The following is a 220363-nucleotide window of genomic DNA, read 5'->3' on the forward strand; positions in this document are numbered from 1 at the left end:
TAAAAAAATCCTGCCTTTCTGTTCTTCCTACCAAAGTGGATAATTTCACATTTCCCCACATTATACTCCATCAGCCATCTTCTCGCCCACTCACTTAACCTGTCTATATCCCTTTGCAGCCTCTTTGCGTCCTCACAGTTTACTTTCCCACCTAGTTTTGTATCGTCAGCAAACTTAGATTCATTACGCTTGGTCCCCTCATCTAAGGCATTGATATAGATTATAAACAGCTGAGGCCCAAGCACTGATCCTTGCGGTACCCCACCAGTTACAACCTGCCAACCCGAAAATGACCGTTTATTCCTACTCTGTTTTCTGTCCGTTAACCAATCCTCAATCCATGCTAGTATATTACCCCCAATCCCAAGAGCAGTAATGTTGTTGATATATCACAACATACAGTATTATCATATTAGTTACTAGCTTGAGGAGCAAAGTGCAATGTCATTCAAAGCCTACAGCCATGTATAGCAACAAAAGGATTAATTAAGAAGATTAGTTTCTATATATATAAGCAATGTGTAAAGGCCCTCACAGCTGCAGCTCAGATAGTAGTGACTGTGATACCTTATAATATTCTACAATTAATTCTATAGGGAGCAGCATTTAAAACCATTCCCATACAGTATGTCACTCTTAAAAAAACATAGCTCCATCTGTTTAAAGGGATTGGCAAGCCATATCACCCTATTACTTTCCCTAAGAAAATGTAATATTTTGTTCATGGGAGGTGGGTGACTGGCAAGGCCCCATTTATTGCCCATCCCTAATTGTCCTGAGAAGGTGGCAGTGCGCCTTTTCCTTGACCCGCTGCAGTCCTTTAAGCGATGGTGTTTCCATGACAGTGTTAGGCAGGGAATTCCAGGATATTAGTCCAGCAACGATGAAGGAACAGTGGTACATGTTCAGGTCAGGATGCTGCGTGACCTGGAGGAGAACTTGGAGATGATGGTGTTCCCACATTGCTGCTCGTCTTTCACAGAAGTGGAGGTTGTGTGGAGGGCAGTGCTGTCAAAGGAACCTTGGGCCGCAGTGTATCCTATGCACATGTGAAAGAGAGACTGCAAACCCATTAAATATATGGAACATGGATTACATTCCAGGAAGAAAGGACACATTTAAATGGCACCTTTATGTCCTCGGGACATCCCAAAGCGTGTCACAGCCAATTATTTACTTTTAAAGTGCTGTTTTGCAGGCAAATGTGATAGGCAATTTGCCCACACAAAAAAAATGACCACTTAATCTGTTTTGGTGTTGTTGGTTGAGGGACGAATGTTGGCCAGTACACTGTTCTTCAAAAATGCCATGAGATCTTTTACATCCTGCAGGCATTTGGAGAGGCAGGGACTGATTAGGAACAGTCAGCATGGTTTTGTGAGTGGAAAATCATGTCTCACGAATTTGATTGAGTTTTTTGAAGGGGTAACCAAGAAGATAGATGAGGGCTGTGCAGTAGACGTGGTCTACATGGACTTTAGCAAAGCCTTTGACAAGGTACCGCATGGTAGGTTGTTACATAAGGTTAAATCTCACGGGATCCAAGGTGAGGTAGCCAATTGGATACAAAATTGGATTGACAACAGAAGACAGAGGGTGGTTGTAGAGGGTTGTTTTTCAAACTGGAGGCCTGTGACCAGCGGTGTACCTCAGGGATCGGTGCTGGGTCCGCTGTTATTTGTTATTTATATTAATGATTTGGATGAGAATTTAGGAGGCATGGTTAGTAAGTTTGCAGATGACACCAAGATTGGTGGCATTGTGGACAGTGAAGAAGGTTATCTGGGATTGCAACGGCATCTTGATAAATTGGGCCTGTGGGCCAATGAATGGCAGATGGAGTTTAATTTAGATAAATGTGAGGTGATGCATTTTGGTAGATCGAATCGGGCCAGGACCTACTCCGTTAATGGTAGGGCGTTGGGGAGAGTTATAGAACAAAGAGATCTAGGAGTACAGGTTCATAGCTCCTTGAAAGTGGAGTCACAGGTGGATAGGGTGGTGAAGAAGGCATTCAGCATGCTTGGTTTCATTGGTCAGAACATTGAATACAGGAGTTGGGATGTCTTGTTGAAGTTGTACAAGACATTAGTAAGGCCACACTTGGAATACTGTGTACAGTTCTGGTCACCCTATTATAGAAAGGATATTATTAAACTAGAAAGAGTGCAGAAAAGATTTACTAGGATGCTACCGGGACTTGATGGTTTGACTTATAGGGAGAGGTTGGATAGACTGAGACTTTTTTCCCTGGAGAGTAGGAGGTTAAGGGGTGATCTTATAGAAGTCTATAAAATAATGAGGGGCATAGAAAAGATAGATAGTCAAAATCTTTTCCCAAAGGTAGGGGAGTCTATAATGAGGGGGCATAGATTTAAGGTGAGAGGGGAGAGATACAAAAGGGTCCAGAGGGGCAATTTTTTCACTCAAAGGGTGGTGAGTGTCTGGAACGAGCTGCCAGAGGCAGTAGTAGAGGCGGGTACAATTTTGTCTTTTAAAAAGCATTTGGACAGTTACATGGGTAAGATGGGTATAGAGGGATATGGGCCAAGTGCAGGCAATTGGGACTAGCTTAGTGGTATAAACTGGGCGACATGGACATGTTGGGCCGAAGGGCCTGTTTCCATGTTATAAACTTCTATGATTCTACATCCACCTGATCAGGCACATCACAGCTGAAATACATCACCTCTGACAGTACAGGGTGCTCCCAATTCTACACTGAAGTATCTGCCTTGGATTAAGTGCTCAAGTCTTGGAGTTCAAAAAATGATACAGCGCAGGAGGCCATTCGGCCCATTGTGTCCGTGCCAGCTCTTCGAGTGCTAGTCCCACTCCCCAGCTCTTTCCCCACAGCCCTGTGTAAAAAAAAAATAACCATTTTCAAGTATATATCCAAATTGGGCTTGAACACACAACCTTCTGAGCCCGAAGTGAGAACACCACCGACAGAGCCAAGCTGACATTAAGAATCCCGTGGCTCAAAATAAGTCACATTTTTAAAAATCCAAACAAAGCTGGAACATGACACAGATGAGTGAATCTGTGGAGGGAAGGGAAGGGGGCCCTCATTTCCCCCACCCCATAGACACACTCTGGATGCCCTGAGCTCCACGTGTCTCCCTATAGGGAACCCCCCCCCTCGTCGCCTTTTTATGATGTCCTTGTACTGAGGAGGAGCCTTGGAGCTGCTGCTTCCTGCTGACACCAGCCTGCAATGCAAAGCGGCCGCGTTCCGGATTTCAGCAGGCAAAGTGCAGGGTCTCGGATGCAATTTAATAGAAACCCAACTGGATTTCACCCGGAGAAGAAACCGGTGGTGATCCGTGCTGCTGGAGGGGGTGGAAGATGCTCTTTCTCCTGCGGCCTCCTTGTCCTCTGCAGGTGATCCGCAAAGCAGCCAGGTGCTGCAACCCGAGATGGGATGGGCCGCGGTCGCGGTCACCGGGCAAAGGCTGCAACCCTTGGCTCCTCTCTCAAAGCCCCGGTGCAGCGCTCGCCTTCGGCAGGCGGCGGCTGCAGTCAGTCGGGTCCACCCCTCCCGGCCCAGGAGATCGCGATGAAGGCGAGAGAGATGCATCCGATCCGGATCCGGATCCGGGACGGGAGGTCGGAGTCGGGCAGAGTTATCCGGGCTGGTCGCGGTCTTCCTCCTGGCCGGGCGGACGCGGTCTGCTCCCCCGCAGACGCTCCCTGTCTCCGCTGGAACGGGTCAGCAGCCTGATCCCCCACGGGATGTTGTCCCGGGAGGTGGTGGAGGAGCTGCAGGAGCAGAAGGTGAATCAGGAACTGGATGGAAACAATGTTCCCAGATGTTACAAACCAGCATCAGTGTCAACTGCGCCCTCAGGATCGCAGGCAACTGCTGGGAGCGGCTCGCATCTCCCCCAGGAGGAGGAGGAGGAGGTGGTCCATGGCCAGGAGGAGCCAACTTCCCAACTTCACTCCGCAGCCAAAGAAGTGCCTTTTAAAACGGGGGACGTGGTCCTGGTGGAGTTTCGCAGGAGGCGCAACTTGGAATTTCAAAAGATGTTCAATTTGGTGAAGGGTGGGAAATTGAACTGTAAGTGGGGGATGGTCGCCCACCAGGAGATCCTGGGAAAGCTCCCGGGCCAGGTGTTCAGGACTTCCATTGGCTTCCAGTTTGTCATAAGGAGACCGTCCTTGGAGGAATTTGTGCTGCTGATGAAGCGAGGACCAGCCATTTCTTATCCAAAAGTATGGAGATTTAAAAAAAAATCTTGGCCATTCATCTTTAAGGATTTAATTTTAAAATATATTTCACTGAATAATAAAAAAATCATGTCACTTTAACGTAAATTACCAATTTAAACTTTTCAAATTTGAGAACTAACAGAACTAACCCCCTCCCCCCTAGTAGTCTATCTCCGCACCTCTTCGAAGGCAGTGCCTGATGAAAATACTGAAAATACACAGCAGATCATCAACATTTGAAATGTGAAAAGACAGGTTAATGTTTCTGGCCGAGCTCTGATCTGACAAAGGGTCTACATCCGAAACGTTAACCTGCCACTTCACTTTTTAGATGCCAGTGGATCTGTTGTGTATTTCCTGTGTTTTCTGTTTTTATATTTAATTAGTTTGTGTCTGTGGTGAACATTGTGGCTGTATTGTCTGTCGGGAATGTCCATTAATTTTCTTCTTTATTGGTTAATCTAGGTGTTCTCTTTTCTAATTGGTTATTCTCTATTTTTGTTATTCACCAACGTATTGCACAAAATCTTTAATCCCTCAAACATTTTCTCCATTACAGCAAAACAAATTATCCAACTTACATCCACCTAAACTTAACTGGACCAGCCACATAAATACTGCGGCTAGAAGAGCAGGTCAGAGGCTGGGTATTTTGCGGCGAGTGACTCACCTCCTGACTCCCCAAAGCCTTTCCGCTATCTATAAGGCACAAGCCAGGAGTGTGATGGAATACTCTCCACTTGCCTGGATGAGTGCAGCTCCAACAACACTCAAGAAGCTTGACACCATCCAGGACAAAGCAGCCCGCTTGATTGGCACCCCATCCACCACCCTAAACATTCACTCCCTTCACCACCGGCGCACAGTGGCTGCAGTGTGTACCATCCACAAGATGCACTGCAGCAACTTGCCACGGCTCTTTCGACAACACTTCCCAAACCCGCAACCTCTACCACCAAGAAGGATAAGGGCAGAAAGCACATGGGAACAACACCACCTGCACGTTCCCCTCCAAGTCACACACCATCCTGACTTGGAAATATATCGCCATTCCTTCATCGTCGCTGGGTCAAAATCCTGGAACTCCCTTCCTAACAGCACTGTGAGAGAACCTTCACCACACGGACTGCAGCGGTTCAAGAAGGCGGCTCACCACCACCTTCTGAAGGGCAATTAGGGATGGGCAATAAATGCTGGCTTTGCCAGTGACGCCCACATCCCATGAACGAATAAAAAAAAATAAACCGTTCCTCACCCAGCCCATTATTTACCGCTAAAAATAATATTTCTTGCCTAATAAACACATTAAAAAATTCATTAATTTGCAATTTTAAACATGTCAAATTTACCCATAATGGTGACCCATCCTATCATCTAATTGCTCCAATAACTTTCTCCTCTTCCATTTGTTGCCCAATATCATCAATAAACTGGATGCTGTACACATCTCTCCCCCACTAGCAGGTAGCATTGGACCTGGCCTTTACTGTACATCCTAGCACACCTGAAGCAATCCTCCCGATTGCTTCAGGCGTGAAGTAAGTGTGCACATTGGCAGATAACCAAGCCATGATGCATTTGCAGTAGCCTCGCAGTGGGCCCATAATCCCAGGCTTCACCACTTTCTTCCAGCCCTTCAGGGAATGAGGAACTGAGTTGAGATCAGTACTATTACCTAAAAGAAAGAAAGACTTTCATTTATATAATGCCTTTCATGACTTCAGGACATCCCAAAGCGCTTTGCAGCCAAAGTGGTTACTGTTGTAATGTCGGAAACGCAGCAGCCAATTTTGCGCACAACAAGGTCCCTCAAACAGCAATGTGATAATGACCAGATAATCTGTTTTCTAGTGATGTTGGTTGAGGGATAAATATTGGCCAGGACACGGGAGATCTCCCCTGCTGTTCTTCAAAATAGTGCCATGGCAATCTTTTATGTCCACCGGAGAGAGCAATCAGGGCCTCAGTTTAACGTTTCATCCGAAAGGTGGCACCTCCCACAGTGCAACACCCACTCAAAGAAAGAGATGTTAGTGATTGACAGCTCCTCCTGACTGGGGCGAGAGGGAACCTCGGGCTTTATGTTATATCTGATTGTTCAAGAGAAAGGGAGCGCCACATCTGCCAGAAGCCCAGCAGCAGTTCAGGTTTACGGGTCGGAATAAATGCAATCAATGAGTGGATCAGTAACAATTCTCTCAGCGAAGAGCTGCAGGGTACAGAGAAAGGGCAGAAAACAGTCTCAGCCGTGAGATTCTTATCACAGGCTTTGGAAAAAAAAACAAATTCAAAGACAAAATCAGATAGAGAAGAAAAAAAATACTGAAATCAAGTCAGCAGTTCCAAAGAACAATATTGACAGAAATAAATAATAAGTAACTTTATGTAGTGAGTCATGAATCCCAGCTCTCGTCTATTTTAAGGTGTTACATTATGCCAGTAAAATAAAATAAATATAGAAAAAGCCATGTGGAAAAAGAATAACGCAGAATAGGGATTTGAAGAAAGCAAGTAGACAAAAAAATTTAGTTAACAGATAATTTTAAAGAAAAGGTGTCAAGTTAGCCTAGTCTCAATTTATTCAGTTGCCAAATGGGCAAAACAGTATGGTTGTAATATATGCACACTGAACCCATCAAGATAAAACTAGCAAGTAAAAAATTCAACAGTACTGCTATGATAAATTTTATTGCATTCCATTTTATTATAGATGAGATTAGCATCAAAAAGCTCCCGATTCATAAACATTTGTAAATAAAAACATATATACTCTCCTGTCCTTTTCATGGAGTTTTACATTAATATTTTTTATAATAAAGTACTTTTTTTTGTACCATCAGGAATTATTATAGTGAGAGTCTTTTTATAAAAGAATGAAACTTTTAGTATCCTGTATAAAAATAAGCTTTGTTAAAGGGAATTAAATTAAGCACAAGCAGCTAACCTATTTTGTGAGTCTGAAAAATAGAATGAGAGACATACAGAATAAAGGGACACAGACAGAGAAGGGGAGAGTGTGAATGAGGCCTATAGTGATAGGAATAGTGAGTGTGAGGTATACAGAGGGAGGTGGACAGAAGAAAGCAGACAGAACAAAAGGTACTTAACCGTAAGGGCGAGCGAAACAGCCACAGGAGATCAACTAATTAATTATTCTTATAAAGAAATAAATTGAGGGGGAAAGGAAGTGCCTTTGATTCAGTTTATGTTGAATATCGAACTACATTTATCTACATAATTATTTTGAACATGTCACACTTTGTAATTTCAAGTGTTATAAAAGGGAGAAAGAAAGACAGTCACTTTGAGCTGTTTTTTTCAGACCCAATACTGGAAATTTACAAGTGCCTTCCAATCTCCCAAAATCCCTTCCCTAAATAGCAAATAAACACTGATTGATCTCAAGCTGTGCTTACTTACGGGGATGAGACTTTGTGGCCTAAAAGGACAGAACAGCTTAAAAAGTTACACCTTAGCAGCAGAATAATATGGTGTGAGTGACGTGGTGTAACACCCCTGTAATAATGACCCCAACTTATAGTGAGAAACACCACGGGAGATACGGTTATTCGTTTTAATAATTTCTTCGTCCTCCTCTCTGGGAGATGTGTTCCCTCCCCCAATTCAGCTTGAAAATGTCAATATTCCTCAATCATTCTCTATCTTTTTTTCCCTTCTGCTTCTTTCAGGACATTAGCACCATGTTGATGATGATGGATGTTAGTAGTGGGGACTGTGTTTTAGAGTCCGGTTCAGGGTCTGGAGCGATGACACTGTTTCTGTCTCGAACAGGTAATTTGTATTATCGGGGCCCTTATAGAAGCTGAATGACGTTGAATACCCTGTACATATCTGTGCTGCCAAAAACGATATATTAGGATGCTCGAATAAAATATACATTGCATTGTTGGCACTGGGCTTATTTAATGTATTAAAGGAGTGAAAATCACACTTAAGCCAAGATGCTTAATATTATGCTTTTAATTCACCACCTCAGCTTGCTCTCACCACCAGTGATAGGTTTGTAGTCACCAATACCTTTGCTGTAGTGTTTTGTAACTCATATGCTCTCTTCAGACACAACTCAAGTTTGGGAGGATAAAGTTTGTAATTGTACAGCTAATTGCTTCTGCAGTTCAAATGAAATGAAGAAATCCTCTCATTTATATAACGTTTTATTATGTTGTTGAAATGTCTCAAAGCACGTCACACAGTGAATTGCTTTGCAAGTTCACTGACTGCTATTATATGGATAAAAGTGGATATAATATGAAATTTCACGTGCTCGCTGAATGCTTTACAGAATTCTTAATGATAACGCTAGACTGGCTGTAAAAACTTTTACTAAACCACTACAAACTATTTCTCCATAAACTTACACTAATTATGTTGAAAGACAGCTTAGTAGATTGGGTGGATAGATGTCAAAGAAAATTAATGCAGAGAAATGTGAGGTAATACATCTTGGAAGGAAGAATAAGGAGGACATTTATACTTAAATGGTAAAACTCTTAGAAAAACAGAGAGATGTAAAGAAATAACTTGCATTTATATAGCTCTTTTCATGATCGTACGGGTCCCAAAGCACTTTACCGCCAATGATGTAGTTTTGAAGTGTAGTCACTGTTGTAGGAAACGCAGCATCCAATCTGCGCACAGCAAGATCCCACAAACAGCAATGAGATAATGAGCAGATAATCTGTTTCTTATTGATGTTGGTTGAGGGATAAATATTGGCCAGGACACCAGGAGATCTTCCCAGCTTTTCTTCAAATAATGCCATGGGATCTTTTACGTCCACCTAAGAGGGCAGATGGGACCTCGGTTTAACATCTCACCTGGAAGACGGCACTTCCGATAGTGCAGCACTCCCTCAGTACTGCACTGAGGTGTCAGCCTATTTCATGTGATCAAGTCTCTGGAGTGGGACTTGAACCCACATCCTTCTGACTTGTATGGGAGAAAGAAAAATGACACACTGATGCAGTAGTGATGGTCTTTTTGATGTTGGGGCTGAGGCACATTACTGGGGCACAGTAGAGGGAGCTTTACTCTGCATCTGTCTGTGCTATACTTGACCTGTCTTGATACTGACATTGAATGCCCATAATGAAAAGAATTCCATTCCCAAGCACTAACATCCCTCACCTTGGAGTTATGAGAAAATAAAGATACTTCAACGTCAGGCTGGAAAAATAACTTCTGATCCATTTCCAACTTTGATAAACTCAAATTCACAAAAAAAAAGACAAATTTTACAACAACTGAACATGATTTTGATTAATTCTTTTTCTTTGTCCAAGCTGACAGCCGATGCAAAGCTTCCGTTTGCCTGTGTATCAACAGTTACTGTACTTCAAAGTAATTCATTGAACGTTGGAGCACTTTGAGTTCCCTGTGAGATGTGAGGTGTAACACTTTCTTGTACAGGAACTCAGCAATTGGTTTTATACAGCTCGACATTGGTTATTGTTCATTGGGAAACACAGAAATTCAAAAGAAAATATATTTAAAAATAAATAAAAATAATGATTTTTGATTGTGTGTATAGACTTCCAGGAAAAGAGATAACTTTTAAAATCGCACTTTTCTCTTTGCTCATCAAAGTGTTTGCACGTTCTCTGATAGCTTAGCAAGACGATACTGCAGCTGGTGTGGCACTAAGTCTTAGTAACCAGGCCTGGATAGCTCTCTGTGCTGAGTGAGCTGGGGCAGCCGGTGGGATAAGGCAATTTGCCTCAGTACCCTGAGGTGAGGCCGGAGAAAAATATCAGCCAGGATTCCCATTTTTAGCCGTCTTCCGGTGACCCTGCAAAACATTACATGATGGTGGTCAAATCACCTGCCGACACTGTTTGGGCTCACACGTGAAGGATGGCCAATCGGGAGAGGTACCAGAGAGCCGCCAATCTGCTTCAAACCATATTCCAGTATGAGTCAGCACCATCACCGAGGGGAGTGGACACTTGTGAAGAAAATTAATCGATTAAGGGTATGTATTTTCAACAACGACAACCCGCATTTATATAGCGCCTTTAAAGTAGTAAAACATACCAAGGCGCTTCACAGGAGCGTTATTAAACAAAATTTTACACTAAGCCACGTAAGGAGATATTAGGATAGGTGACCAAAAGCTTGGTCAAAGAGGTAGGTTTGAAGGAGTGTCTTAAAGGAGAACAGAGAGAGGTGGAGAGATTTAGGGAGGGAATTCTAGAGCTTAGTGCCTACGCAGCTGAAGGCACGGCCGCCAATGGTGGAGCGATGAAAATCAGGGATGCGCAAGAGGCCAGAATTGGAGGAGCACAGATATCTCAGGGGGTTCACATGTTTGTTTCCTTCCCTCCCCCCTCCCCCCCCCCCCCACAGTTGGATCTTCTGGGAAAGTGTATAGTTTTGAGGTAAGACAGGATCACCACTGCAATGCTAAAAGGAATTACCAGCGCTGGCGGAATGCCTGGGAAGTGGCCCGTGAGAAAGAGTGGCCCAACAACGTTGACTTTATTATTAAAGATATTGTGACTGCCGCTGACGATATCCAGGGAAAGATGTTCGATGCTGTAAGTAACCCATTGCTTTTACCATTACTCCACCCAACATGTTGTGGATCTGAATGCAACCCTTTGCCCTGCCTTCGTTCCAAGTTGCACAAATCCAAGACTGCCTGCCAGGATTCATAGATGCAACAAATTTAAATTTTAAACAGAATCAAAGAAACTGGTTTTAAACTAATGTTATTTTTTTAATTGGCGACTTTTAGCTAAGTATTGATCAATCATGTCAACTCATCACATCATAAAATCTGAAGACAATAACTGTAGAATTAACTATTATTAATAGTAAGTTATATCTACAGATCAGCTCTATTTCTGCTTTTTAATAGTAATACTTAAAAAATAATCATATTTTCACTGGAATGGTAAAATAGCATATTGCAATTTAAAATTCCAATTTTTTTTGTATTTGAAAGCATCCAGAACTTAAGACTCCCAACTTTCCCAGCACATTGCTTTGGCTCATTGTTGCATTGGTTTGGTGCTTCAACACGTAGCAAGGCAGGACATGGGCTCACAGCTGTATGTCCCCATGGAGTGAGTTCCCAGTCTCAGCTGTGCTGTCAGGAGACAGTGCCGAGTGAAGGTTTGGTGCGTCTCACACAGACCAGCTGAATTGCGATGCACAGCAGTTTGCTGCAGAGCAGTATCAGCAGAGGCCTGTGAGTAGTGTACTGAGGAATTATGTCATGGGCTTAAAAGAGAAAGAGAAAACATTTTAAAATGGAACCAAAAATGCAAACATTCCAACAAGCACATTCGTACATAATTCCAATCAGATTGACTTCACTCATCACTAATTCCACAAGAGCAGCCCAAAATGGATTCACCATTGGGGAAACAGCAGGGGAGTGGGACTAATTGGTAGCTCTTTAAGAGAGCTGGCACAGGCACGATGGGACGAATTGCCTCTTTCTGTGCTGTATAATTCTATGATTCAATGTGCTGTCTTGTTTTAGATGACACAGACAATGAGATTTTAGGACCTGGTCAATTTAGATGATCAAATTTGAAAACTTTAGGTTCCTTATCCTCTGAGGTTCAAAAAGTTAAACCAAAGTTCAGATTCAAATTTGACTATTTGAACTGAACCTCAGAACTTGCACTGGTATTTCTTCCTCCTTATCTCGGGTATCCTCTTGGCCTATAGCATCATGAGTCACTGCTTCAGTTTTCAACATAAAATGATCAGGCTGTAGACTCCACATTAATAGCCCTGTAAATATGAACACTAAAAAACAATTGTATTTGAAAAAGTGAATGTAGAGCAGGTTTATAGATAAGTATTCACTTCAACAACGTGCAGTCATGTCAACACATCACATCATAAAACTTGAAGATGATAACCATACAGTTAGCTATTATAACTAATAAGTCATATCACCTCTTCATGGTATCATAGTAGGTACAGCACAGGAGGAGGCTATTCGGTCCATCGTGCCCGTGCTGGCTCCCTGAAAGAGCTATCCAATTACTCCCACTCCCCTGCTCTTTCCCCGTAGCCCTGCAAATGTTTTCCCTCAGTATTTAGCCAATTCCCTTTTGAAAGTTACTATTGAGTTTGTTTCCGCCACCCTTTCTGGCAGATCATTACAACTCGCTGCGTAAGAAAATGTTTCCTCAGGTCGCCTCTGGCTCTTTTGACAATCACCTTAAATCTGTGTCCTCTGGTTACTGACCCTTCTGCCACTGGAAACAGTTTCTCCTTATTTACTCTGTCAAAACCGTTCATAATTTTGAACACCTCTATCAAATCTCTCCTTAACCTTTTCTGTTCTAAGGAGAACAACCCCAGCTTCTCCAGTCTCTCCACATAACTGAAGTCCCTCATCCCTGCTACCATTCTAGTAAATCTCTTCTGCGCCCTCTCCAAGGCCTTGACATCCTTCCTAACGTGTGGTGCTCAGTATTGAACACAATACTCCAGCTGAGGCCTAACCAGTGTTTTATAAAGGTTTAGCATAACTTCCTTGCTTTTGTATTCTATGCCTCTATTAATAAAGCCAAGGAACCCGTATAATTTTTAACAGTAACACTGTACTTACTTTCCACTGTAACAGTAAAATAGCATATTGCAACCTTAAAAATAAGATTAAAACTTACTTTAAAACTGTGTACCTTAAAGGATCGCATCTCTTTAAAGATATACCCAATGGCTTAGTTGGTAAGTGCCCTGCCTGGTATGGTACTGAGCCAGGAAGGTTCCAGGTTCGATTCGCAGTCTGTGCTGAGTTAACTGATCTCAGTTGGGACAGCAGTAAGAGTACATCTTTTGACTTTCCTTGGCTGGGGAAGAGAAAAATGTCAACCATTCCTGACTACTGTCCAGTGGCTTACTGGAAAGTGTGTCTATCTAGACATCGAGTGAGGACAGCCTCAGGCTTGGTTACGGTGTTCTTAATGGCCTGTTGACATTTATGGTCTAGGCTCAGACATGAAGAATCACCACTTGGATGAGGTACTGGCGGGTGGCTGAAGCCCGTGAAACTTTACCCCAGCAAGAGTGAGTAAGTGGAGGGGGAATAATTGAAGAGTTTTTTTTTTATAATTGCGGCTACTCTTTCTCTGTGCAGTTTAGACTAGGATGAGCAATGTTAAGGATTTGCCATTACACTTCAGGAACTTTTGTGCATCCATTTATCTTTTTTCACCTTTAATCTAAATTTTGTATTAAATTTCTGAAATTTTCAAATTTAAAAATGGGTGGGTTGGGGGCGGGGGGCATTGAAAGTTGCCACCATTTCAGACCCGCCCCCAACCTGCCCATTTCCGGTTTTCACTGGGGCGGTACGAAGGGCGGGCGACCAACCCACTCCCAGGAGGTGGCAAAACATTCCATGTTCCAACAACCCTCTGCATAAAGGAATTTCTCCTAATATCTCTCCTTACTCTCTTACTATTTTAAATTGATGACCCTCCTTGTCATTATTTCCTCTGATTGAGGAGTCAATCTGTCCCTGTTCATGCTATTAAAATCCTTCATAATTTTAACATTAAATCTCCTCAACCTTCTCTCCTCCATTGGCTGGAGTCATACCTAGCACAAAGGAAGATGGTAGTGGTTGTTGGAGGCCAATCATCTCATCCCCAGGACATTGCTGCAGGAAATCCTCAGGGCAGTGTCCTAGGCCCAACCATCTTCAGCTGCTTCATCAATGACCTTCCCTCCAATATAAGGTCAGAAATGGGGATGTTTGCAGATGATTGCACAGTGTTCAGTTCCATTGCAACCCTCAGATAATGAAGCAGTCCGTGCCCATGTGCAGCAAGACCTGGACAACATCCAGGCTTGGGCTGATAAGTGACAAGTAACATTCGTGCCAGACAAGTGCCAGGCAATGACTATCTCCAACAAGAGAGAGTCTAACCACCTCCCCTTGACATTCAACAGCATTCATCACCGAATCCCCCACCATCAACATTCTGGGGGTCACCATTGACCAGAAACTTAACTGGACCAGCCATATAAATACTGTGGCTTCAAGAGCAGGTCAGAGGCTGGGTATTCTGCGGCGAGTGACTCACCTCCTGACTCCCCAAAGCCTTTCCACCATCTACAAGGCACAAGTCAAGAGTGTGGTGGAATACTCTCCACTTGCCTGGATGAGTGCAGCTCCAACAACACTCAAGAAGCTCGACACCATCCAGGCCAAAGCAGCCCGCTTGATTGGCACCCCATCCACCACCCTAAACATTCACTCCCTTCACCACCGGCGTGCTGTGGCTGCAGTGTGTACCATCCACAGGATGCACTGCAGCAACTCGCCACGGCTTCTTCGACAGCACCTCCCAAACCCACGACCTCTACCACCTAGAAGGACAAGGGCAGCAGGCAGATGGGAATAACACCACCTGCACGTTCCGCTCCCTTTACCACCGGTGCGTCGTGGCTGCAGGCTGTACCATCTACAAGATGCACAGCAGGAACAGCACCTCCCACCCCGCGACCTCTACCAGGTAGAAGGACAAGGGCAGCAGGCACATGGGAGCAACACCACCTACACGTTCCCCTCAAGTCACACACCATCCTGACGTGGAAATATATCGCCGTTCCTTCATCGTCTCTGGGTCAAAATCCTGGAACTCCCTTCCTAACAGCACTGTGGGAGAACCTTCACCACACGGACTGCAGCGGTTCGAGAAGGCGGCTCACCACCACCTTCTCAAGGGCAATTAGGGATGGGCAATAAATGCCGACCTCGCCAGCGACGCCCACATCCCAATAATGAATTAAAAAAAACTGGTTCTGGTATCTCAAGTCTCTCCTTACAACTATAGTTTTCTACCCCTGGCATTACTGTGGTCAGTCTACACTGTAAGCTCTTTGGCTTAAATGTCCTTTCTATAATGGGGCATCCAAAACTGCACACAATACTGTAATTGTGACCTAACCAACGGTTTAAAGACATTTCTTATTACCTGTACTCTATGCCGCTTTTAATAAAAGCCAAAATACTGTTGGCTTTTCTTATTGCTTTATCACCTCCACTCGCACTTTCAGGAAATTATATATATTTGCACCCTTAGATCTCCCTGTTCCTTCATCCCCCTTTAGCCTCTTTCTATTGAGTATGTACTCCCATTCCTTGTTTTTTCTTTGCAAACTACATTAACTCACACTTGCCCACACTTGCCCACATCTTCCATGTGTCTGCCCACTCCACAGGTGAATTGAATTTGAAATGCATTTTATATTAATTTCCCCTTCTTCTTGCATTCTTTCCAGATCGCTTTGGATATGCTAAGCCCACAACTTGCTTTGCCTGTCGTCTACTCACACCTCAAACAAGGTGGAGTCTGTGCAGTATATCTAGCAAAGTAAGTGTAAAGTGGGTTTGGCCTATTTTAGCGCAGTTATTGTTATGGTAAAGAAAGGAAGAACTTGCATTTATATAGCGCCTTTTATAATCTCAGAATGTCCCAAAGCACTTTATAGTCAATGTAACAATTTTGAAGCGTAGTCATTATTGTAATGTAGGAAACGCGGCAGCCATGTGATAAACAGCAATGTGATAATGACCAGATAATCTGTTTTTAGCGATGTTGGTTGAGGGATAAATATTGGCCAGGACACTGGGGCGAACGCCCCTGCCCTTCTTCGAAATAGTGCCACGGGATCTTTGACATCCATCTGAGAGGGCAGACGGGGCCTCGCTTTAACGTCTCGTCCAAAAGATGGCACATCCAACAGTGCAGCACTCCCTCAGTACCGCACTAGAGCGTCAGCCTAGATTATGTGCTCAAGTCTCCTGAGTAGAACTTGAACCCACAACCTTCTGACTCAGAGACAAGAGTGCTACCCCCTGAGCCACAGCTAACACCAAAGGGGCTTTTAAGTAACACTTCCCTGGTTCCCAGATTACACAGTCAATTTAATACCTTTCCACATGTACTGTTAACACTGCTGCACAAGAAATCTGGCAAATGTTTGTTCTCAACATTGTATGGCAGTAATCATCGCACATAGGAAAAAAAAACGATAAAGCTCCATGACCATGAAAGCTCTCTGCAGCTATTTTGTAGAAGGCAAGTACAGGGTGAGATTTAATTTCTGCCGTCCCTATTAAATTATCTTTATGCTAATATTCACGGCACTAATACTACTTCAGATAAACCAAGCCTGGTAAATTAATCTGCTGCCACCAGTCACGGAACAGCACATCTGCATTGGCATGGAGTTAGTGGGGGGCCAGGCAACTCCTCCTTGTGTTAATTTAAACATTCGACAGACCTTGAATCAGTGACGTTGACAGTGCCCTTTTGGAATAGGGTAATGTTTACAATTCTTGTATCAGTGGCTACACTTCAAAAGTACTTAATTGGCTGTAGAGCACTTTGGGATGTCCTGAGGTCATGAAAGGTGCTAAATAAATGCAAGTCTGTGTTCTCTTTTACAGCACTAATTTCAAGCAAGCATGGATTCTAACAAGTGGTTGCTGGTATTGCATTGTATGAAACGGCAGGCTATAAGCATCTATCTGTAGTTTTGTAATACTCATAATATGGCCCCAATAGCCATTTGTAGTCATAGGAACATAGGAACAGGAGTAAGCCATTCAGCCCCTCGTGCCTGCTCCACCATTTGATAAGATCATGGCTGATCTTTGATCTAACTCCATATACCTGCCTTTGGCCCATATCCCTTAATACCTTTAGTTGCCAAAAAGCTATCTATCTCAGATTTAAATTTAGCAATTGAGCTAGTATCAATTGCCGTTTGCGGAAGAGAGTTCCAAACTTCTACCACCCTTTGTGTGTAGAAATGTTTTCTAATCTCGCTCCTGAAAGGTCAGGCTCTAATTTTTAGACTGTGCCCCCACTCCTAAAATCCCCAACCAGCGGAAATAGTTTCTCTCTATCCACCCTATCTGTTCCCCTTAATATCTTATAAACTTCAATCAGATCACCCCTTAACCTTCGAAACTCTAGAGAATACAACCCCAGTTTGTGTAATCTGTCCTCGTAACTTAACCCTTGAAGTCCGGGTATCATTCTAGGAAACCTACGCTGCACTCCCTCCAAGGCCAATATGTCCTTCCGAAGGTGCTGTGCCCAGAACTGCTCACAGTACTCCAGGTGCGATCTAACCAGGGTTTTGTATAGCTGCAGCATAACTTCTGACCCCTTGTACTCTAGTCCTCTAGATATAAAGGCCAGCATTCCATTAGCCTTCTTGATTATTTTCTGCACCTGTTCATGACACTTCAATGATCTATGTACCTGAACCCCTAAGTCCCTTTGGACATCCACTGTTTTTAACTTTTTACCATTTAGAAAGTATCCTGTTCTATCCTTTTTTGATCCAAAGTGGATGACCTCACATTTGTCTACATTGAATTCCATTTGCCACAGTTTTGCCCATTCACCTAATCTATCAATATCGTTTTGTAATTTTATGTTATGGTTATGCCACCAATCTTTGTGTCATCGGCAAACTTAGAAATGAGACTTTCTATGCCTTCATCTAAGTCGTTAATAAATATTGTGAATAATTGAGGCCCCAAGACAGATCCCTGCGGGACTCCACTAGTCACATCCTGCCAATGTGAGTACCTACCCATTATCCCTACTCTCTGTCGCCTTTCGCTCAGCCAACTTCCTAACCAAGGCCGTACTTTTCCCTTGATTCCATGAGCTTCTATCTTAGCTAACAGTCTCTTATGTGGGACCTTATCAAATGCCTTCTGGAAGTCCATATAAATAACATCCATTGACATTCCCCTGTCCACTACTTTAGTCACCTCTTCAAAAAATTCAATCAGGTTTGTCAGGCACGACCTACCTTTCACAAATCCATGCTGGCTCTCTCTGATTAACTGAAAATTCTCGAGGTGTTCAGTCACCCTATCCTTAATTATAGACTCCAGCATTTTCCCCACAACAGATGTTAGGCTAACTGGTCTATAATTCCCCGGTTTCCCTCTCTCTCCTTTCTTAAAAAGCGGAGTGACATGTGCAATTTTCCAATCTAGAGGGACAGTTCCTGAATCTAGAGAACTTCGAAAGATTATAGTTAGGGCATGTGCAATGTGCTCACCTACTTCCTTTAAAACCCTGGGATGGAAACCACCTGCTCCCATCTGGCTTTCCCTTATGGCTCACAGCAAGCTTGCTGCTCCATGTGCTTCTGTGTCTCCATTCACAGCAGGCCCGGCCGTGGGATATTGATCCAGCTAGGATTCAACCTTTCTTACTCTGCAGCAAAACAAGGCAAGTGAATGTTATCAGGAGGCAGCTAACAGAGAGCCATTGGAAAGGGTCTATTGAAACACAACTATTTCGATGGCACCATCATTTTTTTCATCCTGTGGGGAAACTTTTGGTCTCCACTTGGAAACTGTCCCCATTTTGAAATCAGGAGGCATGTGGGAAATCACAGGTGTAGACCCATGTTCTGTCTCTCCACAGTGAGGCTTCTAGCATCACTCCCGAGAGTGGCCCTCAAGCAAGATATTTGTTGGGATTGTAGCCCTAGGTGAAACATTAGGAACACTGATCTACATAGAAACATAGAAAATAGGAGCAGGAGTAGGCCATTCGGCCCTTCGAGCCTGCTCCGCCATTCAATATGATCATGGCTGATCCTCTATCTCAATACCATATTCCCGCTCTCTCCCCATACCCCTTGATGCCTTTTGTGTCTAGAAATCTATTTAGCTCCTTCTTAAATATATTCAGTGACTTGGCCTCCACAGCCTTCTGTGGTAGAGAATTCCACAGGTTCACCATCCTCTGAGTGAAGAAATTTTTCCTCATCTCAGTCCTAAATGTCCTACCCCGTATCCTGAGACTGTGACCCCTCGTTCTGGACCCCCCAGCCAGGGGAAACATCCTCCCTGCATCCATTCTGTCTAGCCGTGTCAGAATTTTATATGTTTCAATGAGATCCCATCTCATTCTTCTAAACTTGAGTGAATACAGGCCAAGTCGACCCAATCTCTCCTCATATGACAGTCCTGCCATCCCGGGAATCAGTCTGGTGAACCTTCGCTGCACTCCCTCTATGGCAAGTATATCCTTTCTTAGGCAAGGAGACCAAAACTGCACACAATACTCCAGGTGTGGTCTCACCAAGGCCCTGTATAACCGCAGTAAGACATCCTTGCTCCTATACTCAAATCCTCTTGCAATGAAGACCAACATACCATTTGCCTTCCTAACTGCTTGCTGCTCACAGCAAGCATAGACTGATAACACTTACATGGATAGGCTGGGGAGAGTCAAGAAATTATTTAAGAAAGGCACAGTTTACTTTTAAACCATTATTCTCTGGAACTCACAACTTAACCCCTTCTACCTCTTTGCTTCACTCATCACCTTCTCTTTGACCATTATTGGTCACTTTTCCCGACTCTCACATCATGGCTCGTTGTCTGCTCCTTTATTCCTTTTATCCATTTTTTAAAATCTTCTCCCACCTCGGCCACCCCCATGCAAAAATTCTTTGGGTTTTTTTTATGTTAAAGGCACTATATAAATGCAAGTTGTTGTTGTACTAGTGTGACAAATTTCAATAGGGTCCCAGATTCTTCTGCTAACCTATGTTACTTGTAGTGTTACCCAGGTCATCGATCTGTTGGAAGGGATACGCTGCTCCCAGTTATCCCTCTCATGTGAGAAGATCCTTGAGGTCATTCACAGGGACTGGCTCATTAAACCAGCTGTACGGAAGGACGGCAGCATGGCACCCAGAGTGGAACCACAAAGGAACGGGAACGATGAAGTTGATGATGAGGAAGGAAGCGCTGCAGCCAAGCTAGAGGATGAAGGTAGAGTATTTACTCTGTTTCAAGTTTTTTTTTAAACTTACATCTTAACTGGAAACAGTCATGATTGTTTCATCCTTCATCATAAACATTAAAATAGGATATTTGAGTTGCTGCCCAATCCATGCAAATTAACAAGACTTGCACCTCCTGTCCTCCCAGAGCTGGGTACGGTGTTGAATTCAAAGCGTCACTACTGTGCACAAGGTACAAATACATTTTATTGGTGGAATGGATGGTGCACTAACCCAAGAACCATTTAATTCACAAAAATTAAATTCCATCTGTAAAGCAACAAATGGAATTTCACTTCGCATACCAAGTCCCATTCTCTCATCACCTCTATGCTCGCTGACCTACATTGGCTCCCGATCCGGGAATGTCTCGATTTTAAAATTCTCATCCTTGTTTTCAAATCCCTCCATTGCCTCGCCCCTCCCTATCTCTGTAACCTCCTCCAGCCCTACAACCATCTGAGATCTCTGCGCTCCTCCAATTCTTGTCTCTTGCGCATCCCCGATTTTAATTGCTCAACCACTGGCGGCCGTGCCTTCAGCTGCCTAGGCCCTAAGCTCTGGAATTCCCTCCCTAAACCTCTCCACCTTTCTACCTCTCCTCCTTTGAGTTGCTCCTTGAAACCTATCTCTTTGACTAAGCTTTTGGTCACCTGTCCTAATACCTCATGTGGCTCGGTGTCAAATTTTGTTTGATAACGCTCCTGTGAAACGCCTTCGGATGTTTTACTAAGTTAAAGTTGCTACATAAATGCAAGTTGTTGTTGTTTAAAAAATAAATTCCGGAAGGCAACACCTGATGTAGCACAAAGCCATATAGATAAGAAGGTCCTAGGTTCAATTCCTGGTCAATGCCAAGCTAGCTGATGTTAGCTGGGCAAAATTGGAGCGCTGTAATTGGGCTCATTATCCTTGGACTAAGGAGAGAGAAAAAAAAATCAGAGTTCCTGCTAGCTATCTTGTGAATTCTGCTGTAAAGTGCATGTGTGTAGGCACTGGATGAGGGTAAAATTGGGCTTGGTTGTGTTGTCCGCCACAGTCAAATAGTCTGCTCACACCTGAAAAATGACCACTTGGGTGAGGAACCAGATTGATGCTGCTGACTGTGGAACTGTTTCCCCAGCAAGTGAAAATTGGATGTATACTTGAAAAGGAAAACATTTCAGGCTTTTGGGGAAAGAGTAAGGGAGTGGATAGATCTTTCAAAGAGCTGGCACACGCACGATGGGCTGAATCGTCTCATTCTGTGCTGTATAATTCTAAGAGTTTCAGGGAAGGAGGGAAGAAAATGGAGTAAAACTTTTCTTTAAAAAAAGGATTAGAGGGAACTGTTCTATTGTATGTTTAATGCTTCAGGAAAAGTCTGTGAAGCAAACTTGTGTAATGTTTGAAAAATGTTCTACATTAAATGCAGGTGAAGAGGAAGAGACCAAACCTTTTTGTACAGTGCCTTATATTGCCAGACCTCATCACGAGCAAGTTTCTCACACAGGTGAGTCCAGCTCATTTTCTTTTTTTACTTATATTTCTTTTGTTCTTACAAACTCTCACCTTGATGTCGCCTCTGTTTGGTGTAGGTGAGTGTAACGGAGCCACTCTGTATTGAGATGTTAGAGACTCAAAAAATACTGCAATACCCATGTCAGAAACATTTGACACGTATTTTTACACACTCCATTCTGAAAGCCTTAGGATACCTTTATTAATATCACAGTACTCTTTAAAATGAATCCATATTTGTACTGGCACCATGCACAACTTTTTATACATGTGTTTTATTTCCTTTTTCCAATTTTCTCTACTCTGCTTAAGACACTGAGTTATCATGGGATCATAAAAATTTAGCACAGGAGACGGTCGTTTGGAGATTGAACTTAGGCCCAATATGGAGATCGCATTGGCACATCTGCTCCAGTCGCATTTCCTTGCTCTATCCTCAAACCCTTGAATATGTTTCTCAAAGTATTTATTTAATGTTCTTTTACATGTTGTGATAAGCTCAGCTTCAATACTACTTGCTGTTTGGCATTTCAAAAACATTTTGCATGAAAACATTTCTTCATGTTTCTAGGAGTAATCCTGAATTTATTCCCCTAGTCAGTTGGTAGCATTCTTGCCTCCGAGAAAGAAATACTTGCATTTATATAGCGTCTTTCATGACTTCAGGCCGTCCCAAAGCACTTTACAGCCAATAAAATACTTTTGAAGTGTAGTCACACACTGAGGCTCCATCATAGCTGTAACACCTCAATCAGAGATCTGACTGAGCCCTAAAAATAATTTTTTTCTCATCGTGTTTTCATTCTGCTGATCTTTTTTTCCCACCCACAGCTTTCCTTGTCAAATTGAGAAAATTTAAACCTGCCCCTCCACACTCAAGTCCGCACAACAGTGAAACCGATAGCTAAGACCTGTGGAATTGTGAAGATGGAATGTGTTGTATGTACTGTAATGATCTATTCTGTATACTAAACCACTCTGTTAAATAAAATTAAATCATATTTTTATTTTCTCATTTATTCATACAGTTTATATTGTAGTACTTTTACATTTCTTTAAGTATTTACAGTGAGGCAGGATAAAAGATAAACAGAAAAGCAATATACAAAGAATCATTTAAACATAAAAGGCAAGCAAATTAGTATCATGTCCATAAATAACTACATTTTGTCAGTAGATAGATGGTAAAGGACTTTAAAATAGCAACTATCCAACAAAAGAGAGATAGAAAAATACTAGTCAAGATTAAAAGTGTAAATCCAGCCTACCTGTTTCAATATAATGGTCACTATGCACCACCAGAATATCTTATCTACAGTGGTAGTGACCGTACAGTCATGAAAATTCCTCTTGTAAGTTGTTTTAAAAACAACCTATTAAATTTTCTGTAGGGATTTTGTTCAGGGTTGAGTCTTCATTTATACCAGGGGCACCTGTTAATACCCTTACTTTTCTTGATGTTCACACTGGAAGATCAGTATCTCTGGTGTAGTCGCTGCAGGCTCGTGGAGAAATGGTCTTCAGTTAATTACTGGCCGTATGTATATGTCTGATACAATTACATGTACAAGGTAGTGAATTTTTCAGTAACCAATGTCAAAAATATACAAGTAATACAAGTCACAAATTCAGTATATCTTCCAGTTCCACGCTGGCCAGCACATTGAAATGGCAAAACAGTGGGTAAGAATTAACTTTTTTTTGAAAAGTCACTACCTTGTGTGTTTTCTAAATAGCATTACTTGGTGAATTTATGGCAATAATTCAAACTGGATTCAGACAACAAATATAAAGTGTCTGACCGTCCACTTTCATGGTTTACGTTGTTATCTGAATCCTTCAGTTGCCACCTTGTAATTAACAGGGAAGTGTCAGTTATCCTCGGTTTTACATTTCCACTATACTTGTAGTAGAAGGGACTTGATTATTTTATCAAATGTAGGATTTTGTTCTCTCTTCCTTGCAATACATTTCTGGTAGCATGAATCCAAAGTTATTTGCAAGGTATCCTCACTCCTCATTTCCAGTAAACCAGTCCATGGATCTGTCCTTTACAGCAAGGGTGTATTTTCTTCCCCCGTTTTGTACTGTTTGATAGTCTAAGAAAAAACAGAATGAAAGCGGGGAGAAAAAGTTGAAAACGTGATTGGTCAAATGTCACGTAAAGGCATAGAATGGGGTGTTCTACTTCTTTTAAACCTGAGCTCTTAGGATATTCTAGCCATACTTTGGACAGCGGTATATATACTGGCCCCCCAAAAACATGAATGCAACCAATCCTGCACTGTAAACCAAATGTACTGGTGTCAAATTACGCCCGGTAGCTGACGCTCCTTTTCTTTAGCCTCGAACCTCCACCTGCGCTTTTTCACCTCCTTGTGTTTGCGGATTTCTTTTTGCTCCTTGCTGCTTCTTTGCAGCATCCAGTTTAAACACCTTTGATATAAATAGTATGAGCTCCTTTCCTTCTCTGGCAACCAGGGTAATTCTAGCCCTTTGCGATTGTCTTTATGAGCTTTTATAGTCATTTTCATTACTGGTGTTTGCTTCTGCTTGTTTAATCTAAACTACTAAAGAAGTATATTCAGTTAGAATCACTTACAAAAGCAAGCTGTAACAGCAAGTGTTGAAGTCAATCCAAACAACACAGCAGCTATGAACCAAATCACGAAAAACTAAAACAGACAAACTTGTCAGTTAAGTTCCTTCAATTAGCTTTCTATGCAGTTTCTTCTTAAAAAAATGAGCAAATGCTTCTCAGAAGGGAATAGCTGCCCAGTCCTACTGATTACGGTCCATCTTGCAAGTACATAGGTTCTAGCCACAGATTTGCATGTAGCCTCCATGCCCATTGCACCTATATCTAAACTGTAAAAATGGTATGTGAAAAGTAGTGAATTCATATATCCAGGATAAAAACAGAAAATGCCGGAAATACTCAGCATGTCAGGCAGCATCTGTGGAGAGAGATGAGGTCTCGACCTGAAACGTTAAGTCTGTTTCTCTCTCCACAGATGCTGCCTGACTTTTTTTTTATTCGTTCACGGGATGTGGGCGTCGCTGGCGAGGCCAGCATTTATTGCCCATCCCTAATTGCCCTCGAGAAGGTGGTGGTGAGCCGCCTTCTTGAACCGCTGTAGTCCGTGTGGTGACGGTTCTCCCACAGTGCTGTTAGGAAGGGAGTTCCAGGATTTTGACCCAGCGACAATGAAGGAACGGCGATATATTTCCAAGTCGGGATGGTGTGTGACTTGGAGGGGAACGTGCAGGTGGTGTTGTTCCCATGCGCCTGCTGCTCTTGTCCTTCTAGGTGGTAGAGGTCGCGGGTTTAGGAGGTGCTGTCGAAGAAGCCTTGGCGAGTTGCTGCAGTGCATCCTGTGGATGGTGCACACTGCAGCCACAGTGCGCCGGTGGTGAAGGGAGTGAATGTTTAGGGTGGTGGATGGGGTGCCAATCAAGCGGGCTGCTTTATCTTGGATGGTGTCGAGCTTCTTGAGTGTTGTTGGAGCTGCACTCATCCAGGCAAGTGGAGAGTATTCCATCACACTCCTGACTTGTGCCTTGTAGATGGTGGAAAGGCTTTGGGGAGTCAGGAGGTGAGTCACTCGCCGCAGAATACCCAGCCTCTGACCTGCTCTCGTAGCCACAGTATTTATATGGCTGGTCCAGTTAAGTTTCTGGTCAATGGTGACCCCCAGGATGTTGATGGTGGGGGATTCGGCGATGGTAATGCCGTTGAATGTCAAGGGGAGGTGGTTAGACTCTCTCTTGTTGGAGATGGTCATTGCCTGGCACTTATCTGGCGCGAATGTTACTTGCCACTTATGAGCCCAAGCCTGGATGTTGTCCAGGTCTTGCTGCATGCGGGCTCGGACTGCTTCATTATCTGAGGGGTTGCGAATGGAACTGAACACTGTGCAGTCATCAGCGAACATCCCCATTTCTGACCTTATGATGGAGGGAAGGTCATTGATGAAGCAGCTGAAGATGGTTGGGCCTAGGACACTGCCCTGAGGAACTCCTGCAGCAATGCCCTGGGGCTGAGATGATTGGCCTCCAACAACCACTACCATCTTCCTTTGTGCTAGGTATGACTCCAGCCACTGGAGAGTTTTCCCCCTGATTCCCATTGACTTCAATTTTACTAGGGCTCCTTGGTGCCACACTCGGTCAAATGCTGCCTTGATGTCAAGGGCAGTCACTCTCACCTCACCTCTGGAATTCAGCTCTTTTGTCCATGTTTGGACCAAGGCTGTAATGAGGTCTGGAGCCGAGTGGTCCTGGCGGAACCCAAACTGAGCATCGGTGAGCAGGTTATTGGTGAGTAAGTGCCGCTTGATAGCACTGTCGACGACACCTTCCATCGCTTTGCTGATGATTGAGAGTAGACTGATGGGGCGGTAATTGGCCGGATTGGATTTGTCCTGCTTTTTGTGGACAGGACATACCTGGGCAATTTTCCACATTGTCGGGTAGATGCCAGTGTTGTAGCTGTACTGGAACAGCTTGGCTAGAGGCGCAGCTAGTTCTGGAGCACAAGTCTTCAGCTGGGATGTTGTCGGGGCCCATAGCCTTTGCTGTATCCAGTGCACTCAGCCGTTTCTTGATATCACGTGGAGTGAATCGAATTGGCAGAAGACTGGCTTCCGTGATGGTGGGGATATCGGTAGGAGGCTGAGATGGATCATCCACTCGGCACTTCTGGCTGAAGATGGTTGCAAACGCTTCAGCCTTGTCTTTTGCACTCACGTGCTGGACTCCGCCATCATTGAGAATGGGGATGTTTGCAGAGCCTCCTCCTCCCGTTAGTTGTTTAATTGTCCACCACCATTCACGACTGGATGTGGCAGGACTGCAGAGCTTTGATCTGATCCGTTGGTTGTGGAATCGCTTAGCTCTGTCTATAGCATGTTGCTTCCGCTGTTTAGCATGCATGTAGTCCTGAGTTGTAGCTTCACCAGGTTGGCACCTCATTTTTAGGTACGCCTGGTGCTGCTCCTGGCATGCTCTTCTACACTCCTCATTGAACCAGGGTTGATCCCCTGGCTTGTTGGTAATGGTAGAGTGAGGAATATGCCGGGCCATGAGGTTACAGATTGTGCTGGAATACAATTCTGCTGCTGCTGATGGCCCACAGCGCCTCATGGATGCCCAGTTTTGAGCTGCTAGATCCGTTCTGAATCTATCCCATTTAGCACGGCGGTAGTGCCACACAACACGTTGGATGGTGTCCTCAGTGCGAAGACGGGACTTCATCTCCACGAGGACTGTGCGGTGATCACTCCTACCAATACTGTCATGGACAGATGCATTTGCGACAGGTAGATTGGTGAGGACGAGGTCAAGTAAGTTTTTCCCTCGTGTTGGTTCGCTCACCACCTGCCGCAGGCCCAGTCTAGCAGCTATGTCCTTCAGGACTCGGCCAGCTCGGTCAGTAGTGGTGCTACCGAGCCACTCTTGGTGATGGACATTGAAGTCCCCCACCCAGAGTACATTTTGTGCCCTTGCTACCCCCAGTGCTTCCTCCAAGTGGTGCTCAACATGGAGGAGGACTGATTCATCAGCTGAATATTTCCAGTACTTTCCATTCTTATTCCAGATTTCCAGCACCCGCGGTATTTTGCTTTTATCATATATCCAGGAGCCCCACTGAAATTCAGTCTCATCTTTAAGATGTCTGTCTGCTGAAAAAGCATAGCAAATTCCATAACACATACACAAAAGTGTGCTGATGGCCACCAGTGGTGTTTGGCAAGTGCTGTCTGCTTTAGTGCTATCCTGATTACATTATAATGTCAATTGATAGCATGATGATATATGCATAATTATTTCTAGCACATTGGTGTGCTTGCTGATAGTTTACTCAGATGCATACATTTGTTGATAATCGACTGTATTGTCTTTCATGCTTTCTAATGTACTTTGTGCAGTGCCAAGAGGATAGAAGCCATGCTCCCAGCATTCAGCTGAAGAAGCCCTTTTGAGGTGGGACCCATTGTTACACTTAGACATGCAGTAAAGAAAATCCATAAACTATAGACAGAAATGTTCCATTTTTGTCACAGTTGCATTGAATACAAAAGCAAGGAGATGATGAAGAATCTGTACAGGACACTGGTTAGTCTAGTTGAAGCATTAAGTGCAGATTTAGGATATTGGAGCCATGGGAAATTTCTATGTTGATTTGCTAGTATGTTACCAGGGATGACAGGATATAATTATGACGACAGACTTGCAAAAACTAGGACTGTATTCACCAGAGCAAAGAAGGTTAAAGGACGAACTAATAGAAGTGTTCAAAATTTTAGAAGGGTTTGAGAGGGTAAATAATGAAAGATTATTTACATTAGTTAATGAATTTGTAACAAGGAGGTATAATCTCAGATTAGCACTAGAAGCATATGGGGGGAAAGTACAATAATTTTTTTCATTCCAAGGACTATTGGGAGTGAAAGCTGTTTTTGAAAATGAGTCAATCATTGCATGTAAGAGAGAACTAGAGAAATACTTGGAGGAAAAATATTAAAGGATACAGTAGGGAAATTAGATTAGAGCAGGTAGCTCTGATGTGGAGCTAGCACTGGCAGAAGTATTATAGGCTGACATCTCCTTTTGTGCTGAAGAATCTATGGGTTCCATCCCTCATTTTGATGAGCACATGGAAAATTCCTCATGTTACTTCATGGGAGGCTTCTTACCAGATGAGGAATAGCAGGTATTAGGCTCCATGTCATCCGTGTGCTGCTCAGGATTACCCCGATACAAGTCTTTCTTAGTTATTATCAGACTTTCACAAGAGGAGGAAGATGATATATGCATACTGAGGAAGCCCTCTTTCTGTCCACAGAGCGAACAACGAACTGGTGTATCACATGGACCCCGAGGTATTTTGACTTCATTTCGTGTGTATCTTCTGATGGCACCGCTGTGATGCAGTGGCCTTCCTCGTTGCCAGATATAATGAGATGGAGCAATTGCCATAACCTATCAAAACAAAATCGTTTTAGATACAGCATTGCAGACATGATTGTGGTCCAGAAATCGATGAGCTGCACCTTTTACACCTAAAATTCCTCCCCAATTGTCTGTCATCATGCAGTACACACACACGTGTATATATATATATACACACACACATACATACACACACATTATAGATTTGTTCCTGATTGTGGTGCCTAGTGATTTGAAGATAGTGAATAAGGCTGTTGGTAATAGCAGATTACTCACTGTTGATGTAATCTTCCTCATTCTCCTGATGAAATCACTACATATAAACAGTATAATCCCTAAATCACCTGGGGACACTGTACTTTTAAGAATTTCTTGTACACCTGGTGACCTGCTCTTACTCATTTGTATAAATTGCCTTGTTCTAGGTACATCCCAAAGTTCCTTCAACTAGTGAAGGCAGCATCAAGACCCACAAGTGCAGTTTGTGAGCAATACAACCAAAACTGAACTTTTAAATCCTAGTAATTCCTTCTTCATTAGGTTTGGCATGAAATATAGGGGAAAGCTGCAAGGAAGCTTTGTATATACTTCCCATCTCCTTGCTATCTTTTTTCCTTTCAAGTGTCAGCTTGGCTCAGTTGGTAGCATTTTCATCTGAGTTAAAAGATTGTAGATTCAAGGCCCACTCCAGTAATTGGACACAAAATCCATTGATGGTGCAGTACATAAGTTACTATATCCTTTTAACGAGAAGCTAAACAGAGCCAGTTCAGGTCGATTTTAAAAATGCCATGACATTGTTTGAAGAATAGGAGGACAATTCTCCCAAACCTGGCCAACATTCTACCCTTAATCAAAGGCAGACTGACTGGTCATTCATCTCATTGCTGTTTGTGGGATCTTGATGTGCAGGATGGTTTCCACATTCAACTAAATAATAAGTGACTACAATTCAGAAAAGTAATTTACTGGGATGTCCTGAGAGACATGACAAGGTGTTAGATAAATGCAAGTTCTTTTTCTTCCTGCCCTTAAAAATTTCATCAAAGCACTTCTCTTTGACTGTGCCTTTGCTGTACCTCACCCTAGCCCTCTCCATTTTCATTTTTTCCTTCGTTTGCCGTCCACTATTTTTTTCTCTTTAAGGTAATGCTTTGAGATTTTTTTTAAAAATCGGTATGAAAAAAGAGGTATAGAAATGCAAGCTGTTGTATTTGGAGATATTTCTTAAATGATGAGTGATCTATTATACTTTCCAATCATCAATCTGAACTTACAAACAACATCAAAATAACATAAATGATTGGAAGTGGGACTCTCATTCCTTGAATGCACAAGCTATCATTAACCAGTGTCCCAGGCAAGTGTACATAGTGTTCTATCTAAACTAAGACACTTGACTCTAGTAACTTCTATAAGAAAAACGTTCTGATTTTCTCATTTTGCTACAGAAAAATAAACCTTTCTTAACAAAACATAGAATCATAGAATGATTATAACACAGAAGGAGGCCATTCTGCCCGTTGAGTCCATGTCAGCTCTCTGCAAGACCAATCCAGCTAGTCCCACTCCCCCGTCCTATCCCTGTAGCCCTGCAATTTTTTTCTTTTCAAGTACTTATCCAATTCTCTTTTGAAAGCCATGATTGAATCTGCCTCCACCACCCCCTCAGGCAGTGCATTCCAGATCCTAACCACTCGCTGTCTACGAAAGTTTTTCCTCATGGCCCCTTTAAATCTATTTCCTCTGGTTCTTGGCCTTCCGCCAATGGGAGCAGTTTTTCTCCATCTACTCTGTCTAGATCCTTCATAATTTTGAATACCTCTATCAAATCTCCTCTCAACCTTCTCTGCCCAAAGGAGAGCAACCCCAGTATCTCCAGTCTGTCCACATAACTGAAGTCCCTCATCCCTGGAACCATTCTAGTAAATCTCTTCTGCACCCTCTCTAAGACCTTCACATCCTTCCTAAAGTGCAGTGCCCAGAACCGGACACAATACTTCAGTTGTGGCAGAACCAGTATTTCATAAAGGCCAATCATAACCTCCTTGATTTTGTTCTCTATGCCTCGATTTATGAAGCCCAGGATCCTTTATGCTTTCTTAACTGCTTTCTCAACCTGCCCTGCCACCTTCAACAATTTGTGCACATATACCCCCAGATCTCTCTGTTCCTGCACCCCTTTTAGATTTGTACCCTTTAGTTTATATTGACTCTCCTCGTTCTTCCTACCAAAATATATCACTTCACACTTGGCTGCATTAAATTTCATCTGCCATGTGTCCATCCATTCCGCAAGCCTGTCTATGTCCTCTTGAAGTCTATCACTATCCTCCTCGCTGTTCACTAACCTTCCAAGTTTTGTGTCATCTGCAAATTATGAAACTGTGCCCTGTACACCCAAGTCATTAATATATATCAAAAAAAGCAATGGTCCTAGTATCGACCCCTGGGGAACACCACTGTGTACCTCCCTCCAGTCTGAAAAACTGTTCACCACTGCTCTCTGTTTCCTACAACTTAGCCAATTTCGTATCCATTCTGCCACTGCCCCTTTTATTGCATAGGCTTCAACTTTGATGAAAAGCCTACTATGCGGCACTTTATCAAACGCCTTTTGGAAGTCCATAAACAGCACATCACCTGCATTGTGCTCATCAACCATCTGTTAAAACATCAGATTTTTCATATTTGGGGAACATTTCCCCTTCCCCAATTAAATAATTCGTTTAAGTGTGGTATCACACCAAGTTGTGTGGTATTATTTATTTTAATTGATTTTGCAATGGCATTGCATGTTGGATGTTCAACATGCTGTTCCATGTAGTGTCAGAAACATAAGTTTGTGTCCATAGCTCTTGACAACGAATTCCTATTTTCAGCCATACCTTTGTGGAAGGGAGGAAGGGAAAGTGAGAGGCACTGAGGAGAGGTTTATCACAGGGAGAGAGAAATATCAGATGTTTAGTAACCTTGGACTACTCCCACATTATGCGACCATAACATGATAGAATTCCTCATTAAGCTGGAGAGTGAAGTAGTTGAATCCAAAACTAGGGTCCTGAATCTAAATAAAGGAAATTATGAAAGAATGAGGTGCGAGTTGGCTATGATAGATTGGGGAACTTTACTAAAAGGGATGACGATGGATAGGCAATGGCTAATATTTAAAGAACGTGTGCAGGAATTACAACAATTATTCATTCCTGTCTGGTGCAAAAATAAAACAAGAAAGCTGGCTCAACCGTGGCTTACAAAAGAAATTAGGGATAGTATTAGATCCAAAGAGGAGACATATAAAATTGCTAGAAAAAGCAGCAAGCCTGAGGATTGGGAGCAGTTCAGAATTCAGCAAAGGAGGACAAAGAGATTGATTAAGAGGGGGAAAAAAAGTCTGAGAGTAAACTAGCAGGGAACATAAAAACTGACTGCAAAAGCTTCTATAAATATGTCAAGAGAAAAAGATTAGTGAAGATAAATTTAGGTCCCTTAGTCAGAAATGGGGGAAATTATAATGGGGAACAAAGAAATGGCAGAACAATTAAACACATACTTTGGTTCTGCCTTCACAAAGGAGAACACAAATAACCTGCCAGAAATGTTAGGGAACCAAGGGTCCAGTGAGAGGGAGGAACTGAAGGAAACCAGTATTAGTAAAAAAAAGTGCTAGGGAAATGAATGGGGCTAAAGGCTGACAAATCCCCTGGGGCCTGATAATATACATCCCAGAGTACGAAAGGAAGTGGCCCTGGAAATAGTGGATGCATTGTTGATCATCTTCCAAAATTCTATAAACTCTGGAACAGTTCCTACAGATTGGAGGGTGGCAAATGTAACCCCACTATTTAAAAAAGGAGGGAGAGAAAAAACAGGGAATTACAGACCAGTTATCAGTAGTGGGGAAAATGCTAGAGTCTATTATAAAAGACGTGATAACAGAACACTTGGAGGGCATTAACAGGATTGGACAAAGTCAGCATGGGTTTATGAAAGGGAAATCATGCTTAACAAACCTACTGGAGTTTTTTGAGGATGTAACTAGTAGAATAGATAGGGGAGAACCAGTGGATGTGGTGCATTTGGATTTTCAGAAGGCTTTTGATAAGGTCCCACACAAGAGGTTAGTGTGCAAAATTAAACCACATGGGATTGGGGGGAATATACTGGCATGGATTGAGAATTGGTTGACAGACAGGAAACAGAGAGTAGGAATAAAAGGGTCTTTTTCCGGGTGGCAGGCAGTGACTAGTGGGGTACCGCAGGGATCAGTGCTTGGGCCCCAGCTATTCACAATATATATCAAAGATTTGGATGAGGGAACTAAATATAACATTTCCAAGTTTGCAGACGACACAAAGCTGGGGTGGAATGTGAGCTGTGAGGAGGATGCAAAGAGGCTCCAATGTGATTTACTCAAGTTGGGTGAGTGGGCAAGAACATGGCAGTTGCAGTATAACGTGGATAAATGTGAGGTTATCCACTTTGGTTGTAAAAACAGAAAGACAGATTATTATCTGAATGGTGACGGATTGGGAAAAGGGGAGGTGCAATGAGACCTGGGTGTCCTTGCACACCAGTCGCTGAAAGCGAGCATTCAGGTGCAGCAAGCAGTTAGGAAGGCGAATGGTATGTTGGCCTTCATTGCAAGAGGATTTGAGTTCAGCAGCAGGGATGTCTTACTGCAGTTATACAGGGCCTTGGTGAGACCACATCTGGAGTATTGTGTGCAGTTTTGGTCTCCTTATCTGAGCAAGGATGTCCTTGCCATGGAGGGAGTGCAACAAAGGTTTACCAGACTGATTTCTGGGATGGCAAGATTGATGTATGAGGAGAGATTGGGTCGACTAGGCCTATATTCACTAGAGTTTAGAAGAATGAGAGGTGATCTCATTGAAACATATAAAATTCTAACAGGACTAGACGGACTAGATGCAGGGAGGATGTTCCCGATGACTGGGGAGTCCAGAACCAGGGTCACAGTCTCAGGACACGGGGTATGCCATTTAGAACAGAGATGAGGAGAAATTTCTTCACTCAGAGGGTGGTGAACCTGTGGAATTCTCTACCACAGAAGGCAGTGGAGGCCAAGTCATTAGATGTATTCAAGGAGATAGATATATTTCTTAATGCTAAAGGGATCAAGGGATTATGGGGGGAAAAAGCGGGAACAGGGTACTGAGTTAGACGATCAGCCATGATCATTTTGAATGTTGGAGCAGGCCCGGAGGACCAAAAGGCCTACTCTTGCTCCTATTTTCTATATTTCTATCTCCTGATAACCAATTGAATTCCAGCAATGCCTGAGGCCTTGAAGTAGGTCACCTCCCCATGTAAAGCTCTGGTTAGGGCGCATCTGCAGTTCTGTGTTCAGTTCTGCGCACCACACCTCAAAGGATATATCGGCCTTGGAGGAATTGCAGCGCAGATTCACCAGAATGATACCAGGGCTAAAAGGGTCAAATTATGAGGAAAAGCTGCATAGTCTGGGCTTAGATTCCCTTGAGTACATGATTTGATAGGGTAGATAGAGAGAAACTATTTCCTCTGGTGGGGGGAGTCCGGAATAAGGATGCATAACCTTAAAATTAGAGCTAGGCCTTTCAGGGGTGACGTCAGGAAGCACTTCTTCACTCAAAGGGTAGTGGAAATCTGGAACTCTCTGCCCCTGTTGAGGCTAGATCAATTGAAAAATTCAAAACTGAGAGTGATGGATTTTTGTTGAGTCAGGGTATTAAGGGATTATGGAAGCAATGCAGTTGAATGAGATACAAATCAGCCATGATCTAAGTGAATGACGGAACAGGCTCGAGGGGCTGAATGGCCTACCCTTGTTCCTATGTTTTCAGCTGAGATATAAGTCATTGCTTGGGGAAATAAAACAGCAGAAAGATTACCAACCCAGGTCTGGATACATGTGTATCCACGCAAAAGGCCGACATTTATACTGAAATATAAACTATTATTAATATGTGGTCATTCTTACCTCCTCACAACAGCGTTTGCTCACAGCTGCCCTATAACTGATTTTTGCCCAAAGCTGATCTCTCTGCTTTAAGAAATCTGGAAATAATTTCTTCCATTTCTTTCCAAGAGCCCATGGAAAGATTTCATACTTGTATTCCTCTTCGTCCTCTTCCATGGTATTAGCTAAATATCTAACAAACATGGGGAGACACATTTTTAAGAATGCCTTCCAGTGTATGCACATTTCATCGTTTCTTCCCCCTTCTTTCAGTTAGGTTTTTGCCTCATATCGTACCCTTTCTCCATCACTGGAACCACAAGACGAGATAAGCTGTGCTGTAAACTTCTCCATAGCCAACATTAATTCCACAGCATGATTGGCTGACAGAAGAGTGTTTATGCATGGAGCACAATGAGTCCTGCCAGCTTTCCCAACACCCCCACCTCTTGAGGTGGAGCACCCTGCTGGGGCATGGGGTTCTATCTACTGAACCTTTGGAAAACTGACAAAAGTCACCCGTTAGAGGACAAGCAAACATGACTGGGATCTCCATTTCACCAATGTTTGATGTAATTCCAGCCCTTTTACAGGCACCATGGCCGCCAATGGGCCTCGTTTTATAACTTGGTCCTCATTGCTGCCAAGATGTTTTTTTAACAATTATATTTATTAAAACTATATGAAGAAATATACGATGCAATAGCGGAGCTGTCACACATAAAATATAAAGCAAAACTTAATTAATCCTGATTGTCAGATTTGCTGAATGAATTTCCTCGATCAAGGTTATGTTTTGGTCAGAAAGATCCACTAGTGTTCCCAGCAGAGGCACTGGGTAATAAATTCTGTGTTCATTTGAAACTTTTCTAAAAAATGTTCAACCACACAATGAAAATTATACTGTTTTTATTTTGTAGTCTTCCTTGCACTTTAAGCTCAATTATATTATTAGGTACAAAGTGAAATCTACAAAATAGTGTTGGACAGGCCTTTCATTTCTCCAACTTTGCTGCTGAATTCTTCTAATCACATTTCACTTTGAAGCCATTTAACTCACCGTTTGTCTTTCTAATGCCAAGATGACCTTTGCATAACATACCTCCTTTTATATCTCTTGCATTTTAAAAAGCATTAGCTACCTCTTTCTGAAAGTATTAAGCATATCTGTACTCCTGACTTCTACTCTGCTCTTTGTTTAGTCTGTACTATGAAGGCGCTCTTCTTTCAGTTAAGTTTTTTTTCATTTTTGCCTCATATCACAGCCTTTCTCCATCACTTGAGCGTAGGATGAGAGAGGCAGTGCTGTAAACATCTCCATGGCCAAAATGAATTCCACAACACGACTGGCTGACAGAAGAGTATTTATGCACAGACCACAGCTGTTTTGATCAAGACTTCCACCCAAACAATAACCCATCTCTCTCTTTCAGAAGCCGTGTAATTCCAACATTTTCTATCTTTCCCAGATTTCTATTTGGTGCTTTTCTTTTAATCTCAGCTAATTTTGGCAGTTGTTGAATTTATTCATGTACTATGTCAGTACATATCAGATGGTATGTTACCCAAGGATGCCCTAATTACCAGCTTCAAAGCATTATTTGCAGAGGCCTAGGTCTAGGTGTCCTCATGGCCAGAAATGGTGCATAATATTAGGAGAGCTAAGAAAATTCTTTACTTAATTTAAACTTCTTTACCCAGCGAGTGATTAGAATATGGAACTTGCAACCACATGGAGTAGTTGAGGGGAATAGCATAGATGTATTTAAGGAGCAGTTAGATAAGTACATGAGGGAGAAAAGAATGGAAGGGTATGCTGATAGGATTAGATGAAGTAGGATGGGAGGAGGCTAACGTAGAGCTTAAACACCGGCATAGCCCAGTTGGGCCGAATGGCCTGATTCTGTGCTGTAAATTCCAATTCTTTGTCAAAAAAAGGGGAGAAAATACTTTTAAAACAGTGATTTCTATAAACCAGTTAATAAATTTCCATCAACATTCTCTAGTTAATGTTAAATTTAATTGATCCCTCAAATGTGATGGAGCATTAAGTACAGTGTTTGAAATTTTGTAAAATTAGTTGTAAAACCAGTAGATTTCCTGTTGCATTACTCAGTGAGACTGAGGTTATGCTTTTGTAAGGAGAGACACTGGAATGGAAGAGGAGTGCACATTTCCATTCAAAGAATTTGGAAAGAAGCTTGAAACAGGCATGTTAAGATACAGTAAAGTGTTTGTTTAGATGGTGCTTTCCTTATCTATTGCAGGTTGATTCCCTCATATATTACAGTCATATAAATTATCTGTGCATTTAATTTGGGGGAAAAGGGTGTAACAGGGGAGGTGACAATATGATTAATTCCTGATCAACTTTAGACAGAATAGTAACAGGGCACTTAGAATATCATAATATGATTAGGTAGAGTCAATATGGTTTTATGAAAGGGAAATAGAGTTTGACAAATCTATTAGAGTTTTTTTGACACTGTAACTAGCAGGATAGATAAGGGGGAACCGGTGGATGTAGTATATTTGGATTTTCAAAAGGCATTCAATAAGGTGCCACATAAGAGGTTGTTACGCAAGATTAGGGCTTATGGGATTGAGGGTAAATATATTAGCATGAATTGAGGATTGGTTAACGGACAGAAAACAGAGAGTAGGAATAAACAGGTCATTCTCAGATTGGCAGGCTGTAACTAGTGGGGTGCCACAGGGATCGGTGCTTGGGCCTCAGCTATTTACAATCTATATTAATGACTTAGATGAAGGGACCGAGATGTAATGTTTGCTGACAATACAAAGCTAGGTGGGAATGTAAGCTGTGAGGGGGACCCAATGAGTCTGCAAAGGGATATCAACAGGTTAAGTGAGTGGGCAAGAAGGTGGCAGATGGAGTATAATGTGGAGAAATGTGAGGTTATTCACTTTTGTAGGCAAAATAGAAAAACAAAATATTTTTTCAATGATGAGAAACTATTAAATGTTGGTGTTCAGGGGAATTTGGGTGTCCTTGTAAACGAAAAACAGAAAGTTAACATGCAGGTACAGCAAGCAATTAGGAAGGCAAATGGTATGTTGGCTTTTATTGCAAGAGGGTTGGAGTTCAAAAGTAAGGAAGTCTTGCTGCAATTGTACAAGGCTTTGGTGAGACCTCACCTGGTGTACTGTGTGCAGTTTTGGTCTCCTTACCTAAGGAAGGATATACTTACCTTAGAGGCAGTGCAACAAAGGTTCACTAGATTAATTCCTGGGATGAGAGGGTTGTCCTATGAGGAAAGATTGAGTAGAATGGGCCTATAATCTCTGGAGTTCAGAAGAATGAGAGGTGATCTCATTGAAACATATAAGATTCTAAGAGGGCTTGACTGGGTAGATGCTGAGAGGATGTTTCCCCTGGCTGGAGAGACCAGAACTAGGGGACATAGTCTCAGGATAAGCAGTCGGACATTTAGGACTGAGATGAGCGGGAGGTACTGCAGGAAACCAGTATTAGTAAAAAAAAAAGTGCTAGGGAAATTAATCGGGCTAAAGGCTGGCAAATCCCCAGGGCCTGATAATCTACATCCCAAAGTACGAAAGGAAGTGGCCATGGAAATAGTGGATGCATTGGTGATCATCTTCCAAAATTCTATAAACTCTGGAACAGTTCCTACAGATTGGAGAGTGGCAAATGTAACCCCACTATTTAAAAAAGGGAGAGAAAAAACAGGGAATTACAGACCAGTTAGCCGAACATCAGTAGTGGGGAAAATGCTAGTCTATTATAAAAGACGTGATAACAGAACACTTGGAGGGCATTAATGGGATTGGACAAAGTCAGCATGGGTTTATGAAAGGGAAATCATGCTTAACAAATCTACTGGAGTTTTTTGAGGATGTAACTAGTAGGATAGGGGAGAACCAGTGGATGTGGTGTACTTGAATTTTCAGAAGGCTTTTGATAAAGTCCCACACAAGAGGTTAGTGTGCAAAATTAAACCACATGGGATTGGGGGGAATATACTGGCATGGATTGAGAATTGGTTGACAAACAGGAAACAGAGAGTAGGAATAACTGGGTCTTTTTCCGGGTGGCAGGCAGTGACTAGTGGGGCACCGCAGGGATCAGTGCTTGAGCCCCAGCTATTCACAATATATATCAATGATTTGGAAGAGGGAACTAAATGTAACATTTCCAAGTTTGCAGACGACACAAAGCTGGGGTGGAATGTGAGCTGTGAGGAGGATTCAAAGAGGCTCCAAAGTGATTTAGACAAGTTGGGTGAGTGAGCAAGAACATGGCCGATGCAGTATAACGTGGATAAATGTGAGGTTTTCCACTTTGGTTGTAAAAACAGAAAGGCAGATTATCTGAATGGTGATAGATTGGGAAAAGGGGAGGTGCAATGAGACCTGGGTGTCCTTGTACACCAGTCGCTGAAAGCGAGCATTCAGGTGCAGCAAGTAGTTAGGAAGGCGAATGGTATGATGGCCTTCATTGCAAGAGGATTTGAGTTCAGCAGCAGGGATGTCTTACTGCAGTTATACAGGGTCTTGGTGAGACCACACCTGCAGTATTGTGTGCCGTTTTGGTCTCCTTATCTGAGGAAGGATATCCTTGCCATGGAGGGAGTGCAACAAAGGTTTACCAGACTGATTCCTGGGATGGCAGGACTGACATATGAGAAGAGATTGGGTTGATAGGCCTATATTCACTAGAGTTTAGAAGAATGAGAGGTGATCTCATCGAAACATATAAAATTCTAACACGACTAGATGCAGGGAGGATGTTCCTGATGGCTGGGGAGTCCAGAACCAGGGGTCACAGTCTCAGGATATGGGGTATGCAATTTAGAACTGAGATGAGGAGAAATTTCTTCACTCAGAGAGTGGTGAACCTGTGGAATTCTCTACCACAGAAGGCAGTGAAGACCAAGTCATTAGATGTATTCAAGGAGATAGATATATTTCTTAATGCTAAAGGGATCAGGGGATATGGGGGAAAAAGCGGGAACAGGGTACCGAGTTAGTCATCAGCCATGATCATTTTGAATGGCGGAGCAGGGCCGAATGGCCTACTCTTGCTCCTATTTTCTATGAGGAGGAAATTCTTCAATCAGAGGGTCGTGAATATTTGGAATTCTCTACCCGAGGGCTGTGGATGCCCAGTCATTGAGTACATTCAAGACCGAGAGTGATAGATTTTTGAACTCTAAGGGAATCAAGGGATATGGGGATCGGACGGGAAAGCGGAGCTGAGGTCAAAGATCAGCCATGATCTTACTGAAAGGCGGAGCAGGCTGGAGGGGCCATATGGCCTACTCCTGCTCCTATTCCTCTTCCTTATGTTCTTATAATTCATGTTTTTAATCAAACAAATTTGTATTTTATCTTCAAAGCACTAAATGCTTTCCCTTTTTGTACTGGTTTACTTCTCAGTCACCGGATAGGGAAAGGGAGGGGTCAGGATTTACAAACAGCAAGTTCTAGCTTGCTCTGTGAATGCCCAGTTTTGCTGTCAATCAAAGAGTTCAGAGAGGCACAGTCCTCTGACAGAAAACATTGTTTGACACAGTTTAAATGCATAAATGCTGTTATATAAGTAAACTTAATTTTCTTGTAAATGGTGCAATATTTATGTCTTTATATTACAAATTATTTTCAGTATTATTTCTCACTTTAGGGGGAATCCAAGATGACAGCTGAAAGTTTTCAAAACAATTGATTTGATTGGTTTTCCTTTTTTATTGGTAGCTTTTGACTTCTTTCAAATGTGCTTAATAGCTTTTCATTGGAAGTTTATACCTATTTTGATTAATAGATTCCTTTTTTGTTCAGTTATGACTAGTTAATGTTATGAATATGAAATTTAAGTCAATCATCTACAAGTGTGACATAAAATTTTTATTATTTACAGGTGTGATGCTTGAAGAATGATGGACAAAATGTATGCTAGAGGCAAGACTATATATATATAAATACATAGTGCAGCATCTTTTTTATGCTAGAAGCAAACAATGGTAGCACTTTTGTGATGCTATATACTTTCAATTCTTCTGTCACTATCTTTATCCTTTGCTATATTTGGTGCCCTTATGATTAGTCTAGGTGATGTTTAAAAAGTTTTTAAAAAGTATAAACATTTCTTTCCATCTAACTTTCTCCGTTATCCCTCCTCTCCAGAAGATGGCAACTCATGCTAATGGTATGGTTTTATAGACAATAGCAGGCTGCCAGTACCTCCCTGCTTGTGCCCCTCTGACATGGGTGACCTTGTTTGGAGCAGAAGCTGGCAGGAGGCCAGGACCAAGCATATCCAGGTGCCAGCTTAATTTAGGAAGGAGTGTCCCAGAAGGGCTGCGGATTTTTGACCCTGTTTTATATACTAAGGATTTGGTCTTGGCTATAAGTATACAATATAAAGATTTACAACTTATGCAAAAATAAAGAGCATGGTTAACTGTGAAGAGGACTATATGCAATTAAAGGAGGGCACAGATAGGTTAGTAGATTGGGCAGACAGATATCAGATGAAAATGAACGTGGAGAAATGTGAAGTGATATATTTTGGAAGAATAAAGGGAGGACATATACACTGAGTGGCAAAACTTTAAAAAAAGTAGAGGAACAGAGAGATAACAACACCTCCATTCACTGGGCATACTGGCCACTGATTCTCCCCGAGGCCACGGGTAAAGAAACTCCCAGGCTGGGAGTTCCCTCCACCGGCCACAGGATCTCTGATGTGGGTGACCTTGTTTGGGGCGGACAGAGATTCTGACCCAGACAAGATCCTGTGGAAACTGGTGGAGAAAGCTTTGACCCGACGTAACTGGATCCAGGCCTTGTTCCTGTCCTGTCTGCTGCACTCACGGCAGGAGGGTGCTGGAAGAGCCCCAAAGCATTTACTTACTAATCCAATGAAAAACTGTAAAACTATATTTTTAGATAAAGTAATATTAAAAAAAAACAAGCACCTGGCAGTGAGCTTAATATGTTAATTCAATCATGAGGTTCTGATGACATTTGTAAACAATAAACTTTACTCTTGCAACATCATCAGAGTCACTCTACTGCCTCGTAACTGCCATGTGCCTGCTATTCTGTATAATGAGAATACTCATCCATTAATCATTCCACCTAGATCAGGTCGCAATGTCCCATGAAGGATGTGGCTCAGTAACAAAAATATTACAACTTGCTTTTGTTACTGAACCACATCCTTCATGAGACATGGGGTCCTGAACTAGGTAGATTGATTAATGGATGAGTATTCTCATTGTACAGAATGAGAATTTTATATGGCGGCTTTAATGTAGTAAAACGTCCCAAGGCGCTTCACAGGAGCATTATCAAACAGAATTTGACACACAGGAGATAGTAGGACAAGTGTCCAAAAACTTGGCCAAAGAGGTAGATTTTAATGAACACATTAAAGGAGGAGAGAGAGGTCGAGAGGTTTAGGGAGGGAATTTCAGGGCTTAGGCAGCTGAAGGCATGACTGCCAAAGGTGGAACAATGAAAATCAGGGATGCGCAAGAGGCCAGAATTGGAGGAGCGCAGAGATCTCAGAGGATTGTAGGGCTGGAGGACATTAGAGATAGTAAGGGGCAAGGCCACGGAGGGATTTGAAAATAAGGATGAGAATTTTAAAATCGAGGCGTTGCTGGACCAGGAGCCAATGTAGATCAGCGAGCACATGGGTGATGGGTGAACAGGACTTGATGTGAGTTAGAATTCCAGGCTTCAGTGAGTTTTGTAGGACCAATTCACTAGTGTCATGAACTCCATGTTCAACGTCTTACCTTTAAGTTTTCTCTTTATACTTATACTACAGAATAGAAGTGCTAAAACACTTTCATAAAATAGTTGATCTCCCATGGGGTTGTTCATCGACAATGCTATAACTATCTCTTGTCTTTGTTTCCCATTGTTTATGTTTTTGCATCTCGCTCGATCTTTCTTGTTTATTTTGTCTGCCGTCTTGAAAATCCTATTACCAGTGAATAAAATGTACAGCCCTGATAACCAATTATTTGAATAAGTCATCACAGAACCGGTTTAGAATTCTGCATTCTCAATATTACAAGAGCATCAATATCCACTCGGAAGCACTACTTACTATTGGAAAATACACGCTGCCCTTTTCTCTGTAAGATCATCAGATGAGACGTTGCACCTCGGTCCATTCTGTCTATTCAGTGGATGTTAAGATCCCAGGAAGTATTTGAAGAACAAAAAGCCTGCAGTGTCTTGGCCAACATTCTTCCCTCACTAATACCATAAAATATAGATTAACTGGCCATTTCATTTCATTATTGTTTGTTACACCTTATTGTGTGCAATGTGGCTGCTACATTTGCCTGAATGATAATCACTGTACTTCGAAGTAATTAATTGTACATGAAGCACTATGAGGTGTTTGAAACGTGATATGGCACAATATGTATCCAAGTCTTTTTTTCTTTAATAATTTAGTTTTCTTGTTTTAACCAAAGCTTTGAATGTTATTCAAAAAGATGACTGCTCAATAATATAATGAGCATCAGTTCACGAGCTACAACTAAGAATTTTTGCAGATTGTATTCCCAGAATTCTTGGGTACTCAAAGCTGTTTACAAACACTTGTGTTGAGTTTCAAAAGTTCTCAGCTGAGCCACTAGGTAGCAAAGCTCAGTCCTGCACAAAGTTCCCTCAAGGGGATCATAAAGATCAGAATGTGTAGGCTCAGAAAAGACCAGCTGGTTGGCCCCACAGTTCAAAGACAGAATGAACAAAGTGGACTAAAAAGTAGACAGAGAAAAGAGCATCCACCTTTAAATAACAGGAATTGAAATAAATTCAAACTTGAGTGGGAAAATATGTAAAAAACTAATATCAGACATATTAATTTTGGAAAAAGTGTGATTTAATTTTTCCAAGGAGGTTTCACTCAAAGCTACAGTGTGCCATGAATATCTAAAAACAGAAAATGTATTTAAGAACCCACAAATTGTATTTAAAAATGTAATTTTTTTTAAAGAAGATTTTTGTAGCAGGGAGCAGAACACATTTGATGGGTCATAAACAGCAGGGTGTAGCTTGTGACAGAACAGTAGTCAATGGAAAGGTGTGAAGATTTGTCTGATCCAAATAACATCTACTTATTGTTTCTAGTTTTGTGTAGTCATTAGTTTTATTTAAAAATGTGATTAGCCACTTAATATCTGACTTCCTGCTTGAGGACAGTCTACTATTGTGGTAACTTTTTAAAAAAACTTTCCTCAAATCCCATTTTGTACCTGTAAGTAACAGATTCATGAGGGGCATTCAAATGCAGCAGATGAAATATCTGATCATCTATTTCGTAATCTAAATGGAATCGATTCAGTGAAAACAACAATACGATGAGGTTTGGTAAATTTGGAGGGAAAAATATTAGACCATAGCGGTAATCCCATGAATGGAAGTTCTCCCAGTGTCCAGCTAACATTATTCTCTCAACCCGTACCACCAAAAAGCAGATTAACTGGCCATTCATCCAATTTCTGTTTGTGGGATGGTGGACAGGCATCTGACATGGTATGGTGCCATTTAATCAGATATTAAGTTAAATTCCAATAATACATTTACCTTTATTTTTCATTATAATAAATAAGAACCATTATATACAGAAAAAAACCTATAGCAGTTATACTTACAAAGCAACAAAGAAATTCATTCTAGTTTGTTCGCTTATTTCAAAACCAGCTCTCTTGAAATAAACAAAGGTCATGGCCAAAAGATACTGAAAAAAATGAAAAGAAATACAATACTAACCACAAAATAAAACAATTTTAAATATAAACATGGCTGCAGTTATACTATAGACATTCTGGTATCTGTAGAGTCAACTCTCAGTGAAGCAGAACCAAATTATACCACATTATACTCCATCTGCCAAATTTTTGCCCACTCACTTAACCTATTTAAATCCTTTTGCAGACTCCTTATGTCCTCTTCACAACTTACTTTCCTACCTACCTTTGTGTTATCAGCAAATTTAGCAACCATACATTCATTCCCTTCATCCAAGTCATGTGATCTTGTGCATTAATGCAAAAGTGGCAGCATAACTGGTAATCTGACTGCTGAGCGTATTGAAGCTGGGAGGTGTGAGACCACCTCCAGGAGGTAGTGTCTCATCAGTTTGACTTTGCAACAGGTTCAATAAGGCTTGCTTCAGTTGCACTGAGAGAAATGACAAAAGAGCATAATGTAGCAGTATATGGACACATGCAGTTCTCTGCTCACTGGATGGCCCTTTTTTTTAGCATTAGCCCACACACTTTTTCAAAAACTGAAAATTAAGTTTTATGGAATTCCCAGGAGTTTGATGCCTGGGCATGTTTAAGAATCCAGCTTCATGCCTTATTGAACCTGTTGCAAAGTCAAACTGGTGAGACACTACCTCCTGGAGGTGGTCTCACATCTCCCAGCCTCAATACGCTCAGCAGTCAGATTACCAGTTATGCTGCCACTTTTGCATTAATGCACAAGATCACATGACTTGGATGAAGGGATCGAATGTATGGTTGCTAAATTTGCTGATGACTCAAAGGTAGGTAGGAAAGTAAGTTGTGAAGAGGACATAAGGAGTCTGCAAAAGGATATATATAGGTTAAGTGAGTGGGCAAAAATTTGGCAGATGGAGTATAATGTGGGAAAATGTGAACTTGTCCACTTTGGCAGGAGGAATAGAAAAGCAGTATATTATTTAAATGGAGAATGCAGAACTCTGAGGTACAGAGGGATCTGGGTGTCCTAGTACATGAATCACAAAAAGTTAGTATGCAGGTACAGCAAGTGATTAGGAAGGCAAATGGAATGTTGTCATTTATTGCAAGGGGAATGGAATATAGAAGTAGAGATGTTTTGCTACAGTTATACAGGGCATTGGAGACCACATCTAGAATACTGTGTGCAGTTTTGGTCTCCTCATTTAAGAAAGGACGTAATTGCTTCGGAGGCAGTTCAAAGAAGGTTCATTCGACTGATTCCTGGGATGAGGGGGTTATCTTATGAGGAAAGGTTGGACAAGTTGGGCCTGTATACACTGGAGTTTAGAAGAATGAGAGGTGATCTTATTGAAACATATAAGATCCTGAGGCTACTAGAAGGGGTAGATGCTGAGGGGATGTTTCTCCTTGTGGGAGAGACTAGAACTAGGGGCCATAGTTTAAAAAGAAGGGGTCTCCCATTGAAGACGGAGAAGAGGAGAATTTTTTTCTCTTAGAGGGTCATGAGTCTGTGGAACTCCCTTCCCCAGAGAGCGGTGGAGGCAGGGTCATTTAAAATTTTTAAGGCTGAGTTAGATAGATTCCTGATTAACAAGGGAGTCAAAGGTTATAGTAGGTAGACAGGAAAGTAGGGTTGAGGTCGCAATCAGATCAGCCATGATCTTATCAAATGGCAGAGCAGGATCGAGGGGCCGAATGGCATACTCATGCTCTTAATTTGTATGTTTGTACAACGTAATTCCAGATGAGAAAGGCCATTTGGTGCATCTTAATTCGTCCATCGTAATTCATTCATCTAGAAAAACCCTACAGTTCACCCATTTCAACATGTAATGGTTTCTTCAATGATTCTGGGGTTTGTGCCTCTAAAATTATATCTGGAAGACCATTCCATATGTTGATCACTCTTTGTGTGAAGAACCTCCTGATACTAGCCCAAAATTTACCTTTTATTGCTTTGAATTGATGCAAAAATCACAGCATAATCACACCTTACGGTTCCTTATTTCAAATTTGAGATAGGACTGATCAAGTTTTGTAAATGTGTACCTTGTCAGAGACCTTACAGCAGCAGTCCATCCACAGGAAGTCTTGTATTAAGTCATCATCTGTGAAGCAGCAAAAGCAAAAAACAAATCTTAACGCTGTAAATAGAATTTTAATGTACCGAATATATTAAAGAGTGAAGATTTTTTTAAATTATTGCATATATATTTAAAAGGATTAGGGAGTCAATTTGTCAATCCAGCTGGTCTTGAATCCCTCTAGCTGCCTCCCCAACAGGTTAAGAGACCACTGTGGTACATAACTTGTCATGTCTGTACTTATAACATTTGCTGGCTGGGAAATTCTGTTGGGCAGATATAAAGTTTTAATTTAGTCCGCCCACATTCAAATGGCAGCCCTACCTGAATAGGAGAAGCAATACACCTTACTCAATTTTTTTGTGTAAAATGGTTAAATAAATTTAATAGGGCAAATTTTAGTGGCAGAATATTAGTCTGCTGATGTGAACCTGCATAACTGCTCCCCTACCTCTGATGCCCTTACTGCATCCAAATCATTCACCATCTCTTCGAATCGCTACAGTCCGACATGGCCCTGGCCAAAATCACAAGCAACATTATCTGTGACTTTGCACAACTTTAAACCAGCTCCATGACAAACAAATAAAAAATGTTGGGGATGTATTTATCCCTATTCATTTTTAGATGAACTCCTCAAAGTTATGTGAAACTGGAGTCAATCTTCTCTGGAAAGAGATAAGCCCCAGTTCTCATAACGATGTGAGAATTGTTATGCGTCTGTGTCACAAACAGGGCAAGGGTACACATCACAAAATGTTTAACTTGTGGCGACACTTAAAAGGTGCTACCTTTTGCAAGCTATCAGACCAGCCTACTTACGAAATATTTTTCATATTACATTCATCACCATGGTACAATTTTTTTCCCCTTTTCCTACAGTACTTACCGAATAGCTTGAAGAAAGCTGCCATTTCTTGGCGCTGAATAATGAGACACGGTCCTCTAGTATGTTTGGGCTTTGAAATGATATTAGTATTCTTTCCATGCATTTTCTGAGCTTTCTGTACACATGGTTGTTTCAATTTTGTCCCTTTCCTTTGCTGGTTTGATCGTGATCCTACTGGTTTCATGTAGACAGTAATTGAAGGTGGAGTCTGGCAGCAGAGTTGGCTGTTCCTCATAATTTTCTAAAAACTAGACCATAATACAATATTAGGAACTATGACGGTCTCTTAAGGGTTAATTAGTTGGTACGCATGACTCCCAATTAATGGCTTGAGAATTTAATATTCCAAGGTTACCTTGTCACTCAGCTCACTTCCCAAGGCTTCTGTCATTCTCAGTCATGGAGCATCACATGACATTGTCTGATTTGATCCATTTGAATGACACCACCTACTGGTTAACCATGAAACAGTATGGATACTGGTCATGGAAGTATCTGCATATCAACCCCATAATGCTCCAATGCAATGTGCCACAAAGTGCTGGGACGTAAGTTTGTGCTATAATACCCCATGCGGTGAATTCCAGATCTCAGCTGCACCACTGTAGGAAGTGACAGCTTGAGACCAAGCACTAAAGTCACAGAGCAAGGGAAAATTATGACAAGTGATTCCAGCGCGCTGTCATGCATGTTCTTGTGACTGGGTCAATAGCAGCATTAGCAGAGGACGGGCAGCACATGTGGTGAAGAAGGGAGCTAAAAAATGAATTAAATTAAAATCAAATGTTTGTTAGTTTGAGTGATAGTGTGGTATTGCTTAGTGGTTAAGAATATGGATGGATTCAAGTTTGACTCCCATTCCACTCAGTTCCTGATCTGAGTCAGGCCAAGCAGCGAGGAGCGGTGAAGCTGTGGGATCTCCCAAGAGCAGAGGGCAAAATCAGAGCAGAAAGTCATGCCTCAGCAGATGCTACCACTCCTGCAGTTGGCTACACTGGGCACTAGTGGCAACAGCTGAGGCGGACAAAGCAAAGGGGATAATAACGTAAAAGGGGAGACATTTATTCAAATACTCTATCGTTAAAAATAATTTAAATCACTGCCCCCTTGACTATTGAATCCCCTATGACTACTGCATTTCTACACTTCACTGTGCCTCCCTGCGCCGTCCTTTGCCCCATGGTGCCATGCCTAGGACTGCACTCCTTCGAGGTGTCGTCACCCTCACTGGTATTCAATGCTGAATAGCGGTTTTTGAGAGTGCCACACACCCAGAAAATTCCTGCACTGCCTGCCTCTTAATACTCTTTCGGATGGCCACCCACTTGCTATCCTGAACTGTGTGGCTGCAGGGTGACCACCTCCTGGGACATATGATCCAGGAAACCTTCAGCCTCCCTTATGCTTTGCAGTGACTCAGGCAAATTGTGTTTAACTAACTTGATTGAATTTTTGATGAGGTAACAGAGAGGGATGATGAGGGCAATGCGATTGATGTTATGTATATGGACTTTCAAAAGGCATTCGATGAAGTGCCACATAATAGGCTTGTCACCAAAATTGAAGCCCATGGAATAAAAGGGACAGTGGCAGCATGGAAACAAATTGGCTAAGTGACAGGAAACAGAGAGTAGTGATGAATGGTTGTTTTTCAGACTAGAGGAAGGTATACAGTGGTGCTCCCCAGGGGTTGGTACTAGGACCACTGCTTTTTTTGTTACATATTAATAACTTGGACTTGGGCATAGAGGGCACAATTTCAAAATTTGCAGATAACACAAAACTTGGAAGTGTAGTAAACTGTGAGGAGGATAGTAATAGACGGGTGTTTTTGTGACTGGGAGGCTATTTCCAGTGGTGTTCTGCAGGGCTTAGTACTAGGTCCCTTGCTTTTTGTGGTATATATGAATGATTTGGACTTAAATGTAGGGGGGCATGATTAAGAAGTTTGCAGATGATACAAAAATTGGCCGTGTGGTTGATAGTGAGGAAGAAAGCTATCGACTGCAGGAAGATATCAATGGACTATGAGACCATAAGAGATAGGAGCAGGAGTAGGCCAATCGGCCCCTCGAGCCTGCTCCGCCATTCAATAAGATCATGGCTGATCTGATCCTAACCTCAAATCTAAATTCATGTCCAATTTCCTGCCCGCTTCCCGTAACCCCTAATTCCCTTTACTTCTAGGAAACTGTCGATTTCGGTTTTAAATTTATTTAATGATGTAGCTTCCACAGCTTCCTGGGGCAGCAAATTCCACAGACCTACTATCCTCTGAGTGAAGAAGTTTCTCCTCAGCTCAGTTTTGAAAGAGCAGCCCCTTATTCTAAGATTATGCCCCCTAGTTCTAGTTTCACCCATCCTTGGGCACATCCTTACCGCATCCACTCGATCATGCCCCTTCACAATCTTATATGTTTCAATAAGATTGCCGCTCATTCTTCTGAACTCCAATGAGTAGAGTCCCAATCTACTCAACCTCTCCTCATATGTCCACCCCCTCATCCCCGGGATTAACCGAGTGAACCTTCTTTGTACTGCCTCGAGAGCAAGTATGTCTTTTCTTAAGCATGGAGACCAAAACTGTATGCAGTATTCCAGTTGCGGTCTCACTAATACCTTATATAACTGCAGCAATACCTCCCTGTTTTTATATTCTATCCCCCGAGCAATAAAAGCCAACATTCCGTTGGCCTTCTTGATCACCTGCTGCACCTGCATACTAACTTTTTGATCTTCTTGCACTGGGACCCCCAGATCCCTTTGTACTGCAGTACTTTCCAGTTTCTCGCCTTTAAGATAGTTGTAGCATGACTTCTCCGCTTTTATACTCCATCCCCCTAGAAATAAAGGCCAATATTCCGTTTGCCTTCCGGATTACCTGCTGCACCTGTTTGTTGACTTCTTGTGTTTCATGTACAAGGACACCTAGATTCCTCTGTACCACAGCATTTTGTAGTATTTCTCCATTCAAATAATATTTTCCTCCCAAAGTGGATGACTTCACATTTTCCCACATTATATTCCATCTGCCAAATTTTTGCCCTTTCGCTTAACCTGTCAATATCCCTCTGCAGACACTTTGTGTCCTCATCGCAACATGCTTTTCCACCTATCTTTATATCAGCAGCAAATGTGGCCACAAGACACTCTGTTCCTTCATCCAAGTCATTAATATATATTGTAAATAGTTGAGGCCCCAGCACTGGACCCTGCAGCACCCCACTAGTTACAGATTGCCATTTTGAAAATGACCCTTCTATCCCGTTTCTTTGTTTTCTGTTAGTTAGCCAATTCTCTATCCATGCCAGTACATTACCCCCAACACCATGAGCTCTTATATTGTGCAGTAATCTTTTATATGGCACCTTATGGAATGCCTTTTGGAAATCCAAATATACTGCATCCATTGGTTCCCCTTTATCCATCCTGCTCGTTACTTCCTCAAAGAACTCTAATAAATTTGACAGACGCGATTTCCCTTTCATAAAACCATGTTGACTCTCCTTGATTGTATTATGAGTCTCCAAATGTCCTGCTACTACTTCCTTAATAATGGATTCTAGCATTTTCCCAATGACAGATGTTAGGCTAACTGGTCTATAGTTACCTGCTTTCTGTCTCACTCCCTTCTTGAATAAGGGTGTTACGTTTGCAGTTTTCCAATCCGCTGGGACCTTTCCAGAATCTGGTGAATTCTGGAAGATTACAACCAATGCATCCACTATCTCTGTAGCCACTTCCTTTAAGACCCTCGGATGTAAGCCATCAGGTCCAGGGGACTTGTCAGCCTTTAGACCCATTAGTTTACCTAGTACTTTTTCTCTAGTGATAGTGATAGTTTTTAGTTCCTCCCTCCCCTTTGCCCCTTGATTTTCTACTATTATTGGTACATTTTTAGTGACTTCTACTGTGAAGACAGATACAAAATATCTGTTCAATTCCTCAGCCATTTCCTTGTTTTCCATTATTATTTCCCCAGTCGCAATTTCCTACATTGCAACAGTGACTACTCTTCAAATATACTTTGTTGGCTGTAAAGTGCTTTGGGACGTCCTGAGGTTGTGAAAGGCACTAAATAAATGCCTGTTCGTTCTTTCAATCAAGTATAATTCTGGAACAATGTTACCCGGAAGGAAACAGTCCTGTTTTTAACTTGGTGCAGTTTGACCACCCAAGGTATGTACAGATTTTCTTGGAACAAATATGGAATTTTTAAAATTGTTTTTTTCCTTTCTCATGCACCCTTCATGCCATACATTCATTTAGAATCAGGGAGAAGGAAAGAGAGAAAGTGTTGATGACCTATCAGGCTTCTCTGCAATGCTACTTTTAAGCTAGCCTTTGTTTTTTGCTTCCCTGTGAGGATAGGTAATGGGGAATGGTCTTCTGAGGTTGGGGTTAACGTATGTTGCTCAGCAGAGTACAGAGACTTTTACTCTGCAGCTCTAACTGTGCTATATGTGATCTGGGCACGCTTGATGCTGACACAGAGGGGTGAATTTTTCTCTGCTAATCTGCCCAACAGGGGGCATTATTGACTGGTGAGGCCTACTGCCAGCTCACCACTCCAAATTCAATTTTCCAACACCTGCTGAGACCTTCACTGGCTGCTCCTTCCCCACCCACCTCACGTAAGGGGGAGTGGGGCTCCCTATTTCTGCCGACTGCCAAGCGAAGCCCGGCAGTTGGCCTGTGGTAGTAAGGGGAATGGTGTACATGCAGCTAAAGGAGAGAACCTACTAGAGGCACCCTCTCCCTCCAATTCAATCTCCAGCACTGCCCTGCTAAGGGTCTCAGTGGAAGCCTTCAGTGGGAGATGCTTTGAAGTCTTCGGGGATCTTCTGCCCCTTCAGTCAAATTAACGATTTGGACTTAAACATGGGGGGCATGATTAAGAAATTTGCGGATGACACAAAGACAGGTCGTGTGGTTGATAGGAGGATAGCTGTAGACTGCAGGAAGATATCAATGGACTGTTCAGATGGGCAGAAAAGTGGCAAATGGAGTTCAATCCGGAGAAGTTTGAGGTAATGCATTTGGGGAGAGCAAACAAGGCAAGAGAATACAAAATAAATGGGAGGATAGAGAGGTGTAGAGGAAATGAGAGACCTTGGAATGCATGTCCACAGATCCCTGAAGGTAGCAGGATAGGTCGATAAGGTGGTTAAGAAAGCATATGGAATACTTTCCTTTATTAGCTGATGTATAGAATATAGGAGCAGGGAGGTTATGCTAGAACTGTATAAAACACTAGTTAGGCCACAGCTTGAGTACTGCATACAGTTCTGGTCACCACATTACAGGAAGGATGTAATTGCACTAGAGAGGGTACAGAGGAGATTTACGAGGATGTTGCCAGGACTGGAGAATTTTAGCTATGAGGAAAGATTGGTTGAGTTGGGGCTGTTTTCTTTGGAACAGAGGAGGCTTAGGGGTGATTTAATTAAGGTGTACAGAATTATGAGGGGCCTAGATAGAGTGGATAGGAAAGACCTATTTCCCTTAGCAGAGAGGTCAATAACCAGGGGACATAGATTTAAAGTGATGGGCAGAAGGATTAGAGGGGAGCTGACGAAACATTTTTTCACCTAGAGGGTGGTGGGAGTCTGGAACTCACTGCCTGAAAGGGTGGTAGAAGCAGAAACTCTCATCACATTTTAAAAGTACCTGGATATGCACCTGAAGGGCCATGACCTACAAGGCTATGAACCAAGTGCTGGAAGGCTCATTTTCGGCCGGCGCAGACACGATGGGCCAAATGGCCTCCTTCTGTGCCGTAAATTTTCTATGATTCTACGAATGGGCCTATATTCTCTTGAGTTTAGAAGAATGAGAGATTATCTCATTGAAACGTAGAAAATTCTTAAGAGGGCTTGACAGGGTAGATGCTGAGAGGCTGTTGCCCTTGGCTGGAGAGTCTCAAACCAGGTGTCATAGTCTCAAGATAAAGGGTCAGCTATTTAGGACTGAGATGAGGAATAATTTCTTCACTCAGATGGTCGTGAATCTTTGGAATCCTTTACCCCCGAGGGCTGTGGATGCTCAGGTCGTTGAGGATATTCAAGACTGAAATCGATAAGATTTTTGGACACTAAGGATATGGGGATAGGGCAGGAAAGTGGAGTTGAGGTAGAGGATCAGCCATGATCTTACTGAATGGCAGAGCAGGCTAGAGGGGCCGTATGGCCTAATCCTGCTCCTATTTCTTATGCTCTTATGTTAACCCCATTGAAATTAATATTAATGGTTTTGAGATGAAGTCATGTACCATAATTCTGTTTATTCAGTAGCATCATGTATTTCCTTATGCAAAGCACATATTTAATTTCTGTGTTTTTAAAAATTTGTTTTTAGGACTGCCAAGGCCATATTTATTGTCCATCCATAGTTACCCTGAGAAAGTGGTAGTGGCATTCTCCTTGAACCACAGCAATCCTTATGCTGATGGTGCTCAGTAAGGAATTCCAGGATATTGACAGTGATAATGAAGGAATGGCAATATAAGTCTAAGTCAGGATAGTGTATGACTTGCAGGGGAACTTGGAGGTGATTGTGTTCCCATGACATGTGCAGCTCGTCCTTCTCTGTGGCAGACGTCACAGTGGAGGGAGGTGCTTTCCCAGCAACCTTGATGAGTTGCTGCAGTGCAGCCTGTAAAATGTACATCCTGAAGTCACAGCACGCCAATAATGGAGGCGAAGGATATTGAGTCCAGCAGCAGGGAACACTGACCAAGCACGGTGCTCTATCCTGGATGATGTTGAACTTCTTGAGTACCGCTGCAGCTGTACCCATCTAGGTAAGTGACAAGTATTCCATCACACTCGTGACTTGAGCTTTGTAGATGGTGGAGAGGTTTGAGGGTCAGGAGATGAGCCATTCATCGCACAGTACTCAGTCTCTGACTTGCCCTTGTAGCCACTGTGTTGTTATGGCTGGTCCAGTTATGCTCATCATCAATTGTGACCCACCAGATGTTGACGGTGGGCGACTAAGCAGTGGTGGTGGTGCTGTTTGTTGTCGGTCAGGGAGAGATGGCTGGGCTTTTTCTTGTTTGAGATGATCACAGCCTGGCACTTACATGCCAGGTGTAAATGTTACATGCCACTTGTCAGCCCAAGCCTGAATGTTACCCAGGTCCTGCTGTAAGCTGGCATTCACTGCTTCATTTTCAGAGGAATGGATTTGAAAACGGTGGAATTGTTAGCGAACAGTCCCATTCCTGAACTTATGATGAAGAAAATGCCATTACTGAAGCAGCTGGGCTGAGGATGCTTCCTGAGAAACTCTTGCAGTGATAATAGAATATAGCATGGATCTACTGTGATGTAATAGACCAAAATGTTACAGATACAGCACCAGGGTTTTACAAGGCTTTTTTTACATGGTGTTACAAAAATATATTACATTGGAGTAGAGTTATATGAATATTATTTCTATAAGGTTCACTTAATAAATGAAAGATGAGCTGGGCCACCAGAAATCTATGTGAATTTCCCTCTGAGGATCATGCCAAAAAGTATCCCGAGGACCTATAAAACGACAGAGGAATCAGCTGATCCTGCTGCCACAGAAGCACTAAAAAACAGAACAGAAGCATAATCTGCACCAGAGATCTTCAATAATCACCTTTGGTAGGATGCACAGACAAAGCAGACTCTAACACTGCTCATTGGAAAAAGTTTCTGTGCAGTACAAAACTACTTCTGTGTCCACTGTGTGCATGTGCTAAGATTCTAGACTTGGGTAAGGCCGACTTCAACGGGATGAGACAGAGACTGTCCACAGTAAACTGGGCAAATCTGTTAATGGGTAAAACGACTGATGATCAGTGGGAAATGTTTAAAGAAACATTTAACTTGATACAGAATCGGTTTATACCCGAGGGGCAAGAACTCTACTTGCCAAAAAAAACAGCCATGGACAACTAAAGAGGTAAGGGACAGTATAAGACATAAGGAAAGGGCATACAAAAGGGCAAAAAATGGCACAGATTCTGGCAAATGGGAAAGATACAAAGATCAACAAAGGATCACAAAACAGATAGTAAGAGCTACAAAAAGAGAGTATAAAAAGAAACTTGCATGGAATATCAAAACCAATACGAAGAACTTTTATAGTTATATTAGGAAAAAGAGGTTGGTCAGGAGCCATGTTGGCCCCTTAAAAACTGAAAGTGGGGATATTGTCATTGACAATGGGGAAATGGCAGACATGTTGAACGATTACTTTGCATCAGTATTTACAGTAGAAAAAGAGGATAGCATGCCGGAAATCCCAAGAAAACTTATATTGAATCGGGGACAGGGACTCGATAAAATTAATATAAGTAAAGCAACAGTAATGAAGAAAATAATAGCACTAAAGAGTGACAAATCCCCAGGACCAGATGATTTCCATCCCAGGGTTTTAAAGGAAGTAGGTGAGCACATTGAAAGATTATAGTTAGGGCATCTGCAAAGTTCTCTAGATTCAGGAACTGTCCCTCTAGATTGGAAAATTGCACGTCACTCCGCTTTTCAAGAAAGGCGGGGGAAACCAGGGAATTATGGACCAGTTAGCCAAACATCTGTTGTGGGGAAAATGCTGGAGTCCATAATTAAGGATAGGGTGACTGAACACCTCGAGAATTTTCAGTTAATCAGGGAGAGCCAGCATGGATTTGTGAAAGGTAGGTCGTGCCTGACAAACCTGAATGAATTTTTTGAAGAGGTGACTAAAGTAGTGGACAGGGGAATGTCAATGGATGTTATTTATATGGACTTCCAGAAGGCATTTGATAAGGTCCCACATAAGAGACTGTTAGTTAAGACAGAAGCCCATGGAATCGAGGGAAAAGCACGGACTTGGTTAGGAAGTTGGCTGAGCAAAAGGCGACAGAGTAGGGATAATGGGTAGGTACTCACATTGGCAGGATGTGACTAGTGGAGTCCTGCAGGGATCTGTCTTGGGGCCTCAATTATTCACAATATTTATTAACGACTTAGATGAAGGCATAGAAAGTCTCATATCTAAGTTTGCCGATGACACAAAGATTGGTGGCATTGTAAGCAATGTAGATGAAAACATAAAATTACAAAGCGATATTGATAGATTAGGTGAACGGGCAAAACTGTGGCAAATGGAATTCAATGTAGACAAATGTGAGGTCATCCACTTTGGATCAAAAAAGGATAGAACAGGGTACTTTCTAAATGGTAAAAAGTTAAAAACAGTGGATGTCCAAAGGGACTTAGGGGTTCAGGTACATAGATCATTGAAGTGTCATGAGCAGGTGCAGAAAATAATCATTAAGGCTAATTGAATGCTGGCCTTTATATCTAGAGAACTGGAGTACAAGGGGGCAGAAGTTATGCTGCAGCTATACAAAACCCTGGTTAGACCCCACCTGGAGTACTGTGAGCAGTTCTGGGCACCGCACCTTCGGAAGGACATATTGGCCTTGGAGGGAGTGCAGCGTAGGTTTACTCGAATGACACCTGGACTTCAAGGGTTAAGTTATAAGGAAAGATTACACAAATTGGGGTTGTATTCTCTGGAGTTTCAAAGGTTAAGGGGTGATCTGATTGAAGTTTATAAGATATTAAGGGGAACGGATAGGGTGGATGGAGAGAAACTATTTCCGCTGGTTGGGGATTTTAGGAGTAGGGGGCAGAGTCTAAAAATTAGAACCAGACCTTTCAGGAGCGAGATTAGAAAACATTTCTACACACAAAGGGTGGTAGAAGTTTGGAACACTCTTCTACAAACGGCAATTGATACTAGCTCAATTGCTAAATTTAAATCTGAGATAGATAGCTTTTTGGCAATCAAAGGTATTAAGTGATATGGGCCAAAGGCAGGTATATGGAGTTGGATCACAGATCAGCCATGATCTTATCAAATGGTGGAGCAGGCACGAGGGGCTGAATGGCCTACTCCTGTTCCTATGTTCGAGTGCCATCTGGACCCAGGTTTTCCGCTTACCGTTGACCATCTCAGCCTGCTTTACTCCTTCTGCTCTTCTCATCATTAACATTTCTTTATTCTACAATATCATACATTTGCCGCTACTCCTGTATTGGCCTCCTTTCTTGCCAGCATCCCAGGATTGAGTCCCTCCTTGACAGGCCCATAGTAATCCATTTGCTAGACCTCAGTCATCCCTGCCTTTGTTACCTCAAAACTTGACGATTCCAACGCTTTCCTGGTCGGCCTCCCATCTTCCACCCTCCATAAACTTGAGCTCATCCAAAACTCTGCTGCCCGTATCCTAACTCGCACCAAGTCCCGTTCACTCATCACCCCTGTACTCGCTGACCTACATTGGCTCCCAGTCCGGCAATGCCTCGATTTTAAAATTCTTATCCTAGTTTTCAAATTGCTCCATAGCCTCACCCCTCCCTATCTTTGTGACCTCCTCCAGTCCTACAGCCCTCCGAGATCTCTGTGCTCCTTCAATTCTGGCCTCTTGCGCATCCGATTTTCATCGCTCCACCATTGGCAGCTGTGCCTTCAACTGTCTGGGCCCTAAGCTCTGGAATTCCCTCCCTTAAAGGAGGAGAGGGAGGTAGAGGGGTTAAGATGCTCCTTAAAACCTACCTCTTTGACCAAGCTTTTGATCACCTGTCCTAATATCTCCTTATGTGTCTCGGTGTCAAATTTTGCTTGCTAACACTCCTATGAAGCGCCTTGGGGCATTTTACTACGTTAAAGGCGCACTATAAATGCAAGTTGTTGTTGTAGTGCTCCATTGCACTCGCTGCATCTCCCAAAGCAGCAATCCATACCGCCTCATTGCCTTATCTCATCGAAAATCCTAGTCAACTCCCACTCCAGAAACAAACCCCTCCAACCTCGAGGGCAATTAGGGATGGGCAATAAATGCCGGCCTTGCCAGCGACGCCCACATCCCGTGAACGAATTAAAAAAAACCTCCTCCCTGTCCTTTTCACATTGCCCTCATCTCCCCAACTATGGGTCTCCTACTACACATCCACTCTACGTTCCCCTTCAAAATGTCCACTGCATTGCGAATAAGGAGCTTGTCATCTATGACCTCATCCTGAATGAGTTTAATCGACATTCCAGCCCTGACCAAAACTTGGCCCCCTTTAACGTGACTGACCATCTCTCACCAAAGCCACCTCATCCAGCCACGTATTCCATCACATACTTTGAATAACCACTACAGCACAAACTTGGCTCTCATTGCTAAGTCCCACCTTGAACGTTCCCTTTACTCTTTTGGCATCTTCTGCTTTCAGAACCTCACTCCCTATCATCCTTCTCCTTCAAAGTCCTTATCAACTACTGCCCCTCCCTCCCCACCTTGGCAACACCCTTGACAAAATTTCCTTCACTTACCCTACTAGCTTATCAAATGAAAGGCCAAATTAAGAGAGCAAAAACTCATCTCAAATTTCTTCTAATCAAGCTTAATCATGTTCAAGTAATTATTGCTACAATGGAAACTGAGCAAGGAAATTGATGCCACTGAAAGGATAAGGTTGGCAGATGTAGTGGAGATACTGGCAAATGACAAACACAGCTTCAATTACAGTTCTGCATTAAACCAGCTTTAAAGGTACAGGCCCATTTGCTTCCAAAATTGTAGCCATAATTTGTCTACATTTAAAATAAGTTTAAAAATTGTTTAATAGTAAGAACATGTTGGGGACCCAGGACATGAAATACAAGCGCTCAGTGACAGATACAATGTATTTTTGTTGCGATTTCTTTAAGGTGATGGCTAATGTTATATAACTACAGTAAGTTGGTTAGAAATTATGTTGAGCATCAGTGCTAACACATTTACAGTGAAGTGTTCCACCTACATAATATCAACTGTCTCCAGTCTTATCTCAACTTCAAGCTCAACTTCTTCCCAACATTCTCATAAGCTTCACCCAACACAAAATCTAACATCCAAAACTCTGCTAACTGTATCCTAACCCATAAAAATTCACACCAGTCACACCTGCCCTGGCTGACTTCCAATGGCTACTCATCCTCCGGTCGCCTCATTTACAAATCCTTCCCTGGTGCTCTTCACCCTATCTTTGCAAATTCCTCTATGTCCCAGTTCGCACCCTTCAGTCTTTAACTCTGGTCTGTGAGTTCTTCCCTCCTATCCACCACCCCCCCACCCACCCCCTGCCCATCACCACTATACTACCAGTGGCAGCTATCACAACTCTGCACTCTGGTATATGTCTCCAAACCTTGAGGAGCCTCCTGAAAGCTTATCTCTTTAACCACACCTTCAATCACCTCTCCTAACTCCTCCTCCCGTTACCCCTGAGGTATCTTGGGACATTTTGCCACACTAAAAGCACTATATAAGTGTAAGTTATTACTACTTTAGAGTGTGTAAACATCGAGTTACATCGAATCTACAGCACCAACTGGTCTATGCTGGCGTTTATGCTCCACACGAGCCTCCTCCCTCCCTACTTCATCTAACCCTATCAGGATACCCTTCTATTCCTTTCTCCATCATGTGCTTATCTAGCTTCCCCTTAAATGCATCAATGCTATTTGCATCAGCTACTCTTTGTGGTAGCTCGTTCCACATTCTTACCACTCTTTGGGTAAATAAGTTTCTCTTGAATTCCCTTTGGAGTTATTAGCAACTATTTTGTATTTATGACCTCTAGTTTTGGATTCCCCCATGTTAGCGTGGATTTTGGACTGTTGAATTAAAGGCAACGATGAAGTGACTAATGGGTACACGACAGTGGCTGCTGGTGTACAGCCAGCCGTAATCACCGGTCACTGCCGGTCACGCCAGATTTCCTTTTCCCTCCCAAACTTCCTAAACCTTCTTAACTCCCAGCCTGAACTCCACTCCAGATTTTACTTTCAGTTGCAACTATATACTCACGGTCACAATTATCAGTTTGATAATGTGTTTCCTCCCATGGGGTTCGGTTCTAGGTTGTATGATCAGACAATACACATCGTAAATCAACCAAGTGGAAACATTTTCTCTACGTCCACCCTATCAAATCCTATCATTATCTTAAAGACCTCGATCAGGTCAACCCTCAGCCTTCTCTTTTCTAGAGAATAGAGCTCCAGCCTTTCCTGATAAGGATATCCTCTCAGTTCTGGTATCATCCTTGTGAATCTTTTTTGCACCCTCTCCAATGCCTCTATATCCTTTCTATAATGGAGACCAGAACTGTGCACAATACTCCATGTGTGGTCTAAAGTTCTATACAAATTTAACGTAACTTCTTTACTTTTTAATTCTATCCTTCTAAAAATGAACCCTAGTGCTTGATTTGCCCTTTTATGGTCTTATTAACCTGCATCGCTACTTTTGGTGATTTGTGTACCTGTACCCCCAGATCCCTTTGCTCCTCTATCCCATTTAGACTATTATCCAAGCAGTATGTGGCCTCCTTATTCTTTCGATCAAAATGCATCACTTCATATTTATCTATATTGAAATTCATTTGCCAATTACACATCCATTCTGCAAGTTTATTAATATCCTCTTGCATTTTGATGCATTCTTCCTTTGTATTAACTACACCCCCCCAATTTGGTGTTGTCCACAAATTTTGAAATTGTACTTCGGATTCCCGAATCCAAATCTTTTATGTAAATTGTGAACAATAGTTCCAGCACCGATCCCTATGGAACACCACTTCCCACCTTTTGCCAGTCTGAGTAGCTACCCTTAACCCCTACTCTGTTTTCTATTTTGTAACCAGTTTGCTATCCATTCTGCTACCTGTCCCCTGACTCCACATGCTCTGAACTTAGCCATGAATCTACAATGCAATACCATATCAAAGGCCTTTTGAAGATCCAAATATGTTACATCTACTGCATTACCCTTGTCCACTCTTTGTTACTTCTTCAAAGAATTCAATAAGGTTGGTCAAGCATGGCTTTCCCTTCTGAAACCCGTGCTGTCTATTCTTTATTATGTTTTCGTTCAAGAGATATGTCTTTCTATTACATCTTTGAGTAATTCCATTATCTTTCCTACTAACGACGTTAAGCTAACTGGTCTGTAGTTCCCTCGACTTGTTCTATCTCCATTTTTAAATATAGGAATCACATTAGCCGACAGCCAGTCCTCTGGCACTATTCCCTTTTCTAGTGAATTTTATATGCATGTAACAGTGCCTCTGCTATATCCTCCCTAACTTTTTAATATTCACGGATGCAACCCATCCAGACCAGGGGTCTTATCCTCCCTAAGTTTGATTAGTTTCTCAATTGCCTTCCTCCTTTCTATTTTAAATGTTTTAATATCTTTTTTGATCTCTTCTTCTAATGTCCTGCCCACCTTGTTAGTCTCCCTGGTAAATATGGAGGCAAAGTAACTATTCAATATTTCTGCCATTTCCCTGTCATTACCTGTGAGTTTATCTTGGGCATTCCTTAGTGACCCTATCCCTATTCTGATTTTTCTTTTGTTATTTATGTGTCTGTAGAATATTTTACTCTTTCTTTTCATATTCATTGATAATTTAATCTCGTAGTTCCTCTTTGCTTTCTTAATTGTTTTTTGATTTCTTTCCTACCTCTTCGTATTCCCTTTCATCATCCTCTCCTTTATTGTCTATGTACTTAGAATATGCCTTTTTCTTTAGTTTCAATTTGACCTGTATCTCTTTATTCATCCATGGTGTTTCGTTATTGGCTAGTTTGTTCTTGCTTTTTAGAGGATTATACTTCTCCTGAACTCTATTGATCACTGTTTTGAATATTACCCACTGCTGTTCTATTTCTTTGTCTATTTCTTTCCCCAGTTTAGCTGCCCTAGTCCCAGTCTCATCCTCTCAAAATTAGCTTTTTTTCTCAATCTATTACTTTGGTCTTTGTCTTACTTATGTCTTTCTCAATCATTATTTTATGTTGTTATGATTGCTATTGCCTAAATGTTCCCCTGACTATTTCTCATTTGTTCTGGTTCATTTCCCAATACTAGATCCAGCAGTGATTACTCTCTTCTTGGGCTTCTCACATACAGTGGATGAAAGGAAACACGTACACACTGTGTTTGCAAGGTGGTTGATAGTGTAAATGTAATACACTAATCTGAAATGCAAATAGCCAACGGAAGTGTGAGTGGCGGTATGAGATTACCACACTGATCTCACCAATCTCGTAAAACCTTTCTGCTTATAATCAGAGATAAATGGCACCCCAGTACAGTAGTTACTTAGCACAGGGTCACAAGTCACCACAATAGATGTACTGAAGGACCCTCAATAGAATAGGACTGAGTGAACCTTTTAGGTAGTCTACCTTGTTCCCTGGAACTCAGCTGAAGATATTGTACTGGGATATGTGGAGATGGCACCACCGTATAGAAAGACCATTGCATAGTGATAGCAGAAGGCAACCGTTGATTATCATGCCAAACATCCTTGTAATAAATATAATCCAGAATGTCCAAGAGCTGCTAGCCCAGTAGGATAAGAACTAACAATAGAAGCACCTTCCAAAATACCTGGATCAAGGAACCTTGGCACGAATCGTCACACTAGTACAACAGTAAGTTTGGCAACCCTAAGATCAGTATAGATTTTATGAAAGCAATATCTGCCCAGAGAAAACTTTATATTTAGCCAACCTCAGAAGTTTATACCAAGATACTGAAGCAGATAACCATGGAAAACCCCTTACGTAGTAAATTTACACAAAGGATGGGTACCTGCTCAGATCACCAATGGTACAGGTTACTCTTACAGATCCAAAGAAAAACAAATGCAAACTTTGCAGAGATCAAACTAGGGACCAAGACCTGGATACTGACCTGGCTGCTGATGGGATTCAGATGCTGACGGTCTTAGTATCCCTACCCCTTCAAGGGGGAAGAACCACTCAAACAAGTCCTGAATAAAAAAAAAATCCATGAAGGAATTATCAGTTCCCGTAAAGAGAATGGGCAAACATCAATGTAAAATAAGACATTAGCAAAAATCCCAGTATAAGTACATTCCTGTGTTCGGCGAACATTCTGTTGATTACAGGTGAAACCATCCCACTAATATACAAACTCTTAAGTGCATGAGAGAAATAGAAACTGCAGCTTCATCTGAAAGCAAAACACCTTTAATTGCTATGGACAATGGAATCATCCAGCAGACACAGGTTGTGGTCATCACTCTATGTAAGTGCACAAAACAAGATGTGCTGAGAATTAACTTTGAAATACTGCAGCATTTGTCTGGACAAAGTTGTTCGGTTTTGCAACTATTGCACCATGCTTTACCACATGGAGTAATTGAGGAAGAGACACTGTGGCCTTGATTTTAACTCCCGGCAGAAACCAGGCAGGGGGAGGCAGTTGAAATAGAACGGGGGTCTTATCCATTCCTTTCCTGCCTCAATCTGACCAACTGCAATTTTAAATTTGCCCCAAGCTACCAGGGTCCTGTTTAAATATGCTAATCAGGCTCCACTGACATCATCGGGACCCGATCTACGATTTCAATCTGGGGCCTGAGCAGAGGTGGTTTCCCCGCCAGGTCAAATCTGCCAGGAGCTGGATCAAGGGCCAGAAGAAGTCCAGTAAGGAAAGTTTTACATTTTTTTTCCTGAAGTTTCCTTGTGTACCGGGAGGAGAACAGGATCGCGATCACCTCTGGACCCACTCCCCAATTACCTGACTGCTGGGGCCATTTTCCCATGGCAGCCTCCTGCTGCCCGAATTGCTACTCCTGGCCATCAGCCAGGCAGTAATTCCTGCCGTGTTCAGGCAGGAGTCAAAGTCTGAATATTTAAATGAGGCCCGGGAGTTAAAACCTTTCTGGGCCTCGGCATGCGAGTTTGGCGCTTGCCCAGCAGCCCCCCTCACTCCGCACACACCGATCCTGCCCAGATTTAAAATCGAGACCGTTATCTTTCAAAGGGAAACGTGGGTAAATATTTGAAGCAGGGGAAGATACAACGCTATGGGGAGAGAACAGGTCAGTGGGATTAGTTTTGGACTGCTCAGCAAAAGGCTAGCAGAGACATTATGAGCCTTGTTCTGTGCTGTTAGCTGTCATCAAGGTACTTAGAACCGTAGAAGTTATGAAAATAGGATCCATTTAGCTCAAATCGCCACCTCAAAGATCAACCATGTCAATATAATGAACAATAATAGGACAGTCACATGGATATTCCAGGGCACAGTCCTCCAGGACCAAACTGAGAAAGGGGAAGTAATGCTTTGATCTTTCTTCATTGACAGCTAAGTCTCAATGCAGGTAAAACTTACGTTGTATAAAACGTTGTTCAAATAATTCTCCTTCGTGGTTTTGAACTCCTAGGCATGCAACATAAAGGTTTATCTGACCCTTACGTGGTATCCAGGACCAAGCTGTGAGGTGGAGGGAGTGGCTCCAGGAAGAGCTCCAGGTGACACCGAGCTGATGCTGAATACTCGAAGAGTCAGGCACATGGCTGATGCACCTCTTTACAAAACTCTTCCATGAGGAACATGCTGCCAAACGAAGTGGTTGAGGCAGATATCATTGATGTATTTAAGGGAAGGCTTGATGCATACACGAGGGAGACGGGAATTTTGAGCTTGGACCATTCTATTCATTAGGCTTTGGTCTAAACCCAAATGGAAAGAATCCCAGCCTCCACTGACTGGTCTACCCCTCCAGGTTCTATTAATGAGCCAGACTGGTCAATTCATAAATAGTGCCATGGGGTGCCACGGATCTGCCTGCTTTGATTACCCAGTCAGCCATAGAGGCTTGAGACTAGCCAGATGGACTGCAATGGTCTTTTCCACTCCTGAATATTTCTAAGTTCCAATGTTGGTTCTGAAATTCTATTGCTAGATAGGTCATCTTGCAACCACCTCAATCCCAAAGAGACTATACCTACCTCTCCCCATCCATAAGGAGGATAATTCCTAACTGGTTCTGAAACAACTGACAAGCATCGGTTTGAGATCTCTCTCGGTCTACTGCAGGCACTTGGGAATCTTCATGATGAGTTGTCGAAAGTACGGCGATTCAGCAGCAGCTGCTTGTCTCTGCAACCTAATTGTGATGAGCAAAAAGTGCTGGATATAAGTGCATGCTTCAGATGTAGAGCCTATATCAGAACCCATCTGGAGTACTGTGTTCAGGTTTGGGTACCTTAGGAAAGATATATTGGCTTTGCAGATTCACTAGAATGATACCAAGGCTTAAATTATGAGGACAGATTGCATAAACTTGGCTTATATTCCCATGAGTTTAGAAGGTTGAGGGGTGATCTAATTGATGAGTGTGAAATGATAAAAAGATTCAATAGGGTAGGTAGGGAGAAACTATTTCCTCTGGTGGGGGAATCCATAACAAGGGAGCAGAATCTTAAAATTAGAGCTTGGTCCTAAATTAATCAGTCCTATGATACAGTATAATTTGTGAAATGAATCCATTTTTGAATGCCTGTGCTTTCTTTAAAAAAAATTCAGACTATAGGCCTAGCTCTGAAGACTGACTCTTGAAGAAATTGTGTACATCAAAGCAAACCTACCTTCAAAGGAAAACAACCAACAACAGGATGTATAAAATCTGAATGCTGGTCCAGGCAAGTAACATAACACATTTAATTTGGGAGAGCAACAAGATGGTCCTGATGACAATAGAATAAAATGTAATTTGAGGGCATCACAAATTACAGATCCAAACAACTGTTAATCCTAATCAGTCCTGCATGAGAGCAGTCAAAGCCTGGATTTGTACAACATAATTTTGGAACTCCGACCAATATGGCACAGCCTCCTGGAGGGGGTCTCACATCTCAGGACTTTAGTGCACTTGATAGTCTTATAAGTTATACTGCCTCTTTTGCACATTATGTACAACCATGTTCAAGTATGAGACTCCTTTATCTGTGGAGAAGTGCTTGATCATCAACTAGCCACCCAGAAAACAGGTCAAACCCACATCCTATAATTCTTTAGCACCATACAGTGGTGCTCCAGTACTATATTATAAATATTCTGACATTTCTTCATATCATTTCTCTGAAGAGGAGGCTTCTCCTCCTCCTCCACTCAAATAAAAACCACCATCCACTCGATTACACAAGGTGCTTGCCTGGTAAGAGTATTTTGTTAACTTCTTTTCAACAAGGTGGGACAACATGGACATGACAACATTTTTTTCTCCCACCCCGATCCAGTTTTGCAAAAATGAATATCCCAGTGAGTCATCCACCTACTCCCCCACCCATCAAATAAAAACCACTCCACCTTGCAAGAGCTTGTGGATAGAGGGCAAAGATAAAATAATTCCATTTCGTAAGAACGACTCCACTGGTGGGTCATTTCACTCCCCCACCCCCTCCAAATAAAAATCCACTCAAAATACACGAGTTCTTGCAATAAAAAAAAATCCCTAAAGCTCTTCTGAACACGGTGGCACGGTAAATGGCCTCGTCTAATTTTGAGCAATGAGACCCAACCCAACTCTCCCTCCACCATTTGACCTTGAACACGAACCACCAGAATATGTAAAATAACCGTCGCATTTGATAAAAGCACAGTGTTCCTCTTGGTTCTTCTGTACCACAGTGATGGGTGGTGGAGAGGGAAGTGAACTCACCAAACAGGGCGAAATAGGCTACATATCATCACCACCACCACCAACAACTTTTTCCCTCCCCTCCCTCAGTAAAGGTGCTCAGGAAGACGGAGACAAACTCAACAAGAGCGAGCAGGTGGGGAGGGTGAGACTCACGCGCGAGATACGTTCTCGCCCCACCCACATAACACGCGCGCTCTCTCTCACTCCTCCTCCTCCCCCCACAATAGCGCGCACGCGCTATTTCACTCCTCTCCTCCGCCCCAACATAGCGCGCACGCTCTCTCTCGCTCCTCCTCCTCCCCCCCCACAATAGCGCGCTCTCTCGCCCCGCCCCTCCCATAGCGCGCGCGCGCGCTCTCTCTCACTCCTATCGCTCTCCCCATCCCTACCGCCGCGTGCAACTCGCAGTTAAATTTTTTAAAAAATCCCTCCCAACAGTCCCTCGCCGCCGATTGGCTGTGACTTGGGCGAGGGAATGAGAAACGCACCAATCCGCTTCCGGGTTATTTTTTCTTTTGCCCGTCTCTTTATTGGCCGCGCGCAGGCGCGAAAGGAGGTCGCGCGCCGAGGAGCAACCGGTCGGTTTGGAATGTGCGCGGTTTGAAGTGGAGGGGGAGGGGGTTTATTGTCAGACTTCACACCTCATCCGCCTGTCTGCTGGGGATCTGGTCCATAGAAGCGTACTCAGATTCAACATAGCTGCCAAGCATCAGATTTATATGATCATAAAGAGTAAAATTGACCACAAACCATTTAAATTTATAGAGGTACATGTGTGTGTTTAAGAGTCGGGTACGCCAACAATTTGAGCCAAAATGATTAAGAATTTGCAGCTCTGAATTCAATTCATGAGATTGCCACTCTTTAGTGAGGATCAAAATGGAGATGTCATGCCAGCCCTCAGCATTTCATATTGCCGTCAGCATGTTTTTATAAATTCGCTCTCGGATACGGGTGTCACTGGCGAGGCCAGCATTTACTGCCCTTGAGAAGGTGATGGTGAGCCGCCTTCTTGAACCGCTGCAGTCCGTGTGGTGAAGGTTCTCCCACAGTGCTGTTAGGTAGGGATTTTGACCCAGCGACGATGAAGGATCAGCGATATGTGTGACTTGAAGGGGAACGTGGAGATGATGATGTTCCCATATGCCTGCTGCCCTTGTCCGAGGTGGTGGAAGTTGCGGGTTTGGGAGGTGCTGCTGCAGAAGCTTTGGTGACTTGTTGCAATGCAAGCTGCAGATAGTATACACTGCAGCCATGGTACACCAATAGTGGAGGGAGTGCATGTTTAAGCCAATGGTTGGGGTGCCGATCAAGTGGACTGCTTTGTCCTGGATAGTGTCGAGCTTCTTGAGTGTTGTTGGAGCTGCACTCATCCAGGCAAGTGGAGAGTATTCTATCACATTCCTAATGTGCATTGTAGCTAATAGGCTTTAGGGAGGCAGGAGGTGAGTCACTTACCACAGAATACCCAGCCTCTGACCTGCTGTTGTAGCCACGGCATTCATGTGCTTGGTCCAGTACAGTTTCTGGTCAATGGTAACCCTCAGAATGTTGATGGTGGGGGACTCGGTGATGGTAATGCCATTGAAGTCAAAAGGAAGTGCTTATGCTTTTGTGTCAAGCAACAACCATCTCCAACTTGTGTGGCATGAATGTTACTTGCTACTTTATCAGCCCAAGCGTGGTTGTTGTCCAGGTCTTGCTGCTTGCGGGCATGGACTGCTTCATTATTTGAGGAATTGCAAATGGAGCTGAACTCTGGGTGATAATCAGCGAACAGCCCCACTTCTGACCTTATGATGAAGGGAAGGTCATTGATAAAGCAGCTGAAGATAGTTGGGCCTAGGACGCTGCTCTGAAGAACTCCGCAGTGAAGTCCTGATGATTGGCCTGCAAAGACCATTTCCTTTGTGCCAGGTATGATTCCAGCCAATGGAGATGCCCCGAAAGGTAAATTTAAAATTAATTTTATGGAGCCAGGAGGAGCAAAAATGCTGCCGCCCCAGATCGCAAAGCTCCCCCCCCCACCTCAAGGAATTACATTGCTGCTGGCCGGGCCCCCTGATACTGTGCTAGCCCGAGTCCAACGAGCTATATCAGAACGCCCATTTGACGTCCGCTGCTCACCAATTCTATTTGATTGAAGCCCCAGTACTTTAAATGCAAAGAAATTCAGGATAAAAATAAGTAATTCAGGAGAAACTTTTTTACCCAGAGAGTGGTGAGAATATGGAACTTGCTACCACAAGGAGTAGTTGAGGCAAATAGCACAGATACATTTAAAGGGAAGCTAGATAAACACATGAAGGAGAAAGGAATAGAAGGGTATGGTGATAGGGTGAGATGAAGTAGGGTGAGAGGAGGCTCATGTAGAGCATAAACACCGGTTGGACCGAATGGCCTGTTTGTGCTGTAAATTCTATGTAATTCTATATGTAAATGAATAGCTTTTGCCCCCTCCAAAATACAGCAAGACACAAGTTCGATGTATTAAAGACAGTGACCATGATTAGGAATAAATGTCTGGTAATAGGTGTACAAAAAAGTATTTTTTTGGATGAACTGAGTGACAGCTTAACAGCTGGTACATGAAACGAAGAACAAGGAGCTAACCATGGCATTGGCTTCAAAAAAGTCACTGTAAGAGGTGACACTCATTCCCCTGATTACTATTGTATACTATATTTTATGATATTTTCTTCACTAATGAACAAATATAAGATTCCAAGCATACTTTTTCCATTCTTCAAAAAATAATTTCAGCATTGGAAAATAGTGTTCTGAGTTGTCAGGTGCATCTTGGCTTACAAGGTTCTGTGACACACATCAGTCACCTTTGAGAGCACATGCACAGTCCCCTCTTCTCATTGGGTCCCAAGGCCCAACTGGTAACCCCCAGCATCCAGTGTTCAGAGTACCAATAGCAGGAAGCCATGGGAAAGGCTGTGTTTTCCTCATTTGATTGTAGTTAACATATATCCTCCCACATGTGGTCAGGTGTATTATGCCCCAACAGAACCAGTCCCTGGAAAATGGTGCAGTCTTGCTGGGTGAAGCCCCGAGTGGCTTTCTGCCTCTGCCTGCTCTCAAGTATGCTAACAAAAAATCAGCAGGTGTGGGGAGGCGGATAGCTTAGCTCATAAAATTTAAATCCACTGTCCCTATTAATTTGCATATCTCTCAAGTTGGTGATACCCATAGATTTAGGTGTCCTGATTTTGGATTTATCCACCAATAACAACCAATTAGTACGAAATATCAACAACGAGGATTGCGTCGCCTGGGCTTTGAGGGCCAGATTACCAGGGCAAAGGGGCCTCAGGATGGACACCCTTTCTTTAGATCATACTGCTCAATTGCTTGCATCGTTTAAGATGGAAATGTGCAAGATGTGATCTGATTAGATTAGGAGCACCAACTGCTTTATAATAGTTTCAGTTGTCCATTTGGAATGGAAACAGGAAAAGGTAGGTTTTCTTTATGGATTCTTCTTCAATTTACTTTGAATAGATTTCCACACAATACTTTACAAAAATAGTGACTGACAACAAAACTACCAACACTGCACATGTCCACAAATAGTTATGCTCTGGGAAGTGGACATCTTAAACTTTCTTCCCTGAAAGAACGTTTCCTTTACTTATAGTAGGATTTTACTATGCTCTACCATAATGGGAGAGGTGAATATTCCATTTACATCTTGTGTCACTACCTCATTATAACCATCATTTTCTCTTTCTCCCACATAAATACCCATTTTCTTGACCCTAAAACTCCATCTATTTTGATTGCCATTGGTGACTGTCTCAACTTCCTAAGGATAAGAAAGAAAGGTGAGACCATCTTCATTTGGAAAATCAGGACTTAGTGATAATTTATCTCTTCTTTCATTAGTCACTTTATAAGGTAAATGCACAAAACAATGCCCAGGGAGCAGAGGCCTAATTGGCAGAAGGCAAGCATAAACTACAAAGAAGAGAAAGAGAACTTAAAGAACTTTGGTACAAGAAACTGGGAAACATAATTCTTTCTTCATGTGGCAGCTTCACTTATCTGAGAAAACCCACCAGAAACGAAACCAGGGAGTTGCTATTTAATCTGACAAGGTATCCATGAATTCACTTATCACAGAGGGAGCAGTTCGAGTTCCAGAAAACAACACATCATTCCATCTGGTATGGTGAGGACTTGACTTATAGCTTGGCCACATGAAACCAACTGGTGGGAGTGGGAAAGCTTCTGAGCACCGTATGTGCAAAAGCAAATAGCTCTACCTGCTCTGATTGTATGGAACTTCTGATTGAGACAAGATGATTGCTGTCTAAAACTAGGCAGTGGGATGTTTAGAGATCCTGAAAACCCCATAATGATCTTATAGAAAGAACTCATTTATATAGCACCTTTCACATCTTCAGGACATGCCACAATGCTTTACAACCAATAGATTACTTTTGAAGTGCAGTCACTGCTATGTAGGCAAACATGGCAGCCAATTAGTACAAGGTTTTCACAAATAGCAAATTAATGAATGAGTAGATAATGTATTTTTGGTGGTGTTGGTTGAAAGAGAAACGTTAGCTGGGACACATGTGAAATCTACACCAACTTTGACATCATGACACAGAAAAATGAAACTATATCACAACAGTGCACAGGCTCCATCTGGTGACTAACAAAAATATTAATTTTCAAACCATTAGAATTAAGGTTAATTTTTTTCATGTGATATATAAAGATCACATGCTACTGATGTGTGGAAAATAAACCACTCCTGCCAACAGGCTACAATTCACTCAACTGTGGAGCAAAGTGACAAAGTTAATGTTTCAGGCATAACCCTTCCTCAGGACTTCATCTGTCCTGATGACGAGTTATGCCTGAAACTTTAACTTGTCATTTCTCTCCACAAATGCTGCGCCTGACTTGCTGGGCGCTTCCAGCATTTACTGTTTTTGTTTCAGATTTCCAGCATCTGCAGTATTTTGCTTTGTGTTATAATTCACTCATGCCTGTGAGTATTTTTTTTACAGTGTACTGCTGCTGTGCAGCATGTATTGTGTTAGCTCTTCAAAATTATGAAAGCAACAGCTTTTTGGCAGCAAAGCCTGCAATTCAGCAACGCTTCTGTTGAAAGCTGATAGCACTTGAAATACTTTCCCATTTCAATCACTTGGGACTGGGTTTTGCTGTTCCTGACCCTATAGAGTTAGGTGGGGGATTTCCACCTTAAAGGGTCAGGGCAGGGTTTCTATCTGCCACCCTGACCCCAGCTGAGTTTCCTGGGTCAAGGGTCAGTAAAAAGGAATGCATCAACAGCCAACAGGAATATCCGATGGGAGCCAAATTAGAATCATTGAAAATTTAGTGCACAGAGGGAGGCCATTCGGCCCTTCGTTTCTGCGCCGGCTGAGAAGCGAGCCATCCAGCCTAATCCCACTTTCCCGCATTTGGTCCGTAGCCCTGCAGGTCACGGCTCTTCAGGCGCACATCCAGGTATTTTTTTTAATGAGTTGAGGGTTTCTGCCTCCACCACCCTCTCAGGCAGTGAGTTCCAGACCCTCACTACCATCTGGGTCAAAAGATTTTTCCTCAATTCCGCTCAAGTCCAATCACTTTAAATCTATGCCCCCTGGTCCTTCCTATCCACTCTATCTAGGCCCCTCTTAATTTTATACACCTCAATCAAATCTCCCCTCAGCCTCCTCTGTTCCAAGGAAAACAACCCCAGCCTATCCAATCTTTCCTCATAGCTAAAATTCTCCAGTTCTGGCAACGTGCTCGTAAATCTCCTCTGCACCCTCTCTAGTGCAATTACATCCTTTCTGTAATGTGGTGACCAGAACTGTGCGCAGTACTCAAGCTGTGGCCTAACTAGTGTTTTATACACTTCCAGCATAACATCCCTGCTTTTATATTCTATGCCTTGGCTAATAAAGGAAAGCATTCCATATGCCTTCTTAACCACCTTATCTACCTGTCCTGCTACCTTCAGGGACCTGTGGTCATGCACTCCAAGGTCCCTCACTTACTCTACACCTCTCAGTATCCTCCCATTTATTTTGTATTCCCTTGCCTTGTTTGCTCTCCCCAAATGCATTACCTCACACTTCTCCGGATTGAACTCCATTTGCAACTTTTCTGCCCATCTGACAAGTCCAATGATATCTTCCTGTAGTCCACAGCTATTCTCCTCACTATCAACCACACGTCCTATCTTTGTGTCATCCGCAAATTTCTTAATCATACCCCCCACGTTTAAGTCCAAATCATTAAGTTGAATGAAGGGGCAGAAGATCCCCGAAGACTTCAAAGCATCTCCCACTGAAGGTTTCCACTGAGACCCTTAGCAAGGCAGTGCTGGAGATTGAATTGGAGGGAGAGGGTGCCTCTAGTAGGTTCTCTCCTTTAGCTGCATGTACACCATTCCCCTTACTACCACAGGCCAACTGCCAGGCTTCACTTCGCAGTCGGCAGAAATAGGGAGCCCCACTCCCCCTTACATGAGGTGGGTGGGGAAGGAGCAGCCAGTGAAGGTCTCAGCAGGTGTTGGAAAATTGAATTTGGAGTGGTGAGCTGGCAGTAGGCCTCACCAGCCAATAATAAGAACGTAAGAACATAAGAAATTGGAGCAGGAGTAGGCCAATCGGCCCCTCGAGCCTGCTCCGCCATTCAATAAGATCATGGCTGATCTGATCCCAACCACAAATCTAAAGAACACAAGAAGTCGGAGCAGGACCCGGCCACATTGCCCCTGGGCCCTCTCCGCCACCCACAGGGCATTGACCGATCCGAACTCAGCTTCATGTCCAATTTCCTGCCCGCTCCCCATAACCCCTAATTCCCTTTACTTCTAGGAAACTGTCTATTTCTGTTTTAAATTTATCTAATGATGTAGCTTCCACAGCTTCCTGGGGCAGCAAATTCCACAGACCTACCACCCTCTGAGTGAAGAAGTTTCTCCTCATCTCAGTTTTGAAAGAGCAGCCCCTTATTCTAAGATTATGCCCCCTAGTTCTAGTTTCACCCATCTTTGGGAACATTCTTACTGCATCCACCCGATCAAGACCCTTCACAATCTTATATGTCTCAATAAGATCGCCTCTCATTCTTCTGAACTCCAATGAGTAGAGTCCCAATCTACTCAACCTCTCCTCATATGTCCGCCCCCTCATCCCCGGGATTAACCGAGTGAACCTTCTTTGTACTGCCTCGAGAGCAAGTATGTCTTTTCTTAAGTATGGAGACCAAAACTGTATGCAGTATTCCAGGTGCGGTCTCACCAATACCTTATATAACTGCAGCAATACCTCCTTGTTTTTATATTCTATCCCCCTAGCAATAAAAGCCAACATTCCGTTGGCTTTCTTGATCACCTGCTGCACCTGCATACCAACTTTTTGATTTTCTTGCACTGGGACCCCCAGATCCCTTTGTACTGCAGTACTTTCCAGTCTCTCGCCATTAAGAAAATAACTTGCTCTCTGATTTTTCCTGCCAAAGTGCATAACCTCACATTTTCCAATATTATATTGCATCTGCCAAATCTCCGCCCACTCACCCAGCCTGTCTATATCCCCTTGCAGGTTTTTTATGTCCTCCTCACTCTCTACTTTCCCTCCCATCTTTGTATCATCTGCAAATTTTGATATGTTGCACTCGGTCCCCTCCTCCAAATCGTTAATATAGATTGTAAAGAGTTGGGGACCCAGCACCGACCCCTGTGGAACACCACTGGTTACTGGTTGCCAGTCCGAAAATGAACCATTTATCCCAACTCTCTGCTTCCTGTTCGATAACCAATCCTCCACCCATGCCAGAATATTACCCCCAATCCCGTGATTTTTTATCTTAAGTAATAATCTTTTATGTGGCACCTTGTCGAATGCCTTCTGGAAGTCTAAATACACTACGTCCACTGGTTCCCCTTTATCCACCCTATACGTTATATCCTCGAAGAACTCAAGCAAATTTGTCAGACATGACTTCCCCTTCATAAAGCCATGCTGACTTTGTCCTATTAAATTATGCTTATCTAAATGTTCCGTTACTGTCTCCTTAATAATAGACTCCAAAATTTTACCCACCACAGATGTTAAGCTAACTGGCCTATAATTTCCAGCCTTCTGCCTACTACCCTTTTTAAATAACGGTGTTACATTAGCAGTTTTCCAATCTGCCGGGACCTCTCCTGAGTCCAGGGAATTTTGGAAAACTATCACCAAAGCATCCACAATCCCTACTGCCAGTTCCCTCAAGACCCTAGGATGGAAGCCATCAGGTCCAGGGGATTTATCCGCCTTGAGTCCCATTATTTTACTGAGTACCATCTCTTGAGTGATTTTAATCGTATTTAGCTCCTCCCCCCCGAGAGTCCCCTGTTTGTCCAGTGTTGGGATATTCTTAGTGTCCTCTACTGTAAAGACTGAAACAAAATATTTGTTCAGCATTTTTGCCATCTCCATGTTTCCCACCATTAATTTCCCGGTCTCATCCTCTAAGGGACCTATGTTTGCCTTAGCCACCCTTTTTCTTTTTATATAACTATAGAAACTCTTGCTATCTGTTTTTATATTTTTTGCTAATTTCTTTTCATAATCTAACTTCCCTTTCTTAATCAATCCTTTAGTTACTTTTTGCTGTCTTTTGAAGAATTCCCAATCTTCTATCCTCCCACTAAGTTTGGCTACCTTATATGTCCTTGTTTTTAGTCGGATACTATCCTTGATTTCTTTACTTAGCCACGGATGGCTGTCATTTCTTTTACACCCTTTTTTCCTCAGTGGAATATATTTATTTTGAAAGTTGTAAAATAACTCCCTAAATGAACACCACTGCTCATGTACCGTCTTACCCTTTAATCTATTTTCCCAGTCCACTTTAATCAATTCCGCTCTCATACCATCATAGTCTCCTTTATTCAAGCTCAGTACGCTTGTTTGAGAATCAACCTTCTCACCCTCTAATTGGATATGGAATTCAACCATGTTGTGGTCGCTCGTTCCAAGGGGATCCTTAACTAGGACATTATTAATTAATCCTGGCTCATTACACAGGACCAGGTCCAAGGTTGCCTGCCCCCTTGTAGGATCAGTTACATACTGCTCAAGAAATCCATCCCTGATGCACTCAATGAACTCGTCCTCAAGGCTGCTCTGCCCAATTTGATTTGTCCAGTTAATATGATAATTAAAATCCCCCATAATTATGGCTGTTCCCTTATTACATGCCCCGACTATCTCCTGATTAATACTTCTTCCAGCAGAGTTGCAACTATTAGGAGGCCTATATACTACGCCCACTAATGTTTTTTTTCCCTTATTATTCCTTATCTCCACCCAAACTGTTTCATTATCTTGATGCTTTGTCCCAATATCATTTCTCTGTATTACAGTGATTCCTTCCTTTATTAACATAGCCACCCCACCTCCCCTTCCTTCCTGCCTGTCCTTCCTGATTGTTAAATACCCTGGCATATTTAATTCCCAGTCGTTGTCACCCTGCAGCCATGTTTCTGTAATGGCCACAAGATCATACCCATACGTAGTTATTTGTGCCGTTAACTCGTCCATTTTATTACGAATGCTATGTGCATTCAGATAAAGAACTTTCAAATCTGTTTTGTGACGCTTAGTTCCTGCTTTTTCCTTTTTTAACACTTTACCTATTACTCCATACCTTCTGTCCCTTCCTGTTACGCTTTCCTCTCTCTCCCTGCTCAGGTTCCCAACCCCCTGCCACTTTAGTTTAAACCCTGCCCAACAGCACTAGCAAACACTCCTCCTAGGACAGCGGTCCCGGCCCTGCCCAGGTGCAGACCATCCGGTTTGTACTGGTCCCACTTCCCCCAGAACCGTTTCCAGTGTCCCAGGAATTTGAATCCCTCCCCCTTGCACCATTCCTCTAGCCACGTATTCATTTGAAATATCCTCCTATTTCTACTCTGACTAGCACGTGGCACTGGCAGCAATCCTGAGATTACTACCTTTGAGGTCCTATTTTTTAATTTACCTCCTAACTCCCTATATTCTGCTTTTAGGACCTCATCCCCTTTTTTACCTGTATCGTTGGTGCCTATGTGCACCACGACAGCTGGCTGTTCGCCCTCCCCCTCCAAAATGTTCTGTAGCCGCTCCGAGACATGCTTGATCCTTGCACCAGGGAGGCAACACACCATCCTGGAGTCTCGGTTGCGGCCGCAGAAACGCCTGTCTATTCCCCTTACAATTGAGTCCCCTATCACTATAGCTCTGCCACTCTTTTTCCTCCCAGCCTGTGCAGCAGAGCTACCCGTGGTACCAGGAAGTTGGCTGCTGCTGCCTTCCCCTGATAAGTCATCCCCCCCAACAGCATCCAAAGTGGCATATCTGTTTGAGAGGGGGATGGACACAGGGGACCCCTGCACTACCTGCCTGCATCTCTTACTCTTCCTGGTGGTCACCCATTCACTTCCTGCCTGTATACCCTTTACCTGCGGTGTGACCAACTCGCTAAACGTGCTATCCACGAGTTTCTCTGCATCGCGGATGCTCCACAGTGAGTCCACCCGCAGCTCCAGCTCCGAGATACGATCGGTCAGTAGCTGCAGGTGGACACACTTCCCGCACACATGGTCGGCAGGGACACTGGTAGTGTCCATGACTTCCCACATCTTGCAGGAGGAGCATATCACGGGTGCGAGGTCTGCTGCCATGACTTGCCTTAGCTGAGTTACCCCTTTTAAATTACGTTGAAATTAGAAAATGTTAACTATACTAGGGACCTAGGTTCACTAAAAAAAAACACTATCTGCTATAAAACCTGCAGATCTTCCCTTTCTTATTACTTTACTTACAGTAAAATGGTAGAAATACTCACCTGAACCTACTCACCAATCAGCTGCCTCCCCTGTGCCGCGTCACTTTCTGACTGGTGACGTCACCCCGAACTGCCGCTGGTCTCAGAGTCTCGCTCTCAGAGTAAGCTCTGGTCTCGCTCTCTCCGCGCTGTTTATATCTCCGCTCTGGTCTCGCTCTCTCCCGCCGCTCACCGACTGAACTCTCGCTCTCTCCGCGCTGTTTTTATCCCCGCTCTGGTCTCGCTCTCTCCCGCCGCTCACCGCTCTCAGGTCCACTACCGCTCTGCAGGAAAAGCAAGGCAAAGCAGCACCTCCTTCCCCCACTTCACCAAACTCCCACACGTACCGAACTCTCAGCACACTGTGTTGGGCAGATTAGCAGAGAAAAATTCACCCCTCAGTATCAGCATCAAGCGTGCCCAGATCAGATATAGCATGGCTGGAGCTGCAGAGTAAAAGTCTCTTTACACTGTTAAGCAACATACCTTAACCCCAACCTCAGAAGACCATTCCCCATTACCTATCCTCACAGGGAAGCAAAAAACAAAGGCTAGCTTAAAAGTAGCATTGCAGAGAAGCCTGATAGGTCATCAACACTTTCTCTCTTTCCTTCTCCCTGATTCTAAATGAATGTATGGCATAAAGGGTGTATGAGAAGGAGACAAAAACAATTAAGAAATTCCATTTTTGTTCCAAGAAGATCTGAACGTACTTTGGGTGGTCAAACTGCACCAAGTTAAAAACAGGACTGTTTCCTTCCGGGTAGCATTGTTCTAGAATTATATTTGATTGAAAGAACAGGCATTTATTTAGTGCCTTTCACAACCTCAGGACGTCCCAAAGCACTTTACAGCCAACAAAGTATTTTTGAAGAGTAGTCACTGTTGCAATGTAGGAAAATGCAGCAGCCAATTTGCACACAGCAAGGTCCCATAAACAGTGATGAAATAACGACCGTATAATATTTATTAGTAACCTTGGTTGAGGGATAAATATTGGCTAGGACACGGATAATGAATGTTGCCTTGCCTGTGTCTCCCCCTTCCAGAGAAAAAAAAATTATGGTAACAAGTAAAATGATGCATGAATCTCACTAAGATTACTTACTGGCCTCATTTTCCATTAGGCAATACAGAAACAGACAATCCCAAGCCTGGCCAGTTACTAAGGAGAAACCTCTTTCACAGCATTAGTGATGGGATTCCAAGTATATGGCCCAGCATATCCAAGGTAGAAAATGATATACCAAGCTGGCTTATGTAATATTTTTTAACATTCTTAAAATTCTTCATGGTCCATTCATGGGGGAAAAGGAAAAATCTTAATTCCTGAAGGTTACAAAATTCATCTCAGAAGGGTCCAGTGTCTCTCACATGCACAGTCAGTGCTGCATCGTCAATATAAATAATCTCTAGAGATATAGGTCTGGTTCACCACATAGGTCAACATCTAACATTGGCCTCATACATCTTGAAGTTCCCATCGTAAGAGTTTACAGAACGTTAATTGTTGCCCTCTCTTTAGAGTGAACATCTAATATAAACAGTCCTGCTGGTGATGGGTGCAAATGGCCAATAAAATAGTTACTGCGAGCTTTATGGACATATGAGTCATTTTCATCCATTTGACTCAGTCACTTAAGTTTGTTGAGAACCTGACTAAATACTAAATTACTGAGATGAAACATTAATGGCAAACCTTTCCAATAGGCTTTTAGCAGGGCTTGATGTGTCAGCTTTTAAAAGGTGTTTACAGGTGAATGGGAAACATGACAAGTTTCCAATAGATTTATTCCAGAAACCCTGTCTGATAAGAGTAATGAGGAAGTTCTGTTTATAGCCAAACTGAATAATGGAAACTAGTTACAAGGTTGTAACCTGATCAAGGATTCAGATACAAGAGCAAAGCTCAAGTGCATTTATAAAATGCCATCTTTAAAGTTTTTTTAATTCATTCATGGGATGTGGGTGTTGCTGGCAAGGCCCGTATTTATTGCCCATCCCTAATTGCCCTTGAGAAGGTGGTGGTGAGCCACCTTCTTGAACCTCTGCAGTCCATGTGGTGAAGGTTCTCCCTCAGTGCTGTTAGGAAAGGAGTTCAAGGATTTTGACCCAGTAACAATAAAGGAACGGCCATATATTTCCAATTCGGGATGGTGTGTGACTTGGAGGGGAACGTGCAGGTGGTGTTGTTCACATGTGCCTGCTGCCCTTTTCCTTCTAGGTGGTAGAGGTCGTGGGTTTGGGAGGTGCTGTCGAAGAAGCTTTGGTGAGTTGCTGCAGTGCATCCTGTGGATGGTACACACAGCAGCCACATTGCTCCGGTGGTGAGGGGAGTGAATGTTTAGGGTGGTGGATAGGGTGCCAATCAAGCAGGCTGCTTTGTCCTGGATGGTGTCGAGCTTCTTGTGTGTTGTTGGAGCTGCACTCATCCAGGCAAGTGGAGAGTATTCCATCACAATCCTGACTTGTGCCTTGTAGATGGTGGAAAGGCTTTGGGGAGTCAGGAGGTGAGTCACTCACTGCAGAATACCCAGCCTCTGACCTGCTCTTGTAGCCACAGTATTTACATGGCTGGTCCAATTCAGTTTCTGGTCAATGGGGACCCCCAGGATGTTGATGGTGGGGGGATTTGGCGATGGTAATGCCATTGAATGTCAAGGGGAGGTGGTTAGACTCTCTCTTGTCATTGTCTGGCACGAATGTTACTTGCCACCTATCAGCCCAATCGTGGATGTTGTCCAGGTCTTGCTGCACGTGGGCACGGACTGCTTCATTATCTATGGGGTTGAGAATGGAACTGAACACTGCAATCATCAGCGAACATCCCCATTTCTGACCTTATGATGGAAGGAAGGTCATTGATGAAGCAGCTGAAGATGGTTGGGCCTAGAGGAACTCCTGGGGCTGAGATGATTGGCCTCCAACAACCACTACCATTTTCCTTTGTGCTAAGTATGACTCCACCCACTGGAGAGTTTTCTCCCTGATTCCCATTGACTTCAATTGTACTAGGGCTCCTTAATGCTACGCTCAGTCAAATGCTGCCTTAGTGTCATGGGCAGTCACACTCAAGCAATGGTTCAAAAATTCCAGTTATTGGCCATTTTCTCTAATACACTTTAACTCCCTCCACTCCCCCATTAAAGTTTTGGATGAGTTTGTGTTCTTGCCTATTCCAGAGACATAACTATCATGCTCTCCCGTCATTGCTACCAAATTATATTTTTCTAAAATTTGTTGTTCGGAAGTGAACAACGCCGGCAAGGCTACATTTATTGCTCAACCCTAGTTGGTAGAATGAATTAAAAAATCCTTACCTTTGCATAAGCAGTACCCTAGTGTTGTACCCTAGTGTATCGAGAATATTGTAGTTGTTTCATTAAGATATGCCAATAATTCAAAGCATACATAATTTGATAGTCTGTACTGACTTTGATTTGTCTTTTTCATTGTAGAAACATTGAACCAGAATGGTGTGGGCGAGTGAGCAGCTTCCTTTCAGCCTCCAGGACAGTTCCACACTTCAATTTGCAGAGTCAGTCCAGCAAACATATAAAGTAGGATTTTAAGAAGGATCTGAAATGAGGAGAGAGATCGTGAAGAGGCAGAAGGGTTTAGGAAGGGAATTCCAGAAAGTAGGTCCTAGATGGTTGAAGACATGGCTGCCAATGGTGGGGCAAAGGGAGGGCGGAATGCATGAAGCCAGAGTTGGAGGAATTAAGTTCTGGGGTGTTTGGGGCTGGAGGAGGTTACAGAGATAGGGAGGGGAAAGGTTACGAAGGGATTTAAACACAAGGATGAAAATTTTAAATCGGAGGCATTGAGGGACGGGGAGCCATTTTAGGTCAGCAAGGAAGTGGGTGAGGGTTGAGTGGGACAGGATATGGGCAGCAGAGTTTTGGATGAACTGTAGTTTACAGTGGGTAATGGGAGGCTAGCCAGGAGAACATTTAGAATATTCTGAAAGAGGCAAAGCCATGGATGAGCGTTTCAGCAGAAGGAGGGGCGGAGGCGGTGATGTGATGGAGCTGGAAGTAGGTGATCTTTGTGCTGGAGCAGTTGGGGGTCGAAAACTCAGCTTAGGTTCAAATCGGATGCTGAGGTTGCAAACAGTCTGGTTCAACCTGAGACAGTGGTTAGGGAGGGGGATGGAAATGGTAGCAAGGGTACAGAGTTTGTGGTAGGACCTTCAGACAATGGCTTCAGTCTTCCCAATGTTTATTCAGAAAAATAAGTTTTATTCAAGATAAACAGGTAAAAGGGGCAGATATAGCCATCGGAGCATGCCAGCCAATTCCAGCGGCGGGAAGCAATTTTGAAGACTGGGCCTTAAGCACAGCCAGTGAGCTGCAGGTGCCAGGATGGTGCAATATCGGGCAAACGGAAGGCCAACCTGGCCAGCAGGAAGGTAGGGAAAGGGGGGAAATCGTGGACTGGGGGAGGGGGATGGGAGTCCAGGGTGGCAGCAGCCCACATTATTCTTGTGAAGCCTGGAGAAACACTCCTCTTTGGTGCCTCTTCTGCTGCACCATCTGGTAAACCTGTGCGGAATGTGCACACCGCACCATCTGCTGAGAACGTCCGTCAAAATTGCAACCGGGATCATACACACGTCATAGGCTACTGGTTTACATATTAAAAGGGGCTACTGCCTGAAACAGGCCGGTACTCCAGACGTCCTGCAGAAAGCCTCTTTTGAAGATGGCAGCGGCCGGAGCACCAGTGTAAATGGGGCGGTGAGCCATTTTTGAACCATTACCATCCTGTTTATTCCGGGCAGCCCAAGATAAAATCCAACCTAAACAATCCATCACACTTGATATTAAAACTCGTTTTAAAGAAGGTAGAGTATTTAAGGATATTGCAGTACCAGGGGCAGTGACCATTTATAAAATAATGCAACATTATTTTGCAAATTTTAACGCTGAAAGCGAGGAAAGTTAGTCATAGTAACAGTACATTTTTGTATCTAGTATCAGTATGAAGCACTCCCAGGTTAGGTCCAGTAGCAGAGTAAAGTTCCCTCTAGTCAACCCTAACAAAGTACGCCAGCTCTAACCTCATCAGTGTAATCCCTAACGCACCAGGGTGAACTTTCCCATTTGTACCAATCATACCTTTATTATATTTGAACAAGATTACTAATGTAGTACCCAGTTTTGTGCCGTGGACCACTCTAAGTACTAGACAAATTTTTAATCAGCAAGGGAGTCAAAGGATATGGGGAAAAGGCGGGAAAGTGGAGTTGAGGTAAAAATCAAAATGGCGGAGCAGGCTCGAGGGGCCGAATGGCCTACTCCTGCTCCTATCATGTAAGGACTTCTGCCACTGACTTGAAGCTATCTAACCATTTCTTTTTCTGCTAATGTGTTAAGAAGTGACACGCACACACAACTGGAGGCTCACTTACAAAAACACATTTATGAACCAAAATGTTTTAAATTTATAGAAATACCTCTTAATGCACAGATCCTTAACAAGAGATAAAGATATGCAAACATTGACATAATACTGGACATCGCACAGTAGAATATAACAACTTAAACCTAAGTAAGTTCAAGACAGTAGATTTAGATTATTTTGCTCCATCTCTTCACCACCTTCCAAGGAATGTAGAATGTGTGTCATTACATGGAGCCCGATGGGTAAGAATTAAAAGTTTACATTCTCCTCTCCATCATTCAACTCCCCTGAAATGTAAATAGAGGTCAGTTAAAGTTACTTTGCTCACTGAAAAAATTATTTTGGCAATATGTGCTTGTTGCTTGTAAATTATATTGGAAGTTCTTTGGAAGGGCATCTTCTAGATTACCAGACTTTAAACTTTGCCATTGCAAAGTTTTCTTTCACAGCACTTCCCAGAAAGAGTTTTGATTTACACTTTCCAATCCAATATTCTGACATTTGGCAGGAGGACAATGGAAAACTCGCAGAAGTCCTGGAATAGTTGGAGTAAACATTTGGTTACTTCTATTTTCTGGGGGAAAAAAAAGGAAATTGCGACAAAACCTTTTTCACACATTCCTCCATTTATTGGGGCTGAGAGTGATTGAGGATATTACAGTTTTTAAAAAATCATTAAACATTTGAAATGTGGTGCAATGAGGAGGTGGGGGGTGGGAGACATACACGAGTATATAAAAATAACTCTTCTCACACAAATGTGTGGGGGTTTTTTTGTTTAGAAATAGTGACATGACAGTAAGTCAGGAAGGAGATAAATTACTGGTCTCATTTAGGTGCCAGCCAGGGGCTGATGATCTGTATCCCAGAGTACTAAAAAAGATGTAGCCATGGAAATAGTAGATACATTAGTTGTCATCTTCCAAAATTCTATAGATTATGGAACAGTTCCTTCAGATTAGAGGGTGGCAAATGTAATCCCACTATTTAAAAAAGGAGGGAGAAAACAGGGAACTTCAGACCGGTTAGCCTAACATCAATAGTAGGGAAAATGCTAGAGTATTATAAAGGATTTGATAACAGGACATTTAGAAAATATCAATGGGATTGGACAAAGTCAACCTGGATTTATGAAAGGGAAATCATGTTTGACAAACCTACTGGAGTTTTTTGAGGATGTAACTGGTAGAATAAAGGGAGAACCAGTGGATGTGGTTTATTTGGATTTTCAGAAGGCTTTTGATAAAGTCCCACATAAGAGGTTAGTGTGCAAAATTAAAGCACATGGGATTGATGGTAATATACTGGCATGGATTGAAAATTGGTTAACAGACAGGAAACAGAGACTAGGAATAAATGGTTCTTTTTCGGGGTGGCAGTCAGTGACTAGTGGAGTACCACAGGGATCAGTGCTTGGGCCCTAGCTATTCACAACATATATCAATGATTTGGATGAGGTAACCAAATGTAACATTTCCAAGTTTGCTGACGACACAAAATTAGGTGGGATTGTGAGTTTTGAGGAGGATGCAAAGAGGCTTCAAGGCGATTTAGACAAGTTGAGTGAGTGGGCAAATACATGACAGATGCAGTATAATGTGGAGCCTGGAGAAACACTCCTCTTTGGTGCCTCTTCTGCTGCACCATCTGGTAAACCTGTGCGGAATGTGCACACCGCACCATCTGCCGAGAACGTGACGTTAGCCACTTCAGAAGGAAAAACAGAAAGGCAGAGTGTTATTTAAATGGTGATAGATTGGGGAACATTGATGTACAAAGGGACCTGGGTGTCCTTGTACACCAGTCACTGAAAACAAACATGCAGGTGCAGCAGTTAGGAAGGCAACTGGTATGTTGGCCTTCATTGCAAGAGGATTTGAGTATAGGAGCAAGGATGTCTTACTGCAGTTATACAGGGTCTTGGCGAGACCACACCTGCAGTATTGTGTGTAGTTTTGGTCTCCTTACCTAAGAAAGGATATACTTGCCATAGAGGGAGTGTAGTAAAGGATCACCAGACTGATCCCTGGGATGGCAGGACTGTCATTTGAGGAGAGATTGGGTCGACTCGGCCTGTATTCAGTCGAGTTTTGAAGAATGAGAGGAGATCTCACTGAAACATATAAAATTCTGACAGGGCTAGACAGACTGGATGCAGGGAGGATGTTTCCCCTGGCCAGGGGGTCCAGAACGAGGGGTCACAGTCTCAGGACACGGGGTAGGACATTTAGGACTGATGAGGAGAAATTTCTTCACTCGGGGTGGTGAACCTGTGAAATTCTCTACCACAGAAGGCTGTGGAGGCCAAGTCACTGAATATATTTAAGAAGGAGCGAGATAGATTTCGAGACACAAAAGGCATCAAGGGGTATGGGGAGACAGCAGGAATATGGTATTGAGATAGAGGATCAGCCATAATCATATTGAATGGCGGAGCAGGCTCAAAGGGCCAAATGGCCTACCCCTGCTCCTATTTTCTAAGTCTAATGTTTTTCTATGAATAGACCACTAAATGTTAAACCATACTGTAACCCTTTTAATATTTGCCTGAACTATAAAATGCAACACTTAAGATAATTAAACAGTCAATATTGCATCCTATTTTTGCAAGGTCAGCATTTATTGCTCATCCCTAATTGTCCTTGAGAAGGTGGTGGTGAGCCGTCTTCTTGAACCGTTGCAATCCGTGTGTTGAAGGTTCTCCCAAAGTGCTGCTGGGTAGGGAGTTCCAGGATTTTGACCCAGCGATGATGAAGGAACGGGATGGTGTGAGACTTGGAGAGGAACGTGCAGGTGGTGGTGTTCCCATGTGCCTGCTGCTCTTGTCCTTTTAAGTGGTAGAGGACACGGGTTTGGGAGGTGCTGTCGAAGTCTTGGCGAGTTGCTGCAGTGCATCCTGTGGATGGTACACACTGCAGCCACTGGTGCCGGTGGTGGATGGGGTGCCAATCAAGCGGGCTGCTTTGTCCTGGATGGTGTCGAGCTTCTTGAGTGTTGTTGGAGCTGCACTCATCCAGGCCAGTGGAGAGTATTCCATCACACTCCTGACTTGTGCCTTGTAGATGGTGGAAAGGCTTTGGGGAGTTAGGAGGTGAGTCACTCGCCGCAGAATACCCAGCCTCTGACCTGCTCTTGTAGCCACAGTATTTATATGGCTGGTCCAGTTAAGTTTCTGGTCAATGGTGACCCCCAGGATGTTGATGGTGGGGGATTCGGCGATGGTAATGCCGTTGAATGTCAAGGGGAGGTGGTTAGACTCTTCTCTTGTTGGAGATGGTCATTGCCTGGCACTTGTCTGGCGCGAATGTTACTTGCCACTTATGAGCCCAAGCCTGGATGTTGTCCAGGTCTTGCTGCATGCGGGCTCAGATTGCTTCATTATCTGAGGGGTTGCGAATGGAACTGAACACTGTGCAATCATCAGCGAACATCCCCATTTCTGACCTTATGATGGAGGGAAGGTCATTGATGAAGCAGCTGAAGATGGTTGGGCCGAGGACACTGCCCTGAGGAACTCCTGCAGCAACGCCCTGGGGCTGAGATGATTGGCCACCAACAACCACTACCATCTTCCTTTGTGCTAGGTATGACTCCAGCCACTGGAGAGTTTTCCCCCTGATTCCCATTGACTTCAATTTCACTAGGGCTCCTTGGTGCCACACATGCTGCCTTGATGTCAAGGGCAGTCACTCTCACCTCACCTCTGGAATTCAGCTCTTTTGTCCATGTTTGGACCAAGGCTGTAATGAGGCCTGGCGCCGAGTGGTCCTGGCAGAACCCAAACTGAGCATCGGTGAGCAGGTTATTGGTGTGTAAATGCCGCTTGATAGCACTGTCGACACCTTCCATCACTTTGCTGATGATTGAGAGTAGACTGATGGGGCGGTTATTGACGGATTGGATTTGCTAAATTTAAATGTGAGATAGCTTTTTGGCAACCAAAGGTATTAAGGGATATGGGCCAAAGGCAGGTATATGGAGCTAGATCACAGATCAGCCATGATCGTATCAAATGGCGGAGCAGGCACGAGGGGCTGAATGGCCTACTCCTGTTCCTATGTTGTCCTGCTTTTTGTGCACAGGACATACCTGGGCAATTTTCCACATTGTCGGGTGGATGCCAGTGTTGTAGCTGTACTGGAACAGTTTGGCTAGAGGTGCAGCTAGTTCTGGAGCACAAGTCTTCAGCACTACAGCCGGGATGTTGTCGGGGCCCATAGCCTTTGCTGTATCCAGTGCACTCAGCCGTTTCTTGATATCACGTGGAGTGAATCGAATTGGCTGAAGACTGGCTTCTGTGATGGTGGGGATATCGGGAGGAGGCAGAGATGGATCATCTACTCGGCCCTTCTGGCTGAAGATGGTTGCAAACGCTTCAGCCTAGTCTTTTGCACTCACGTGCTGGACTCTGCCATCATTGAGGATGGGGATGTTTGCAGAGCCTCCTCCTCTCGTTCGTTGTTTAATTATCCACCACCATTCACGACTGGATGTGGCAGGACTGAAGAGCTTTGATCTGATCCGTTGGTTGTGGAATTGCTTAGCTCTGTCTATAGCATGTCGCTTCCGCTGTTTAGCATTTAGAACAATTGGAACCTTTTCAGCTTTAGGGCAAAGCAGAAACCAGTAACCAGTACAACAAAACACTGTTCTGGTAGGGTGTCAGTGAATGAATATTTTACAAATTAGCACAATATTACAATAAGGTCATTGCTGTGGAATATGAATAATCTTCCTTTATATAAAAATGTCACCAATCTGTGCAGGTGAAGTTGCCTTAGTCGAAACACTGTTAATCATTTTACAGGGTTTATGCTGATCGATATAAAGGAGGCAGTAATTTTCTGTAACCTGACAATATTGCAACATTTCCAGGAGTCAGTATGACTGTTTTTCTTATTATTCTTGAGTGACTGGAGAAGGTACTATCTCCTAAAACTTACCGGGGCGAAAATTCGATATCCCCCCGAATCCGGGCGCGTGGGTTGCAGTGTGCAATTAACCCTACCTGGTCATTTACCTGATATCTGCGAGCAGCCACGCCTAGCTGCGCTGTTGAGTGGCTACTCACCAGCAAGGGGGGTTGGGGGGGGGTCCCGATATCACGCGAGCGTCCAGCACCACGTAAAGGCAGCCTGCAACTCTTATTTGCAAAATAAGATACGGGTCTGCACGGAGTCTGAACGGAGATCAGACATCGCACACATAAATTACAGATGCAGGTCCCGTCCCTATGTTTACAAACTAATGAGTTATGTTAAACCAAAGGTATTAAGGGATAAGGGGCTAACAAAAATCTATCAGTCTCAAATTTAAAATTCACAATTGAGCTAGCATCAATGTTTTAACATAACTCATCAGTACTAAATCTCACATCCTCCAATCTGCACGCCAGACCTCACCAATCTGCCGATCTAAGTTTGTAGCAGGCCTGCAAGAGAGCATGCACCAAGGTCCTCTGTTGATGCACCAGAGGCCTTGGTGCAAGAGGTGGACAGAAGGAGGGGCATTCTATATCGACAGGAGGGGGCAAGAGGCCATCCAGACATATGCTCAAGAGGCAGTGGGAGGCAGTAAGGGACCAAGTCAATGTCAGGCGCATAGCACCATGAACATGGATGCAGTGCAGGAAGGAGTTCAATGCTTTAACTAAAGTGGTCAAGGTGAGTGAGGTCAACTGTCAAGTGGCATCTCCTGCCAACTGCGCCATTAGCCATATCCACTGCTCTACGCACTACACCCCCCATCCAACAAACTCTTTCAATCAGTACTCAACTCTTCCAATTAGATGCTTCCTCTTCTCCTCTCTCAGGATGACAGCATTCCTGTTCCACCCCTGCCACTCCACCACTGCCCTTGCTGTTGCCTGTCAGCTAGCCAGCCCACTCCCTGTGGAGCATTCAAACTTTGTTATAGGAACATAGGAAGAGGAGTAGGCCATTTAGCCCCTTAGTGGCAGAAGGCAGAGGGTGATGGTCGAAGGTTGTTTTTGTGACTGGAAGCCTGTGGCCAGTGGGGTACCACAGGGATCGGTGCTGGGTCCCTTGCTGTTTGTGGTCTACATTAATGACTTGGATATGAATGTAAAAGGTATGATCAGTAAGTTCGCTGATGATACAAAGATTGGTAGGGTGGTAAATAGCGAGGAGGATAGCCTCAGTCTGCAGGACGATATAGATGGGTTGGTCAGATGGGCGGAACAGTGGCAAATGGAATTTAACCCGGAAAAGTGCGAGGTGATGCACTTTGGAGGGACTAACAAGGCAAGGGAATACACAATGAATGGGAGGACCCTAGGCAAGACAGAGGGTCAGAGGGATCTTGGTGTGCAAGTTCACAGATCCCTGAAGGCGGCGGAACAGGTAGATAAGGTGGTAAAGAAGGCATATGGGATACTTGCCTTTATTAGCCAAGGCATAGAATATAAGAGCAAGGAGGTTATGATGGAGCTGTATAAAACACTGGTTAGGCCACAGCTGGAGTACTGTGTGCAGTTCTGGTCGCCACACTACAGGAAGGATGTGATCGCTTTGGAGAGGGTGCAGAGGAGATTCACCAGGATGTTACCAGGGCTGGAGCGCTTCAGCTATGAAGAGAGACTGGGAAGATTGGGTTTGTTTTCCTTGGAGCAGAGGAGGCTGAGGGGGGACATGATTGAGGTGTACAAAATTATGAGGGGCACAGATAGGATGGATACTAAGGAGCTTTTTCCCTTCGTTGAGGGTTCTATAACAAGGGGACATAGATTCAAGGTAAAAGGCGGGAGGTTTAGAGGGGATTTGAGAAAGAACTTTTTCACCCAGAGGGTGGTTGGAGTCTGGAACTCACTGCCTGAAAGGGTTGTGGAGGCAGGAACCCTCAACATTCAAGAAGCATTTGGATGAGCACTTGAAATGCCATAGCATACAAGGCTACGGACCAAATGCTGGAATATGGGATTAGAGTAGACAGGGCTGATGGCCGGTGCGGACACGATGGGCCGAAGGGCCTCTATCCGTGCTGTATGACTCTATGACTCTAAGTCTGTTCCGCCATTCAATGAGATCGTGGTTGATCTATGATCTAACTCCATATATCCGCCTTAACCAAAGGTATTAAGGGATAAGGGGCGAACAAAAATCTATCAGTCTCAAATTTAAAATTCACAATTGAGCTAGCATCAACTGCCATTTGCAGAAGAACGTTCCAAACTTCTACCACCCTTTGCGTCTAGAGACGTTTCTTAACTTCAAGTCCTGGCTCTAATTTTTAGGCTATAACCCCTAGTCCCAGTATTCAAGTATAGGAGACCTCCAAAAACACGTACAGATGCATCAGCAGCCAAAAGCAATATTCCAGCCACTAACCTGTAAATCATGCATGGTCCCTTTAAATAGTGCTGATGAGGAGGTTCGCCATGCCCGTTTACGCCCTGTTCAGTTGTGCGAGGTTAAGGCAGTGCGTTGGCTGGAGCGTTGAGTTCCAAAATCGTATCTGTCCCTTTAAATCAGCATTGCACACAGATCTAATGCACATTCTCCTTACTTTACACGCTACCGGTGTTCGTTATCTGAGCGTGTGCAAATGCCTTTACCAAGATAGCATCCGGCGCACGCCACGCTAGAAGTGTGCACGCGCATTCCGGACGCCATTTTGGCTCCTTATGAGGCCGCATAGTGCCTACAAAACAGGTGCTACGAGGCCCAATTTATAGCCCACTGGGTTAGAAAGCATTAAAGAGAATGAAGAATCGCTGGTGACCAAACCACTTGCTTTAAGCTATCATACCTCCACACGTGTAGTTTTAGAGTTGCTCACAAGAGTTACTGTTAATATGTTTTCTATTAACTCGTGATCTGAAGATTAGGATAACATGCCCAGGAGCACTAATCAAACCAGTTGCATAACATAGGTACAACAACTGATCGCAAGTGCTCGGTTTGTTTCTCTGTAGCCAACCTCAAATTTTCCACCAGATGGAGGTTTCTCATTGCTAGTGGCGTTTCCATGGAAATTTTCTTCTGCCAATTAACGTTCAGCATAATTTAATGAACTGAGAGGTTATACCTACCAGGAAAGATTGAACAGGCTGGGGCTCTTTTCTCTAGAAAAGAGAAGTCTGAGGGGTGACCTGATAGAGGTCTTTAAGATTATGAAAGGGTTTGATAGGATACACATTTTCTTTTTTATTCGTTCATGGGATGTGGGCGTCACTGGCAAGGCCAGCATTTATTGCCCATCCCTAATTGGCCTGGAGAAGGTGGTGGTGAGCCGCCTTCTTGATCCGCTGCAGTCCATATGGTGAAGGTTCTCCCTCAGTGCTGTTAGATAGGGAGTTCCAGGATTTTGATCCAGCGACAATGGAGAAGCTGCTTCCACTTGCGGATGGTGACCTGAACTAGGGGCCATAAATATAAGATAATCACCAATAAATCCAAAGAGAACCCAGAGAGTGGTTAGAATGTGTACCTTGGTGTATTTGAGGCGAATAGCACAGATGCACTTAAGGGGGAAGCTAGATAAACATGAGGAAGGAAGGAATAAATAAAAGGATATGCTGATAGGGTTAGATGAAGAGGGGTGGGAGGAGGGCTCATGTGAAGCATATACACCAGCATGGACCAGTTGGGCCGAATGACTGTACAGCACAGAAACAGGCCAGTGTAATTTTTAAACTATACTGGATTATCAACCTGTACCAAACAACTGGTTATGCTACATCCTTTGTGTGGACGTGAAGCAGTTTGGCTTGCGTGCATGCAAAGAGCTCCACTTTCTTTTTTTACAGAGTTGATTGGAGACAACAGTGTTACTTGGGTTTGCAGGATTTGCATCACTCCAAGAGCAGGTAATTTAACTCTTTTGGGTTACTAATATTTTTTAAAAGTAAACAATCTTTTGCAAATTTGGTGATGGTTAACAGACTAAGTGCTAGCTGCAAATAAATCTTCAAATACTAAAAACATGAAATGATTAGAATGTTTGTCAAATTAAATTATTCAGCTCCTATTCTCTCCTGAAACAACGTGAACACAAACGAATGACATTCTTCAAAGCTACTTAGTAAAACACTTAAATCAAAGATTCTAAAGGCATAGATCAAATATCAATTATTTCTCAACATTTTGAATGTCCTAACCAAGTCCTCTATTTTGAAATTAAGTTAACTTAATATCATACAAATGCAATTTAGCATGAAGTACACTGAATCAAATTGTGCAAAGCAACCTCCTAGGAAAGGATCCAGAGTTACAATTAGCAGGAATTTACACGGACAATGTTGTGTGCGTGTGGGGCACACATATATCTGCACAACATTGGTCTTATTTTATGAAGCAAATGTAAAAGGATAAAACACACCCAATTACTCCAATTTTTAAACTCAACATAAAAGGCTTGGCAATTCAAAAGTCACAACTTACTTAGATCAAACTAAGCAAAACGATCCAGACCATCAGCTGATGACTGAAACAAATTATTCCAATTCTCAGTTAATCAGCATGGCTCCCAATTATAAAAGTAGAATTGTCAGATAAGAGAACCATATCCATTTTGTTAGCCCATACAAATTGCACCTCAAATGGGATTATATTGTAGTATCCTCCATCATATACAAATAACATATTTGACAAAATGCAGAGTTTTTATAAATTTATTCAAAGATGACAAACATAAAATGGATTCTGAAAATTTGTAGCCTGAACAATTTTGCTCTGAACAAAGTTTTTTTAAAAATTTAAAGTTGCACGATGCTTTGGAAGAAGCTTTGAAGGAAAGAAGTGAAACCTTTAATTGTAAGAATTTTGATAGTGAAAGCAAACAAACAAAAACAGGCCATTTTCTTAAAAATGGCTTAAAATAGTTAATTTAAATATCATTCTGACTTTTCTTCCCCCCCCCAAACTAACACTGTAGTTGAAATTAGACACTGGTCTCCATCAGCTGTGTTCCACCCTGTAAAAGTTGTACATTTTAATAAAGTGTTTTAATTTCGTTTTCTATTCTCTGCTAATTTGCTGTCAACAGGTTTCTCCCAATATTAATATGTATGAAGCTCTCCAGGAATCAGAACAAGCAGCAGCATATGCACGGATTTCTTTCAAGAGGCTTGGCTGTCCAATTAGTCTTTTGTTGTGCAATATCCATCCTGGTGAATGAATGGGCCCAAAACAAACCCAGCAGATGCAAAATCTGGTATCGGCTCCTATATGGGACATGAATGTACCAATTTCTCCAAGAGATTTTTACATAAGCGCAGTCCCATTTTGGTTGAGAGTTGATTAACTTCACTTTAGTAAATCTTAAACTGATATGTGGCAAGACTTACTAGTAGACATGAATTGACTATTTAAAGTTTTAAAGAAGAATTCATGTTGCATAAATAATAATCGTTGTGGGGTGAAGCAGAAGGAGATAAAAGTTAAAATAGTAAATAAATCTGACCAGGTTAACGTGGACCCAATAGCCTATCAATAGACAAAATATTCAAAACTATTATAAGGCACAAGCCGGAGGAATACCTATTAGAGCAACTCAACAGCCAGCATGCATTTAGAAGGGGAAAGAATCTGCCCATTAAGTTTCCTTGGCTTTTTTTAAAAAAAGGGCATTACAGACAATCCTAGACAATGTAACACCAAGTAACATGGTTTATTTGAACTTTCTGAAAATGTTCCACAAGACTTAAAATGAAATTAAAAGCAGAAGTATCCAGAGTAAAACACTAGACTGGATAATAAGTTAGTGAGAAAATAAAAAAAACTGAGGTGTAATTATCAGATAGCAGAAGTGGGGGAAGCAAAGAAAGAGGGAGGGTAAGTGTTGAGTAGAGTGCTGCAGGGTTTAATGCTTGGATCCTTGTTGTCTATGATCTACAAAGCCAAATGATAGCTATCAAATCGCTGATGACAATAAAACAGGAACAGCAATGGAGCAGGATGCAGCAAAAGATCTGCAGAAGGATATGGATGGGTCATGCTGCTGGTCAGACAAATAGCAACTGAAATTCAACACCGATAACTGTAAGGTGTATTGCACATTATTCCAAAAAATGTGTCATGAGTATATAGTGAATGGAATTAAATTTTCACAAGGAATCTTCCAAAAGTTCCTGGGCATAATTGTAGACTCATCACTTTTAATATATAAATAACATGGTGAAACAATTAAAAAGCTAATTGAGTGCGGGGATATAAAGCCAGACAGTAGCATACAAGTTTTCAGAAATGATGATGGGGATTTATAATGTATTGCTTAGACCACATTTGGGGTACTGCAATGGAGAAGGTGCAGAGAAGACTGATCCCAAGGGTAAAGCGGATATATTATCAGAAAAGACAAGAGAAGCTCAAGTTCTAATCTAGAGAGGCAGCGGCTAAGGAAGGACCTCACTGAGGTACATAAAATGGTAAAGATAATGAGAACTTGCAGTAAGTCAGGAGAGTGGGACCAGAAGATGTAAATTTAAATTAGTGAAAAATAAATTGAAAATATGAACTTCTTTAATCAAAGAGTAATAATTGTTTGGAATAATCTGTCAGACAGAGCAAGAGGGGCAGAAACATTAGCAATCTATTCAAAATGAAGCCGGATGCTAAAATGGAAGAGCTGGGACACTGGAGGGATGAGTTTTAAGCCAAATGCCCTTTTCTTATCCTTAACTGTTATGTTCTTAAAATAATTCATAAAAGTAAATATTGTTATCTACAACTTTTATGCAATACCCACTTCACAAAACAGATTTTAAAAATCGCAACACCTTTTCCCCCCCACAGTACAATTAGGAAACAGTGAAAATATTATGATATATTTCCTAAACTCATGACATCATCTGTTAGGGTGAAAAGCCAGAGAAACAGCAACATCCAAATCTTTTATATTAAAGCAGTGTGGTACTGTCAGTATCTGGCATTGGAAGGAATGAAAGGAGAAGCAAAAAAAAAACTGCAGAAGGAAGCTCCACTTTATGCAACTCACCCCATCAGGAGTGGCATGACATGAGATTGTGGTGCTAATAGGATAAGAATGCTTACCTTTTTCGGTTATGATCCAAAATGAATTATTAGCCAGTCTTTTTTAAAATTACATTATTCTACCTATTTTTCAAATAAATAAATTTGGAGACTTCTTGATGCTGTGCAAGGGTTAAAGTATGAAAAGGTAACACTGCAGAGAAAAGAAACAATAAATTCATCGTATCAGGTATAAGATTATATTGAAAACAGCAGAAATAGGGCATCCTTAACAAAACGATCGCAACAGAATAATGCCCTCTGGCTTCATTATAACTGATTTACATAAATAAGGGAACAGCCTTCAAAGACTGTGCACTTCAGATTTTGCCTTTGGAAAGCTACAGCTTCAATCTTCAGAACATTCAAACACAAATACATGAAAACAAGGGCTGCTACATCTATGAATAGATCATGCTAATGTGGCTTTAAAAAAAACGGACCGTTAGACTATCATGTAGTGTGTACAGAGCCATTCAAATTTACTGGCTTTCCAAATTATGATAAGCAAACATCCCCCCCACCCCCACTTCAAACAATGATGTAAATTCGCAGGACTGGGATGAATCTTTCGAACTTTGAAAAGATTCAAGAGACTTTGAGTCCTTGGTTAATTTTCTGTTGAGGGTCATTACTGATGACACAAGATTGTGTGTCACAGTTCAGATACTGACTGGGTGTCACTTGCCTAGCTGAAGTCAGAAAAATGCAGCAGCCACAAGCTACACGCAGCCCTACACAAAACCATATTAAATCAATTGAGTCTTGAGCTGGGAAAAACTCTCATTCCCTTGAAGCTTCCTCTGGCTTTAGCCCTTTCAAAAAACTCAATAATTCATCAGGTTTGCTGCTTTGAAGTTGTATTAAATTTACTTTCTAAGCTTGACACTCAAATTGTCTTCATAAATTAAGTACCGTATAGACTACCTGGAAGTTAGTTTGGAGAATCGCCACAAGGGAAATAAATGCCCCTGTATAAAAGCTAGCAAGCAGTGGAAATACAAAGAAAACAAATGGGTAACAACAAGCAACGATCAATTGGTATGAAAACCAGACTGGTACTGTTGCAACTATTACATGCAATAGTACCGGACTGGTGCCAACAGGAGACACCCTAAGCACCAATTCACTGTAAAGCCATTGCAGTCTTTGTATGGAACTTCTAGTTACCAGACTGCTTTCATTGTTTTTGCAACAGGCCTTGATGCTGCCTGTACCAAATCTGTATCTGAAGATACATATTTCACAAATAAATAACCAAATCTCAATCAGTAAAGTTAATTTCATTTCAAGATTCAAGGGGTTTGCCAGAAAAAGTCTGAAGGTTGAAAAGATAGCCTTTGTCCAGCCTTAGTTAGATCAATTAACCTTCATCCCAGCCCAAACAAAATAGTAATAAAATGCACTGGTTACTGTACTACATTGATTTACATTACAATATGCCACACCTGCGTATTTACTGGAAAACTTTTTTCAAAAAGACCTAGTTATTTAATTTCTTTTTACAAGCATTGAGGCTCACAAAGACAGTAGCAGATGGTTGAATGGTGCTTACAGGTTACACACTTTAGTATATGAACTGGTATACTGGTAGCTTTCTCGGTGTACAAATGATAAGGTATTTGGGACTGTTCTTGCTATTCACCTCTTCTTGGGCGGGTTTGCCGTGCGAGGGGGGGTAACCGGGCGGCCAGAGTTCAGACCTCCATACTGGTATTTTGCTTTCTTTTCAGAAGGTTTTAGAATCTGAAAATATACATAAAAAACACTTAATGAATCAGAGACAATAACAGTCTGATAAATTCAGGAACCTCAAGTACAGGTATAGGAAATGTGGTATATTCAACACCAAACATTCATATCGTACCTCTAACATAGAAAAGTGTCACAAGGCACTTCAAAGAGGCATAAGGAGAAATTACAAGGGGTGACCCAAAATGGTGGTTGTCAACAGATGTAAAAAAATCAAACTGTTAAAATTTCTGTTCTGTCTAAGAATTCAAGGTGAAGGGAGCATTACATTAATATGGGGAACCCAAAATATCAACATACAATCTAGGCACCTTCACAGCTGATCCCCAAGGAAGACTACTTTGTCTCCATTAGGAGAGATGCCTTCTCTCAGGTCTTCCCAGCCTCGTCACACAAAGACTGCAAGTATTTCAACAATTTTGCAAAATCATTCACATGGAGGAGACATTTGAAAGAAAACCTCTCAACTGTTCCATTTCTAGAAATGGCACCCAAGTAGATGGAAGAATTAGAAGGCCAGACTGTGCCATCACAAAATATCTCATCCACAAATAAGATTTACACACTGTAAGAACATAGAAGTAAGCATTTATTTACACAGAGGCTACAGTAGCAGAATGCTCTAGGAAATCACTGTATTTATCACCAAATTACTTTGGATGGGAATAAGATGGTCAGGTGGCTCAACAGGCCATGGCCTTCATCTCAGCAAGTATTCCCCACATTAGGCTTAAATTACAGTCGAAGAGAAAATTAATTGTGACAGAATTGAACATTGATAGTTCCCAGAGCTATCCATTAGCTAGAGGTGTCACAACTGAGAATTTGATCGCACAACAAAGCATTTTCTCCATTTTTAAACTATTACTATATGGCACCAAATTAAACAATTACTGGAAACAGAACTCTTCAGATTTAAAAAGCCCAATCTCATGCTACAAATAAATGGGAGAGGGAAGAAAAAGTCATAAAACAGGAGGGTGAGTCGGCCAGGATCATTCTTCAGTGGCAGGATAGAGCACAGCACTGTTTAGTGAACTGTTAAATTGAGGGGGACCCCCTGAGAAGAGGAAAGTAAGTTGGTGGAGGTTAAACAGAAATCTACTGGGATACTTAGCAAGTACGTTGCAACATTGTTTACAAAAGAGAAGAATATTGGGGAGGATGTAAATCCTGAGTTGATTAAAAGCGAGATGAAATAATATTATAATAAATAAAAAGTACTAGAGAAGTTAGTTAGCTAAAGGAGGAAAATATGCTAGGATCTAACAGGATACATTCAAGGATGTTGAGGGAATGGGAGAAGAAATAGCAGAGCCCCTAGAAATTATGTCCTGATTTTAATCTAACCCTCCTGGTAAAAACAGGGTGAGTTTGGGTTGGACGTCCAATTTATATCCCACCCAATTTTCAGCTCCACTGACATCAATGGAGCAGGAAATCAGGCCGGGTGGGGGAAAAAAAGAAAAATCGGGCATTCGACCCAAACTCACCCTATTCTCACCGGGCAGGTTAGGTTAAAATCAAGACTAATAATTCAGGGCTCTATTAAGAATGAATGTGTGCTGGAGGACTGGAGAGTGGCCAATATAATACCCATTTTCAAAAATAGAGACAGAGCTAACCTGGATAAGTAAGGGCCAGTTAACTTAACATCTGTGGTATGGAAAATCTTCTTGGAATCCTTAAAGATGAAATTACTAAATATGCAGAAGAGAATTAAAAAAAAAACTCAGCGAGTTATTATGATCTGGAATGCACTGCCTGAAAGTTCATGAAGATTCATAAGTAACTTTCAAAAGGGAATTGGATCTCTACTTAAAAAGAAAAAATTTGCAGAGCGATGGGGAAGAGCAGGGGAGTGGGACTAACTGTCCTGTTAGATCCTAGCATATTTTCCTCCTTTAGCTAACTAACTTCTCCAATACTTTTATTTATTATATTATCTCATCTCGCTTTTAATCAACTCAGGATTTACCTCCTCCCCAATATCCTTCTCTTTCAAACAGCCGCCACAGGCACGATGGGCCAAATGGCCTTTTTTTGTGCTGTAAGATTCTATTAGAGGAGAAAATAAAGAGAAGCAGCAATTCGTATTTCAGAAAAGAAGATTGAGTAGGCGACAGATATGGCAGATGGGGGAAATGTAGTGCTTGTCGTGTACATGGTCTTTCAAAAAGCCTTTGACAAGGTGCCACACGAGAGTGCTGAGCACCAGAGGAGGAGCCCCAGGTATCAGTACAAAAGCAGGGGCGGAGCAGAATTGAGAGCGCGGTGCTGAGCACCAGGGGAGGAACCCCAGTATCAGTACAAAAGCAGGGGCGGAGCAGAGTCGAGGGAAGCGGTGCTGAGCACCAGGGGAGGAACCCCAGGTATCAGTACAAAAGCGGGGGCGAAGCAGAGTCGAGGGAAGCGGTGCTGAGCACCAGAGTAGAAGCCCCAGGTATCAGTACAAAAGCGGGGGCGGAGCAGAGTCGAGGGAAGCAGTGCTGAGCACCAGGGGAGGAACCCCAGGTATCAGTACAAAAGCGGGGGCGGAGCAGAGTTGAGAGAAGCGGTGCTGAGCACCAGGGGAGGAACCCCAGTATCAGTACAAAAGCGGGGGCGGAGCAGAGTCGAGGGAAGCGGTGCTGAGCACCAGGGGACAAAGCTCCAGGTATCAGTACAAAAGCTTATACCTGGGGCTCCTCCCCTGGAGGGCCACACGTGCAGAAAATGCCTCCAAGTTGCTCGAGCTCAAGCTGAGAATTTCTGAGCTTGACGGGCAGCTGGAATCACTGCAGAGCATAAGGGAGGCTGAAGGTTTCCTGGATCATACGTTTCAGGAGGTGGTCACCCTGCAGCCACAGACAAATCAGGATAGCAAGTGGGTGGCCACCTGAAAGGGTAGGAAAAGGCAGGCAGTGCAAGAATCTTCTGGGTGTGTGGCACTCTCAAACCGATATTCAGCATTGAATACCAGTGAGGGTAACAACACCTCGAAGGAGTGCAGTCCTGACCATGGCATCATGGGGCAAAGGACTGCACAGGTGGGCACAGTGTAGTGTAGAAATGCAGTAGTCATAGGGGATTTGATAGTCAGGGGGACAGACAGCATGGTCTGTTGCCTCCCTGGTGCCAGCATAAAGGACATTAGAGAGTGCAGAATATTCTGCGGAGGGAAGGGAAACAGCCAGAAGTCGTGGTCCATGTGGGTACCAACAACATAGGAAAGAAAAGGGATGAGGTCCTGCGGTCAGAGTTTCAGGAGCTGGGGAGGAAGTTAAAAAGCAAGATCTCAAAGGGTAGTAATCTCTGGATTACTCCTAGTACCACGAGCTAGTGAGTACAGAGATAGGAAGATAAGGCAGGTTAATGCGTAGATAGAGACATGGTGCAAGAGGTTTCAGATTCTTGGGGCATTGGGACCAGTTCTGGGGCAGGAGGGATCTGTTCAAGACGGACAGGTTGCACCTCAACGGAGCTGGGACCAATGTCCTCGCGGGGAGGTTCACTAGTGCTGTGGGGGAGGATTTAAACTAATTGGCAGGGGGATGGGCTCCAGGATGCATCATTAGAAAGGAGAAACAAGGTGCAAAGGACTGGGAGAGACAGATAGCATTAGAGTAAGAAATTGTACAGCATTAGGTAGGGTCAGACTAAGAGAGAATATGAGAAGATCTAAGATAGGTTTAGAGTGCATGTGTGTAAACGCACGAAGCGTGGTAAATAAGGCTGGAGAACTGCAGGCACAAATGATGTTCTGGCGATAACGGAGACCTGGCTCAAAAAGGGCAGGATTGGATACTAAATATTCCTGGATACAAGGGGCGCTAAATTGGGCCGTGTAGTGCCCCTTGTTTCGGCGTTACGCGGCCTCTCGAGGTGCTAAAATGGCGTCTTGGCTGTGCACGCACATTTCCAGTGTGACATGCGGCGGATGCCATCTTGGTATAGGAGTCAGCGCATGCGTAAATACCGAACGCTGGCTGCATGTAAAGTAAGGAGAAAATGGATACAATCAGTGTGCAATGCTGATTTAAAGTGACAGACGCCATTTTGGGACTTAATGCTCAACTCAACGCACAATCTTAACCCCGACCATCTGAACGTGTCTTAGAGTGCCTGGAGGACCTTCACCAGTGCTATTTAAAGGGACCATGCAGGATTTACAGGCTAGTGGCTGGATTATTGCTTCTGGCTGCCGAGGCATTTGCAACTGTTTTTGGAGGTCTCCTATACTTGAATACTAGGACGTGGAGACAGCCAAACATTTAGAGCCAGGACGTGCAGGAGTGAAGTTAGGTACAGTCTAGGTACATTTCCACTAGGGGGGAAAGATAGGGCAATCAAAGCCAGAGTTCCCTGGATGACTAGAGAGATAGAGAGTAAAATGAGGCAGAAAAAATGGTTGTATGACAGATGTCAGATTGATAATACAAGTGAGAACCAGGCTGAATATAGAAAGTTCAGAGGACAAGTGAAAAAGGATATAAGAGGAGCAAAGAGAGAGAATGAGAACAGACTGGCAGCTAACAAAAGGGAATCCAAAAGCCTTCTATAGGCATATAAGTAGTAAGCAGGTAGAAAGAGGAGGGGTGGGATTGAATAGGGACCAAAAGGAGATCGACACATGGAGGCAGAGGGCATGGCTAAGGTGCTAAATGAGTACTTTGCATCTGTCTTTACCAAGGAAGATGATGCTGACAGTCACAGTAAAAGAGGAGGTAGTTGAGTTACTGGATGAGCTAAAAATTGATAAAAAAGGAGGTACTAGAAAGTTTGGCTGTACTTAGAATAGATAAGTCACCCGGTTCAGATGGGATGCATCCTAGGTTGCTGAGGGAAGTAAGGGTGGAAATTGCAGAGGTGCTGGCCATAATCTTCCAATCCTCCTTAGATATGGGGGTGGTGCCAGAGGACTGGAGAACTGCAAATGTTACACCCTTGATCAAAAAAGTGTAAGGATAAACCCGGCAACTACAGGACAGTCAGTTTAACCTTGGTGGTGGGAAAGCTTTTAGAAACAATAATCTGGGACAAAATTAGTAATCACTTGGACAAGTGTGGATTAATATAGGAAAGCCAGCACAGATTTGTTAAAGCCAAATCATGTTCAACTAACTTGATTGAGTTTTTTAATGCGGTAACACAGAGGATTGATGTTGTATATATGGACTTTCAAAAGGTATTTGATAAAGTGCCACATAATAGGCTTGTCAGCAAAATTGATGTCCATGGAATAAAAGAGGCAGTGGCAGCATTGATACAAAACTGGCTACGTGACAGGAAAGAGAGAGAATAGTGGTGAACGGTTGTTTTTCGGACTAGAAGAAGGTATACAGCGGTGTTCCCCAGGGGTCATTACTAGGGACCATTGCTTTTTTTGATATATATTCATGACTTGGACTTGGGTGTACAGGGCACAATTTCAAAATTTGTGCCGATTGAACCTTTATAAAACACTGGTATGGCCACAGCTGGAGTATTGCATCCAATTCTGGACACCGTACTTCAGGAAGGATGTGAAGGCCTTAGAGAGGGTGCAGAAAAGATTTACTAGAAACATAGAAATTTACAGCACAGAGGAGGCCAGTCGGCCCATCATGTCTGTGCCGGCCAAAAAAGAGCTATTCAACCTAATCCCACTTTCCAGCTCTTGGTCCGTAGCTTACAGCACCTCAAGTATATATCCAAGTACCCTTTAAATGTGATAAGGGTTTCTGCCTCTACCACCCTTTCTTCAGGCAGTGAGTTCCAGACCCGACTACCCTTGGTGAAAAAATTTCTTCTCAACTCCCCTCTAATCCTTCTACCAATCACTTTAAATCTATGCCCCCTGGTTATTGACCTCCCTGCTAAGGGAAATAGGTCCTTCCTATCCACTCTATCTGGACCCCTCAATTTTATACACCTCAATAAAATCTCCCCTCAGCCTCCTCTGTTCCAATGAAATCAACCCCAGCTTATCCAATCTTTCCTCATAGCTAAAATTCTTTAGTCCTGGCAACATCCTCGTCAGTCTCCTCTATACCCTCTCTAGTGCAATCACATTTTTCCTGTAATGTGTTGACCAGGACTGTACGCAGTACTCTAGATGTGGCCTAATTAGTGTTTTACACTGTTCTAGCATAACCTCCCTGCTCTTATATTCTATGCCTTGGCTAATAAAGGAAAGTATCCCGTATGCCTTCTTAACCACCTTATCTACTTGTCCTGCTATCTTCAGGGATCTGCGGACATGCACTCCAAGGTCACAGAAACATAGAAATTAGGAGGAGCAGGCCATTCGGCCCTTGGAGCCTGCTCTGCCACTCAATATGATCATGGCTGATCCTCTATCTCAATACTATATTCCCATTCCCTCCCCATACCCCTTGATGCCTTTTGTGTCTAGAAATCTATCTAGCTCCTTCTTAAATATATTCAGTGACTTGGCCTCCACAGCCTTCTGTGGTAGAGAATTCCACAGGTTCACCACCCCGAGTGAAAAAATTTCTCCTCATCTCGGTTCTAAATTGTAAACAATTTTACAACACCAAGTTATAGTCCAACAAATTTATTATGTTTTTATTATATTTATTATGTTTATTATGTATTATGTTTTTCAAATGCGAAGGATTCGAAAATATCATTTCCACCATCCGCCCGACGAAGGAGGAAGCCTCCGAAAGCTTGTGGAATTTAATTTAAAATAAATTTGTTGGACTATAACTTGGTGTTGTAAAATTGTTTACAATTGTCAACCCCAGTCCATCACCGGCATCTCCACATCTCGGTTCTAAATGGCATACCCCGTATACCGAGACTGTGACCCCTGGTTCTGGACTCCCCAGCCATCAGGAACATGCTCCTTGCATCTAGTCTGTCTAGTCCGGTTAGAATTTTATATGTTTCGATGAGATCACCTCTCATTCTTCTAAACTCTAGTGAATATAGGTCTAGTCGACCCAATCTCTCTTCATACGTCAGTCCTGCCATCCCAGGAATCAGTCTGGTAAACCTTTGTTGCACTCCCTCCATGGCAAGGACATCCTTCCTCAGATAAGGAGACCAAAACTGCACGCAATACTCCAGATGTGGTCTCACCAAGGCCCAGTATAACTGCAGTAAGACATCCCTGCTCCTGTACTCAAATCCTCTTGCAATGAAGGCCAACATACCATTCGCCTTCCTAACTGCTTGCTGCACCTGAATGCTCACTTTCAGCGACTGGTGTACAAGGACACCCGGGTCTCGTTGCACCTCCCCGTTTCCCAATCTATCACCATTCAGATAAGAATCTGCCTTTCTGTTTTTACAATCAAAGTGGATAACCTCACATTTATCCACGTTATACTGCATCTGCCTTGTTCTTGCCCACTCACCCAACTTGTCTAAATCACATTGGAGCCTCTTTGCATCCTTCTCACAGCTCACATTCCACCCCAGCTTTGTGTCGTCTGCAAACTTGGAAATGTTACATTTAGTTCCCTCATCCAAATCATTGATATATATTGTGAATAGCTGGGGCCCAAGCACTGATCCCTGCGGTACCCCACTAGTCACTGCCTGCCACCCGGAAAAAGACCCAGTTATTCCTACTCTCTGTTTCCTGTTTGTCAACTAATTCTCAATCCATGCCAGTATATTCCCTCCAATCCCATGTGGTTTAATTTTGCACACTAACCTCTTGTGTGGGACCTCATCAAAAGCCTTCTGAAAATCCAAATACACCACATCCACTGGTTCTCCCCTATCTATTCTACTAGTTACATCCTCAAAAAACTCCAGTAGATTTGTTAAGCATGTTTTCCCTTTCCTAAACCCATGCTGACTTTGTCCAATCCTGTTAATGCCCTCCAAATATTCTGTTATCACATCTTTTATAATAGACTCTAGCATTTTCCCCCCTACTGATGTTAGGCTAACTGGTCTGTAATTCCCTGTTTTTTCTCTCCCTCCTTGTTTAAATAGTGAGGTTACATTTGCCACCCTCCAATCTGTAGGAACTGTTCCAGAGTTTATAGAATTTTGGAAGATGATCACCAATGCATCCACTATTTCCAGGGCCACTTCCTTTCGTACTCTGGGATGTATATTATCAGGCCCTGGGGATTTGTCAGCCTTTAGCTCCATTAATTTCCCTAGCACTATTTTTTTTACTGATACTGATTTCCTTCAGTTCCTCCCTCTCACTAGACCCTTGGTTCCCTAACATTTCTGGCCAGTTATTTGTGTCCTCCTTTGTGAAGACAGAACCAAAGTATGTGTTTAATTGTTCTGCCATTTCTTTGTTCCCCATTAGAATTTCCCCCATTTCTGACTGTTAGGGACCTACATTTATCTTCACTAATCTTTTTCTCTTGACGTATTTATAGAAGCTTTTACAGTCAGTTTTTATGTTCCCTGCTAGTTTATTCTCATGCTCTATTTTTCCCCTCTTAATCAATCTCTTTGTCCTCCTTTGCTGAATTCTTAACTGCTCCCAATCCTCAGGGTTGCTGCTTTTTCTGGCAATTTTATATGCCTTCTCTTTGGATCTAATACTATCCCTAATTTCTTTTGTAAGCCACGGTTCAGCCACCTTTCTTGTTTTATTTTTGCGCCAGACATGAATGAATAATCGTTGTAATTCCTGCACACGTTCTTTAAATATTAGCCATTGCCTATCCACTGTCATCCATTTTAGTAAAGTTCCCCAATCTATCATAGCCAACTCACACCTCATACTTTCATAATTTCCTACAGGGAAAGAGCAGGGGAATGGGACTAACTGGATTGCTCTTACAAAGAGCCAGCATGGGCTCGATGGGCCGAAAGGCCTCTTTCTGTGCTGTAACTGCTCTTTGATTCTATTGGAGAAGATTAAGGGATATGGAATTAGGGGGAATGATAGAATATTGGTTTAAAAACTGGTTAAATGAAAGAAAGAGAGATTAGGGATTAATAACAGTTTCTCAAGAGTTATGGGAACAGTTTCTCCTTATTTACTTTATCTAAACCCTTCATGATTTTGAACACTTCTATCAAATCTCCTCTTAACCTTCTCTGCTGTAAGGAGAACAACCCCAGCTTTTCCAGTCTATCCACGTAACTGAAAAAGGGAGCGGTGTCCCCCAGGGTTCTGTTCTGTGACCGCTTCTTTTCACAGTGTACATCAATGATATGGATCTAGGGCTGGAGGAAATGGGGTCCAAATTTGCAGGCAATTCCAAATAAAGGAGGCATAGTAAATAATTCTGATGGACCAAAGAAAGCTGCAAGGGGATACTGATGAGATGGTAGAACAAAAAAGTGGCAGATGGAATTCAATGTCAGTAAGTGTGTGGTAATATACTTTGGTTTAAAAAAAAAAGTACTTTGAATTGGGGAAAGCTAGGTGAGGTGGAAGAGTAGAGGAATTTGGAGAGGGTCAACTCAAGATATAAACAGCAGCACCTCAAGTTGATTAGTTCATAAAGAAACAAATAAAATACTAGGTCATAACCACTGTTCCCATTTTTTCGGACAGCAAGTGCTGGTAATGGTTCTGCTGTTGCCATTTACAACTACTCCTGACAAATCTATTGTTTCTTTACTTGTCCCATTACCATCCTCCTTGTCTTGCACCATCATCCCTTTTATCATTTAATCACTCCTGTCCTCCACCTTATCAGAGACCTTCTCTTTTGTTCTTTCCTCCCCTCCCTGGCTTTGTACTTGCTTAAAAACAGTTTAATCTTCAACTTCTTCCAGTTCTGATGAAAGGTCTTCGACCTGAAACGTTAACCCTGTTTCTTTCTCCACAGATGCTGCCTGACTTGCTGAGTATTTCCAGCATTTTCTGTTTTTAATTTCAGAATACTGGGTTTTATGGCAAGAGATATAGAATATAAAATTAAAAGATACAGTGGTAAAAATCTTAGTAAGACCACATTGGAGTACCATGTTCAGTTTAAGTTTCCATACTATAACAAGGATGTTGAGACAATAGTGAAGGTACAGTGCAAGTTCACTAGGATGCTGCCTGGAATGAGGGAAATATAGACACAAGAAACGCTTGAAAAATTGGGGCTATTATTATTATTAGGACAGAGGCAATTTGATCGAGGTGATTCCAATTATGGAGGGATGGGAGAGGATAGATAGAAATTGACTGCTTCCAGTAGTTGAGGGGTTTAAAATGATGGGATACAAGATTAAATGTAAGAGACTTTGGATAGAGAGCAGGAGAAATTTTTTTTTTTTACACAGAGGGTTGTAAGGCTGTGAAATGCACCACCAGAGGTTGAAATTGAAGTGGAGACCATGTCAACATTTAAGAATTGCGGTGGAGTCCAAAACTAGGGGTCATAAATATAAGATAGTCACTATTAAATCCAATAAGGAATTCAGGAGAAACTTCTTTACTCAGAATGGTGAGAATGTGGAACTCGCTACCACATGCAATGGTTGAGGTGAATAGCATAGATGCATTTAAAGGGAAGCTATACAAGTACATGAGGGAGAAAGGAATAGAAGGATATGTTAAGATTGGGAGGAGGCTCATGTGGAGCGTAAATAGAGGCATAGGTTGGGCTGAATGGCATTTTCTGTGCTGTACATTTTATATAATAGATTAGCTAGGTGGTCGAAGAAAAGAGAGATAAACGGATACATGCACAGCATGGGTATGTGGGATTAGGGCTACTTCTCCTGTAATTTTACATAGTCATCATTATACCTGATACAAAAGAATAGGTTTTCTGCTACTGGAAGATGCAGAGGTTTCAAACAGCATCATCAGCCACACACATTTCAGCTTGAACTATCCTCAAACAGGTAGGCCACTGGAGAACACCTTTAAGTAACTGGATTTTACTAAGAGCTTGCACTGATTTTGCTAATGTAATTCCCCCCATTGAACATCAAGGAATGCTAGGATCCGAGACTAAGAAATAAAGTGTAATCGTTCCACATCTAACCGTGAAAATGCTAAAAGAGGACAACCTAAAATCAAAAAGCCAGACACCCCGTGGTGTGTTTGACAAGATATCATTGGATGTGGGTGTATATTCCACCACCCCCCCCCCACCACTGATATTGGAGGATGAGGCCGTTAAAGAGCCTTCTCGAGGTTCTCTCAATAACATAACTTAGTGTCATGGATATTGCTGACTAACTTAAGTATCACAATAAAATGAGCTACATGGATCTCATCATTACCCTGTTTGTTCCATAGTAGCTCCGTTATCCCCCTCTAACTGGAGAAATGGGTAAACACATAACAAATTCTTAAGAGGTTATCTGGAGGGAGTCAACACAACTATCATGTGACACAAGGCTATGACCATTTCTCCTCCTCCCAGAGAAAACACTCATTAATCACTTTTCCTTGTGCATGTGTTGTATTATCTGAATTGAACAGTATAACAAATTCCACATTACCAAGAAAGAGTTCAGTTAATGCTGACGAACATGTACCTGAAAAGAACACATTAATGTTTCATCGACACTCATCATTCCTCCGGCATTGTCAAACTCTCCACAGTAGTTTGGAGCAGAAAACAAAGTAACCAGCTGGCGTTTAGCAAAGAATTCATAGCCATCTTCAACCACCTGCAAAACATGAAAACATATTACATGAGCAAACAAGATTTTACTCTCCACTCTGATTTTGTAAGTTATTTTCAGCCCTACACCCCCAGGATATTCCGCAACCAGACATTCAGTCATGTGAAAACTCTGCACCAAGAGCCAGAAAGTTGAGTCATTCAAATGCGTTGACCTACATATAATCAGTCAAGCCACAAAATCTTACAAATAACCTGGAAACCTGTGGTGCCATTAAGTGAACTCTATGTCCTTGCTACAGTAACGTTTAAGAAACCGGGAATAGGGCCATTCTGTTGCAATGTTGGAAGCACCTTCTCCAGATCTGCAAATGATTCCCATCACAATAGGAAAAAACAAATACACCACAGAAATTCCATATAGGCCAGTCACGTTTTTGAAGCCCGAGGAAGGTAGTCAGGTATGGAGATGTAGAACTTTCTTAACAAATTCATTAAAAAAATTAGTCAATGGCATGCAAGAGCATTCTACAGCTGCAGGTAAAGATAGTTCCAATTTAGAAACATTTGCAGAATATTTTTGTCAAGATTTTTTTTACCTGATGAGCACGACAGATTAGATCCAAATCATGCCGGTTGAGGAATTTGCTGACTACATCAGCTCCAAAGGTGAAAGAAACTCCACGATCATTCTCACCCCAACCTTGAACGTCCTTGTCAGGATCTGACCACAGCAAGTCACACAGCAAACCTGGAAAGTTAAGAATGCACGTCAAAGAATGAAAAGTGTCCCTCTGGGAGGGCAGTGTATTATTGCAATAAAACTTTATTTCAACTAAAGGAGGGGAAATTCAGCATCCAGCACTTCTGATGTTATTTCCAAGTGCCACTGCTTTATGCAACAATCAGACTCTTCTAGCTTGCTTTTAATGATCCCAATATATGGGGGCAGCTATTGGGCAACTAAAAAGTAAAAGATGTGGCCATTGGTTAGTTAATGTATAGAAAATTTAGCATTTTGTAAGGGAATGAGTCAGGTCACTTAACTAGTTAAGTAAATAAGCTTTTCTAGGGCCTGCCTTCCTCCCATCAATTTAAAACAAATAGTCTTCCCCTCTTCACACACACTGCTCCACTTAGAAGGGAAAATTAGTGATTTACTCTCAGGCTCCTGCGAATAGGATGACTGGATAGGAGCTTTGAATGAGTTCCCCTCTCTGGAATGGGAATGCTATTGTCTTCTGGTCAGTACCTCCCCATTAACATTGGGAATTTCTTGAGAAGTCATAGTAGGTGGGTGGGGTGAGGGAAGAGTGACCCCATATCCTACCATAACAGCTCACAGGTACATTAACTACCTTCCCATTCACCCTTTGTGCCCCACATATAAGAAAAATGTGATTACCTTGTAGGCAACATTTAAAAATCAGAACTGCAGAGTTCAGTCCTCTTTGTGGGGGGGGGGGGGGGTGGAAGTGAAAGAAAACTGAGGACAAGTTGCTAAGTTCTCTTGCATATTTAAAGATAATCTGACTCATTGCCTCTTGAACGCCTAAACGTCATGAGTTTTTTTGTTGACGAGTACAAGGCTTGGGGTGATCAAATGTTACATTCATGTTACCATTTGATAACTTGAAGGTTAAAACATTTCAGTCAGTCTTGGATTCATTTTGTACATTCTTACAATCAATCAATAATCTTGTGAAATTCTATCAGCTGCAGGAGAGGAAAATAGTCTCTAAAATGTTTACAGTTTTGCTCTCCTGTCACTGTACAATGTTCTATTGAAAATTATTAATGTTTTGAAAGCAGTGATGCATGTTTCTAAGATGCAAATGAGATTGTTTGGAGAGGACTGTACTTCTCAATGACCTCATTCCTTGGATGTATTCCTACAGAGTAATTTAACCTTTGTATCACCCTAAATGGGAAAATCCATGTGTCTGCATGGAACAGACGGATTCACTGGCACGTCATCTGTAAAGGATATTGCTTCACGCTCTTTCACACAATTTTCCCAAAAAGTCTCCTCCAGGCACATAGGGTGACTTAGGGTGAAAATTTTCCATGAGTGAAGACCGTAAGACATGTTCTGTTTTATGGGCATTGCTGACTAGGCAAGCAGACAATGAGATGCTGCTTTTATTTTATAGATACCATTGGAGATTGTAAAAACACAAACTAAAAAAGAACCAAGACGGTTTTATTTTTGTCAAGTCGGATAAACCGTCCAGAGAAGCAAAAAAAAACTTTAATTTTTTTGGGGTCTAAGACAGATGAGTACAAACTGAATCGAAACCTTTACTCAGTGTTATCCTTTTTGCTGTTGTGGACAGAGAGCAATCTTCATGTGCTACTTTCTCTTTTTTTAATTATTTCAAAGTGGATGCCCGCTGGACTCTGATGCTGCTGCGAAAGACGGAGTCCTGATATTTGTATCCCCAGTTTGTTTCAATACCACAGACAAATCTATCCAAGATATATCTTAAAAAATGCAGCATGTGCCTTACATAAATTGAAAAAAAAACCCCACAATGCAGATCAATTTGAATTCACTGCACACAACAACAGCGCATCAGGTTTGTTACAGGATCAGTACAAAGATGAGATCAGCTTCCTGCATATACTTTGCTGCAGTTGGAAATCTTAATCTGCTGGCAGATTCGTAGAGCCACGTGTATTTATGATGCCGTTGCTTTTCTGCCGATTGAGTAGTTTAGCCAATGGTGGGAAAATTGTGCACCTGAGGTTGACTGCACTCCTCTGATGTAAAAGTGTCTCATAAAATGGTAACCAAGTGCGCATCTTAGTTATACAGTGAAACCTAGTCCTACAGACACTCGCAAACGACTGACAACCATAAAATACGGACACTTCATGACAGTCCCAAATATTTTACATTATAAAAGATACAAAAGGCACTCCAAACGACGGACACTCTCAAAATACGGACAGCTTTCAATATAACAAGCCCTATTGACTTAGTGTATTTTACATCTTAAAATACGAGACACAGGGTCCCTGTAAAGTTTTTCACGAGCGATATCACCAGTGCCTAATTACAAGGGGTTGATTGCAATTAAGTCTCTCTGTGTCTAATGACCATGAAATGTAAGGTGTATGTTTTAAGTCAATTTCAGGACAGGTTTGAGAAAATGGCTGCTGAACCCAAGTGTAATGAGTTAGCACTGAAGCAAAAAAAAATCAAACTCATTTATCAGTATTATTTGCAGTAATAACGGCTTTAAAAGATAGGACTGCTGGCATATCACGATGGAGCAAAGTCACAGACAAGTGGGTTTAAGTGAGAGGGAATAAGACAGCCTGCCCATCTTGTGTTAGAATGTAGTGCATGGTGAAGGGAGACCTAAAGGGGGAAAACTTATTTTAAAAAAAATAAAAAGTATCTTTGTAGAAACTGATATATTATGAAAGTCTACAAAAATGAATTATTTTTACAGGCACAATTTACTGAAAAGCTTTATTCAGAAAAAGGCTTCAACTTAAGTGAAGTTATGTATAGAGTTTCCTTTTTTTTTAAAAAAAAAGAGCAGTACTAAATTTTAAATACTGGGCAGAAGTTTTATTAAATGACATGACTTTTCTTGCAATTGGATTACGCAAAGAACGAAAGCAGCAATTCAAACTTAGATTAAACGGCAATGCCGAGAGGGAGGGTATTTCTGCAAATATAATGCTGGTGGAAAGATTGACTAGTCTAGACTGCTGAATCATTTATGCAGTGTTCTGATGGTCATATTTGCCATTATTTAGTATTCACCTTAAAGTTAGTCAAATGGTTTGAGAGTAATGGACTAATAATTAGTTTCATTTTTAAATAATGAATTTATTTTTGTGGGCACTACTTTTGCCACGCAAATTAGAATATTTGCTTTTGCACCATACAACTCGTGCAAAAATCTGTATTCTCTGGTGCCTCGTGAAGACAAAGTACCCAAGACATCTCAAGGGATAAGCACTTAACCATTCATAGTGCAAAGTTATGCATTCCTTTAAACATAAATAACTGTCACTGGAGTCTGTCTACCACATTCACACTTGTACTCAATCCTTGTCCTTTGACAAAGTGGCACTCAAAACACTAATCAAAATGTTCAAAATAACATCAATAGCTACAAAATAACAAAATATTAATAGCTGCAGCGTGGGACCTTGTGACAGGCCTTACCCGTGTCAGGAACATCTGTTGGTCTCATGATTCTACGAATCTGTTCCATTGATTGCAAATCTGGTGACAGCCCTACAGAAAGGAAAACAGTAGATTGATAACGGAATCAAATAACAGATGTGCATCGGACACTTCACTACGTTGAATCTGCAATTCAGCAAGGTCTCCTAAACAAACTCATTCTTTTCCAGTACCTCAAAACTGGAACTCCACCCCTTACTTCCTTCCACATATAACCTATAAGCTTTTAACACATAAACTTTGCGCAATCTAATGAGTATTTTTTGATTTGCCTACTCTGTTCAACGTTGGTGCTGTCTTCCACTAGTCCTTCACTTAAAAGTTTGTCAATGTTAATGGAAATGGAACAATTACAATAGAAGTTTCATCAATGTGTCACTTCTACCAAAGATGAACAATGGGTCATCACCAATTGGAATTTAACTTTCTTAAAAGGTTACCCTGTTGCCTATCACTAGACAATTCAATAAAAGGCAACCAGCATTTCAATTATTTTGTCAACTTAATGAATCAACTGCAATCAATCAGGTCAGTGAAAGATTCATGCACTTCTACGGACTACAGCGGTTCAAGAAGGCGGCTCACCACCACCTTCTCAAGGGCAATTAGGGATGAGCAATAAATGCAGGCCTTCCCAGCGGCGTCCACATTCCAGAAACGAATGAAAAAAAAGTGGTTGGAAGCAAAGTTTCCAGTCAGCAGACCTTTTGTTCTAAGTAAGCTGAAGTAGATAATGGCAAGTCTGATATTTATTTTTAACCTAATTTGTAAAATACAACATAGTTATTATGTTAAAAATATATTTGCCACTATTCAATATACTCAATTCTATGCAAGTGCACAGGACATGAGGAGAGTCATTCCTGTGCAATCTAAAAATTGTCACTATAGAATGCCGTAAGACATTAACTAATATGATATACTGTCTTAAATACATATTGTATCAAAAGGTACCATTATCTGCATATCTGTTGGAAATTATAGGGCCTGTGAGCTGGCCGTGCCCAAACTGGTTCGAAAACCAACTCAGAAGTGCACAAACGCTTAATTCAACATCACCTACAACACTTTTTGTCAATAGCCATCTGGTAACTTATTCAAAAACAAAATTCCAATGGCCCCTCAGAGACCTGCTAGCATGATCACCAATACTATTAATGACCAATAAACCAATTATCCACCTTTGCCTACCACAGGGATTCACTTCCAGCCTTCGGGTGAAGGGAAAGCAGACCTGATGCATGCCATTTTGTGGCTATCACCATATAGCAGTATCTATCACTATATTACTAGGTTAGAAGTGTGAGGTAATGCATTTGGGGAGGGCAAACAAGGCAAGGGAGTACACGATAAATGGGAGAATACTGAAAGGTGTAGAGGAACAAAGGGACCTTGGAGTGCATGTCCAGAGATCCCTGAAGATAGCAGGACAGGTAAATAAGGTGGATAAGAAGGCATATGGAATACTTTCCTTTATTAGCCAAGGCACAGAATATAAGAGCAGGGACATTATGCTGGAACTGTATAAAACACTGGTTAGGCCACAGCTGGAGTACTGTGTACAGTTCTGGTCACATTACAGGAAAGATGTAATTGCACTAAACAGGGTACAGAGGAGATTTACGAGGATGTTGCCAGGACTGGAGAATTTTAGCTATCAGGAAAGATTGGATAGGCTGGGGTTGTTCGCTTTGGAGCAGAGGGGTGATTTAATTGAGGTGCACAAAATTATGAGGGGCCTAGATGGTGGATAGGAAGGACCTATTTCCCTCAACAGAGAGGTCAATAACCAGGGGGCATAGATTTAAAGTGATTGGTAGAAGGATTAGAGGGGAGCTGAGGAAACATCTTTTCACCCAGAGGGTGGTAGGGGTCTGGAACTCACTGCCTGAAAGGGTGGTAGAGGCAGAAACCCTTAACTCATTTAAAAGGTACCTGGATATGCACCTGAAGTGCTGTGACCTACAGGGCTATGGACCTAGTGCTGGAAAGTGGGATTAGGCTGGGTGGCTCATTTTCAGCTGGAGCGGACATGATTGGCCAAATGGCCCCCTTCTGTGCCATATTTTCTATGATTCTATAGTTACCAGTGTTATACAGGTTATCTGCTCTGAGTGTGGCTGTTTCCACATGCCGCACTTAAATTTGTCTAACTGTTTGCTGAGCAAAACATGCTCAATATCTGGAATCAGTTCAAATTCAAGCAATCTCTCCGTTCCAGTTTGCTGGCCATTTTATTCCAGTGTACATTAACCTAGTTCTATAACTCCATCTGGACAAGACAAGCTGCACACGGGGAAACTGCAGTTAAGTAAATAAGATCCTCTAGCAACAGCTTAAAAAAACTGTTTAAATTACAGGTTGGCTAGAACTAATCATTTCTATTTACAGTTTATGCTGTTGCAATTTATTCAGTAATATCAAGGTCTTTAATCTCCCTCTCAAGACTTCGAAAAAATTTTTAAATATTAATGGCGCTTTCAGTTCTTTATTACAAACATTTGAGAAACGTTAATGTTGAACACATTTTTAAATGCCACAATCTAATTGAAAATAAATTGGAGAAAGTCTAAGCATGTTTCATTTGTACAGCTCTCGAGGAGTTATTTTAAAAAAAATAAACATAATCCACATCACATATCTACCCTCCACAATTTGAGTGATATACGTATGGAATAATCTACCAGATAAGGTAGTAGTAACAACAAGATTAGGGACGTTCAAAATATAATTGGATGCTGTGATGGGATTCAGGATTCTAGAAGCTATGGGCTGAATGGCCTTTCTTGTCCTCAATGTTATTTATGTTCATAAAGGATTAGCGCCCAATCCCAGCAATGCCGTTATAGAAAAGGAGACATCAAAGTTTTCACCAAACTATGCATTTTTAATTTCACTACAGCAAATGAATTTCCAAAACAGACTTAAATGATTTGAAATGATCACAGTTCAACCCGAGGCAAAGCTGAAATCTGAACAAATTAAAAAGCTGTGGCAAAGCATCAATAACGGAAACTCACCTCCATGACAACAGAAAATTTTCTCATCCACAATGGCTGCAATTGGCAGACAGTTGAAGCAGTCTGTGAACGTCTTCCAGAGTTTGATATTAAAACGTCTCTTGCCTATGCAAATAATAAAAGATCATGATGAAATAAATCTTTAATAATTGCACCACAGTTAAAGAAGTGTTCCCCTCCAGCCCTGTGAGGAAGCATCACCATTTGACAGCCTGGCTGAGATTAGGAGCTCATCGCTACAAGTTCACATCCTACATGCTCCATGTTGTAGAATTTTAGATCAATGTAGATAAAACGCCGGGCCCAGATCAAATGTATCCCAGGCTGCTAAGAGAAGCAAGGGAGGAAATAGCGGTGGCTCTGACCATCATTTTCCAATCCTTCCTGGCTACAGGCATGGTGCCGGAGGATTGGAGGACTGCCAATGTTGTACAGTTATTTAAAAAGGGAGAAGAGATAGACCGAGTAATTATAGGCCAGTCAGTCTAACCTCGGCATTAGGCAAGTTATTGGAATTGATTCTGAGGGACAGCATAAATCGTCATTTAGAAAGGCATGGGTTAATCAAGGACAGTCAGTATGGATTTGTTACGGGAAGGTTGTGTCTGACTAACTTGATTGAATTTTTTGAGGCAGCAACAAGGAGGGTCGATGAGGGTAGTGCGTTTGATGTAGTCTACATGGATTTTAGCAAGGCTTTCGACAAGGTCCCACATCATGGCAGACTGGTCAAAAAAGTAAAAGCCCATGGAATCCAAGGGAAAGTGGCTAGTTGGATCCAAAATTGGCTCATTGGCAGGAAGCAGAGGGTAATGGTTGACGGGTGTTTTTGCAACTCGAAGGCTGTTTCCAGTGGGGTCCCTTGCTTTTTGTGTTATATATTAATGATTTGGACTTTAATCTGGGAGGCTTGATCAAGAAGTTTGCATACAATACAAAAATTGGCCGTGTGGTTGATAGTGAGGAGGAAAGCTGTAGTCTGCAGGAAGATATCAATGGACTGGTCAGGTGGGCAGAAAAGTGGCAAATGGAATTCAATCCAGAGAAATGTGAGGTAATGCATTTGGGGAAGGCAAACAAGGCAAGGGAGTACACAATAAATGGGAGGATACTGAGAGGTGTAGAGGAACAAAGGGACCTTTGAATGAATGTCCACAGATTCCTGAAGGCAGCAGGACAGGTAGATAAGGTGGTTAAGAAAGCATACAGGATACTTTCCTTTATTAGCTGAGGCACAGAATATAAGAGAAGGGAGGTTATGCTAGAACTGTACAAAACATTGGTTAGGCCACAGCTAGAGTACTGCGTACAGTTCTGGTCACCACATTACACGAAAGATGTGATTGCACTAGAAAGGATACAGAGGAGATTTATGAGGATGTTGCCAGGGCTGAAGAATTTTAGCTATGAGAAAAGATTGGATAGGTGGGGTTGTTTTCTTTGGAACAAAGGAGGCTGAGGAGAGATTTAATTGAGGTGTATAAAATTAGGCCTAAATAGAGTGCGTAGGAAGGACCTATTTCCCTTAGCAGTAGAGTCAATGACCAGGAGGCACAGATTTAAAGTAATTGGTAGAAGGATTAGAGGGGAGCCGAGGAGAATTTTTTTCACCCAGAGGGTGGTGGGGGTCTGGAACTCACTGCCTGAAAGGGTGGTGGAGGCAGAAACCCTCAACTCATTTAAAAAGTATTTGGATGTGCACTTGAAGTGCCGCAACCTACAGGGCTACGGACCAAGTGCTGGAAAGTGGGATTAAGCTTCTGTGCCGTAACTTTCTACGATTCTATAACCAGGCCACCTCAGTCTGCGGCACTGCATTACTGTCAATTCCATATGGGGATATACATAATCCAAGTGCAGAAAATGGGCCAGTATGTTTGAGTAGTGAAACATTCAGCATCACTAATTGTACCCCTCCTCCCCACCCCACGAGTCCTTAGAACTAATCACTTGATGTGCTCCTTTTCCAGTATTGATCTCTGCTGTAACTTGGCATAGAACTAACAGAAAAATTCAAATATAATGCATCTGTATACAATAAATACATTTGGTTCACAGGCTGAAACATAATTTGAACTCTAGTTTACAATGTCATCTGAGCCCCAAAGTTCCTGCTTTCAAGAATTCTGTACACAAATCTATACCCATTGACATTCAATCCAGTGAGGATTCGAAGACCTCATTGTTCGTTCATGCTGGCATGTATTGCTAACATAATGACATATATATTCAGTCAGTGGGAGACAATTTTGAGTTCAGATCTTAATTAGAATGTGGAAATGCTAAAGTAAAAGTATGAATTCAGTTTCTGCGTTTGTATTATGGGTATTAGCATCATTGCAGTGGGAAGAAGGGGTCAGCACATTTAAACTGGGTTAGACCTAGTATATTAACCCCCAAGACTGGCAGCAACTCAAAGAATTCTGTTTTTACTGCCTTCTTTTAAAAAAAATAGGGTGCTTCTGCTCACAAATACCGAAAAACATCAGATTACAATAACAAAGCTACCCCTTATATTTGAATAGCTTTTCTAAAAAAAAGTTAATTTAACTTCTGGAGTCTGGGATTTCTTTGTCATCAAGATTACTCTGTTCTGCTGGACTACCCTGCAAGACTCAGCTGCCATGACTCTGCTTTGCTACTCAGTCGCCTTAAGTTTTGAGGTAACCTCTTCTAGCCTATAGCCCACCCCCCTCCTCTGGATCAGAGTTTAAAAGGGTGGTGTCCGAGTCCACTAAGTGCCAGAATATTGAAATGGCTGAGTGATTGTACTGTCACTTAGAGTGCCCAGAGAAATCAACATAAACCAGTAGTTTTCACTTTCAAAACTAAAAAGACTAACATTAGTACCACATGCCATATTTATACTGTGTTTCAGCGGTTGAGTTGAACCTAACAGTCAAAAAAATTCCAATCTTTGAAATGCAGTATATATTCAAGCACTTCAAATCAAAAAAGTCATAAGAGTCACCTACCTGAGGGATTAATTTAGATTGCTTGCACCTAGCCAAGGACATAATGATCAATTACCCCCTACTGCACCCACTCCATCCTCTCCATTCCCTATCTGATGAGTTACTTAACTCAGGTCATGTAACTGGTGGTGAGCAGAACCTTGCTCTTTTCCATTGGAAGGTGGATGGGGGGGCGTGGGAGGGAGCAGGTAACCCCGAGGCACTCTAATGTATCTCTCAGCAGCTGGTTACACAGCACCATCATTAGAGACTTGGGAGTTGGCCATCTGGCCACTTTCTCTCCCCATGACATTCTATGTCACTGACATCAGAAGAGGGATGCAGAATACCAGAGTTCACAAATAGATAAACAGATAGATCAAGGTCTTAATACAGTAATCTAGTGACCTAGCACGTACTCTACAGAAAGTGCGGTTTGCGCACAGCCCTTTACAAACTAGCTAACCTCGGATTAGTATTTATCCATGTGTCAGATCAAAGAGAAAACTGAACTGCTTTATAAAACAAAAACTAGTTTCTTCTTTTAAAATAGAAAAATAGATCTCAGATGTAAAAGATTACACTGAATCCCACACTTCAAAAACATACATATATGTATATATTTATACACATATAATACTAACCATCACAGTCAGTGTTTCAAGGGTATATATCAGTATATGTGGACAAAATCAGCTCAGATTAAGTTCTTATTGCACTCCTACCCAAGTCTGGCTGGGGTGATTCCTGCTGCTGCATACTGTAGGTAATAATTCTTGTGAAAATTACTATTACCTACAGAATCCCATGTACTCAGGTAGAAGTGAGTACTGAGGAAAGGGGGAATGGTTGGCACTGAAGGGAGAGGAAGGGGTGAAGTGGATGATATTGAAGAGGGGAGAAGGGAAGGCGACAAAAATTTGGAGCAGTGCTTCTGAGCGTGGGAGGAAGAAGAATGTCAGTAGTAGTTGTATGCAAGTGAATTTTCAGTTTTTAGAAACAGATTCGTGTTCTCCATTGTGTAATATATAATGGTGATTTTTTGTGATTGCTTGAAATTTCTCAATAAACCTGCTGGAATGGAGAATTCTAGGGTGAGGAATGGGCTGTAGGATGTTATAGAGATAAGTAGGGACTAGGCTATAAAGGGATTTAAACACAAGGACGGGAGTATTAAATTTGAGGGACCAATGAAGGTCAATGAGGACAGTAGTGATGGGTGAGAGAGACTTGTTGCGAGATAGGGCATGAGCAGTAGAGTTTGTTAAAACTCACCTCTTTGACCAAGCTTTTGGTCACCATCATTTAGCTCACCACCCATTTTTTGAATACACCTCTGTGAAGCTTTTTTCTACATTAAATGCACCATATAAATGCAAGTTGTTGAATGAAACATAAGAAATAGGAGCAGGAGTAGGCCAATCGGCCCCTCGAGCCTGCTCCGCCATTCAATAAGATCACGGCTGATCTGATCCTAACCTCAAATCTAAATTCATGTCCAATTTCCTGCCCGCTCCCCGTAACCCCTAATTCCCTTTACTTCTAGGAAACTGTCGATTTCTGTTTTAAATTTATCTAATGATGTAGCTTCCACAGCTTCCTGGGGCAGCAAATTCCACAGACCTACTACCCTCTGAGTGAAGAAGTTTCTCCTCATCTCAGTTTTGAAAGAGCAGCCCCTTATTCTAAGATTATGCCCCCTAGTTCTAGTTTCACCCATCCTTGGGAACATCCTTACCGCATCCACCCGATCAAGCCCCTTCACAATCTTATATATTTCAATAAGATCGCCTCTCATTCTTCTGAACTCCAATGAGTAGAGTCCCAATCTACTCAATCTCTCCTCATATGTCCGCCCCCTCATCCCCAGGATTAACTGAGTGAACCTTACTTGCTCTCGAGGCAGTACAAAGATGTGTTTTCTTAAGCATGGAGACCAAAACTGTATGCAGTATTCCAGGTGCGGTCTCACCAATACCTTATATAACTGCAGCAATACCTCCCTGTTTTTATATTCTATCCCCCTAGCAATAAAAGCCAACATTCTGTTGGCCTTCTTGATCACCTGCTGCACTTGCATACTAACATTTTGATTTTCTTGCACTAGGACCCCCAGATCCTTTTGTACTGCAGTACTTTCCAGTTTCTCGCCATTAAGATAATAACTTGCTCTCTGATTTTTCCTGCCAAAGTGCATAACCTCACATTTTCCAATATTGTATTGCATCTGCCAAGTCTCCACCCACTCACCCAGCCTGTCTATATCCCCCTGAAGGTTTTTTATGTCCTCCTCACTCTCTACTTTCCCTCCCATCTTTGTATCATCTGCAAACTTTGATATGTTACACTCGGTCCCCTCCTCCAAATCGTTAATATAGATCGTAAAGAGTTGGGGACCCAGCACCGACCCCTGCGGAACACCACTGGCTACTGGTTGCCAGTCCGAGAATGAACCATTTATCCCAAATCTCTGCTTCCTGTTAGATAACCAATCCTCCACCCATGCCAGAATATTACCCCACAACAGGTATGCCCTTTTGTGTTAATGTCATCACAAATCAAGGACATAGAAAGAAGGAAGAAAGAATTTCCATTTATGTAGCCCCTTTCACATCTTCAGAATGTCTCAAAGCACTTCACAGCCAATGAAGTACTTATGAAATGTGGTCACTGTTGTAGTAAAACATAGCAGGCAATTTGTGCACAGCCAAGGTCCCACAAACAGCATGAGCAAAATGGCCAAACAATTTGTTTGAGTGCTGTAGGTTGAGGGATAAATGCTAGCCAGGACACCGGGAGAAGTCCCCTCCTTTTTATCCCCAAACAGTGCAATGGGATCTTTTAGGTCCACCTGAAGGGACAGATGGGGGTCTCTGTTTAACATCTCTTCTGAAAGGCATTACCTCCAACAGTGCAGCGCTCTCAGTACTATACTGAAGTGTCAGCTTAGATTATGCATTCAAGTCTCTGGAGTGGGGCTTGAACCCGTGACTTTCTGACTAAGAGGCAAGAGGGCTAACAACTGAACCAAAGGAAACACACTAACAGTTTCAGGCAACAACAACTTGCATTTATATAGCACCTTCAACGTAGTAAAACGTCCCAAGGCATGTCACAGAAGCGTTATCAAACAAAATTTGACTCAGAGCCACATAAGGAGATATTAGGACAGGTGACCAAAAGCTCAGTCATAAAGGTAGGTTATAAGGAGTGTCTGAAAGGAAGAGAGTGTTAGAGATGCAAAGATTTAGGGAGCGAATTCCAGAGCTTAGGACCTAGGCAGCTGAAGGCACAGCCGCCAATGGTGGAGCGATGAAAATCAGGGATGCGCAAGAGGCCAGAATTGGAGGAGCGCAGAGATCTGGGAGGGTTGTAGTGCTGGAGGAGGTTACAGAGATAGGAAGGGGCGAGGCCGTGAAGGGACTTGAATCCAAGGGTGAGAATTTTAAAATCGACACTTTGCCGGACTGGGAGCCAATGTAAGTAAGGGAGCACAGGGGTGATGGGTGAACTGGACTTGGGTCAAGTTAGGATACGGGCAGCAGAGTTTTGGAAGAGCTCAAGTTTACGGAGGGTGCAAGATGGGAGGCCGACCAGGAGACCATTGGAATAGTCGGCTCTAGAGGTAACAAAGGCATGGATGAGGGCTTCAGTAGCCTATGAGCTGAGGCAGGGACAGAGATAGGTAATGTTATGGAGGTGGAAGTAGGCAGTCTTGCTGATGAGTCGGAAGCTCAGCTCAGGATCAAATAGGAAGCCAAGGTTGCAAACGGTCTGGTTCAGCCTCAGACAATGGCCAGGGAGAGGGACGGAGTCAGTGACTAGGGATGTGCGTTTGTGGCGGGGACTGAAAATGGCTTCAGTCTTCCCAATATTTGGATGGAGGAAATATCTGCTGTTGGACAAGCAGCGTGACAAATCAGAGACAGTGAAGGGCTCGAGAGATTTGGTGGTGAGGTAGAGCTGGGTGTCGTCAGCGTACATGTGGAACCTGATGTCGTGTTTTCGGATGACGTCGTCAAGGAGAAGCACATAGATGAGAAATAGGAGGGGGCCAAGGATAGATCCTTGGAGGACTCCAGAGGTAACGGTGTGGGAGCAGGTAGAAAAGCCATTGCAGGTGATTCTCTGGCTATGACTGGATAGATAAGAATAGAACCAGGCAAACGCAGTTCCACCCAGCTGGACGATTGAGGAGAGGCGTTGGAGGAGAATGGTGCGGTCAACCGTGTCAAAGGCTACAAACAGTTCGAGAGGGATGAGGATGGATAGTTCACCACGGTCACAGTCGCATAGGATGTTGATAAGGACCCTATCAGTCCTGTGGCAGGGGTTCAAACATGAAGTTGCAGGAAAGATGGGCATAGATTTGGGAGGCTACAACATGTTCAAGGACTTCAGAGGAAAGGGAGGTTGGAGATGGGGTGGTAGTTTGTGAGGACTGAGGGGTCAAGGGTGCATTTTTTGAGGAGGTGGGGTTATGATCTGAAGGGGAGGGGGATAATTCCCGAGGACCCAATATCAGCTAACATGGGGGCCAAGAAGGGAGGCTGGGTGGTCAGCAGGTTGGTGGGAATAGGGTCGAGGGAGCAGGAGGTAGGTTTCATGGACAAGATGAGCTTAGAGTGGGCATAAGGGGAGAAAAGAGAAAAGAGAAACTAGCCAAAGGTGAGAGTTCAGGGCTAGGACAGGGGGGAACCTTAGCATAAGTTTGGCTTGGTGGACTAGGGGAAGGGAGGGAAGCGAGAAGGTCTTCGGTCCATCTAGCCACAGTATTTCCTTGGTGCATTTCTAACAACCCAGAATCCCATTTGTTGACAAGAGCCTGTCTAGTTTCTTCTTGAAACCCAATGAAGAAATTAAGCCGTCAAGAGTGAGATTGAAACCCTCGCCTCCAGGGCAGACTGACCTGAACGCAGTGCTCTAGACCGCTCGGCCAGCCTGACTCTAAACTAAACTTGTACCAGGATTGGGGTCCGAAAGCACTCGGACATATATCAATACGGTTTCAAGTCCAACGCCCTAACCACTTGGCTATTCTAATGTTGGTCAGGTGACAGAGTATGTGGACAGCTCGTAACGGTGCTAGGTGTCCCTAATCTGACCAACACAATTAATGCAGTTTATACCTTTATTGATAAACAGTAAATGCCAAGAAATAATATAAATCAAGTCGAGTTTAGATAAATCTGTCCAAGGTTATTTCTTCTTGTTTACATCAGATGCATTCAGATTAGTGCCTTGCAATCACAGAACATCAGAGCTCATGTTATTTCATAATGTTCGTTTAAAAAAAAGTACTATTAGTTTATTTTCATGCAGAAACACTGCAATCTTCTCAATTTTTTTTAACCTACTCCCCCAGTTGGACATGGTGTCTGGGCGTTAAAGCTCATTACACATAATTCTATATACGAACACTAATTTGTTTCAATATACCTATTTGCCTGTTGAAAATATTATACTGCAGGGCTGCCTATACAACATGCCAATAATTCTACCAACAAATTAAATAGTGAAGAAACAGTAGAGTACTCACACTCATCGTAGAAACCATAGATGCGATTGATGCTGGCACACTCATGATTTCCTCGCAAAAGGAAGAAGTTTTCTGGGTATTTGATCTTATACGCTAGTAGGAGGCAAATGGTCTCCAGAGACTGTTTCCCTCGATCTACATAATCTCCCAAGAACAAGTAGTTTGCCTCAGGTGGAAACCCTCCATATTCAAACAACCTCAGGAGGTCTGTGTACTGTCCATGAATGTCACCTAAAATAATGGAATAAGATGTTAAAAAACTACAATGGTTTCCACAATGTCTATCCAATGTTCCATGCCATTTTTATCCGTATGGACTACACCTTCCCAATCTTCTTAAATTGCATTAACTACATTAAAGCAATTTGGTTACATATTTTGGAAAAGAATGTCAAGAATTTGGGGATACAAGTTCTGATGCGAGGGAAAGATAACCAACCAGATACAGTTAGAAGAATTTTTTTTTATTATTAATAATAGCATTTCTAGGCTAAAACTTCAAGATTCGTTTAACAGGATTTAGAAATTAAAAAATCTTGGTAGGAACCTTGAAGAAGCTACATCATCTTCTGGTCCAAGTAATGGATCATTAATATTAGTAGCAAGTGAACCACTCCCTTCTGTCCTGTTCTTCAGAGCACAGAAACACAAAGTCTTTTGCATAACCAATAAATCAGAAGACGAACAGTAAGTCACACAAAACAGAAACTAAGAAAGGTCAGAAAAATTCCAAACCTCTTTGTGAAGGGTATGTCATTTCTTTTTTCAAATTTTTGAGGAGGTTGCTAGCATGATGGATAGGGGATTGTCTATGGATGATGTCTATATGGACTTCCAGAAGGCATCTGATAAGGTTGCACACAAGAGATTATTAGCAAAAATGAGAGCCCATGGAATTGCAGGTAACCTTGTGATATGGGTTGCTAATTATTTGGGAGATAGGAGACAGAGAGTAGGCATATAGGGTTTGTTCTCTGATTAGCCGGATGTGACAAGTGGTGTTCCCCAGGGATCTGAACTGGGGCCTCAGCTTTTTACCATATATATTAATGTCTTGGATGAATGGAGAGCTGTATATCCAAGTTTGCAAATGAGACTAAGTTAGGAGGCACAATAAGTTGTGTAGACGGGAGGCACATGGACATGAACATGAACATGAACATGGAGAAAACTAAGGCAGATGGAATTTAATGTGTGGAAGAGAGGGGTCACCACTTTGGATCTGAGAAAGACAAATCAGAATATTTTCTTAATGGTGAGAGACTAGGAGCTGTGGAGGAGCAAAGGGATTTGGATGTCCATGTACACAAATCACTAAAAGTTAATGCAGAGGAACAAAATGTAATCAAAAAGGCTAATGGAATGTTGGCCTTTATCTCAAGAGGATTGCAATTCAAAAGTGAGGAAGTGATGATTCAGTTGGTCAGGCCCCATCTGAAGTAGTGGGTTTAGTTTTGTGCATCAAACCTCAGGAAAGATATACCAAAAAAGGCTGGAAACACTCAGCAGGTCAGGCAGTATGTGTGGAGAGAGAAACAGAGTTAACGTTTCAGGTTGATGGCCTTGGAAGAGGTACAAGCACAGATTCACCAGTAAGATACCAGGGCTTAAAGGGTTACATTATTAGGACAGGTTGTATAAATTTGGCTTGTATTTCCTCGGAGTTTAGATGGTTGAGGGGTGATCTATTCGAGGTAATTAAAAGGGATTTTATAGGGTAGATGCAGAGTTCCTCTGGTGGGGGAATCCAGAACAAGAGGAGTGAAATCTGGAAGCACTTTTTTTGCACAAAAGGTAGTGGAAATCTGGAACTCACTTCCCCAAAGGATTGTGGATGTTGGGTCAATTGAAATTTTCAAGACAGCGATTGATAGACTTTTGTTAGAAAAGGGCATCAAGGAATACAGAATAAAGGCAGGTAAATGGATTGAGATACAGATCAGCCATTATTTAATTGAATAGTAGAACAGGCTTGAGGGACTGAATGGCTTACTCCTGTTCCATTGTTTCTTTGATGATGGTGTACTTGATCTGAATTTGTACCAGTGGGCATGGGCAAAGGGGAAATGAAATAACACACAAAGTACTAAGCTTGGACTGGGCTGTACTTCATGCCATTCTGGGTAGACTTACAGCAACATTTGCTCACATTGAGTGTTATTTTAGAATTTCCATTATCGTACCACTTAGAAAGGCAGCTGGATGGAGATTCTTTAGAGCTTCTATAAGGCTATGTATGGCAACTGACCAATCCTGGATCCAGTGGGTTAGGATAATTTGAGCACACGAATTGTATGTTATTCGCTTAACGGTGACACATTTGTTGTATTAAACAGGTTCAGAAACTAAATTTTTAGCATTCACTGTTTTAAAGAGGTTGCACTATAGGTTAGAGCCATTGGAAACTAGTGTACTGATATCAACCAACCACCATTTTAAGGAAGGCAATTTGAGCAATACAGAACCAATGTAGACACCTGTTGTGGACACAGTCCATACACACTGGTCCTTTCAAAGTAATGTATAAAGACAAATTAAAACTTATTGGATGGGGTCTTTTGCAATAAGTAATGTTTTGATTCCACCGCCCTTCCCCCCCACCGCCAACCAATTCTCTTCTTTTTTGTTAAAGGCTCCGTCATTGAGGTACAGGAATACAGGCAGCAGCAACCCTCTAGCAAATCATTCAAGTGACTTGTTTTCACTTGTGCGCTTAGACACCGAGTGCTGGCAGGCTATTTGGCTTTATGGGGAGGGAAAGGCCTTGGGGGGGGGGGGGGGGGCGGAAGGAAGGAAGAAAGAGAAATCTATCTGCAGAGGCAAGCACATCTAATCTTAGTGGGGCAAAATCCTGAGACATCTGGAGCAGAATTATTTCATTTTTTAAATATATATATTTTTTTAAAACTTGCTTTGTACACAGTTCACTCATGACATGTCCATCCTGAACAGTAAATGACTTGACTGCTATCTTGATTCTAACAGTCATATTTTTAACCTTTGTTTTTGATTGTACCTTTAAAGTGTGAGCTTAGTAATAAATATGGCACAAGTGAAAACAATTACTGCATCTTATTTATAATGTCTTAACACCTAAAAACTTTGAACTCTACATTAATACAAAGACCATGTAATTCATTTATTGCATGATGTCAGAAATAATCATGCTGTAGCCCACAGTAAGATTCACAGATTGCATACAGAGCTCACTTGGAGAAGGGATAGAGGGTTAGTGCTTTGCGACAATTTCCTTATGGAGAGTTAATTGAGGCATGAAGATGAGATGCTGCTAGCGTCACTTTTGGTTAGACACCAAGCCCTGATCCTAAGCAGAGACATTTATTTATAAACAGCTACTACCGGTGTCACCCACCCGTCACATTATGGACAGAAAATTCCTCAGAGCTGCTCCCGCTCTGCCGGCATCACTTTGCCATTAAGTGCAGTGGAAACCCCGTTTACGCCCATAAACGGGGTTTCTGCCACCCCTTTAGCGAAGTAACGGTGGCGGAGTGGGAGCAGCTGAAGAATTTCCTGGCCATAATATCTAGTGTACCCTCTCTACCCACAGGAAGGTGATCATTAAATCATCCACACCTCACCATTAACTCACCTTACGGTCTTTTCCTCTATCAACAACGCCCCACTAATTAAAAGTCCCATTTATAAGTTAGCAGTCAGATATGTTTCCCAACATGGCTTCCACCTGCTTCATCTCACTACCCAAAAGTCATCCTTTCTGATCTATATCCATAAACACAGTGACACCCCCTGCCATCATCCTACTAGCCAATCAAGAAGACCATCCCAAGTATTGTGAGAAGTCTCAGTTAACAGTTCCTGTATTCTAGGGCTGTTTTATTTAGTGGCCACTATTAAAGACATTTGCTGGGAAACTATGTGTATCCATCCCTCTACAGCCAATCCAGCTCACTCATTCCACAAATCAGCATGTACATATTATGGATGAAGCACAGACATTTTTGCAAAAGAATAAAGGAACAACTGTCCACATTTCTTTTGTTGGAGAAGGTATGACAGCTACACTAAAATCATGTGTCCCTTCATCTTTTCAAAAAAATTAATCATCAAAAGCTTTTGCCAAATGTTTAAGTAGTTCTTTTGGGAGGTAGTGACAGTGTGGGGGGGGGAAGGGGGAGGGATGTTATCACTGTCTGTATTGTGCCAAAAATGATTAGAATTACTGCAAAAATAGGAAAATATTTTTCTCTACATTCCCAAAAGAATAAATGCATAGAATCATAGAATCTTGCAGCTCAGAATTGAGCCAGAGGAAGTTAAGACTCCTCCAAGACTGGATGTCAGACAAGTATATAAATGGGGAAGTTCACAGATAAAAAATTTAAAAAAAAAAATTATTGGTTGTATTTTAATGCCTCAATGGCAAAATATAGTTTATAGTCTAAATGCTACAATAATGCTGATACTTAAGACATTTCTGTTCACTTTTGTAAGCAGAGGTGCAATAGTTTTCAAGCTATTGTACGATAACTGCAGTCAACGTATCATTTTTTTTTTTACACAGGTTAACTATAGTTAATATTGAAAAATAAATCCGGATCAGAAGGCCCGATTTAATTTTAATTCAGCCGTTCTGATCACATTGGACATTCCAGTTTAATTTATTTTAGTATTATTAATTATGAACAGAATAAAAATGTTCTTGCACAGTGGATATTATACATTACATATTACAGCTGATATTTGCATAGTTGCCAGTATTGAATGTTTTTTGCAGTGCGTTTAAACAATATTGGCTGAATGAGTGTGTAACATGAAGTTTATTAAGGAGAATGTTGCAGTGCTGGAGGGGTCAAGGATAGAATCTATTTGGTTAGAGTTAAGAAACATTAGAGGTGCCATTACACTACTGGGTGTATTCTACAGGCCACCAACTAGTGGGAAGGATATAGAGGAGCAAATTTGTAGGGAAATTAGAGAGGTGCAAATCTATAGAGTAGTGATAATGGGGGACTTCAGCTATTCCAATATGGACTGGCATAGTAATAGTGTAAAAAGGGGGGGGGGGGGGGGTAGAAATTTCTGAAGTGTGTACAGGAGAACTTTCTTAATCAGTATGATTCCGCCCCAATGAGGAATGAGGCATTGCTGGATCTGGGGAATGAGGTGGGTCAAGTGTCAGTGAGCGATCATTAGCGGAACGGTGATCATAGTACCATAAGGTTTAGATTAGCTATGGAAAAGGACAGAGCAATCTAGAGTAAAAATACTTAATTAGTGGAGGGCCAATTTCAGTGGGATCAGAATGGATCTGGCCCAGGTAAATTTGAATCAAAGATTGGCAGGCAAAAATGTAATCGAACAATGGGCAGCCTTTAAAATGGAGATGGCTCGGGTACAGTCTAGGTACATTCCCACGAGGGGGAAAGGTAGGGCAACCAAAGCCAGAGCTCCCTGGATGATGAAAGAGATAGACAGTAAGATGAAGCAGAAAAAGGGGGAATATGACAGATGTCAGGTTGATGATACAAGTGAGAACCAGGCTGAATATAGAAAGTACAGAGAAGTGAAAAAGGAAATAAGAGGGGCAAAGAGAGTATGAGAATAGACTGGCAGCCAACATAAAAGAGAATCCAAAAGTCTTCTATAGGCATATAAATAGTAAGCAGGTAGTAGGAGGAAGGGTGGAGCCGATAGGGACACAAAAGGGAATCTACACATGGAGGCAGAGGGCACGGCTGAGGTACTAAATGAGTACTTTGCATCTGTCTTTACCAAGGAAGAAGATGCTGCCAAAGTCACACTAAAAGAGGAGGTAGTTGAGATACTGGATGGGCTAAAAATTGACAAAGATAGGTACTAGAAAGGTTGGCTGTACTTAAAGTAGATAAGTCACCCGGTCCGGATGAGATGCATCCTAGGTTGCTGAGGGAAGTAAGGGTGGAAATTGCAGAGGTGCTGGCCATAATCTTCCAATCCTTCTTAGATATAGGGGTGGTGCTAGACGACTGGAGAATTGAAAATGTGACACCTTTGTTCAAAAAAGGGTGTAAGGATAAACCCGGCAACTACAGGCCAGTCAGTTTAACTTTGGTGGTGGGAAAGCTTTTAGAAACGATAATCTGGGACAAAATGAAGAGTCACTTGGACAAGTGTGGATTAACAAAGGAAAGCCAGCCCGGATTTATTAAAAGCAAATCGTGTTTAATTAACTTGATTGATTTTTTTGATGAGGTAACAGAGAGGGTAGATGAGGACATTGCGGTTGATATTGTGTATATGGACTTTCAAAAGGCATTTGGTAAAGTGCCACATAATAGGCTTGTCAGCAAAATTGAAGCCTGTGGAATAAAAGGGGCAGTGGCAGCATGGATACGAAATTAGCTAAGTGGCAGGAAACAGAGTCGTGGAGAATGGTCGTTTTTCAGACTGGAGGATGGTATACAGTGGTGTTCCCCAGGGGTTGGTACTAGGACCACTGCTTTTTTTGATATATATTAATGACTTGGATTTGGGTGTACAAAAGCACAATTTCAAAATTTGCTGATGACACAAAACTTGGAAGTGTAGTGAACAATGAGGAGGATAGTAACAGACTTCAAGAGGACAAAAATGGGTGGACACGTGGCAGATGAAATTTAAGGCTGGGAAGTGCGAAGTGATACATTTTGGCAGGAAGAACGAGGAGAGGCAATATAAACTAAATGGTATAATTCCAAAGGGGTGCAGGAACAGAGACTCCTGGGGGTATATGTGCACAAATCTTTGAAGGTGGCAGGACAGGTTGAGAAAACGGTTGAAAAAGCATACTGGATCCTGGGCTTTATAAATAGATGTGGAGATGCCGGTGATGGACTGGGGTTGACAATTGTAAACAATTTTACAACACCAAGTTATAGTCCAACAAATTTATTTTAAATTCCACAAGCTTTCGGAGGCTTCCTCCTTCCTCAGGTGAACGGTGTGGAAATGATTTCCACACCGTTCACCTGAGGAAGGAAGAAGCCTCCGAAAGCTTGTGGAATTTAAAATAAATTTGTTGGACTATAACTTGGTGTTGTAAAATTGTTTACAATTTATAAATAGAGGCATAAAGTACAAAAGAAGGAAGTAATGTTGAACCTTTATAAAACACTAGTTCGGCCACAACTGAAATATTGCATCCAATTCTGGGCACCACACTTTAGGAAGGATGTGAAGACCTTAGAGAGGGTGCAGAAAAGATTTACTGGAATGGTTCCAGGGATAAGGAACTTCAGTTACATGGATAGACTGGAGAAGCTGGGGTTGTTCTCCTTAGAGCAGAGAAGGTTGAGGGGAGATTTGATAGCAGTGTTCAAAATCATGAAGGGTTTAGATAAAGTAAATAAAGAGAAATTGTTCCCATCGGCAGAAGGGTCAAGAACCAGAGGACATAGATTTAAGGTGATTGGCAAAAGAACCAATGGCAACATGAGGAAAAACTTTTTTACACAGTGAGTAGTTACGATTTGGAATGTGTTGCCTGAAAGGGTGGTGGAAGCAGATTCAATTGTGGCATTCAAAAAGGAATTGGATAAATATTTGAAGGGGAAAAAATTTTCAGGGCTACGGGGAAAGAGCGGGGGAATGGGACTAACTGGATTGCTCTTACAAAGAGCCGGCAAGGGTTCAATGGGCCGAATGGCCTCCTTCTGTGCTGTAACCATTCTATGATTCTAAGCTTTTATGGTTTGTAATGAAAAGTAATGGGTTTTACTCCAATTTTCATCCATCAACTGAAATGCGCCTTGCTTCACAATCTTTATCCAGTATATTTGTAAGCAACCATATAAATCAGTAGGAGCCTATGTTCCTGCAATATTCATCATGCTGTCCAGTGCGACTAGTCTGGCAGGTGCTTGAATAAATCACAAAAGCTCTTGCTGTTGTAATGTTCACTTGTTGGATAGAGATCTTATCCAAGGGGACCACAATGAGTGTTCTTTGCATAGCACGGACCTGTAGCTGAACACAAATAGATTATGTTCCATGAAGGAAATTTTAGTGTAGGTTCAAGTCCTTTGAAGCATGTCCACTTGTGATCAATAGCCTCTGTTCAATTAACCACTCAAGTACACTTTTTTTCGGTCTGTGTTACAATTTACACTGTTCCATCTTATAGCTGTTACGATAGATGAATGCAGGACTGGAGAAATTCCTGTAAATGAGATTATTTGTAAAATTAAATTTGAAACAATCTACAAATAAAACTCATTTGCCTAAGGGGTGTCCTTCATGCCTGAAAGGATCATCTTTGCACCCGACTGATTCATAATACAGCAAATAACAACTGTACAAGTAGGGAACCTACAGAATGAACAGGTAGCAAGAATGAAAACTACCAAATGGGTGCAAAAACAGTTAACAAACAACTACCACGAAAACAACTAGCAAGAAGGGCAAATCTATGAAATCATTCAGTATTTTTTCCAAAATCCAGTCAGCTGCTATCATGTTTCGTTGCATTAACCCAAGTAAAATGAAAACTTTGATACAAACAAAATTTAAGTCCTAGGCAGTTTTAATAAGAAAGAATTGACTTGCATTTATATAGCGCCTTTCACAACGTCAGGATGTCCCAAACCACTTTACAGCCAATAAGGTACTTTTGAAGTATAGTCACTGTAGTAATGTAGGAAACTCGGCAGTAAATTTGCACACAGCAAGGTCCCACAACATAATAATGACCAGATAATGTTTTTGGTTCAGGGATAAATATTGGCCAGGGCACCAAGAACGCCCCTGCTCTTCAAAACAGTGCCTTTTACGTTCAGCTGAGAGGGGAGATGGGGCCTCGGTTTAACATCGCATCCGAAAGACGGCACCTCCGACAGTGCAGCGCTCCCTCAGTCCTCCACTGGAGTGTCAGCCTAGATTTTGTGCTGAAGTATCTGGAGTGGGACATAAACCCACAACCTTCTGACTCAGAGGTGAGAGTGCTACCACTGAGCCATACTGACAGACAAGGGCTCAAGACAAATACATCTCCCAAAGTACTAAGTCAGACAAGGAAAGAGATTGGAGAGACATTGGCAGCCAAAATGAGGGAACTAATGAACCTTAAGAGATTCCACTGGATTGGAAACAGGCTAATGTGGTGCTCACTTTCAAAAGGTGGCAAAGCTTAAACAAGGGCAACTGTAGACACATTAGGCTCAACAGTAAATACCATAAAAAATAAACAGAATTGTTTATCAGAAGTAAAATTGAGAACTACTTGTATAGTCATAGTAACCAAAGCCAATATAACTTCAGAAGGTGGGGGGTGGGTCCCTCCTGACCAATCTCTTATTTTGAGGAAGTGACAACCCAAGTGAACTGTGGAAATCCCTATAATGTGGTGTACTTCCAAATGAATTTGGTAACGTTCTTCATGAAATGCTATTTATTAAACTCAAAACAATGGGTTTTCAAGATAAAACTTGGAAATGGTAAGAGATTGGCTGAAGGGTAGAAACCAGCACGTACTTGTTAAAGACTTGTGCCAGAGTTGGGGAGATGTCAGATGCTGAACGGGGTGCCCACTGTTGGGACCCACTGTCTCTAATTTACATTTACAACACGCATTCGGGAACTCAATGCAAATTGGTCAAATTTGCAGAGGATACCAAACTAGGAGAGGCAGTTGGTTGTGAGAAGACTGTTCAGGAATGACAAAATGAGTTGGACAAAATATGTAAGCAGGTGGAACAGGTGGATATGGAGAAGTGTAAAGCACTGCAGATGGGAAGGAAAAAAAAAGTTAAGTACCTCATGAATGCTGTCAAAATAGCTAAGGGCAAAGTTGAGAGATCTAGTGGTTTTAGTAGATTGGATACTCAACATATCCAACTACTGTACAATTGCAATCAATGCAAGTAGAGTACTGAACTATAATCAGAAAAGACAGGCTTAAACTGGTCAGGCTACACCTTAAGTACTGTGACCAATTTTAGTCACAAACAAGAGAGACATTCAGGCCCTGGAGGTACTGCACGAAAAGAGACGAGGATCGAGTTATGAAGAAACTGCAGAGAACGGGCTTATCTGCCTTGACAGGTGACCTTACAGAAGTACTAAATGGTACAGAAAAATAGATTGAGAAAATTACTTCAAGGTAAACAAAAAGAAAGACAGACTTTATATAGCGCCTTTCACAACCTCAGGACATCCCAAAGCGCTTTACAACCAATAAAGTACTTTTGAAATGTAGTCACTGTTGTAATGTAGGAAATGCGGCAACACAGCAAGGTCCCACAAACAGCAATGTGATAATGACCAGATAGTTGTTTTTTTAAGGTGTCGGTTGAGGGATAAGTGTTGGCCAGGGCACCAGGGAGAACTCCCCTGCTCTTCTTCAAAATAGTGCCTTGGGATCTTTTACGTACAGCTGAGGGGGCAAACGGGGCCTCGGTAAATGTCTCATCTGAAAGACGGCACCTCAGACAGTGCAGTACTCCCTCAGTACTGCACTGGAGTGTCGGCCTAGATTTTGTGCTCAAGACCCTGGAGTAGAACTTGAACCCACAAACTTCTGACTCAGAGGCGAGAGTTCTACCACTGAGCCAAAGCTGACACCAGAGAGAAGGGCAGAGGTGAACAGAAGACAAGATCAAAATAGTAAAAGGAAAATTTAGAACTGATGTCAGGATTGTCACAAACAGTGATCAAATCATGAAAAGAGTAGAATAGCAGAGGTGAAAACTCTGGAATCATTTAAGAAGCAACTGTATGCCTTGATGGGGACTGTAGTGTCTTTTGGGAAGGATGAACTAAGATTGGTCAAACGTTAAGATGGGTGTACTCTATTAACCTTTCTTTCTGGCCTCCCATGCTGCACAAACTTCAACTTGTCCAAAACGCATCCACCCATATCCTGCCCTGCATTAAGCCGCCCTTCCTCACTGACATACAATGGCTACCTGTCCCTCGACATATTAAATTTAATCTTCAAATGCTTCCACAGCCTTGCCACACAATACTTCTGCAGTATTATACACGCCCCCCTACACCCTTTGGTTCTCTGAATCTAGCATTTTGTGGGTTCCCACCACTCCCCATCCCCTGTTGGCAGAGCCTTCAGCTGCCTTGGCCTCACTCTCAGGAAGTCCCTTCAGAATTTTCTGACTCTCAACTTATCTCTCCCTCTTTAATAGCCTTATCAAAACCCATCTTTTCAACTAGGCTATCAGTTATTCCTCCCCATCTCTCCCTCTATGCCTTGGCATCCATTTCTCTGTTTACTTCCATGCGTGGAGTGTTTTGGTACTTGTTTAAAAAAATGTTAAAGGTGCTACATAATGCAAGCTGCTGCTGCTGTTGTAGAAGTTGTTAATCAGCTGGGTTGAAGAGTAATGGGCTATCGTGACCTTCCAGAGCTTTACTCGATTGGCTCAGGGTCGGAGAGGAATTTCCCATTTTTCCTAAGTTGGTTATAGATTTTTATCTTCTGTTTTGTGCCTGTCTCTGGAAATGGCGTGGTTAAGTTGTAATGGTACATGTGGTTGCAGTGTATCTGGATGGGGCTGAATTAATTGCCCTGATGGTCCTTTCCCTTGTCGTATGGCCTACGAGATTCATTTGGGAGTTCTGTTTCTGTCAGAATTGTCTTAGAGACAGGCGCTGTATTGTTCTGTTTTCTTCAGTAACCTGCAGTAAAGTGAACTTGTTGGTTTCTCGTTCTTCCATCTAGATCAATGCAAAACACAACTTTGTCTTTATTTTCCAACTCTCCCCTCGAGAGTAGATTTTCTAGTCCTTTATTGTCTCATCGTGACCTGGTTGTGCAATGCTGCATGTCCACAGAGGACTACAAATGGCATGCTGTGTTCATTTATTAAATGGGTGTGCGCTGCAGGCAGAGCTCTCAGTAGTACACTGTGCTACAGTGCCTTGGAGGAACTGTTCCCAATTGAAATTTTAAAAATAGCCTTGCAAATGATGGCTCTCCTGAAGGGCAAATTGAGAACTGACAATAGATGCAACCAATAAGTCTGGTTAGGAGATTTTATAAACCTGTAAGTAATGCACATCTATATTAAAATCAAAAAGGTTACCTTGTAGCTCAGCTTTGCGTTTGACTGTATTGTGGAAGATATAATACAGAAATACAATTGTATCTTCAAGTCCACAGAATGATTTGAAACTCGTGCTTTTTCTTGTCTCAATTACAAGAATGAATCGTCATGTGAATCACTGCTCTGGGTATGCTCATGTCCACATTTGCATACAGTTGTACAGAAACACTATTATGCAATCTAAGGGATCACGTGAATAAATCTCCCTTTTCATTTTTGTTTTAGCTAGCTTGGCAGGAAATACAGATCGCTTTACGATGTGCAATGGTGTACAACAATGTCACCACTGACTTTCTGCAACAGCACTTGCCCTCTGTCGCCAACACTTGGTTGTCTAACCGGCACAGAAAACAGCAAGTAACTTGCAAAAGTTTTTTTTTGGCAGAGTTCCTCCTCTCCCTTAGAGCTTTCAAATACTTTGTGATTTACATTTCAGAGTCTGATCAATGACTAATTCAGAATTAGTATTTTTATTTTCCCCCCTCGAGTACTTTCACCAGTAAAAAGGTACTTAATTGTCTTGGGACAGGGAAGGGGAGAGTATGCTGTGGAGAGTGATCTATACCTTACCAGTTGCCAGACATTTTGTTTATAGCAGTATCTTTTGATGTGCGCGTTTGTTAGCTTTGTAAATTAAATGCCAAATAAATCTGGTGTGACAGCACACCACATCGTGACCAGGCTTGCTCACTCAAGAAGGTGCCAACACACTGCAATAGGGCACGTGGCAGTTCACTATACACGGCAACTAGTTTCTCTTCTTACCCCCAAAATGCACACATGGCCTGTTAAAGTGGCTTCAATCATGTAAGGAGCAGAGCGCACAAGTATTACTAGCATGACTCCTGCTCCAATCTAAAGGTCTAGCATATCACATACATATAATGGAATAACGGGGTGGGTGAGAAAGAAGGGGGGAGGGGTGCAAGAGACAAATTTGAGCCTTTAAGTTATTATTTGTATGTTCAAAAGAAAAACTTAGTCATCTAAATCCTAATCAGAAGAAGCAAAAATTACATTGTTAGAAATTCTCCCACTGTTGCACACAGACCAAGTAGTCACAAAAAAGCAGCTCACAATACTATGTAGGCGAGAAGATACAACAGTCATGAACTCCAAGTCTCAGATTCTACGTCAGTGAGCAAGTCTTGAAGGGTCCATAAGTCCAGTCAGTCTAACATCAGTAATGGGGACATTTTGGAGATCACTAAAATCAGTTCTTAATTCCTGATAAATTCCTGTATTTTTATTTTCAGGTGTTGAAAATACAATTTCCTCCCAAATTTGAGAAACAACCCCTGAAATTTCCCATTACTTTCTCGACAGAAGTGATATCCAGAGATGTGCGTGAATCGTACTCTTACTATTAGCACCCACGCTATGTGTTGTAAATACTTCACATTATCTGGGTTGGGCCCCATTCCTGGCAGGAAGAGGAAGGATGCGCTATTTAATTTTTTCCCCACCAAGGGAACCGGGACCTTCTTTACAATAGTAGCAAACAATATAAAGTCTTCTCATTCCTGGTTAGGATGGAGCAAGGATGCAGCAGGGCACCGACATAAATAGAATGAAAGTCCCCTGAAGACTGAGGTCACTCGTCGGCCGAATCAGGGCACGCACCAAGGCTAAAAGCAAGATTGCAACTGTCCCCCATGCATAATTTCTGACACTCACACAGACTTCCATGAAATTAACAGCAAATTGACACACTGACTGAAAATTTAATTGACTACAAAGCAGATGATAAAGGGAAAACAATTGTGAGGTAGCATTGACAGGTCAAGAGAGATCAGTTTTGGCTCCCCTGCTATTTCCAATATTCAGTGATATTTAACCTTCAAAAAGGATATTAGGGTACTTCCAGGAATATTGTAAGATTAGCCAATGACACAAAGTCCCTTACAGATGATTAATGTAATGTAGTGGATGAGTTAAGGAGCTGATAGATGGATTTCAAAGTGGTTAAATGTTAAAGCACAATGTGTAACATAATAAACAGGTCCTATTTTTGTTTGTCTTGTTAGCAAAGAGAAAACAATTGAGTGCAACTATCAACCATTCACTGGAAGCACTCTAGCTGATGCAGTTAGGTTTAATTAAGGATTGGGATGCACGTCCAGGGCATTTGATTTGTTGAGTCTGTACGGCCACATTAGAAGTACAGTTTGAGATTTTGGGCAACCTACCTTAAAAAAAGACACTGAACCATGATTACTGAACAGCAACAAAAATATCAGAACTTAAAACAAAAGTGATCATTAAACACTCAAAGAATTAAGATTTTTTTTCCCACTAGTGAAATTATTGCTGCAAGACACAAATGATGTAGATATAAGCAGATTACAACTCAGACTATGATTACAGAAATAGGATAGAAGTAAAAATTACTAGCCTTATCCAAAACCATACTTGGGAAGAAACCGTCCTAAGTATAGCCAGTGATGACAGAATTCTATGTAGGTCCTGTGCAGCTAGGACAATGGAAATCTAATCAGTGGAGGATTAACATACGTGCAACGTTATCCTAAAGTTTTGCTCAACTCAGCATGAGGGAAATAGAGTTTGTTTGAAATGGTGGTAATTCACCCCTCTCAAGATATTAAATAAGGTGGGTAGAATCCCTGGCAGGGCAAACAGTACAATGGAAGAATAGGCTTGATGTGCCAAAAGTTTTTAAAGAGATGGCAACACACTGGCACATCATGGTGGAGTACTAATTTGCTCCAACTGCGACTGTGGGACACAGGTTTGACTCTTCACCTCCAATGCCACGGTTAGTGAACTTAGCTATGCTCATGTGGGGAGAGACAAAGCAAAACAAATTGGAGGAAGTCTTACCTAGGGTTATGGACCTGGTAGCCAGCTGATAGCAGTACTAGCAGATTAATGTATGACCAGGGGAGAAGGGAGGGCTTTCATACTGACACACAAAATGCCAATAAGGTTACTGCTGGCAGTTGACTATAAATAGAATTTTAGTTTCCATAGATTAGCATACATGCTGAGCGCAGCATGTTCTGTACTGTTACTGGCATAACTTCAAGTAAATGTACTTTATGAGGTATCAATACAACAGACACTCCCTGCCTTGAATATTAAAGAAATTTTTAATAAAAGCTTTACCAAACTCCAAAGGTAAGAGTAGGGGAAGAAACTCAAATCACATCTTTAATCCAGAGCCAGCAACCCAGTTTAACATTTACAGACCCATACAAAAAATTCCTTCTGCAAGTATTACAACAGAACACCCAACTGTGAACACAAAAGGCCTGTTAGAACACTTTTAATCCCATTCAGAATTCGGCAGGACAACCTTAATTGTTCAGAGTAACCTTTCCGTTGTCTAGTATCCATGAAAAATTGCATGAGAATGCAGAATTAAAGCTATGGTTATTTTGTGCTTGAAGTTCTTGGAATGGGATTAAGCCTGGCCAAACAAACACCACTTCAGACTGGCTCCCTTAATAGCAAGTGCAGCAACCACAAATATATCTGTATAATAACCCCCCTCCCATCCCCCCAAGGGGTGAATAGTTCAACTAAATCACCAATAAAGGCCAGATTTTCAGGAATCTAGGAGAAACAGTATGAAAATTCCTTACAGTACCCAACAGATTTTTGCCTATTCAAACTCAATTCCCAAATAAAAATGAACAGTGGTCCCTAGCATACATCCATGTTGTCTTCCACAAATACTTTACCGTTTGAGCTCCTGAAATTTATTCCACTAACTTCCTGAAAAACTTGATTTCTAGGGGCCACAATCTGTCTCCCTCAAGGCTGGCCAATGGCTTCTCCCAGATGATCTAATCACATGGTCATTTAAAAAATTCAACCAGCTGCCTGCAACTTTTGAAAACTGAAAGCTAGTTTTAAAATAAAATTGTCTCCATAATATACAATGCTTAAGTGCAGCTCTAGTTCAAAAGGAAAGTCAAACCAAGAACCTCATTAAGGTGTGGGGGGGGGGGGTAACTCCCAGTAAATTAACACTCTTGTTTCCCTGACCTGATATTTGGCATTATGATGAACAGTACTGTTGTGCCAATTATATTTAAAATCAGCAGATAGGTAGCCCATTAGGTCTTGGAAAACAAGTCTAAATCCAAATATATTTATTTATTTTAAAAAAGGTAACTCAAAAGGAGCACCATCAGGGAGCTGGACAGTTTGTTTTGGCAAAATAAGTTATTTAAGAGTATGAGAGAGTATAGTATAGTACCAGCCAATTGACTCCAATGATCTTGTGAAGTCCTATATACTCTTGTGCTCCAATGTCATTTTATCAGAATTGTAAACAGAAATAAATAGCAAGGATGTTACTAATAGTTTGTGCTAAATTCCTGTAAAAACCATACTGTAATAGTTTGCTGCAACAGATGTTACTGCACTGGCTGCAACAAAAATTCAATGTAACAAAGGCTATCTAGGAATTTGAAAACATTTATTAAAGTACCAGTGCCACTTGGAATTCCTCAACTACAAGGTAGGCCAACAATTTCCTCCTAGGCCTCTGTCCCCTCTTAATCAGGAGATGCATGAGAGCCATCTTGGTTCACTTTCCCTCATATTTCACCCATTCCAATCTTCTTTCTTGGGGAGGGGGCTGGGAATGTGCTTTCCCTTTATGTGCCCTCTTTCCTGGATGATGAAACCAACTATGTAGAAAGAGAAAGTCACCAACAAACTGATGGCTGCTTTTAACTGTCAATTTTAAAATATACACCTCAAGAACACTGGGTAATTAAGGTATTTCTAACTGCACTTTCACTCCCCCTTTTGGCACAAAGGCCTTACCTATCCAGATTTCTGGAGGTGATGCCATATATTCTTACAAGAGCATTTTTGCTCTCCAAGGTAATGGGTGTAAATCCTTGGGGAAATTCCACTTTTTGCACTCAATAACATCAAGTATTGCCAGGTCTAGTACAGCACGAGTCAAATATAGCACAAAGCTCGCTTTCACTAGGGCATAATAATGTGCCTTAACTCCAGCCTCAGAGGATTATTGCCTGCTCTCCCAATGGGATATTTCCATTTTGCATACTAACCATTCATATGACCTCTGAGAAACTGCTGATTTTCACTGAACTGTGGACAGTTTTGTGTATAGATCTGTATCTACTGGGAAACTAGCCAAATTCATTTGACATGAGAGTTAGATTCAAAGCTAGGCCTTGAACCTATTTGTTGATGGTAATGCAGTGATCTAAGGTCCAAAGTAACAGCAAGTGTCTCCTTACCACAGATCTTTAATGGCGCCTCCAATTCCAAGAGGATAGGTTGGCTGAGAAAGATCTCTCTTGACTTTATACACAGACCTCGTACTTCAGCCTCGGTCATCTGTACAATTTTTCCAGGGCGGCATCCTCGCACTGAAAGAGCAAAAAAAATAAATAATGGAATCAGAATTTTACAGCATTGAGGAAACCATTCAGCTGATCGCCTTGCAACACCTCTCAAAGATCTATCGACTCAGTCTCATTTCCCCTGCCCTTTCCCCATACCCTGTTCAAATTTTTTATTTTTCAAATACTTACTCACTTCACTTTTAAAAGCTCTTATGGATTCTGCTTCCACTAATGTTGCGGGTACAACCCTCCATTTAAAAAAATTGTTCTATCTTCTAAATTTGTTCTTTTTATGATGGTCTTAAATTCATGCCTTCTAGTCTGATTCACTTACCAGTGGAAATCTATTTACCTAATCAAAGCCTTTCAAATTTGAACACCTTCAGATCTACTCTTAAACTTCTGTTCTAGTGAAAAGAGCCCCAGTTTCCCTAATCTCTCATAGCAAAGATGTGAGGTTTTAGTTATCATTTTAGTCAATCTCTCCTACACACTCCCCATGGCCTCAACAACCTTCCTAATGCAGGGTTCCCAAAACTTGATGCAATATTCTAACTGTGGCCTAACAAACAATGTGTATAGTTTAACATTACCTCTGCTTTTGTATTCCATGCCCCTGTTTTATACAAACCACGATCCCATAATTTTCTTTTAAAAACAGCTTTGCCCTCCCACTTTTATATCGTGGCAACTTCAGTACTTTGAAAACATACACACTTTCCATTTACCAACTGTATTTTTCAATTCCTTAGACACTTCTTACCCCACCCCCCACCCCACCACAAAAACACATGCAGGACAGAGCAATGGGTATCACTCCTCCCAATGCCACGTCACAGTAGCATTCATACAATCCCACGATTTACAGTGGAGACAGCTGTACGTAATAACTGCTTTTACCATTTACCATACATTAAAGTAGTTACTGACAGTGTAATTATATATACACACACACAAATATATATAATTATGTAAATAACATATGGCAATACATGACTGGTGCCATATCAATTTGAAAGGCAACTTAAAAGCACTACGCAGTACAGGAGTTGCTGTGAAGCTTCCTCCTCATGAATGAACATACTGTATCATCTATATTTGAGTTGTTTTGCACATTATGTTTTCCTCTCAGTTTTCCCCTTTATTTTTTTTAGTCGCCCAACCCACATCCTCCCTACAGCCAAGGAAGGGGGGAAGTGAAGTGTTTTCTAGGTCAGTTAAGTTTGCTGAATAGTGTCTATCCTTATAACAATATTGCCTTTTAAAAATACCAGATCACAAGTTCCTGATCTTAACTGTACATTAAGGATGATGCACAGCACAGGCCAGAGCCTTCCTCATGGAACAAGAAAGAATTTCACCCAGGATACTTATGTACCTGGCACCGATCAAGCATAGAATCAGCAAAGGCCTTGGAATAATTCCCCTTCTTAGAGAAAAAGTCTAGGGGAAATTATTGTTATCGTTAGCACTCCCCTGTTTTTTTAAGTAGAAGAAAAAAAATCAACCTCCTTATCTTTATTTGCCTTTTTGTTTTTGAAAACACCAATTTTTTTCCTGTGGGCATGGCAAGTGGGCTCTCCCTCACTCCTAGACCACGCCAGTGACACCAACAGGCAACTTCCCAGAGCATCTCCATTTAAAAATCCTGGAAGCTCAACTTCAAACCAGCCAGAGGGCTGCTCTAAACCCATCCAAATGTCAGAAATCACACCTCCTGCATGGGTTTCTGGGGCAAGATTGCTTCTGAAGAGCCCCAAGGGTGGTTTCAAATCATCCCCAACTGTTTGAAACGAAGCTACTCTGGGTTGCACGGAGCAGTCCTCTATAAGCGACATCACTGGAGCGACCTAGAAGTGAGGGAGACCTTACTCAAGGGCCAACATGCCAGTAGGACAATCTATCGCGTTAAAAAGAGGCAAATAAATTTCAAGTTTATCTTTCTCTTGTTTAAAAAAAGGGGTGTACTGCTGATCAAATTAAACCTTCTGGTCAGCAGAAAGTTTAAAAATCTTAGTTTGCAAATATGATCTTAGTCAGATTCACAAAAAAAATTAAATGCATTTAGAATGAAATATCAACATTGCTGGGAAACAAAGTACTTCTGCCTCAGAGGAGGGAACACTGCTCATGTACTGCACATCTCAGCAACTAGAACGGTGGTACATTTTTGGTATTTTAGTTATAGTACGGATTTTCCAAAATGCTGATTGGATTTACACTCAAACGATAATATTGTGCATTCCAGTCATTTAAGAGTTTCCCATTGCTTCATAGAAATCATTATTAGAAGGACCTTGCATAAAGCCCAGATGACATTCTCCACAACCAACATGTTCAGGGTATCCCCAAAAAACAGAGACCTGTTGGCTAATGGATGCACTCTACAAAATAAACATTTCCCTTTTATTAGTTGTCGGTCCATCCCTCCACCTTCGGTAATTTGTTGCGCTCCCTTTATGATTAATTATAGAGGTCAATAATTCATACAATGCACTCAGGTGGCATCACTGATTTTGTTTTGGAGATATGAAGTAAACTCTCTATATAAATGCCATTTTGGAAATTCAAAGTATGACTATTTGTTTTTATTGAGTGTAGATGAACTTCGACACTAAGTGTTAGTTAAGCTCAGTGGTAGCACTTTTGCCTCGGAGTCAGAAGGTTGTGGGTTCAGCTCCCAGTGGAGACTTGAGCACATAATCTGAGCTGGCACTTCTGTGCAGTACTGAGGGAGTGCTGCACTGCCCAAGGTGCCATCTTTCGGAAGAGACGTTAAACCCTGACTGCCATCTCAGATTGACGTAAAAGATCCCATGGCATTATTCGAAGAGCAGAGGAGTTCTCCCCAGTGTTCCTGGCCGATATTTATCCCTCAACCAACATCACACACAGATTATCTGGTCATTATCTCATTACTGTTTGTGGGACCTTGCTGTGCGCAAAATTGGCTGCTGCGTTTCCTACATTACAACGGTGACTACACTTCAAAAGAACTTCATTGGTTCTAAAGTGCTTTAAAATTCCTGAGGATGTGAAAGGAGTCATATAAATGCAAGTTCTTTCTTTTCTCAGAATTAGAAGGTTGTGTTGTGTGTTCAAACTCCATTCCAGGACTTAAGCATGCAATCTTGGCTGACACTTTAAGGTAGTACTAAAGGAGTGTTGCATTGATGGAGGTGCTGTCTTTTGGATGAGATGTCACACCGAGGTCCTGTCTGCCTGCTCAGGTGGATGTAAAAGATCCCGTGCAGGGGAGCTCTCCCAATGTACTAGCAATATTCACCTTTCAACTAACATGAACAGTAACATTCATTTCATTTGCTGTTTTTGGCACCTTGCTGTGCACAAAGTGACTACAGCATTTGCCTACACAAGTAACTATGCCTCAAGAGTAATTCATTGGTTGTGAAGCTTTTTGGGATGTCCCAAGAATGTGAAAGGCGCTCTATAAATGCAGGTTCATTCTTTCTTACCCTTCAACAGATGTAACTTAATGGATTCTTGCAAGGAGAAATTCCACGCAGCAGATCAGTGATAGACAATCAGTACAGACACATGGGGGGTGACTTTAGGAGGCAATTGCAGGTGCGTTGGGGGGAGGGGGGCTCCGAAAATCCTGGAAATCCCGTTCGAGTTCAGAAGCCGGCTCCAACCCGCCAACTTCAGAGTTTCCCAGGGACCCACCTGTGCGCTCGTGGGCGACCCGAAAACGGAAGTCCCGCCAGATGACAGTTAAAGAGCCAAAGAGTAAACACTTAAAAAAAAATTTTAAACTTACCTGGGCAGGTTACCCACCGCTTCTGATTCACACCTGTGAAGGGCCGGATCAGGGAGAAAGAAACTAAATAAAAAACCATGAAAGGAAGTGAAAACACGAAATGAACCTACCTTTGCACCCTGCTCCGATGTCCCCCACTCTGATGTTCTCCTCTTCACCTCCTCCCCCCGGGTCTTCCAGTCCAGCACCAGATCTTCCATTTCCTGCTCCCCCACCCCCGGTCTTCCAGTCCATGCTGGATGACGTCTCACACTCTCTCTCTCTCTCTCTCTCTCTCACACCCCGCGTTACAGCTCCTGATGGCAGCCAGCCTGTCAATCAGGCTATCTGCCGGGCATGAAACCCAGAGAGGACGTTAATCATCACCAATCAACGTGATCACGTGGAAACACGACCATGAGGGGTTTGCCACACGCCACCACCCCCCCAACCTGCCACCATTGTAAAATCGAGCCCATGGATCCTCACTGGCAAACTACTGATTTTGGTCACGCTGTCAAAGGGCGGGAAGAAGGGGAGAGAGACAGATGAAAATGTGAATCACGAGTGACCTTGGCCTGTGACCTTCCACCTCCCAGCATGCCGGCTGTGGAGGAGCAAAGCAAGAGCCCACTGCTTGCCTTTTTCCTCAGCAGGGAATAGGATGCACCATTTAATGTTATTAAAAACATATTGACGATTTTAAGAGTCATCTATACTGGTCTAAATTAAATGTGATTGTACAGCATAAAGACAGCAGGAGAAGGATGAAAAAAAAAGTTAATGATGCAACTCATAGAAGCACCAGATGTTAACTTGGTTTCATGGCTTTGAAATCAAGGTTATTGCCTCAACACTTTCAAAGAGAACAACACTTTGGATGGTGATGAGTTGGGGGGTGAGGAGAAAGAGAGAAAAAGTATAAATGGCAGTCTCTAACAGGCTGCTTTTGCATTCCAAAAATTGGATTTTTTTTTCTTCAGGGATCAGAGAAATAGAAGAGTTTATGAAGGATGGGAGAAGGCATCAAGTCTTCCTTTTACAAACAAAATAAAATGTTGTTTTTAGTACAGGTCCTAGATGCATCAGCCATGACAGATGTCATGTGCTGCATCTCATAAATGATGTAATGTCATCTACAGTACTACATGCAGGTCAAACTTTAAAGGGATGCCAAGGCCCTTTTGGAAATATTCTCCAGGAAAACTATCAGGTTGTGTCCCATTATTGTTGAAGCAGCACTTATGATGGAATAGTTCCAGGGTAAACATCCCCATTCTAATGCAATCTGCCGCATTTCAATTCTCTGATGGTCCCTGGGGTATTTATGTACTAGCCACAATGTCAAGTTGAGTCTCATAACTATTAAGGTATTCAGTAGAAATTAGTCACCATTGCCCCACTCCCAGCAGAGCTGTGATTGTTACTTTCTAAAGCTACACAGAGAAATTGGACAGGGTCATGGGAAGGTGGGGGTGGGGGGGGGGGGTGGAGGAAAGAGAAAGAAACAAAGATATGATCAGAAGAGAAATTTATATTAACGATTTGGGCTCAGGAATCGGAATTACAATTTCAAACTTTGTGGACTACACCAAATTGGGGGGTGTAGTTAATAGAGAGGAAGAATGCATCAAAATGCAGAATGGGTGTGTAATTGGCAAATGAATTTCAATATAGATAACATAGGAACAGGAGTAGGCCATTCAGCCCCTCGTGCCTGCTCCACCATTTGATAAATGTAAGGAATCTTACAACACCAGGTTATAGTCCAACAGTTTTATTTGAAAATCACAAGCTTTCGGAGGCTTTCTCCTTAGTCAGGTGAGTGTCGGATTCCTTGAAAATTACCGCATATATAGGGCAGCATTTTAGCACCCGCTATCGGGTGCGTTCCTGGCGGGGGGCCCCCGAAAATCGTGAAATCCCGGAGCCCGCCTCAAACCCGCGCACTTCCAGGTTCCCCGCTGACGTGTCGGCGTGCGCGCGCAGGCTGGTGGGAATCCCGCAGGCAATTAAAGCCAGCGGGATGCCACTTGAAAGTATTTAGTTGGCTTGTTCAGGTCATTAACTGACCTGATTAAGGGATTATGTGAGGAGGGGTGGGATTTTAGAGCAAACTGGGACTGTTTCCCACACTGGTGGAAAACACTCCCAGTTCAAATGGACCTGTTGCAGCTATCAGCCTGTGGCAGCTGCAAAGGTCCATTTGACAGGTTGGGGGGGGGGGTGGGGGAGACCCTCACTCATTGCAGGAGGCCACTCTGTCACTTGGGACAAAGTTTGGCCTCCACCACCCTCCTCCTGACAATCAAAGTCACCAACTTGCACACTTACCCCGGGGTCCAGAGACATGTACCTACCTTGCAGACCCCCTCAGATGTACATCTTCCGGATGGGGGCCGCCGTAGCTGCAGTCATGACCTCCTCGAAGGGCGAACAGCATCACCAGCCTCGCCATCCACCTCTGACACGTGGAGCTCCACAACAGAGTGCTGTGACACATCCACCTGCACAGCAGAAGGGAGGGCTACCGCAGAGAGAGAGATGCGTCACAGAGGGCACTACCCTCGCCACAGGGTCCACAGACCAAGGCTCAGCTTCCTGGACCTCTGAGCAGCAGTGCACACGGAGGCTCAGAGTCACTCGACATGCAGTCGTGGACATCTGCAGCCTCCTTCATGCCAAGCTGCTCCCGAGCACCATCTTCTTACCTGTTGCTGTCAAAGTCACCACTGCCCTCAACAACCTCTCCTCCGCATCCTTCCAGGGTGCAACCGGGGACATCGCCGACGTCTCTCAGCTGTCTGCACAAAAGAGCCCTGCAAATACACCTACACCCACTCTGCAGTGACACAATGGATGGCATCAATTGTGGATCTTCATAGTGATCCTCAGGAAAGGGCATTATTGCACAGACCAGACAAGATTCGCGAAGACGTTGCAGTAGTGGTGCCAATATAATATGTAATGTGAGTTGGTCAGAAATTCAATATAAGTAACAACCATGACAAACCCTCAAACACCCTTGTGCATCCCCTTCATGCTCACGACACATTTGCCTTACGCTGCCTACTGCACATATGTGATGCATGCCCTGTGGCTGCAGCACAGGTAGTGGCAGGTTGAGTGAGGCTGACTGTGAAAGAGATGCATGAGAGGGTGAGTACGAGATAGAGCCATGAGATTGTATGAGGATTGGGTTGAGTGGTAGTGGCGGGATGAGTACTGGCAAGGTGAGTAGGTGCAGGTAAGATGAGGATGAGGTTTGAGTGGGTATGAGGGGTGATGTGACAGAGTAGTGTTGGCAGTGCAGAAGGAGATGTGGGGTGGGGGCGGTGATGTGGCAGACGGAATGTGGGGGATAGAGTAAGTGTACTCACTTTGGCTGACCTACTGAGGTCATTGGAGCGGCTCCTGCACTGTATGCAGGTGGGCGATATGTTGGTGGTGCAGGTGACCTCCTCTGCCACCTCGAGCCAGGCCTTCCTGGTGGCAGAGGCAGGCCGCTTCCTCCCGCCCGCCGGGAGGAAGATCTCTGTCCTCCCCCTCCTCCTCACCCCATGTATTGATACCTGGAGTGAGGCATCATTAAACTGGGAGCAGCCTTCCCCCTGGGCTGCTCCATGCTGTGATTTTTTTCTGTTTGTTGCAGCATCTGTCAGTGGAGGACTGCCCCTTTAAATAGAGCTCCTCCAGCTGACAGATCTTACTGCGCATGCGCAGTCCGCCCGACGCGCAGATCAGCAGTGGGGAACCCGGAGGAGCAGGTAAGTGGATCCAATTAGTGGATTGGATGCTACAATCGCGCGGGAAGCTGACTAATTTCACCGGGCGCGTTACCCACGCGCCTGATAACCCTCCCGCCGAGGGTTATCAGGCGCGTGGGTAACGCGCCCTGCTAACATCGGGCCCATAGTCACAGAACAATGCCTGGTGATTACATATAATCTTTCCAACTGCCCGTTATCAAGGCAATCAAAGGAATTGAATAGTGTTCAGACAGAGAAACATTAGAAACTGTCTGAACACTATTTAATACCTTTGATTGCCTTGATAACGGGCAGTTGGAAAGATTATATGTAATCACCAGGCATTGTTCTGTGACTATATATGTGGTAATTTTCAAGGAATCCGACACTCACCTGACGAAGGAGAAAGCCTCCGGAAGCTTGTGATTTTCAAATAAAACTGTTGGACTATAACCTAAGGGGGCCTCATACTGCTTGGATAATAGTCTAATTGGGATAGAGAAGCAAAGGGATCGCGGGGTACAGGTAGACAAATCACTAAAAGTAGTGATGCAGGTTAATAAGACCATAAAAAAGGCAAACCAAACAATGGGGTTCATCTCTAGAGCGATAGATTTGAAAAGCAGAGAAATTATGTTATACTTGTATAGAACCTTGGTTAGACCATACTTGGAGTATTGCGCACAGTTCTGGTCTCCATATTATAGAAAGTATAATATGGAGACCAGAACTGTATTGGAAAAGGTACAAAAAGATTCTCAAGGATGATACCAGAACTGAGAGGATATACTTATCAGGAAAGGCTGAACAGGGTGGGGATCTTTTCTCTAGAAAAAAGGCTGAGGGATGATCTGATAAAGGTCTTTAAGATAATGAAAGGATTTGATAGGGTAGACGTAGAGAAAATATTTCCACTTGTGTGGGAGTCCAAAACTAGAGGTCATAAATGTAAGATAGTCACTAATAAATCCAATAAGAAATTCAGGAGAGACCACTTTACCCAAAGAATGGTAAGAATGTGGAACACACTACCACAAGAGTTGAGGTAAATAGCATGGATGCATTTAAGGGGAAACTAGATAAGCACAAGGGAGTTTGGAATAGAAGGTTGCGCTGATAGGGTTAGATAAAGTAGAGAGGGAGGGAGGGAGGGAGCAGGCCCTTATGGAGCATGAACACTGGCATAGACCAGTTGGGCCGAATGGCCTCTTTTTGTGCTGTAGACTCGATATAACGATGTAAATTCCCCAAATGTATCACAATTTGAACGTATGCCTTTTAGTAGCTGAAATAACATCAAGCAGAGCTATTCACAGCTGAACACATGACACCAATTTCTATAGGCTTACTTCTGTCTAATAAGGAGGCAAACCTCAACAGCAACAGATCCTACGCTGACCATCTTCCAACAAGCTCAGCAATATTAGAAATAACAGTTTTTATTTAGAGTTCTGATAGAAAGTTATCTGTAGTTAGCAAACACAGTATGTAACTGAGCCACACAAACAAGCTCCCAGGTTAATCCCACAGTGATGTGTTAGCTGATCTGAGGTGGCAGTTATGGTACTACAATTGACCTCCACAGGCAAGAGGTGAGGGAGAGGCGAGCGTAAAGAGAGAGCAGCCAATGCCCTTGGAACCGGAGTGTTCTTCAGCATCTTCAGGAAAGGAGGAGAAATTAATTGGGGCACAGAGAAGAGGAAAGAGGTGAAGTTACGATTCATGAATAGTTACTGAAAGTTCCTGAAATCTGTACACTTTTGTGTCACAAGAAAATATGGACTTGCCGAACTTGTCTCAGGACCAGGTAGTAAATTTATTGTACAAACATATATTTGCTTAAACCCAGTGTAGATGGTTCCTTATATCCCCAAACTGGTTATCTGAGTTCGAAACTGGGCAATTTATATTAAAACAAACACACACATCATATTGATAGAATGTCAGCAATTGAGATTAATGACCATGTTTGATAAACTGCAATATTTCTGGATTAGCCACCTTTTTCTCTTTTTTTAGAAAGTGGATAATTAACCTTTTACTGGTGGTGGATTCTCTGCTAGTTGGTTGACAAAAAGCTAGGCGTGCCATATTGCCACAAAACAATGCTCCTCCACAGTCACAGTGTCAAGATATTTCCAGGTCATCATGAATCAAACTCCATCTTTGTGTTAAAAATGACATTTCACATTAAAATTGAAATCTTGCGTTAAAACATTAGGTTGAAAAATAGAAACCGAGAAAGGGATGGCAATGTGGAGAAAATGCAGACTCCATTCTGCCCTTTAATCAAACTTCCAATTATATTACTAAATTGCAAATGGAGAGGCAAAAAAAGACACTCCCCATTTTAGAATGAGTCAAGTTTAGAATTAGACTAAGTTGTAGCAAAAAAAGCACCTGGGCTCATAGCCTTTTCTTACACTGCTAATGCGCAAGGAGGCCTATTTCAAAAGGTTTCAGTACACAGGTCAGCAGATTTAAATCTTAATTGATTGTGAAGAGTTGCCAAAAAGGTTTACTTGAGAATCGACTCTCTTCACTTCCCCAAAGTGTGTCTGCTGCAGGGACATCTGTCCTCTCATTTCAATTTCATAATATTTAAAAATATTGACAAACAGCCAAACACAGCAGACAATTTGGTACTTGGCTCCAGCTGCCACTATAGCATGAAAAAGGGAAACCCCTATTTCATAGGTCACATTTTATCTTTCTGAATTGCATTCTGTAGTTTGCAACTTAGTCTTCACATATGAAGGAAGAAATTCCACCGCTCAATTAACCAGTATCTCATTTATGCTGCAGAGCCAGGTTAGGATGCAAGTCCAAACATTTGGAATTCCTTTTGCTGGTTGATGAAGCCACTGCTTTAAGACACAGAATGGTTTCACCAAAAGGGGAGGGAAAAGAAAAAATTCCCAACAGTCCTCCTGCCTTCGCCAATTCAAGAATGCGACAGGGAAAAAGAGATGTGCTAGAGCGGCTCCTTAGGCCGCTCCAGCACATCTGGCAACCAGTTCCAAGCAGTAGTGGCCGAACACGTTACTAAACCCCTGCAGCCCAGCCACAGCTAGTGCACAGGTCAGGGAAGGAAGAAAAATGAGGAGTGGCAGTTAAGAATTGGAAGGAAATAAAACAAACAAAATTTAAACACCAGACCAAAGAAGGGTGAACATTACATGTGTCTTTTTTGGGTTCACTACAGATTTGAATACACTGCATGAAAGGGTGGTGGAAGCTGATTCAGTGATAACTTTCAAAAGGGAATTGGATAAATACTTGAAGGGGAAAAATTTGCAGGGCCACGGGGAAAGGGCAGGGGTAATTGGATCACTCTTTCAGAGCTGGCACAGGCACAACAGGCCGAATGGCCTCCTTCAGTGTTGTCATTTTATAATTCTATACTGATTGTAACTTCTACTGGTCCACAAAATACCAATGAATATTTTATAAAAAACTCAAAATGTATTCCAAAATACTGCCAATCTTAATTGATGTGGAAAGACAAAAAATGCAGGACTGAAAATGTTCTAATCCCAGCACAATGCCTGTCCTGAGGCAAATCACTATTCTAGAAGATTAAGATCATGTTTCAAAGAGGAAGCAATATTTATTATTAAATGGCCATTTCATTATTAATTTTGCAATATTGATGTGGACACCTGATACATCATCACTTGGCTGAGTTTTGTCAATAGCCCAATGATAGGTGTTGTCTATTTGCCAAGATAGAAGCGGAACAAATCCAGAGAGGCTTCACAGATCTTCAATTTAAATTTACCAAGCTTTATAGAGGTCTTTTTCTCAACTCTTGCAAAGGCTTCAGCCCTGACACTATCATAAAACTGATGATATTCAACGGTAGCATGTCCATCTGTAGTCCATTAATTCGTTGTTTATTCAGGGAAAGGGAATAGGTGAAGGGAGGGGAAAATAAGAAAAATAACCTACAATGTGAGAGGGCTTACCCTGGCTGCTTTATCCCCTGACAAACATTTATCTCCCCTAAACATATGTATTGGTTGTAAGAAAGATTTCAAGTAAAAAATACCACAAATATGAAGACGTTCCCTTTAAGTGTAAAGGTAAAAAATTTCAAAAATCATTTATGTACATAATGTATTCACACCACTCAACTTGTTAAAAATCTTGCCTCTCCCAATGTGTGCAAAAATCCTGCACCACGAGGATACCTCTACATAATGGGCTTCAGTATTCAGACTTTTATCATTTAGAAGTTAAATCTTGGTCATGCTTTGCAACAGATGTAATTGGCTTAAGTAAATTGGAGTGTGCAGTAAGCACAAATGTTTTGTAATAATTTCAAATGTTGATTATTGAGAGCATATTAAAAAAAAAACTTTCCGCAAAGTACATTGAGCATCTTCCCACCACCTCACCCAACAAATTCAAATTTATTGTAAATACTGTAACAAGACTCTCCACCATTTCAATTGGCATATTTCCAAGCTCCATTTCATACCATTCCAGCCATTTCATCTCACCCATTTTATTCAATTCAGTCTACAATCAGTCAAAGGTTCAGATTATAAACAGGACCATCTTTCTGGCTCTGGTCTCCAGCAACCCTACAGCACAGCACACAACATATTAGTGACAGGCTGAGAGAATCTCACTTTATGGTACAGGCACTATGTTTTTTTAAATTTTCAATATGGTGCTCAAAATAACTCAATTCAGCAAAAGTCTATACATGGGCAGTCAACAACAAATCTGATTCTGCTAGGAAAAAATGCATTGGGAAACATGACTTTTCGCAGTTCATGGCAATCATAGACTGGTTCCAGCACAGAAGGAGGCCATTCCGCCCATCAAGCCCCTGTCGGCTCTTTACAAGAGCTATCCAGTTAGTCCCATTCCCCTGTTCTTTCCCCGTAGCCCTGCAAATTTTTTCCCTTCAAGTATTTATCCAATACCTTTTTGAAAGCCACTACTGAATGTGCTTCCACCACCCGCTCAGGCAGTACATTCCAGATCATAACTACTCGCTGCGTAAAAAAGATTTTCCTCACGTCGCCTTTGGTTCTTTTGCCAATCACCTTAAATCTGTGCCCTCTGGTTCTCAACCCTTCCACCAATGGGAACAATTTCTCTTTATTTACTTTAACCAAACCCTTCATGATTTTGAACACTTCTATCAAATCTTCTCAATCTTTTCTGCTCTAAGGAGCTTCTCCAGTCTATCCACGTAACTGAAGTCCCTCATCCCTGGAACCATCTGTAAATCTTTTCTGCACCCTCTCTAAGGCCTTCACATCCTTCCTAAAGTGCAGTGCCCAAAATTGGACACAATATTCCAGTTGTGGCCAAACCAGTGTTTTATAAAGGTTCACCATAACTTTCTTGTTTTTGTACTCAATGCCTCTATTTATAAACCCCAGGTCAACATCTGATAAATTCAGAGTACATTGGCATAGTGTCATAAGGTCAAGCTTTCAGCCAAAAACACACTTCAAGCCTTAGTCATTGGATCTCTAAAATAGAGGATGCACATTTGAGCATTTGAGTTGAGAGAGCACCACTACAGCAGAAAGGTTAGCACTAGATGAATCACTAAAAACAGACTTTGTAGGCTCGTTTATCTGTTGTTCATGGGACAAGAGCACAGATTCATTTAAGGCTTAGTTTTATCTGGAAGACTAGAATGATTAATATATTTATAGTTATAAAGGAAAGTCAATCCTAATATTTAATTACCATTCCTGCAATATTATGGGTGGCACAAAATTGAAATCTTAACAAATGGCCAATAGGAAATGTCAATGCTAAAGGCTAAACCTAACATTCAATTCATCTAGAAGTACATAAGGAAGGAGTAACAAGGCAGTCCACTTTATAAATGGTTTATTATTTCAGTGCATTTACAAAAGCCATATATGGTAAAAGTTACTATTTATTGCATGTCAGATCCTTCAAGTGCAAAGCACAGTAATTTATAATTTTCTGACAAAACATTTGAAAATCGTTGAATCATCTCACTTGTATCATGGTCATGAAACGTCATTTGCAGCATCACGTCCCAATCCTTCTTGGGTTTATTCTCTCTCCATTAGACATCCCCATTCCAGATGACAGACAGGGACTGCAAATTGTTTTGTGGCCACCTATGCTATCTGCAACCGTTTGGCAAGAGGTACAACTCTTAAGTGGAGTGAGCAGAAAGGAATTTTGTACTGTTAATACATAGAATTAAAGACAATATGACCAAAAGAACTTGCATTTATATAATGCCTCATCTCTTCCTCAGGATGTTCCAAAGTACTTCATAAACAATTAATTATTTTTGAAGAACATTCACAGTTGTTATGTAGACAAAGACAGCACAATTCCACAAACAAATGAAGAAAGGACCAGATAATGTGGTTTCTTCATAGTGTTCATCAAGGCAGGCATGTTGGCCATGACACTGAGAACTCCCTCCTCATCTTCATATCTTTTAAGCCCACCTGAGCAGAGCAGACAGTGGAACCTTCGGTTTAAAGTTTCATTCAAAGCACAGCACCTACTTCACTGCAAAATTCCCTCAATAATCATCTGGAGTGCAAGATGTGCTCAAGTCGTGCAGTCGAGCGTGAACCTACAACCTACTGACTCGGAACAAAAAGTGATACAAACTGAGCCAAATAGACATCCTAACGTTTTTTTTAAAATTCCTCGAACTCCTGTTACCGTCATAAGTTCTGGAGTTTGAAAAATATTTCATTTTTGTGGCAGTAGCTATGAAACCCAGGAAACTCAGAACCTTATATTTTTTTAAAAAGCTCATCAACATAGCGCTGTTGTAAAAAGTAGAAAAATGTTTGTCCAACTAGTGTTGATGTTAAACACTGCATCTTTGCCTGTTTGATCTAGAAGAGTAAAACTGCAACTCAACCCCAAGTACACGCTTTAACCTCAATTGCAGGGGAGTACGCCTTATTATACCAGCATCAGATTTCCACTTCCAATGTTAGTCGTCCTTGTGACCTGAGTGAGAATTGTGGTAGTTTCATGTTTGGGCTCACGCAAGCTTATGCTGCCCAAACTCATTTCACTTAGTGTTACGTTTACCTTGTAGCAACCTGAACATCTATTGAGTGGCTCAGCCTGCCCACATAAGCTAGTGTACTTTTTTTTGGAAGGATTGATAGTTGTGATGCATGACTTTAAATCAACTGCATGTATGAAAATGTGCACCCACACAATTTTTTCCATATACCTGTGACACTGGTTACTGGAATCCAGTTAGCAATATGAACAGTAGCCCACAGAATCTGCGCATGACCGTCAGTCAATTTTGCAGAATTACTTCAAGTAATACCTCAAGACACCTACAGCAAAGAAATAAAGGAGCTTTCTTCATCAAATCGGGTTTGCATTTGAAGCCAGGGCGTAGAGCTAAAAGGGCAGCAAGGTTACCTGCTGTGGCCAATCCCCACTACAGGTACACTTTTCTTCTAACTTGGTGCAGCTGATAGCTGACTCACCTCTTCAGTCAGATGGCTATGGGTTCAAGACCCACTCGAGGACTTGAGCACCTAACCTGAAATTTTAGTGCAGCTTTATCAAAAGTACTGTCCATTAGATAGGGCAGAAACAAACCAAGGCACCATCTGCCTGATCCAGGGTTTCAGATGGATAGTAATAGGTTCCATTGCACTGTCTGAAAAGCAGGGAGTTTTATTTGTATAAGCACTGCGGGACACTTTTCTACATTAAAGGCGCTGCAAGATGTTGCTGCTTTTGTAATGGCCAGCATTCTTCCAGTAATTAACTGGTTATTTATTGCATTGCTGTTTCACAACCTTGCGTGTTAAATGACTGCCATGTTCACTACATAACAGTCACCGTAAATTAAACTGACTTATTGCATGTAAAGTGCTTTGGGGTATTTGAGGTGTGTGTGTGTGTGTGTGTGTGTGTGTGTGTGTGTGTGTGTGTGTGTGTGTGTGTTCGTTCAAAATTCTGGTATCAAGTCTGATCTTCATAGAAAGATAGGAATTGCTGGACGATAAAAGACCAAGGTCAATCTGGTTCGACTTCTACCATCTTGGTAGTGGCATGATACAATGATAATGGAGTTGCTGACTAATCATGCCAATTAATCTTCGGTATTTCTTTCAGTTGCTGTCTCTATTGAAATGAAAGCAAACAAAATATAAACAAATACAACATGTCTATTAATAGCTGTGTTTTGTGCTGTTGCAGTTATTTACTCATACAATGTGCTGACTCAATAAAGATTACAGTTTGTGCTGACTTCAGACTCTCACGGGCATTTACATGCAGTGGCTATTACCTTAGTTTATGATGGCTGTTTGTTGCTAAAGTTCTGCATTACTACATAGATTTCAATTGCAAGATCTCTGGGAAAGACCAAAAGATGGGAAACAGATGCCTGGCTTCCCGATAGCACTCAACAGCTGCCAGGTACAGTAGGATTCCACATGATCAAACCACAACCAAGCACAGATGTGGGGCAGGTTCTTAATCATATACTCACAACCGAACGCTAATTTTTTTTTAAAAACAGCATGCAGTCACCCATTCACTGCTTGTCCCCTCCACTGTTTACAGAAAGAACACTAAATAAAATTTAGCTTGGCTTCTGGGTGAAATCAAGTTTAAAAAGACTCCAGTGTCAACAGCAGCTGGGTTACAAATGGTAGATTGTCTGGGGTGGGCAAAAAGTGCAGTATCTCAAGATACTCACCAAGATACTTCCCACCAGGGAGGGAAAGAGAGAATTATATATTATTTATATAGCGTCTTTCATGACCTCAGGACGTCCCAAAGCTCTTTACAGCGAATGAAGTACTTATGAAGTGTAGTCACTGAAGTAATGTAGGAAAGGCAACAGCCAATTTACGCACAGCAAGGTCCCACACCTCCTGGTAGGATCATATATATTCGGTTCCAGCATCTGAGATAGGCAGAGAAGCCTCTTCTAGTTGCAAGTGTGGAATATCTAGTACCACACCTCAAGTAGCACAATGTTAGTCTGCCATGCATCCCAAAATAAACCAATGGGTTTAGAAACCATACTTTGCTCACCAAAGTCAAGATAATAGTACAGGCAAAAGGGTCAAGTTATTAGGTAACCACTAAATCTTATTTTCAACAGGATTCCTCTTGTGTGCATTCCTATATGATTTGGGTAGATTTTCTTTGCAGTGAAGAGAAAACAACACCAGAGGCTTTTTGGATCTATTCAAACTCAGAACAATATTAAATGATGGGGTGCATAATAAAAATAAGAACTCCCCTCAAGGATAAATCCCAGCAAATCAGGATGGATCAATTTGGCAGTCTTATCTTTAAAATGGAGATCTAAAAGTTCTTAACCAATTTTATTTTAGAATTTTAACACCATAAACTGCAGACCAGCAGAAATAGATAAATATCATGATAGTGACATCAGCAATTATATATCGTACATCAAGGAATGGTGCCAAATCAGATGAAAACAGTTTATATAATATTGTGAGGTGATGTCCTAGGAACGGAGGCATTCATCTTTCTGCGTAGACTCAGCTGGTTACATTTACATTCAAGATTAGAGAATTTTACTCATTACATTTATTTTTGACAGAGGATCTCAATGAGAAAGGTTAATCTTTCTTTTCAGATGCTGATGGACCTATGTATTTCCATTATTCTCTCTTTTTATTTCTGAATTCCATCATTCCCAGCTTTTCTTCTAATCCAATCACTATCTTCAAAGTGTGCAAGAAGCAAGATATCCAGATAGCAGTTAATGAATCCATGGTCACTGGCAATTCAGAAGTATACAAAGGTAAATTAGAATTTGAAATTTCAAGTTAACTAGTCTGTCTCCTATGGCATTACACAGGAGGAATCAAGACCATGGGCTCGACATTGCCAGGGCTGCGGGTTTGTGGTGGGGGCACTATTGGGCACGTGGGTAACGCGCCCGGCGAAATCAGTCTGCCCCGCGTGCGATCGCAGCCTAATTGGATCCACTTACCTGGTCTTCTGGGTTCCCCACTGCTGAGCTGCGCATCGGGCGGACTGCGCATACGCAGTAAGGTCTATCAACTGGAGGAGCTCTATTTAAAGGGGCAGTCCTCCACTGACTGATGCTGCAACAAAAAGGAAAAAAATATAGCATGGAGCAGCCCAGGGGGAAGGCTGTTCCCAGTTTAATGATGCCTCACTCCAGGTATCATTAGGTGGGGTGAGGAGGAGGGGGAGGACAGAGATCTTCCCCCCGGCGGGCGGGCGGAAGCGGCCTGCCTCTGCCACCAGGAAGGCCTGGCTGGAGGTGGCAGAGGAGGTCACCTGCATCACCAACATATCGCCCACCTGCATACAGTGCAGGAGGCGCTGCAATGACCCAAGTAGGTCAGCCAAAGTGAGTATACTTACTCTTTCCCCTACACTCCGTCTGCCACATCACCGTCCCCACCCCACATCTCCTTCTGCACTGCCAACACTACTCTGTCACATCACCCCTCACACCCACTCAAACCTCATCCTCATCTTACCTGCACTTACTCACCTCGCCAGTACTCATCCCACCACTACCACTCAACCCAATCCTCATACAATCTCATGGCTCTATCTCATACTCACCCTCTCATGCATCTCTTTCACAGTCAGCCGCACTCAACCTGCCACTACCTGTGCTGCAGCCACAGGGCATGCATCACATATGTGCAGTAGGAAGCGTAAGGCAAATGTGTTGTGAGCATGAAGGGAATGCACAAGGGTGTTTGAGGGTTTGTCATGGTTTTTACTTATATTGATTTATGACCAACTCATATCACATATTATATTGGCACCACTACTGCCACGTCTTTGCAAATCTTGTCTGGTTTGTGCAATAATGCCTTTTCCTGAGGATCACAATGAAGACCCACAACTGATGCCACCCATTGTGTCACTGTAGGGTGGGTGTAGGTGTATTTGCAGGGCTCTTTTGTGCAGATGACTGAGAGACGTCAGCGATGTCCCCGGTGGCACCCTGGAAGGATGCTGAGAAGTATTTGAGGGCAGTGGTGACTTGGACAGCGACAGGTAAGAAGATGGTGCTCGGGCCAGCCGGGAGCAGCTTGGCATGAAGGAGGCTGCAGATGTCCACGACTACATGTCGAGTGACTCTGAGCCTCCGTGTGCACTGCTGCTCAGAGGGGTCCAGGAAGCTGAGCCTCGGTCTGTGGACCCTGTGGCGAGGGTAGTGCCCCCTGCGACGCATCTCTCTCTGCGGTTGCCCTCCCTCCTGCTGTGCAGGTGGATGTGTCACAGCACTGTGGTGTGGAGCTCCATGTGTCAGAGGTGGACGGCTTGGCCGGCGAGACTGGTGATGCGGTTCGCCCTCCGAGGAGGTCATGATTGCAGCTACGGCGGCCCCCATCTGGAAGATGTACATCTGAGGGGGGCTGCAAGGTAGGTAAGTGCGGGGTAAGTGTGCAAGTTGGTGAATTTGATTGTCAGGAGGAGGGTGGTGGACAGAGTGGCCTCCTGCAATGAGTGAGGGTCTCTCCCCCACCCCCCCTTCCTGTCAAATGGACCTTTGCAGCTGCCACAGGCTGATAGCTGCAACGTGTCCATTTCAACTAGGACAGTTTCCCCCAGTATGGGAAACAGTCCCAGTTGTTTCTAAAATCCCACCCCTCCTGACATATTCCCTTAATCAGGTCTGTTAATGACCTGAAATAGCTAGATAAATATTGTTAAGTGGCACCCCGCGCGAGTCCCATATGCGGGGGCTGTGCGCGCACGTTAGCGCGTCTGTGAGGAACCTGGAAGTGGGCGGGTTGGAGCCGGGCTCCCGGCCCGCTCTGGGACTCCCCGATTTTCGGAGCCCCCCCCCCCCCCACCAGCGGGTGCTAAAATGGAGCCCCATGTGTCAAGCAGGATGGGAGGGATAATTAGATTCAAGTGGGCGGTAATGGGGAGCAGGGAGTAAACGGGAGAGAGGGAAGAGCAGTGGAGGAGGAGAGGGGGGAGGTGGAATGGGGTGGGAAGGGAGGACAGCAGGGATGGAAGGGGAAAAGAGAAGGCTGACAAATTCTCAGCAGTGTTGGGTTTAAAGTCTCTGTGGGGAGGGGTAGATTGCCCTTCCCTCTACCAGCCCTGGATTTTCTTCTCTACGATATTACAGGGAGAGGTCCCCTTTCTTCTTCCAGGGTTTGAATTTGCTTTCAGTGAAGGGGAGGGGGTTTGCAGGAAGCATCTCATCCATACACCTGGTTGCCCATTTCTTCTCAGCAGTCCTTCTAAAAGCTTTAAAATCTACACAATTTAAAAAAAAATAAAAATCACTCACCCCCAACAACTAGCACTTGGTCCTTAGCCACAGTAAATGCTGATTTCGTAAGAATGTTTTAAACGTACTTAAAGGGAAACCAGGGCCCTTACGGAAGGGTGGACTGGAGTGAGGACAGGGTCAATGGTGGCCATATTTTAATTACTGCCACTTTAGAGCAAGGATTACATAGGCAGGAGCACATTTAGGATAAATGTTACTATGCTTATAGTGACAAAGAGGAGCCAAATTGGCAGATTTCCCCTCAACTGACTCAGCTCCCAATTGTTGCTACAAATCAGGCATTAAGTGAAAAGGACAGAAGTTTCCTATAACGCTAACTATAATGACATGCAGAAACAAACAAAAACATAAGTTAAAACAGTGCTTAATATCAACATTTGGGATACAGGACAAGGAGATCTATTCAACCAAAATAGGAAATTATGAACTAATTGATTAAGGAAGTATTTGAAAATGTTTATAAAGGACAACAGGAGACTTATGGTGTGAAGGAAAGAGAGAAAGGAAGGGAAAAGGAAGGAAAGAGACACATTTTTATATAGCGCCTTTCACAACCTCAGGACGTCCCAAAGCGTTTTACAGCAATGAAGTACTTTTTTGAAATGTAGTCACTGTTGTAATGTAGGCAACGCGGCAGCCAATTTGCGCACAAGCAAGGTTCCACAAGCAGCAATGTGATAATGACCAGATACCTTTTTTTTAAAAAAAGTGATGTTTGTTGGTTGAGGGATAAATATTGGCCAAGACACCAGGGAGAGCTTTCCTGCTTTTCTTTGAATTAATGCCATGGGATCTTTTACGTCCACCTGAGCGCGCAGACAGTGCCTCGGTTTAACATTTCATTCAAAGCACAACACCTCAGACAGTGCAGCACTCCCTCAGTACTGCACTGGGGGTGTCAGCCTAGATTTTGTGCTCAAGTCTCTGGACTGGAACTTGAACCCACAGCCTTCTGACTCAGAAGCGAGAGCATGACCAACTGAGCCACGGAGGAAAACTTTTAGATATTTAAAACATCCAAATTAGATACAACTAAAAGAGTGCATGGAAAAACAGTAGTGAACGTAATCCCAGCCAATTTATGCAAGTTCTCCTGACCCACATCCCAGCCAAACCCCGAGGACCAAGTCAAACAAATTGCTCCAAGTACTAAACACATACTGACCCCAGCAGCTGTGCAGCCATGACTACAAACCTAATATACTTTCTCACAAGCTCTGTGCAATCAAGGTGTACAACTCTAGAAAAATACACACCCATAGGCAAATAATTGGAAACATGATATCATGTCAAAATTATGCTCCAAACCAGTTTGAAGTGATTTTTCTTGAGCTACAAAAAGTTATTAAAATGCTTCATCCGCCCTATTGAAAACATGCAATGGTTTTAAATCAAATGAGTCACCTGGCACAGCAAATATTTCTGCTTAAGGCAATCATAACCTACTTGTGACTCTGTTACTCATAAGTTGACCAACCAGCCTCAGTCATGGAGTTATTCATGATAGAGGCTGCTGGCCGGGAAACGGTATCAATTTCACAACACTAATAGTGTTTGCCTTCAAATGGAACAGCAGAATAGGAGGCTCCATAATGCAGGAAGGTGAAGATCCTCTGCCCACCACTCTGTTCTCGTATTTCAAATAATAGTTAAAATTTGGTTTGTATGGGACATAAAAACACATTGCACAAATTCAATGAGCAATGGATACCCAAACAATAAAATGGCCTATTAGGCATATCATCGCTTATTGGTGTATTTTCCATATAGTGATGATGTATGCTCTTGAGATATATTAATAGATACTTGGAGACTTCACAGTTGTAATCTAAAACCAATGGGTTTATACAACATTATAAACCACAACAACAAAGACTTAAGTTTCTAAAGACTATCTGAAACTCATGCTTTCCAGTATTTCATACAACAGATACAATTAACTCTGTTGCAAAAGAACAATGATTACAAATTCTTACGACTGTCAGAAGTTTCAGTGACACCGTGGGAAATTGAAGATTACCAGAACCAGCCACTCCAACTTGGTTATAATCATACATCAGGATACAATCACTGTTCATAGTCTTCATTGTACACCTACTGTGTAACAGTAATAAACAATCCTGAAATACATAATAGAAAGGAGATCCCCAAGCACCTTAGGGTTGCCAATGGCATTCATAAACCGCCAGCAAATTGCACAATCTGAATCTCTGGAAAACTATACAATAGATGCAACCATTCAGAAGAAACATGCTTACCCCAACATGATGTTTAAGAACAACCATGAAAAACAATTCAGGAGGAGCAAACAGAATGATGAAGGTAGAAAGAAGTACAGAGGCTGGATGTGAAAGTACAGAGCAGGGGCTGGTAGATGACGATTGAAGGCCAGACACTGATACAGCAGGTAAATGTGCACAGTGTAAAGATATGATTACAGGGGGAACCAAAGAATCAAACAAGTCAGTGTAGGGAATGGGGGAAATGGACGTCTCAAAATTCCGAACATGAATGCTAGGAATAAAATGAGAGATCCTATTTGAGGTCCCTGCTAGAGAAGCAGGCTACGATATACGATGTCACAGAGATCTGGTTTGACAATGACAGATTGGATAAACATAGGGATACAGATTACTTTGTAGAGACAGAAAAGGTAAAGTGGGAAGAGGTAAAGCTATTTGCACAAATGGAAGTTGATTATAACAGATGGGCCTTATTTGGTCTGGGTATGGCGAGGGTGGAAATCCTATGAATAGGAATAAGAGATGTAAGGGTAAGGAAACTAACTATGGATATCTGCTATAGGCTTCCAGGCTAGCAGTGATTTGTCAAATGGCATTTAATGTGGAAAAATGCACGGTAATGACACTAGGGGAGGGAAATAAATAGTCGGAATATAAACTAAACGGCTCTAACCCTAACACAACACAAGTTCCATCACCTGTGTTATCGGTTGATAGCTCAAATGAAACAAAAATCCAATATGCAGCATTAATAAGGAAAGCTAACCGGTCTTGGAATTTTAATCACAGTTATAGAGCACAAATCGCAGGAGGTGACAATGAGTCTGTACAAGGCATTGGTATGGAAAGATTCTGGCCATTGTCTTACAGCAAGGACATTTAGATATTACCAAAAAGGGCAAGCAAACTGGTACCTAGGTTAAGGTGTCTGAACTATGAAGAGCTTGGGATTGCTTACTCTAAAGAGAAGACTCTGGGGAGATATTATTCAAGAATCTTTGATAAATTAAACATTCAATAAGTGTTCGAGATTGCCAAAACTCAGAAACTGGAGGTTTGGGCTGTTGGAAGAGGGAAAGTGTGGAGTGCTAAATTTGCTGATGACACAAAAGGTAGGTAGGAAAGTAAGTTGTGAAGAGGGCACAAGGAGTCTGCAAAGGGATATAGATAGGCTAAGTGAGTGGGCAAAAATTTGGCAGATGGAGTATAACGTGGGAAAATGTGAACTTGTCCACTTTGGCAGGAGGAATGGAAAAGCAGTATATTATTTAAATGGAGAGAGACTGCAGAACTCAGGTACAGAGGGATCTGGGTGTCCTAGTACATGAATCACAAAAAGTTAGTATGCAGTTACAGCAAGTGATTAGGAAGGCAAATGGAATGTTGTCATTTATTGCAAGGGGAATGGAATATAAAAGTAGAGATGTTTTCCTCCAGTTGTACAGGGCATTGGTGAGACCACATCTAGAATACTGTGTGCAGTTTTGGTCTCCTTATTGAAGAAAGGACATAATTGTTTTGGAGGTGGTTCAGAGAAGGTTCACTCGACTGATTCCTGGGACGAGGGGGTTATCTTATGAGGAAAGATTGGACAAGTTGGGCCTGTATTCACTGGAGTTTAGAAGAATGAGAGGTGATCTTATTGAAACATAGAAGATCCTGAGGGGACTAGATGGGGTAGATGCTGAGAGGATGTTTCCCCTTGTGGGAAAGACTAGAACCAGGGGACGCAGTTTAAAAATAAGGGGTCTCCCATTTAAGACTGAGACGAGGAAATTTTTTTTCTCTGAGGGTCATGAGTCTGTGGAACTCCCTTCCCCAGAGAACGGCGGAGGCAGGGTCATTGAATATTTTTAAGACTGAGTTAGATAGAGTCCTGATTAACAAGGGAGTCAAAGGTTATAGTAAGTAGACAGGAAACTAGGGTTGAGGTCACAATCAGATCAGCCATGATCTTATCAAATGGCTCGAGGGGCCGAATTGCCTACTCCTGCTCTTAATTCGTATGTTCGAATGGGTTTAACTACTTTACACAGAGGGTGGCAAACATATGGAATGTACAGCAGATAATGTGGAAAAATTCAAGGAAGAAAGTGATCGATATTTGAGGAAACGGATGATTGAGAGGCGTTAGTTCTTAAGACCGGTCAGATGGAAATTGAACCCTGGTTCAATGAGGAGTGTAGAAGAGCATGCCAGAAGCAGCACCAGGCATACCTAAAAATGAGGTGCCAATCTGGTGAAGCGACAACTCAAGACTACATGCATGCTAAACAGCGGAAGAAACATGCTATAGACAGAGCTAAGCAATTCCACAACCAATGGATCAGATCAAAGCTCTGCAGTCCTGCCACATCCAGTCGTGAATGGTGGTGGACAATTAAACAACGAACGAGAGGAGGAGGCTCTGCAAACATCCCCATCCTCAATGATGGCGGAGTCCAGAACGTGAGTGCAAAAGACAAGGCGGAAGCGTTTGCAACCATCTTCAGCCAGAAGTGCCAAGTGAATGATCCATCTTGGCCTCCTCCCGATATCCCCACCATCACAGAAGCCAGTCTTCAGCCAATTCGATTCACTCCACGTGATATCAAGAAACAGCTGAGTGCACTGGATACAGCAAATGCTATGGGCCTGGACAACATCCCAGCTGTAGTGCTGAAGACTTGTGCTCCAGAACTAGCTGCACCTCTAGCCAAGCTGTTCCAGTACAGCTACAACACTGGCATCTACCCGACAATGTGGAAAATTGCCCAGGTATGTCCTGTCCACAAAAAGCAGGACAAATCCAATCCGGCCAATTACCGCCCTATCAGTCTACTCTCAATCATCAGCAAAGTGATGGAAGGTGTCGTCGACAGCGCTATCAAGTGGCACTTACTCACCAATAACCTGCTCACTGATGCTCAGTTTGGGTTCCGTCAGGACCACTCTGCTCCAGACCTCATTACAGCCTTGGTCCAAACATGGACAAAAGAGCTGAATTCCAGAGGTGAGGCGAGAGTGACTGCCCTTGACATCAAGGCAGCATTTGACCGAGTGTGGCACCAAGGAGCCCTAGTAAAATTGAAGTCAATGGGAATCAGGGGGAAAACTCTCCAGTGGCTGGAGTCATACCTAGCACAAAGGAAGATGGTAGTGGTTGTTGGAGGTCAATCATCTCAGCCCCAGGACATTGCTGCAGAAGTTCCTCAGGGCAGTGTCCTCGGCCCAACCATCTTCAGCTGCTTCATCAATGACCTTCCCTCCATCATAAGGTCAGAAATGGGGATGTTCGCTGATGATTGCACAGTGTTCAGTTCCATTCGCAACCCCTCAAATAATGAAGCAGTCCCAGCCCGCATGCAGCAAGACCTGGACAACATCCAGGCTTGGGCTCATAAGTGGCAAGTAACATTCGTGCCAGATAAGTGCCAGGCAATGACCATCTCCAACAAGAGTCTAACCACCTCCCCTTGACATTCAACGGCATTACCATCGCCGAATCCCCCACTATCAACATCCTGGGGGTCACCATTGACCAGAACCTTAACTGGACCAGCCATATAAATACTGTGGCTACGAGAGCAGGTCAGAAGCTGGGTATTCTGCGGTGAGTGACTCACCTCCTGACTCCCCAAAGCCTTTGCACCATCTACAAGGCACAAGTCAGGAGTGTGATGGAATACTCTCCACTTGCTCGGATGAGTGCAGCTCCAACAACACTCAAGAAGCTCGACTCCATCCAGGACAAAGCAGCCCGCTTGATTGGCACCCCATCCACCAGCCTCAACATTCACTCCCTTCACCACCAGCGCACAGTGGCTGCAGTGTGTATCATCCACAGGATGCACTGCAGCAATTTGCCAAGGCTTCTTCGACAGCACCTCCCAAACCCACGACCTCTACCACCTAGAAGGACAAGAGCAGCAGGCACATGGGAACAACACCACCTGCACGTTACCCTCCAAGACACACACCATCCCGACTTGGAAATATATCGCCGTTCCTTCATCGTCGCTGGGTCAAAATCCTGGAACTCCCTTCCTAACAGCACTGTGGGAGAACAGTCACCACACGGACTGTTGCGGTTCAAGGCGGCGGCTCACCACCACCTTCTCAAGGGCAATTAGGGATGGGCAATAAATGCCGGCCTCGCCAGCGACGCCCACATCCCATGAATGAATTTTTTAAAAATGTAATAATAATAATAAAGGATGACATAAGGACACTGATGAGAAAGGATCTTGGCTTGGAAAATGAGGAAGTAGAATCAGTATGGGTGGAAATAAGAAATAACAAAGGTCAGAAAACACTGGTGGGAGTAGTTTATAGGCCCCCTAATAGTAGCAATACCGTTGGACATAGTATTAATCATGAAATAATAGGAGCTCGTAGCAAAGGTAATGCTGTAATCGTGGGGGACTTTAATCTTCATACAGACTGGGTGAATCAATTGGCAAAGGAAGTTTGGAGGACAAGTTCATGGAATGCATTCGAGACGGTTTCCTCGAGCAATACATCATGGAACCAACCAGGGAACAGGCTATTTTAGATCTTATATTAAGTAATGAGACAGGGTTAATTAGTAATCCAACAGTAAGAGATCCTCTGGGGAAGAGTGATCATAATATGATAGAATTTCACAATTAGTTTGAGAGTGATGTACTTAATTCAGAAACTAGAGTCTTAAACTTAAATAAAGCCAATTACATAGGTATGAGGGGCGAGTTGGCTAAGGTAGATTGGGAAACCAAATTAAAGGGTATGACGGTTGAAAAGCAATGGCAAACATTTAAAGAAATATTTCAATATTCTCAACAAATATACATTCCATTGAGAAATAAAAACTCCACGGGAAAAGTGATCCACCTGTGGCTAACTAAAGAAATTAAAGAGTATTAGATTAAAAGAGGCCTATAATGTGGCCAAGAGAAGTAAGCCTGAGGATTGGGAGAGTTTTAGAAACCAGCAAAGGACGACCAAAAAATTGATGAGAGAAAATAGAATATGAAAGTAAACTAGCAAGAAATATAAAAACAGATTGTAAGAGCTTCTACAACTTTGTAAAAAGGCAAAAGTAAACGTTGGTCCCTTCGAGGCTGAGACAGAAGAAATTATAATGGAGAATCAGGAAATAGCCGATGCGTTAAACAAATATTTTGTATCTGTCCTCACAGTAGAAGACACAAAAAAAACAGAAATAGTGGGGAACCAAGGATCTAATGAGAGTGAGGAACTTAAAGTAATTAATATCAGTAGATTAAAAAGTACTTGAGAAACTAATGGGACTAAAAGCTGATAAATCCCTTGGACCTTATGGCCTACATCCCAGAGTTCTAAAAGAGGTGGCTGCAGAGATAGCGGATGCATTGGTTATGATCTTCCAAAATTCCCTAGATTCTAGAATGGTCCCAGCGGATTGGAAGGTAGTAATTCAAGAAAGGAGGGAAGAGCGAAAACAGGGAACTACAGGACAGTTAGCCTGACATCAGTCATTGTGAAAATGCTGGAATCCATTAAGGGGGTGTTAACAGGGCACTTAGAGAATCATAATATGATTAGGCAGGTTCACCTGGTTTTGTGAAAGGGAAATAGTGTCTGACAAATCTATTGGAGTTTTTTTTGAGGATGTAACTAGCAGGGTAGATAAAGGGGAACCAGTGAATGTAGTATATTTGGATTTTCAAAAGGTGTATGATAAGGTGCCACATAAAAGGTTGTTACACAAGGTAAGGGTTCATGGGGTTGGGGGTAACATATTAGCATGGATAGAGGATTGGTTAACAGACAGAAGAGAGTAGGGATAAATGGGTTATTTTCAGGCTGGCAGGCTGTAATTAGTGGGGTGCCACAAGGATCAATGCTTGGGCCTCAGCTATTTACAATCTACATTAATGACTTCGGTGAAGGGATCGAGTGTAATCTATCCAAGTTTGCTAACAATACAAAGCTAGGTGGGAAAATAAGCTGTGAGGAGGACACAAAGAGTCTGCAAAGGGATATAGACAGATTAAGTGAGTGGGCAAGAAGGTGGCAGATGAAGTATAATGTGGGGAAATGTGAGGTTATTCACTTTGGTAGGAAGAAGAGAAATACAGAATATTTTTTAAATGGTAAGAAACTAGTAAATGTTGGGGTTCAGAGAGGCTTGGGTGTCCTCGTACAAGAAACACAGTTAGCATGCAAGCAATTAGAAAAGCAAATGGAATGTTGGCCTTTATTGCAAGGGGGTTGGAGTACAAAAGTAAGAAAGCCTTACTACAATTGTACAGGGTTTTGGCGAGACCTCACCTGGAGTACTGTGTACAGTTTTGGTCGTCTTATCTCAGGAAGGATATACTTGCCTTAGAGGCGGTGCAGCGAAGGTTCACTAGATTAATTCCTGGGATGAGAGGTTTGTCCTATGAGGCAAGGTTGAGTAGAACGGGCCTATACTCTCTGGAGTTTAGAAGAACGAGAGGTGATCTAATTGAAACATGTAAGATTGACAGGATAGATGCTGAGAGGTTATTTCCCATGGCTGGAGAGTCTAGAACTAGGGGGCATAGTTGCAGGATAAGGGGTCGGCCATTTAAGATTGAGATAAGGAGGAACTTCTTCACTCAGAGGGTTGTGAATCTTTAGAATTCTCTACCCCAGAGGGCTGTGGATGCTGAGTCATTGAATATATTCAAGGCTGAGATAGACAGATTTCTGGACTCTAGGGGAATCAAGGGATATGGGGATCGGGCAGATAAATGGAGTTGCGGTCGAAGATCAGCCATGATCTGATTGAATGGCGGAATAGGCTCGAGGGATCATGTGGCCTCTCCTGCTCCTATTTCTTATGTTCTTATGGACTGCAGTGTCTGTTGCATTCTGTTACAGTTCTGTCAACACACTGTCACAATGGTCTAATGCAACACAGCTATTTGTCCTAAACATCCACAATTCTGACATGTTAAAACATTCAAGCTCCTCAATAATCTAATTAGGGTCAGAGAGCTAATGAAAGGGCACAGCATGGCTGTTTATGATGCTCTGTATACAGCTTTTCAGTTAGGTTTTTGCTTTATTGTAACAGCTTCTTGGGTACTGCACTACTTTTCAATCTCACGCTCCTAAGCTCTAGGTTCAAATAGGAATATTGACAAAGCTACATTTTGCCATTGATCAGTATTTAATTACCATGAGACAACTTCTTGAACCATTGAATCCAAAACTGGTAATACTATTGGAGGTATACTACAGACCACCAAATTGTCGAAAGTGGTGGAGAAATATGAAATGAGTATAAACAGAATCATAATCATAATCATGGAGGATTTCAACTACCCCTAAATAAACTTGATGTGGAGATGCCGGTGATGGACTGGGGTGGACAAATGTAAGCAATCTTACAACAACAGGTTATAGTCCAACAGTTTTATTTGAAAATCACAAGCTTTCGGAGCTTACCTCCTTAGTTAGGTGAGTGAGGTTCTAAAATAACTAAATAAACTGGCAGGGAAAGGCAGTAAAAGGGAATGGAGTTTTTATAGTAAATACAACACTCCTTTCTCACCCAATATGTAAGGAGCCCAACAAGGAAGACTACTAGACCTAGTAATGGAAAATGAACCGGAGCAGATAAGATAAGCAAGCATAGGAAAACATCTAGGGAGTAGTGATCATAAAATAATAAGGTTTAAGGTAATGACACAGATATAGATAGTACAAAGACCAAAGTAATAGATTGGAAAAAGCCAACTATATGGGAATGAGGATGGAGCTAAGGAAGGTAAATGAGAAAAATATTGACAGACAAAGCAGTAGAACAATAGTGGATAATATTTAAAGGAGGGATCAAGAGAGTTCAGGAGGACATTATTCCACAAAAGAATAAGAAACTAATCAAGAATGAGACTCCATGGATAAATGATATATTGGCCTTGCCGGGGGGGTGGGGGTACAGCGCAGATTCTTAAAATTAGAGCCAAACCATTCAGGAGTGATCAGGAAACAGTTTTTCACAAAGGGTAGTAGAATGCTAGAATTCTTTCCCCGAAAGGGAATGCTGGATGCTGGGGGTCAATTGAAGTTTTCAAGGCTGAGATCGATGGATTTTTGTTAAGCAAGGGTATAAAGGTATATGATACAATGATGGGTAAATGGAGTTGAGGTACAGATCAGCCATGATCTAATGGAAATGTGAAATGTGGAACAGGGTCAAGGGGCTGAATGGCCTATTCCTGTTCCTATGATGATGTAATAGTACTCGACTACCTTATTTTAATTCAAGATTACTTGCAAAAAAATGTTATACACTATGAGTGAGCAGTTAACAGTGAATAAGGGACATTACAGGAGGCAGTGCACCTTTGATTTGATACTGTAAGAGACACAGATAACGCAGGAAATAGAAGTTGTGGCACTTTTGGGGGACAGCAACGACAGAATGATCCAGATTTTTGATTCAGAAATATTAAGGATCAAAAGCCTGCTTTCTAATTTAAAAGGGTCGACTTCAAGGAAATGAGGGAAGAGCTTAAGCAAACTGATTCAGAAATTTGTTCAACAATTTAGTTGAGGTAATGTGGAACACCTTTAAAACATAGAAAATAGGAGCAGGACTAGGCCATTCGGCCCTTCGAGCCTGCTCCGCCATTCAATATGCTCATGGCTGATCCTCTATCTCAATACCATATTCCCGCTCTTTCCCCATACCCCTTGATGCCTTTTGTGTCTAGAAATCTATCTATCTCCTCCTTAAATATATTCAGTGACTTGGCCTCCACAGCCTTTTGTGGTAGAGAATTCCACAGGTTCATCACCCTCTGAGTGAAGAAATTTCTCTTCATCTCAATCCTAAATGTCCTACCCTGTATCCTGAGACTGTGACCCCTTGTTCTGGAACCCCCCCCCCAGCCAGGGGAAACATCCTCCCTGCATCCAGTCTGTCCAGCCCTGTCAGAATTTTATATGATTCAATGAGATCCCCTCTCATTCTTCTAAACTCAAGTGAATACAGGCAGAGTTGACCCAATCTCTTCTCATACGACAGTCCTGCCATCCCAGGATTCAGTCTGGTGAACCTTCGTTGCACTCCCTCTATAGCAAGTATATCCTTTCTTAGGTAAGGAGACCAAAATAGCACTCAATACTGCAGGTGTGGTCTCACCAAGGCCCTGTATAACTGCAGTAAGACATCCTTGCTCCTATACTCAGATCCTCTTGCAATGAAGGCCAACATACCATTTGCCTTCCTAACTGCTTGCTGCACCTGTATGTTTGCTTTCAGTGATTGGTGTACAAGGACACCCAGGTCCCTTTGTACATCAACATTCCCCAATTCTATCACCATTTAAATAATACTCTGCTTTTCTGTTTTTCCTTCCAAAGTGGATAACTTCACATTTATCCACATTATTCTGCATCTACCATGTATTTGCCCACTCACTCAACTTGTCTAAATTGCCTTACCTCACAACTCACGATCCCACCTAGTTTTGTGTCGTCAGCAAACTTGGAAATATTACATTTGGGTTACCTCATCCAAATCATTGATATATAGTGAATAGCTGGGGCCCAAACACTGATCCCTGTGGTACCCCACTAGTCACTGCCTGCCACCCGGAAAAAGACCCATTTATTCCTACTCTGTTTCCTGTTTGTTAACCAATTTTCAATCCCATGTGCTTTAATTTTGCACACTAACCTCTTATGTGGGACTTTATCAAAGGCCTTCTGAAAATCCAAATAAACCACATCCACTAGTTCCCCCTTATTTATTCTACCAGTTACATCCTCAAAAAACTCCAGTAGGTTTGTCAAACATGATTTCCCTTTCATAAATTCATGTTGACTTTGTCTAATCCCATTGATATTTTCTAAGTGTCCTGTTATCACATCCTTTATAATAGACTCTAGCATTTTCCCTACTACTGATGTTAGGCTAACCGGTCTGTAGTTCCCCATTTTCTCTCTCCCTCCTTTTTTAAATAGTGGGATTACATTTGCCACCCTCCAATCTGCAGGAACTGTTCCATAATCTATAGAATTTTGGAAGATGACAACTCATGCATCCACTATTTCCATGGCTACCTCTTTTATATGGGATGCAGATTATCAGGCCCTGGGGCATAAAGCTGAGCACAAAAGATATATACATAGAATCTTACAACACAAGAAGTGATTCATCCAGTCATCATAGAATCATAGAAAGTTACGGCCCAGAAGGAGGCCATTCCATCCGTGCCGTTTGAGAAAGAGCTATCCAGCTTAATCCCACTTTCCAGAACTTGGTCCGTAGCCCTGTGGGTTGCGGCACTTCAAGTGCACATCCAAGTACTTCTTAAATGAGTTGAGGGTTTCTGCCTCTACCACCCTTTCAGGCAGTGAGTTCCAGACCCCCTCCTACCTCTGGGTGAAAATATTTCTCCTCAGCTCCCCTCTAATCCTTCTACCATTTACTTTAAATCAATGCCCCTTGGTCACTGGCCCTTCTGCTAAGGGAAATAGGTCCTCCCTATCCACTCTATCTAGTCCCATCATAATTTTATATACCTCAGTTAAATCTCCCCACAGCCTCCTTCGTTCCAAAGAAAACAACCCCAGCCTATCCAATCTTTTCTCATACCTAAAATTCTCCAGCCCTGGCAATATCCTCGTAAATATCCTCTGTACCCTCTCTAGTGCAATCACATCTTTCCTGTAATTTGGTGACCAGGACTGTATGCAGTATTCAAGCCTAACCAACGTTTTATACAGTTCTAGCATAACCTCCCTGCTCTTATACTCTATGCCTTGTCTAATAAGGGAAAGTATCCCGTATGCCTTTTTAACCACCTTATCTACCTGTCCTGCTACCTTCAGGAATCTCTGGACATGCACTCCAAGGTCCCTTTGTTCCTCTACACCTCTCAGTATCCTCCCATTTACTGTGTACTCCCTTGCCTTGTTTGCCCTCCCCAAATGCATTACCTCACACTTCTCAGGATTGAATTCCATTTGCCACTTTTCTGCCCACCTGACCAGTCCATTGATATCTTCCTACAGTCTCTACAGCTTTCCTCCTCACTATCAACCACACGGCCAATTTTTGTATCATCTGCAAATTTCTTGATCAAGCCCCCCATATTCAAGTTCAAATTATTAGTATATACCACAAAAAGGGACCGAGTACTGAGCTTTGCGGGACCCCACTGGAAACAGCCTTCCAGTCGCAAAAACACCCGTCAACCATTACCCCTTGCTCCCTGCCACTACGTCGATTTTGGATCCAACTAGCCACTTTCCCTTGGATCCCATGGGCTGTTACTTTTTTGATCAGTCTGCCGTATGGAACCTTGTCAAAAGCCATGCTAAAATCCGCGTACACTACATCAAACACGTTACCCTCATCGACTCTTCTTGTTACCTGCTCAAAAAATTCAAATCAAGTTAGTCAGACACGACCTTCCCTTAACAAATCCATGCTGACTGTCCTTGATTAACCCGTGCCTTTCTAAATTACGATTTATGCTGCCCTCAATCGATTCCAATAATTTGCTCACCACCGTGGTTAGACTGACTGGCCTATAATTACTCAGTCTATCTCTTTCTCCCTTTTTAAAACAACGGTACAACATTCGCAGTCCTCCAATCCTCCGGCACCATGGCTGTAGCCAGGGAAGATTGGAAAACGATGGTCAGAGCCTGTGTTATTTCCTCCCTTGCTTCTCAACAGCCTAGGATAGATTTCATCCGGGCCTGGCAATTTATCTACTTTCAAAGATGCTAATCCCCTTAATACTTCCTCCCTCACCATGTTTATCCCATCCAATATTTCACACTCAACTACAATGTCTGCATCACCCCCTCTTTTTGAAGACAGACGCAGAGTATTCATTAAGAACCATACCCACATCTTACAGCTCCACACCTAGGTTACTTTTTTGGTCTCTAATGGGCCCTACTCTTTCCTTAGTTATCATCTTGCTCTTTATGTATTTATATAACATTTTTGGGTTTTCCTTAATTTTACTTGCCAGTATTTTTTCATGCCCTCTCTTTGCTTTCCTAATTTCCTTTTTGATTTCACCCCTGCACTTTCTATGCTCCTCTACACTTTCTGTAGTGTTGAGCTCTTGGTGTCTGACATAAGCTTCCCTTTTTTGCCCTAACTTACCCTGTATGCTCCTTGACATCCAGGGGGTTCTAGATTTGGCAGTCCCACCCTTTTTCTTTGTGGGAACACGTTTACTCTGAACCCCTTGATTCTCCCCCATGAATGCCTCCCACTGCTTTGACACCGATTTACCTTCAAGTAGCTGTTCCCAGTCCACTTTTGCTAAATCACTTCTCAGCTTAGTAAAATTGGCCTTTTCCCACATTAGAACTTTTACTCCTGTTCTATCTTTGTCCTTTTCCATAACTATGCTAAATCTAACTGAATTATGATCACTACCACCAAAATGCTCTCCCAATGATACTCCTTCCATCTGTCCAGCTTCACTGCCTAAAACTAAATCCAGAACTGTCCCCCCTCCTGTTGGGCTTGCTACGTACTGGCTAAAAAAGTTCTCCTGAATGCATTTTAAGTATTCTGTGCCCTCTATACCTTTTGCACTGATTGTATCCCAGTTAATATTAGGGTAGTTGAAATCCCCTACTATTGTTTTTGCACTTATCAGAAATTTGCCTACATATTTGCTCTTCTATCTCCTTCTGAATGTTTGGGGGGTGGGAGGAGTGGGTCTATAGTACACTCCCAGCAGTGTGACTGTCCCGTCTTTGTTCTTTAGCTTAACCCATATGGCCTCATTTGATGATCCTTCTAACATACCATCCTTCCTCACAGCTGTAATTGTTTCTTTAACCAATATTGCCACCCCTCCTCCTCTTTTGTTCCCCTCTCTAGCTCATCTGAAAACCCTGTAACCAGGAATGTTGAGCTGCCATTCCTGCCCCTACTTAAGCCATATTTCAGTAATAGCTAAGATACCGTACTTCCACGTGTCTATCTGTGCCCTTAGCTCATCTGCCTTATTCACTATAAATGTAAGGAATCTTACAACACCAGGTTATAGTCCAACAGTTTTATTTGAAAATCACAAGCTTTCGGAGGCTTTCTCCTTCCGAAAGCTTGTGATTTTCAAATAAAACTGTTGGACTATAACCTGGTGTTGTAAGATTCCATACGCTTTCTTAACGACCTTATTGACTTGCCCTGCCACCATCGAAGATTTGTGAATATATACCCCCAAGTCCTTCTGCTCTTGCACCCCCTAAAAAATAGTACCATTTAGATTATACTGCCTCTCCGTGTTGTTCCTCCCAAAGTGCATCACTTCACACTTATCCACATTAAATTGCATCTGCCATGTCATCAGCCTATCCAAGTCCTCCTGAAGTCTGCTACTATCCTCCTCACTATTTACTACGTTGCCCAGTTTTGTATCATCTGCAAAATTCGAAATTGTACTCCCTACACCCAAGTCCAGGTCATTTATATATAACAAGAAAAGCAATAGTCCTAATACTGACCTCTGGGATCCCCACTGCTTACTTCTCTCCAGTCAGAAAAACTATGTTCACCACTACTCTCTGCCTCCTATCCCTTGGCCAATTATGTACCCATGTTTCCACCGTCCCTTTAATCCCATGTGCTTCTATTTTCCGAGTAAGTCTGTTATGTAGTACTTTATCAAATGCCTTTTGAAAGTCCATATATACAACATCTAATGTACTACCTTCATCAACCCTCTCTGTTACTTCAAAGAACTGAATCAGGTTAGTCAGGCACGATTTGCTGTTAACAAATCCATGCTTGGCTGTACCTTATTAACCCATGCTTTGCCAAGTGAGAATTAATTTTGTCCTTGACAATGGTATCTAGTAGTTTTCCCAGCACTAACAATAGACTGACAGGCCTGTATTTACCAGGTTTATCCCTCTCCTCTTTTTTGAGCAGGGGTGTAACATTTGCAATCCTCTCGTCCTCTGGCACCATTCCCATATCCAAGGAGGACTGAAAAATTGCGGTCAGAGCTTCTGCTGTCTTCACCCTTGCTTCTTTCAACAACGTAGAATGCATCCCATCTGGACTGGGTGACTTGTTAACTCTGAGTGATGCCAACCTATTTAGCACCTGTTTTCTATCTATTTGTATCCTATCCAATGTCTCTACTCCCTCCTCCTCTACTGCAACATTAACTTCATCCTCTTCTTTTGTGAAGGCAGATGCAAAGTACTCTTTCAGTATCTCAGTAATTCCCTCTCCCTCCTAGAGATGATTTCCTTTTTTGTCCCTAATCAGCACCACCATTTCTTTAACTATTCCTTTACTTTTTATATGTTTGAAAAAGATTTTTGGGTTCCCTTTTATGTTACCTGCTAATCTTTTCTCATATTCTCTTTGCCCTTCTTATATCCTTTTTCAAATCCCCCCTGCACTCTCTGAATTCTGTCTGTTTTTCTACTGTATTCTGTACCTGACATTTGTCATAAACCTTTTTCTGTTTTATTTTAACCTCGATTTCCTTCATCATCCAGGGAGCTCTAGCTTTGGATACCCTATCTTTCCTCATTACGAGAATATGCTTGATTTGTACCAGAGCTATCTCCACTTTGAAGGCCTGCTGCTGCTCATTTACTGTTTCTGTGGCCAATCTTTGTTTCCAGTCCACCTGTGCTAGATCCCTTCTCAAATCACTGAAATGGGCTCTCTTCCAGTTGGGTATTTTCACCTTTGATTTTTCTTTATCTCTTTCCATAACTACTTTGAATCTAATTATGTTATGATCACTATTTCCCAGATGTTCTCCAATTGAAACACACCCCACTTGCCTTATTTCATTCCCTAGATCTAGATCCAGCACTGCTTCTTTCCTCGTTGGTCTAGAAAGATTAATTGTAAACAATTTTACAACACCAAGTTATAGTCCAGCAATTTTATTTTAAATTCACAAGCTTTCGGAGACTTCCTCCTTCCTCAGGTAAATGTTCAGGAGCTCCTTGAAGCCTACGCATTTATACATATAGAACAATACATGGTGTTTACAGAATGCCCCTGCAACTGCCCGTTGCCAAGGCAATCACCGTGTTCAGACAGAAAGGTGTCACCTGCAGAACCCCCGAATACACATTCAACAAAAAAACAAACAGGAAAAAAAACAGAGAGAGGCAGAAACATCCGGAAGGCAGAGAAAGCCAGCAAATGACCCATTATATTAAAAACAGATAACATTTGTTCGCTGGTGGGGTAACGTGTAGCGTGACATGAACCCAAGATCCCGGTTGAGGCCGTCCTCATGGGTGCGGAACTTGGCTATCAATTTCTGCTCGACGATTTTGCGTTGTCGTGTGTCTCGAAGGCCGCCTTGGAGTACGCTTACCCGAAGGTCGGTGGATGAATGTCCATGACTGCTGAAGTGTTCCCCGACTGGGAGGGAACCCTCCTGTTTGGCGATTGTTGCGCGGTGTCCGTTCATCCGTTGTCGCAGCGTCTGCATGGTCTCGCCAATGTACCATGCTCTGGGGCATCCTTTCCTGCAACGTATGAGGTAGACAACGTTGGCCAAGTCACAGGAGTATGAACCATGCACCTGGTGGGTGGTGTCCTCTCGTGTGATGGTGGTATCTGTGTCGATGATCTGGCATGTCTTGCAGAGGTTACCGTGGCAGGGTTGTGTGGTGTCGTGGACGCTGTTCTCTTGAAAGCTAGGTAATTTGCTGCGAACGATGGTCTGTTTGAGGTTGGGTGGCTGTTTAAAGGCGAGTAGTGGAGGTGTGGGGATGGCCATAGCGAGGTGTTTGTCCTCATTGATGACATGTTGAAGGCTGCGGAGAACATGGCGTAGTTTCTCCGCTCCGGGGAAGTACTGGACGACAAAGGGTACTCTGTTGGTTGCGTCCCGTGTTAGTCTCCTGAGGAGGTCTATGCGATTTTTTGCTGTGGCCCGTCGGAACTGATCGACAGTTCCGACGGGCCACAGCAAAAGATCGCATAGACCTCCTCAGGAGACTAACACGGGACGCAACCAACAGAGTACCCTTTGTCGTCCAGTACTTCCCCGGAGCGGAGAAACTACGCCATGTTCTCCGCAGCCTTCAACATGTCATCAATGAGGACAAACACCTCGCTATGGCCATCCCCACACCTCCACTACTCGCCTTTAAACAGCCACCCAACCTCAAACAGACCATCGTTCGCAGCAAATTACCTAGCTTTCAAGAGAACAGCGTCCACGACACCACACAACCCTGCCACGGTAACCTCTGCAAGACATGCCAGATCATCGACACAGATACCACCATCACACGAGAGGACACCACCCACCAGGTGCATGGTTCATACTCCTGTGACTCGGCCAACTTTGTCTACCTCATACGTTGCAGGAAAGGATGCCCCAGAGCATGGTACATTGGCGAGACCATGCAGACGCTGCGACAACGGATGAACGGACACCGCGCAACAATCGCCAAACAGGAGGGTTCCCTCCCAGTCGGGGAACACTTCAGCAGTCATGGACATTCATCCACCGACCTTCGGGTAAGCGTACTCCAAGGCGGCCTTCGAGACACACGACAACGCAAAATCGTCGAGCAGAAATTGATAGCCAAGTTCCGCACCCATGAGGACGGCCTCAACCGGGATCTTGGGTTCATGTCACGCTACACGTTACCCCACCAGCGAACAAATGTTATCTGTTTTTAATATAATGGGTCATTTGCTGGCTTTCTCTGCCTTCCGGATGTTTCTGCCTCTCTGTTTTTTTTCCTGTTTGTTTTTTTGTTGAATGTGTATTCGGGGGTTCTGCAGGTGACACCTTTCTGTCTGAACACGGTGATTGCCTTGGCAACGGGCAGTTGCAGGGGCATTCTGTAAACACCATGTATTGTTCTATATGTATAAATGCGTAGGCTTCAAGGAGCTCCTGAACATTTACCTGAGGAAGGAGGAAGTCTCCGAAAGCTTGTGAATTTAAAATAAAATTGCTGGACTATAACTTGGTGTTGTAAAATTGTTTACAATTGTCAACCCCAGTCCATCACCGGCATCTCCACATCATGACTAGAAAGATTAAGAAAGTTCTCCTGTACACATTTTAGGAATTCTTAACCCTCCTTGCTCTTTACACTGTTTTTTCCCCAGTCTATATTAGGATAATTGAAGTCCCCTACTATTACTGCTCTACTAATTTTACATTTCTCTGAAATTTGCCTACAGATTTTCTCCTCCATTTCCTTCTCACTATTTAGGGGTCTATAGTAAACACCCGGCATCAAAACAGCTCCTTTTCTGTTCTTTAACTCTAACCAAATAGATTCAGTCTTTGAACCTTCTAGTATATTGTGTAGAACTGTAATATTATCCAGTATTAGCAAATGCAGACTAAATGTAGCCCCAAATAGATTAACAAGTTAATCTGAAGCACAAGGAGGAAAAATGCCTTCCATAAATCCTGCAAGGAGAAAAGTGAAGGGATTCACTGGAATGAGTTTAAGAACATGTACAAACATGTTAAAAAGGTTGTCAGAGGAGCAGTGAGAACTGGAAAAAATATAGCTGTAGATGTAAAAGACAGCAGTCAGAGAATTATATAGAATCTACAGCACAGAAACATGCCATTCAGCCCAACTGGTCTATATCAGAACAAACTTGGATTTATATAGCACATCCTCAGGACATCTCAAGACACTTCACAACCAATGAATTACTTTTGAAGTAAAATCATTTGTTATGTAGGCAAACATGATAGCCAGGTCCCATATTTGAATAATGTGTTAGTTGAGGGAAGAATGTTAGCCAGGACTCCCTGTTCCTCTTTGAATACTGCCATTGGATATTTTACGTCCAGCTAAATCACAGGCTGACTGGTTTAACATCTCATCCGAAAGACAGCACCAGTGACAATGCACCATACCAACAGTACCCAAGAGATGTTAGTGGAGCAAAAACAGAGCAGTGGAGCAAAAACAGAGGATGTCTAATACAATTAATATACTAAATGATTAACTTCCTTCAAGTATTCACTATGGAAGACACAAGCACATGCTGTCTTTAATAGCAATAATCCAAGTAAAATTAATGACTTCAACATAAATAAGATAGAAGATACATGCTAAAAGAGCTCAAATCCAGTGATGGATAATATTTATCCTCAAGTACTTAGAGAGACAAGGCTGCAGATTTGTGAGCCATTGACTGTTAATATAAGGAAGACAGGCTACAGTGGTGCCCATTTCCAAAAAAAGACAAAACAAACCCAGGCAACTAGGTACCCATAGTCTAACATCCGTACCGCTTAAAATAATGGAATAATCTGAAGGAAACTAGATTACCTGTACAATAATAATCTAGTAAACATGGATTCAAAAGAGGAAGACCCTGCCTGCTCAGCTTCCTAGAATTAGAACATAAGAACATAAGAAATTGGAGCAGGAGTAGGCCAATCGGCCCCTCGAGCCTGCTCCGCCATTCAATAAGATCATGGCTGATCTGATCCCAACCACAAATCTAAAGAACACAAGAAGTCGGAGCAGGACCCGGCCACATAGCCCCTGGGCCCTCTCCGCCACCCACAGGGCATTGACCGATCCGAACTCAGCTTCATGTCCAATTTCCTGCCCGCACCCCATAACCCCTAATTCCCTTTACTTCTAGGAAACTGTCGATTTCTGTTTTAAATTTATCTAATGATGTAGCTTCCACAGCTTCCTGGGGCAGCAAATTCCACAGACCTACCACCCTCTGAGTGAAGAAGTTTCTCCTCATCTCAGTTTTGAAAGAGCAGCCCCTTATTCTAAGATTATGCCCCCTAGTTCTAGTTTCACCCATCTTTGGGAACATCCTTACTGCATCCACCCGATCAAGACCCTTCACAATCTTATATGTTTCAATAAGATCGCCTCTCATTCTTCTGAACTCCAATGAGTAGAGTCCCAATCTACTCAACCTCTCCTCATATGTCCGCCCCCTCATCCCCGGGATTAACCGAGTGAACCTTCTTTGTACTGCCTCGAGAGCAAGTATGTCTTTTCTTAAGTATGGACACCAAAACTGTATGCAGTATTCCAGGTGCGGTCTCACCAATACCTTATATAACTGCAGCAATACCTCCTTGTTTTTATATTCTATCCCCCTAGCAATAAAAGCCAACATTCCGTTGGCTTTCTTGATCACCTGCTGCACCTGCATACCAACTTTTTGATTTTCTTGCACTAGGACCCCCAGATCCCTTTGTACTGCAGTACTTTCCAGTCTCTCGCCATTAAGAAAATAACTTGCTCTCTGATTTTTCCTGCCAAAGTGCATAACCTCACATTTTCCAATATTATATTGCATCTGCCAAATCTCCGCCCACTCACCCAGCCTGTCTATATCCCCTTGCAGGTTTTTTATGTCCTCCTCACTCTCTACTTTCCCTCCCATCTTTGTATCATCTGCAAATTTTGATATGTTGCACTCGGTCCCCTCCTCCAAATCGTTAATATAGATTGTAAAGAGTTGGGGACCCAGCACCGACCCCTGTGGAACACCACTGGTTACTGGTTGCCAGTCCGAAAATGAACCATTTATCCCAACTCTCTGCTTCCTGTTTGATAACCAATCCTCCACCCATGCCAGAATATTACCCCCAATCCCGTGATTTTTTATCTTAAGTAATAATCTTTTATGTGGCACCTTGTCGAATGCCTTCTGGAAGTCTAAATACACTACGTCCACTGGTTCCCCTTTATCCACCCTGTACGTTATATCCTCGAAGAACTCAAGCAAATTTGTCAGACATGACTTCCCCTTCATAAAGCCATGCTGACTTTGTCCTATTAAATTATGCTTATCTAAATGTTCCGTTACTGTCTCCTTAATAATAGACTCCAAAATTTTACCCACCACAGATGTTAAGCTAACTAGCCTATAATTTCCAGCCTTCTGCCTACTACCCTTTTTAAATAACGGTGTTACATTAGCAGTTTTCCAATCTGCCGGGACCTCTCCTGAGTCCAGGGAATTTTGGAAAACTATCACCAAAGCATCCACAATCCCTACTGCCACTTCCCTCAAGACCCTAGGATGGAAGCCATCAGGTCCAGGGGATTTATCCGCCTTGAGTCCCATTATTTTACTGAGTACCATCTCCTGAGTGATTTTAATCGTATTTAGCTCCTCCCCCCCGAGAGTCCCCTGTTTGTCCAGTGTTGGGATATTCTTAGTGTCCTCTACTGTAAAGACTGAAACAAAATATTTGTTCAGCATTTTTGCCATCTCCATGTTTCCCACCATTAATTTCCCGGTCTCATCCTCTAAGGGACCTATGTTTGCCTTAGCCACCCTTTTTCTTTTTATATAACTATAGAAACTCTTGCTATCTGTTTTTATATTTTTTGCTAATTTCTTTTCATAATCTAACTTCCCTTTCTTAATCAATCCTTTAGTTACTTTTTGCTGTCTTTTGAAGAATTCCCAATCTTCTATCCTCCCACTAAGTTTGGCTACCTTATATGTCCTTGTTTTAAGCAAGTAAAATCTTGAGTGGACTGTAGTGTACTTTGACTTTCAAAAAGCATTTGTCACTTCCTCACAAAAGGCTACTATTCAAGTTTCAAAGTAGTGGGGACTCAGGGTAAAACTGGGAATGGATAAGAAATTGCCTCAAGTAGAAAGCAACAGCCGAGTGAGGTGTTCCCAGGGTCAGCATTGGGATCCCGATTATCTGTAATTTACATGCATTGAGTACTTACCACTTACCGAATGAGTGCAGCCAAAACATTCAAGAAACCCTACACCATCTAGGGCAACACAGCCCACTTGATCGGCGCTCCTGCAAATGGACAACATTTTCACTCCATCCACCAAAGATGCACTGTGGCTGCAGTATGTACCATCTACAGGACACACTGCAGCAACTCCCCAAGCTTACTTCAACAGCACCTTTCAGTCCTGCATCCTCTGCTGCGGTCAAGAGCAGCAATATCGTGGGATCACCACCTCAAAGTCATACACCATTCTAACTTGGAAATATATCGTTATTCCTTCATCGTGGAAGGGTCAAACTCCCGAATTCCTTAACACCATCACCACAATAACTAAAGGGATTGAAGCAGCTCACCACCACCTTCTCAAGGCAACCAGGGATGGGCAGCAAATACGATCTATTAGCATCACCCATGATCAAATCAAGAAAAACACATGCATAAGCTCAATACAAATTGGTCAAATTTACAGACGTTATCAAACAAGGGGCAGTTAAATCTAAGAAGGCAACTTGGGAACTACAAAATGAGTTAAGTAAAAGATAAAGCGGACAGATCAACGGTAGACAAAATTTAATACAGGAAAAAGAAAATGGGTGACAAAGGTTCTCCATGAATTATGCTGAAATGGCTATACATGAAGTTGAAAGAGATCTAGGGGCTTTAGTAGACTTCTTCATACAAATAATGATCAACACATAGAACGGATCTCCACGTGAAATAGTGGAGGTGAAAATTCTGAAATCATTTACAAAGCAGTCAGATACCATGATGGGGACTGTACGGTCCTTCTGGATGGACAAGATAATATGCTCATATGGATGGCCTCCCTCATTTGTACCTATCTTGGAAACAGCAGTAAAACATAAATAATGCAAGACTTTATTTTTATTCAATAAATCCAAAATAATTTCAGGAATTCTCATTTTTTGGAAGGGGAATGCTGAATAAACAACTTCATCCAGCTGAAACAAATGCTGAGACTAACATTTTATAAGCGAAACACATAAAAAGGTCCACAAATATATTGTCAATTGAATCTATATAAATTCCTGGATGGTCCTATGGTGCAGCACATTTATTTTCCAATATGCTGCATTAGAATGATATGATGAGCGTATACAAACTTGGCCACAGCACTGAGGGAGGAACTTTGTCGGGGTAGGCTTAGCCACAAGGCAGGCAGAAAGAGGAAAACTACCAACACTGAGTCAACTGGCCTTACTGATATGCACCCCCTAGTGACTAACTCAACAGTGACACAGATCAGAGACAAGCACACTGGAGCACCAACATATACTAATACAGATGGACACATTTTCAATCCCTCCCCCCACTCGCTTGCTGCTGTAGAAAATTGATTCCCAAAGGCTAGAGAATCTGCGAGGGGATCCCAGATGGGAACCAAGGTCATTGGAACACTCAGTCTATTCCAGTACATAACGACACATTATCTTCATTGATTGTACTGCTTTTCTTTGGGCAGCTGGCATGTCCTTTGGAAGTTAGAATGCAGGATAGCGTGTCAGCATTTGCAGGGGCAGCCTTACCCACAGAAGGGGGAAATCCATCAACATTGAGTCAATTTGTCTCACTGACACGCACCCCCTGGTGACCAACTCAACAGTGACACAGATCAAAGTCAAGCACATTGGAGCATTCCACAGTGTCAGTATTTGCAGGTGATTCCACACACAAAGTTTGTAAACGACTAAAATAGTAAAGCCATGAATAAAAGACAGACATTTCGGCATCACAGAGCGTTTTTATACCTAGCCTACTCTCTCACACCTCCTAGAAGCTGATGGGAGCAAGGCAGGCACAAGTAATGTGTGGTGGTAGGGAACAAGAGGGAAAAAAATTAAACAGCTGATCCTAGTTGGAGCAAACCAGATTGTGTATTCGTGGTTTGCCTGCTATTTCATATGGGCTATAATATAATATAACTTTTCTATAATACGAATAGCATGAAAAATCCTCATGTTCAAAAAACAGCAAAGCAACAATTATCCCAATTAAGAACTGACCTCTTTAGGCAGAAGAAAAAAACAACAATTTTTCTATTGTTAAAAAAAAGTATAGCCTCTTATACATTATTAATCGGCAGGGCCACAGTTTCATGGTAACGGAATAAGTCAAATTCCACGTTTATAATGAGATTCCTGGAGTTTTGCCACTGTTTTGGAGATTGCATTCCCCAAGTGCTTGCATTTATAATTAGGCTCAAGTGATTTATGGTGACTAAATAAATCAAATTCTGCTTTTATTACATGGAATCCTGGATTTCAACCTGTACTTTGCAGATCACATTCTGATTCTATCCATTTTTCTGTTAAAAACTGCAAACCAGTGGTCTTATTGCTTCTTCATTAGATATATTCCTATCATTTTCTCTTCCCTGTTTAATATTGTTTCTCATTTCACCTTAGATAAAATAAGCAGAAGTGATCAATTTTTTCAATTTGTTCTTTTTTCTGACCTTCCCTCTTCCCCCTCCCCCTCATTAATTACACATTCTGAATTACTGCTTTTTTGTTCTAAGTGTAAAAGGGGCTAAATTAGTTGACTTTGAACAAGATAACAAATGGTCAAAACTCTGAACTTCTCTCAATAACACTTAGCAAGGAGACAGGAAACAATAGGAGCTGTGAAGTCAAACACTACAGTAATTAAATTTGTTTCTTCCTCTGCCATCTTTTGAAAATTAAAGGTTCACAAATCTTGTTTGAGTCACCAAGCAATTTGCCAGGATGATTTACTAAGAGCTTCATGGTCGGTCCGCTGACGGAAATTCTATCTCGGGACCATGAAACTCCACCTGCTCTATTTCTAGTCCACAATTTTAGGACTAGGCAGATTTCAGCTATTAATAGACACCAGCATTCATCAAGCCCTTCAAGAAACACCTCTATTACTGATAGCCAGGTAGCCTAGTTGAAGATAGTCAGTTATAAATTCTACCCTATGCAGCATTCAAAACCACTTTCTCGTTCCATATTTAAAATTAATAGGAGTTTCTTTCCTTTCAACCAGATTTTCATATATTACAAAACCTTATGTAGCATCTGTTTACTGACAACAACACAATCAACCTATTACATATGGCACCACTACAGCGCTGTCCCTAAGATTGCTGCAGCAACATGCTATAGACACAGCTAAGCGATTCCACAACCAACGGATCAGGTCAAAGCTCTGCAGTCCTGCCACATCCAGTCGTGAATGATGGTGGACAATTAAACAACTAACGGGAGGAGGAGGCTCTGTAAACATTCCCATCCTCAATGATGGCAGAGTCCAACACGTGAGTGCAGAAGACAAGGCTGAAGCGTTTGCAACCATCTTCAGCCAGGAGTGCCGAGTGGATGATCCATCTCGGCCTCCTCCCGATATCCCCACCATCACAGAAGCCAGTCTTCAGCCAATTCGATTCACTCCACGTGATATCAAGAAACGGCTGAGTGCACCGGATACAATAAAGGCTACGGGCCCCGACAACATCTCGGCTGAAATGCTGAAGACTTGTGCTCTAGAATTAGCTGCACCTCTAGCCAAACTGTTCCAGTACAGCTACAACACTGGCATCTACTCGACAATGTGGAAAACTGCCCAGGTATGTCCTGTCCACAAAAAGCAGGACAAATCCAATCCGGCCAATTATCGCCCCTTCAGTCTACCCTCAATCATCAGCAAAGTGATGGAAGGTGTCGTCGACAGTGTTATCAAGCGGTACTTACTCGCCAATAACCTGCTCACTGATGCTCAGTTTGGGTTCTGCCAGGACCACTCGGCTCCAGACCTCGTTACATCCTTGGTCCAAACATGGACAAAAGAGCTGAATTCCAGAGGTGAGGCGAGTGTGACTGCCCTTGGCATCAGGCAGCATTTGACCGAGTGTGGCACCAAGGAGCCCTAGTAAAATTGAAGTCAATGGGAATCAGGGGGAAAACTCTCCAGTGGCTGGAGTCATGCCCAGCACAAAGGAAGATTGTAGTGGTTGTTGGAGGCCAATCATCTCAGCCCCAGGACATTGCTGCAAAAGTTCCTCAGGGCAGTGTCCTTGGCCCAACCATCTTCAGCTGCTTCATCAATGACTTTCCCTCCATCATAAGGTCAGAAATGGGGATGTTCGCTGATGATTGCACAGTGTTCAGTTCCATTCGCAACCCCTCAGATAATGAAGTAGTCCGTGCCCACATGCAGCAAGACCTGGACAACATCCAGGCTTGGGCTGAAAAGTGGCAAGTAACATTCGCGCCAGACAAGTGCCAGGCAATGACCATCTCCAACAAGAGAGAGAGTCTAACCACCTCCGCTTGACATTCAACGGCATTACCATCGCCGAATCCCCCACCATCAATATCTTGGGGGTCACCATTAGCCAGAAACTTAACTGGACCAGCCACGCAAATACTCTGGCTACAAGAGCAGGTCAGAGGCTGGGTATTCTGCAGCGAGTGACTCACCTCCTGACTCCCCAAAGCCTTTCCACCATCTACAAGGCACAAGTCAGGAATGTGATGGAATACTCTCCACTTGCCTGGATGAGTGCAGCCCCAACACTCAAGAAGCTTGACACCATCCAGGACAAAGCAGCCTGCTTGTTGGCACCCCATCTCCCACCCTAAACATTCACTCCCTTCACCACCGGCGCACCGTGGCTGCTGCGTGTACCATCTACAGGATGCACTGCAGCAACTCGGCAAGGCTTCTTCGACAGCACCTCCCAACGAGAAGGACAAGGGCAGCAGGCACATGGGAATAACACCACCTGCACGTTCCCCTCCAAGTCACACACCATCCCCACTTGAAAATATATCGCCGTTCCTTCATCGTCACTGGGTCAAAATTCCGGAACTCCCTAGCTAACAGCAATGTGGAAGAACCTTCACCACACGGACTGCAGCGGTTCAAGAAGGCGGCTCACAACCTTCTTCTCAAAGGCAATTAGGGATGGGCAATAAATGCTGGCCTTGCCAGCGACGCCCACATCCCATGAATGAATAAAAAAAAGCCCAATGTTGGGTTTGCAATATTTTAATATGTCCACTTGAACTGCACACAGCAATACAATTATAGATTTTGTCCTTCCAAACTCAGTTGTGGCTAGAGATAGCATTTTGAATGGTGTAACACCAGCTGAAGTGTTGGTGGTTACAGGTTTGTTACTGGTGCTAGATTTAGTGGGTGTAATTTGGGGGTGATATCACACAAGAAGTCAAATCAATCATGGCATCTAAGGGGGAATTAGATGAAGGGTAAGGGGATAAAAAGTCAAGAAAGGAGGACTGGAGTATAGAGCTGTAGTGAGACAGCTAGCACATGGATGATGAGCCAAAACATAATCTTTTGTACCAAAATTTCCATGATTCTATTAGAAGCAAATTCAATATTTTCTTTAGATATTGGCACCAGTTTGTTAAACAGCCCTTGTTACAATGGCACTACAAATTCAATTGTACACTATCTGCAAATCTTAAAAAGAATTAAGAGATGGATCTGCCAATTTCCCCTTCCAGCCTGCATAAACCAAATTATCCCACTGTAGCTTGAATGATTTTATTTCAGCCAGTCAGCACTTCCTTAAAGTGCAGGGTTGGAGAGTAAGAGCACAGCAATATTGTAAACATACTCCGAGAATTAAACAATACCATCTGTTGTCCACTGTAAATAGAAGCCAGCAGCAATAAATGAGTGTCAGCAATTGGAACAGTGACCTCCTTTAGTTAAATTGATTTTAGATTTTTTTTTATTTATAATCGACCCGCGAACCAAACCTAGTGCAATTTAAAATAACATGACTGAATTTGATATTTCGTTTGAGAAGAATAAGGGAGAGTTACAACCAAGGTTTTAAACTTAAGTAAGGCCAACTTTAAAGGGATGAGAAATGAATTAACCACAGTAAACTGGGCTGAACTGTTAATGGGTAAACCTACAGACAAACAGTGGAAAGTATTCAAAGAAGTATTTGATACAATACAAACCCAGTACATACCCCCCGTGTCGGCCTTGGCTCCGTGGTGGCACTCTCACTTCTGAATCAGAAGGTTGTGGGTTCAAGTCTCACTCCAGAGACTTGAGTACATAATATGGAATGACATCTCCGTGCAGTACTGAGGGAGTGCTGCACTTCAAAACTATTTAATTGGCTGTAAAGCACTTTGGGACGTCCTGAGGTTGTGAAAGGCGCTATACAAATTCAAGTTCTTTTTCTTTTAAAAGGCAACAGCTCCACTTGTACAGTTAAGCAGCCACGGTCAACAAATGAGGTAAGAGACAGCGTCAAGTTAAAAGAAAAGGCTTACACAAGTGTAAGGAAAAGTAGAAATCCAGCAGACCGGAAGATCTATAAAATGCAACAAAGAGATGCAAAGAGAAGTAATAAGATGTGTAGAAGGGAAATATGAAAAAAAGCTTGCAAGGGATATGGAGGGAAAAGACAAAATACCAGCAGTACAAGGGAACCGAAAAAGAAGTCAAGGAGTGGAACTTAGTGGATTTAAGTTTTAAAAAATGGTAATGAAGAAAATAATAGGACTTAAGACAGACACCTATCCAGGACCTGAGTTTTTTTTTTATTCGTTCACGGGATGTGGGCGTCGCTGGCAAGGCCGGCATTTATTGCCCATCCCTAATTGCCCTCGAGAAGGTGGTGGTGAGCCGCCTTCTTGAACCGCTGCAGTCCGTGTGGTGACGATTCTCCCACAGTGCTGTTAGGAAGGGAGTTCCAGGATTTTGACCCAGCGACAATGAAGGAACGGCGATATATTTCCAAGTCGGGATGGTGTGTGACTTGGAGGGGAACGTGCAGGTGGTGTTGTTCCCATGCGCCTGCTGCCCTTGTCCTTCTAGGTGGTAGAGGTCGCGGGTTTGGGAGGTGCTGTCGAAGAAGCCTTGGCGAGTTGCTGCAGTGCATCCTGTGGATGGTGCACACTGCAGCCACAGTGCGCCGGTGGTGAAGGGAGTGAATGTTTAGGGTGGTGGATGGGGTGCCAATCAAGCGGGCTGCTTTATCTTTTATCCACCTCAAGAGTATTAAAAGAAATGTAAGGAAATTACAGATGTGATAGTCATAAATTTTTGAAAGCTCTCTAGATTCAAGAATTGTGCCTTTGGAAAGGAGGAAGAAATCAGGTAACTACAGACCTATCAGTTTAACATCAGTTGTGGGGAAATTACTGGAATCTATCAGAGACAGTGTGACTGAACACTTGGATAAGTATGAAATGGTCAAAGAGAGTCAGCATGGATGTGTGATGGGTAGGTTACGTTTCACCAATCTGGATGAATTGTTTAAGGTCACTAGTATGGTGGATAGGGGAGTGTCTATGGATGTCGTCGATATGGGCTTCCAGAAGGCATTTAATAAGATTCCGCACAAGAGATTAGTAGCAAAAATAAAAGAGCATGCAAATGGAGATAATCTCGTGACATGGGTAGGTAATTGGTTGGGAGGAAGGAAAGAGAGTAGGGATTAAGGGAACACCGATTGGTGGGATGTGATAAGTGGTGTTCTCCTGGGATCTATACGGAGACCTCAGCTTTTCACCATTTCAATGACAGATGAAAGAATAGAGGATTGGATATCCAAGTTTGCAGATCACACTAAGGTAGGAGGCACTGTAAGTTATGTAGACGGGAGTAGGAAATTCAAAAGGATGTAGATAGATTAAGTGATTGGAGAAGTGTGAGGTTGTCCACTTTGGAGCAGAGAAGGATAATTCGGAATATTTTCTTAATGGCGAGGGAATAGGAGCTGTGGAGGAGCAAAAGGATTTAGGTATCCATGTACATAAATCACTAAAAGCTATCCAAGGATACTAATGGAATATTGACCTTTATCTCAAGGGGATTGGAATTCAAAGGTGAGGAAGTAATACTTTAGTTGTACAGAGCCTTGGTCAGATCCCATCTGGAGTACTGAATTCAGTTTTGGGCACCGAAGAAGGCTACAGCACAAATTCACCAGAATGATACCAGGGTTTAAAAGGGATACATTATGAGGACAGGTTGCATAAACTTGGTTTGTATTCCCTCAAGTTTAGACGATTGAGGAGCGATCTAATCCAGGTCGTTAAAATAACAAAGGGATTCGATAAGCTAGATACAGAGAAACTATTTCCTCTGGTGGGGGAATCCGAAACCAGAGGAAATAATCTGAAATTAAAGCGAAGCCATTCAGGACTGAAATCAGGAAATTCTTTTACAGTGGAAATCTACAACTCTCTTCCCCCAAAAGGCTATGGATGCTGGATTAATTGAAACCTTCAAGACTGAGATCGATAGATTTTTGTTAGGTAAGGGTGTTAAAAGGACATGGATCAATGGCAGGTAAATAGAGTTGAGGTACAGATCAGCCATGAACTAAGTGAACGGCAGTAAAAAGGCTCAAGGGGCTGAATGGCCTACTCCTGTTCCTATGTTTACTCAACAAGACAGTTTAGGAAAGCTAATTTATATTAAGTAGACGATGGATATAGAATGGCAAGTTTAACTACAGAATTGATCCCACAAAAAAACAGGGGCAAAATAACACTAGCAGTGTAAGTACGTGACTTCAACAATCCCTACATACAAAAAGAATAAAGGTCTCATTCAACAGCTAAACATGAAACATCCTGTTTATACCTTCAGATCAGGTCTTCTACAAACATACAGCTGGATTTGAGTTTTTTTCTCTCCATGGTACGAATCCTAGGCTACAGCACCATGGGTGCCAGGAGTCCTCTTGTAACTCACCCAAGCAGGTATTCTTTATGTGCCAGAACTTGGATAGGCAAATACCAGCTGGCTAGTCTATCCATAAAGGGCATCACAGCCAACCCCAAAACGGGTTTTCAGTTTCCAGCACTAAGTAGCAATCAGGAGTTGGAACCCTGCCTGAGATCAGTTAACTCGGCAAAGGCCAGTGATCAACCATATATCTTTTTCAGAACTTTTCAACTCAAGTGATTCTCAGTAACACAGTCAAATGGCAGATATTGCATTTCTACAAAAGTTATACTACGGTGACCATTAAGTGATTTCCCCTCTCCCCCCTTTCTGTAGCATGTAAGAGCAGATCATTTCTCTGTGCTAGGGGCAGGTGTTTTCAAGACAGTTTTTCCTCATTCGGATGTTACTCAAAATGTTGTCACATAAAACAGCTTTAACCCACCATCCTGACAATCTTGTTAGGGGTAATCAAACTAAAATTGTGGACAGGTTCAATTCCCAAAAACATACTGGGCCAGATTTTGCTGGAGCGGGGCATCTCACAGCCTGCCCCATTAGTTGGACTTGCAATTGCACATTTAGGTTTTAAATTTTTTTGCCCACAAAGTTGCTGGAAGTGCGAGCTGATAACGGCGCAGCGAGGGCACCTGAGACCTTGGTGAACGATGGGACCTACAGGGTATCTCCTTAACCAATGAAATTGAAGGATTGAGAAAAAAAACTAGGGGAAGTAGTGAGAAGGAGGGTGAATTCAATGTCAAATCAGGTACAGAAAGAAAAAGAGAGGGAAAGGAAGACTGGACTAACAACAACTTGCATTTATATAGCATCTTTATTTATTTTTTTATTCATTCATGGGATGTGGACGTCGCTGGCAAGGCCAGCATTTATTGCCCATCCCTAATTGCCCTCGAGAAGGTGGTGGTGAGCCGCCTTCTTGAACCGCTGCAGTCCGTGTGGTGAAGGTTCTCTCACAGTACTGTTAGGAAGGGAGTTCCAGGATTTTCACCCAGCGACAATGAAGGAATGGCAATATATTTCCAAGTCAGGATGGTGACTTGGAGGGGAACATGCAGGTGGTGTTGTTCCCATGTGCCTAATGCCCTTGTCCTTCTAGGTGGTAGAGGTCACAGGTTTGGGAGGTGCTGTCGAAGAAGCCTTGCCGAGTTGCTGCAGTGCATCCTGTAGATGGTACACACTGCAGCCACATTGCGCCGGTGGTGAAGGGAGTGAATGTATAGGGTGGTGGATGGGGTGCCAATCAAGCAAGCTGCTTTGTCCTGGATGATGTCGAGTTTCTTGAGTGTTGTTGGAGCTGCACTCATCCAGGCAAGTGGAGAGTATTCCATCACACTCCTGACTTGTACCTCATAGATTGTGGAAAGGCTTGGGGAGTCAGGAGTGAGTCACTCGCTGCAGAATACCCAGCCTCTGACCTGCTCTTGTAGCCACAGTATTTATGTGGCTGGTCCAGTTAAGTTTCTGGTCAATGGTGACCCCCAGGATGTTGATAGTGGGGGATTCGGCGATGGTAATGGCGTTGAACGTCAAGGGAAGGTGGTTAGACTCTCTCTTGTTGGAGATGGTCATTGCCTGGCACTCGTCTGGTGCGAATATTACTTGCCACTTATCAGCCCAAACCTGGATGTTGTCCAGGTCTTGCTGCATATGGGCACAGACTGCTTCATTATCTGAGGGGTTGCGAATGGAACTGAACACTGTGCAATCATGAGCAAAATCCCCATTTCTGACCTTATGATGGAGGGAAGGTGATTGATGAAGCAGCTGAAGATGGTTGGGCCTAGCTCACTGCCCTGAGGAACTGAGGGCTGAGATGATTGGCCTCCAACAACCACTTCCATCTTCCTTTGTGCTAGGTATGACTCCAGCCAATGGAGAGTTTTCCCCAATTCCCAATGACTTCAATTTTACGAGTAAAAACGTAGTAATAAGTCTCGAGGCACTTCAGAGGAGCGTTATCAAACAAAATGTGACACTGAGCCACATAAGGAGATATTAGGACAGGTGACTAAAAGCTTGGTCAAAGAAGTGGTTTTAAGGAGCGTCTTAAAGGAGGAGAGATAGAGAGGCGGAAGGGTTTAGGGAGGGAATTCCAGAGCTTAGGATTAAGAGAGAGACAAACGAAAAGTAAGAATTTTAAAAAAAATTTAACATTTTTAAATCTCCTAAAACCATTCACTACTTGTAGAAATGAGACTCCATACTTATAATTGTTTACTTTCTGGGCAAGAGAGGATGATTGGCATTCATTAACAATTATCACACCCTTAAAAGGGCATTTATGCTGATTAATAGACAACCTTCTATGGCGAGTTTAACAGGCAATTAATGTGCAACTGCAGCAACTTCATGAAAATCACAGTGAGGTTAAGCGCAAGATATCGTTTTCGCAAAATCAGCTAGCAACTTGTGGCGATTTGCAATTCACAGGGTATCTCTTCCTCACCAAGTTGCTGGCTGTGTGCGTATTAACAGCATGCGTCGTTTAGACGCGTTATTTTTTCAGCAAAATCTGTCCTATTAACTTGCTTTACTGATTGCTTAGTTCTGACAATGAATGTAAATGTTGTCAATGCTGCACAGAGCCTGACTGTTAATTGTTCCCCACTTCAGTTCCTTCTAGTTTAGTTATTTTAAAAATCTATTTCTTGGAGGTGCACGATATTTTGGAGCACAAATGCACTGCTCCACGCCAGTGGTAAGAAATAGGGTGCATTCCCAAGCAAATTCTTAATTGGAACTGTGATGTTGTGGAAAAGTGCCAAGAAGGAGCCAGACATCTCCCCACAGTTTTGGGAGGAGGTGCAAAAATGCACACATAATCATCCTAACTGCTGGCATGGAGTGTCACTGGCAGCAGCCCGAGAGCAGGCAGCTTGCCCACTTGGTTACAAGCTGGTACAAGGTCAAGGGACAACTTGAGACTTGGGCAAGAAATACAGGGATTTTATACCTTTCCAAATATTGGAAAGAAAAACATTTATATTTACAGTGCATAATAGAGCAACAAACGTAACTAGACCGATGATAAATTTGGAATCCATGATGTTTCCAGAGCTGATATGGGTAGGGAAAGTAGCCACACTCGCTGCATTTGAATAACAAGTTTAAGATCAATCATCTGTATCTCTGCATAAGTGATATAAACTCTTGTGGGTAATGGAAAATTAGGTGGTAGTTGAACAACTACCTAGGTCAATTTAATTCACTTGCAAAAATGACACTTTCTTGTATGTACATGACTATAAGGCATCTTCTCACTCGTAAGAAGTGGCCCTGGAAATAGTGGATGCATTGGTGATCATCTTCCAAAATTCTATAGACTCTGGAACTGTTCCTACAGATTGGAAGGGTGGCAAATGTAACCCCACTATTTAAAAAAGGAGGGAGAAAAAACAGGGAATTACAGACCAGTTAGCCTAACATCAGTAGTGGGGAAAATGCTAGTCTATTATAAAAGATGTGATAACAGAACACTTGGAGGGCATTAACGGGATTGGACAAAGTCAGCATGGGTTTATGAAAGGGAAATCATGCTTAACAAATCTACTGGAGTTTTTTGAGGTTGTAACTAGTAGAATAGATAAGGGAGAATCAGTGGATGTGGTGAATTTGGATTTTCAGAAGGCTTTTGATAAGGTCCCACACAAGAGGTTAGTGTGCAAAATTAAAGCACACGGGATTGGGGGGAATACACTGGCATGGATTGAGAATTGGTTGACAGACTGGAAACAGAGAGTAGGAATAAACAGGTCTTTTCCCAGGTTTATTTTATTCGTTCATGGGATGTGGGCGTCGCTGGCGAGGCCAGCATTTATTGCCCATCTGGGTGGCAGGCAGTGACTAGTGGGGTACCGCAGGGATCAGTGCTTGGGCCCCAGCTATTCACAATATATATCAATGATTTGGATGAGGGAACTAAATGTAACATTTCCAGGTTTGCAGACAACACAAAGCTGGGGTGGAATGTGAGCTGTGAGAAGGATGCAAAGAGGCTCCAATGTGATTTAGACAAGTTGGGTGAGTGGGCAAGAACATGGCAGATGCAGTATAACGTGGATAAATGTGAGGTTATCCACTTTGGTTGTAAAAACAGAAAGGCAGATTATCTGAATGGTGATAGATTGGGAAAAGGGGAGGTGCAACAAGACTTGAGTGTCCTTGTACACCAGTCGCTGAAAGCGAGCATTCAGGTGCAGCAAGCAGTTAGGAAGGCAAATGGTATGTTGGCCTTCATTGCAAGAGGATTTGAGTACAGGAGCAGGGATGTCTTACTGCAGTTATACAGGGCCTTGGTGAGACCACATCTGGAGTATTGTGTGCTTTTTTGGTCTCCTTATCTGAGGAAGGATGTCCTTGCCATGGAGGGAGTGCAACGAAGATTTACCAGACTGATTCCTGGGATGGCAGGATTGACATATGAGGATAGATTGGGTCAACTAGGCCTATATTCACTAGAGTTTAGAAGAATGAGAGGTGATCTCATCGAAACATATAAAATCCTAACAGGACTAGACAGACTAGATGCAGGGAGGATGTTCCCGAAGGATGGGGAATCCAGAACCAGGGGTCACAGTCTCAGGATACGGGGTATGCCATTTAGAACTGAGATGAGGAGAAATTTCTTCACTCAGAGGGTGGTGTACCTGTGGAATTCTCTACCACAGAAGGCAGTGGAGGCTAAGTCATTAGATGTATTCAAGAAGGAGATAGATATATTTCTTAATGCTAAAGGGATTAAGGGATATGGGGAAAAAGCGGGAACAGGGTACTGAGTCAGACAATCAGCCATGATTATTTTGAATGGCAGGGCAGGCCCGAAGGGCCTACTCTTACCCCTATTTTCTATGTAACAAACAATCACATCTCCTACCAGGTACCAGTGTCAGCTTGGCTCAGTTGGTAGCACTCAGTTCTGCCCTGGAAGGTTGTGGTTTCAAGCCCCACTATGGACTTGACCACATAATCTGGAATGACACTCAGTGTAGTACTGAGAGATTGTTCCATTGTCAGAGATGCAATACTTCCCTCTGCCCCCTTTTCTAAGTTAACTTGTTACAGCCTCAAAACTATGCTTTAGTTTAACCCTATCTATCTTCCAGATAAAAGATTTAAAACAAATCTCAATTAAAAATTAACTACAAGCAAACCAGCACATCTGCTCTCACTAGGACTGCCATTTTGTATCTGGATGGACTGGAGAGGGTAGACTGCAGATGGGTGTTATATTAACACAAGGTACAGTAGATACAATCACATCACTATTGCAACCACCAGTCCAGTTGACTAAGGATCAAGATGAATGGAGGCAGGACTATGAAATTCTATCACCTACTTGAAAAAACACATTTATTTATTTTCAATAAGTATTATGATGAAACATCAATTTATATTTTAAAAACACACAATTTTGTAACACAGAATAACAAATGTCTAGGTTATACCATCCGTGGTGTATTTTGTTCAAAACTCTATTGTAACATCGAATTGCATAGAATCTGCAAGACAGAAGCAGGCCATTCGGCCCAGCTGGTCTTTACTGGCATTCCCACCCTTCTTCATCTAACCCTATCACATATCCTTCTATTCCTTGCCCCCTCGTGTACTTATCTAGCTTCCCCTTAAATGTACCTATGCTATTCGTCTCAACTACTCTGTGTTAGCAAGTTCCACATTCTTACCACTCTTTGGGTAAAGAAGTTTCTCCTGAATTCCCTATTGGATTTATTGGTGACTATCTTAAATTTATGGCCCCTCGTTTTGGTCTCCCCCACGTGTGGAAACAATTTGTCTACGTCTACCCTAATAAACCCCTTCATAATTTTAAAAACTTCTATTATGTCACCCCTCAGCTTCTCTTTTCGAGAAAAAAAAGAGCCTCAGCCTCTTCAGCTGAAAGGGGTACACGGCAGGAATGAGAGAAAAAAAAATCAAAGATCTTTTTATTGAACTTGTAATTAAGAACCATGTATTTTGAGCAGTGTTAAATAAACAGTGATACATTTGTCTTGAACAGCAAGCAGCTGTATTCCTTTAGGCTTTTCTGGCAATACATTTCTATCAGCGTGCATTACCCATTTACCACAACAGTGCTGTTAGTACAACAGTACTACTGTAGCATAGCATTTTGGTATGCTAGACAGTATCGTGTAGTGTACAATGGTTTTTGTGACAATAGTATTTATCACATTAAACTACTAGCCATGACATGGCCACAGTGTACCAAACAGTTTCACTTTTCACAAGACTTTTAAAACCGGTGTCAAAGAAACAGTAATAATGGCTCCCCTAACGACCTCAGTTGGTTAAGAAAGGGAGATGAGCCAGAGATACTACAAAGGCCCCAGGTTCAATCTCCTTCCCGTGCTAAGTTAGCAGTGGCAGTAGTAAAGACACCATAAATGGCCTTAGCATACCTGAACTGTGAAGATCAGCCAACTTCTAACCTCTGCTAGAAGTGCACATGTGTGGACAAGAATGAAGAATGGCTACTGGGTGAGGTGACAGAAGACAATCTGGATCCAAGGAACTATACCCTAACATGACATCGATGCCTTTCAGAAAGGAGAGAAAATTGGCAGGACAAAAAAAATGAAAAAAAATACACAAGCACTTTCTCATTCTAATAGTTCTTTTAAAATATAGGTCAAGAAAAAATATTCTTGAAATCACTAACAGGGTAGTGTCCAAGAGCAGCACCACTGAAGGCTGCAACTACAAACAGGCCCTAAAGCTAGTCATCAGAAAACTGGCCAGATATGCACAGTACCCAATCTGCAAGATCTCCATTGTCAGCCAGCTCCTACTGTGCACGTAGGCTAATCTGAAGTCCCTGCTCTCCACTCTTTACACCTCCCCATTGACGATGCTACAAAAACGATGAGCACCAAGGTGACCCAACCTGGTGGGTCTTGGGAGCTAAAGAAAACACTTTCTTAAAAAAAAGGCAAGTATAATATTTCCTCAGCATATTTTTCCAAATACAGAATACTTAATCCCCTAAACTGTGTAGCCAACCCACACTATATAACCCACCAGTCTATATACAACCTAAATGCAATAAAACCAAACAAATTTCTCATCTGAGGTCCAAATAACCAACACACACAGACTACCTTCAGGTGTTATTTAGGCAGCCTCATTTATGCAGATAATTATTACATTGCTGGTAATAACAAATGAGCTTTATTCAAAACCTAATTTATCGTTCACATCGTTCACCTGACGAAGGAGGAAGCCTCCGAAAGCTTGTGAATTTAAAATAAAATTGCTGGACTATAACTTGGTGTTGTAAAATTGTTTATAATTTATGAATGTTTCTTATACTTAGTCCACCTTCCTCTCAGTAATGTCAAGACTAAAATGTGCAAATTAATTTCATAATGCCAAAGTTTTACTTCATTTGAATTCTCCATGAAACTGTTAAAGATTTTCAATACATCCTTTATCTTTGGAATATAGTGAACTCCAAACAAGGGGAATGCAATCCAGCTGCTGATGGAGGGAAAAACACACCCACAAGCACAGCACATTAAACATTCCCAGAGAGTTGACATCAGACAGACCCAAAGAAAGTCTCCTTGTAAGGAATGGACTGTGGAGCTTCACAACCACGGCCTTTCTTACCATAAAGAAAAAACAAAACTCCCAAAAGCACATTTCGATGATCTACATCCAAAAGTTTCCTCACAAAAGATAGGTGCGGTAATTAAAAATTGTCAAAAATACCTTCAACAAATATGAGTTTAGGCAGGAACTAAGCTCCTTCAGAGCACTCCTGCCTCAAAGCGAAACGTTTCAAAAAAAAATTAGGTTAAAATAAAAACCCACCCCTCAAAATACACAATTTTATGCCTTTCGTGTATGTACAGAAAATCCAAAAATGTCAGCAATTCTCATTATTATATAAGACAATTACATTTACAAAAGTCAGAAAAGTACTCACTCGGTTACAAAAATCAATGGGATAATTTTTTTTAAATCAGTTTTTAAATATTAATTAATGTCAGTAACTCGACTTCCGCCCTCACGAGAGGCGCTTTGGAAGGATTTTTCTTTTTGAATTAGTCGCGGCCACTAACGGTTAAACCGACCGCGACTCGGGCCCGGGCTCGGGGCCGCGAGCACAGGGCGCTGTGAAAGGTAAACCTTTTACCTCCGCTTCATTTCTTCAATTTATTATTAATATGTTTTCCTTCCTCGACCCAACAGGCCAAATCCAGTCGAGCACACACACACACAGAGATGTGTTTGTTTCAAGTCCTTTATTTAATTTTTAAAAAAACGATTCCCCGTCCTTCAAAAGCGAAATTATACCTCGCATTTTTTTTTAAAAATGGTTCTAACTTTAATTATTCCTCAAAAAAAGGAAAAGCGTATTTAAGGTTATTCTACTGCTCACCTTCCAGGAGCCGAGCTATCAGACTGTCCACATTCAGCTCTCCGTCCGCCATTTTGCAGCAAACACTCCTCACAGCAGCAGCAGAGAGGGAAATCTGAGAGAGGAGGGCAGGTTATTTACTGAGTAACCCTGTCAGTACTGAACTAAACTCACACAGCAACAGCAGAGAGGGAAACCTGAGAGAGGAGGGCAGGTTATTTACTGAGTAACCCTGTCAGTACTGAACTAAACTCACACAGCAACAGCAGAGAGGGAAACCTGAGAGAGGAGGGCAGGTTATTTACTGAGTAACCCTGTCAGTACTGAACTAAACTCACACAGCAGCAGCAGCAGAGAGGGAAATCTGAGAGAGGAGGGCAGGTTATTTACTGAGTAACCCTGTCAGTACTGAACTAAACTCACACAGCAGCAGCAGAGAGGGAAATCTGAGAGAGGAAGGCAGGTTATTTACTGAGTAACCCTGTCAGTACTGAACTAAACTCACACAGCAACAGCAGAGAGGGAAACCTGAGAGAGGAGGGCAGGTTATTTACTGAGTAACCCTGTCAGTACTGAACTAAACTCACACAGCAGCAGCAGAGAGGGAAACCTGAGAGAGGAGGGCAGGTTATTTACTGAGTAACCCTGTCAGTACTGAACTAAACTCACAGCAGCAGCAGCAGAGAGGGAAATCTGAGAGAGGAGGGCAGGTTATTTACTGAGTAACCCTGTCAGTACTGAACTAAACTCACACAGCAGCAGCAGAGAGGGAAATCTGAGAGAGGAAGGCAGGTTATTTACTGAGTAACCCTGTCAGTACTGAACTAAACTCACACAGCAACAGCAGAGAGGGAAACCTGAGAGAGGAAGGCAGGTTATTTACTGAGTAACCCTGTCAGTACTGAACTAAACTCACACAGCAACAGCAGAGAGGGAAACCTGAGAGAGGAGGGCAGGTTATTTACTGAGTAACCCTGTCAGTACTGAACTAAACTCACACAGCAGCAGCAGCAGAGAGGGAAATCTGAGAGAGGAGGGCAGGTTATTTACTGAGTAACCCTGTCAGTACTGAACTAAACTCACACAGCAGCAGCAGAGAGGGAAATCTGAGAGAGGAAGGCAGGTTATTTACTGAGTAACCCTGTCAGTACTGAACTAAACTCACACAGCAACAGCAGAGAGGGAAACCTGAGAGAGGAGGGCAGGTTATTTACTGAGTAACCCTGTCAGTACTGAACTAAACTCACACAGCAGCAGCAGAGAGGGAAACCTGAGAGAGGAGGGCAGGTTATTTACTGAGTAACCCTGTCAGTACTGAACTAAACTCACAGCAGCAGCAGCAGAGAGGGAAATCTGAGAGAGGAGGGCAGGTTATTTACTGAGTAACCCTGTCAGTACTGAACTAAACTCACACAGCAGCAGCAGAGAGGGAAATCTGAGAGAGGAAGGCAGGTTATTTACTGAGTAACCCTGTCAGTACTGAACTAAACTCACACAGCAGCAGCAGCAGAGAGGGAAATCTGAGAGAGGAGGGCAGGTTATTTACTGAGTAACCCTGTCAGTACTGAACTAAACTCACACAGCAGCAGCAGAGAGGGAAATCTGAGAGAGGAAGGCAGGTTATTTACTGAGTAACCCTGTCAGTACTGAACTAAACTCACACAGCAACAGCAGAGAGGGAAACCTGAGAGAGGAGGGCAGGTTATTTACTGAGTAACCCTGTCAGTACTGAACTAAACTCACACAGCAGCAGCAGAGAGGGAAACCTGAGAGAGGAGGGCAGGTTATTTACTGAGTAACCCTGTCAGTACTGAACTAAACTCACAGCAGCAGCAGCAGAGAGGGAAATCTGAGAGAGGAGGGCAGGTTATTTACTGAGTAACCCTGTCAGTACTGAACTAAACTCACACAGCAGCAGCAGAGAGGGAAATCTGAGAGAGGAAGGCAGGTTATTTACTGAGTAACCCTGTCAGTACTGAACTAAACTCACACAGCAGCAGCAGAGAGGGAAACCTGAGAGAGGAGGGCAGGTTATTTACTGAGTAACCCTGTCAGTACTGAACTAAACTCACACAGCAGCAGCAGAGAGGGAAACCTGAGAGAGGAGGGCAGGTTATTTACTGAGTAACCCTGTCAGTACTGAACTAAACTCACACAGCAGCAGCAGAGAGGGAAATCTGAGAGAGGAGGGCAGGTTATTTACTGAGTAACTCTGTCAGTACTGAACTAAACTCACACAGCAGCAGCAGAGAGGGAAACCTGAGAGAGGAGGGCAGGTTATTTACTGAGTAACCCTGTCAGTACTGAACTAAACTCACTCAGTAGCAGCAGAGAGGGAAATCTGAGAGAGGAGGGCAGGTTATTTACTGAGTAACTCTGTCAGTACTGAACTAAACTCACACAGCAGCAGAGAGTCTTTGTTGCCTCCAGACTCAACTATTTCAATGCTCTCCTGGCCAGCCTCCCATCTTTCGTGCTCCGTAAACTTCAGCTCATCCAAAGCTCTGATGACCGTATCCTGACTCGCATCAAAGCCCGTTCACCCATCACCCCTGTGTTCACGAACCTACATCGGCTCCCAGTACAGCACTGCCTCAAATTTAAAATTCTCATCCTTGTGTTCAAAGCCCTCCATGGCCTTGCCCCTCCCTATCCCTCTGGTAGGGGAATCCAGAACAACAGGGCAAATCTTAAAATTAGAGCTAGGCCATTTAGGAGTGAATTCAGGGAACACTTTTTCACACAAAGGGTGGTGGAAATTTGGAAGTCACTGCCCAAAAAGCTGTGGATACTGGGTCAACTGAAATGTTCAAGACAGATCAATAGATTTTTATGAGGTAAGGGTATCAAGGGATATGGAGCAAAGGTGGGTAAATGGAGTTGAGGATCAGTCATGATCTAATTAAATGGTAGAACAGGCTCGGCGGGGGGGGGGGCTGAATGACCTACTCCTGTTCCTATGTTCATAATTGTAAACAATTTTACAACACCAAGTTATAGTCCAGCAATTTTATTTTAAATTCACAAGCTTTCGGAGGCTTCCTCCTTTGTCAGGTGAACGATGTGAAAATGAAATCCTCGAAATGAAATCGTATTTATAATTCACAGAACAATGCTTGGTAATTACAGACAGTCTTTTCAACTGCCCGTTGCCAAGGCAATCAGTGTGCAGACAGACAGGTGTTACCTGCCAGGTCTCAGAATATACAAAGCACCAAAAAAAACAACAAACAAAAAAAAAACAGAGATAGAGAGGTAGAAACATAGAAAAGACAGCAACTGACCCGTTATATTAAAAACAGATAACATTTGTTCGCTGGTGGGGTAACGTGTAGCGTGACATGAACCCAAGATCCCGGTTGAGGCCGTCCTCATGGGTGCGGAACTTGGCTATCAATTTCTGCTCGACGATTTTGCGTTGTCGTGTGTCTCGAAGGCCGCCTTGGAGTACGCTTACCCGAAGGTCGGTGGATGAATGTCCATGACTGCTGAAGTGTTCCCCGACTGGGAGGGAACCCTCCTGTTTGGCGATTGTTGCGCGGTGTCCGTTCATCCGTTGTCGTAGCGTCTGCATGGTCTCGCCAATGTACCATGCTCTGGGGCATCCTTTCCTGCAACGTATGAGGTAGACAAAGTTGGCCGAGTCACAGGAGTATGAACCATGCACCTGGTGGGTGGTGTCCTCTCGTGTGATGGTGGTATCTGTGTCGATGATCTGGCATGTCTTGCAGAGGTTACCGTGGCAGGGTTGTGTGGTGTCGTGGACGCTGTTCTCTTGAAAGCTAGGTAATTTGCTGCGAACGATGGTCTGTTTGAGGTTGGGTGGCTGTTTAAAGGCGAGTAGTGGAGGTGTGGGGATGGCCATAGCGAGGTGTTTGTCCTCATTGATGACATGTTGAAGGCTGCGGAGAACATGGCGTAGTTTCTCCGCTCCGGGGAAGTACTGGACGACAAAGGGTACTCTGTTGGTTGCGTCCCGTGTTAGTCTCCTGAGGAGGTCTATGCGATTTTTTGCTGTGGCCCGTCGGAACTGTCGATCGATGAGTCGAGCGTCATATCCCGTTCTTACTAGGGCGTCTTTCAGCGTCTGTAGGTGTCCATCGCGTCCCTCCTCGTCTGAGCAGACCCTGTGTATTCGCAGGGCCTGTCCATAGGGGATGGCCTCTTTGACGTGGTTAGGGTGGAAGCTGGAAAAGTGGAGCATCGTGAGGTTGTCCGTGGGCTTGCGGTAGAGTGAGGTGCTGAGGTGCCCGTCTTTGATGGAGATTCGTGTGTCCAAGAAAGAAACTGATTCTGAGGAGTAGTCCATGGTGAGCTTGATGGTGGGATGGAACTTGTTGATGTTATCGTGTAGTCTCTTTAGTGATTCCTTGCCGTGGGTCCATAGAAAGAAAATATCGTCGATGTATCTGGTGTATAGTGTTGGTTGGAGGTCTTGTGCAGTGAAGAAGTCCTGCTCGAACTTGTGCATGAAAATGTTGGCGTATTGGGGTGCGAATTTGGTCCCCATGGCTGTTCCGTGTGTTTGGGTAAAGAACTGGTTATCGAAGGTGAAGACATTGTGATCCAGGATGAAGCGGATGAGTTGTAGGATGGCGTCCGGAGATTGGCTATTGTTGGTGTTGAGTATTGATGCTGTCGCAGCGATGCCGTCATCGTGGGGGATACTGGTGTATAGTGCCGAGACGTCCATCGTGGTGAGAAGTGTTCCTGGTTCAACTGGTCCGTGGGTACTGAGTTTTTGTAGGAAGTCTGTAGTGTCGCGACAGAAGCTGGGGGTTCCCTGTACGATGTTCCCTGTACCATGTTCTCCGCAGCCTTCAACATGTTGAGGTTGAAGATCAGTCATGATCTGATTGAATGGCGGAGCAGGCTTGAGGGGCCGTATGGCCTACTCCTGCTCCTATTTCTTATGTTCTTATGAAAAGGAGAGCCATGGTGAGGCTGATCTCTCGTGTCAAAGGACTAAGTTATGAGGACACATTGGAGAAATTTCAGGCTTTCAGCTTTGAAAGGAGGTATCTTAGAGGTAATATATAAGATTACTTCAAACTAAATTGTGAGAGTAGGACAAGGGGACACAGGTTCAAACTAGTAAATGGTAAATTTAGGGCTGAGATCAGGAAGTTCATTTTCACACAGTGATCAATACATGAAATGTATCCTGGATAGTATAGTAGAGTTGAAAACCCTGGAATCATATAATAAACAATTAGCTGCTACAATGGGGGAACTTTAAGGTCTTTCTGAATAGCCAAGCTATCTCAATAGAGCTATGACACTGGTATCTACCCAATCACTGTATAAATCACTGGTTAGGCCCCAGCTGGAGTATTGTGTTTAATTCTGGGCACCTTACTTTAGGAAGGATGTCATGGCCTTAGAGAGGATGTAGAGTAGATTTACTGGAATGGTATCAGAGATGCAGGTCTTCAGTTACATGGATAGACTAGAGAAGCTGGGATTGTTCTCCTTAGAACAGAGAAGGTTAAGGGGAGATTTAATAGAGGTGTTCAAAATCATGAAGGGCTTTGATAGAGTAAATAAGGAGAAACTGTTTCCAGTGGCAGAAGGTTCAGTAACCCGAGAACACAGATTTAAGGTAATTGGCAAAAGAATCAGAGGCGAGATGAGGAGAAATTTTTTTACACAGTGAGTTGTTATGATCTCGAATGCACTGCCTGAAAGGGTGGTGGAAGCAGATTCAATACTAACTTTCAAAAGGGAATTGGATATTCTGAAGGGGAAAAATTTGCAGAGCTATGAAGAAAGGGCAGGGGAATGGGACTAATTGGATAGCTCTTTCAAAGAGCTGGCACAGGCATGATGGGCCAAGTGGCCTCCTTCTGTGCTATGATTCTATCCATTCTATGATTCTATAATGTGGGAAATTGTTCAGGTATGTCCTAGGCATGAAAAGCAGGGCACATCTAACCTGGTCATTAACACCCTTTCAGCCTACTCCCAATCAACAGCGATGTAATAAAATAAATCATCAACAATGACTTCAAGCATCACCTATTCACCAATAGCATGCTCGCTGAAGCTCAGTTCAGGTTCTACCAAAATCACTCAACTCCTGACATCATCACATCCTTGATCCGGACGTGGATGAAAAAGTTGAATGTTAGGTGAGAGTAGCTGCTTTCAACATCAAGGCAACTTTCATCTGAGTACGGCACCAAGCAGCCCAAGCAAAACTGAGATCAATCGGGGTCAATGGAAAAACTCTCCAGTGGCTTGAGTCATACTTGACACACAGGTATTTTCAGAGGCCAACATTCATAGCCCCAGGACATGGCTGCCAGAGTTCCTTAGGAACTCTTTGCCCTACCATCTCCAGTTGCTTCATCAATGACCTTCCCTGTGACATGTCAGGAATGGGGCGAGTTCACTGATTACTCTACAATGTTGATCTCCATGTCAGCCTAAATACAGCAGAACCTGGACAACATCTGAGCTTGACTGACAACTGGTAGGTAATATTTACGACACATAAGTACCATATAATGACCACCTCGAACAAGAAAAGGCCTAACCACTGCCCCCAAACCTTCAATGACACCACGATTGCCGAGTCCCCTAACATCAACATCCTAAGAGTCACCATTGACCAGAAGGTAAACTGTACCAGCCATATCAACACTGTGGCTACAAGAGCAGACCACAGGCTGGGTACTCTGCGATGAGTGGCCCACCTCCTGGTCCTTCAAAGCCTCCCTATTATCTACAAGGCTCAAGTCAGATTTATGTTGCAGGTGCACCCATCCACTGGCCTGGATGGGTGCACCTGCAACAACAACCAAGAAGCAGTCCGCTTGATTGGCTTTCCGCCACTGAACTTAATATTCACCCCTTGCACCATTGCCGCACTATGGCTGCAGCATGTACCATCTACAGGATGCAGTAATTCCCCAAGCTTACTTTGACAGCATCTCCCAACCCCATGACTTCTGTCACCAAGAGGACAAAAGCAACAATGGGCCAGAAATCACACAAAGCGGCGAGGCAACGGTCACCGCAGCTCCTGCAAATTAAATTAACAAAACTACTTACTGCAGGCTCTGTGGCGTCGAATTGCTTGAATTTGAACTTAAAGAAAAGGTGCGTTATCAACCCAGCCTCTGAGCAGCGTGAGTTGTCACGTGGTTGGAAAAGTCTGTGAGGAGAAGACACGGCCACAAAATCTGTCAGGAAGAGAAGTCACGCCCACAGATTCAGGCTGCATTGCTCAAGCAGGCAAGCAGACTTCATTTATTTAAAGTTAGTATTCTGTATGTCATTGTCAATAAAAAATTTTTTTTTTTTTATAAACAGCCAAAGAAATAATTGAATTAAATTAAAGAGACAGAAGGGAAAAGTAAAAATTTCATTTAAAATTTTTTTTAAAAAAAATTTAATAGCCAAAAACTATTAAAATAAAGAGTAATATGAGATTCCACATTTTTAAAAGTTAATTTTTAATTGTTTGACAGTCATTAAGACTTACCATGCTGTTAAAACTTAATTTAGACCTGGTATTTTTAAGCATGCCTGTTTGGTGGCATAATTAGTTACTTTCCAGCTGGGCAGATAAGCAAGTTGGCGCTTTTTCAATGATTTCTCTGATTGCAGTGTGCGATGGCTCTTTAATTCGAAGCTGCCATATCGCAGACGAACCACGAGAAGCAAGTTCCGGATTTCCGCACTGCGCATGTGCAAACGCGGGAACTTGCTCCTCCAATTCGCCACTAAAAACGGAGAGTGCTGCTGAGCTCCTCCGTTATTTAGGGAGCAATTTCTGGCTCAATGTTGTGGGAACACCATTACCTGCAAGTTCCCCTCCTAGTCATGCACTATCTCAGCTTGGACATTTATCACTGTTCTTCCATCATTGCTGGGTAAAAATCCTGGAATTCGCTACTAACATCATTGTGGTAGTACCATTACTACAAGGACTGCAGCTGTTCAAGGAGATGGCCCACCACAAACTTCTCAGGTGTAAATGTGTCCTTGCCAGCATAAGGGCCTCCTCATTCGTAATCATCTTGTGATCTTGTGAAAATGATGTCAGAAAGCACTTATTCATGCAAAAAATTGACGATCTCTTCCCAATACTTGGGAATGGTATTCTGGGTAGGATAATGGAGGCAAAAACTCTGGGATAATTCAAGAGGCAGTTAAATACTGTGTTTTCCATGGAATATGAGCTAGATAGGCCGAATTATTTCCTTCATCTGTACTTAATTTTTGAACCATGGAAATCAGAAACAGAGATACAGAGAAGTGCCGATTATTTACTGTGTATTCCTGTCAGAACCAAACTAAAATATTATTCACCAAAAAATGTGTTTGTGTGCGTAAGAGATCCAGAATATTTACTTTGTTAACTCTTTCAGCATTGAAATAAACTCTTTTTCACATAGGAAACTAGTTGATGAGGGAAAGAATGTATTTAAGATTAAATTAAGCTGTTATTCACAAAATATAAACATGGTAATGAAACCAGAAACGGAAAGGGCTAGTTATATACTAAGTTTCTAAGTAATTACTGTTATTCACAAAGCAAGGAAAAAGGAAGAGAAGCCAACAGGCTAAGTACAGATTGTGTTTAACATTATCAAGGTAGAACAAGAAAGGAAAAAAATGATTGTATTAGCACCTTACCATGTCATAAAGGTATCAGCCGTGGCTCAGTGGGTAGCACTCTCACCTGTGAGTCAGAAGGTTGTGGGTTTGCGTCTTACTCCAGAGACTTGAGCGCATCATCTAGTCTGACATTCCAGTGCAGTACTGAAGAAACGCTGCACTTAGAGGTACCGTCTTTTCGATGAGACTTTAAACCGAGGCCCCGACTGCCCTCTTAGGTGGACGTAAAAGATCCCATAGCACTATTCGAAGAAGAGCAGGGGAGTTCTCCCTGGTGTCCTGGCCAATATTTATCCCTCAACCAACATCACTAAAACAGATTATCTGGTCATTATCACATTGCTGTTTGTGGGACCTCGCTGTGTGCAAATAGGTTGCTGCGTTTTCTACATTACAACAGTAACTACACTTCAAAAGCACATTGAGACATCCTGAGGTTGTGAGAATTTTTAAAAACAGCAAAGTACGCTCTTTCGGCATTTTCAACTGATATTTTCAGAACCAATAAAAGGGGCAGGGAAGGGACATTGCAGTTCCTTACAATGTGAGTAAAAGAGTCAAAGAGCTTAAATAGGGCATTCCGGAGATGATGCTCTTCAAGGCTGGCATAGATATCTACAAAAACTATGTAAATATATGTGGAAAAGGAGAGCCCTTCAGGGCTGATTACTATACTAAATCATCCATACATGGAAACTATTCAATGCAGGTACTGGAGCTGTGCCTTTTAAATGCCACTGGGGCTAAAAGCTTTACATAGCAAAGAGGGAAATGAAAATGGGTAGGAACTCTTTTTTTAACTCTTTCAGGACTGAATTCTGTGCCACATTGAGCCTTCTACTAACAGCAATTAAAAAAGCAAGAATGAGCCTTAAAAGGATATGGTAGTGCAGAGTAAATAAATACTGTCTTTAAGCTAGATTTTCTTTACTGCAACAGTCACTGGCTGAAGTATGTGCAGGAGGATTTCTGCCTGCCTGGACTTGGTACTAACCCTGGCGAGTTTTCCGTGGTCATCTTAATTAAAAAATTATGGACAGTGATATTGCGGTCTGCGATTGGGAGTTCATCACTGGGGAGACAAGGGTGGGAAATGGTTGCTACTGCAGGATTCCAATGCTTGCTGCATCTTAAAGGGCTAGGCGGCATCCCCAGCAATCACTGTACAGCTGCCTCCACTCAGAAACACAAATTCTACCATAAGCAACGTGCTTCTCTCCATTAAGGTGCCTGATGTAGCCTTTTAAGCTACCCTGCATCTCCCATTGCCTAGCAATGCTGGTTGCCTCTTTACAGGCATAATAATTACATCCAGCATTAGTGAGGCAGTAATGGGAAATATGACATGTGATGTTACGCTGTCATTACCTTGTGGGTATAAGTGGTGCTGAGCATCCAAAGGCTGAAAATTTGGTACAATTCAGAGGAAAATTCTGTTTTTTTTTAAATCTAGAGCCAGAGATGTGAAAGATGGTCCTAATAAAATTCTCTGATAAAGTAATAATTTTGCACGTACTTTTTAAAGTTATTTTCTCCCCTCTTTCAGAAATTCATTCTGTATAGCGTTCTGCGACGCAGAAGATAAGCAAACAATCTGCTCCCAGGCGTCTGCCAATCCTGCTTTTTGTGACAAGTCATTTAGAAGGGTGATTCAAAGTGACTTTCTCTCCAGTTTTTTGCATCCTGTGTGGAATCATCTAACCTCCAATCTGCACCTCCTTCAAGGTTCAATACAATCTGAGATTTGCCATTTAGGGAATCATCGTTACAAATTCCTCTCCAAGCACCCCATATTGCAGGACACCATTAAATCAATTCTCTCCATGCTGCTATGCTGTTGTCAAAAATAACATCAAAGTTGACAATGTTGATCTGTAGAAGTCTAAATACATTATTTCTTATATACTAACAATAACCTGAACTTGCAAGGCTAAGTAAAAAAATAAGTGCTGGCTGCTTTTAAACCTGTCAATATTTAATGCACCCATTAACCAAGGAAATTACTCAGTGCTTCAGGGGGACAGTGTGAGTATTGGAGTTGCATAGACACTGGGGGAATCAGGAGAGTGGAGTAAGTACTGCTTTAACTGGCCATCACTGAAAGGCATAGCAGACTGAACTGAAACTTAACATGTCTCAAACATCTATATAATGTATTAAAAATCTTACATCTGTGTGCATTTCCTGTCCTTACTTCTGGTCGTCATACTTTTGTATCAACTTTTTTCCATTATAAATTCCTGTGTTCACATTTATAATGGAAATTGCCTGTGTAAACTTGTCACACTGTAATGATACCCTCCCGCCTTTTGTGGAGCCACAGTTTTGCACCTCCCAGCTCCTCAGCCTGTACTGCAGAGAATGTCCTGTATTCCAACCATCTTTACTGATTTGCTTTCCATATTGCTGTAAGTTTTGCTATTTAACTATAAATAATAATTAGTTAATTTCCCATGGCATTGCACGTGGGGAATCAAGACCAGATGTAATCTTAAGTTAAAGTGGACTTAGAGGATAATTGGGTCAGTGTGTGCAAATGTAATTCAGTTTCCATTTTAAAGTTATAAGTCCTGATTTTAGAATCATAGAATGGTTGCAGCACAGAAGGAGGCCATTTGGCCCATCGAGTCCCTGCCGGCTCTTTGTAAGAGCAATCCAGTTAGTCCCATTCCCCTGCTTTTTCCCTGAAGCACTGCAAATTTTTTCCCTTCAAGTATTTAACCAATTCTTTTTTGAAAGCCACGTTTGAATCTGCTTCCACCACCCTTTCAGGGAGTGCATTCCAGATCATAACTACTCGCTGTGTAAAAAAGTTTTTCCTCATGTCGCCTTTGGCTCTTTTGCCAATCACCTTAAATCTGTGTCCTCTGGTTCTCGACCCTTCCACCAATTGGAAAAGCATCTCTTTATTTACTTTACCTAAACCCTTCATGATTTTGAACACTCCTATCAAATCTCCTCTTAACATCCTCTGAAAGGAGAACAACCCCAGCTTCTCCAGTCTATCCACGTAACTGAAGTCTCTCATCCCTGGAACCATTCTAGTAAATCTTATCTGCACCCTCTCTAAGGCCTTCACATCCTTCCTAAATTGCGGTGCCCAGAATTGGATGCAATACTCCTATTGTGCCGAACCAGTGTTTTATAAAAGTTGAACATAACTTCCTTGCTTTTGTATACTATGGGCCTGATATTAGGAGGGAGGTGGGTTGGCAGCGGGGGGTCGACTGGGCGCGTGGGTAACGCACCCAGTGAAATCGGTGGGTTTGGCACGTGATCGTAAGTAAATTGAAGCCACTTACCTTAGCTTCCGGGTTTCGCGCTGGAAGCGGGCGGACTGCGCACCTGCATCATAGGCTGTCAGCTGGAGGAGCTCTATTTAAAGGGGCAGCCCTCCACTGACTGATACTGCAGAAAATAGGTAAAATTATAGCATGGAGCAGCCCAGGGGGAAGGCTGCTCCCAGGTTTAATGATGCCTCACTCCAGGTCTTACTGGATGGGGTGAGGAGGAGGAGGGAGATCTTCCACCCGGCGGACGGGAGGAAGTGGCCTACCTCTGCCACCGCGAAGGCCTGGCTCGAGGCGGCAGAGGAGGTCACCAGCACCACCAACATATCACGCACCTGCATACAGTGCAGAAGCCACTTCAATGACCTAACCAGGTCAGCCGAAGTGAGTACTCTCACTCATTCCCCTACACTCCGTCTGCCACATCACCGCCCCCACCCCACATCTCCTTCTGCACTACCAACACTACTCTATCACATCACTCCTCACACCCACTGAACCCTCATCCTCATCTTACCTGCACTTCCTCACCTCCCCAGTACTCATCCCACCACTACCACTCAACCCAATCCTCATACAATCTCATGGCTCTGTCTCATACTCACCCTCTCATGCATCTCTTTCACGGTCAGCCTCACCCCACCTGCCACTACCTGTGCTGCAGCCACAGGGCATGCATCACGCATGTGTAGTAGGAAGCGTAAGGCGAACGTGTCGTGAGCATGAAGGGGATGCACAAGGGTGTTTGAGGATTTGTCATGGTTTTTACTTATATTTGATTTCTGATCAACTCACATTACATACTATATTGTCACCACTACTTCCACGTCTTGGCCATTCTTGACTGGCTTGTGCAATAAGACCCTTTCATGAGGTTCTCCATGAACACCCTTGATGCCACCCATTGGGTCACCCTGCAGTGGGTTATTGTGTAGTTGCACAACTACTTTGTGCAGGTGCCTGTTGCGCAGCACTGAGTTGTGTAGCTCCACGTGGCGGAGGTGGATGGCGTGCCTGGTGAGGCTGGTGATGTTGGTCGTCCTCCAATGGAGTGATGAATGCAGCTATGGACCCCCCCCCCCCCCCCCCGCCCACCATCCTGACGGTGTGAGTGTGGGGGGGTGTCCGCAAAGTAGATAAATGTGTTTGGACAGCAGAGCTTAGGGTATGATGTAATAATTTTGAGTGTGGAGACAATGGTGTGGCAAGCAAAACTTTGTCTGAGGTGACAGAGTGCCCTGCTGCAATGAATGAGGTAGTCCCCCCCAACTGTCAAGGAATCCTCTGCATCTCCCAACGGCTGCTGACTGAAACACGTCTGCAACAACACGTTGAGGAGAGTCCAAAATCACATCCCTGCTAAAATCTCTTCCCAATGAGGTCTGTCAACGACCTCAAGTACCTCCCTAACTATCTAAACTGTCATCCCGCCGGCTTTAATTGCCAGTGGGAGTCCCGCATGCGGGGGCTGTGCGCGCACCGACTCGCGTCATTGGGGAACCCGGAAGTGGGCGGGTTGGAGCCCGGCTCCGGACCGGCTCTGGGATTCCCCAATTTTAGGAACCCCCCCGCCACGAACGCACCTGCTCGGCCATCCTAAAATTGACCCCATGCCTCTATTTATAAAGCCCAGGATCCCATATGCTTTTTTAACTGCTTTCTCAATCAGTCCTCCCATCTTCAATGATGTGTGCACATATACCCTCCCAGGTCTCTCTGTTCCTGCACCCCCTTTAGAATTGTACCATTTAGTTAATATTGCCCCTCCTCATTCTTCCTGCCAAAATGTATCACTTCACACTTCTCTGCGTTAAATTTCATTTGCCATGTGTCCGGCCATTCCACCAGCCTGTCTATGTCCTCTTGAAGTCTATTACTATCCTCCTCTTTGTTTACTACACCTCCAAGTTTTGTGTCATCAGCAAATTTTGAAATTGTGCCCTGTACACCCAAGTCCAAGTCATTAATATATATCAAGAAAAGCAGTGGTCCTACTAACGACCCGTGGGGAGCACCACTGTATACCTTCCTCCAGTCTGAAAAACAACCATTCACCACTACTCTCTGTTTTCTGTCACTTAGCCAATTTTGTATCCATACTGCCACTGCCTCTTTTATTCCATGGGCTTCAATTTTGGTGACAAGCCTATTATGTGGCACTTATCAAACGCCTTTTTGAAAGTCCATATATACAACATCAACCGCATTGCCCTCATCAACCCCTCTATTAACTCTTCAAAAAACTCAATCAAGTTTTTTTTTTATTCGTTCATGGGATGTGGGCGTCGCTGGCGAGGCCAGCATTTATTGCCCATCCCTAATTGCCCTTGAGAAGGTGGTGGTGAACCGCCTCCTTGAACCGCTGCAGTCCGTGCGGTTAATTAAACACGATTTGCTTTTAACAAATCTGTGCTGGCTTTCCTCTATTAATCCACACTTGTCCAAGTGACTATTAATATTGTCCCAGATTATTGTTTCTAAAAGCTTCCCCATCACCGAGGTTAAACTGACTGGCCTATAGTTGCCGGGTTTGTCCTTACGCCTTTTTTTGAACAAAGACATAACATTTTCAATTCTCATTTCCTCCAGCACCACCCCCATATCTAAGGAGGATTGGAAGATTATGGCCTCTGCAATTTCCATCCTTATTTCCCCCAGCATCCCATCCGGACCGGGTGGCTTATCTACTTTAAGAACAGCCAGCCATTCTAGTACCTAATCTTTATCAATTTTTAGCCCATCCAGTATCTCAACTACCTCCTCTTTTACTGTGACTCTGGCAGCATCTTCTTCCTTGGTAAAGACAGATTCAAAGTACTCATTTAGTACCTCAGCCATGCCCTCTGCCTCCATATGTAGATCTCCTTTTTGGTCCCTAATCAGTCCCACCCCTCCTCTTAGTACCCATTTACTATTTATATACCTATAGAAGACTTTTGGATTCCATTTTATGTTAGCCGCCAGTCTATTCTCATACTCTCTTTGCCCCTCTTATTTCCTTTCTCATTTCTTCTCTGTACTTTCTATATTCAGCCTGTTTCTCACTTGTATTATCAACCTGACATCTAACATTCGCCCCCTTTTTATGCTTCATCTTACTCTCTTTCTCTTTCGTCATCCAGGGAGCTCTGGCTTTAGTTGCCCTACCTTTCCCTCTAATGGAAATGTACCTAGACTGTACCCGAACCATCTCCTTTTTAAAGGCCGCCCATTGTTCGATTACAGTTTTGCCTGCCAATCTTTGATTCCAGTTTACCTGGGCCAGATCCATTCTTAACCCACTGAAACTGGCCCACTTAATGAACACTGACAGCTTGTAAAGTAGGGAGATTACGTAGTAGATCAGTGTGCAACGCTGATTTAAAGAGACAGATGTGATTTTGGAACTCCATGCTCCAGCCAATGCCTCATCCAGCTGAACAGGTCTTAAACAGCATGGAGGACCCCTCACCAGCGCTATTTAAAGGCATCATGCAGGATTTACAGGTTAGTTGCTGGATTATTGCTTCTGGCTGCTGATGCATTAGTACCTGTTTTTGGAGGTTTCCTATATATGAAGACTAGAACGAGGGGACATTGCTTGAAATTATAGCCAGGACTTTCAGGAGTGAAGTTAGGGAACGCCTCTACATGCAAAGGATGATAGAAATTTGGAACTCTCTTCCACAAACGGCAGTTGATAATAGCTCAATTGTTAATTTTAAATCTGAGATTGATAGATTTTTGTTAACCAAAGGTATTAAGGGATATGGGGCTTAGGCCATATCTGCAGTTAGGTCACAGATCAGCCATGATCTCATTGAATGGCAGAACAGGCTCGAGGGGCTATATGACCTACTCCTGTTCCTATAATAAAGTTTCAATACTTTACAGGGAGTGGACTGGCTAGCTGACAGGCAACAGCAAGGGCACTGGCAGAGTGGCAGGGGTGGGTCAGGGATGCTGTCGCCCTGAGAGAGGACAGCAGGTTCATGTTCTATGGAGCCACTGCCACTTGCTGCCTCCTGCGATGCACCACCTTCTCTTGCAAGAAAGCGGGAAGTGTGTCGGTGCGTTTCCTGCAGGATGTTTGAGTGATGTGGCTGTCATGATTGCATAGCTGCCAATGTGTGTGACCTGTGAGTTGTGGGTGTGCGACTTTTAACAGTGGTAATGTGTGAGGGTGAGATGAAGCATCTGATTGGAAGAGTTGAGTACTGGTTGAAAGAGTTTGTTGGTAGGTGGGTGATGAGGGGTGTAGTTATTTAATGTTTTGTAGAAACTCAACAGCTTGTAAACATAAGGACGGGACCTGCATCTGTGTTTTATGTGTGCAATTTCTGATCTCCGTTCAGATCTGTATCTTATATTTTGAAAATATAAGAGTCCTGCAAACTTTGAGCAGCCAAGTTGTTGCTCATTAAAAATTCCAGAGTTCCCATTATCACCATGCTTCACTATATTGCAGCACAGATTCACTTCACCATTGACTTCCACCACTTCCTGCAGCCATAGTGCACCTTCCCTTTAAGAGGTGCAGGCTGCCTTTAAGTGGTGCCAGCCACTCGCGATATCTGGGCCCCGTGCTGGTGAGCAGCTACTCGACAGCGCAGGTAGCGCTGGCTGCATGCAGCAATCATAGAAATCACCAGGCAGCACGAATGTTACGTGCTGCCTGCATCTCAATGACCAGGCGCAGATTAATCATGCACCGCGATCCCCGCGCCCATTTTCAAGAGTTAACCAATTTAACCCCCAGTGTCTTATCTGGCATTCAACAGATTAACGTAGAGCAGTGTTTTCCTCCCCAGTAGCCAGTACTTTTCCCTGCACTTTTACCTTCTCAGTGAGATGAAGCATTATTTTAGCCAAAAAGAAATCTTAAACAGACAACAAAGGTTAGAAATGTCTTTTGCCGTGTTAAAACAAAATAGACTTTGCAAAACAAATAAGTTTTTAAAAGAATTACATTTAACCCAATTCTAAAACTTTAACAATCTTAAACTGACCCCTGATAGGCAGCATGGTGTTTCAATGATTTAGGATTCTAGATTGCTGCAATAGGGAGACTCCCCACATTGAGCATCAGCCCTGGCTGAGGACGCTAGGGCTGGGCAACATCCTCCCATGCCTTCCTAACTGTCCCTCCGAAATTGCCTAAGAGCAGCCTGGGATTGTGGAATAGTGTCTAGCATGCACTTGACTTCTCCACACAGTGGAACCCCTGACTCCATGGTACATTGCATTGGGGCTGCATAAGGTTATAGCATTGTGCTGCATGCTACAAATCAGTTTTAAACCGCCTGACTGCAGCAATTTTTTGAACTTTGTTAAATGGATGCAATTCTTTATGCAACGTCTATTTTGTTTTACTGAGAAATGCATTTCTGGCATTTATTTTATAATATGATTCCCTTTTGGCAAAATAAAATTTTCATCTCACCAAAAAGGTAAAAGAGCAGGACAAAGTACTACACTATTAGGGGGGAGCATTGATATCTGTTAATCTGTTGAATTCGAGGCACTATATTGAGTCAAGGCTAGAAAATTAACTTCTTTATTGAAATACGCACAGTGCCAGACAGCTCACAGTGGAAAGTCAGTAATTGCTTCCCTTTCATCTTTCTCTTTATTTCATTTTTTGTTCAATGAAAGCAGTTTATGTACCAGGCATCCTTGAAACATAAATGTAATAAAATGCGTTCTAGCCAGGACCTTGTGATCACTCACTTCAGTGCTAAAACCAGGAATTAAATACTGCTTGTTAATTATTCAGGGCTGGATTTGGCTCCTTTCCGACTGCTTGAATTTGAATGTAGTTTGGATTATTCACAGAACAATATTCCAGCAAAATAGTGTATTCAGGAACAGTCCTGAGTACCTGAGCTATTTCCTGAATTCAACTCTACCGCAGTTCTGTCTCAGGTTCTGCATAACAGTCAAATATGAATTCACCACCCCCTGCCATTCAGATATTAACAGTAGCTGTTGTACACTGTTACTAAGGTTAGTGTGATTTTGATCTCTCCCAGTCACTAGGGATGAGGTTGATATCTCAACTGCTGTTCATTTTTACATTTGCTTAATGCTATCGGGGTGGAGATTCTATAATCAGGGGGATAGATAGCAGTCGCAACCGAAAGGGTGTGTTGCCTACCTCGTTCAAGGGTAAAGGACAACTGGAGAAGAACTTGGAACGGAAGGGGGAAGGATCCAGTTGTCGTGGTCCATGTCAGCACCAATGATATAAGGAAGAACAAGGAGAAGGTCCTGCTAAGGGAATATGAGAAGCTAGGAACTAAATTAAAAAGCAGGACCTCATGGGTGGTAATTTCAGGATTACTACTCGAGCTACGTGCTAATTGACAAAGGGATAGGCAGATCAGAAAGGTGAATGCGTGGCTGAAAGAGTGTAATGGGAAGGAGGGGTTCCATTTCATCGGATACTGGCACCAGTACTGGGGCAGGAAGGAGCTGTACCGCTGGGACGGGCTCCGCCTGAACCAGAATAGGTCCAGAGTCCTAGCAAAAAGGATAAATAGGGCGGTGGATAAGGCTTTAAACTAGCAAGATGGTGGGGGGGGGGGGGGGGGGAGGGACCTGGTAGCAATAATAAAAACTTAAAGATAAAAGAAACAGGAGATGAGTGTAAAGGTCAGACCAGGGTTAGGAATAAAGATAACATAAATGGTCAAGGAACAAATACAGTTATAAAACAGAAGTACAAAAGGACTGTTAGAAATAAAGTAAAAGGAACAACTATTAAAGACGAATTAAACTGCCTGTACAGCAATGTACTCGGCATCTAAAATAAAATGGGGGGAGCTGGAGGCAATAATCTGTAGTGTGGAACCAGATGTAGTAGGAATAACTGACTACATAAGAACAGGACCGGCAACTAAATATTACAGGCTATAACATAATCAGAAAGGATAGGGAAAGCAGAAGGGGGTGTGGTGGAGTAGCTGTACTAATTAGAGATAACATAATGGCAGTAGAAAAATGGGACATAACCAACAGAAGGATAGAAACAGAATCCATATGGATTAAAATAAAAGATAAGAAGGGATCCGTCACATTATAAGGCTATACTACAAACCACCTAATAGTGGAAAGGAGGTGGAGGAAGGACTATGTAAGCAAATATGTGAAATGACTAAAGGACATAGAATAATAATCATGGGAGTTTTTAACTATCCCCAAATAAACTGCAGGAAGAGGTAGGTAAAGGGATGCAGGGAATAGAGTTTTTACAATATGTGCAGGGCTCCTTTCTTACCCAGTATGTAAAAATCTCAACAAGAGAGG

General features: G+C 42.6%; 3 protein-coding genes across 3 annotated transcripts; 1 reads left to right on the forward strand and 2 right to left on the reverse strand.

Moving 5' to 3' along the window:
* The first annotated feature begins 3171 nt into the window (after window positions 1–3171).
* Window positions 3172–22553, forward strand: trmt61b (tRNA methyltransferase 61B). The gene is made up of 7 exons (XM_067985132.1): window positions 3172–4218; window positions 7905–8007; window positions 10582–10772; window positions 15493–15584; window positions 19821–20035; window positions 21461–21538; window positions 22378–22553. The coding sequence occupies exons 1-7, from the start codon at window positions 3349–3351 to the stop codon at window positions 22452–22454; spliced, it is 1626 nt and encodes a 541-aa protein (XP_067841233.1). The 5' UTR covers window positions 3172–3348; the 3' UTR covers window positions 22455–22553.
* A 71-nt stretch (window positions 22554–22624) lies between these two features.
* spdya (speedy/RINGO cell cycle regulator family member A) lies at window positions 22625–47410 on the reverse strand. Its single transcript, XM_067983906.1, has 6 exons — window positions 47176–47410; window positions 46252–46310; window positions 44125–44210; window positions 34484–34655; window positions 28245–28530; window positions 22625–23645 (listed from the first exon to the last, which is right to left on the reverse strand). Exons 1-6 carry the CDS (start codon window positions 47408–47410, stop codon window positions 23557–23559), a joined length of 927 nt encoding a protein of 308 aa, XP_067840007.1. The 3' UTR covers window positions 22625–23556.
* A 47709-nt stretch (window positions 47411–95119) lies between these two features.
* ppp1cb (protein phosphatase 1, catalytic subunit, beta isozyme) lies at window positions 95120–201325 on the reverse strand. The gene is made up of 8 exons (XM_067985134.1): window positions 201180–201325; window positions 141206–141337; window positions 123901–124131; window positions 115408–115512; window positions 112367–112438; window positions 108777–108928; window positions 108089–108223; window positions 95120–96679 (listed from the first exon to the last, which is right to left on the reverse strand). The coding sequence occupies exons 1-8, from the start codon at window positions 201229–201231 to the stop codon at window positions 96575–96577; spliced, it is 984 nt and encodes a 327-aa protein (XP_067841235.1). The 5' UTR covers window positions 201232–201325; the 3' UTR covers window positions 95120–96574.
* Window positions 201326–220363: the final 19038 nt, after the last annotated feature.

Source organism: Heptranchias perlo, chromosome 5 (assembly GCF_035084215.1).
Source record: "Heptranchias perlo isolate sHepPer1 chromosome 5, sHepPer1.hap1, whole genome shotgun sequence".
Lineage (NCBI taxonomy): Eukaryota > Metazoa > Chordata > Chondrichthyes > Hexanchiformes > Hexanchidae > Heptranchias > Heptranchias perlo.

Bases quoted from the DNA above. Each gene is read 5' to 3' on its own strand.
- spdya (XM_067983906.1), bottom strand. From the start codon at position 47,410: ATGAGGAACAGCCAACTCTGCTGCCAGACTCCACCTTCAATTACTGTC. The intron at 46,311-47,175 runs GTAAGTACTGTA...GCTGCTTCACAG, and splicing joins AGCTTTCTTCAAGCTATTCG to ATGATGACTTAATACAAGAC. The intron at 34,656-44,124 runs GTAAGTATAACT...CATGTTTGTTAG, and splicing joins ATGAATTTCTTTGTTGCTTT to ATATTTAGCTAATACCATGG.
- ppp1cb (XM_067985134.1), bottom strand. From the start codon at position 201,231: ATGGCGGACGGAGAGCTGAATGTGGACAGTCTGATAGCTCGGCTCCTG. The intron at 115,513-123,900 runs GTGAGTACTCTA...TTATTTGCATAG, and splicing joins CTATGGTTTCTACGATGAGT to GCAAGAGACGTTTTAATATC. The intron at 108,929-112,366 runs GTAAGGCCTGTC...TTAACTTTCCAG, and splicing joins AACAGATGTTCCTGACACGG to GTTTGCTGTGTGACTTGCTG.
- trmt61b (XM_067985132.1), top strand. From the start codon at position 3,349: ATGCTCTTTCTCCTGCGGCCTCCTTGTCCTCTGCAGGTGATCCGCAAA. The intron at 8,008-10,581 runs GTAATTTGTATT...CCCCCCCCACAG, and splicing joins ACTGTTTCTGTCTCGAACAG to TTGGATCTTCTGGGAAAGTG. The intron at 20,036-21,460 runs GTAGAGTATTTA...CATTAAATGCAG, and splicing joins AGCCAAGCTAGAGGATGAAG to GTGAAGAGGAAGAGACCAAA.